The following is a 286,651-nucleotide window of genomic DNA, read 5'->3' as shown; positions in this document are numbered from 1 at the left end:
CAACCTGGCCTTGGACACTTCCAGGGCTGAAATAATTCTAAGATAATAATTGCCACTGAATAGGAGATAGGAGCTTTGCTGTGAACATCAATCTACTTCAGATCAGGTTTGCAGTTTGCTGTGCTTTCCTTATAACCTCCTGATTTTACAGGAAAGTGAAATTATTTCTCTGATTTTCTGGTTCAGAGCCTTCATTCCTGGAGGACTGATCCTTTTATAGCCAAAAGACAAGTAGAACTCCCTGCAGGAAGGCAGAGACCTCCTCCTCTCCCAGGAATTTCTCTCCTAAGGAAATTTTCTCCTAAGGACAAGGATGGGAGGTGGAGCAACAAGGAAACTGAAGCAGCAGCCCTTAAGTGCCTGTTCTGTGAACAGAGAACTTCATCAGCTTGGGCTGCCAATGTAAATTAATTTTTAATGCATAATACCTCCCTCATCTCTTTTTCTAGCTGGAACTTAACTAAACAGTGCATCTCTCAAGACAAAGAGAGAGAAATCCTGGTGGTGGGGTCAATTTGCTGGGAGTAGAGACATCAGTCAGACTCAGAACATTGACCAAGGGCTTCCTTGGGTGCTCCACTCGGGGGGAAAAGCTGAATCCCTCCATCTGCTCGCTGAGAAATTGTGCTGAGAGAGACAAGGAGCCTGGCTCTTCCCAAAGAAACAGCCCCTCCTTGCTTCCAGTCAGGCAGAACATACCCTGCTTTGCCAGAAAGATGTGGAATTGATGAAGAATGCAAAAACTCACAGCTTGTTGCTCCCTCCTCATCCCCCCCACTGAGAATGAAAACTTGATTTTTCCAGAAAACTTTTTTTTTTGTTGTTGTTTGTTTGTTTTTCTGAAATATTTATTTATTTATTCCCGTGCTTAGTAATTAAAACATTTTCTGTCAGGAAAAATAAATAAATAAATAAATAAGAGAGAAATACCCAAAACATAACCACCACACATTACCAGAGGAAGAGAAAGGCTGCAATTGCCATAAATAACACAGTGGGTCATGAATAATTAAAACCAGAATATGGTTGTTATTGTAAGGAGTTATCACAGCTAATTATAGCCCATTGCCATCGTTCCCTCCAAAGCTCTGGCATTGATCACTGCAGGACATGCCAAATATTTCACTCAAACAAAATATTGTGCTGGATGCTTCCCTGTGGATCAGCACGTCTTTCACTGAGAGAGTTGATTGTTCTTCAGTGGCTTTTGCCCTTGGATCATGGTTGGAAGGAAATTAAGAAGACCTTTCACTTAACCAAATTGTTCATCTCCATCAGTCAATTGGTCCCTGCAGACCCTTCCCAAAGTTGTTCCAACTCCCTGGGCACAGAAACAGCTCAGGCTTCCACCACTCTGAGAAAACAGGGACTAAATTTCTAAGATTTTTCTTTCTTATTTACTTACTTTTTAAATTTTTTTTTTTTTTTTTTTTTTTTTTTTTTTAATATTATGATTACTTTTAAAAAAAAATCAGTCTCTATTCACTTTAGAAACAACTTGCATCGTGCAATGGGATGAGAATTTATGCACATTGTAAAATAATATCTGTAAGGACATGTGGCTTCCCAGTTGGGTTTCCTTTGAGATTTCCCAGGGATCTGCAAAATTTCTGAGTTTGTACAAGACTTTTCTGGTTTTAGACTATTGGCAAGCAGCAGATGTTGACTAGACATGAGCTTGGAACTGGAGATGTTTAAGGATTGAGCTCCAGAAAATCAGAATATGTCACAGAGCTGCCTGTAAAAGAGCTTTTAATGAGAATATTAATCATGAAATGCAACAAAGGAAGTACAATAATGTCATAGAAATAGTTCAGGAGAGAAATGCAAAGGCAGTATCATTTCTATAGAATTGACAGACAGGGAGGAAAATTACTGATATCTTTAGAAGTCTGAAGAGACTAAGGAAGGATAACAGATGGCCAGCCTGTAGGAGGAAATCTTTCCCAAACTTCAGATATTAAGTTGCAAGGAAACTAGGGTCTTATTTTTACCTTCATGTGGGAACTTTAGCATGAGCAGGAGTCCAGTGCCAGCAAAACACTGCTCCAGGGAAGAAATCACCCATTGTCCAGCCTCTGACACAAGATTTACAGTCTGTTGTGTCATTGCAAGTCGTTGTTGTCCTTGGTCAGACTAAATCTAACTACCAGCCCATTCTGAAATATGAATCAATTTGATATTGCTGTGTGGTAGAGGTGGTAGGATTTTTTCCTTCCACACTCACCCCTATCTTTAATTCCTATTCCTCTGACATCTCTTTTTTGGCCTAACTTTGGCTAAAGGCCTGAATCTGTAAGGCATAAAATCTACATTCCTAAATTCTGCTGACAACTCTTTACAAAATCAGTTATTATTGTTATTATTACTAATTCCATGCAACAATTCTGTGAATGCATTTCCTACAAGATCTTTGGGTAAAGTGAGGAGCTTTCACATGCCTGCACAGCACATGTTAGGAGTTTGGTCCATCATTTTGACTCTCAGATCACCCTGTGAGGTCTAACAAGGAGCAGAGAGTTTGGGAATGAAAAAGTTTTGCCAAAGAAAAAAGGTGGCACTGGACCATTAATAAGGTGTGCTCCACTCTTCACCCTCTTCCACCCTTCTGAGCATTTATCTGAGTGCTGGAAGGAGACCTCCAGGTGATTTCCTGATGTTTCTGGGGCACAGGAGTATCTGGAATTGCCTAAATTGGTTGAGCTTCCAAGGTGACAGGCAGAAAAGTGCATTCTTGAAGGCAAGCAGGAGCCATCCTTATCTGCAGGAACAGGAGCAGACTCTTTCCTTCCCTTGCTGCATTAGCTGGGAGGTGGGGGGTATATGAGATAAATGAATCCTATTAGATTCCTTCCAGATTTTAAGTCCAATTATTTCACACCGAGAACTCTGTTTATTTCATAGTTATATCCCTGGTTTTGGCATAAAAAGGAATTAATCTCCAAAATGTTTTACAGAGAAGATAATCAGAGCAGTGCCTGGCTTTTTTTTTTTTTTTTTTTTTTTTTTTTTTTTTTTTTTTTTTTTTTGAGTAGAGAGAAATCTCTGTGTTGGAGGGAGAAGGAGAAAACTGTGCATGCATTTTGCATGAACAGGTTATTTGAGAACACGACAGCTATAATGAGAGAGAGATCATCTTGCTTGTGGCTGTACAGAGTGGAGGTCAGACAGCTCTGAATTAGCAGAGTCATTAATATTCTACTACAACATAAAGCTGGAAGGGACCTTCTAGGTCATCAAGCCAACCATGTCATATAATCCCATTTGAGAAGAGCAGGTGACATTGGAGGCTAAGTAGTGGAGAAAATGCTTGTGGAGACAAAAAGTGCCAGTCACTGACTGAGTGGGTGGTTAACAGGGAATAGGGATGAGGGATTTGTTGAGGGAATCAAAAACCTGAGTGAGATATCTTGGAAATTGCCAGTATTTTTACAGTAACTTCTGTGATCCTTGCTGGCTTTGGGGAGGAGAAGCTGGACTCTCTATTAAGAATCTTTTGAAGGGATCATGTGTGGATCAGTGCAAGATTCCAGGAAGAGAGAAAAGAGAGAATTCACCTGCCTGCTCCTGGTGGCCTCAGCTCTTCCTGCAGCTGCAGAAGGACACCTCACTCTGGCTGTCCCTCAAGCATGGATGCAAGAGGCAGAGCCACCCAGCCTGGTTTTGGGATACTCCCAGGGAATGGAGGTGGTAGCTTTTATTGCTGGGAATCCCACTGGATTCACCTCTCAGCTTTGCCTGGGTAGAATTTCAATTCCTCTCTCCCTTTGTTCTCATCCACGGAACGTGCTAAGGTAATTACATTTTTGTGTCTCACAGGGATGTTCTGAGGTTTCTCTAATGTTTATCAAGTGTTTGAAGAAGATCTTATGAAGGTGGAGTGCAATACCAGGAGCTCCTAACAGTCTTGACAAAATCCTTCCTTGGAGCAACGCAGGCAAATTCAAATTAGAACCACGGCAAACATTTTTAACAGCAAAAATTAATTAACTGCTGCAGCAGCTTCCCAAGAGAAGTGGTAGATTTTCCATTGCTCAAAATGTCTGTCTGAGCTGCTTCAAGTTATTTATCTCCATGCAGGAACCACTGGATGATGCAATAGATGTGATGGCCCTGTGGACATACAAAAGTTTTATCATTGTATTTATTTGACTTCACTCTTTTTCCCCTTATTTTACCTGCTGTTATACCAACAGTGCACAATCCTGTTTCAATTTACACATAGACCTCAGACAAGAAATAGAGAAGTGGTTTGGAAAACCAGGCTCCTTCACATGTATATGAAGTTGAAAGGACACATCAAAACTAGTTTGATTCCACCTTCCACTTCTGCCTCCCTGTGATATCTGTGGGGAATTTTGTACAGAAAATACAGGTTTGGCCATGGATAGCATCCAAGGATCAACAGTTCCAGGTGTTTGGGCAGGTTTGGCTGTGATGTCCTTGAGCAGGAAGTCAATGGACCTGGTGACAAGGGTGTTTTGTCCCCATAAATCACACTCACCACCACTGCATGCACAAGACATTGCCAAAATCCACATGGGATCCTCTCTTCATCTCTGTTAAAGAGATTAGATTGCCTTGTGGTGCCTCAAAACCAAATAATACTTATGTATAATAAAAAAAAAAAAAATTTCCAAAAAAATCAAAATGGTCCTCAAAGATCAAACGTGACTTGCTGCTTATGTCAAATTTGTAAAGAGAAGCTGAACCTGCAAAATTCTGCTTTAAAGAGAGGCATCCAAATAACCAGCTGGTGGTCAGTGCCTTCCAGTGGGATAGATGAAGTCACGTTTTAGGGGAGGGCATTGTGGAAACAACAGAAAAGTTATCCTTATAAATATTTTAAGGATGGTTACAAATGAACTATGATGAAACAGAGTTCAGATGTGACCTTTGTGCCAGAAGGTGAGGAAAGAAAAGCAGTTTATCAAAAAGATCATGTTTGAAAAATTAATTTGACAGTGCTGATGGAGTGACTGCTCTTGTAAATACAATTCTGTCGATTTTCAAAGAACCATTTGGTTTCCAGACACACAATTCAACCCTGTGCCAACTGGCAGCTTTGGTGTTTAAAAATGGATTGTGTCGAGACAAGGTAATACCCAGAGGCAAATGTGCCGTTATGAAAGAGCTGTACAGGTTTATATTGGAGTCAAAAAAGGGTTTTGTGACTCTCAGGAGGCAGGCAAAGGGCAATCTCAGATCTCATCAACACCCTGAGAGCCTGCAGAAGTCAACTTCTGTCTCATGGCTGCATGGGCTGACTTTCAAAATGCATGAGCTTGGAGGATGGGATCTCAGGTCCTTATTTCCAGCATGTTCAGGCTGGACAGGGCTTGGAGCACCCTGCTCTAGTGGAAGGGGCTTTGGAACTGGATGAGCTTTAAGATCTTTTCCAACCCAAACCATTCTGTGATTTTATTATCTATATTATGGGGGTGCTCAAGCAATTTTGTTGAATTTAACCTGGGATCATTTTGAGATGAAGAGATTTCCTAACCAAATATATACCAAATAAAGGTGTTTTAAGGATGTTTTGTGCTCCTTGCTGCTGGGCAGCACAGAGAACAGAGGAGCCCTGAGGTCTCACTCCACAAAACCATTTCAAAGCCATGAGGGAACATGATGATCTGCCATCTGTGTGGAGCAAAGCAGGGAGCTGCACCCAGAGTTTCTGCAAGTTCCCTAACTCAGACTAAGCAGGAGAATGAGATCCAGTCCAATTTCACATTTCCCAATGACAGAGCAGCATCTGTCCCTTCTGTGGCTCGTTATCACAGTTTAGAACACACACCACACACAAAGACATTTTATTTCTATTCTGATTTCCTATTTGTGCCCCTTAATGCCAGGCTTTGCCCCTGGAACACTGATGGGAATGGCTGGTAGTTGTGCCAGCCAGGTGGATAGAGGGGCTGGATGTAACTTGTTTCCTGGTAGAACCTGTTCAAATCTCACCCATCTTTGGGGTCTTCCAGCATGGATGCTGGGATTATCCATGTTCTCTCTTTTCTGTGTCTATAGCTTTCCACCTTCATCCCTTCTCTCCTTGGCCTCCTTCCAGCCATCTCCCAGTTCCTCCTTGCATCATTTTTGTCCTGAGCAGCAAAAAAAAAAAAGAGGGTTTCATTCATTTTTGGTGCCATTTTTTACCTCCATGAATGTCAGGGAAGAAAAAGGGGAGAATCTTCTTGCTTCACCTGTGTGACAAACAGAACATAGGTGTTGGTATTGGAAGAAAGATTTCAGAAAGATTTCTGGTTGTGATCTAGAGTAATTTACAATCCCTGATCTTTACCAGATTTTTGTGACAGGCTTTGTCCCCAGTTTCATTTCTTTAAATTTCCCATCCACTCACTTGTTTCCAGGTTTGCATATTTTGATAAACTCAAGGGTTTGGTGACCATTCTTTGTGACTCATGTGGACTGCCTGCCCTCAGCATCCTTTCTGCAACTCCTTCCTCTGGATTTTTTTGCTTTTAAAAAAGGGAAAGATCATAATTTTCTATGTATGGCTCTTCCTGGCATGAGTCCTACAGGATCATTGTGGCAAAGGACACCTGATCTCCATCCATTCCAGCAAGGAGAAGCTGTGCAGGCTGCAGACTTGATGCTGGGAGATGGGAACCTTGTTAATTAAAATGTCACTGACTCAAATCCCCTTAAGGTGAGAGAGAGCTGCATTTTTTATTACCATTGCTGTTAATGATACAGTCAGCTGGTACCTTGTAGAGTCATAATGCATTTCACTTACCTTGACAAGGTCTGCCCACTCTGCCTGCTTCCTCTCTGCCTCATATATGACTTCAAGAGACTCATGAAATAATCCTGGAAATGGAGAGAAAACAAGAAAAAAAAACCCAGTTTTTATTTTTTTCTATCCTCTTAGACTAAAGCCATTCATCAGGACAAGAGGATGCATCCTCAAGGGGATGGTTTAGTTGGACATCAGGAACAAATTTCCTCATGGAAGGGGTGCACAGGCATGGGAAGGGGATACCCAGGGAGGTGGTGGAGTCACCAACCCTGGAAATGTTCAAGGGACAACTGGATGTGGCACTCAGAGCTCAAGGTGGGGATCAGTCAAATTATGGACTCAATGATCTCAGAGGATTTCTCTTAATGATCCTATGATTATTCTCCAAACATGATATTTTAAATGTATATCAAGCTCGTAAGAGGGAAAATGGACCTGGAGCCAAGCAGGGAGAGAGGTAAAGCTGGGAAAATGGAAGGCAACTGCTCCAGGATGGGTTCCAGAAGGGTGATAAGTGTCTCATGACTTGAATGTTCTGCTTAAAAACCTTAATTGTCTCCTGCACAATTGGAAGTATCAACTCCCCTGCCCTATTTCACCCTGTTAACTGTGATGGATGTTGTAAACCTGCCCTTCTCTTTATAGACATGGAGAAAAGGACTGTAAAAGGAAGGACTTTTAAAGTGTAATGGAAGGGGCTTAGTGGCTAAAACTCTACCCAGGTACTTAACTAACACACAGGGCCACACCCGTGATTCATTTAGAGCCACAAGCTCCCTAAAATCATCGAGCTGATGAGACTCGAACCCTGTTTTGCCTCTGCCGTGCCAAAGACCAGCAACGAACAAAGTGATGAAGGCTTTTCTAGGGCAGCAGTGGCTCAGACTTTCAGCCTGGTGGCACAAGCAGGAGCTGACACTTGTTTCACAGCTGCTTAAGCACCTGCAGGGTCTGAGATTCCAGAGCTGCAGTGGCTGCAGACTCAGCTCCAAGGTAATGGGCATTTCTAGGCTGGAGCTGCAGAGTATTTCTGTCAGGACAGTTCCATGAGTCAGGCTCCAGTGCCTGTGATCCCACCTGGGAGCAGTTCCCACAAAGGCCAGCCAAGTCATTAACAGCCTATGGCTAATTGCCTGTTGTAACAATGACACCTTGGCTGTCAGATGAGCTCAGCTTGGGTCCTGCTGCTGGTTTTGGTGGATTTAGCCAGGATTTATCTGCTGCCTTGGTGCTGTCATCCGTGGCAATTCTGGCCACAGGATGAACCAGGAGATATTCTGCTTAAAAATCTGGTTTTGCTGTGGGTTTGGCCTCTGCTCCTGGTGAGGAAAGTGTGCCATGGGGAGAGGAATGACAGATTTGTCTTTACAAACGAGCTGGGGGTCTGCTGGTAGATAAGACTAGCACTGAGATATCAAAGAAACAATGGGATGGATTCCACTGATTGATGAACGGAAAAAGGTATTTGCCTTTACAAACAAACTGTAGGTTTGCTGATAAATGAAACTGGATATTGGAAGATGAAAGAAGCAATGGGGAAAAACAATGAATTCTATAAGGATTGAAAATTAAAAGGGAGGGTTGTACATTAGAGGGGAATCTCAGGTATCAGGCATTCTGAGAAGTCTGTACCTTCCAATGGGGAAAGAGAGAGGGAAATGTGGCTGGAAAACAGGATAAAAAGGAGGCTGCATCCTCCAAAAATCTGAGAGATCCCAGGAAAATTCCCCATGGCCTCTCCCTTTTATTCGAATAAAGCAAAAAGGACTCCTCTGTCTCCTTTTTGGACATAAACTTCTGGTGTTTGTGGATTAATTTTTCTGACAATTCGATCCACGAAAAGTCCCCTGGCAGCTGTCACACATTCACACGTGCAAGAATCCCCTGAGCATCTTCTGGGGGATGACACTGCCTTGGGCTGTGATTCAGCAGGTTGTAGTAGCACATTTAATTATTGGGAGAGGGGAGGGATCAACCCCAGCTGCAGAGATGAGCCTGAGGAGAAAAGTGATGCAGGAAACAAAAGGTGCAGCAGGAGAAGGACCCTGAGATTGTGTCAGGGAGCAAGAGGGAGTTTCCAAGAGTGAAAACAATTTCAGAATTATTTAGGAAAATTTCTGCACTGGCACAGCACAGAGCTGTAAGGAAACCTGGGTAACTCCTTTCTATATCATGTCACACTTTGGAAGCATCTTAGACACTACCTAAGCAAAAATTAAATATTCCTGGACTTCAACAATTCCCTGCTAGGACTGTGTGCATGGACCAGGTTGATGGGGCTTGGATCAGCCTGGTCTGGGGGGAACTGTCCCTGCCTGTGACCACACTGAGTGATCCTGAAGGTTCCTTCCAGCCCAAACCATTCTGAAACCTGAATTTTAGTGGGGTTACTACCAACTCTGGTAATTAGGGGGGAAAGCATGCAGGTATTTGCCTTAGGGTATTTGCCAGTGAAAAGCTCTGCAAAGTTGTGGCTTTGTAGCCCAAAGGGAGAGAATGAGGTAATTTGTCAAAATCTTAAAAATCTCTGTTCTTATATATATATATATCTATATTTGCTCACTTTCTGAAAAAAAAACCTCCAGGAGATATCTATTTATTCTGGTTTCTTAATATCTGTTATTAACCTTTTCCATGCTAGACATGCCCAGTGCATGGGAGGTGAATAGTTTGTGTTGAGTGGCCCACACTTGTGGGAACTGCTGCAGTGTGAATAAATAGTAACAAACACAGTGAATATTTCATTGGCAGGAAAAACAGACTCTGGGAGGGAGGAGAGTTAGTGTGCACTGGTTTTTACCCTCACACAAGAGTGTTTCTGACAGCAGGACTCTCACACACTGCCCAAGAAGGAGCAGGAGCAGCAATCTGGGAATGCTCTGGCTGATATCAACAACCAGCATGGCACCCAAATGGCTCTTCTTGCCTTTTGTGACATTGAAAAAAAATAATTGCATTCACCAAGGAAAAAGAATAAGTGAATTAATGAAAATAACTAATACATATATTGGAATCCTAATCTCTCAGTAGGGGAAAAAAAGCCAAATTGCATTGGATTTGAGGTGGGCTACTCACTAAGGACTCACATTTCAGTGTGAACAGTGAAAACACTGAAAAAAGAGCACTTGGACAGTCTTCCCTGACCTGGAATGAGTAGAGGAACTAAGCTGTTGCTACAAATCTTGTCCTTTCAGTGCTCTCTGACTGATAAGCATGATATGGTCTGACACATACAGCATCAACAGGAGTCTCTCTTCACTAAAAGTTTGTCCAAAAATGTCTTGAGATATTCTGGGAGGAGAGAGAGACAGCCAGCAGTGGGTGCCATGCTGCTGGGCTGATGCTGTCAGTGACAGTGACAGAGCCTGATCTCAGCTTTTTTTAAGAGAGATGCACACACCCTGCAGCAGCAGAGGAACCTCTCTAGGATGCTGATTTTGGGCTGCTGCCTCATCTTCCTGCTGGACAGCTCCTCTCCTGGCCTTTTAAATGCTGTCTGCCTCCCCTGTCCCTGTCCCTTGTGGGCTGGTTTTTGATGGATGGCACTGGCACGTCCAGGGATGTGGCACTCCTGCTGAGCTGATGGGTGACAGATTTTAGGGTTTGGGTTACACCCAGAGTACTTTGCTCAGGAGGCTGTCAGATTGGTGTGAGCTGTCAGACGAATGACAGAGCTTTGTGTGCAATGATCCTGACAGTGTTTCCCTGGCTGTCACTGCTGGGATGACTCCAGGACACACAAAGCAATCGAGTCCCCTGTCTGCACCACCCCCTGCACCACAAGAACTGCATCAGACCTTTGGGCTCCCTGAATTGAAAAGAGAAGTGAAGAAGAGCAAGGTCCAAGATCAACCATCTGGAAAGAGGAACAAGAGGCCAGAGCATCACAATAGCTCTGACTTGTACAAATTACTGCTTTATACCTGATTCTTCCCTTTTCTGCCCAAGACATCCTTAAGGGGTGAAATGCCTTATGTGTCTATTGCAGGGCTTTGTTGGAGAAGAATCCTGCTCCATCCCCAGCCTCCTGAATGACTCAATAATTACTTTAACTGATTCAAGGCTCCCCCTCAACGTCCAACCACCCCCCTCGCCACCATTCAACTTTAACACAAGACCACACTGTTTCTCGGTTTCCAATGTGCCCAAAGCTATTCAGGCCACTTGTTCCTCTCTGAATGGAGCTGACAGAGCTGCTTTTGTGCAGAGGCAATTTTGGATTTAATTGGAGAGCCACTGGGGGCAGGGCTGGGGGGTGGGGGAGGGAATGGGGTCACTGGGTCAGTGTTTTGGAAAGATCAACTCAAAGGAGAGTCCAAGGAGGAAAAAAATACAAATGTGAGTTAGATGTTTGGGAAGAGGTTTTATGTGGGCTGTGTGTGTAAGGGCAGGGCTCCCCATCTTCCAGAAATGGCCATGGTACCTATCTGGTAAAAGCAAACAGGGTCAGGCCTGGGGCAGATGGCCTTAATGGACATTTTGAATCCAGAGTGACAGATCCTTTCTGCAAGGATCTCAGGGTAATTCAGGCTGTGGTGGAGGAGTCCTGATGTAGGAAAGGTCACTTGCTGCAGTCAGTCCCCTTAGGTCAGGCATTCATCATCCACATTAAAGGAGCTTCCCTAAATTCCCTTCTCCAGTTCTGCTCCCTCCCTGGAGATAAGTTCAGCTTCAGCCCTGTCTTTACCACTTATGGGGCACTTATGGGTTCGTGCCAGAGCTGTGAATGCACCACAATAAGAAAAGACCTTTTTTCTAGTGAGGCACATGTAAGTCACACCATGCTTTGAACCAGCACAGCCCTGCTGTGTAAGGGACCACAGGTCACAATCCACAGGAAAAATGGAACTCAGTGAGCCAGCACAAAAGCACTGTGACTCTCCTACTTCACTGCTCAGCTTCTTTTTTGGATGTCCCCACTTTCTCACCTGCCCAAAAGAAATATAAATTAAGCTGAGCAGAATTGTATTGATTGTGCTGCAGAAATGCCAATATAATCCTGGCAGAGCTAGATCACGACCCAACAGAGACTCAGTAAAGCTATTTATGCAAAAAGAAACCCTTTCTTTTGGTCTCAAAAACAGGTGGACATGATGATATAAAATAGGTGAGACTGCTCTGAGTGGTTTAAAAAGTTCTGAGCATCCCTTTTTCACAGCACACTGGGGTCACCTTCCCTCAGTTGTTACCAGTTCTGCTCCCTACTGCTCCACCATTGATGGCTCTCAATTTGCAGGCCATGTTTAAAATGCCTGGGAGCACCCAGGAGAGTGGGACCAGCTCCTCTTGAGCTGCTGCAGGGTGGTGACAAGCGTGGAGCTGACACTGGCCTTGTACAGCTCAGAGACAGACACCTGCTGGGAGCGTGTGCTGGGGGGCTGATGCATAATTTAGGAGTAGAACAGCAATCCTGCTATTATCCTGGTGGTGTTCCTCAAACCCTGACACCTCCTGCTGCCAGGAGGAGCAGGCTGCCACTGCTGACAGGGGGGTGACCAAGAGGAGCTCCTGGCTTTTTGTGGGTGACCTCAGTGGAGTGAACACAGAGTGAAAAGCTGTTTCCCTACACCCCTGGGAATTGTGTTTCCAGACAGCATCACAACTTTCCTCTGCTTCTTTCCCTTACAAGCCTCTGGCTGCACGTCCCTCTGGGATGCCTCTGCTGCTGTTTCACATTATCCCTGTGGATCTCAAATCCAGGTTTCCTCCAGGGAAGCAGGGAGAGGTGTTTAAAGGTGTCAGAGACCTGTTGAGTTACATTTTCATCAGCAGCTCACCAGCCTGGCTCTGGCAGCATTAGTCAGACTGCAGTAACACAGAGCAGCCTTTGCTCTATTCCCACCACCTACTTGAAAACAAACAAGGCTGACATTTATAAGGCTTTAGAAAGCCTGGGTTTAGCATTAGATCTGCTCTCAGATTCCTACTGTTCTCCTCTCCCTGACAGCCACTTCCTCTCAAACTGCTTGTTTCTAGGATGGCAGCAGATAGGGATTGGTGACCTTCCCATGCAGGAGGTTGTTTGGAAGAGATAAAAAAACATTTTCTCTGCCCAGAGAACTGTGGATGCTCCACTTCTGGAAGTCTTCAAGGCCAGGCTGGATGGAACTCTGAGCAACCTGGTGCAGTGGAAGGTGTCCCTGCCCATGGCAGGGGGGTTGAATGAGATGATCTTTGAGGTTCTTTTCAACCCAAACCACTGACTCTGTGATTCTGCCCCTTCTCAGCTTGAGGCAAAACACAGGGCTGCCTCTCAGTACATTTCTGGCCCCAGGGAGTTTAAGGTCACTGCCCAGGCCCAGGATGCTGCAGTATCTTAAGCACCACTGCAAGATGTTGGTTGCAAGAAAATAGGAGTGACCTGTGTCAGGCCAGTCTCTGTCAGGAGCTTTACTGGATTTCCCTTTGGAGCACTGCTCTGGGCTGTAATAGAAAATACAATTCCAGAATCCTGGAATTATTTGGGTTGGAAAGGAACCTTAAAAATCATCCTGTTCCACCCCTCTGCCATGTTCAGGGACACCTTCCATCAGACCAGGTTGGTCAGAGCTCCATCCAGCCTGGCCTTGGACACCTCCAGGGATGGGGAGGATGCTGTGGAGCATCTCTGGGCAACCTGCACACAAAGATGGCAGCAGGAAAGACTTTCTGGACCAGGGATGGATGTCTGGAAATTGCTGCTAATCCAGGTTGTGCTGATAGCTGTGAGACCTCGTGCTGATTATTAATAGGCAGGTACAGCCACATCACAGGTAATGAATGAACAATTCAAAGTGCCTGGTCAAGGTGGGCAGAGGAGAACAAGGAAATCTGCTCACCCCCATCCCCAGACCCAGACATCAGAGCAATCCCAGGGAAAATGATCCTGGCCTGTGGGGGTTTGTAGGGGTTGTATTGTTGGTTGGACGGTCGCTGGACAGACTCAGGAGCTCTCTATTTTCTGTTCTTCAGAACAGTAGTTTATTATAAGGGTGTGGGTGTAAGAGAGAGTGTAGAGCATGGAGAGTAAGAGAGCAAGAGATAAGAGCAGGGGGTAAGAGAGAGAGGTAAGAGAGCAATTTCCCCTTTACAATACAATAAGTATTCTTATATGATGAATATTCTAATTTCCATTAACCAATCTAATACAATATACTAATTTCCTAATATTTGCATGCAACCTATAGAAACTACTAAATTACCATGTTTTATGGCTTTCTTATCTGTAACCCTTATCTTCAGACCTTTCCTGCCATCCTCAGGACAGGGTGTCTGTTGGTTCTTTGGTATTTGTGGCATTTGGCATCAACTAAACAAAGGAAGAGGCCTCAAACCTTCACATGAAGGGAGGGCAGCATCCAGCATAACTCACTCTGGTGAACACAAACATCCTGCCATGCTATGGCTCCTGCTGACTCCAGCATCACCAGGGGATGCTGCTGCTTCCCTGTGGGTCACACAGTCCCTGGGCTGGGAGGGTGTGGGGACACTCATCTGCTGCCAGCTGGGCTTCCTGTGCTTCACAAAAATCTGTGTCTGACCAGTGCTGCCCAAACTTGCAAAGATCCCAGTGGCTTTGGAAGAGGAGCAAGGGAAGAAGGATGGGACAGCATTCCTTTCTCCAAAACCTTCTCACCCAGGACTCTTATAAACAAATCAGGCTTTGCTAAGCCTCATTCTCTTCAGGAGAATGAGAAGCAGCGATGCTGATCCAAATTATATATTACAGGATCAATTAAATATTGAACCTCCTAAAATGGTTTTGTTTAAAGGGAAACCATTCTGCTGCTAATAAATCCAAAGAGCACCTGGATTTTCAAGGCTAGGATGTATCACCAGTGTATCTATCTCTACCAAGACTACAGGCTGTCATAGAAAGTATAATTAATGAACCTTGAGCCCTGTGAAGGTGTTTGCTGCTCTATTTATACCTCCTAAATATGAGTCTGGGTACACCAAAGCACGACCCCATCATCTCAACTAATATTCTCTCACAGAGATGCCAAGCTCTAATGTCCAGGCATAAGTATGAACAATCACCACAGCTACAATTGCTGTTTCCCAGCACTGCTCCATCAGTATTTAATCTGCTGCTTTATAGAGCACTGTAGGAGATCCCCAGAAAGGAAAACAGCTGCAGCCAAGTTCTGCTCCAAAAAGTATTTTCAATTGAGAGGCCTATTAATCCAGGCAATAGGCATTAAATGACGTAGCAGTGGAGCTGGAGGGCTGATATGCCCTTCTACCCAGGGCAGGAAAAATTTCTTTTTATGCCTGGGAGAGCTGCTGCAAAAGAGAGCCCTACAGGAGTCTGAGAAATTTGTTCCAGGGTTTTTATTTTCCTTTTTTGAAGCAGCAGCTGTTGCCTTTATCTTTTCCCCTAAACCAATATAATGTATTTATATGCATATATAAATGTATTTTTATAAATATATATGTGTGTATTTGCATATAATGCATATTCATTCATGCATTTATATATGTAGCTATATTTACGTATGCATTTATATGTACATATATTTATATGACAATGTATTTAATTTCTTTGGTTGTTGCAGTAATTGGCTAAGTAATTATAGATGCATGGTGAGATTTTGGGGCTGTCCTGTTCAGGGCCACAAGTTGAACTGGGATGATTCTTGAGGGTCTCTTTCAACTCAGGGTGTTCTGCATTTCTATAATTCCATGAGATGCCAGTGAAATTAATATTTCAAGTGCAAAAGGAACCGGAGATGTATTCCCTGTTTTCCCTGCATTCTCAGCCATTTCCATTCAGACTCTTTCCTTCTTTGAGCTTGCAAAGAGAGACAAATCCTCCAGTGAAGGTTTGGAGGTGTCTCCTGAGGAAATGTTTGGTGTAACCTGCAGGAAATTACAACTTTTAGGAGCCCTGTGGGACCCTGAAAAGTTATTCCACATCTCTTCCTGAAGTCCAAGTCTGCAACATGGACAAAGCATCTCTGAGCCCTTTCAATAAGAGGTGGTGGATGCTCATTTTTGACTTGCAAGGGCTCCTTCAGAACTGAGCTTGCCAGGTAGGAGAACTTCACTCTTTTATCCCAAATAACAGCAGCCAATGATGCTTAAACACCAGAGAAAGGCAGGTCCTGCTTGGTCCTGAGTCCATCTCACAGGACTTGCCCTGTCAGTGTAAGATTAGTGTCAGTACTGCCAGAACTGTGAAAATAACTCTAATTCTAGAATTACTCTACAATCTAATTCTAGATTATTCTAATTCTACTATATCTTAATTATTCTAGGCTCTAATTCTAGAAGATAATTCATTTCTGATCAATTCTCTGTCATTTTCTAAGCTCCATCATCATAAATCCCTGTATCCTGGGTTTTTCTTTTTGCACTTCTTACTTCCCAGCAAGAGAAACCTGAGATGAGATATTTGGTGTCCCCACAATGATTAAATGTAGAACTCCACTGGGTGTGATGTCCTATTTTAATTTTTTTTTTGTTTTTTTTCTTCTTCTGCCATGTTTGAAGGGGCTGAGCAGGTGAGCTGGGAGGATGTCAGTGTTTAGGGGTAATATCAGGGGCTGCTCCCATCTTGGTGTGTTGGCAGGGGGTTCATGGTGATAATATAATCTGTTCACCCAACCTAGAACAGAATATATGAATATATAGAGAATTCTATATATAGAATTGTAACATCTTGTCGGTAGAGCATGAGACTCTTAATCTCAGGGTCGTGGGTTCGAGCCCCACGTTGGGCGCCAACTGTAACACCCTGTAACTCCCTCCTAGCTACTTATTCTGAGGGAGCTAAATTGTGCTACATTAGATAAACAAAGGAATCCAAAAGAGGTTCTTTGTCTTTCTCAGGGATTTTGTTTATTGCATAATGACTCCAGGGGACAAAGAGGGTTAGGGTCTCAGCTAACGGACTTTTCTAGGGAAAAGGTCAGGGAAGGGACTTGGAAAGAAGCCAATAGGATGTGGACAAGGAGTTAGGGTAACACATTCCTTATACATTTTTAAGTATTGGGTTACAACATAGAATAGCTTGGATTAGGCCAGATGTCCTTCAAAGGTCATGGAAAAATTACATTTTCAGGTTCTTCAGAGCCACATCCAACCTCATGTTTCCAGGGATGTGGAATCTGCCAGAAATCTCTGAGCAACCTGGCCCAGCATTTCACCATCCTCATGGTAAAAAATTGCTTCCTTGTATTTGGCCTGAATCTTCCCTCTTTTAGTTTAAAATCTTTATTCCTTGTCTTATCACTACTAGAAGGTCTTTCCCCATCTTTCTCACCCATTTAGACTCTGAAAAGCTGCAGTAGAATCTCCTTGGAGCCTTCTCCTCTCACCAGAGTGCTGCTGAGGAGGATAATCCCAGAAATTCGGAATATAGAATATAGAATATTCTGGGCTGCTGGGTCATGTCCCACTTTTCATCCAGCAGGATCCCCATGTTCTCTCAATCCCTTCATCCCCCAGCCTGTATTGATGCCAGGACTTGCTCCAGCCCATTGCAAGACCTTGCACTTGGCCTTGTAAGACACATAATTTTAGGCCTCAGATTTTGGAAAGCTTGTGTTTGTGACCCCATTTCCTTCCAGGATCCCAATCACTGCTCTGATCCTATTAAGTCCAACTTAGCACACGCACATGATTGGTTTTTGGAAATAGAAGCAGCAGATGAGAAATAGCTCTCTTTTTGACTCATTGCTCCTGCTGCAATCTGTATCACAGGAGGCTCAAAAAGTTATTTTTAACTCTGTATAATGGACACTTCACAAAAGAGATGGATTCAGTACTTTAATAAAATAAGATAAATAGACAGCAACAAATAGCAGAAAGCTGAAGTAATAAACTATTTCACTGGGTTGTCGGGTCTGAAACTTGGTTTTTCTCTGCTCAGAATGGAAGCACAATCTTGTCTCCTCTCCTTCATCTCCACACTCCCTTCCCTTTCCTTTTAGACATGTTGATTCTTCTGCCTTCAGAAAGAAATCACTACTTCCTGAATTTGTTTTTATTTGTTTGCCTTTCGTGACTGCATAACCTGACAATTCCCTTTCATCATCTGCCAGCTTCTTCTATAAACTTGTCCTTTAATCACTGCTCAGAATCCTGATCAGCTTTTGTCTAAACCACTGCCTGGCTCCCAGGCCCTCCAAAACCCACAGGCTTCAACAACAACACAGCATGACAGGAGTATTATTTGTAAAGGTGTTTCTGATTCTGTGCTATGAATGAGTGTAATTCAAAGAGTCATGTTCATTCCCCACCCTCCTGAAGGAATTAAAATTGCAATTTTTCAGGAGAAACACTGTCCCTGTTCACATCTCCCAGCACACTGTGAGTCTGGCCAATAAAGGGCAGGGATTTTTTTTCTCCTACCAGGCACCTATCCATGGGTGCTCTTTTTTAACTTTCAGCTATATTTGAGGACTCTCTCTGTAATCTCCCTATGTTAAGCCCTCCACTTCCTCACTGCTTTGGTTCTTGGAGCTTTTGGTCAAAGCAGAACAAACTCTGATGAATATTTCTGTCCAACATGCTGGCCAGTCTTCTGCATTTCTCAAACACCAGTGACCATACCCTGCTGGTTTTCCAGTACAATTCCAGTTGGAATTGCAGCACCAATTCTTCCTGGAGCTCTTGTACATCTCAAATGTCCAGAAATCAAACAATTTGACAATGACAGAGTAGTCATTGCTGTGGCCCATCTGGAGAGACAGTCACATGTGGTGACTCTTCACTGATTCCATTTTCTAGATTACTACTGCCTATTTGGGGAGCATTAAAACTTGTTCTTATGGAAGTATCCACATTGAAAACAAATAAAACTAGGAAATAGGGTGCTTACTGTCTATAGCCATTGGTTTCAGATCCTGTAAAGTTAAATTTGGAAGTAACCATGTTTGAGGGACTTAAGCTTAAATAAAATATCTGCTGGAGAAGTTTGGTCCATCCTGGTTTAATTTACTGAGAGAACTAAACTCCTTTTCAACTCCTCTTTGAAGAGGAGATTGGAACTCCAAATTTTGTGGAGGCTGGGCTCAGGAATCTTCTCCAAGTAGGTTGGTGGGATCACTGTGGGTGGAGGAATTGAAAACATGGCTACAGACACACACTTTATGTTTTGACTTGTTCATGTGCCAACAAACACTGTTCCATGCCTCTGATGTTCTCACACCAGAATATTTTGGTGGTGTGGGACTCTCACATGAAAGCCATAGATTGATGGGAATCATTTGACAGTGTCCAAGGCCAGGCTGGATGGGGCTTGGAGCAACCTGGGATAGTGGGAGGTGTCCCTGCCCATGGCAGGGGATGGGAATAAAGTGAATTTTAAGGTCTCTTCCCATCCAAACCACTCAGTGATTTTGTGAACTTTTCCAAGGCCAGTCCTGCAGGAGTTCAGTGCCATGAATGCCAATCATGTGCCTGGCACATTTTCCAGCTCTCTCCTCCCACAGTCAGTATTGTCACTTCCAAGCCAGGCACAGATTGCTGCAGGTCACAGCTCCTCTGCTGGATGAAATCCTGGTGGCTCGAACCTTTGGCCCATGAGGTGAGGCAGGACAACTCCATTTTGAGACCCTCCCTGCTTCCCTGGAATTTCTTGGATCATGTTTTCTTCCCAGGTTGTGTCCTAGGGCACAGCTTTCAGCTGCCACTCCTGTAAGAGGATGTCAGTCCAAAATTCTGTGCTCTGGACCAAAGCTGAACATGCAAATTTTATATTTTTCTTGGCTCAGGATGTGAGTCATCTCTCTGAGCTTTGTCCTTCCTATTGCTTGGATTAAAGTGGGTACTTCTGGTCAGTTAGATGAAATCAAGATGAAATTTTGACTACTGCTGCATCTTTTCTTAACAAGAGATGCATGGGTGCCATTGCAGAGTCACAATTTGTCACTTACATTTTTCACTGTTTTGAAAGGATCCTCTGATTTTGCAGGCAGAGTTCAATTTCCAGCTTGATACAGGGGAGGTGAGGCAAAGAAGGAACCCAAGGAGTCACCCAATGCAGTTCCATCACTGAGGAAAGATGAGCAAAAAAATAGAAATAAATCATAGCACATTTTGGGGTGGTGGTTGGATGTGGTCTAATGACTGACCAATAAAACTGAGAATTTGCACCCAATAATTTTCTTTCTATCTCTGCTACTAACTAAGAAATACAGCCAGAAACAAGTCCCCTTGTTCCTTGTGTGCTCTTTAATGTGATAATATTACTGTCTCATGGGTGTGTTGTGATAGAAGCCTCCCTGTATGAAATGACTCTTAGTTAAACCGGGTGGATGCAACCAGAACAGACAGGGTCAATTTTTAAACAAATTACTGTTTAAAAAGGGACAACTTCACAGAACTCTGTAAGCAGCATGTCCTGAGTAGAATTTGATATTGCATTCTCTCTTACACTGCCTGTTTCATCTTTACTTAAAAATACCCCACACCAACAAAACCCCAAATTTCTGGCTAAGGAAACAGAGGTAAAGTTTAAAAAAAGAAAAAAAAAAAAAAAAAAAAAAAAAAAAAAAAAAAAAAAAAAAGGGAAATCTGAAATTATAATTCATTCACACATTCTGCTTTTTACAAGCTTTGTACCTTTTGATTTTGTTTGTATTAGTTTTGACAGGCACACTATGACAGCCAGAAGTTCAGGAGCAATGTAATGTTTAAGGCCATCACCTTTCAGGAGTTAAGAAAGAAAAGGGCCCAGCCATCCTTAAAATCCAGGACTCTGTGAATGGTTGATCCTTGTGAGTCATTTAAGAATAATGTGTCCTGCAGGAATAGCTCAGATAGATAGGGACACACCAGCAAACCAGAGAAGCACCTTATGGATGATAAAGTACAATAATTCAAGGCTCATTATGAAAGGAACCTGTATGGAAATAATCTCAGCTAAAAGCAGAATAAAAGAACAAAGGAATCAGCAAGTACCCAGAAGGGTCATGTAGGGCACTCTTCCTTGATATGATTAAATAGAGGAATAAGTGAATAAGTAATAATCTAATCATAAAAGGGGCCAGGCAAACTCAGCACTAAACCATGAGACTAGGCAAGTTTTTCATTTGTGACCAAATGACCTCATATTTTTTCTATCTGCTTCTATTAAGCAGAGTCGTTTCTTCCATCAGCACAGTGGTGAAAAATTTCTCCAACCGTTTCATGAGAGAGAAGAGTAAATGGTTCCTTCTGGGGAGGAAGAGCAAGAAATGAATGCCCTGGCATGTTCTTTCCTAAAATCAGCAAGAATTTTGCTGTTAATTTCAGGGGTTTGTTGGGGGAAGACTGAGTCCTCAGGGTTGATCTTCTATGATGGGAAGGAAAAGTCTCTTTTCTGGGAAGAGTATCCAAAACTGAGACTGGGGAGCACCTCAGCCACAGGTACAAGAGGATGAGCCAAGTCTCAGTGCACAGGGCCAAACATTGGCTCATCTGGAGCCCATGCCAACAATGTGAACCTCCAGCTTTTGGCTCATCTGTAAAGTTGCCCTGCTCCCCTCTTGTATGGACTGCAATGGGTCTGGTCTTGGTGGCACTGGGGACCTCTGGGTTCTTGTGACAGAGCAGAAGGGCTCTGTAATGTTGTTATGGAAAGGGCAGATGACAGAAAACATTGGGACTTCCTGATAGAGTTGGGCCAGTTCTCAGATGGTTGAGCCTGTTGAGCTGAGAGGGGATTTTATCAACATCTGGCAGTGTCTGCAGGGAGGGCTCAGAGCAGGACCAGGATCTGCTCCTGGTGCCCAGAAATGGGACAAGAGGAAGGGGCAGGAACTGATCCCAGGAGGTTCCACATGTACTTTAGGAGAATTTCTGTATTGTGCAGGTGACAACTCACTGGAACAGATTGTCCCTTCCTGCAGATATCCCAGCACTGTCTGGACACAATCCTGTGCCTGTGCTCTGGGATGGCCCTGCTGGAGCAGGGAGGTGACACCAGATCACCCCACTGTGATCCCTTCCAGCCTGACCCACTCTGGGATTTGTGATTTTACAGACCCCCTCAGCTCTCACATCTGCATCAATCTGGTGTGATCCTGCTGGAAACAGCTGGTCTCTGCTGCAGAGCCTCTCATGGGAGACTCCAAAACATTTATTGAGGTGTTCTGAGGAAAGCTTGGTGCCCACAGTGCATTTTTATAGAGCAGCCAAGGCACTGAACCAAGTGACTTAACCCGAGAGCACCCTGGAAGTCACAAACCTGGGAATCAAATCCCACAGTTTCCAATCCTTTATCTTGTTTTGAAGAGAATTATCAGTCCCATTCACATTTCTTTGGCCTTCCTGGCAGAAATAATACCATACCCTGGTTTCTTCTGGTAGAAATAATACCATATTTTGACCCACTGGGTCCAAAATAGAAAAGCTGATGGCCCCCTACCCCAAATTTAGTGCCCTAGCATGGATGGATTTCTTCAGGCCTGCTCCAAACCTGGGGTGTTAGAAATGTGCCTGTGGAAGTGAGGAGATCTGCTGTGATTATTTAACTTTCTAGAAGCTCAGAAGACTGATGGCAGACTCCTAATACTGCTCTCTAGTACTCAAAGCATCTGAAATGTTCTGTTCTTGGGCAACAGCAAAAAGTTTGTCCCAGGGTACAAATTTTGTTCTGTTAAAATAGCTGCTGCAAAGACTGTGAATTGGAGAATTTGGTACCATGCTGCTCAGAAGGAGCAAAGCACTGCACAGAGGCTGCTCAGCCACTTGTTTATTTATAGAATAATTGATGGTTATGAACTAGTTAATTAATAAAGATTAGATGAAGTGGAGGGGGAGAGGAACTCGAAATTTAAAAAAAAAAAAATAAGTTTGGCAGCTGCAGTAGGTGCCGTATTATAAAGAACTTGTAAATGAGTGGAAAAAGAAAAGTGAATTAGCTCAAACTGATCATCAGGGAACAAAGGAGCACGACAAGTAGGGACAGACTTAGCAGGACAGCTCAGTGCTTAAAAAGGGAAACAAGACAATACCCTGTAACCAGCTCCAGCTGGTGAGAAAGATCAGGGCCTCACCTTGCAGGTTGCAAGTGGAATGTGAATTGGGTTTCCCATCCCCGGGGCTAATTCTGGGCGAGCAGATGCTCAGCTGAGTTCAGAGATTAAGTCAGCGTGAGCCAATCGACAGAGTGTGGAGGAGAGACTTTTCAAACTATTCAGAATAACAGGACTTTTCTCTCCTAGAGTTTTCTCTGCCACAGGATCACAAAGCATTGCATAAACCACAGTTGGCTAAGTTTTTTGATAAGGTTTTCCTTTCTTATTTGAAGGAGTGGGTAAGGGTTATTAGCTTTGTTCCACCAAAGAGGAAACCAAGGCATAGAGAAGTCAATATCCCTCTACCCACAAATCCCATTGAAAGCATCCCCTGGCTGCTGAGAGCCTTGCAACGATTCTGGGAGACCAGCCAAGGCAGCCAAGTGCCAGGACCAGTGACTCACATTACCGTGGGGGGATGAGAGATGATTTACACCAGTGCAGCTCAAGCAGTCAGAGCTGGGCTGGGCTGCTGCCATCAATGCAGACTGCACCAGTGCCCTGTCCCCACTGCTCCCCCAAAGCCAGAGCCTGGTGCACAGCCAGGCGTGAGACCAAACCCAGACCTTGAGACCAGCACCATCGTCTGCTCCTGGAAGTGATTCAGCTCTCTGGTGGGGTAAATCACCTGGAGGAGGCTGCTGCCATTGTCTCTTGACTGCTTGGAGGCTCCCATCCTGTTCCTTCCTCTGTGCCTCCACTACTGTCAATATTAAAACCAGTGGTAAATCCAGTGTAAGTGCTGATTGTTGGAGTTAAAGCCCTCCATACTTTTTACCACAGAACACTTAGAAGAATGCAGATGTCTTATCCTGGGACAGAATCCAGCTCTGGGGTCCCCAGCCCTTGGCTCCAAGAATTCCCAAAATCTCCTGAGTGATATTTTGACTCCCTTCTGAGCAGAGTCTGTCACTACCCACTGCTGCCATATGATGTCCTCAGAAGAAGCTATCTGCTGATGGAATTGGGTGGATGCTAAAAGGAAGAGTTTCCTCCAATGCCTCTGAATCAGCAGTTCTAGATCCTAAACAGGAGAGATGTGTTCACCTCAAATAATATCTCTCATTAAGATTTTATGGTAGAGTATCTTTTTAATCAGCTTTTAATGATCTGATGAGTTCAATGTTTAGATTAGGATACAACTAATGTTGAAGAGTAAATATATATATATATATATTCTTTTTTTTCTGTCTGCAGAAAAATACAATAGAGACATGAGTCTACTTCACCTGCTGTAGGGGTACAGGAGGAATTGTGGCAAAGAAAGGAAATAGGATGTTTTTCTGGATTTACAGGACAAAAGAACCCAGCCATTTGCTTTCATTGGAGTGATGGATATCCAAATTAGACATGGCAGAGCTTTCCCTAGATTTTTTTTGTCCTATAACTGCGTGCCCTTGTCAAAAGTCCCTCTCCAGATGGGCTTGGCCTGGAGATGGAGTAGATCTCTCTGTGTGTTATCTATGATTCAGTGTTCTCCCAAGCCAGGGTTGTTTAAGGACCTGGGAAGTTTTTTTGTGAACTCTCCAGTTCCTAAAATAACATCCCTACATTATAGATGCCACTTTTGGACAAACCTTTACTATGCTTCCCTGGCTCTGTCGCAGCAAAGGAGCTCATTCTGGTCACTCTCATCACTTAGAAAATGGTTTTCCATTTCCATGTGCTTTTCCTCCACATTGTAAATATTTAGCAAGGGATTTAAACAAAGAAAAAACAGTCCCTTGAACAAGCTGTTGAACAGCTGAGTCTAAAGCAAATCACATTACATGTTGGGTTCATTAATTTTCTAGGTAAAATGTTTCTTGGAGGGTTTGTTTTCTGGCATATGCATTTTTTTCAGCACGAGCTCCAGGTGTTGATTGGTTATTGATTTCCAGGGAGCCAGCAATTTCCTGAAATAGCCCCTGGCTTGTCCAAGACCCTCTGCAGAGGGAAGAAAATACTAATAAAGGGGATTCTTGGTGGAGGGGTGTTGATAGGGATCATAATTGGTCTTCATTACCAGTTCATCGACTGGTTTGTTAGATCATTAATTGCCTTTGGCTCTGATCTGGGCCATTAACTAACAAACTTGTCATTAGCTTTTGGAAAATGACCAGTGCTTTTTTTAGGGTTATTGCACTGAGCAATCACTGCTGCTCAGTCCCAGAGGGTGTGAGGCAAGACCCTCCAGAGCACTGTTTCCCTGGCTCATTGGTGTTCTGAGGACCTCAAGCCAGGCTGTTTCTTTTTCAGGGATCAAAAGCTATCTAGGATGCTGGAGCACGGTGGTTTTGTAGTTCCTTCAGCAGAACAAAAGACATTTTAGGTTGGAAAACACCTTCAGAATCATCGAGTCTGACCATTAACCCAGCACTGCCATGGCCAGCACTAAACAATGTCTCTAACCCCACATCTACACAATCTTCAATCCCTCCAGGGATGGTGACTCAACCACTTGCCCTGGCACCTTGACAACCCTTTCTGTGAAGAAATTTTTCCTAGCAGCCAATCTAAACCTTCCCTGGAGCAACTTGAGGCCATTTCTTCTCATTCTGTCACTTGTTACCTGGGAGAAGGGTCTGACCCCCACTTGGCTTCACCCTCCTGCCAGGTGGAGAGCAAGAAAGTCCTCCCTGAGCCTCCTTTTCTCCAAACTGAACAATCCCAGCCCCCTCAGACACTCCTGATAAAACCTGTGCTCCAGACACTTCCCCAGCCTCACTCCTTGAATTGCTAAACAGAGGCATCATCTGACTGTAAGAAAGGAAACTTTCTCTCTCTGGTCCCTTGTTAAAAAATAATGAGTCACTTTGAGATGACATTTCTTTGTTGATAGGATTGAGTTTTGCTGGTTTATACCAGCAGAAGATCTTTGCTTGGAAGCTTATTTTCATGCCTGCAAAAGGTGTGGGACTGAAAACTGCAGAGATTAAAATACACAGTGAAAGCAGAAAGGAACTGGACTCCATCCATCCTTCCCTAGCAGCGTCTCTCAGACCAGATCTCAGGTGGCAGAGGAGAAATCTCTCAGTTTTACTGAAAAATATCATCAGTAGGGTTGTTAGTATTTGTTTGCATTGCATTTTCATAGGTGCAAGCACCAACCTGGTTAAAAATTCAGGAGGAACCACAAAATTCAACAGGGAGCCATGAAAAGGAGACATTTTTTTTTTTCATGATTGATCCAAACAGAAACTTATTTTTTTCACTCATTGGTCCAAACAGGAATCAAGCCAGTCCTCTAGAAATGAAATTCACCATTCTTCATTCCAAGTTGCCCCAAGCCAACTTCCCATCACGGCATTTCTCCAGGACATGGGGAAGTTGAGCTGTTCCATCCCAGCTTTCCCAAGAAAGCAGATCTTGCTGTAAATAGGTTCTCCTGGAAGGGAAACCTGAATCTTTCCAGCACTGCTAAAGCAACTGCCTTTATTTTTGGTAAATCTGGGTTCTTGGGAAGAAACCAGTCAACAAGCAAAATGGAATAAAATTCATGCAAGCTCCACTATTAAAAGTGTCAGCACTGCTTCATTTTACAAACACTATCAATGGAAAATCCTGTTCCAAGCTCAAGATCTGGGAATCCAATTCCTCTGCCACACTGGACCCACTACATGCTCCCCTTTACCCCACTCCAGGAATTCAATCAGGCAAGGGAGACATGGAAAGGAAGAAAAGATCCTTATTTTAGGGTTTGTATCTGCAGGACAAACTGGAAATGCTCCGAGTTGTGTTGTTATGAACTCCAGAACAATAATAGCAACATCAGCTGGGCAGGGAAGGACTCACATCTGCACACAGCAGAGGTTGCAACACAATCCCTCTCTGCAGAGTGTCATCTGTGGGGCACAATCCCTCTCTCAGAGTGTCATCTGTGGGATACAATTCCTCTGCACAGTGTCATCTGTGGGGCACAACTCTCTGCAGTGTCATCTTTGGGGCACAATCCCTGTGTGCAGTGTCATCTGTGGGACAATCCCTCTGTGCAGTGTCATCTGTGGGGCACAATCCCTGTGTGCAGTGTCACCTGTGGGACACAATCCCTCTGTGCAGTGTCATCTGTGGGGCACAATCCCTGTGTGCAGTGTCATCTGTGGGACACAATCCCTCTCTCAGAGTGTCATCTGTGGGGCACAATCCCTCTGTGCAGTGTCATCTGTGGGACAATCCCTCTCTGCAGTGTCATCTGTGGGGCACAACTCTCTGCAGTGTCATCTGTGGGACACAATCCCTCTCTCAGAGTGTCATCTGTGGGGCACAATCCCTCTCTGCAGTGTCATCTGTGGGGCACAATCCCTCTGTGCAGTGTCACCTGTGGGACACAATCCCTCTCTGCAGTGTCATCTGTGGGACACAATCCCTCTGTGCAGTGTCATCTGTGGGGCACAATCCCTCTGTGCAGTGTCACCTGTGGGGCACAATCCCTCTCTGCACAGTGTCATCTGTGCTAATGCATCCCAAAAAAGCTTCAGATCGGATCACTGTGAAGAGAAACTCAAGGAAAGCCCCTGGAAGAGATCTGCTTGGGGCTGCAGTCTTTCAGAGTTCATCAGCCAGGCAATGAGGCGAGGCTCTGCTTCTCCCTCCACTGAGGGAGGGAGAAAAGCAGGGTGATGTTTGGGCAGGTGACTTTTTCAGTTTTTTTTCTTCGACTTAAAATTCAGTCCATTGTTTGTAGCTGCTCTCCCCCTTCTTCACTCCCTGCCTTGTTTCAGTATTTTTGGTTTTTAGCAGTAACATGTGTGGTCCTTTAGATCACTAAAGACATGCTGGATGTTTCCAAAGGGGAAGGATGGGGTGAGTGATGAGCAAACACAATGGATGCTGTAGCCAGTTCCAGTACTTTGAGGTCTTACAGGAAGTTCTTAATCGATTTTTTGCCCCAAAAAGAAAGTTGGATCCCTGTAGATTAGTAGGATTCACAGATTCCACCTGACCACTTTTAATATCATCACAAACTCTACTCATGAGAAAACACAACCCAGGACACTTGGAAGGGTGTGGCCCTCAGGAAGAGATAAGGAGGCTCCTTTTGCTATGATTTCTGAAACCAACCAGCCAAACTCTTGGGAAAAGCTCTCTCCATGTCCAGGGACTCCTCAAGACCTCCAGGAAGGTTCCAGGAATGGCACTGAGTCCTCAGTGTTAACCATGTGCTGAGGGGCAGGAATCACAGTGTTATCTCTCAGTTGATTTATCCTCCATCCATTCCTCCAGCCCTTCTTCAAGTGGGTCCAACTGAAAGGCTTTTCTCTCCCAAAGAGGAAAATTTTCCCCATTTTTTTCCCCAGATTTCTCCCAAATCTCTGCTCTCCCTCCAGCCAGTCTTTGATTTCCTCTTCCGGAAATTGTTTTCAGTGTTTGCCATGACCTGGCAGCAGAAATGAGTCCCAGGGATCCACTGGGATCATCCTTTACAGATCCTTCTGGACATAAACACAGTGGTTTGGGGGTTGACATGCAGGATTTCCCCTTCTTCAGCTAACACGTTCCTAAAGTATGGACTTTTTTCCATCTCTGGAGATGGGCCAGTAAGTCCCAACTGTAACCTAGGGTTTAAAATGTGTCATTCCTTGTTTCTCAGAGAATCCCCAGCCAATAGCAGCCGCTGGATCTGTTTAGCTGCATTTATCTGTATCCACACACAGGTTTGCGCAGTCACAAATCTCGGGAGTATTAAAGGATCCAGACTTTTCCGAGCTGATAATTTATTGAAGCAGCATCTTAGCATAAAGCCATGGCTTGTACAGTTATTGGTTCTGGCAGGCTTTGCTCTGTAGCAGCCTGATCTGCTCTCTATTGAACACGAGTGGAATTGACTGTAGGACAGTGGTGCATTTTTTAAGAGCTCAGCCTCGCACTCAGAGTATCCCAGAGCACTCAATAATGAGTTAGGCTGTGGAGGGAAGCAGAAGTGCCAGCTCAGCTAGGCTTATGCTTTACACATTTGGGAGTCTGGTTTTATTTTAATTTCTTTTTTTCATTGTTTTTTCACCTGTCAGTGCCAGGTTTCCCTCTGTGTATTTTTGTGATGAGGTGCCACGGGGGCACAGCCCTGCTGGACAGAGGATTCCCACCAGTGATGGGGAGGATGGTCCCACCTCTGCTGCTTTCCCTGCAGGGTGTGCATCAGTTTTCCTCCCTCCCCACTTTTCCTAGTGCTGCAATGCAGTGTCAGCGTTGGTTGCAAGCCCAAGCCCTAGCACAGAGCCTGACTCTGCCACAGTCTCCTGGCTCTGGGGAGCAGCATGAGAACACTTGGCCCCTCTCAGAGCTGCTGCAGTCTGCCTGCCTGCTCCAGGAGAGAAGGAAGGGCTGCAGCTGCAAGGAGGGGTGGAAGTTCTGCTCTGTGTGTCCATGGTGTTAGTGCTGGGCAAGCTGAGAAAGAGCAGAAGTCAAAGCCAGGTCCAGGCAGTGTCTCCTGTGGGGGTTGTTGGCAAAAAAAAAAAAAAAAATCCACCACAAAACAACCCACAGAACAAAAACAAACACAAAAAACCCCTCCAGTTCTTTTCCTAGTAGTGAAGAGGAACCCTGTTTTCTCAGAGGATCTGGGTGAATCTGGTGTCTGTGGGGTATGGCCTCACCACCCTGAACTTCTGCTTGGAGCCCTGGCCTGAAACCAGCTTATTTTAAAAAAAAGAAACCCACACAAGACGCCGGGCTTGAACTCCTCTGCAGTGGCAGGCACTGGGCTCTGAGCTCATCTCCCGTGCCACCCTGCTCACTTCAGGTTTCCCTGGAATGCCATGGCAATTCACAACCATTCCCAGCCCTGGAGGCACAGATGAGCAGTCCATGACCTGCACATGGTCTGTGGTTTACTGCACAGTCTGGCATTTCTCAGACAAGGGATCTCACCAGAGATCCTTTCTGAGCTTGGGGACCACGCCAGAGCCCTTGTCAAATGCTGACCCAGGTTCTCTGGCTCAGATCCTCTCCTGGGATCATCCCTCAGCTTCCAACAGCTCTGTTCTCCAGGGCAGGTGGGAACTTTGAGGTCTGGGTGTGACTTTGAACACAAAATCTGTAACAGCCATGCTGGGTGAGACCAGTGATCAATGGAGCTTGTAGAAACAGTGCAGAATCATGGAACTACTCGGGTTGGAAAAGACCTCAAAGATATCCATTCTGACCATTAACCCAACCCAAACATGCCCCTAACACATTTTTTAAACCCTTCCAGGGATGGTGGTTCCACCTCTTTCCTGGGCAGATGCCAATGGGAAGAATAAAGCAGAAAGGAGAGAGTATAAAGTAATCCCTTCTGTGATGTTCATTGCTTACATCCAGCAGTTACTGACTGGAGGATGATTGTTTTTCTCTGATTTGGGGTTGTGTCTGAGAAAACCTGTTCTATAACCATGGATCGATTGTGCCTCTGAATCTGTTTAATCCCCCCTGGGACCCTCCAGAACATTTGGTCTCCAGGGTTTGCTGTGGGAATGAGTCAGTGCTAAACTGTTGTGCTGTTCAGGATGTCTCCAGCTCACCTCCCACCTTCCTCTCCTGTTGTTTTTGGGGTTTTTTTTGTTTAATAACAGGGGATGAAATCTTCATAGACAACCTGATTTCAGCTGGGGCTTGGTCATGTCCACACATAAATGATGAAAAAGAAGGAGAACCTCAGAGAAACTGTCCAAAGCATTTTGCTTGGCCTTCACAGGAGATGAACTGGGAGCAAAAATTCAATTTTTCTTCTTGTAAACATTAAGACAAAAAAGGAAAAATCAAAGGTAAAGGAGTTCTGTTGTACTGCTTGTTGCCATGGCTACTGAATCATCCAAAGTATCCAGGAGGCACACAGGATTCCTTCTCCAACTTTTTCATCCAGTTTGATTTTTTTATTATTTTTTTAATGAATAGGAAATAAGAGGGGGAATGCAGGAAGGGAGGACACTAATTGTTCTTGCCAGTGCTCTGAGCACAAAAATGTTCTGAGGCTCATGATGAGATAATTGTCTCTTGTCACTTGTGAGGTCTCCCAGACCTTTCTGATTTCTGAGAAAAGTAAAAAAAATTCTCTTTAGGGCTTCTCTGGAACAAGAACTTCCACCATCAATTACTTTGGAGGGAGCCAGGGGTGTTCATGGCATTGCATCTTGAGAAAAGTGGGATCAGCATCCACAACCTTCTTTCTCATATTTCCTGGATAGGCTTGACTCAAGTGATACTTTGGGGAGAGAATGTGGAGTTAGAATAATCTTTATTTTCCACTCTAGAACACTTTTTCAAGTAGACTCCTTAAAAGCTGACAAAGGGTTCTAAACTGAGGATAAGGACCCATCTTCTGGCATCTCATCTTTCCATGCAATATTTTTTTCAGATTTTTTGAGTGCCAGTGATTTGGAAATACCAGAACCAGGAGGGCTACTCAGCAATATTGCTCTTTATTGTTAATTTTCCAACACTAATCCAGGTTTATGTTGAAATAATTGATCAATGATGAAACCTCTTCTCTTGGGATGCTGTGCAATATCACACAATAACACAATCTTTTAAAATTATGAGAACAATGTCTCACTAACCTGATTGCTATTGGCCAAGCCAAATAACAGAAAAAGTGTAATTACAGTAGAATTATATTGCAATTAAAATGTAATTATACTGTGGTTTGGTTTTTTCCTCAATCAATAATTATTTCTGTTGATATAATAAGAACATTAACTGCATGAGTGAGTGGTTTGTGTTGGCTCTCTGGTGTCCCTGTGCTACCTGAATTGAATGTACAGCACTGCAGTGACATTTACAGTATTTATTCTCAGCCACACCACCAACAACTCAGTCACTTCTTCTCCAAGACACCAGGGGGTGTGTGCATGTGTGTGCACACATGTAAAGCACTGATACACGCAGTATGTCCTATAATTACCAATTATATTATTGCATTATCACAAAATTAAATTGCAATATTAATATATATTGTAATGGAGTATAATTATGTTACATTTGTATTTGTGGTTTTAAAGCGTGTCAAAGAACACACTTATCATAATTACACTGCAATTGCTCTTTAACAGGAGTGGAATTACAGTCACCATATTATGAAATATGACATTACATTTATATATTACATTTATATATTATTTGTGTGAAAGCAAAATTTAGAGGGCCTTGTAACCAGTATCTGCTGAAGAAAAGGATCTTCCATTGATATCAGGAAACAGATCCAGAGTGAGCTCTAGAAAAGGACCCTGGCTCAGCAGCATTTTTGGCACTTAGTCCTGAATGGGGTCTGGATCCCAGTTTTGAGGTCCAGTTTCTGTCTCCTCATGAATTGTCTTCACTGAGCACTGCTGAGGAGTTTGTCCATGGATGAATCTGTCCATGGGAACTCACTCCCTTCCCAAGAACATGGGGACAGCAGTGATCCCAAAATGTGCCCCTGGAATCTCCTCTGCCCGTGTCCTGAGACTCTGCACCATGGCAGTTTTGTCCCAAATAATTCCCTGTTGCACATTCCCATTTCCTCCCTTAGACAGGCCAGGGAATCTGAAGGGGACAGCTCAGATTTACATCTCTGTCTTTTAGGCATCCAAGGATAGATTAAATCACTCATTCTGAGTATTTAATGAAGGTGTCCTGTCCATGGCAGAGAGTTGGAGTGAGATGATCTTTAAGGTCCTTTCCAGTCTCATCCATCCTATGACTCTGTCATCTTTCAGGTGGTTCTGCCTACATCTTAAACATCAAAACCCAGTGGGTTAAAGTGGGACTGAAAAAATCCCAATTTTCTCAAGTCTTGGGTAACTTGTATATTTTCCTTAAAAAGCTTCAAATAAAATGCACAGTACCCTCTCCATTGTGGTTCAACCCACAGGTTATAGTGGCACAATCTGCTTTTTCTTCTCTTTCTGGCCCTGAGATCTTTCTGGGTCATTCCTCAGCCTGCAGAGGGTGGTTTGCAGGCAAGGTGAGGATGCTGAGCAGAGAGGTGAGATTGTTCACGTGTATTTACTTCCACTCTTCTGCTGCTGTTTGGTCATCCTTGGCAAGGAGAAATTCATGATTTTCTGCAGATTCATCTCCCAGAGTCAAATGTAGGACTCTCCTAATGAATATCCATTGCCATCATTGTTTATTTGAACTAAAATCTCAGTTTCCTGAGGAATGTGTGCACCCTTGGATCTTGGTCTGCCAAGGGTGGAAACAAACAACCTGAACCAACATTTGCTTTCTGCAGTATTTATGATTCACCAAAACAATTGCTCTTGGCAATCTTGCAAGGCAGGAACTTTATTCCAGTGAAAATTAGTTGGACAAATACACAGTGATGTAGGCTTGGGCAAGAATGTGTCTGAATGTGTGGGCTTCTTGCAGGATATTCAAGGAGCTCTGAGCAGAGGAGGATGAATCAGGATGAATGAGCCAGAGAAAAATCAAGAAGGTGTATAAAAGAGGTCTTTACAGCTGCATGAAAACAATATGTAGGCATTCAGCTCAGGAATAAAGAGATGGATTCCTGGCCCTGCTAACGTCACTGAGGCTGCTTGGAGTCAGTGAATAACTTTGGATCTCTATCAGAGACGGATGGTCCTTATTGCCAGAGAAAATGGACACAAACTGTACAAGTTCCTGCTCCACTTGAGTTCCATGTCCAGCTTCACTGATTCTCAGAGGCCTCCTGAGACCTCAAGATATTAACTCTGGAGCTGCTGAGTTCCTTCCCTCCATTCTCATCCTGCACCTATAGTTTTGCCAGTGACAGATCTTTAAAATTCAAGTCTTATTTTTTTCCTCTTTGTCTTGCCTGGTTTTTAACCAGCTTTTGGGGATTTTTGGATTCATATTGAGAATCATCATCATTTGAGCCACTTGCAAAGTGTATAAAATACAAATCAGACATCAGGGGGTCAGCAGTTCCCGTGGGCAGAGCAATGGAGAAGCAAAGGAGCCTTGTGCCAGAGGCAGACTGAGTTGGTGAGATCTCTATCCTGTCCTAAATATTCCAAGGGATTCAGAGGTGTGGGGTATGTTCAGGGTGATGTGCTCAGCTCAGCTCAAACTGAGAATACAAACCAGAGGGATTGTGATGGGTGGGAGAGTTGATGTCTGCAGTTATATTTAAAGCACAGCTGATCTTCACCTTCTAAAAGTCCCATTTTCCATTCATCCATCTCCCCAACTGATGCTAAATGCCTTCAAGTCCCATTTGTTTTTCTGGAATCTTGTTTAATTCAGCTCCTTCCAGAGCCTGTGAAGTGAGGCAGCATTTCTGCCTGGTTGGTTTTTAATTGGAATTAGTTTCCAATCGATCAGGTCTCCTAAATCATAATCTCAAGAGGTGCTGATGCTGTTTAATGTCAGTTTGTATGTCTTTATCCTTACTGGGAACTCATGAAGGAGGATAAAACTTACCTAGCAGAAGGGTTTTGAGAAGAGCTGGCACTCATTGCAGTTTAGACAGACTGGATTTGGAACATTTTGGTGGGAATGAAACAATAGGATGGACTCCTCATCCCTGGAAGTGTTCGAGGACAGCTTGGACAGGACTCTGAGCAATCTGGTCTAGTGGAAAGTGTCCCTGCCCATGGCAGGGAGTGGAATGAGATGATCTCAAGGTCCCTTCCAACCCAAATCATTCTGTGATCACATGGAGATAAAGAAACTAAAATCATGGATCCTGCAATGGCGCAATGTGCTGCTCACTCTTGGTCCATGGGAGAAGTTGTTGCTGAGCTCTTTTACAAGGTCAGCCCTGCAAGTTCATTGGTCTTTCTCTCAAGCAGGATGTGCTGGTGAATCTTCTGGTAGAGCTGGATCCAACCAAAGTTTGCAAGACATTCCCAGTAAAGTGCCCAGGGGTCACATAACTGCGTTTCCTCGGTGGAACTTTGCTCTGCTGCAAAACTTGCTGCTGACTTGTACCTTCATTACCTGGGCTACACAGTCTGCTCCAGCACCCAGGGGTGGCAGGGGCTGTGGAGCAGCAGTGCAGCAGTGGGAGCTGTTTGCCACAGCCCAGGATTGCTGCTCTCTCCCCGCGGCAGGTGGGGCGCAGGAAACAAATAAGAATTTCACTGGGCGCTTTTAAGAGTGAGTGGGCAGACAGGACCATTTTCACCAGGGCCCTTCTGACTGGCATGGACCTGAAACAGCACCATTTCTGCCCGAAATAGCACGCCACAGGCAGAGACATTTTGTTTTTGCTAAAAGCAAACAGAGTTGCTAAGAAACGAATATTGCAGAGATGGAAATCCACAAAAGGTTTGACAGTTGCCGAATGGTGAGGGGCTTGGCAAACGGGGCCGAGCAGCCAGCCAGGAGGAGACAGACAATTCCATGGTGCTTCCAGCAGGAAACCCATTATTTGTTCTTCTCTTCTTGTCTCCATCAGGCACATTGCTGATGGGGGCTGAAAAAACAGGAGTATAGGAGAGACAGAGCCCTGTGATCACAGAATCATCGAGTGGTTTGGGTTGGAAGGGACCTTCAAAACCATCCAGCTCCACCCCCTGCCATGAGCAGGACACCTTCCACCATCCCAGGTTTCTCCAAGCCACATCCAACCTGGCTTTGGACATTTTCAGGGATGGGGCAGCCACAGCTTCTCTTGGCAGTCTGTGCCAGGGCATCACCACCCTCACAGGGAAGAATTTCTTTCTGATCTCTAATCCAAATCTGTCCTTTTTCAGTTTAAAATCACAGCCCCTTGTCCTGCCCCTATCTGCTCATGTAAAAAGTCCCTCTCCTCCTTTTCATCAGCTCCCTTAAGGCACTGGGATGCTGTGTTGGGCTGTCTCCAGAGTTTTCTCTTCTCTGACTGCTCTGAGCAGCCCCAGCTCTCTCAGCCTGTCTTTGAGGAGAGGCACTCAGCCCTCTGACCATCTTTGTGGCCCTTCCTGAAGTCACCTGTGTGTCTCCACAGTGATGGCTCCTCTCTAGACTCTGGTCCTGTGGCCCCATCACGATGAGGATCAGTGACCATGTTGGTGCCACCTTCCCTTGGGGTGTGGGGACATCTCCTTATGTTCAAGCCACTGTGCAGCCTTTGGGACAGTGATCCTTGCAGCTACAGAGGTTTTTACCTGCACCATGTCCCACATTAGGCAGTCAGATTTCAGCTACCTCAAATCTTTGTGCTGGACATCTTACAAAATTTCCTTCTCAGATGATAAATGACAAATACCCTGCACCCTAAAGGTGGTGTTGATCATGTTCATGACTGTGCATGGGGTTCCTCCCTGAATGATGCTTTGAGAGCAGCTTGGGTGAAAAAATATCCCAGAAATCCAAGACATTGGAGAGATTGCTGTCCCTTACTGGGGCACAGTGTGTGGTTTAAAGCTTGAGAAAGCAGATATCAGCACTACCTGTAAGAGCTGAAGGGCCATCCCTGCTCTCCAGTGCAGTGCTGGCATTGCCAGGTGTGCTCTTCAGGAAGGTGGGGCTGGGGGGGGAAAGAATACGAAATATTAAAATAGAAGATAGAAGCGAAGCAAACTGAGGCTGAGCCAATCGGGCTAATAAAGGATGCCAGGAGTTGGTGTTAATTTGTGTCTGATTTAAAGTGCTTGGTGGGTGGGGAGAGAACAGCCCACAAGAGGCAGCTGGGCTCCTTTTCCATCCCCCAGCCCTGCTGTTGGGGGAGAGAGGAGTGCACAATCAGGCGATTCATCCCCACGCTGCCGCTCTGAGCAGAGGCACAGGAGCAGGAGGGAAGGAGGGAGAGGGAAAAGGAGCTGGTCCAGTTCTCATGGAAAGCACTGGCAGCAAACTTTGTGCTCCTGCTCGCCTAACCATGATCCACCCGCTCCACCCACGGTTACTGGGGTTTTGTGACTCACCAAAGGGCAGCCCTGACCAAAAATAATGGTATTAATGCTTTTCCTCACTTTCCTGTTTGGGTCAGGCATGCTGAGGGTGGAGGGGAGTGCTCTGATCTGCTGCTGGTGCTGGCAGGGGTCATAGTCTACTCAAAAAGTTGATGATTTATGTGCAGAGAAGGGTCCCCCCACTGATGTGGCTCCAATGCAAAAGTTCACCTGATCCCACAGGGGTGATAGCTGGAATTGCTCCCCAGAGGGAGATCAGAGAGCTGGGGCTGCCCAGAGAGGCTCTCCATCCCTGCAGGGATTCCAGCCCAGCTGATTAACCTGGGGATCTGATTAACCTGGTCTAGTGGAAGGTTGGACCCATGGCAGGGGGTGGGAACTGGGTGGTCCTTAAGGCCCCTTCCAACCCAAACCATTCCGTGGTTCTGTGATTCTCTGATCTCCTCAGTTCCTGCAATGACACCTGAGAGAAATCCCCTTCACTGTTCATGTCCATGAGCTCCCTCTGAGGCTCCATCTCTCCCCATAAATAACTGAGGGATTTCAGGCAGGAGCCAGAGTGGTCCCAGACCATCCAGACCATTTAATTATTCCCCTGCTCCCTGGTGAAACCTTGGCCCAAGGCAGTGCCAGGACACACATGGTGGCAGATGGCTGAGCCAAGGGACTCTCCTGCAGCTCTGTGGGATGAGGCAAGCCCCTCTCAGAGGGAAGGAGGGTGGGGAGTGTCCACAAGCTGTGCCATGCCTGCTCCCTGAGCCAAAGCTCAGCCCCATCCTGCAGCAGAGACGGAGCCTGTGGAGACAGACAGCAAAAGGGCAAATTAGCATTGATTTGGCATGTGGATTCCTGTTCTTCAGGAACTAAAGGAGGGCCATCTGCTCATTGTGGCTGGCACGAGGTGAGGGCTTGCATTCCCAACCACCCTGTGCTGGATTCCAGCCTGGCACTCCACGTGGAGATGCCCCTGCCCCTCCAGGATTGTCCTGGGAGACTTCCAGTGCATCCCACTGTGCTGGGCCAGTCTATTCTCTGGGCAAAAGAGGCACCAATCCTCATAATTCCCACATTTCCTGGCTCCCTGAGGCAGGTTCCTGTGCTGCACAGGTGGGTTTGTCATTGCAGGGCTGCTCAGGAACACCTGAGGTTTCCCTAAATACTGCAGGAGGAGAAGCCTCAGAATCTTTCTCTGGAGGAAATGGGAGAAGGAGAATTGCCAGCACGTGGCTTTGTAGCTGAATTCCCCTCCAAGGTCTTGGGACTTGTGTAGTAACCTAAATTTAAGCTCTCTTGCCTGCAGACCTCCAGCTGCCCTGCAGCTCTTCAGTCCTGTTTTCCTGTCCTCTGAGGCAGAAGTAAACACTCACACAAATAAAGGAGCGTGTAAAAATCCCAGATTCTGCTGTCACCCCTGTGATGAAGCATCATCCAAGCCCTCCTCAGAATAAATATAAACCTTTCTCCTCCAGCCTTTCATCTTCATCAAGGCTGCACACAGGCAGCTCAGTAACCCCAGCCCCGAACCAGCACATCCTCAGTGCTGCACAAATCACTCCTTGACATCCTCCATCATCTCCTATGATTGACCAAAGCCACAGAAAGTGAGGAGAGAGGAGGAACTTTGCCTCCCAATAACCCAGCAATCTCCTCTCCCACGTCACACTGCTCAAGGGTTCCTGGAGAGAGGGCTGGGAAGGGGAGCAGAGTACATCTGTGTCATTTATGCAAATCCTGAGCTGCTTGTCATGAGACTGATGGATGAGATGAGAGGAATAATCCAGCTTGTTAACGCCTGTGCTGTGACTGCATCCCTCTGCCAGCCTCTCTGCATCCCTGGGGTTGGTCCCAGGGGCAGTTCCTGCCCCAGGAGCTGTGAGAAGGGGAGGCTCCAGGCAGCACAGCAGGCAGGGTCCTTTGCTGTTGGGGAGGGAATAGAGAAATCTTGTAAGTGTCTAGCAAGTAGTTCTGAAACAATAGATGAAATAGAGATGTTGGCATATTTTGATATAGATGCTGAAAACAGTCATGTTAAGGTTTGAGGCCTCTTCCTTTGTTAAGATGATGCCAAATGCCACAAATACCAAAGAACCAACAGACATCCTGTCCCCAGCCTGGCAGGAAAGGTCTGAAGATAAGGGTTACAGATAAGAAAGCCATAAAACATGGTAATTTAGTGATTCCTATAGGTTGCATGCAAACATTAGGAAATTAGTATATTGTATTAGATTGGTTATTGGAAAATTAGAATATTCATTGTAGAAGAATATTTATTGTATTGTGAACGGGAAATTGTCCTCAACAACAAAACCCTCACACTTTGCTGTGCAGCATGGACAGCTCAGCCCAGCCCTGCGTGGGGGTCAGCATGACCTCAGAAGGATTCAGGTCAGGGCAGATCACCATCCATCCATCCCAGGGGCTGCTTTCCCACAGAGTGAGAGGGAGGATGGATCAGCCCAACCCATTTTGGGAGGGGATTTTAACAACAGGGATGTGACTTGTGACATTCTTTTTAGTTTCAGGCTCTGTAGATGGTTTGGCAGTGTGAATGTGATTTTTGTGGCTTAATGAAATATCCCTGCACCTTTCTACAGTAAAGAAAGAATGGTTAATTAAGGAAGGAGTAAGAGACAGAATCATGGAATCATAGGGCAGGCTGGTTTGGAAGGGATATTTAAAGATCATCTACTCCACTCTCCTGCTTCCATGGACAGCAACAGAGTGGGGCTTGGTTTGAAAGAGACCTTCCACAAGACCAGGTTGCTCAAAGTCCCATCCAACCTGCCCTTAAATATTTCCAGGGATGGAGCAGCCACAGCTTCTCTGAGCAACCTCTGCCAGATCCTCTCCATTAATTTTAAACAATTCCTTCCTCATGTCCAACCTGTACCTGCCCTCCTTCAGTTTAAGGCCACTCTCTCTTGTCCTGTTTCCACAGGCCTTGGTAAGAAACATCTCTCCCTCTTTCTTACAACCCTTCTGTATATTTTGAAGGGCTTCAGTGGGATCTGCCTGGAGGCTTTTCTTCTGCAGGCTGGACAGCCCCAGCTCTCCCAGCCTGTCTGCTCAGCAGAGGGGCTCCAGCCCTCAGAGCATTTTCTGGATGCTCTCCTCTGCATCCTCTCCACCAGGTCCATTTCTTTCTTGTGCTGAGTGATCCAGCCCTGATGTGTCACCAGAGAGGCAGAATGACCTTCCTCACCTTGCTGGCCACTCTTCTTTTGAAGCATCCCAGGATCTGGTTGGTTTTCTGGGCTGCAATCTCACACTGCCAGCTTGTGTTCAACCTCTCATCCACCAATATCCTCAACTCCTCCTCCTCCTCAGGGCTGCTCTTCATCCATCATCCCCCAGTCTGTATTGAAATTGGGGATTGCCCAAACCCAAGGACACCCAAATCCATCTGGATCACCCATGAAGGAAAAGCAAAGAAAGAGCCACCCTGAGACACCCAGACTGCTCAAGAGCAATGGATTGGCCTCTCCTCCACAGACTCCCTAATCCATTTTGTCACCCTTTTATGCCTTTAGCCTCCACAGCATCCTGTGGCAATGAGGTCCCCGATTGAATTATGAGCTCTGTGAAAAACTACTTCCTTCAGTTTGTGCTCAGGCTTTGGGGTCAGTGAGGATGGCTCCTGCATCACCAGCCTTAATTCACTGCTGCTCCCCCTGTCCCTCGAGGACCTCGGGGAGAAGGTGCTGCAGGAACACACATATTTATCATCATCCTGCTTTCTAAGTGCAGGCTGCAGACTTCTGCTGCTTCAAGGTCATGGCTGGATCCAAAACCATGGAAACTTGGGGCTTCCAGAGGGGTTTGCTTTGTCTCTGTTTCCCTCCACCTTCAGGGGCTGTGCTCAGTTTGGTAGAAAGGTTCCACACCCTGCTCAGGCTCAGGTATTTCTGCCATCTCCATCACTCTGGCAAGTTCCCATGTGCCTACGTTAGTGTGGTGTCAGAGATTCCAAAGCCCCTCATTTCAGACCCTGTGGAAGCAGATGGAATCTCTCCCATAGCTAAAGCAGTCCTGGAATTCAAGTTCTTTTGTGGTCCTCACTCTATGGACAGTGCAAGCAAGGCCAGGGATGGTCACAGCTCTGGTTTTACTAAAGGGACTGTATTCTAAGTGTCATTTTTAGGCAAAGCATGAATCTCCATCTTCCTATTGCAAAGCCTGAATCTCCATCTTCCTATTGCTGGAAAATTGCAAATCTGAGCAGTAGGATCTTAGGGTACTTCTGCAATTTAATGACGTCCTCACTGGGCATTGGAATCTGAATGCCTAAAATTGCAAGCTGAATTCCTGTTGTCAGAAGGGGAAATGTTCCCAATCCAGTTTTAACTTTGCTGAGACAGCAGCATTCAAAAACAGCATGGTGCACCTTCAGGGTTGATGTAAAATTGGACTCTGCTGCAGTCTTTCCATCTTTCCTCAGCTGCCTCCTAGGAAATTTATCCCCATCATGGGGGGAGTGTGAACATTGTTTGTCTGGTGGGGGGAAACTGAGGAACAGTCATTTAAAGGACCAGAAGGAAGAGGCCACATTAAATTTTCTGTGCACTGGGGCAGGTCAAAGGCCTCTGGTCATCTCCTGCTGCAGATCATCCTCAGCTGGAGAGCAGCAAAGGGGAAATCTCCTTTCCTGGAATTGAGCTTGTGCAGATCCTTGCCCCAAGCTGGTTGCAGAATCAGCTGTTTGGGTCTTTGTCTCCTTTGGTTTCCCTTGGGCAGCTGAGGGGCAGGAAAAGTTGGGGTTGGAAGGGACCATAAAGATCACTGAGTTCTACCTCCCTGCCATGGGCAGGGACACCTTCCTCTGTCTCAGGCTGCTCCAAGCCCTGTCCAGCCTCCAGAAAATTCCAGGGATGGGGCAGCCACAGCTTCTCTGGGAATTCCATTCCAGGACCTCCCACCCTCACAGGGAAGAATTTCTTCCTCAATTTTGGCCTGAAGCTCTGACACATCACTGCCTACACATCTCAGGACACTTCCTGGTGAGGTTTTTGCCCCAGCCAGTAATGCCCACCCCAGGCCATGGCAGGGCACAGCTCAGGAGAGAGCAGTAAACCCTGTGGAAGGCTGTTCTGCTTTGGGAATAGAACAGGAGCTGAGCCAAGGCTCTTGTCCTCATGGGCCACAGAAGGAGCCTGAGGATGTGATTGATGTGGGATGCAGGAGTGAGCAGTGTCAGGATGTGCACCCCATGGGTCCCAAAGCCCAGTTTTAGCTTTGCCAGACATCCCCCTGCACATGTCCCTGTGCAATCCTGAGCCTGGTGATGCACACACAGCCCCTCCTAAACACCCCCTGTCCCCAGGGGGCTCCCACTCAGCTCCCCAGCTAATGCCAGTGCTTTTAACCTCCAGCTGAATTCCCAATCAATCCCATCCCTGTTCCCAGCTCAGATGGGCAACGATGGAAGCGTTTCTGTTCACTCATTAGGGTGACCTTGCCCTCAGAGGCCCTCTTGTGTAACCCTCACACTCAGGAGCAGGGGGGTAATGTAGGGAAAAAGACCCCAAAGGGGTCCCCAGGAGCACTGGCAGGCAGGAGTAAGGGAATGGGGGAAATGGGATTTTTCTAGGATTTGCTGGTGTGGAATCCTTGGTATTTCTTGGTACCACTGATGGGGATGGGTGGGAGTTAGGCCAGGCAGGGAGTATGGGTGATGCTGGCATGGAGGAAAAGCTGATTTTACCATGATCAGAGGGACTGTGTATTCCCCTGGGAGGGAGGAGATGCCTGGGAACTCACAGCAGGCTTGCTGTCATCCCACTCTTAACTGGGATCTCAGTCTGCTCTCCTTCAATGAGGTAAACTGAGGCAGGGTGAGAAGTAACATTGAGACCTCCATCAAAAACCTTCTGTCAAGAACCCCCATGTGCTCCTTGACTTTGCTGTGCAAGGACATCAAAGCCACCCCTAGAAAATCCTTCAGAAACTCCCAAATCCTGCCAGAGCTCCCAACAGGCAACACCAAAAAAATCTGCAGCCATGCAGAGGAAAGCTGAGGACAAAAATAGATGTGGATTGGGATGAGGTGATGCTTAAAAGACACCAGGAGCACAGAAAACTCCTGGATGAGGCTGTGGGAGCCAGCAGAGCCCTGAGCCCTCTTCCCTCAGGCTGCCACATCTGGGAGCAGATGGAGCACAGCTGGTTCTCCTGCTTGGCCACCAGTTTCCCTGCAGAATTTTGACTGGATCCTAGATTTTGACATCCAGTCTTTGTGCTCAGCTGTCCCCTAATCTCACTCACTGAAAAAAATATCATCCAGAGCCAGGAACTGAGCCTGACCTTCCAAACCCTCAGAGCTTTGTTCATGATCCCATCTATAGTTAGATCTGGAATAGACACCTTAGTCCTTAAATTAATCTCCTTTTGGGATGAAATCCTGGTTGGTTGGAAGTGAATCATCATCTCCAGCACTCTGCTGGAATTTTTCAGATCATGGAGCGCTAAAGGAAAGGCAGAGGGTGCTTCTCACATCCAGCATTTCAGGTGGGAAAGCTGAAGCATGAATTGGCAGAGATGCTTCACTGACAGTGTGCACAAATCCTGGAGCCAGGACTCAGATCTGGCCTCTGGCTCCCCCTGATTGTGTCTCCCCATCTGAAGGAGATCACAGATGGGAGAGTTCAGGGGCTTTGGAGTTTCCTCCTTGTGGCTGAAAACCCCTTGGATGACCCATTTCTAGATATTTCCCATTTCCCAGCCCTCCCTTTCCCCAAATCCCCTCTTCCAGCCTTTGAAAGTTGAAATAGGATCAAGATCCTGACCCACAAGCCAATTTCCATCAGAACCCATCATTTCCCACCCTGTTAAAAGCCCTGCAGGCTGTTCCACATCTGCTGGTTCTACCCCTTTCCTGCTTGGAGCTGGGAGAAATTTGGGATGAAGTCTGCTGGTGTGTGTATTTATGGAATTTATTAACACAGCAGGCAGGTGAGATTTTGTCTTTCTTTGCACTCAGGAGACTCAGAGAGAGGCAGGGGTAGCACATCAGTCTCTGAAGTGATGGAGCAAATATTCCAGGAAGTGAGGGGGCAGAAATCTGTGGTTTGAAAATCATAGAGTTGTTTGGGTTGGAAGAGAACTTAAATATCATCTAATTCCAGCCCCTCTGCCACAGGCAGGGACACCCTTCCCTTGCTCAAAGCCCTCTGTCCTGGCCTTGAACACTTCCAGGGATGGAAAATGGACCATAAAAAAAACAATACTAAGGAAAAAAACCTTGATTTTGAGCACTGATTTTATGGAAGAGGTGGTGCTCCAGAACATGTCCAAGCTCCCTGGGTGCCTTCCAGGGATAACTGCTGTCCCTGCAGAGCCACTGCAGCCACCAGCACCCAGGTCTGAGCCCTCCTTGACTCCCCTCTGCTGTCAGCTCTCAGATGTTTTTCCAGGCATTTCCACTCTGCTTTGCTCCCTCACAAAAAAAAAACCAAAAATTTCCAAGCTGTTGCAGCTTTTTTAAATTTTTTTCCTCTCTGCTAACAGTTCCTTGTGAATGAGGACAGAACAAACTCTTTTGCTGTGTTTGCTCAGAGTGGCAAGGGAGAGCCTTTCAGGGCCAGGCATTTTTCTGCCTCAGGCAAAAGGGATATTTAGTGTGATATCTGGGGACCTCCTTCCAGGGAAATGGGAAGCCCCAGGAAAGCAGGATCAGCTTGGTGAGAGTGGTTTTCACCCTGCTGGGATGTCAGCAGTGCACCAAGGTCAGAGAAGGAGAAGCAGAAGGGAGTAAAGCTTGGACAGTGGCACATCTGGAGCCAGAGAGGGGGAGCTGGAGCTGCTGAACCAGTGGGACAGACCAGGGAGAGGGATTTTGGGATGGTCCTACAGGCAGCAGAGGGGAAGGATGCCCTTTCTGCATCATCTGGATTTTTTTCCCCCCCACTTTTTTTTTTAATTTTTTTTTCCCATGGAGTGTTTGTGTGCGTGTGGGTTTGTGTGCATGTCCAAGAGTGCCCTCCATTGGCCACATCCAGGCTGCTGCTCCAGGAGTGCCACCAGCACAGGCAGGGAAGGAGGGGGCTGCTCCACCAGGGATGTCACCCTTCCCTCCTGGGAGGACTGGGGAAGCAGGACATGGCAGCACTGCAGGCTCCTCCTGCCCAGGCACAGCTGGGACCCCTGGGCTGGGCTCAGTGCAGAACTGGACACACCAACCTGGGGAGTCCATCCTGGTGGGATGGGGAGAATCAGCCAGTGGGGCTATTCAGGCAGAGGGTGAAGGCTGCTGTGGGTAAAATCAGGCATGCCCTGATCTCTGCTCACCCATCCCACACTGCCTGACTCCCCAGGGTGGCTGTGGGTGTGCAGAACTTGTGCAGGAATTAAGCAGGAACACGAGCCTCAGACCTGGATCATCCCTGCAGGAGCACAGGACCCACCATGGTGGTCAAAACTTGGCCTTGGTGACCTTGGAGATCTCTTCTAACCTTAATAATTTGATAATTCTATTGCTTCCAGGCTCCAGAATTCACTGCCACCAGAGAAAACTGGATGCTTGGATTCACTGGGATCAGTGCAAACTGGTCAAAGCTTGGCCTTGCTGACCTTGGAGATCTCTTCCAACCTTAATAATTAGATGATTCTGTATCTTCCAGGCTCCAGAGTTCACTGGCACCAGTGCCTAAACCCCCATGGCAGCACAGGTGTAACCTGGGATTCAGTCCTTGCCTGGTGTTGATTTGAGCTGTGAAGGTCTGTCCCAGGGAATTCTGATCCAGTGGATGCCAGAGTGGGATGGCAAATGGTAGAACAAACTTCCAGGGCTGTGCCCAGTGTGTGAGGGTGCAGGAGCCTGGCTGGTGGCTCACAGCTCCTCATAACCCCCCCCTTTATCACCCCTGGCACCTGCACAAGGCAACCAAGGCACAAGGACCATGCAGACCAAACTTTTCAGCCTCTTTCTGTGGGTTTCTTGGGATGAAAAACCATTTTTGCCAGGGACTCGCACTCAAAGGCAACAATATTTTGGTTTGTCCTTGAGAAACACAGGCACAGGACAGCCCAAGGTGCTCCAGTGCCACCAGCTGTCCCCAGGCAGAGATGGAAGGAGAGGTTAGGGGAGGTGTTGTGTGCTCCAAAGGATGCCTCAAAATTCCAGAAACAGCCAGGCTACCTTAGCATGACTGTGGCAAAAACCATGGGAATGTGCTGACCCATTTACCCATGGGTAAATTTGACTGTGTGCCATAGAAATGTGACCCCCAACACTGCAATAATCTGTTTTTTTCACTCATTTAATATCACTTCCCCAGCTGCAGGCTGTAGCCTGGGGTTATGTGTCCCCCTTGGGGTATTTTGGGATGGAGATGTAGGAGATGGATCTCTGCTGACATGAATCACCACTCAGGTCCCTGCTGCATCCTCCCTCCCTGCCAGGTCCAACACCTGTTGAGCCAAAATCCAGGTCTGGAGGGGGCTTTGCCCATCCACTCCTGCTCTGAGTAAAGATTCCCATTTCAGCAGGGATTAACTGAAAAAGAAATAAAATATGTTTATGCTCCTTATGGTGAAACCTTCCAGATGGGACTGCACTGAGGGGAAATCAGTTGTGAGACTTAACAACTGTAGCAGGTCTGGGTAAAGTTTGTTGGCTTTTATGGTGCTTTTCCCAGACAGGGGCAGTGAGGAGGAATTTGTTTTGTGCTCACCACATCCTCAGACAAAAGCAGGTCTGTGGTCAGCATGAGAAAAAATTGAGTTTGTGGAGGGCAGGAGGCCTGGGCTGGATCCCAGGAGCTGAAGTCACCATTAAGGACTGGATTTCAAAACAAACCCTGTCTCCTCATCATCTGGTTGCTATGGAGGCACTGCTGGCTCCTGCTTCCAACCAGGAAAAGCAGGTTTCTGGTCTGGACCAGAGGTTAAGATGACAAGAAAGATGGAGATACTATTTACAAGAGCCTGGAGTGACAGGACAAGGGGGATTGGCTTCCCACAGACAGAGGGCAGGGTTAGATTGGATACTGGGAAGAAATTCTTTATTCAGAGGGTGGTGAGGCACTTCCCAGAGAGATTCCAGATTCCCCACCCCTGGAAGTGCCCAAGGCCAGGTTGGACAGGGCTTGGAGCAGCCTGGGATGGTGGAAGATGTCCCTGCCCATGGGAGAGAGTTGGACAAAATGATCTTTCAGGTCCCTTCCAACCCAACCCCCTCTGTGACTCTGATCCTTGTGATTCCTCCCAACTCAATACATCCATAATTCTGTGATCCCTGGCTGGCTCATCAGGGTGAAGGTCGAGCAGACTTTGGATTTGCAGACAGAATGAGCTTTTCCAGCACTGCCCTAAGAGAGCCAGCAGCCCCTTTCAGAGTCTCAGATAAAGCAAGAGCCTTTCAGCTCTTGATATTTAAAGCATTCACAGTCTTATTTAGGCAGCCCCTCCTCCTAATCAGGAAATTTATAAGATGTTTGGTAGATATCTGTTCATTTTTTTGCAAGCAAGACCAGGTTTTCATCCCTTTTCACTCCTGAATTCTGGCCCCAGAGGCAGGCAGGAGCCTGGCAAGGTGAGATTTGCACTGTCAAGCTTTGTAGGCTGCAAACCAGCCAGAAGTGGGGATCTGACTTGTAAAAAATTTAAGTCCAAATGCATTTGGACTCCATGCTGATTAGTGTCAGGTCTAACACACACTCAGGAATCTGGTGGCAGCGATTTGAAGCTGAGATGAGACCCAGCTTGCAAAGAGCAGGTCTGATTTCGAGTTCCCTAACCCTTTCCTGCCCAAAAGAAAATGTTTTGGCAGAAGAAGGGAGATGCAGGGTGTGCCTTTGATATAGAGCAGGGAGAGAAACTGAATGAATGTGGAGGAGCATTTAGCTTCTCATCTCTTCCCAGATCCACAGGATGGTCTGTGGGCTCCTCACCTCTTGCTTTTCAGTCTCTCCTGGGGCTGGGTTTTTCTGGGGATTTGCTGGGGATTTGGAAGTTGCCTCTGTTTGCAGTCTGGGAAGGGCAGAGCCTGGCATGGGGTGGGGGATGGCAGAACTGGGGACAGCAGTGGGGACAGCAGTGGGGACAGATCTGGGGACACCATGGAGCTGGAGATGGGTCAGTGGCTGCAATCAAAACGAGTTTTCGCTCCTCCCTGGATGCAGATACCCCTTTCCATAGCCTCTCACCCTAATTCCCTCCTGGCAGTGCCACCCTGACCATGGGAAGCACATCCCAGATGATCTGAATTGTTTGGAGGTTGCAGCCCAGGGCAGTGTTTGCTCCTCTGGAATTGGGATGTTTGTATTTCAGTGCAGAGGCTCTGAGCACTGGCTTTTCACTATGAACTGTGAATTCTCCCAAAATGGTGGCATTTGTCTGAAATCTTCCTCCCAGGCTCCCCCTTGTCCAGATCAGTTTTGGAGGCAGCAAGTGCCTCACCCCAGGGGAAACACCTGATTCTCTCTACCTGGGGTAGAGAGAGGGGAAGAAGGGAAAACATCTGGAAAAGTGGGAAGGAAAAATATCATGGCTCTGTGATTAGCAGTGAAGAAGTTCTGCCCCAACTCTGAGTGTTTGCCCCTCCTGCAGCCCCTCCCCAAATCTGGGGGGACAATTGTGGGAGGGGTACAAGATAAGGAAAGTCCTGCTACTGATCTTATTTCCCTTTCTCTGCTGGAAGGAGAGGAGATGGAGGGAAGGGACCACAGGAGAGTCTTTTGTTGGGGTGAGAAAGGGAGATTTGCAGGAGTGCAGAGGAGCCTCTGTGGCATGGGAGGAGCAGGGCTGAAGCAGGAATCTGTGCCACAGAAGCTGCAGGGAATGCATCCTCAGGGCATTGCAGGGTGGATTCCACTTTGGATGAAGGGTTTTGGGGGTGAAGGAGTTCCTGGGGCTGGCACAGGGGGCTCTCACTCTCTGCAGATGCTCCAAGCTTGGCTGCAGCATCACAGGCTTTGTTTGGGGTGTCCTGCACTCAGGGGTGAAAGGAGATGTGGTTGTGGGAAGACAAAAATCTGTCTCTATTGTCTTTTTTAGCTCCTGTACTGGGTGTGCAGTTCATTCTATTATCCTATCTGGCCTCAGGGTTACACCAGAGCTGGGTTCTGAGCAGCAACTCCCTCCCCTGCACTGTTTTGGTGGAAGGGAGAGAGAAAAAGAGGGACATTAAGAGGCTAAAAAAAAAAAAGTGCTGGCAGAAGGAAGAGAGGAGGCAGAGCCCAGCTGGCCATGCTGACCTCCAGCCCACCCTCCCCAGGTGTCTGTGTTGAACCAGCATCCTGGCTCCCTTGGGATGGAGAGAGCTGGAGACTCCCCAGCCCAGACATCAATCCTGTTTTCTTTGGGGACATGGTTCAAACTCACAGTCAGGGCTCTGCTCGGCTCAGCAGAGGGATCTGCATGGGCAGGGGGCACTGGAAGGAGAGCAGGTCACAGCTGTGTTCACCCCTGGCTGAGTCACGGGGTGGGGACACCCCCAAACCCACCTCACCTGGGCATGGTGATGTGGGGCTGCATCTTCCCCCCGTGAAAACTGATGGGGCTGCTGGGGCTTCTCAGTGAAGGGTTAATAAAAACAACAACAACATCAAAGTACCGCCAAATCCCAAATCTCTTCTCTTTCTCTCCCCTCCTCCTTCCCTCCCCTGTTTTTTCCAGGTGTTGTTTATGGCCACAGGAGGGAGCTCAAATCCAGACATGGGAGGATCGCCTTGATTTCGGATCCTGAGCCTCTTAAACTCTGCTTTTCCTCTAAGCTGGTCCCTGTTATGTCCAGGATCTGGCACCTGCTTGACATTTACTTTGAGTTCCAGAGGACCAGAGACCTAGGATGAGGAGCATTGGATCCGCCCTGAACCTGCTTTTGGTATCTCCACTCTACTTTGTGTGGACCGTGGTCGCTCTGGACCTGGCACAAACTCCCTGCACCACTTTGGTCCAAGGGAAATTCTTTGGGTATTTCTCCTCCTTCGCCGTCTTCCCGTTGAACTCGTCTCTGTGCTCCTGGATCATCCAGAACCCCGACCCCCGCAGGTACACCTTGTACATGAAGATCCTCAAACCCTCCGGCGCCTGCGACCACCAGCGCATCCGCACCTACCAGTTCGACTCCTTCCTGGAGTCCACCCGCACCTACCTGGGCATGGAGAGCTTTGACGATGTGCTGAAGCTCTGTGACGGCTCCACACGCCTCGCCTTCCTCCAGTCCAACAAACAGTTCCTGCAGATGAAGCAGACGGCGCCGCCGGGCGCCGACACCTGGCCCGTGCGGTGGAAGCCCAGCAAGGCTCAGGAGAGGGACTTCTCGGTGGAATACCTGGTGGTGGGCAACAGGAACCCCAGCAAAGCCGCCTGCCAGATGCTCTGCAAGTGGCTGGATGCCTGCCTGGCCATCAGCAGCAGCTCCCACCCGTGCGGCATCATGCAGACCCCCTGCTCCTGCTCGGGAGGGGAGCTCCTGGATCAGGCCAGCGAGGTCCTGGGCTTCACCAGGAAGAAGGAGGATTGCTACAAGGATGGGATTTACCTGGAGAACTGCGTGAGCAGCCCCAAGGACAGCAATGGAGCCGAGTTCCTGGGTGAGTGGAGGGTGCTGGGGAGGGAGGGATGGATGGCTGGGCTCTCCTCTCACACTGCCCAGTCACCTCCGTGGATGCCTGGCATGAAAATCCTCATTTCCCACTCGACAGGCAGGTCAGGTAACTCCTTAGCAGCCTGTGAGTGGAATTGCAAATCAGCTGCCCCTAAATATTCCCCAAGTTGTTGCAATTAATTCTCGGGGCTTGGTCGTTGCTTGTTTTACTCCGAGCTGCTTGAGAAGGAGCTTCTTACCTGAGGGTGAGCAGTTTTCCAGCATAATTACAGATGTCCTAGAAAAAGCAGGATCCAAGCTCTCTCTCAGGGCTGCTCTCAGCAGCCCTATCAGCCACTTTTAATTCCTAGGGAAAACTTAATCCTTGTGTTTGGTTCAAGGGGATGGCAACAGAAGACACTCGTTTTGTTCCCAGCTTCGTTTTCCTTCTGGAGGCATTCAGGAAGGAAATTCAGGAATGCCTTTGCTGGGGCTCATTCCTCAAATATTTCATTGGGTTTTGATCGTGGTCTTGAGTATGGTGTGGGCTGGAAAGGGACAGGGGAGGTGGGAGAGGCATGACAAAAAGGGCTGTGTGTCAAGGTGGGATGATCCTGAAGTCTGATTTTGTGCTGGGGAGGGAAATGCTCCTTCCAGAGACTTGACACAGCCTTGCCAAGCAGAAAGGAATCAGGGGGTCCAAAAATGAAGCCTTTTCCTCCCTGCCTGGGTCAGGGCAGCTCTGGGGTGTTTATTCTCAGCTCCCAGCCAGGTTACATAAAGCAGAGGTGTGATGCTAAATAGGAATGCAGGTGGCAGGGAATGGAGCCTCAGTTCAGTGAGTCTCAGACCTGACCCTCACCCTAGGGTCTCATCTTCTTCAGGTGCTGGACTGAAATGTCCTCTGCCACCAGCAGAAAGTTGACATCTGTCTGGATCAGGAATTTGGGATCACTTTTTCACCTGTGTTGAGGGTGGGATTGCTCAGAGTTGAGGGGAAGAGGCTGGATTTGATTTGCAGGAGGAAGGAGGTGGCCAGGCAGAGATTCAGGCTGTGCAGAGTGATTTTCCTGCAGACTGCAGCCTGGCATTAGCTGAGAGATTAGGCTATGATCAGGTACTCGTGCTTTCTTCAGTGCATTTTGGGGGAGATTTTGCTTCTCGCTGATCTGTGGATCAATACGTGAAGGCACAGCCGAGCCATAAATCCTGCAAATTGGTTCTTCAGTCGTGCCTCCCTCCTTGGCCATGAGCACAAGACTCTCCAGATCTGGTTTGGGTGTTTTTTCATTCCTTGCAATGCCCTTTTCTCCTGTGTGAACAGCTCGTGAGGAGCCTCCTCGGAGTTCAGTCGTGTGTCATGCCTGGAATTTGCTGATTGGGTGATTTATGCATTCCACCCAAGCAGTGTGACCTTTCTCACTGCATCCAAAGGTGAAATTTGAAGTAAGATTTTCAGCAAATCCTGAAGCATTCAAGCTTAATATTGGCTTTTGTAGGGATCTCTCCTAGTCCAGCTCGAGTGCCTGAATGTTCCCACAAAGTAAATATGAAAGAGGCTCAAGGGTGGCTGAATCAAAATCCTTTTTGGGTGTCAAATATTTGTAGAGTGGAGATAATTTTTCTGCTGGCTGCTCACATCTGCTCCATATTGAAGACAGGGAATTATCATCTTGGCTGGTGGGATGCCATCCACACAGAAACGATGCTTGCAGGGTGCCCAGGCTCTCCATGTGCTGCTCTGTCTGTCACTGTGTCTGTTTTGATTTATGCAAAGGCTTGATCAGGAAGATGGAGGCGAGATCCAATTTGGACAGGGAGTCAGCAATGCCTTAACAGCATTTTGTGGGTGGAATATTTTGATAGGGTTCCTGATTTCCAAGTGCTGATGCTGGTTATTGCAATCACTGCTGTTCTGATTGTATTTGTAGCATTTTTTTTTTTTTCCCAACAAGCTTTTTTATTTTTTTTTTTTATTATTATCATTGCTATTTTCCCCTCCCTGCTGCTTTCTGAGTCATTTGTTGTTTCTGGGCCTGTCTTAACACTTTCATCTTGGAACAAGTGGAGATGTGTGAGTTGTACCAATCTAATCTGATGACTTTAAAGGCACAAGGAGGAATGTGAAAGGTTCCCTGCCCATGGCAGGGGGTTGGAATGAGATGATCTTTGAGGTCCCTTCCAACTCAAACCATCCTATGAATTGCCAGATACCATCCTGAAATATGAAACCTGACTTTCCCTAATGTGCCTTTTCATTCCTTGGGTATTTCCAAAGCAAATGGATGGGTGCAAATCTGCAGTGGGATGTTGCAGTGGACACAGCTGTGCTTTGGCTCACGGTCTGGGGGTGAGATCTCTGTGAAAGCTTCACTCCAAGAGGATCCTGTTGCTCCAGGACTACAGGGACTCTCAAGAAAACATAACTGACAGCCTGTTTTCACTCATGGCCAGTGATTTTACACCTGGCTCAGGTGCACAGGGAAGTTTATGATCATTTACTGAGGGACTTCACAAAGAAACTCGGCCAAAGTGACCCTGGTCTTATGTAGAGCATCTGTTCTTCAGTGTCTGGAGGAAGGAGAAACTGCTCCAAATTTGCTTCCCAGGTTTAGTGAGGCTCATTTTGCACTCACTGTCCCACACAGACATTGCAGAGGGTACAGCAGGCAGTGGTGGGTTGCAGAAGAATCCCTCAGATATTTTGGTTTTGCTGCACATGGAGCTTGTCCTGGCGGATCAGCAAGACAAGCTTTGAAATCTTGGGCAGCTTGAACTGGAAATGTTTTCCGTTTTCCAGGAGAAGACAATTCAACATGGAAATAATTTTTGGCCATTATCAGCTCTCCCTTGGCTAATTCACGAAATGTGGGAAGAAGGCAGAGATGTTCAGATGTAAACTCACTTTTTTGGGATGCAAATTGGCATTCCTGGAATGGGTTTGGGGTGCAAGAGCAGGAGACTGAAGAAGGAAAAACCTCCTGAAATGCTGTGACCATCCCAAATGTGAGCTGGCTTCTGTAATTGGAGCTGGAGCTTTAACAGGGATGCTGATGTGACCCTGTAATGAGAGAAGGTTAAATGTGTGCTTAAGTGCTGTGCTGAGTTAGGCACTTAATGAATGTCTAATTAGTCCTGTCTCAGTGTGAGCTGCTCCTGGAAGACCATTGCAGTGCTGTCACATTTTGGTGGCCCAAAGAGATAAGCAGCATTCTCTGGTCCTTCTGCTCTTCGTGTCCCCACCTTGGAGGGATCCAGGATGCTGATTGCAAAACAAGGCTAAAAGTGTCCCTCAAAATACATTGTTTGCTTCTTGATAAATCAGGTGGCTCCAGGGCTGGAGGCTTTTTATAATGAATGAATAACTGAAACACAATAATGCTGGACTGAAGTGCTGGGGATTTTCCTGCCTTTCCTGCTAAACTTTTCCATTCTTTTACTGCTCCCATTGCCCCTTCCTCACACATACTCATCACTTCTGTTTTGTTAGTGGCGTTTCATCTTCCATTTTTAGGCGCTTTTCCTCCTCTGTCACCTTGATTAAGATGTCTCAGAGTGTCTGATCTCTGTTTGGAGAGGCCCATGAACAAGTTCTTTCTCAACCTTTGCTGCATAAAGTAGGCTGGACTCCATAAATCTCTCACTGCAGGACACACCCTCCAAATATCTCTTGTTGTTGGGAGGTTTTGCTCCCTCTTGGTGTGTTCTTTGGTCTCCTCAGCAGGGCTGAGCTTCTGCCTGGATTTGTGGATGAGTGGCTCCTGAATGGGGTCCATGATGTGGAAGAGGAACCAGAGGCATAGAAATGAATCACTTCCCACCCTCCCTGCTGCAGGAATCATCCTGGGTGGCACAGCTCCCCTCCCCTCCAATCTCCAATCTCACCCAGGGCAGGAATAACTTGATAAGTCATTTCCTGTGTTTGAGATGAGCTTTAGTGGCCATGAAAGCTCCAGAGATTGATGATGAGCTGTGAGTAATTGCCCAGGGACAGATCTCAAACCTCTCCTTGACATCTTCAGCTCTGTTCCTCCAGCAAGAATCCCCCTGGAGCAGCTGAGCTTGCAGACAAAGGTATTTATTTGGCTTTGGTTTTGCCCCAGTATTGGATTTGCCAACCAAATGGCAAAGGGGTTTGGGTGAGTGCATTCTCATTGCCTCTCAGGAAGGGGTGCTGCATTCCAGCTCCTCACTTCTCCACCTGTGTCTGTCCCTGTTGTCTGATCTGGACATCCCTGAGAGCAGAGGTTGGATGTGGTCAGAGATGAACAGCAAATCACAGGGCAAGGAAGCACTGATTTCTCCTCGTGTGTAAAGTTTTCCTGTGTAAAACTGGTGAAATAATTGGAATTTTTACCTGATCTTCCCCCAGCTTAAGTCCAAATCTCAGCAGCTCTTCCCAGCTCCTGGAGGAGGAGGTTGATTAGAGCCTGGCACATGACAAAGAGGTCACCTTGTCACCTGCAGTGAATCCCCACTGGACCCATATGGGCAGCTCCTGCTGGGAATGTCCCTCTTGCCTGTGGTCACAGGGTGTTTTATGGATGAGGCAAATGTGGGGAACTCTTCTCTGGGGCTGGAAAGGGGGGCCCTGACTCAGTTTAAACACTCAGATCTCTGTGACCTGTACAAGCCTTGCTTGCCCCATTGTCAACTCTGGGGTCATCAAAGACCTTACACATGGAATGGAAAATGGAATGGAATGGAATGGAATGGAATGGAATGGAATGGAATGGAATGGAATGGAATGGAATAGAATAGAATAGAATAGAATAGAATAGAATAGAATAGAATAGAATAGAATAGAATAGAATAGAATAGAATAGAATAGAATAGAATAGAATAGAATAGAATAGAATAGAATAGAATAGAATAGAATAGGAATAGAATAGGAATAGAATAGGTTTTCAGTTGGGAAAGACCTGCAATGGTTATCCATCCCCAATGCCCCAAGTTGAATTAAAGGCATTGTCCAAGTACTTCTTTAGCACTGGCAGGGATGGGACATCAACCACCTCTCTAAAAAAGCCTTGTTCTGATTTTTGGCCACTTTCTCAGCAAACAAACCCTTCCTAATGTCCAGCCCCCACCTCCTCTGGCGCACCACAGGATCCCAGAGAGAATTAAGCACGACCACACAGCAGCTCTGTGAAGTGACGGGGCAGAAATTCCGGCTGCTTTCAGCACTAAATCCATCCCCGCGTGAGTCCGTGCAGAGATGGGGTGGAGAGAAGGAGCAAAGTGAAGCGATCAGTTGCATTGTGAACCCAGCAGCTTGTGGACATGATCACAATGCAGAAACATCAGCAATTACCGGCTCAAAGCGCTGTCCTGGGAGAGTAAAGGTGGAATTTACATCCAGTTGCCGAGGGAGTTTCACAGGCAACTACTCCCATTATTGCGACGGGGACTTTTACGGGTAATTTAATGAGTGGCAGCCTGGTGAAAGGCTCAGCATTTCAGTTTCCCTTCTCTATCTCTCTCTTCTTTTTTTTTTTTTTTAATTTTCAATTTCTTAACATCCTCTTGTATTCATGTTCCACAGCAGTCACAGCAAAATGGTTTTTTAGGGGAGTACAAGGTGAGATTAAGGTGCAGGGAAACAATGATACCAGAGTCAAAATCATCACGTCTCCAGAGTAGTTTTCCATCTGTAACTGCAGAAAAATGAGGGTGATGGTGCTGACATCTCAAAGGGAGAGTGCACAGAGGCATTCCTGTCCATTTTCACCACCCATCCTAAATATTTGTCCCTTTTCACCACCCACCTTGAATATCTGATGTATTTAGGTAATGGGAGCAGGCTGAAAAATGGAAAACATTTTTTTTTTTTATGAGAGGAACGGGTCCATGGATATTTTTAGGTGTTTGATCCACCTGTGTGGTGCCTGAACTCCCTAGAACCCAAATACTAAGAATGCTCTAGTTGGGACCAATGATCCTTGAGCCAATTAATTTCTCTGGGTTTTGACTGTATAAAATATGTGAAAAATCTAGTAAAGATCATGTATGATGGAATTATTTTCTCTGCACAACCCTGGCAACGTGTGGACGAAATTATTTCTATTGCTCATCCTGGCCAAAATAAAGTAATGCCTTGATTCTCCTACACTAAAAATGTTGGAGAGTTTTGTTTTTCCTGCAGGTTCAGTGACCCACACATCTGTAACTCATCTCTTTTCCCATATCTCCCCATTCTTACAATCAGTGAAATTTTGGCAACATCACTGGGTGTTGACTCTGTCTCCTGCAAGTCCCACATTCCCCAGGACGGTATTGGAGTAAACTTGGAATAAATAGGTTAGAAACCTGGTTTGGGATTCTCAGCCAGCATCCTGGGTCAGACTCAGCGACTGTTTGTCCCCAGGGTGGCTCTGCCAATGTCACCTCCAGCCGCTGAATTTCCTTTTGGCACTCTCTTCTTGCAGACAACAATCTGATACTGAAATCCCATATTTTATCCTTCAGCGCGGTGAGACAGCCAGGCTGGGAAAGGACGTCCTTTAGCACATCAGAATTGCAGATCTGTTGAGTTTAAATATATTTCTTTGTGTTCCCTGGCTGGAGTTTCAATAGAGCGATAATTGCCACACACCTCATTAAGCTGAATGCTCTCAATAGGTCTGGAGTGGTCCGTGCCATTAAACAAACAGTTCCTGCCTTGGGATCTGCCCGGTGTTCAGAGGCTGTAAAGAAGGAACCTGGAGGCTGTGAAAGCTGCAGCTCCAGCTTCCTGAGGAAACCGGGCTGCCCTGGCAGGGTGGCTGCTTTCCCTGCTGTTTTAGGGCACTTTGAGGAGTCTGATCCTTCCCAAGCCCGAGGCAGGAACGCAATTACTGGTGCAAGTCCTTGGCTTTTTCCCCTTGCTTGGATGAAGAGTGGGATGCCCTGGTCTCTGCCAGTTTGGATTTTGGGGTTTGGAAGCTGACTCGTTAGTTTTGGGTCAGAAGTTTGGGTATATTTGTGTTGATGGTCCTAAGTTTAAGCAGGGAGGTTTAGATTGAATATTAGGAAGGAATTCTTCCCTGTGAGGGTGGTGAGACCCCGGCTCAAGTTCTCCAGAGCAGCTGTGGCTGCCCCATCCCTGGAAGAGCTCAAGGCCAGGCTGGATGGGGTTTGGAGCAACCTGGGATGGTGGAAGGTGTCCTGCCCATGGCAAGGGGTTGGGACTAAATTATTTTTAATAAATGGATTAAAATTTGCTCAGTCCCATGAGCAAATCCTGGTGCTGAGACCCCCATGGGAGTCCCCAGCTCCTCCCCACACACAGACCCAGGGAGAGCATCCATGGGGACCTGCAGTGTGCAAACTCACTGCAGGAGCAAGAGGCTGCCTCATCCTTCAGCCTTTCCCTGCTTCTCCCAAAATGTGCCATGAGGCCCCCCTGTGCCTCCTGGTGCATTGCAGGAGGAGATGGCTTTGTTTGTAATTGTAGGATCCTTCCCACAAAGGTAGAATTTCTGTCAGTCCCCCCAGAGCCAAAGCACAGAGTGGGAAAGCACAGCCTGCATGGTTTGGTGTTCTGAGGGACAAGGAAAGGACTTGCTCTGAGGTTGCACTCAGCCAAAGCTGTCCCCAAATCCCAAAAGGATATGGGAATGCATCCCTCTGCCCCACCCTCCACAGCAAAGCTGCACAGACACCCCCTGCTCCATAAAATGCTTCTGATCTGCTTTAAGTCCAGTTTGTGCTTGACTGGTGGTTTGAACCCCCCTGAGCTCTCCCTCAAAGCTCTCTCCCCTCCCTGATGTGTGGCTTATCAAAGGGAGATTTGCAGCATCTCCCCCTGCAGCATTCACCCTGGTTTTTGTGCCTTTACTGGACAGTTGTGCTTTTGGAGATTTTTGGCTCTTTTCCCACATCCCAGCTCAGGTGTGGTACCTGTGCAGGGTTTGAAATATGCTCCTGGCTGCCCTATCTCCCATTCCTCTCCCCATTCCCCACCCTGGGGGCTGTTTCCCATCACACAGGTGTGTTTGTGAGCAGCCCAGTCCCTCCAAGGCAGGAGCTGTGATGCTGAGCTGCCTCTCCCAGTCCAGTCCTCAGTGCAGTGGATAATTGTGGCTGCTCTGCTTTCGAGGACCATTCCTCTGAGGAAGCCTGTGCTTGGAAAGGCAGCACTCACAGAAATGACAACTTTGTCTACCTCCCATTTTAATTAAAACTCCAAGTGTTCGCCTTCGCCCCCGCTCCTTCCCTCCCTCCCCACCTTTTCCCATCCAGATCCTCCTGCTGCAAATGAACACCCAGTGTCACCTGGGGACAAAGCATTAATTCAGCAATTAAATAATTGAATGCTCCTCTGGCAAAATGAACTATCTCCTGCCTTTCTTGTGTTTTACCACTTTTCCCCCCCCCTTTTTCCCCCCCCCCTCTTATTTCTTCTTCCCTCTGGTGAGATAAGGCTGCCATTCTTGAAAGCCATTTTAAATATTCATGTTTTAATTAATGGACTTTATTGCATGAACTCTATATAAGGTAATATAAAAGACTGCCTGAGGCACAATACTTTTTTTTCCCTGTTGTTTGTTCTTGAAGGGAACTAAGGAATAAAAAGCTTAATATGTTTCTTCAACAAACATTAGAAAGATACACAGAAATGACAGCCATGGGTCATTTAGCCAGTGGGGCCTCCCCAGCCCACAGGCTCCTTAGGATTGTGGAGCAGGATGTAAATCAATGGGAATTTTGGAGGGATTGATCCCTTCAGGTTCTGCCAGAGGTCAGTGGGCTGCATCTAGAGGATGCACAGGTGGAGATGGAGTCAGATCTGCAATTATCCAGCTGGAAATTCCACCTGGAAAGCTGGAGAGGGACTTTTCACAAGGGCTTGTAGTGATAGGACAAGGAGGAATGGCATTAAGCTGGAGGAGGGTGGACTTAGATTAGATATTGGGATGAAATTCTTTGTTTTAAGGGTGGTGAGGCCGTGGCACAAATTGCCCCAAGATGTTGTGGACTTCCCATCCCTGGAAGTGTCCAAGGCCAGGTTGGACAGGGCTTGGAGCAACCTGGGATAGTGGAAGGAGTCCCTGCCCATGGCAGGGGGTGCAACTGGGTGATTTTTAAGGTCCCTTCCAGCTCAAACCATTCTATGATCCCATGATCAAGGGCCCTTCAGGGCTGTGAGTGTTTGGGGCTGAAGAAAATCTTTGGCTGTACCTGGAAAGTGAATTTGTTGGTTTTATTTTAGATAATATTTCTGAAAAAAATAAAACAGAGGGAAAACCTGGACCAGCCACCTTGCCCAATACTCCTGGGCTAAAAAAACCCAAATAATGATTGCACACTTCTGCTCTGAATTTTTGCTTTTATCAAAGGCAAACAAGCCAATAGGATGCATGAATTCATGAAACATCTGGTCTTGCCACTTATGTATTCTTGCCAAAAAAAGAAGAAAAATAATGTTAGTTTAAACTTCATTCCACGTGGGTGTTTTCTTATGGTGCAGCATGCTGAAATTAGTTTTATATTGGGAGTGTGTCATCTGTACTGCGTGACATGGGCTCAGCACCCAATTTAGCTTAGTCTTGTGATGGGAGGGGTCTAAAGATGCTGGTCCAGAATCCTGTAGGAGAGTCTGAGCTCTGATCCTTCATCTGCCCATGACCTTGAAGAAGTCAAGGCATTTTTGCACATGGTTTTCACCCTCCTATTCTTTTCTTCCTTTATTCTGACTCAGATCTGGAGAGCAATTGGCATTTTTTAGCAAACAGATGCACAGTGCTGAGCACCAGCACTCCCTGAGCTGTGAGGATGGCTCTTAGCAAGACTGGATGGAAATAGTTGTGATAGTCAATAAATACTCCAGTGGTTGGTATGATTAAAGTCTGGTCATGGAGTCACTCCTCTTTTAGGAAAAGAGTCATCTCACAAATGATGACACCCTGGCATTTACTCTAGAAAGAGAGGGAATGTCCAGCATTGAGAGAGGCAGGTGGGTGTCACAGAGAAATTATCTCTGGTGGCCCAGTGTAGGTTTTCAGTGCTTCAGTGATAAAATACACTGTGCCCTGAGGATGCCTCTATCCATCACACTGATTACTCCATTTGCTCTCTGCCTAATACTGAATTTTTTTCAGCCTAAACCAAGAAAGAACCAGAGTCCATCCTTTGCTGCTGAGGTGCAAAGTTGGGGTCACTCCTCAGCTGACCTGAAAGGCTCTGATTGTACACCAGGGTGAGCAGGGACAAAAGTGGGCTGGTCTTAATAATAATTTGTCTCATGGAAAAAAATCTCCATTCTGCCTTCTGAAGGTGCTGTCACCTTTGTGGAGGTGAAAACTCTGGGCTGCTCTTGTTCATGCTGTGGTCATGGCTGGTCTGGAGAGAGCCAAGGGTGGGCAAGTCAAGGTTATTCTCTGATAATGGACCCTCACTCCTCACTGTGCATCAGCACAGCTGGGGGTGGCTCAGCAAAGGAGCAGCAGAGACCATTAAAAGGAGTGAGTCCAGACTGAAAATTCTTGCTCACTACTGAAAAATCTTTACTGACAGCACTGTGAGAGGCAGGGAAGCTCAGATTTGGGCAGATCAGGTAATGACAGGGATTCATTTGGCAGCACATGTGTCCTAGGACGTGCCAGTCTCCAAGCTCAGTTTGATCATTACTGTATCTGGGACACCCACTGCAGTAAATGGTTTGCTGATCTCTTTGTGCCACGAGCTCTGGCTCTCAGATCTGATTTGAGCAGCAGAGGAACTCAACTCCCATGGCCTGTGTGAGGCAGTGAGGAACTCCAGCTGTCCCCAGTGGAGCCCTTCCCTTCTCAGCCAGTCATCCTCAGCTCCCTTCTGAGCCAAAAAAGAGCTGCTCCTCTTTGGGGTGGGTGTGAGGCAGGCCCTGACCCATCCCAAAAAAGGCTTCAGAGGGAAGGAGTCAGGATCCTTAGCAAGGAAACTGGAGAGTGGGTGTGGAGGATGAATCTCACTTCAGTAGCCTTGCACTGGCTCTAACTGCAATTATCATCTCTGGGCTGAGATGGGGCACCAAGGCCAGCCCTGAAGCCACCTGACCTTGCTGCCTCCTCTCCATCCCTTTTCCAGGAGAGGTTTTTTGTGGGATCTATCCCTCAGGGCTGGAACAATTCTGCAGAATTCCTAAAGCTTGTGCATCCCAGAGTGTGGGATATTCCTCTCTGTGTGGGATATTCCACTGTGCCTGCTCCTCCTCTGCTGAAGCTGTGTCTTTCCACAGCACTAAAGCAAACAAAGAAATCAATAATTAAAATTGAAAAGAGGCTCTCAGTATGTCTAAACCTTCGGGAGGTTTCCCCTTTCATGTTTGCTGAGATTTGTTCTCACATCACCCTCAGCAAAAGTTCAGGTTCTTTTCCTGCTGCCCCCTTTTCATGATCATCCTCAGGCCCTGCCTGGGGGTTGTTTTCCCCACCCTCTTGTTGCTCCCTTCCTTTCAAGCCTGACCTCTCATCACAAGGATGCCATCTGGAATCTTCCTCACCCACACCTTCCCATGCCTGTTTTAATTTGGAGCTGGGCTCTGCACTGAGCTCTGGCTCACAGCAGGACAGAGGAGATGTTTCTTCACCTGGGATTAATGAGATCCAGCCCTGTGAGAAGGGTGGAGCTTGTGCTGACACTCCTGGCTCTGTTCACGGGGTTTGGACCAGCACTGGAAGCATTTTCAGCCTCATTGAGTGTGATTTTCACACTGCAGGGAGGGCTGGGACCAGCTCATAAGCCCAGTGCACCAAACCTCTCCTTCCTTCCTCAGCAGCATTGCATGGGGAGCTGGTGCAGCTTAAAAAATAAAAAAAATAAGGTTTTTTTAATCACTTACTTGGGTTGATTGGCTGTGAGGACCCACAGGCAGCTGTGCTGGCACAGGAGGGGTGATGCAGAATAAATGCCAGGGGTTCAAGTTAAAGCCCCCACAACAGCTCTGCACAGGGAGATGTATCCTTTGGTGCATTTCTGAGCTCCAGGTGAGCCAAAATCATCCTGGGTTGGCTCTGAGAAAGGTGCTTTGGCCTCCCCTCCTCTCTCTAGCAAGGTCTTGCCCTCTCCTCCACACCAGCACAGCAATATTGCAATGTGTGGTGAGTGACTCTGCTTATTGTCCAGCTGAAAACAAAAGAAAAATAGGGATGAATTTGAATCTGAATATATGAGAGGGCCCAAAGCAACCCCTGAACTGTCAGAAGGGAGGCACAAGGATGGTGCTGCCTGCAAAGCCCCAGCCCTTGGCTCTGCCCCTGCAGCTGAGTCACCAGCCATCCCTTTTGTTTGCATTCAGTGTAGATCTTGTTAATTGGCTCTTTCATTCCTCTAATTAAATGTAAATGCAGAGTGGATCATTAAACAGGGATACAGGAGGCCTCTCTGAACAAAGCAGGTTTCAGCTGGAGGAATCAGCACAGGAATCAGTTTTTCCTCTGCCCCTTTTCCTCCAGGTCTCTCTGGTAGAAGTGAATTCCATCCCAGAGGAGCCTCCCTGCTCTTGTGCTGCTGAAGACCTCCTCCTGTGGGTGTGGAAGGGATTTCCTGGTGACAACAGGGCGCTCCAAGGCCAGAAGCAATGAGCCAAACCTGGCTGTCTTCCCTCTGCTTTCCAGTCTAGTGTGTTCCCAAGTTCTCCCTCCTGAGTTTTCCAGGTTTCCCCGCTTGGATGCGGCATCACCAGGGAGGCTTGGAGCGACTTCTGGGGGCACCTTTTGGGCACTGCCAGCCCTGCCCTGAGCCAGCTGAGGTGTGGTGGTGTTCAGCAGGGCTGGTCCTGCCCTGCTGGCCAGGGTGGAGGAGGGTGAAGCGCTGCTGGCTGCTGGAGCTGTCTCTGCTGCCTCGTGCAGTGACGCAGCCGCGCAGCGTGGCCGGATCCGTGGGCGACGGGAACAGATGGCACTTGCTCCTCTGAAAGAAAAGCTCTCCCTTCTCTAGGGGAGTAAAGTGATGTTTTCCTCCCTGCAGGGCTCAAATTTGTCCCTGGTGTGCTGCTCCTGGACACCTTGGGGCATTAAAGGAAAGGGTTTTGCTGCTGTTGCTGATCCGTGTTGGATGCCCTGGATCCTGCTGGAAGCAGGGGCTGTGGGTGGAGCAGGGGGTTGGTCCAGGATGGTTTTCTGGGGCTCAGCAGATATTCTGAATGAGCCAGAGTGACCTGGCCCCAAACCTGAGTGGGCTTCTCAGAGCTGAATTTGGCAGTGGGATGCTCAGTCTGTGACCAGCTGGATCAGCTTTCTGGAAGAAGTTGGGATTTGGAGGCCATTTAGAGATGAACACCTGGCTTTCTATCATTGAAAGTGCTCCAGAGGATGAATTGCTTCACTGTGGAGGTGGTGAGGCCCTGGCACAGGTTGCCCAGAGAAGCTGTGGCTGCCCCATCCCTGGCAGAGTCCAAAGCCAGGCTGGACAGGGCTTGGAGCAACCTGGCCAAGCAGAAGCGGTTGGAATGAGATGATCTTTAAGCTCTTTTCCAACCCAAACCATTCCATGTTCCTATGGCCACAGCTCCCCAAAGCATGGAGACACAGGGAAAGGGCAGGTGATGCAGAATTCTGCAGATCCAGGTGATTTCCAGTGGGTGCATGGAGCCAGGGGGATAAAAAGGGTCTGGGATGCTGGGTTAGAAGATTAAAGCCATGTCTGAAGCTGTGTGTTCACCTTTGGGGTCACCCCATAGAGTCTGGGGTCAGCAGAAAGGGACAGAACATTTACCATAACCAGCTTAGGTCAGCGTGGTTGTGGGACCCCACTGGGAGAGACAACTTTTCCCTCCCAAATGCCACTGCTCTGCCCTCCCAAATGCCACATCTCAGCCCAGGACAGCAGCTGCCATTTGGTTAAACACAGCCAGGCTGCAGCAGAAATGAGTTTGTCACATTGGATCAGGGCAGCAGGAAGAATCCCCAGACCCTGCCACGGCTCTGAACCTACGCTGTGTCCCCTCCAGCCACAGCCCCTCCTGCAAGCCTGGTCCTGTGTCACAGCCCATAAGGCTCCCTGGGCCAGGGGTGAGCTCAGGTCACAGGGAAGGGATGGGCTGGTTGGGATTGTTCCTCTCTGGCAGCCAGGGAATCCGGGAGCTTTGCTTTCCCCAAGGGGCTCTGCTCTCTCACTGGCCTGCTGGGATAAATTATCAAGGGGTCAGGAGCCCAGGGAACATCCATGATGCCATGGAGAGCTCTCCCTGCTCCCAACCTGGAGGGGAGAGGCAGGAGTTGACCTTTTTGCTTTTTTGCAATTGACCTTTTTTCTGCTCATCCCCTGAGCAGATGCTGCGCTCGCTCCAGACACAGCACCAGGAGCTGAGCTCTGGAGCCAGGGCTCTGCTGATGGGCTGTGGTGCCCAGCCCCTTCCATAAGGAGGGTTGAATGGATTTTATGCCCCTTAAGTGACTCTCCCTGCAGTCAGATCCAGCAGGGATCATGGATCCCTGGTCTCACAGCAATTAGAACAGAGGAAAGAGACTTCTGGTCTCTGCTCGTGGGTGCCCAGAATGTCTTTGGGCAAAAATTTTAATGTCTCTGTGCCTCAGTTTGCCCACATGAATAAAGGATTTAAATATCTTGAAGGTTTTCAGAGAGAGGTTAGTGGGAAAAAGCAATCTTTTTCTTTCTCATTTTTAGTGTCTTTTTCCCCTTTGTAGAATCACAGAATCATTGAATCATTAAGGCTGGAAAAGACTCCAAGTTCATCAAATCAACCTTCAGCCAACCACCACCTTTCCCACTAAACCATATGGCAAAGTGCTAGGTCTGCTCAGTTTTAACACTCCCAGGGTGACTCCACCACTTCCCTGGGCAGCCTGTTCCAGTGTTCAACCTTTCAGTCAAAAAAATTTCCATTCAACTCTTTCAGTGAAGACATTTTTCCTGTTACCCAACCTCAACCTTCCCATGTTCAACTGGAGGCCATTTTGCCTTGTTGTATCACTTGTCAGGGCTGCTTTCTTCCCTTTCCCTTCTTTTTCCTTCTCTCCTTGCAATTCCCACCTATCCAGGAATGCCTATTCCCATCCAGGACTAGTGGAAGAGTCTTCTAAACCTGCAGAGGGCAAGAGGACCAGGGAAGAATTCTGCTGCCACACTGCCTTGGGGTGTACCCAAGCTGGACTTTTTACTGGCCCATTCCCAGGAGTCCAAGTGCAAGAGCAAAAATGCTTCTTTCTTTTTTTTTTTTTTTTTTTTTTTTTTCCTTCCTCCATTTTCTTTTTCTTTTTTTTTTTTTTTTTTTTCTTTCCCCCAGAGCCTCAGATGGATATCTGGGACAAATTCATCCCTGTGAGGCCCTGGCACAGGTTGCCCAGAGAAACTGTGGCTGCCCCTGAATCTCTGGAATTGTCCAAGGCCAGGTTGGATGGGGCTTGGAGCAACCTGGGAGAGTGGGAGGTGTCCCTGCCCATGGCAGAGGGTTGGAATTAAGTGATAATCAAGGTCCCTTCCAACCCAAATCAGATGATCTTTAAGGTCCCTTTCAGCCCAAGCCATTCCATGATTCACATCACAGAACTTTTCATTCTGTGATTCACATCACAGATCTTTCATTTCCTTTTGAACCTGCTACTAATTCCTAATTAGACATGGGAAGATATTTTCACCCACTTGAAAAGTTTTGTCTTAAATTTCCTGCCCTTTTATTTCTCCAAACCCATTAAAAATCTCTTTCTAACTCCCCCAGCAGTGACACACTTCCAGTTCTTGTCTTCCTGCTCCCCCTCAAAATGGGTCTAGCAGGAATGTCCTACACAGAACATCAAGTTCTGGTAAAAGAGTTTCCCACTTTTATTTAAAAACACAGAAAAACCCAGATGCTTCCATGAAAAATTTGTCTTTTGTCAGGAAACAACTTAGATATTCTAACAAAAAGAGTTTTAGGGAACTCTTACCTTCTGATGAAATCTCTTTGCCCTGCTCTCTGCTGAGGTCTTGGCTCTGCTACTCTGCAGTCACTGGATTGTGTGGGGGCTTTTTGTGTGTTTGTTTTGTTTCATTTTTCCTGCTCCTGAGTGAGATCCTATCACAGATGTGCTGGAAAAGCATCTTCAGCCTGGAGATCCTGATTGCCTGGGGTATGAAAATTCTGGAGCAATGGCTGTGGAGTGTGGCTTTCCCAAAACCACTGTAAATTGGGAACTGGGGTGTTCCACATCAGAATCAGCTGCACTTCAGTGCTGGATAAAATAACCTTTCTATTCCTTCTTCCAGCACAGCTGTGTTGTGTGGCTGCTCTGCAAGCCATGCAGTTCAGGAAAAAATAATTCATTTTATTCATTACTTATGAAACTCTTGTTCACCTCCTAAGGTCTTGGCAGCTCTTCCATTTGTGGATTTTTAACCCCCACCAATGGTGCTGTTTCAGGATATTTATTTGTTTGTTTAAGGGCATGTAGTGTCAGGACAAGGGGGATGGCCTTATGATGAAGGAGAGCAGATTTAAATTGGATTTGGAGAAGAAATTCTTCCCTGTGGTGGTGGTGAGGCCAGAAAAGCTGTGGCTGCTCCATCCCTGGAAGTGTCCAAGGCCAGGCTGGACAGAGCTTGGAGCAGCCTGGGATAGTGACAGGTGGGCTGGAACAAGATTAAAATCTCTTCCAACCCAAACCATGCTAGGATTCCATGATTCCCTGCTGCCTGGGGATTTGGGGAATGGTTTAGAGCTTCTACCTGAACAGCAGAGCCCAGATGGAGCCAGGGTAGCCTGGAGGGGCTGTGGGTGTTCCAGGCTGGGGGAGTTGGAGGGCTTGCTAGACAGGGAATGACTTATTCTTCCCACTTGTCCGCAGCCTGAACGATGTTCCTGGGAACTGATGCACAGAGAAACAGCACCAACACCAGCTGGAAATGTGCATCATTCCTCCAGATCCCTGTCATGACAGTGCAGGTCTGCTTTCCACGTTCCCTCTTCCCCTCCAAAATTAGCTCCTGTTATTCCCCAAACGGAGCGGGGATGCAAAAATCTGGCTGAGCAAGTCTGTCCCCAGAGGAGTCTGAAATGTTCTGTAACACTGATGACCAACCTTTTTAATTTGCTGTATCAAAAAGAAGCAGAACCACCTTGGGACTGGCTCATCCATCCCTAGGCAGGAGCTACTCAAGCCACCCCTAATCCTTACCCAGTCCATCCCTAATCATCTGTTCTCCAAAACCAGTGAGGGAGCTGCCACACCCAGATTTATTCCTGTGTTTTATGGGTGTTTGGGATTACAGAAAATTTCCCCAGGTTGGATGGGGCTCTGAGCAACCTGGGCTGCTGGAAGGTGCCCCTGTCCATGGCAGGGGGGCTGGAGTCACAGTCTTTAAGTGTAATTAAATGGTCTTTAAGGTCCCTCCCAGCCCAGGTGCTCGCTGTGGGGTCACCACATCTCAAGTGCTTTCTCCACAGCCTCCTTCATGCAGAGAACATCTCAAAACTGACACGGGAGGAGCCTCCCTTCCCTCCCATGAAATCCTTGCTGGAGACTGTCACTGCCTCAGAATTTGAGCTGCTGAACTTAAAAAGGAACAAAGGAGTTATTTGCAGGATATGTGTTGGGAAGAGATTAAACCTGACAACTCAGCCATGTATCCTTCCCCAGGCAAGGAGAGCATACAGAGCTGGATTCTGTTTTCCCTCTTCCCCAGCTGCTGGAGGAAGAATCATCCCCTGAGTTCCTGGGTTTTAACCCTGTCCTGCAGACACTCTCTAAACCACCTCTCTCTAGTTTGTGAGGTCCTTCATGGTCCTGGCTTGTTCATCAGAGGGGAAATGCCTGTTGGAAGGAGTCTCAGCATTCCAGCTGGGAAGGAGGGAGAGGGATCATGCTGGGTCAGTACTTCAAGTGATTGCTCAGGAACAGTCAGGAACAGCCAGAGCTGCACTGCTCCAGCCAAGGGGGTTTATTAACCTTCACAACCCTTGGTTTTAGAGATGTGTCTCTTTTGCCTTCCAAAGCAGCACAACCTCCCCTTCCCTGCTGCACCTGTAAGCTCCACCTGAGTTTGGGCAACTGTCAGGGCAGGGTGACAATTCCTTATTTTGTGGAGGGTAAGGAAAAAGGAAGGCCAGGACACTGGCAGGAGGTTGCCAAACTTTTCTACCCCACTCTAGAAAATCAGTCCTGATCTAAGCAGAATGATTAAAACCTCATTTCCAGCTCTTCTCAGCTGAAGGAGCTTTAGTGAGGTGATCCTTGTTTCCCCACCAGGTTCATTGAGATGTAGGGTGATAGACAAAGTGACCATTTCTCACCTCCAGTGTCCCAGCTGAACGGTCTAACTGGTGCTTAGGACAGGCTTTAAGGACAGACTGACCCTTCCTCATCCCACAGACAGACTGATCTCATTCAAAATGGAATTTTGGAGGTCTCTAGGCTGCAGCCTGCCCAGGATATCTCACAAGCACAGGACAGTTTTTTCCCTGCTCCTGAGCTCTGGGCTTGGGGCCATCCTCAAGCCCGGAGTGATGTGCATCGATTCTCCTCCCCCGGATGCCACAAAGGTTCCCCTTTGCAGATCGTTGTCTCCTTGGTAACTGAGCTGCATCAAATCACAACGGGCTGGAGCTCATCAGCCTGCAGAGCCCGGGCTGGGAGGGGAAGGATGGAGAAGGAACGGGAAGGATGTGGGGAGGATGGGGAAGGATGTGGGAAGAAAGGATGTGGGAATGATAGGGAAGGATATTGAAAGGATGGGGAAGGATGTGGGAAGGATGTAGAAGGATGTGGGAAGGATGAGCAATGATGGGAAGGATGTGGGAAGGAAGGATGGGGAAGGGTGTAGAAGGATGTGGGAAGGAAAGATGGGGAAGAAAGGATGGGGAAGGATGTGGGAAGGATGTAGAATGATGGGGAAGGATGAGCAATGATGGGGAAGGATGGGGAAGGAAGGATGGGGAAGGGTGTAGAAGGATGTGGAAAGGAAAGATGGGGAAGGAAGGATGGGGAAGGATGTGGGAAGAAAGGATGTGGGAAGGATGTGGGAAGGATGAACAATAATGGGGAAGGATGAGCAATGATGGGGAAGGAAGGATGGGGAAGGATGTGGGAAGGATGAGCAATGATGGGGAAGGAAGGATGGGGAAGGATGTGGGAAGGAAAGATGGGGAAGGAAGGATGGGGAAGGATGTGGGAAGAAAGGATGTGGGAAGGATGTAGAAGGATGTGGGAAGGAAAGATGGGGAAGGAAGGATTGGGAAGGATGTGGGAAGCCTTGGTCTGGCTCATGAGGAGCATCCCCCAGGCACTCCCACTGGGATTTTTCCCAGCTTCCAGCTCCTGCTGCAGCTCCTGGGTATGACAGGTCTAAGAGCTCAGCCACCCCCTCCCAACATTCTCTGTTTGAGGAAAGCTTTGGTGTCTCCAGGCACTGCCCCATCCACTCCTGATGGATCCCACAAATCTGTCTCCAATTGTTTTGAGCCCTTCCTGCTCCTACACAAAACTTGATTATGGGGAGCAGGGGACAGGGCCCAAAATTAAACCCACAGCATGTATTTAATTCTCCCCTCTGGCTGTGGGTGAAGGTGCTTCTGTGGGGATGTTAGTTGGGTATTTTGTGTTTTCTTCCCTCCCCCTGTTTGGTGTAACTTTGGTCTTCTTTCAGCATCCCTGGGCTGTTTACTTTGCAAGCAAGTCTGGAAGGTCTGGCTAATTTTGGCTTTAAATCAGAATCAGCAGAGGAAAAATGGTACAAAACAGTAAAGAGTGGTTTATTCCTGACAAAATTAATCACCCTGCTGCAGGCATCTTTTTCATTTCTTCTTCACTCCAGGTCTTTCCTTCTCACTCACCTCTGGAGTCTGAATCTCCTCTTTCCTTCCTAGTGGGTCCCAGTCCTTGCAGGCCCTGTCATCCACTGTCTGAAAACTCAGACCCAAGACAGAGGAGAAAAAAACCAAAACACAAACACCTCCAACTTGAGTGAGCATGCAGTGATCCTAATTCCTCCATCTTCCGAGCAGAGGAAGGGAAATCTCACCAGAAGACTGCTTTGCTTTTAGTATATTTTTTATAATATTGATATATTTGAGTTATTTTAATTAGTTTTTTTATTCTGGCAACGACTTCAAGGGGTAGAAGTCAGTATGGGCAGAGGCAGAAGAGCAAGGAACCGAAGTCCCAACTCCTCCTGATGCAATTCCTTTACAAACAGCAACAGTTGTACTTTTGGAAGGACATCATTAGACAAGTATTTTCCCTCCAGCCCCTGGCAAAAAGTCAACATTAGCATTTAAATAGTTCTTTTGCTACCAAACAGAGGCGTGCTACAGAATAGCTGCACGGAGATAAAGATTCCTTTAAGACAGAGAGAAAGAGGGGGGGGAATCTTTAACCTCAATGAAAGCCCAGCCCATTTCCCATGTGCTGTCAGCAGAGGAGAGGTTATTTATTCATCCCAGAGTGTGCCCGCTGAGATATAATCTACTGCTCTCAGGAGCCTCTGCTTGCTGGAGGTGGAATTATAAGAATTAAAAATTACAAGCGTAAAACAAGGCCAGTCTAAAATGAAGTATTACCCAGTGGGTGTAAATAATTCATGGACAAAATAACCCTCCTGGGCCCCCCCATTGATTCATCTCACTCCACAGATGCAGAGAGGAATAATCTGTTGGAGGGGGTTTGGAAAAAAACCCTCCACGGTGCTTTCAAGGGGCCAGGGTGGTTCTGTGCCACAAATGGCTCCGTGGGGAACGATCAGTGATGGCACAAAATGGACTTTCCTCTGATAATAAAACCTTTTTCAGAGCTGGCCAAGGGAAAAGAAAACACCATTTAGTGAAGAAAAAAAAAAAATTAAAAATAATGTTTTACTACTGTGCAGTAATTTGCCCTGCCTGTGAAGATCCCTGAAGGACACACCAAAACCTTCTCTGGCAAATATTTGCCTTTCAGCACAATCAAAACCTTTCCAAAGGAGCAGCCTGGCTATTAGGAAAGGTTTTCTAAGTTTGCTGAGTGCTGGCTCTGTTTGAGGTTAGAGGTGGCGTGTGGATGAGGGGAGCCCCACACCAGCAATGTTTGGGATCATAATGGAAAAGTCGAGATGGGAGCTGGCTGCTTCCTGAGAGGAAGGATGCTGTCACCTCTTTTCTGACTGTCTGGGGACAAGGTTTAGTGGTGGGTTAATTGTTGTGTCACCTAAACTTCAGGAAAAACAAAAATTCTCCAAGTTTTTTTTTAGTGTTGGAGAATCAAGGCGTTGCTTTATTCTGGCCAGGATGTGCAATAGAAATAATTTCACCCACATTGCCCGGGTTATGCAGAGAAAACCCTTCCATCACACATGAATTTTACTGGATTTTTCACATACTCACAGAGTCAAAGCCGTGAGAAACTCACTGGTTCAATGTTCATTGGTCCCAAGTTACACAGTTCTTCGTATTTGTGTTCCTACTGGTTATTGATTCCTTTGCCTTCAATGTTAATTAGGTTCTCATTCTCCATTCTTTTATCTCTCTTTTCCCTCGTGGTCAGGTGTCTCTGACCATGCCAGGGGTGATGGTTGGAGTTGATGTTCATTAATGGTCATTAATGGTAATTAATGGTCATTAATGGTCGTTATCTTTTGTGTATCTTCTGTGCTACTCCCAATTTACTGAGATGTTCAGCTCATCAGGCCTGGATGGTTGGAACAGTCTTTAGAAAAGAAACTTCAATTCCCTTCCCCCTGGGCGAGGTGAATGAAACCCCTGACTAAAGTTATATAAAAATTTTAAACTTTGTATAAATTCCAACAGTTGGACTCGGTGATCTTAGAGGTCTTTTCCAGCCCTAATGATTCTGTGATTCTGTGTAAATGGGTTAAGTGCACCACTTAATTAGTGGCTTGTTTTAATTTTTCTTTGTCTTTACTCAGAGTTAGGATTCAAAATACAAAGGAAATGAATTTTTTCGTGTTCAGACTTGGCTGTTTATTAAATTTTATCTAAAGTATAGAGAGTTTTGTAACGCTTTTAGCCACTAGTTAAAAGTGAGTAAAATGGTGGGTGAATTTAGCTGGTTACAAGGTTTTTTAAAGCTAAACATTCCAATAAATATCTAACACTTACATTATGTATACTTTTGACCCAATAACCAGACTCTTGTGACTCGCAGTGCAGCACCAAATATCCAACAAAAAAACTACTACCTGAAACCATGAAGAAGAAGGAAGAAGACAGAAAGAGACAACACTTAAAATCTTTCATCTTGTCCCATATTTATTACTATATTTTCAAACCTTCAAATTTAAAACTCTTCACTATGTGAAATTACACACTTTTATTTCAACTTGCTCATTACTTTAATTCCATCACTCACTTCTCCAAGGCCTCAAGTCAAAAGCAGTGTTCTCCTGGGGGTCAGTGTCAGAAAGCACAGAGAGCTGAACAATCCCAGGCTCCTGGGTTCCAGCAATTCTGTTTTGTGATTCCAAGTCCATCAAACCTGGCCATCCTGAGAGGCTGAACCAAGGCAGTCTTACCTGGGAGAGTGCAAGGACAAAATTGTTTGCCCATCATGAATGTGTGGAACCACTTGTGCCAGGACACTAAAGAATCCATGGTGCAGAAACCAATCCAGCAGATTTATAGAGTAAAAAAATCTATTCATGATGATTAAAAAATAAATTCACCCCCTCTGAGCAGAGCACACATTAGACTTGCACATCAATGTGCCCATTATGGGTCCAAATGAGGTTCCTTTACCTACAACTTCTTTGGTAGCAGATATCATAATCAGAAAATTATTAAGGTTGGAAAAATAATCTCTGAGATGATCAATTCCAACTGTTAACCCATCACTGCCAAGTCCATCACTGAACAATATCCCCAAGAGCCACAGGCACACACCTTTAGAACACTTCCAGGGATGGTGATTTCACAACTTCCCTGGCAGCCTGTTCCAACTCCTGGACACCCTTCCAGTGAAGAAATTTTCCCTAAAATTCAGTCTAAACCTCTCCTGGTTGATTTTATCACATCAGATTATTTGCTTTGCTCCTCATCTCCCCAGTGTGTGCCCCTAGGAGGGTTTTGTCTGTGCTGGAGGTAAGTGCTAGACCAGAGTTTTTCCTTCTGGGAGGGTTTCATTTTGTGTGATGTTTTTATTAGTCTGTGCAGTTGTGTGGTTACAGCAGTTGCTGTATAGATGTGTGGGAATGGTGAAAAATTAATGAAATTTGGGATGTCTTATGGAAAAACAATCCTGTCTCATGCACACCTCCCAAAAGCTGTAGCTCTCTCAGTCACCTCTAACCACACCAAAGGACCTGGTGCATTGTCCTGCCTGGGTTTGTCACCTTCTGCACTTTCCCTGGTGCACATTTGGTATCTTTCAAGAATTCTTTTTATTTTTTGAGCTGGTTGAGGGCATTTTCCCACTTTGTTATCCAGAGAGAAAAGCTGGAATGAGGTTGGTTGTACCTGCAGTTTGTAGTGGCAGACACTCTCCTGTTTTCCATGGTTCTGTAAAGATGGTGAACCAGTAAGAAAAAAAGTTTCCTGCAAGTCAGAAACATTCTCTAGACAAGAAAAGGTTAATTATCTTAGGAGGCAGAGAGGAGCCAGGGGAAATACTGCTTGGACACCTAAGGATGCTTAAAGAACTTTGAAAAAGGAAATGAGTAAGAAAAGAAGGCAGTGTTTGAAAGGAGGGGACACAGCTCTGGCTACTGGGATTGTTCATTCTCAAAGGAAACATAAATGAGCCAAACAAGGAAAATGCCACGCAGAGATCACACATTGTTTTTAAGGACAGGCCCCTAGACATGATCCCTGCTGCTGAGCTGTGACCCAGCTCCCAATCAATCTCTCCTTCCTGAAATGTCACTAACCTGCACTTAAGTGCAATAAGCCTTCCCAGCCTAATTGAAATTCTGAGCCAGAGTCAGGAGACATTTGCTTCAAGTAGTGTTTTAATTGTCTGCTCCCCAGGCTGGTAACAGGATATTTTGTGCCTTGTATTATTCAGGGAGACACCAGAGCTCAACCTTTCCCTTCAGGCTTGTTCCCCTCCTGTCTGGGGTTGCTGTTCTGTTCTTTATTTGGCCTCTGCTCACGCATTACCTGAGTGGATCCTCCTGTGCCTGCTCAGCCAGGGATCAGAACCAGCCCATCTGCTTGGATGCAGCTTTTTCATTCCACTTTTTATCTAGAAATAGATCGTTTCTGGGAGGCCAAAACCAGACCCCTGGGCTTCTGTAGCCTGGAGTTCTCTTTTTTCCTTGGGTTTAAGACAACTCCTTTTTCCCAAGCATTTATCATTATAACTTTCCATGCACCAGTTGCTGTAACCAGATTATTCAGGCACAGACTGGAGGGAGACTCAAACTCCCTGTGGCCTTTCCCTTTCCTCCCACAAGTGATGCATTGAGGATGCATGTCCAGAAACTTGTGGACAAAACCAGGTGGAAGTTACAGAAGTCACCACAAAACATTGGATAAGGCCAGGCATCCTCAAGAAGAGGTAAAATGAGCTTTAGTGACCATCTTAATCCTGTAGAACTCCTGTTGGCATTGGGTCAAACCCCATCTGTGCTGCAGTTTGGAGGAGCTGGGTGGTTGATTCCCCTGGGAGAACCTTCCTGTCCTCCCCATGAAGGGGGTCCTACAAATGCCCTACATGGACTCAGCCAGGCCATCATCTATGGATCAGAATCCAGCAGAACAAAAACCTTCCTTGCCTGTCTTGACTGCTTTATGTGGGCAGGTACCACACTGTCCAAAGAGGTGGGTTTGGTTACAACCCCTTCCTGGATAAGGGATCTGGATGTGGGATCTTGGTGGGGTTTTGGAGCTTTATTGTTGTTTCCAGCTGGGATCTATGTTCATAGATCATGGCCACAAAGAGCAAAATTTGTCTTTCCCAGTATCAGCACCTTCCTATGTTATCCTGTTTCCCATCATTTTCAGGGACACTCCCACCTTGGAAATCAGGCAGAGGGCAGGTGACTCTGCTGAGGTTGTGCATGAGATTCCTGACAAGCCTGAGCAGACATCCAGAGTGCTGTGATGCTGCTGGTCCTGTCCCTCCAGAGACAGCTCCCTGCACACCTCAGGTGCCCTGCTTTCAGTTTGGTCTGCCCAGAACAGCTGCAGGTCCTGCCCTGAGAGGGGACAGCCAAAGGGACAGCTGGAGGTGGCTGTGAGTCAGCAGGAGCAGGCAAGGCACCTGCATGGAGCGAGTTCACCACCTGCCTGCAGCAGGCAGGGCTGTCCCTTCTCCTTTTGTGCAGCTTTGCCTTGTGCTTCCTGCTCATCTTAACCACTTGTGGCTCTCTGACATCTCTCATCCCTGATGAGAGAAGGATTTCTGTGACCAGAAAACATCCTCGATGTCTCAGGAGGTCATTTGGTCTCAACAGAGAGGAATGGGCGTTTCTAGCAACATGGCCAAATATAAAGCCTGTATTTTCAGAGTTCTCATTTTCCTCTTTTCTTTATGAAGTGCCCAATTGGCCAGATCTGCACCACAGACCTCTAAAACCACCTGAGCTCTTTGTTGCTCACCTGGCAATGCTCTAGAGGGGGGTCTGGGATCTTGCAGTGAGCTCAGAATACAGATCAGGCTGCTTTTGTCTTACTCCCCTTTAAATCCTTTCCTTGTGGGGGGAGGAAATTGTGTTTTATGTGTAATTGATTTGGAGTTCCTCAGAGCTCTGCTCTCCTGTCAGTGCCTGAGCAGCTGAGTGCTCCAGGCTGCAGAGATGGACACATCAGCTGTGCCTGTTATTCATGGGGTTCCTTCTCACTCTTCCTAACAACATGAACTCACAGTCTCTCCATTTTCCTTTTTTTTTTCTTGCTAACATATTTTGGGTGTAGCTTCACTGATATCTTGCTCTCATTCCCACACATTCCCAAGCTGCCTTTTGAGATAGATTGTGAAAAAAGAACAGACCCAAAGACTGATAACAACATTGAATTTGTCACATCTGGACAGTTTTGGGGGGTGAAGCCCCTTCTCATAATCTTTCCTCATAACCCAGCTTTTCCAGCAACATTTCTAATGCTGAGCTCCTATTTTGAAGTCCACACATTCTTTTAGCTCCCACCAGGAGACACCAGAAAAAGCTCAGCCTCCAAATTTGGACCCTCTTTTTGATCCATTAAGTTAGACCACTTGAACACCATCCATGGAAAGTTTCTTGCAGTTTTGGTGCAATAAATGGGTTGCTGCTCCCCTTTAGCCTGTTTTATCCCAGGAAACCTCAACAGGAAGTGCAAGGAGCACTTTGCTAAGAAGAAATGGAGAAACACAGATCCTTCCATCTATCCAGATGTGCTACTCAGGACACAGTGGGCTCAAAAATGAATTTTCACATTAGGGATGGATAAAAGCCAAGGTGTGCAGGGTTGAGATGTTTGCTTTGGTGGCAACCTGCACAGCTGGGAAGTGCTGCTGCTGATCCTGGTGCTTGAGTAATACCTAAAAATATCTCACAGATGTGTAAAATCCATGGATTGTGCCAGATCTACACTTGGTCTTGCTAAACAGCTCGACCAGTAGATGTTGCTCTTGGCTCATACTGATGTGCTCAAAAAAAAAAAAAAAAAAAAAGATGTATCCAACCTGAGATGTTTGGGAAGCATCTGAAGCCAGGCTGTGCAGATCAATCCTTCACCAGCTTCCTGCTTTTCGCCTTCATGGGCCATCCCAGACGACTCCAGAAAAAAAAATAAAATGGGCAAGCAGTCACTAATTCTAGGGGAGGTTGCATTCATAGAATTAGAGAATGGTTTGGGTTGGAAGGGACCTTAAAGATCACCCAGTTCTACTCTCTGCCATGGGACAGAACCTTCTACTATCCCAGGTTGTTACAAACCCCATAACCCATCCAGCCTGGCCTTGGACACTTCCAGGGATGGGAATTCTCTGGGTAACCTGTGCCAGTGTCTCACCACACTCTGAGTGAAGAATTTCTTCTTAATATCGCATCTAAATCTCTCCTCTATTACTTTAAAACCACTCCTGCTTATCCTACCATCATCTGTCCATGTAAGAATTCACTCTCCCTCATTTTTAAACCCTCTTTCACTACTGGAAGGCTGCAATGAAGTCGTTCAAAAGGGATTTAGCCATGTTCCTCTTTCCATGGAGTGTTATAGGAAGGGAGTCACCTGGCTCTCCATCCTGCACAGTCCTGGCAATCCAGGACAACACAACCACTCCTGACTCCTCTGAGCACCAAAGGTGACAAAAGGGAAAAAGGAGGCAGGGAAATCTTCCACCATCTGTCTCCATCCTCCATTCTAATATAGATTAATTTCCAGTCAATCTGGGGAATGTGCTGGGAGGAAAACACCACCCTTGGTCCTCCCAGAGCCTGCCTGTTTGTTCAGTCTTGTAGCACAGGGATATTTGTCTGCCTTCCCTCATAGAAAAAAAAAATAGCTAATGCACATGATGATTAGCAATTAAGTAGGGTCAATAATTTGTAAAGTGGTCTGAATGTCTGTGTATCTGTTACTAAAGCCACTCCTGTCTTCCCTCTCCACACACACTCACCTCCCTCCTCTGGAGCTCCAATCACAGCAGCAATTAGGCACTGCCTAATGCAGGCTCTCAGGATCAAGGACTGTCTGTGACTCTTTTGCTATGGAGTGCCAGTCCCACAACGAGTCTCATTTTACTCAAGGCCTCTTAACACTGCTGGAATATAAATGGCAAATGGTAACAACAGGAAAAGTCATTTATGGATTCCTGGGTAAATGCTGAGCTTTGGTGGTGTCTCTGCATCTGTGATGATTTAATGGCTCAATTCTCTGCCTTTCTTTTCTTAAGCAGGGCCTCCAACCAAGGGAATTTCATGTCAGATTTGTCTCTAGGAACAAGGGGGTTTAAGCCTTTAAGACCTTGATCTCTCAGGGCTGAAGATTATCAGTGTGAGGGACTGGATCAGCAGACCCAGGGTTAAGAAATTCATTCTGGAGATGATTTCATTGGGGAGAAGGTTTTATTTTAGTGCTGATTACAGGAGAAATCAGAGGGAAACCTCACCTGTAGCAAGGTAATGTCTGTTCTGCATCAAGACATTATAAACAACAAGAGCTTAACTCCTATGGAGTTTTCAGGCTAAAAACACAGGCTGAGGCCACAACTCTGCTGCCTGCAGGACCACCTGCATCCCATTTGGCATCTCCTTGTGCCACTCTGGGACTTTGAAGGGACACAACAGACACGTGTGAATAATCCCCTCTCACCACTGATAGAAAAGGCAACGACTTTGGGAATAGTCAATTACAAATCAGGCTGAGAATTGCTTCATTCATTCTAATCCAGGGTCTCTGAGGGAGCTGTGAGCAAATTGCAGTGCCTGCAGTCTGTTTTATAGTGCCCCAGCTTCAGATTCCCAGCAATGCTGCTAAGGGCTCACATACCACACCTTAATGTCAAAAGATCAATATTAACCTTGTCATTATAGTGCTGGTAAAGGTTGATGATATTGATTTCTTGTCCTTGGTGCCAAGGCAATCACGTGGGATTATCCCAGATGCAGAACTGCAGCTGCTGCCTCCTGAAAGTCTCATTAAGCAGCCTGAAAGGAGCTCTGATGGCTTGAACATATCCCTGCCTTCTCCTTGGACTGAAGAAATTGGGGAATTTAGGATGATATTCTCTACTCAGAGAGTGGTGAGGCCTTGGCATGGGATGCCCAGAGAAGCTGTGGCTGTCCCATTTCTGGAAATGTTCAAATCCAGGCTGGGTGAGGCTCTGAGCAAGCTGGTATAATGAAAAGTGTCCCTGGCCATGGTAGAAGGGCTGTTACTCAATGATCTTTAAGGTTCCTTCAAACCAAAACATTATATTATTGTGTGATTTAACTTGCCCCAAATTCTCACCCAAGTGTTACACGAGCCAACCATTCTCTTAATGAGGAGACCTGGAAAGAGGCAGAGGCACAGAGATAAGCCTGAAACCTGCTCCTTCTGCAGTGGAAAGCACAAGCAAGGTGTGGAGGGCAGAGCTGGGAGTGACAGCCTCTGGCAGGCTGGATTAGCATCTTCCCCTGCAGGGTGAGTGTATCCAGCAGCTCTGAGAAGGACAGGACCCTGCCAGGAGAAATTGCTGCTGACAGCCTGCTTGTTCCCCAGCCTGCCTCAGAGGTGACCACACAAAAACACTTCCATGTGATTTTCAGCCACCTCTGTTCCCCTTCCAGGCAAAATCCACACCACTGACATCTCTGTGTGAAGAGGGATTGGCTGTGCCTATCAAAACAGCATTAAAGATTTGGTTTAATAGTGCAAAGGTGCTGCCTCAGCTGGAGTTTGTGTTTCTGGCTCTAACCTGGGAGCTGTTCATGGAGCCAGGAGTGCTGGGAGACACAAGTTGTGTCTCATCAAAAACTCATCAAAACTGCTCTGAGAGGGGACACTTGGCTCCTGGGTCGTCCCCCAGGTGATGTTCTCTCTGTCCTCCTGGAAGATGTTCAGCTGAAGACAATTTGATTTGTTTTAGCTTTGCAACACCTCCCCAGTTCATCCTGCAGAAGCAATAATTGGCACAGCCCTGCCTTGCAGTGCTCCTGTGATGAGAAATACGTCCCAGCTCGTGGAGCAGTGAGAAACTGCAGCCTTGGGGACCACAGGGATCCTTCAGGTGGGAATGCTGTCCAGGAAACAAGATGGAATTGCACGGGCTGGCAGAGCTCTGGGTGTTACAACATTGCATGGCATTTATGGGTTCATGCAGTGTTCTGCAAGGGTTTGATAAATGAAGACCACAGCCCTTCAAGCCAGGAAAGATGGAACAGAGAATCATGGAATTGTTTAAGTTGGAAAAGCTGTCTAAGCACTGCCAAGCCCACCACTAAACCACATCCCCAATAGATCATGTAAAGACATGAAAGGAAATTTCACAAATGCTCTGCTTTGATTGCCTGTTATGAAAACAGATCCTGGTGTCAGGGATATTGGGCTGCACAGGTAGGTTTGAGTGGGATCAGTTAGATTTGAAAGATTCCTCACTGTGGGGAGACTGTCCCATCTGTCCCCTCTGAGCTTTGCACTGGGGTCTGCAGCAATGTGAAGAAGCAAATAGAGCATGGACTGAGCTCTGGTGGGATCTGTACAACTTCAGAGAGGCTCAGGGCGGGGAAGCATTTCATCCCTCCCCAGTGGTGCAGGCTGGATTTCTCTTCACAAGTCTGTTCTCTGATATTTTGCCTGCTCTGCTTTGAAATGAGTTAAGTGATTAGGCCTCTATGGTTTTCTTATGGGAAGATTCTTCCACGGTTTTATTTGATCTCCCTTTCCAGACTAAACATTCCCTTTCTCATTTCCCTGCCCACCTCCCCCACCATTTCCACATAAATAATCTCTCTTTATCCCTAGTGTTTCATTTGCAGAGATTCATGTAATAAGCACAGCTTTATGCTGGGTTTCCTTGAAAGCTGCACACTGGCCTGATTTCCATCTTCCTTTAAGTGATTTGTAGAGCAGAGGGAGATTGAAGCTGGTCCTGAGTGATTGTCCAGATTTGACCTCGTTACCTTCATTTGCAGAGACTTGTGAATGCTGTGGGAATCAGTGGCAGCTTTGGAAAATAACATAATTTATTTGGGTGCCCAGAAGTGAGTGACCTGAGCAGACTCTGGCAATTTTGGTGGTGAGAAATACTGGCCTGACCTGGAGCTGGCTGTGCCCTGACCACATCTCCATGGAGAGTCACAGGGTTAAAGTCAAGGTAGGAAGAGACCAAGCAACTGGGAAAGTACCAGGAACCATCTTGTTGGCCAGATCAGGATTTTTTGGCCCAATATCCTCTCATTAGCAGTGGCTACCAAGGGAAAATAGCAGAACAAGACAAACATACAACATTCAGACAGCCTGAAAGGAGTTGTGGCCAGCTGGGGCTCAACATCTTCTCTCAGGCAACCAGCAACAGGAAAAGAGAGACTGTGGCAGGAGAGATTCATGCTGGACATCAGGGAGAATTTCTTCACTGAAAGGCTTGTCAGACCCTGGAATGGGCTGCCAAGGGAGGTGATGGAGTCACCATCCCTGGAAGTGTTCAAGAAATTATTGGATGTGGCACTGAGTGCTCTGATTTAGTCAAGGTCAGAGGTTGGACTCAATGACCCTGAAGGTCCTTTCCAACTCTGTACAACTCAGCAGCTTGAAGCCCAGGAACTTTCTGAACAAGAGCTGCTGGGTTTGTCTTTCATGCATTTCCCCAGTTATGTTTTATATTCATGGAAACTTTGGTGCTTTTTCCTGATGTGAAAGCACTGCAGCATTTGATACCACTCTGTGTCTATAAATTATTTTCTTCACTGGTTTTGCACCTGCCTCCTGCCCTTTTCATTTGACACCCCTCAATTCCAGTTCTGGAAAACTCAAGGAGCAGCCAGTCCCTGGTTACCTTGCCCTGCAGCTCATGAACTTTTAATGCATGTTTATAATTTTTCTCCCCTCACCCTTCTCTTTTCCATGGAGAAAAGTCAAACAATCATGGAATGGTTTGGTTTTCAAGGAGTTTTAAAGATCACCTCGTTCCAAGCCTCCTTTCTTGTTCAAGGATGCCTTCCACTATCCCAGGCTGCTCCAAGCCACATCCAACCTGTACTTGAAAACTTCCAGGGATGGGGCAGCCACAATTTCTCTGGAAAATCTGTGCCAGGGTCTCACCACCCTCAGGGTAAAGAATTCCTTCTGCCCTCTTTCAACTTAGAACCATTTCCCCTTGTCCTATCACTGCATGTCCTTGCAATGAATTATTTTGCTTTTTAGGGAGCTTGGGACATTGGTTTTTATAGTAATGTGCACAATCTGCAAAACAGCAAAGTGTAACATGGGATTTGTATTGGAAAGGACAGAGAAGGAACCACTGGAGTGACTCACTTGTGCTACTGGAGATTTTCAGTGCATGGGGCACAAGGAGGGGACATCCTCTGAAAGATTTCTCTCCTTTTTGCCCACAGAAGGAACAAACTGAATGTATGGCTTTCCAGGGAACAATCACTGGTTGCTGTAATAGACGGAATTCTTCAGAACAGTCCCTTCTGGACTTGCTCTTTTCCTGCACAGTAGAAAGGAGAGTGATAAAGGAGCAGCTCCCTCACTTACCCCATTGTGTAACAAATTTAGGATTCAGATGGTAAAAGACAAACTCACTCTTGATCTCCCTTCAGTATCCTTCCCCCTGTTTGCATAAGAAATGACATTTTTTCCACTCATTTGCTAAATGAGATGATTCAGGAGCTGTGATACAAATTCCACTGCAGATATTCCCAGTGGTAGCACACAGAGCTGTGCTGGGGTTTTTGCAGATACAAAATGCCCTGACCTGCTGAGTTGGAGACAGCTGCCAACAAAACATGTCTTCAGCTGGGGTCAGTGAGAGGCCAAATCCAAAAAAGCAAAATTGGAGGTGGATGTGGAGTGTCAGCAAAGCCCCTTTTGCTGTGCTCCATTGATTGTCTGGTGTAGATCCCTGAGTTTTTGCTGCTGTCACTATCTATCACTATCGCCATCTCATTTAAGGGATTGCTGTTAAATTAAAAGGACTGATTGACTGAGTGGCATCCGAGACACATTGCAGCTGTCAGCTGCAAAGATAAACTCTGGATCTGGGATGCAAATCTTCCCAAAGATCAAGGGTGTTTGGAGGAGGTGTCTAAGTGGAGCCCTCTCAGTTAATTTGCACTAGGAAAGACCCATTCTTCTGGCATCTCTGCTTAAGATTCAGAACGAGAAATGCCAAATACGAGCTTGCTGGTTGATGTAAACCATCTTGGAATTTTCTCTATTTAACCAGAGAATTAAAATGCATTGGGTCAGCCTTGCATGAAAAGTAATTTGTTTTAGTCTATGATCATGATAAGAACTGACTGAGGAGGATCAAAAAACTCTTTAGAAACTGGATTAAAGGCCTCCCTGAATGATGGGCACTCAGACCAGAAACGAGCCTCAGATGCAACAGCCACCTTGGTTAGAACACATTCTAGGAGCTTGAGCTGCTCTCCAAAAATAAAAAATGCAAGTTAAACCTGTCTGTGTGATCAAGGTGACTGCTGCTGGTTGTGATGGGACCCTCTGGAGCTGGGGGAATGACCCACAGCTCCTCCAGTGCAGGGGGATGAAAGGCAAAGTGAGAGAGCTCTGTGGCTCTGAGAAAAACTTCACAAAGTGGGGACGGGCTGGGTGTGTGACCTTCGGAGGATTCAGTGCCTTTGAAAAGCAGAAATCCTTTCTAGAGCAGTTGCAGCAGCCTCATTATTTGTGGATTAAGGACAGATGGCAGCTCAGCCCGCATCGATCAGCGGGAGCAGCGTTTGCTGAGAGCTCCTGGAACGGGGCTCCAGGGGTGGCAGGGACTGTCTGCACGGGGTCCATCACCTTCACAGCGACTCTGAGCTGCATTTCATGTGCATTTCGTGTGCATTCCTCACTTCCCAGCATCAAAAAAACATCCAGCCTCATGCTCGAAAGGGAAGAGGGGCAGAGCAAGGGATTGTGTGGTGGGCAAGTGGGAATGAATGTTCTCTAGAGGATGGGGAGTCCATGGGGGCTGTGTCAGCTCAACAAGCAGAGACTGAGTGGTGGGCTGAGGGATGGGACAGCTGTGCAGCCCCTGCAGGGACCACGTCACCCTACATGCCTTCTGCAGCTTCTGCACTGAGCTAAAAGCATCTGTGTGACACCACAGCCATTGCAGATCATTCCACAGCCATTGCAGATCTTTCCACAGCCATTGCAGATGATTCTTTCCATAGAATCATGGAATCTTAAGGTTGGGAGAGATCACCAAGCCAATGTAGCAGCCCCACCGTGTTCACCACCACCATGTCCTCAAGTGCCACATCCACGCCTTGTTTGAACACTGATGGGGATGGTGACCCCACCTCTTCCCTGGGCAGCCTGTTCCAGAGTTTAACAACCTTTTCTGTGAAGAAATTTTTCCAAATAAATAACCTAAAACTCCCCCTGGCACATCTTGAGGTCATTTCATCCCATCACTTGTTACTTGGGAGAGGAGACTGACACCCACCTCTCTACAAGCTGCTGTCAGGGAGTTGCAGGGAGAGATGAGGTCTCCCTTCAGCCTTTTTCTCCAGGCTGAGCCCCCTCACTTCCCTCAGCCACTCCTTTCCAGAAATGAGATGCAGCAGTGGGAACAAGAAATCTGTGCTTTCCTCATGGCACAGCATTTCCCCCCCTGAAAGGTGGGATAGGAATAACTTCATATAATAGACCCTTAACCACTTGTTTACAGCTCCACTAAAAAAGACAAATCACTTGAAGCAGTGAAGGACTAGACCCAGGAAAAGAAGGGGGATTTCAAAAGGTTTATCTGACAGCCAATAAACAAGATAAATAACATGCAGCATTTAATTTGTCAGGACCATGGTACAACCTGATGATAAAAAAGGACTGCTCCATAAAGTGGGGAATACCTTTGTCTTGGCTGTAAATGCCTGGGTTGATTTACTAAGTGCCCTGGTACTTCTCTAGCTCCTCTTTAGTACTCACAAATGGAATGGAAACTGAGGAGTAAGGAGAGGAAGGAAGTTATCTGTGCTCAACCTCATAAACTGATCTCATTCCAGTTAAGGATTTGAGATCATGACAGTTTTTATCTTAGTTTGCCTGGTTCTCGCATTGCTGAGGATAAGCAGAGTAAGAGTCACCCCCTCTGCTCTGCTCAGGTGAGACCCCACCTGCAGAGCTGCCTCCAGCCCTGGATCCCAGCACAGGAAGGACCTGGAGTGAATCCAGAGGAGACACCAGGATGATCAGAGGGATGGAGCAGCTCTGCTGGGAGGAAAGGCTGAGAGAATTTGGGTTGTTCACCCTGGAGGAGAGAAGCTTTAGGATTACCTAATTGTGGCTTTCCAGTACCTGAAGGGAGCCTACAAGAAACATGGAGAGAGAACATTTACAAAGACCTGGAGTGACAAGACAAGGGAGAGTGGCTTCAAACAGAAAGAAAGAAGGTTTGGCTTGGATATCAGGAAGAGATTCTTTCTTGTGAGGGTTGTGAGGCCCTGGCAAATGTTTCCCAGAGAAGCTGTGGCTGCCCCATCCCTGGAAATGTCCAAAGCCAGGCTGGGCAGAGCTTGGAGCAACCTGGGGTAGTGGAAGGTGGGTGAGACAAGATGATCTCTGAGGCCCCTTCCAGCTCAAGCCATTCCATGATTCTGTAATTCTATGATTTAAGAAATCAAACACTGGCACCTTCATTATCCCCCCCTCTTTCCTGTAGTGAGACCAGGCAGCAATAATTTCTCTGTGTATTTTAGGGGATCAGTGCCATAGTAGGTCATATCCCAAAATGCAGAACTGAATAATCCATCATCAGACTAGGGAGCACCACGACAGCCAGTGACTCTGGGCCCATATTTTGCTTACAACACAATATAAAATAACTTCTAAAGACACTGGACCAATTATGCATTTTGTCTCAACAAAAAGCATCCCAAATAAATCACAATCCATGCCAAGGCTTGCATGAAGCTGCTTTCTCCCTTCCCCAGCCTTACTCTTAATATGCAAGGGAGTGAGATGAAAGAAAGAAATCCTGAAAAGGGCAAGCCAGGAGCTGATTAACTCCTAAATGTGTCTGGTTACAGACATCCTATTGATCAGCTCCAGCCTGGCAAGGGGATACCTCCCATTACACTGATGGTTTCCCTTACAAAGGAAACACAATCTGTCTCCCATAAGGAAATGGAAGACAAGCCTGTCTTCCTGTGCTGTTTAGAAAAGTGACCAGCACAGAAAGTGACTTTTGGGGGAAAGACAGTCTTCTTCAAGGTCAGGTATTGGTTTTGTGCCAATACAACTCTGTCCTTCCCGCTGCTGCCAGGATCTCTGGGCACTTTGCTGGCAAGTTCACTGCCCTCCATTTCCTTCCTGCTCCATTTTTCCATCTTATTCTTATGATTGAGTCTGAGCAGCTTCCATGGCCATCAGCAGTGGGAATGTTCCTAGGCCTGTGTTTATTTTCACTGTGTCTTGGAGGGAAAAGTTAAACCTTAAATACTGGAGGTAGCAAGTATGAACTCGTGTTTTTGCTGTGGAGGTGGATTTGTCCATCCCTGTGCAAGAGGGTGCTGATAATATCTCTAAGTTCTGATCTGGCACACTGCTGGGCTCGTTTTTCCAGGGCTGGTGTCCTGCCTAGGGTGTGTAGGCACCAGCAGAGCCCAGAGCTCAGTGTACAGCCACAATCTCATCAATTCAAGGAGGCCCAGCCAGCTGAAGTGGATCTTCTGAATCTCTGAATTCTCTAGCTGTTGGCAAGAAAAAAAAAAAAAGGAGGAGGGGGTTATTTCATTTTTATTTAAAAACAAGAATTTTCCCAGTGTTTCCTGTCTTCAAGAAACCCTGCATCTTTAGCTCGTTATCCTTATCTGTGCCTGAGCACAGCACAGAGCTGAATTCCCTGGGCCTGAAACATCTCCAAGGGTAGCTGTGGGTAATGAGAGAATTCCCAGCAGGAAAGGCAGCCATGTGAAAGTGCCACCTCTGGGCTGAAGGGCCACCTCTGCTCCTCCCCATGAGGTGGACAAATGATGGAGCAGAACAGTGAATCCAGGGCTTATTTCAGCAGATTTTAGATTGCTGCATGGGGCCAATGAGGAGAGAACTGACCACTGAGGGATGTGACAGCTTATCCATCACCTGAAAGGACTGGATAATCCCTGCTGTCTTTTACAACCCAAACCTCAGCCTTGCTGTGCTCCCTGCAGGCGTTTGGGCTGTGGGAGGCCAGCCAGGTTCAGATGGCTTCACAGTCCATCCTGCCATCAGCATTTATGGATGTTCCACCCGGGCCAGTTGCTCTTGGCAGGGAGCTGGAAAGACAACGGGTGGAGAAGGCTGCAGAGTCTCAGAATTTCCCTTAAGCAGCAGGATCATCCCTGCAGCCAGGTGGTTTGGTGGATCCATCAGTTTTCAGAGCTGTAGATTGTGGTACAGTGGGGAAAGATGAGCATTGCTGACGCCAGCACTGAGAATGGCTGGGGAGAGGAGCCAAAAATGCACCTGCATCTTATGGTGCTCACAGGTTGCTCCCTGTGGGTCCTACAAAGGGTGCTGGAGGAGAATGCCATTCCCATGTTATCCCCCCACCAAAGCTGTCCTTGAGAGTGGTGCCTCTCTGTGGCTGGTGAGTCTGCAGTGTGGGGAAAGGAAATGTCTTTTTATGGGAAATATGAGTGGTAGAACCCTTATCCCATCTCACCTTCCTTGTCTTCACATTGTGTGTTTGTGTGGTGGTAGGAAGAGGAGACACAACCTCACTGATGGTGGATTTGCACCCTGAAGTGGTTTTTGCTCGTGTCTTCTGGGGTTGGAAGGCAAAAGGACACAAAATGAGCAGAGGGTCTTGTCAGAGGGGAGCTCTTTGCCACAGCAAGCACAGGAAGAGCAGGACTAGTTGGAATCATAGAATATCCTGAGGTGGAAGGTACCCCCAAGGACCACTAAAGTCCAACTCCTGGCTCTGCACAGGACAGCCTGTCAAGATCTGCTCAACCCTAACAGGAGCTGTGATGGTTCGTTCGACCCCAGGGTGCAAAAGACAAAAGCAAGAGACTCAGGTTTTACTCAGCAGAGAGCAGTAAAGCAGTTTATTGCATGTCAAGAATTCAGTTTTGCGATAGGAGGGAGAGAGAGAGAGACAGAAAGGAGAAAGGATGGGATATAGCTACCAAGAAATGGGACACATCCTTGTGGTCATCCAATGATAGATGTGTCTTCAATCCATTGGGGAGAAAGAGATCTCAGAGTCTCTTTAAGAAAGTTACTTTTTATAGTCCTTTTCCAAAGTGAGTGGCCTCTGGCCAAAAGGTGGGAAGATTTATGGACTGTTGTGTGTGGAGATCATTGCTCCCAGAAACAGGTGCTGGAACAGGGCGCTGTAACCAGAACCCTGCTGAGAGCAACGTGCCATGGCAGCACCAGGCACAGCTACCAACAGTCCTGGGCAAGCACCCACCTCAGCCAGGCCAGAACTCAGGTCCAGAGTGAGTGGTGGGGTCCAGGGTCTCAGCCTCTGATGATGGTCCTGAGGCAGATCAGAGAAACTTCAGACTGACTTTTACACAGCCCCAAAACCCACTATGTGCCTGAAGGCGTTGTCCAAACACTTCTTAAACCCTAGAGACAGGAACAACCGAAGAGAAGTCAATGCAAAGGCAGCCAATGCTTCTCGCTTCCCCTTCTTGCCTTTCTGGGCTACCCTGCAGTCTCCAGCCTTCACAGCCACCCCAGTTTGGCTGTGCCCAGCCTCGTCCCCGCGGGGCTCTCACGGGGCTGACGGGGCTTTTCTGGATCTTGCCCAGGTGGTTGGAACTCGTGGTCGGCCTGGGGCGACTGCACCAAGGACTGCGGGGGCGGCCTGCAGACCCGCGTGCGCTCCTGCACGCCGCTTCCCAGCGAGGGCCTGGCCTGCGAGGGAGTCCTGGAGGAGGGACGCCTGTGCAATAGGAAGGCTTGCAATAGTAAGTGGAGGCATGACCGCGACCCCCGGCACGCGCGGCGCCTTCCCGGGACGGCGGCCCGGCCTCGTCCCCACCAGGGATGGGGTGAGGCTGGGGGGAGCTGTGTTGGAGCAGTGAGCCCCAGGGAGTGTGTGGATTGAGGGAATGGGTTTTGGCTGTGCATGGCCCTGCCCGTCCCTGCCTGCCTCGCATGCGCACGTGCTGGCACGGGCTCACTTCCTTGGCACAGAGGATTGATAGGAATCTGCAAGCAGGCTTACATCAGGTGTTCATATGCTGGTGGTAAATCTGTCATGTCCTTAAAGGCATTTTTTTTTTTTTCCAGTTCTCCCAAATAGTAAAAGTTAAGAGGTGTTAATCTTGCTTCTTCTTGGTTTAGTCCAAGAGCGGTGACCCTGCCCCTTTCTCTTACAAATGGAAGCTCGGTGATAAGATGTAGAGAAGGATCTTAGACAGGCACAGGCTTCAGTGTGTGCTCCACTCTCCCCCTGTAATGCAGCCTCTTTCCAGGTCCCCTTCTCCAGAGAACAGGGCACAGAGTGCCCACACCAGTCAGATACTGGTGGGTTGAGCTGGTGAACCTCCAGCACTTCCATCCCCAGTTCTTCTATTGCTTTAAGCTGTGTTGAGAGGGGGATGAAGAGAAAAAGCCAACTGCAGACACAGCTCAGCTCAACAAATGTGAGCAAATGGCTGGCTGTAATTATTCCCTTCTTTTTATTTCAAATTCAGAGTAGAGAATGTTTGAATAACTGCTCTGACTAGTCAAATAACTAAGGAAAGTTCAACTGTCTTCAAAGGCTGGGAAGTATCTCCTGATAAGGAGGAAGTTCAAATAAAGGGACATAAATATATTCCTCTAATAAGGGCTAAAACCATTTCATGCATTTTTTAACATTTCCATAAATTTAAAATATGTTGCAATTAGGCTTAGACCTTTTTTTTTTTTTTTTCAAAAATGAAACCTGATATATTAAATTCTATCTCCTTGACTCACAATTGCAAAATTCCCTCTGAGGTTTGCCCACACCAGGGATATATAATCTGGATATTTAATCCCATGCTTGGTGGTGACTTTGGAGTCATGTCTCAGCTCTGGCTTGTGGTAGGGAGAGTAGGAATGCAAGGACCTGGAACCTGATCCTGAAAAAAGTCCAGCTGTGGGACTGGGGAGTGGCTGAGTGGAGTTGAAGGGCCCACCAGTCTTGGTGAACAATGTGTGAAGGGAGAAGGTAGAAGTGGCACTGGGAGTGGGAGAGGGGGATCTGCAGGGCTGGTCACTCTTTGAACATGGGAACACGTGGGACAACAGGCAAAAAAAGCTCCTCAAAGTGTCCCTCCTGTGCTGGATCAACTAGGGGGGACCCAGTTCCCCAGATTCTCTTTGCAGGACGTCCTTCCTCATCCCTAGCCATCTTCCAAGCTGTCCATGGCACCTGTTTGATTCTTCTGCAGCCCTCCTCAAGTGGTGAGAGGGGGAAGACCCTGTTTTCCAGGGTGAAGACCCTCTTTTCCAGGGTGAAGACCCTCTTTTCCAGGGTGAAGACCCCCTTTTCCAGGGCCAGCCTCATCAGCACTGAGCAGGGGGTGAAACATCTTCCCTTGATCTTCCCCAGGGGCAAAACTTTGGTTCTTCTTCATGGTAGATCTCCTGAGGTTGTGGTGGCAAGGAGTGGGATGGGGTGGATTTCCATGGAGGCTGGGTTGGATTTCCATGGCATGGAGTGCAGCAGTGAAGAATGAATTGGCTTTTACTCATTATTTACTTCACTTTTTCCAGAGCACAACATTCAGCAAAGCCAATCCTAAGTGCAAACAACCTGAAGGGGCTGGGATTCAAGAAATGATTTCACTTGTCTTCCTGTGTTTTTTCCAGTGCATTCCCAGTCAGTTCCTCCTCCAAACTACAGTGAGATTGCTTCAGCTCAGATTATTTGGGAAGAAAGAATTTTAAACTAAGTGGAAAGTCCTAGTTTGGAAGGAGACTACACACACAGTCGGGCAGTGATTTACTCCATTGAAATAAATAAATTGAATCTGATTAATTGTCCCAAGACCCTCTTTGCAGACAAACTGCTGAGCACCATTTTGATGTTTTCATGATGAAAAGGATTTGGGGGGATATGTGAGCAATAAATCTTTCCAGAAGATTTCTCCATTCACATCTTGAGGTCTGTGTCCTACTTCAAGACAAACCTGTGTCTCTCCATATCAAAACTGTTCACTTGGCTCAGAACTTGCCTCTCAGTGAATCTGTCCCCTGTTGCCTTTGCCCAAGGAGATGCACTTTTGACCCAAGAAGGGTTTCTGATTTTCTTGCACTTATCTTTTCCTTCTCTTTACTTTCATCTGCACCAAAACCTAAGAGGATTTAAAAGTAGAATAGAAATCCTGTTTTAAATGTGTCACTGTTATTTTCATATTGACTTTTGCTCATAGATTTGTTAGGGATGAGTAGAATGTTCGTTCTTTCCTTGGAACTGTTATTATTCTAAGTGTTCATTATGAGCAGTGGTTAAATAGGTTGTAACTATTCCTTTTTTTAATTAAAAGAAAAAAATGAAGAAAAATGGGGGAAAAAAAGAAAAAAGAGGAACTGGCCAGGAGAACAACTTTGTCTTGAATTGTTCAGCATTTAAGCAACTTGTAATAATACCTGACCAGCTCTCCAGGTATTGTGAAATAGCTGAGATCTTAATTTTCTAGTAGAAAAAAAGTCAGGAAAAAATATTTTCCTTGAACAAAGGGCCATCTGTAATCCTCATAAAACAGCAGAACAAAACATGGGATGAGTGCTCTGGTATTTTCCTCTGCTGTAGAGGTAAATTGAAACTTGTCCACTGAGAAATTGCTGGCCAAGCAAGTCAGGTGAGAGTAACACAGATATCCCCACCACCTTCAAAACAAGGATAAGCCCATCTCTTTTCTTTAACTTCTCCTTTCTCACTTGTGCCAGAGTGGCTCAGAAGCTGATGGGTGATTAGCAGGAGTGTTTTAGCTGTTTAATTGGATCTCCAGCCCCTGGGGCAGCTTCTCAGAGTGCTGACACTCAGTCCCTGGAGCTGCTGAGAGGAACTTTTGTGGAAGATCTTGGAGAGTTTTACTGGTTGTTTTATTTTGCCAGGCCATGGCAAACGTTCCAGAGCTGTTTTGTCACACAGCTCCTGCCCCAGGTGGACCTTTCTCATTTTCCTCTCCCAGAGCTGCCTTCAGCAGGTCTCAGCATGCAGGAATGGGAATGGAGGAAAAACCTCTCAGTTTTTCCAAGAGGTGTGGCTTGTGCCAGCCTGGTCACCAAAATGTGGGTGCAGAGACCTGGGCCCCAGAGCTGAGCCTGAACACCTTGTCTGGAGGCCACAGAGGTTGAAATCAGTGCACAGGGGTGGCTGAATGACTCCACAGCTTTTTTATGTGGTCTTGGTGTTTTCCCACTCGTTTGGGCCACCATCTCTGCTGTTGCACATGATAGAGTCTCTGTCTTGATGATTTTCTGGCTGAATTTCCCCAGGGATACACACCCAAGCCCAACAGGAAGCAAGCCAGGTAAGTTTTCCATGGGCAAAACCAAAAGCTGTGAAATGCTGAGGAAAAACTGGTATTGAAGGCTCACCCCAAACTGGGAAGGAAACTTTGTACAGCTTGGCTTAGGCAGAAACTTTATTTGTGGCAGCTCAAGAGAGGTAATCTGAACGAAAATACAAGGTTTTTGTTGGAATTCTGATTTTGCCTTGGTGATATCCCCCTCTCCAGCACGGACAGAGGAGATTTCCTCCCTCTGTTGAATTTGGGCAGGGGCTGCTGTTTTATAGAGAGGGGAAAATGCCAATCCAAGTGTGGTGGGAGCTTGCAGAGGAACTTCCCAGGTCCACCCACTGTGGATGGAAAGGGATGTGCTCCAGTGGCTCTTTTTGGCTACAAGGTTCTTGAAGCTGGGTTTGCTCACAGCCTGGAGGGTGCTCACAAAGCTCCTGGATGGAAAACATCCAAACCAGAGGGGGAATGTCACAGCCCTGACCCCTGAATTCAGCTGTGCTGGAGAGATGTAAGAACAATCAGAGATGTGGGCAGCCAGCTTTTATTCCTGGGGAAGGAGAGCTGGCAGAGGAGCCTGCTGAAATCCTGCCATCCCATCTGGCAGAGGCTGAGCTGAGCCATCCCTGACATTTATGAACGTGCAGATTGGGAAGGCACAGCTCCCCATGGCTGGGAAAGGGGTGACCACGTCAGGGGCAGGAGAGTGACACTGGCACAGCCCTGCCCTTCCAGGCTGGATTTTCAGCTTCCAGCAGGTTCAGGATGGAGCCCTTCAGCTGTTAGTGGTGTGATGGAATCTATTTATCCATTTCCACATGACATTCCCAAGGCTGAGCCTCAGTCTCAGTCTCAGTCTCTGCCGCCCCTGATTCTCATTAATTTTTTTTTTTTAAATTTTGCTGCAACCACGGAGCTGAAATATCCTGGGCATGTGTGGGAACATCTTCATTCCCTGCAGACCAGGCTAGAATTCATTGCAAGCTGGAGGAGCTCCTCTGGGTGCCTGCTGCTGCTGCAGGGACTTTGCCTTGACCCCATTTTTTTACTGGTGGTTCAGATATTTCACACCTGAGAGTCACAAATCTCCCCCAGCAATTTTTCCACAAATTTCATATGTTCAAATCAAAATGCTTTGGGTCGTTTCCTTAGCTGCTGTAATTGCAATATATCCAGTGGCCTCCAAAATGACCCTCTTCTCCACCCACTGAGATTTTGGGGTTTAGGGGTTGTTAGCAATTCTGTGCTTTTCAGTTTTACTCTTTAGCAGCTGACAGATGCCCCAAAAAGTTCACAGTCATCACCTTTCCTTTCAGTTTTACTGCACTGACATTCATTTGAATGTTTTGGGTATTTTTTTAATAATCCCTTTTCCCTCTTTGCTCTGGTTCATCCTTTCATTCCCACCATCCCACCTTGCCTGAATAATTTCCATGATCCTATTTGCTCTGCCTCTCCTGTTTGGGGGACGAGTAGAGTGTGCAGCTGTGGTGAGACATGTTTGGATGCCAAAGCCTTGGCCCACAGCACTTCAAAGTCTCTGCCTTGGTTTTATTTTTCCCTTGGTTGTGTTGCAAGGTGCTGTCTGACACATTGCACGTTCTCATTAGAAGTGTTGGTCACCTGCTTCCTATTCCCACTCCTGCCAGCACTGATCATCCTCCACATCCACACTTGAGCTGTGTTTTTTCAGAGTCTCATGTACTTGCCTTACAATTGAAACATCCCTGTTTGGTTCCAAGAGCATTATCCCTCCATTCCCCCTGTTGGCATTTGGAAGGTGCTTGGGTTTTTCATGCCATTCTCACTGCATTTATCCAGCTGGGATGTAAATTAATCCTGGAATTACTTCTTCCCTTAATCCTGGAATTACTCCTCTCCACTGACCCTGCTGTCTGAAAAAGGCTGCTGAAATACAACCTGTTTAGTTTTTGACCTCCACCACATAAAATTCAGGTACCCCCAGCAAAGCAGCACTTGCACCAATTTCCCCATGTTCCTAAGGGCCCTGGTGTCTCCCTGCTTTGCTTGGAACCAGGATTGATCTGTGCATCTCTCCAAGGAAACCATCCAGGTTAAATCTCAGCTGTGCTGTGTTAAATGCAGATAAAGTGGCTTCTCTGCACATCCTTTTCCTAAGGGGAGGAAGGCTTCCTGTAGCCCTGGCAGGGGGGAAGCTTGGGGGAAGCTGGAAGGGTCACTCATTCAGCCTCTAGGCCTGATTGGCTTTAATTAGCACAAGAAATAACAGTGCAGACTTGCCATACCTGTCAAGGAGCAAAGGAAATCATTCAGTGCTTCAAGACTGGGATAAGTCATTAGGAGATGTCAGTGACACGAGGCCCAAATAATTGGTGAGAGGAGGTTCAGGGTGTTAGACTTGCAATTAAAAGTTCTCTTTTGCTCTTTTATCTTTCCTTCCCTCTGTGCTGCCTCCTATGTCTCTGTCCATCAGTGAACACTGACTGCTTCTGGGATATTCACTCCCAGCTTTTCCCTGTCACCTTCCTTGCTCTGGGCAGGTGACAAAGCCATCCAAGCTCCACATCTACTCCTTGGTGCCCTGCCCCTCTTTCTCCTCCAAGCCTAAATAAGTCTGTGGGAAGCCCATGGGATGTAATGCAGATGGGTGTTCTTGTGGTTTGTGAGATTTCATGGAGAGGACTTAAATTGGAGCAGATGAAAGTGTGTGGGTATAACCAGGAATGGGTGGTGAGGATGTGAGAAGTCCCAAATATGGGAATAAATTGTCTCCTAACAAACTCAAAAAATGGATATTGGAAAACTACTTCGAGTTTGTCTTTTTTTGAACTGAATCTCCCACAGGAAAGTCCCATGATTTTTAGCTATTAAAAACATAGGGTTTGAGACCTTTCTATTCCAGGGAAGAGCCAGACAAAAACAAGGTGTTTGCAGATATCAGGATGTTTGTGGTCCTGACGTCTGTTTGTGGGTATCTTTCCATTGAGGATGGCAGGTGGGTGAGTGCCCCATCCAGCTGCTGCTGGGAAGATTTGGAGGAGTCCATGTGACAATTGACTCCTCAAGTTCTGCTTTCAGGCAACAGTGATGGTAAATAATACAATTTCACAAACTCTCTCCTAATCCAAACTGCTGAACATAAAGCCTGGCTCCTGGCAGGCACTCTCTGAATCATTCCTCTGCCTCCTCTGCTTTCCCTTTTTGGATGGCAATAAGGATTCCTGCCACCACACTGAAGCTTCATTAACCTTTATTAATTTTCTCGGGGTTCTGGGATCAAATTTGTCACCATTTCAACCCTTGGCAGTTCATACTTCTTAAAAAGATGTCTGAGTGTTTTACCTCCTTGGGGGAAAAGATCTTCTGTCTGGTACTTGCTGTTTGGAAACAAATTGGCTGCCAGATCACAGATTACTCGGGCTCAGCTCTGCTCTCTGCTATTCTGTATGACTCTGGTGGAGTCAGCTGAGCTCTCCTGATTTACAGCAGGCACTCCTGGTGGATGGGATTTAGTTGTTACTGCTGGGTCGTTTCTCTCTTTGCTAGGGAGGGAATGTGCCAGGGTTATAGCATGTCCAGTTGTACAGACAACAAAGATTTTAGTTTCCCCTCCAGCCAATTCAGGGCTGATCCACATGATGAAAATGGGAAGCTGGTGGAGCCTGGGCTCAGAAGGAACAGTTAAATGTGTTTGATTTACTGTGGATGTATTATTTGCCTTCTGAACTCCACAATTTGGGCTCCACTGGGAGATTTTCAGCAGGACACAAGGGTCAGGAGCTTGTCTCTCACTGAGAAGGCAAAGTTCCCAGTTATAGCTCTGCTGGTACTCTGCTGATGCCAGACTTCCATCTCTCCTTGTTGCTGGTGGCAGGGTAAAGTCCATGGAGGAGACATCCTATTGAGATATTCCTTTCCCTTCCACCTGCCCTCACCTGCCTGCTCCACTCAGCATTTCCTGGCTCCTCCACACAGCATTTCTAGGCAGGTGCTGGTTGCAAAAACACCCTGCCAGTTACCACCATAAACCTCAAAGCACCACTAGGGATGGTGGGATTCGGTGGCAGGATGAAGTGCAGCAAGGAGTGCAGACACCCTAGAAAACCACCGAGATTAATTAAAGAGCAGACATAAGGGATCATACACTGCATGGTCCCAAAACCTCACTCAGAAAGAAGGGGTTGAACTCCATCCAGCCCAAATCTTTCAGGCTGGCTGGTGCAGAAACCTCGGGGAGAGCTGGTGCCCAGGGGTGCTGGGGTTGGAAAGCAGGTGCTCACGGCAGGGGAAGGTGGCAGGTGGCTGTTGTTAACGCGTGTAACCTTTGTAGTGAAAGATCTTGCAGAGTGAACCAAGGTGTATTTACATGACCCATTACCTTGCCATAGCCAATGGACGCTATAATTCCAGAAGCCAATCGCTGAGGTCCACAGATAACAGAAAGCGAGAGGACCCTGACGAGCTGCAGCACTACGGGTACCCTGCACCTCAAATAGGTAAGCTCTGACCTCCCCAGGCAGCCTCTGGAGCTGGGGCACTGCTCTGGTCACTGCCCTGCCCGGCTGGGCTGGGCTCTCTGCACTGTTCCAATGACCCCCCAACCATCTCCTTCCCCCCAGGTCAGTGTGGGGGGGTCACTCCCCCCGTGTTGTCACGCGCTGAACAAATGGTCATCGCCCCGTTTGTTCCCATTCCATCACCCCACGGGGCTTTGTGTCGTCGCCAGAGGCCAGAGAAGGTGAAAAGGGACAGACACAAAGCCCTGAGGAGGCCATCCATCCCACAGAACGTTTTCCCATCACCCTGCCTACTTCTGAGTCGCTGCTTTGTCTGAATTACCCAGCCACACGTGGTTCATGAAGCCAAAGCTGGCCTTGCTGCAGTGCAGCCCCTTTGCTGATGTCCATGTCATGCCTTGCCTTTGGCTGTGAGAGAGGGCGAGCAGGGCTTGGTGGGGACAGAGCAGGATTGGTTTCCTCTGTCCCTGGGTCTTTAGTGCTGTGCAGGGACTTGTCTCCAGTAGGTTCCACAGCAGGACCTTCCACCCTTCTGCACAGAAGGGGAATATTGTGCAGCAATATCAGACAGCATGATCTGGGATGATGGGGATGAATTCAACCTAGATCTGTGCCAGGTTTGATCTGCCCCATCCCTGGAAGTGTCCAAAGCCAGGCTGGATGAGGGTTTGGGCAACCTGACCTAGTGGAAGGTATCTCTGCCCATGGCAGGGAGGTTGGAAATAAATGACCTCTAAGGTTCTTTCCAACCCAAACCAGCCTGTGACTCTGTGATTCAGTCTGGAAATGTTTTGTGCTCTCCCTTCATGCCTGTGTGTCGTGGCAGGATCTCAATACTTCAGGGGTCTCAGGCAAAGCACAGTGTGTTGAACCTGGCCACAGGTTAAAACCACTGCCCAGTGACCTTGCCAGCATTTCGTGCTATAGAAAGGCTTCCAAGAGGTGATTTGATTAGAAGTGAGAGAGGGTCATACTCTGGTGTAGTTACCTGTGCCTCTGTGCAGCATCAGCAGTCTGTGTGGTGTGGAATATCTGGGGGTGACTTTGTTGGGGTTGTGGTTTTCAACACGAAGCAGGGGACAGCCTCAATTTCCTCTCCACCCTGCATAGACTCTGCTCCCTCCAGTGAGAGCAGCTCCACTGCCTGCAGGATGAATCCCTGGAGTCTGGTAAAACCTGCAGGAGAGGGAGGAGTTCTGCACTACTACACTGTGGAAAAGCTGAGTTTAATCTCTCTGTCCAAATGCAGAAGAAAGGAAGGCACCTCAAGGCAGGCCTCTGTTCCTACTCTGCCAGAGCTCCTGTTCCAGCCTGTAACTCAGCCATCAGGTTTATAGCTGGGCATTTCCTCCTGCTGTGCAGCTGGGTGCTGGTTCTGGGCTCAGTGACGTCTCTGTCACCTCCCTGCCATTGTGGCCACCTCTGCAGCATGGCTGGCTTGGGCTGTGGCATCCCTGAGGGCAGCATGGGCTGGGAGATGTGCACTGTCCTGCTGCAAGCTTCCCTGTCGCTGTCCCTGGCTGTTCAAGGACGTCAGGATGGAGATGTAGAGGCAGAGGGTACAGTCCAGCAGGGGATTAGAGGGAATTTGTAGCTGAGGATGCCAAAGCAAAGCCTACAGCTTCCCTATGGGCGCAGATTATAGGGAATAAGACATTTCACATCTGCTCAAGACCTGGAAAAAGATGAAATACAGAAATCAGCTGTGGGTGAGGGGATGGCCTTGCCCAGCTGAAGAGCAGCATTTTCTCCTGCCAGCCCTTCACATCCTGGTGCCCAGGTGCTGTGGGCCCCAGGCTGTGTCAGGGCTGTGCTCTCAGCTGCTGGCTGCCCACGTGCCTCTCTGAGCCAGCTCCAGCCCAGCAGGGCCCTGGCATGGCCCTCCTGGCTGAGCCCAGGCTGCTCCCAGGAGGACTGTGCCAGCAGCAGGATGAGAGCAGAGAGGCACAGGGGGAGATGTCAGGCTGACAGAGCCCAGAACAGAAAGGGCTCCTGGCAGAGGGCTGGCAGGGAAGTGCTGCTCCATTAGTGCTGAGGGAGGAAGAGCCATGGAGCAGCTGCAGTGATGGGGACACTGCAGCCAGCAGCAGGGATGAGCCTGGGCTGCAGAGCTACATCCCCATGGATTAACACCCAGCATGGCTCATTCTGCAGCACCTGCTGCACCCTCTCCACCTGCTGCCCCTGGACCTGTGGGAGCAGCAAGGGCCATCCTGCCACTTCAGGTGGGGTAGTGAGCCCTGAAAAATCCTTTGGGGCACTCCTGCTAGTCCCCAGGCTACTCTGGGGCAGCACAGGACTAATCCAAAGTCAATCCTGCTGACATCCCTGTCTGCAGGCACTGGGCTTGGTCCCTTCTCCTCTGGGGATGAAGACAAATTTGGCTGGAGCCACTCTGCTGTGAACACAGGCTGAAAGACTTTGGGCTGTTCAGCATGGAGAAGCAAAGGCTCTGGGGAGAACTTAGAGCCTCTTCCAGTGCCTAAAGATTCTCCAAGAGAGCAGGAGAGGGACTTTGGAGAAGGGCATGGAGTGACAGGACAAGGGCAATGCATTTAAGCTGAAGGAGGGTAGATTTCAATTCAATGTTAGATCAAAAATCTTCATTATGAGGATGGTGAGACTCTGGCAGAGATTGTCCAGAGAAGCTGTGGCTGCCCCATCCCTGGCAGTGTCCAAGGCCAGGCTGGATGGGGTTTGGATAAACCTGGGATAGTGGGTGGTGTCCATGCCCATGACAGGGGGTTGAAACCCTGATATATTTATTTAATGTTCCTTCCAGCCCAAACCATTCCATGGTTCTGTAATTTCTGCCAGGTTGAATTATAAAAAAGCACTGGACTAGGCAGCTTTCAAACCCAATGAGCATGGTAGGCATCTTGCCATTATATCAAAAACCAGAGTGAGAATCCACTTCTGGGATGAATAATTCACTCAGTAATTTTCATTTGCTGCCATTTGACCCTCAGGAGTGCAGAAATTCTTCTCATTCACAGTTTTGATGATGGGCACTATTGTGTTTCTCTTGAGTAGAGAGTGAATTTGTCTCATGCCTGAGAGTGTCTCAGAACTGGGTCTCACTTGGTTTGAAAATTAGTTAAATTTGTGCCAGGTTTGAGATGAGGCTGGACGTAATGTCCCAGTGGACTGAGATGAATTGCTTGGTTCAGAATGACACCAAGCCCAAGGGAGTCACCAGCACTTAGGAAATAAACTGTGCTATGGGTTTAAAAGCCAGGGATTCATGCAATGTGAAGGACAATAATTGAGGAGATTTGCCTCTAAGCACAGCTATTTCTGCTGTGAAAGAGCAAAAGCCAGAAATAATAAAGAGGAAAGAGGCAGGAGAGGTGGGATTTGGTTCAAAGATGCCATTCGTTCATCCAGTGACACAGTAGCTCTAGTCTGAATATGGAGATTGCAAACCCCAGCCAGGTCTGAGCATGGATGGCTCTCCAAGCCATGAGCTGCTGATGGAGGAGACCCCTGTGTCTCTGCAGGCTGCCCCTGTCCCACCTTTGGCCTCCCAGAAAGATTTTGGGAGCACAATTTGGGGTGTTTAACCACCAAAATCCCCCAACTGCCTGCCCCTGAGGGACTGGGTGCTGCTGGGTGCAGAGCTGGGGAGGCTCAAGGGGGATGGAGAAATGCAAAGGCACCACTGGCTCATGGAGCAGGGATGGTTGGGATCTGTGGGCCTGAGAGGGATCTGCTGGATCTGGGACACTCTGGAAAATGATGAAGTGATGGTACCATAAATGCAATTTGCTGGAGGTGAGCTTGGAGCATGGCAGAACTCTGGGTCTGGGTGTTGGAAAGGCAGGAAAATTGCCATGGAAATGCAGATCTCTCTCTCTACCAGGAGATCTGATACTTGTGAAACAGGACATGGGACTGAAATTTTCCTGAAGACCCAAAGCCTCAAAACACACAATGTCTCCTGCACATCCCAGGGAAAGAACAGTGGTCCTTAACTTTTATTTAACTGGGACTAACTGTACAGAATAGCGAAATAAAACACAAAAGGAAATGATTTTGAGCAACTTTGGCTTAATGAACAACAGCAGTTGCATCTCATGATAATCATTGCAATGGCACAGATGAGGTAGGGAAAGATTGATCCTCACCTTCACCTCTTTCTGTGTCCAGACAATAAATGAAAGAGGGAAATTCTGTCAATTTTACAGCAAGGACAGGTCTTCCTCTACACTTTTCCCCCTCACACATTTTAATTCAACAGGCTCCAATCAGTGGGTGTATTTTTAATTCCCAGCTGCTGGAATGACAGGAGACATTCAAAGCAGATGTGCTGAAAAGCATGACACAAACCATACAACAGAGATAACTACCAAAAATCCCAAAGAGCAGATTGATGAGAGCCACAATTTAATTGCATGTGGAAAACACTAGTAAATAAATATAAATAAATATAAATAACTATAAATAAATAACTATAAATAAATATAAATAATACATATACCACCTCAAGGAAAAACCCAGACATGAACAGTTTTTAGGCATATTGGGAAATTTGGTGGTCTCCAGCCTTTACAGTTCCTGCTCTGACATTTTCATGCAGCTGGTTTATAACCCTCACTGACATCTCCAGCTGCAGAATCTCTTTCTTTCACCACATTGCAGCCAGGCAGTTTAATACAGAATCCTCTGCCCAGCTTTTTTTTGGGAATGGGGTGGTGGTGTGGGATAGCACATCCAAGAGGTGGGTGTCAGGGTGGGTGACCCTTGGAGTCATATCTGCCTGTTCCACCCAGTGCTGTGACCCTTCTCATCACCCACAGGCTGCCAGGTGCATCCTTTTGGGATGGGACACGGGGCAGTCTGAGGTTCTGGAGAGTTTGTCACAAGAAGGGATTTTCCCTGTGTTATGCTGGTGTTTAGTTTTTGCCTGGGTTCTATACATACCAAACACTACAGTCCAGGTTTTTTATGTGTAATTATTAGTAATCCATGAAAAATCCAAAAACCCTAACAATGCATGGCTTGGTTAACTAGAACAGAGCCAGGTTTTTATTTTCACGTGGGGAATAAAAGCATTTTGTCAAAGGGTAGAATATTGCCTATGAAAACTAATGGAAAATGGCCCTTTCCCTGCTGATTTCACACTCAGGGTGACTTATTTGGAGGCTGTGGCTGCTGAAACAGCTCCAGCAGGGATATTAGTGACAAAGGGAATACATCTCAGTGCTTTCCACTCCCATCAATGGGATATTTTTAGTTGCTTTTCCAATGCTGCCCTATCAGATGAGCAGTTGATAGGGCCTGTGATGCCCTGGAAGAGTCAGCCTTGTTCCATGTCATGCTCACAGCAGATCTCCACAGGTGGAGGAGATGCCAAGAAAACTCTCTGGGGCTTCATCAGCTGACTCTTCTTAGGCACCATCACCTTGTACTTTGTCAGCTCCTCCTCTGCCAATCTGCACTGGCAGGGCAGTGGGAAGGCAGGATCCTTAAAAGTGAACAATTTATGGATAAATTTACTTTGTTTTATCACTGTTGGTGCAATCTCTAAATGGAAGTTCCCTATCCCAGCCCTCAAGGTTCTGGAGTGGCTCTGCCACCTTCAGTGGTGGAGTTTGCCCTTCCCAATGACCCGATGCTTCCACAGCATCCTTTTATATTTTTAATTTTTCATGTGTGTGTGTGCAACAGCTCTACACAGTACCCCCCAAAAACCCCCTTGAGCCCATTCCCAACTCTCACATTTTCTCCCCAGTGCCCTCACACCCTCCCACCCATCTTGTCACCCCACCCACAGGACACATTGCAGCCTCACTGACCTCACAACTGGCCAAGCACAACTTGGAAACGTCCCTCCCTGGGGAATCCAAGGCTGCCACATCCTCACCTTCTGTTCCAACCCCCACAGGTGACCCTGCAGCAGAGGAGTGGTCCCCGTGGAGCGTGTGCTCGACCACCTGTGGGGAGGGCTGGCAGACCAGGACCAGGTTCTGCGTTTCGTCTTCCTACAGCACGCAGTGCAGCGGCCCTCTCCGGGAGCAGAGGCAGTGCAACAACTCTGCCGTGTGCCCAGGTACTGCTGGCCAGCAGGGGAGGCAGACTGGCTGCCTCTGCTGTCTCCTCTGCCATATTTCTGGTGCCCAGAGAAGCTGTGGCTGCTCCGTCCCTGGAAGTGCCCAAGGCCAGCTTGGATGGGGCTTGGAGCAGGCTGGGGTAGTGGAAAGTGGTTGGAACAAGATGGTCTTTCAGTTCCATTCCAAATTGTTCTATGGTTCTGTAATTCTTGGAGGGAGATGGTTTTTGTTCCCTGCCTCAAGGCCTCACACAGAGACTCTTGCTGGACCAAGTACCATGAGATGGGCACCTGCTCTGCAAGGTGGGGACAATTCCATGCTGTCTCAAGTCCATGAACTCAGAACACCTGCAGGCAGGGGCCCTTTGGGGCATTTCCAGGTCAGGAACAATTTTGGTGAAAAAATACGTTCTGGGGAGGCTGGAGCCTATGAAAAAGATAGAGAGGGACTTTTTACAAGAGCATGGACAAGGGGTAATGGCTTCAAATTGAAAGAGAGTAGGTTTAGATTAAGTATTAGGAAAAAAATCCTTCCCAGTGAGGATGGTGAGGCTCTGGCAGAGGTTGTGCAGGGATTCTGTGGCTGCTCCATCCCTGGAAGTGTCCAAGGCCAGGTTGGATGAGGCTTGGAGCAACCTGGGACAGTGGAAGGTGTCTCTGCCCATGGCAGGGGGTTGGAAGGAGATGATTTTTGAGGTCACCTCCAACCCAAACCATTCTGTGATTCTATGATTATTTTGAAGAGTTTTGCTGTTAAGCTAATCATGTTATTCACTTCTCCTGACCAGCAACATCATTGTTCAGAAATTCTGTGATGGTGAAACCACCATCCATGGTGAAATCACCATCTGTGTTCTTTCCTGTGTTTCCTCTCCTCCTCTGGTTATCTCTTAACATGCAAGGTGCCTGGTGAGAATTAGTTTTGAACCCCCTTTCCTGTCACTGGGGCACCAGTTGCTGTTAACAACTGATGGAGGACTGGAAAAGTCCCTGTTTTATTGTGTTTCTTCTTTTTCTGAAGGATTATTGATTTGGCATTAGCTTCTCTGGTAAAGCTGGAAGGGATGAAGTCCCTTAAAAGAGATCAGTGCATTCTTATAACATTTGGCCTCTGGAGATTATAGTGACTAAAATTCCATAAATAACTTGGCCAGATTAGATTAGATTAGATTGGAGAAGATTAGATTCATATAGATTAGAAGGCTAATTAGATTGGATTAAAATCAATTCAATGTCAAATTCCAGGAGCTACCAGTGATGTCTTGAGCACTGTTGGAGGCTGTTGCCCATTCCATTTTACCCTTCCAAGTCTCCCTAACTTTGCCTCTGAGGTGTAACTGACCTATGATAATAATCAGTAGATAGACTACAGCTTTTCAAAAAGCCCTAAAATGTTGTAGTCTTTGAAGGTTGGATCAGAAAATTTTGAGAGGGAGGAAAAAAAGGGCAAGAAGTAACAAAATGATGGTGATGGTGCTTCCCTAAGGGTAGTGGGGTTATATTCCTTTCTAAATCCATCTTTTGCTTTAAAAAACGCCCTGTTGGCTCAAAAATCTGAAAAATTAAGGTCAGCAAAAAGTGCATTCTGGTTTATTTCAGAGAGTGGAAAGCAGCAGACACTTGGTGTTGATAGCAAAGCATAAAAATTACTCGATGTTCCTCTTGCACATTTTGGGTTGGTTTGTTCTCCGACTTCCCACGCGCTGCTCGTTCCGGGTTGGAAGAAGCCGTGCCCTGTGGGCTCCCTCACTTCCTCAGCCCTCCTCTGGCAAAGAAAAGTCACTTCTGCTGCTTCCCTTGCAGTGCACGGCACCTGGGACGAGTGGTCTCCGTGGAGCCTGTGCTCTTCCACCTGCGGGAGAGGCTACAGGGACCGGACCCGCACCTGCAAGCCGCCCCAGTTCGGGGGCAACCCCTGCGAGGGCCCGGAGAAGCAAACCAAGTTCTGCAACATCGCTCTCTGCCCAGGTAGGGACAGTGACAGATCTGAAACCTGCCCTCCAGCAGGTCTCCCCAGCCCAGTTTCCCTCACGTGGCTCGTTAAAGTCTGCAGCTGGCTCCAGTGAAATTCTGCACTACCCCAAGGAGGATCCTGAGGAAAGGATTCACTGTTGAAGAAACCCAGAGGTGTTTCCTGGGGTTGTTCAGTCTCAAGTTCAGGTTGGCCTGTGTGATCTCTTGCAGAGGACATGGGTTGTCCTTGCAACCTTACATAGGTTGGATCTGGCTGCCACTGCTGTTTCCAAGACCATCTCTCCCCACTGGTTAAAGTTATTTTGCCTGGCTGAGTTTGTTGTGCTGGAATTAACTAATAGCTTTACTTGTCTGTGCATTAGTTCAATATAAATGCAAGTTTTCTCTGTGGTTGTTCTGCACTGGGTGGTGAGATTGACTTAGAGACTCCTAATGGTCTCCCATGACAAATTTTATCTTTTTACCTTTTCCCTGCCCCTGAATTTCACTTCCAAATGCCTCTCCTCAAGTTTTGCTTTGAAACATCAGAAAGAACCTCAAGGTAAAATTACTTTTACCACCTGGAAATCCACTTATGCTCCAGAGGCTTCTTTCCTCTGACAGACCCTGGGTTTAAAACAGAGTCCCCCTTAATTTAACTCTGGGTGTCCTGATGAACACAATCTGTACACGAGCAAACTCCCCAAAACTCCCTCCCTACAATATAATGTCAACTGACATTTTTCCAGTTTAATGAGAATCATTATGAGACATTATTATGTCCCCGGAGGAGGAGAGGGATTGTGGGAGGGATGAGAACTTTGTGAAAACAGTGAGAAGCCTCCTGGCATTTCCCATCGAGTTTTCACTCCAAGTAACTATCCTTGGATATTTGGCCGCTGTCCAGAAGACTCTACTTGGAATAAGAACCTCCCAGACACCAAATTGACTCTGTCATAAAAAGACAAATTTAAGAAGCCAGAGCTTGGGCAATAAAGCATACCCTGAGTTAACATTGATCCATAATTAATTTAAATACAAATAAAAACGCGACCGAAACAGCGGCGGAAAAGACAAGCAGCCCAACTCTGCAAGGCTTCAGCTCTAATTAGTGCCACAAAGGCAATCAGAGGCTTGGCAGCACCAAATGAGAGTGGTGTTGGGGGAATCACTGGAGCACAACAATGGGTGTTTGACACCCCAGACACTCTCAGTGTTTATTGCCACCCTGCTCGAGGATTTATTGCTGCAGCTGATAAAAACGCTCTGCTGCAGGGACAACAGGGCCTTTGTTCCTCCTGAGCTGTGGATGCCACAAGGCCTTGGAAGAGGGAGAAAAGAGGAAGACAATGCCTTCAGCAGACAAAGCACATTTTTGATAGACTCCCACGGTGGTGTGAGCATGGCACCAAACTGTTCCTGAGCTGGGAACCCCTCAGCATCCTGACCAAGAAGCATCTTTGCATCAGTGCAAGGTGGCTGGAGGGACAACACAGCCACCTTTGTTTCTCCCTTTTTTAATAATATTTCTGAAATTTCAGCCTGTGAATAAGTACAAGGAAATTACCTGTTCCCAATCCACCACTGAACGACCAAATTATGGATTTGGCTTCTTTATTTTGCCATCTCCAAATGCTTGCCCTCCTGATAAGTTGCCAATCACCAGCACCAGGGAGGGTGTTGGAAAAATCCAACTTTTTGTTGATCAGTGCAATTTTTTTGGTAAATGTCACATTTGATGTGATGAATGCAGTCTCACTTTTCCAACACAGGGAAATGTTAATGTGGGGCAGACACCATCATAATTAGGAAGAAATTCTTCCCTGTGAGGGTGATGAGACCAGAGAAGCTGTGGATGCCCCATCCCTGGAAGTATTCAAAGGCAGGTTGGACAGGGCTTGCAGCAACCTGGGATAGAGGAAAGTGTCCCTGCCCATGGCAAAGGGAGGAGAATTAAATGATCATTACCTTTCCAACCCAAACCACCCTGTGATTCCATGATTTTATGATCAGCAGCACAGCCTTCAGTCAGAAAAGCCAGGCTAATTTATACCTGGCATGACCTACTTTGTGGAGTTTTGGATCATTTCCAAAGAATAATCACCTGTCAAACACTGTATTTCACATTTTCCCTCCTTGGGATTGATAGGCACTGGCACGAAGCCTTGAAATTATGCACAATAAAAACATAAATTTTTCGATTGTTAAAAACAAGCACCTCTTGGTACCTTTATGCTTGCCTGATTTTGCACACCTTGTGATCCCCTTTGAGTTAAGAGTTGCTCATTTGGATGCTTTTAACATTGTTTTTTTAGCTGAGTTTGCAAACAAAAAGCTGCTCAGTTGCAATGGGGATTACACAGGGCTGATCAATTCCTTGCAGATTACACGGGGGACCAGTTGGCATTTACTTTTCTTGGACAGACAAACAAAGCCAAAAAAAATAAAAAGAGCTGCAATGTGATTTGAGCCAGAATTCAGACTTTTCAGAGATTCAGGTTGTTTTTCCCGAGTGAGATCTAGCAGCTAATTAGATCTAAACAGAGCATGATGACCACTGTTAATGAGAAAGATGCTCCAGGAAGAGCAGACTGGGTGATGGATCTGTTGATCAGGGACCAATTAGGGTGTAACCAGCACACTTGGGAATGCTTCAGTCCATGCCATGATAATAAGATGTATTCCAGTTTCTCTCCATCCCTGTCCCTATCATAATCTCCCTTGTCCCTCCCTCCTCTATTTAATTATCAAAGACACTGCTGGGTAAAACATCTCCAGCCTGTCAGAGTTAATTCAGCTGTGAGAGAAGTACACTGACCACACACACTCACCCTCTTCTCCTCTGTTGGAGCACACCTTTGCTCCCACATTTCCCAGCCAGCAGGAATAGTGAATTCCTGTCAGTAACACTGTGATTCGAGTTTCTGGGTGTGCTTTAATGAAAAACAGAGCATCTGCATGCCTGAGAAAGTTCGTTCTCCGCAGGTTCATCAACTGCTTTGCTGAAAAATGGGTCCCTTAAAAAAGTGCTGATGGGAAATGTCATGGTAATGTAGTGATCCCTCCAAAGTGTTCAGTGAAAACATGAGCCACGCCCTCTGGTGTTGTGTTGTGTTGTGATTGGCAATGTTATTAGTTTGGACTTTCATGTCAGAATGGGCAGTGTCAATAATTTCCACTTTTATGGCAGAATGGGCAGTATCAGTAATTTCCACTTTTATGGTATTATGCAGAGTGTGGAACATAAAAATTCAAATGTTACTGCGCTTCCATCCTGTGGGAGGCTTCATAGATTCCCAAAAATCCCTGTTGCCACAGTGGTCCAAACTTCTTTTGATAATCTCCGCCCTCTTTCAAGCTCTGTGTCTCTGGCTTGATCCCCCCCACCTCCATCCCTGGTAGGCAAAATCCAGAGAGGCTCCTTGCAGAGGGAAGGGTTTTCACATTCCGCTGGTTTTCTCTCTTTGGGCCACTCAGTGGACGGGAACTGGAACGAGTGGTCGAGCTGGAGCTCGTGCTCGGCGTCGTGCTCCAACGGGACGCAGCAGCGCACGCGGGAGTGCAACGGGCCCTCCTACGGCGGCGCCGAGTGCCAGGGCCACTGGGTGGAGACCCGGGACTGCTTCCTGCGACAGTGCCCAGGTCAGTGAGCAGCTGCTTCTTTCTCCTGGCCCCCTCTCCCTCTGCCATCCCACTGAAATGTTTCTTTGGGGGAGACTTGAGTCCTTTCCGGCGCGGTAACGGGTGGTTCCCATTGAGATTTGGGTCGTTCCAATGGACTGTGCCAGGCAAAATCCACTGCTGGTGGATGTTTAGGAGACCCCAAAGGGGTGAGTGAGTGCCCACAGGGAATGTGTCTTTCTAACCTTAAATAACCTTCTAGCCATAGATAACCCTCTAACCACTTTGGACCAGAATCCGTATAGACACAAGCATCGCCTTTACCGCAGGTTGTTAGTGGAAATAGACCTTCCATTTTCCCCATCTCTGCATTTCTGATCAAAACTAAAGGGTTTTCCTTTAATTTTGCCTGTGTGGTGTTGGAAAAAATGTCTGATGATTGGTGGATTTGGTTCTGCAAAAGAGCTGTTTAAAAAATTTAAAACGTACAACGCTTTGTTCAAACGCATTTGAGGCGTAGCCTGTGCCTCCCCCGTTTTTTGTTTTTCAGCATGAGATTAAAAAACTCCCAAGAAAATATCAATGAAACCCTGCCCTTGCCTCCACAGGGCTTCAGCTTCCCTCCTCTTTCTGTTTTGTTCCTCTCCTCCCACCATTTCAACATTCCCAGTCATATTTCAAGCAAACAGAGGATCCTCTATTGTATCTCAGCTTTAACCTTAGTAGTCTGCCACAATAAAGCCTTTGTTTATGTCTGTGCAAGATTTGTGACTTACTTTACTCATCTGTGACTTCATAATAATGACAGCAATAACAGTAATAATAATAACTAATAGTAGTAGTAGTAGTAGTAATAATAATAATAATAATAATAATAATAATAATTCCTACTGGAATTTATCCTGGTCTACCTATTTCTTTAGGGAATCCCTTTACACTCTGGTAGCATCATTATCTGCATTATTTAACAGAGGTGTTGGATTTTCCTACATGGTCTCAAGTAGGTTTTGATGTTTAGGTGTCTCACTCCTTCTTTGCAACTTGGAGGGATCTTCAAAGACAAAAAGGGGCTTCAGAACCCCTTTTAAGACAACCTTGTCCCACTGATTTCAGAGTTATCTGTCAAAGCAGCTCAGGTCATACTTTCCACTGCACAAAATATCACTAAATAAAACACCAGTATTTGGTGCTGCCCCTCTTCTTTGGTAATTTTTGTCTACTTCTTGGAATAGGCATGTATCTCCCACCCTCCCAAAATGAATTATTCAACCCAAGATAATGTGATAACTCAAGATTAAAGCCCAAATAGTAAAGAACACATTTAGGCCCTGTGCTAGTTCTGTCACCAAGTTGTTGTGGTAGAGCAGAGGAGAATGTTTCTCTGCCTTGTAGGCTTGTTATGAGGGCTAATTAACATTTTGATGGTGCTTTGATAAATGCCATTGTTAATGTAGAAGAAGCAGAATTTTGATAAATGTCATTGTTAATGTAAAAGAAGTCACATTTCCACTGAATCTGGAAAGATGCTGGGAGAAGACACAATGGAATGAGACATCCCAAACCCCTTTCCAACGCATGTGAAGCACCAGTGCAATGGAAACAGCTGGAGGGAGCTTTATTTGATGTCTCTTCATGGTTTTTTGCCAAGGGCTCTGCTGGTCTCTCTAAATTTCTGAGCCAGACCTTCTCTGGGAAGGTATTTTCACACAGGCATTGTAGATTCCCAATGAACTCCAGATATGGACCTGGCCTGGCAAATGTGGCTGCTGGGTTAAATCCCTGCCCATGGCAAAAGTGCTCAGGAGCACAGCCCCAAATCTCAGCCTGAGGAAAGAGATAGAGCTGCTTCTGCAGAGTGTGGAGGTGCTGAGGAGGAGCACAAAGCCACCCTTGGACTGATGGGATGGGAATGGAAACACTCTGATTTAATGCCTGTTGAGGATCAAACAAAGAATCCAAAGCAGGGACCTCCCTTCCTCCCACACCCTGCCCCACCAGTGTTCCTCTCCTCCCCTTTGGATCTTGATTCCTTCTGTTGCAGATGATATTTGGGACATAACAGGCTGTTTCTCCTCTTTTCCTCTTCTTTTTTGTTTCCAGTGGATGGGAAGTGGCAGGCCTGGGGAGTGTGGGGCAGCTGCACAGCCACGTGTGGAGGCGGCACTCAGAGGCGCGACCGGGTGTGCTACGGCCCCTTCTTCGGTGGGGAGACTTGCCAGGGTCCCAAGGAGGAGTACAAGCAGTGCAATGACAGAAAGTGTCCTGGTATGTGCCCCAGACCCCTCCTGCTTTCCTTTGAATGAGGGGAATTTTGGATTTTGGGATTGGCTTACCATATCCTTTGCCAGAGATCTAAATGCCTCAAAGGGTTGTAATCTAATAAAATCCTACCCGTGACCGAGGTACAAAGTACAAGGCCTTGATTTAACTGTTGCAGAATCCAGTGCAGCCATGTTTGTTTCAGTGAATATCTGGTCAATCCCACCAGCCTTGCCTTGGTGGTTTCATCTTTTCGTTGCCATAGAGTTACAAGAGGAAAACAGAAACTGTTTGGTAGCAAAAACTGATATCAGTGTCTCAAGTCTATGAAGCTGTTGAATACTGAGGATGCTGCAGAGATTTCCCACCCTTTACCTCTGGGAAGCCTGCACACCACTGGAAATTAAAAGAAAACAACAAAAACATATATATATATATATTTGCATCTGTCAGAGCTTTACCCAAATCTCACCCTCCTGCAGAGTGCAAAAGTTGAATGGAAGGGTGAGTGAGCTCTAGGGCAGATGAAAACCTGGGTTTGGATGTGAAAAATAAGCTGGAGTGAACCCTTCCAAGTGGGAATGTTTCTATCTGCCTCTCAGATTATATAGAGACCAAAAAAACAAGCCCTATCCACCATTTCTGCTTTCTTCCTCAGTCTGAGTTGAAGGGTGAAGGGAATCAATGGCCTTTGTGATGTTTGCAGTCAGATTGCATCGACTGTAACAGGCCATGAGCTTTGAGTGAAAGGGTAATTATTAGTCAGAGCAGCTCAGTGAGAGACAGGGGAGATTCTCATGGCAGTGTCCCAGGTTCCTACTGGAAAGGGGCACCTCCCTAAAGGACAGGAGGCAGCAGTTTTGATGCAGGAGTACCTGGGGGCAGATCTGCCACATGGAGGCCAAGCCAGCCCCTCAGACTCACTGACAAAGTGCTGAAGACAAAGAGATGAAAGCCAAAGGACCTCAGCATGGAAGTTCCAGCACGTCCAGCTCGGAGATGACAGAGGAAGAGGCTGTGTGACAGCCTTGTCACTCTCTCCAGCTACACTCTAATAAAAGGCATCACCTCTCCTTACAAGCTGTGCCTCTCAATTAGCAGTGGCGTGTGAGAATCTCTTCTAACTCTGCCACAAAGCTCTCCCTCACCACAGAAAATCTTAGCACAGGGCTGTCTGGTGGTGTCTACAGAGTGAGGCAGATTTAGTTCAGCTTCAGTGTGTGCCAGCTGGGGCCCTGGCAGAACAAGCCCGATCTTTTCTTCTCTTTCTGCAGGGGTTGATGCCTGTGCAGTGCTCAAAAGGAAAAGGCAAGTCTCAGGCACTGGGGGCTGCCAGGGTTCACAGCCAGAAGGGTCTCGCTGCAGTTGTTAATTTGCAAGGGAAGGAAAAGGTGGGGAAACATCAGAGGCTAAAAATAAACCCGCTCAATTTGTTCTCCAGAAAGTATCAGATGCTGGCGTGATTCGATTTGAGCAGAAGAATTGAACTTAATTGGGTTAGTTATTAAAATCTCCCAGTGCAAATAGGTTACTCTGGTAAAAGGGATTTTGTTGTGAAGCAACATCAAAAAGGAAAAAAAAAAAAAAAAAGAAGGGGAAAGGATGAAATGATTCTCTCCTGGCCTGGGAATTGCTCCTGAGCTCGCTGGCAAGACAACTCCAATCAGTGTATTTTTAAAGAGCATCTCTGATCCACAGCATCCCTCAGTGGTCCCCAGGGACACTGCAGGGGTGACGAGAGCAGGAAGTTTTGACAGGCCAGCGGGGGAGAAAGGGGAGGAGAGATGTGAACATTCTCCCTCTCTGCTTTTTCCTGTGCTCTGCTGCTTTGTACCCGAGGGTGCTGGAAGCTTCCACACCCCAGAAGCCTCCTGTGAACCATGGGACAATTGTGGTGAACGTACAATGACAAGAATTTGGAAATCAGCTCCCTGCTCTGGGACAGGCTCTGCGGGTGACCAAGTGCTGTCACAACTGGCTAATTCAATCTCCCTGCCCCACAGCTCCATGTCAGCAGGCTGGAAATGAAACTGCTTCTTTTCCACCCCTGTTCTGGCTTATCTGCAGCAGCCACGAGCTGATGGCTCAGGGATGAGTCCTGCTCATGTGCAGAGCACAGCCAGGGTCCTGCTGCCCTCTGGGGTTCCATCACAATAGAGATTACTCACAAGGGAACTTTAAACCAGGGGAAGGAGCATCTGTTTCCAGGCAGAGAACTCAGCTTATTCATTCCCAGTGTCTGTTGGGGAGGAATCTATCTTTGAGCTGCAGCTGGGGCTGGGGCCACACAGTCTTGGAGCCTGCAGGAGCAGCGATGTGCAGGCAGCTTGTTGGGTCTTGTAGGAGTTCTTCAAAGAAGCAGCACTTGCCATGCCCATAATTTAGGTGTGAGCCCTCCCCACAGACAGGTTGGTCCCTGGGTAGTCCCAGAGCAGCAGTGGGACATGTCCTGACCAGCTACAGACACAAGCTCAGCCTCCCTTTTATTGGAAATTGTATTTGCACAATGAATAAAAACTGTAATCAAGAACTATTAAATCAAGTTTTTTCTCCTTCCCTCCCTCAGGAGTGACAAATAGCTTTAACACCATCCTCATGGCTCCCTTGGCTATACATGTTGTAAATAATGAGTTTCTCAGCACAAAGATCTCCTATGGTGAATGTTTTTCTCCCAGATCCCACCAACTCCAGGACCAACTCGGCTCCACCCACAGACAGAAGCTTCCAAAACCATCCTTCCAATGATTTTTTTTTTTTTCCCTGTGATGTCTCAAAACACATTTCTGCAGGCTCCTGGGCTCTGCAGCAGTGTTTAGAAATGAGCTGCAGATGCAGTTCCAAGTTGTTGGGGCTCAGATCTGCTCTCTTTTGTGCACAAGATGGAAGCAGGCGGAATGAAGACCACCCAGGGGATGTGTCCATCTTGTCTCTTCATTTACTTTCTTCTTTTCTTCATTCTTCATGCCAAACCTCATTTTAGATACATCCAGCACTGAAGGTGGTGACCCTGAGGGATGGAAGAGGTGGAGTCTGGAGCTCATGGAGATCACCCACAAAAGATCTGCCCGTTAAAAATTAAGAAATTAAACTCTTAAGTAGAGGGTAGCAACAGCAGTTTTCTTGCAAAGAGCTGCCACAAAGCAAGGCAAGGATGTGAGTGGACTTTCCCATGGATTTTGGTGAGCTAATCATTGGACTGGATGAACACCCAGTTTTCAGACAGACAGGAGAGGTGAAGTGACTTTGAGAGGGATTAAGCAGCAGCAGAGCTGGGAGTGCAGCTCCAGCCTCCTGTATCACAGACCACGCTCCCACACTTCCCTTTTCCATGTCCTTGATGAGAAGCAGGATTTACCAACGAGGTTTTTCTCTCCTGGCAGAGCCCCACGAAATCTGTGACGAGGAGAGTCTTGGCCCTGTGGTCTGGAAAGAGACTCCAGCCGGGGATGCTGCAGCCGTCCGGTGTCCCCGCAATGCCACGGGTAAGGGTGGCTGCCTGGGGGGCAGGTGGGTCCTCATCAGGGGGATCCTTCATCCTTGGTGTCCTAAATGAGTAGAACCTGATTATGGGACAGGTCAGGCACATGGTTTTCTTTCCCTTTGTCCATGGCTGAATTAACTCTGTCTGGGTTTCTGTTTTCACTGTTAAGCACAAACATCTTAGTTGTTGCTGGATAATCTGAGGTGGTTTCTGTTGTTGTAAGGCTAGGAAGCAGCAAAAGAATACAGCAACATGACTCCCAAGCAGCAAGAAGGAGCGATTTATTGAAGAGCAATGGCATTTGTATAGGATAGATTGCAAAAAACAAAGTAGAAAAGGCTCATTGGTCAAAGAAGGCAACACCTCTTTGAAAACATTCTTTCTGCAAAATATCATGAGACACTCACACGGCTTGGTGGTCAACACCAGGTGTCTATCTGTGTTGTTCTTTCTTCCTTCCCTTGTTTTGTTTCTGAGAAAGGTCCCTAGCCTGGGAAAGATCCAGGCTGATGCTGAGAAAAGTCAACAGCCTGGGAAAAAAAACAGATTAGGTTTCTCCATGAGCCTTCAGCAGTGTCCACATGTTTCCATCTGTTCACTGCCTTGTCCTGTGAAAAATTTGAAATTAAGGAACAGTGGGATATGTTCTTTCCATTATCTAAAAAAAGCTTTGCAGAGCAGGCAGGGCTTTAGAGTCCTCTGGTTTTGGGTGTTGTAGTTCTCTCCAGTGCCCATAAAAGCAGCTGCTGTATGAGAGCAGGAAATCTGAATTCTGATGAATATTTACACTTAGAAACCTCAGCACCACCATAAAAATTTATTTGAGCACTCAGGTTGATGGTCTGATGGTTCTGGTGTAAAGTAAAAGGACATGAGCATCCAGGTGTTACCTGTTGTGGCCACCTGTTCCTTGAGGAGTGGAAGGCAGTGCAGAGGAGGCTCCAGGTGTGATGCTGCTGGTGGGATTTGTCCTCAGCTGGATGTTCCTCACTGCCAGGCAGGAACAGAAATAGTGGCAGCAGTGCAATAATGAGTGTACAGGTTTTATTTCGTTTGAGGGAGAGAGTTGGGTACAGACAGCTCTCTTTGACTCAGCCCAGGACAGTCAGTGTCATCCCCAATTCTGTCCTAGAAGGGCTGTATCCAAAGAAAGGTCACTGAATCATTTGGCAGCAGCAATGGGACTGCAGACCCAGCAAACCTGGTCCTCGGAGACTTTCCAAATGGCATCATGATGGCTGGGGCAGGGTGATCCCTCTGCCTTTCCTCCTCTTTGATATCAGAATATCTCTGATATTCCTCCACATTACAAGGCATGTGATTATCACTGCAAACCCCTCTGTGGATTGGAGGCCTGGGGGTGGACTGGAAGCAGCTTTCAGACAGTTTCAGCTGATGCAGAACTGGTGCTGTTGGGTGTTTATTCCCCTCCAGGCTGCGTGGGCAGCACAAGCCCTGCTTTAGTTGCAAGTACCAGACCAAACCACCTGGGGAGGCTCGTGGGGCTTCCCAAGCCAGGAAAAATGCTGCCATCCAGGGCAGGAGGAGGAACCTTCCCTTCACCCTGACTAGCCATGTCCAGTTTGTTAATTTTTGTTTTCCTGCCCAGTTTCTTCTGCTGCTCTGCAACAATAAAAGGCAGGAGAAGGAAATAAAGATAATCCTCCCTGCTAGCTTGTTCAGGCATCTGCAGGAGTCACTTTGGGCTGGTAGCTGAGTCTGAATTGGTGAATTGACCAGTTCTGGGTGATCTCCATGGAATCATGAAGGTTGCAAAAGATTTCTAAGATCCTCAGGTCCAATCATTAACCCAGCACTTCCAGGTCCACCACTAAACCATGTCTTTAAGTGCTACACATGTTTTGAACACTTCTATGGATGATGATTCCACCACTTGTCTGGCCAGCTGCTTCTGATGCTTGACCACCCTTTCAGTGAAGAATTTTTCCTTAATATCCATTCCAAATCTTCTCTGGCACAACTTGAAGCCGTGTCCTCTAGTCCCATGACTTCCTACTCATGACAAAAGACCAGTCCCCATGAATGCTTGGACTTCCATCCTGTCCTCACTCCCATATTTATTTCTTTCATTTTCCCAGGGCTGATCCTTCGAAGATGCATCTTAGATGAAGAAGGCATTGCTTACTGGGAGCCTCCAACGTACATCAAGTGTGTTTCTATTGATTACAGGAACATACAGATGATGGTAAGGCGGCCCCACTGCTCAGCTCAGCAGGTTTGGCATCCTCCCCAGTGATTGTCACATGGCTATAATTACAAAAAAGAAGGGGAAAAAAAAAAGGAATTTCCAGCTCTGCCTCGATTTTCTCTGTTTTTTCTGCTTACTTTGTGATGCACTCCATGGACAAGGGATGTTTCGGGGTATTTTAATATCCAGCTTGGCAGAATCTTCCAGGCCTGTCATATCACATTATCATTAAGTATCACTATGACTATATCACTTTTAAATAAGCATCTTATTTTTTGTTAATCTTATATTCATTGTTATGAAGAATTTCTGTTGGTCTCCTGTGGCCTTTAGGAGAACTGACCTCTCCTGTTCATGGTAAGGTACAGTCTGTCCTAAAATAATTCCAAATTGGTTGTAAGAAAACAAGGTTTGAGGGCAAGAATATTCTGTTGGGCTATGAACAGAAGAAACTTTGTCGTAGGACAATTTCTTTTTTGTGGGCAAAACAGAAAATTTCAGTTCTCTGTCATTTCAGAACCACTTAGAAGATAATTTAGAATCTATCACTCTTTTCTATAATTTTAAAAATATCAGAGGCTCTCTGGCCAGCAAAGATTGTCAGATTCATCTCATCTGCACTCTGAATTGTGAGGGAGGTCAAAAACCTTCCCCTGGCAATTCCTTCAGTGAGCTCATTAACTTGACTTTGACTGTCCCTCAAAGTGTTTCTCACATTTCTTTTCTGTCTCAGACCAGGGAACACCTTGCCAAAGCTCAGCGTGGGTTGATGGGAGATGGGCTGTCAGATGTGCTCCAGAACCTTGTGGAAATCTCCCAGGATGGGACCAGCTACAGTGGGGACCTGCTGTCCACCATGGACGTACTCAGGAACATGACAGAGATCTTCCGTAGGGCTTACCACAGCCCGACTTCTGGGGATGTGCAGGTGAGCCCAGCTGCATTTCCTGGAGCCCAAGGCTGGGTTAGACAGCTGCCCATGCTCAGGGCTCCAGGTTTGATTGCTGATACTGGTTGTAGTGCTGATGAAAATCAGATTATTATTTTTCCCAGCATAAATGTCTTTCTCTATTAACAAACTCTCCTCTCAAGGTGGTTCTTCCTTGGTTTGTAAACTAAGAACTTGAAAGCCAAGGTCACTCTGAACTATTTCAACCTGATAGCACTTCACTGCAGAGCCTAATTGATATGAGAACAGTATTTGGCTGGGATTTCAGGCTAATGACTTGAGATAAAATGATCCAGTGGCATTGGGCACCTGGGTCTTGATGTAGGGGAATATCATCATCATTTCTTATCCCAGGGTTTTACTTCCAGCAGCTGCAGAGCAGCTACAGGATACACCCTTGGGATGGGTCATCACTTCATGGCTTGAAACATTAAACTGATCCTGCAGGATCTGCAGAGAGTGGAAAAACTGGAGAAAAAAAATCAATAGTCTTAAATTTCCTGTCTCCTTCCTTCTGATTGCATGCTGCAAAGGTCCTACCATGGACAGCTCCTCTTGATTCATCTCTGCATCTCCTGCCTGGTCACAGGCTAAAGGGGATCCTGAGGTTTCCATAAACTGGAAACAACAGAAATAATAGAAAAAAAAATATATGAAAGGATTTATGCAATGGGAGATCATCTGGTTTTAACCAGTTCCTGACAAATATTTACCGTATCCGTCCTTAAAAATCATCAGTAATGGATACAAGACCTATTCCCAATCCAGTGCCTTAGAAGATACAGTAGTTAAAGTGAAGGCCTTGGGGAAGAAGGAAGAAGGTCTTATTAAAACCTGTTTTGCCATTAACATCCTTGGGGTCCTGTGAAATGCTCTGGAACCTTTTGGGAATGGGATTATGAGAACACTTTTGGAGATGTGTAAATCTCACATGTCCCTCCCACACCTCTGACCTTCCCAGCCTGGGCTGTCTTTTCATAACAATCTCTTCTGTTCCCTCTTCTCTCTTCTCCAGAACTTCGTCCAGATCATCAGCAACATTTTGTCAGAGGAAAACCGGGAGAAATGGGAGGAAGCTCAGCTGGTATGAACCTTCAGCACCTTCCCTGGGAATAGAGGCTTTCAGCACAGGGTTAACACACGAGGAAGGGATTTTCCAAGTGTCTACATGACCTCCTAAGAAGAGCTTAGTTCCAGGCTGAGTCACATTAAAGGAGTAACCCAGGGAGCCACAGGATCTCAGCTCTGAGCCAGACTCTCTGGATGAAGAACAGTGAAATGCTGGTGGTGTAAACCAAATTTGGGATGGATTTCAGCGATCAGACTTAGTTTGGAGTTCATAATCCTGATGTCTTTCTGTAATTCCACCCTTTTCTCTTGCCATGATAAAGAAGTGGGATCATGTGGCTTTGAGTTCCTGGATGAAATAATGCAGGAAGAAGGGATTTTCAGAGCTGGGGTCTGCTCAGCTGAGCTTCTGGGTTCAGTTTAATTTTGCTTTATGTCTCTCCTGTCAAGGTTAGGGATCCTGCTCAGTCCTGAACTCCCCATTCCTGGAAGTGTTCAAAGCCAGGCTGGGTGGGGCTTTGAGCAAGATGTGGAAAGTGTCCTTGCCCATGGCAGGAGTTTGAAATTAGATTAACTTTAAAGTCCCTTCCAACCCAGGCCATTCTAAGAGCCTATGAATAATTCTGTAGCTGAATTTTCAAGTATTAGGGGATGGTGTTGGTTTTTCTTTCTGTGTCTTATTTGGCCCTTGTCTTGTGTGCCCCATTTGAATTCTCTCTTGTGGAGTTGTGTCACACCTAGGCAACATCAGAGTCCAGTTATCTTCACACCTACCAGGGAAGTCCTCTGGGAAAAACATTTTAACATGTGCTGGCACAGTTGTTGAAAATCCAGAACATGAGACAGGGACTCAAAAACATTTCCTTCATGCAACAGCAACTCTGTCAGGAGCTGAGCAGCCCTCTTCTCCTCTCCTCTCCTCTCCTCTCCTCTCCTCTCCTCTCCTCTCCTCTCCTCTCCTCTCCTCTCCTCTCCTCTCCTCTCCTCTCCTCTCCTCTCCTCTCCTCTCCTCTCCTCTCCTCTCCTCTCCTCTCCTCTCCTCTCCTCTCCTCTCCTCTCCTCTCCTCTCCTCTCCTCTCCTCTCCTCTCCTCTCCTCTCCTCTCCTCTCCTCTCCTCTCCTCTCCTCTCCTCTCCTCTCCTCTCCTCTCCTCTCCTCTCCTCTCCTCTCCTCTCCTCTCCTCTTCTCTTCTCTTCTCTTCTCTTCTCTTCTCTTCTCTTCTCTTCTCTTCTCCCTGATACCCTGTGCTTTCCTATTGAATTTGGATGAGGGTGACACGCTCTGTCTCTGGGTGGGACAGAGAATCTGGATGTGGTCCTGGGCACTTTTTTGCTTGAGAAAATGGGTTGGGCCAGATGGACTCAGAGGCCCCTTCCAAACTGAACTGTACCCTGATTCTGTGCCCAAATACTTGGTCTCAAGCCTCCAGGTGCATGTAGGTATTTCAGCACCAAGCAGAGGAGACTGTCAAGTTGTCATGACAACATGGAAACCCTGTTGATCTCCTTAAAAACAGTTCTTTCTGTGTGGCACTTGGTTCCCAGTGGTTTTCCCTGTGCAATCTGCTCTCTGCACCTCCAGGCAGGCACAGCCCAGCACCACCATGACCTACATGGAGATTGGGAACTTCATGGGGAGAATGTTTTCCTGGGGTGTGTTTTAGTGGGAATTGAGATGACAGCCCAGCACCACGACTTTAGGGCACAGGCATCTCTGTGAACAGGATGCCAACAGGGCTTTTAGGTCTCTGTGCTCCCTCAAAGCTGCTGGACCAAAATCACACCTTGAATTTTGTGAGATCAACCAATTCGTTTAAAACAAAGCCTTTGGCTCCCAATTTGCTCACTAAAAATAAACCCAACTTCATTGCAGTCTCACATTACAATGCCCTGTGGCCCCCCAGGCAGAAAGATGTTGTTCAAGGAAAATAAAAATTAAACAACCCATAAAGGTGCTCAGAGAAGGGCTACAATGATTTTTGAAGAGCTTTCATTGACCATTATATGATAAAACTTAAAATGCAATATCCAGTGTAACCTGTATTTGGTTTGACCTTGTGATTTCAATCTGTAATGGAATATAAAAGTGTGCAGCTAAAAATAGCATCCTCACTCAGTTCTCCTCCTTCTGTGCACACCTGCTGTACTGGCAGGACTTTTTAATCTCATCCTGAGACAGTTTTAGTCTTACCAAAGTTCCTTGGATAGACAGAGAGACAGAGACACACATGGCCACCCCTGTGCTCTTTCCCCACACTCTCCATGGCTCAGCCTTTCTCCTGCCTCCTTCCCATCCTGCTTGTCCCCAGCTGTCCCAGCCCCCTCAGCATGTCTGGGTTATGGTGAGGAACTGAAAACGCTGTGAAAGTGGTGGAGAAGGAAAAGGAAGAGGAGCTGAGCTGCTTTTCTTCAGCCTCTCGTGGCATTTGCAAGGCCCCTGTGGGTAAATGTGCTTTGAGGAGAAGACAGGGAGTCAGCACAGCTTGTTCAAAGTGGATTATGTTTTATGGAATCTGGTTATTGTTTAGCAGCCCTGTCTTAAGTTGGCAAAGTACAGGTAAAGAAGAGTCACTGCCAATGTCCTTATCAATGGGGAAAAAGCAGGAAAGAAATGAGGCAGACAAACTCCAGGACAGCCCCAGGACCTGATGATTCAGAGTGAGATCCTGACAACAAAACAGGAAAGGAGAAAATCAGGTTGCCTGGGATTCACCATTAGATCACAATTGTTCTTTGGTGTGGTTGCTTTCAACAGAGGGAGTTGGAATGAGATAATCTTTAAGGTCCCTTCCAACCCACACCATTCTGCATTTCTCTGATTTTATTAAGGGAGATGGGTAGGTTATTCTCTTCTTCAGAAAATCTCCAATATTTTGTTTTGTTTAAAATCTTGCCCTCCACCCTAAGTTCTATCAGAGTGTCACATTATCATTTTTTGCCTCTTTTTCTTTTTCTTTTTCTTTTTCTTTTTCTTTTTCTTTTTCTTTGTATTTGTGTTTTTCTTTGTCTTTTTCCTCTTTTTCTCTTTTTCTTTTTCTTTTCATTTTTTATTTTTCTTCTTTTTCTTCTTTTTCTTTTTTCCTTTTCCTTTTCCTTTTCCTTTTTCCTTTTCCTTTGCATTTGCCTTTTCCATTTTCCTTTTCCCCTTTTCCTTTTTTCCTTTTCCTTTTTCCCTTTTCCTTTTTTCCCTTTTCCTTTTTCCCTTTTCCTTTTTCTTTTTCCTTTTCCTTTTTTTTTTCCCTTTTCCTTTTCCTTTTTTCCTTTTCCTTTTCCTTTTCTTCCTCTTAGGATTCCTCAGTCCTCCTTCTCCACAGCTCCATAACCATCCATTATACCCAACATATGCTCCCAGTTCACATGTGAGGGCAGAACCCTTTGCCTGCAGAGAAGCTCCTGCTGTTGTCTAGGATCTGATCTGCTCAGAATTCTCCTCTCTTTGCAGATAGGGCCAAATGCCAAGGAGCTGTTCAGGCTGGTGGAGGATTTCATTGATGTCATCGGCTTCCGCATGAAGGATTTCCGGGATTCCTACCAAGTCACAGACAACCTGGGTGAGTTCACTGGCACTCCCCACGTCAGGGAGAGACCCCAGAAGCTGTTCATTACTGTGGGGATAATAACAACAATAACCTGGGCTGTGGGGAGGGGAGGAAGGAAGGAAGGAGGGGAGGCAGCAGGTGGTGGGACATTAAAAGGTCTGGGGGGAAGAAATGGACGGGCATAAATACAGGGTGGCTTTTCTCCAAAGAAGTTGGGATTTCATGAGGAAGAAGAGATGTCCACAGAGAGATGTTCCCCAAATGGGGAACAGATGATGAACTGGGCAGAGTTAGACTCTTCCTTTTATTTTTTGAACACAAGAAGAGCCCAGCAGCCAATGGAGGCAGCGAGCAAACAGCAGGCAGTGTTTGATTGATGCTGTGTGCACAGTCACAGCGTGGAATTTGTTGCCAGAGGAGGTTGCAGAAGCCAAAAAGTACAGATGGGTTCATGATGGGATTAGAAAAGTGCACAGGAGAGAGGTCCATTGGTGGCTGTTAAAGTTGATGGTCTGGATGCAGCCAGGAGCTGAGGAAGTCCTGCTGATTGCTGGGAGGACAAACCAAGAGTTGACTTGTTCTTTCTTGCACTTCTCAGCTGCTGCTGGCCACTCCTGGACAAAAGGTGCTGCAGCAGACTCTCCTGTGCCAGATTTAATGCAGGCAGGACCTTTCAGCAAAGCACAAGCCCTGCTTGTATCTTCTTTTATGCATAGACATTTCCTCAAGAGAGCATCACTCCTGTGGCTCCCAAGATCCAGCCTCTCTGATTTCCCACTAACGCTTCCCATGTTTTCTTAAGCACATGTGGAATTTACTGAAGCTGGTTTCACTCACTGGTTTTATTTCTTGCTTCTCCCCAGTCCTTGGCATTCACAAGCTGCCTGCAAATGCAGCAACTGACATCACCTTCCCCATGAAAGGCTGGAGGGGAATGGTAGACTGGGCCAAGAACTCGGAGGACAAGGTCACTGTGTCCAAGAGCATCCTGTCTTCAGGGCTCTCAGGTAGGCAGCACAGCCAGCTCCTTTTTTTCCTTCATTTTCTAAGAGTAGTTCCTTCCATTTGCCTGGTTTTCAAATCCTCTTCCAGATCAGCTGGATTTGCTCACAAATGTTTGGACATCAAAGCAATGATTAGTTTAAATAAGGCTTTCAGATATGGCCTGACTAAGAGTTCAAACTAAACTCCTCACAAAAGTTCAGGGGCAGGTTTAGTGCCTGGGTGTGGATGACTATCTTTCCCTAAAGAAGGAAAAATTGGCAAAAAATGCTTTAGGTGCCCTCCAAGCCTGGATCCAGAGCTGATGGGGCCATCTGAGGGTGAGGAGCTGGGAATCAGCAGGTCAGGCTGAGCAGCTGATGGCTCTGAGTCTGCTGCTTGGACAAGCTTTGATAGATCTGGGCATCTGTGGCCCTTGTGTGACATTTCCTGCCCCAGAAATGAAATTCAGAGGCATTTATCACTGAGGCTCCACATCAGGGCATGGAGGTGGTGCCTCAGCCAAGCTGGCCACATCTGGAAAAACACCTGGAGGTTTCTGGGATGGTCTGATGGATGAGAGTCCCAGGAACTAATACACTCAAGGTGCTCATCTTTTGGCAGAGACAACATTTGGCAGGATTGAGCCCTGAGTTCTCAAAAGCAGGACCCTAAACTGGGCTGATTGCTGGGAGATGATGGGATTTACTTTTGCCACTCATGGCTTTGGGAGCTGCTGGCTCCCCCTTCCTTGGGACAGAGGCTGGAGACTGAGCTGTTGCTACAAAAGACCTTTGGCCTCGAGTTGTCACCACACCAGGATCTTTTGTCAAGCACTCCTTGAGTTTTGTTGTGCCTTGCAGACAGGTGAGCTCCCTGCTGGGGCTCATTGGGAGCCTTACCCCAGTTTGTTTGTGGATGCTGTGGTGCCTTCACCTTTCAAAATATTTAATCACCTGTTGGACAAATTGCTGGATCAGACCTAGACAGAACTACTAGACAGACCCAGACAGAGCTGATCCTGCTCTGAGGCTGAGGGCTGTCCCAAAAGTGTCCAGCTCCCCATGGAGCTGTTTTCTAGATTTCTTTTGGAAGCATCCTCACACAGAGCTGCTCCAGGGCCCCCAGGCTGTAGTGACTGAGCAGATAAAACATGACATCCACTCTGAGGAAACAACTTCCAATCAGTGCTCACCTCTCCATGGTTTCCTGAGCACCACCCAGGGCTCTTCTGCCTCTGTTTTATTCAATATCTTGTGCTGGTGGTAGTTTTTCAGGGGTTACTCAGTGATTCCAGCAGAAATCCACCTCTATTCATTTTGATCCTCACTTTTCTCTGGGAGCAGGAGTAGCTATCCTGAGCAAAGTGATGAAGACATGAGACCAAATCCAAACCCCCTCACTGCTGGGAGCTGACTTTGAACAGTTGATTTCCAGGGGCCAGCACTGATTTATGCAGCTGAGTGACAAAATTGCTCTGCAAGCCTGTCTGTCAGTCTCTCCCAGTTATGTGCTCAGATAGCCCAGTTTGATGATAAGAAAGATGAACATGCAGAGCTGTGCCTGTCCTGCAGGATGGAGCAGACACACTGTCAGCTCAGCCTCATACAAGACACCAGAGAAGCCCCACCTGGTGCCTTTCAGGCTTCTTCAGCCTTGCTTTCCACCCAGCCACTTTTTGTCCCCCTGAAATTCCAGCCCTGGGGCTGCCTCTGCTGCTCCTGGTTTATCAGGGGAAGTTTTGGCTTTTTGCAGCTGGGCACCGTGAGGTCGTGGAGGAGAAGGAGGTCAAGTGATGTGCCCAGAGGTCACACAGATGATTCAGAGGCTCATCTGGATCTGCTGCAGCCCCCAGAGGCAGCACATGAGTTTTGGGGTCAGAGCAGGCACAGTGGGCCCTCTTCCCTTCCCTCTGGCCTGTCAGCCTGGGCACAGCTCTTCTCTCTGATGGCCTGATAGCTGTGGATGGCTCCAGAGCCCTCGAGGTGGCTGCAAGGGACCTTTCCCCCCTGCAGATTTGTCTGCTGTGGTGCTGTCAGGGGAATTTGGGGGGTTTTTGAATGGGGGAGCACCATTTGGGAGGGGTGAGCCTTTCTGAGGGCAGAAATCTGGGATGCTGGGTCACCCCAAAGGTGCTGAGCCCTCCCTGTAGTGACAGCAGTGATGCTGGCATTGGCCATGCCCCAGCACAGTGCCGTCCACCACTGCCCACGCTCCTCCAGAGCCAAATCCTGCCCCTGGGTGTCCCTTGGGGACAGCTGCCACCCTGATTGTCTCAGTGCTGTTGTCTTCTTCCCTCTCCTCTGGTGTCCTGCAGTGTTGGACGACTCCTCTGTCTTCGTGGTTGGGACTGTGCTGTACAGGAACGTGGGCAACATCCTCTCCCTGCAGAGGTAAGGGGGCTGCCTGGGGCTGGGGGGCACTGGGAATCACCCAGGATGATCCCTCTGGCTGCAGGGACTGGTCCTCCAGGGAAAAACAGAGAGCACTGGGAGCAAGGAGACAGGTTTTGACCTGCAGTGGGAATATTTTTTGACCCCCATGTTCAGGTGGGGCCAAGCTCATGCATCACATGGTGGAGGTGCAGGAATGTTTTCCCAGGAATGTTTTCCCCAGTAATGTTTTCCCCAGCAATGTTTTCCACCAGGAATGTTTTCCACCAGGAATGTTTTCCCCAGCAATGTTTTTCCCCAAGAATGTTTTCCCAGGAATGTTTTCCACCAGGAATGTTTTCCCCCAGGAATGTTTTCCCAGGAATGTTTTCCACCAGGAATGTTTTCCACCAGGAATGTTTTCCCCCAAGAATGTTTTCCCAGGAATGTTTTCCACCAGGAATGTTTTCCACCAGGAATGTTTTCCCCAGCAATGTTTTCCCCCAAGAATGTTTTCCCAGGAATGTTTTCCACCAGGAATGTTTTCCACCAGGAATGTTTTCCCCCAAGAATGTTTTCCCAGGAATGTTTTCCACCAGGAATGTTTTCCCCAGGAATTTTATCCCCATCCACATGCAGCACCCCAGACAGGAGGGGAGCAAGCTCAAAGCTGCTGCCTCACTCTCCCCTGCCACCCTTCACCCTCCAGGAATGGAACCTCACCCTGCCCTCCTGGCCACATTTTGGCAGCCCTGGCAGACGAGGGATGCTCAGCTGCCCCGATCTTCCCGAGCTGCCAGCCACACTGAGCCCTGGAGAGCAGCATGGCTGAGGACAGGCTCAGGGAGGGAGAGGGGAGCAGAGCATGCCTGGCTGCACATGTCTGCCTCTTCTCTGCACTGCACACTGCCTGGGGCACCAAAGCTTTTGTGCTCAGCGCTCCCTTCCCGTTTCTTCGCCCTTCTCTCTTTCCCTCTCGCTCTTTTTTTTTTATTTTTTTTCTCCCCAAGACTGGTACTGAGGCAGTAAATTAAGCATCCTAAGGCACCTTCTAAATCTGTTCTGCACTGATTAGCGTGAGCCCATTTACCATAAACACCAGGGCATCTCTCCTCACCGATAATCATTTAAATACCTCCAGATTTAGCACTGGCAATGGCGGGAGAGCTCCGAGTGAGTGCAGAGAGGAATTAGCAAGTCAGCCAACTGTATTCTGTAATATCCTCCATTACAGCAGTGGGAATTAGATCAGAAGGGCAATAAACATCATTGGCTCAAATGATCCAGCGGTATTTCAGCTTCCTCTGGCCAAGCAGGGAATGAGCTCTGATAACCAGCAGCTGCGGCAGCCACAGCCTTCCCCCGGGAGAGCTGATTTAAGATGTTCCTTAATTAAAGGACAGTCCCTCTATAAAAAAATCTCGAGTCTTGAATCACCTGTGGAGAGTCAAAGGAAAAATAAAAAAAAAGATAAATTAAAGCAGCAGCAGCAGCAGCAGCTTTACTTCAGCGCTGTGCAGATGGACACAGCGTTAAAAAGGAGAATGTTGTTGAATTACCACGGAGCTGCCAACGGGTAAAAAATGTTTCTGACCACTGAGGAGAGGGTACACATAAGAAATACAGACCCAGACCCTGGATTGGACCACTCTGATTCAATGCAGAGTGATTCTTCCAAGAAGGAAAAAAAACCCAAGTAGATTTAACTCAGCAAACAGCACCAGCTGAGCTGTTCCTAATTGTCCCAATTTACCTCCCCCAAGCAGCAATTCTGTCTCTGAGTCACACATTACTCTGTCCCCCTGGAGCCAGAGAGCCCAGCAGATCTTGGCAGTTGTGACAATTGGGATGGGCTGCACACAAAACCTGATTTTCCAGGGCAGGGAGGTGAGAGAGGCGCTTGGTCCCAGCTGGACTCTGCTGCAGAGGACACACACAGAGCACAGAGCCACCAGCCTGGTTCTCCCCATGTACCAGCACTGTGCTCACAGCTCTCTGCACACCCTTGGTGGCCTCTCAGGAGCCCTCTGAGCTCCTCTGAACTCCTGCCCGAGCCCAATCTCTGCGTGTTTTGTTTTCTTCCCTGGGCTGCGCTGCGAGGTCCTTGTAGGAGAAGCGACTCATCTTCCTCCTGAAAGATTCCCCCTGACACTGAGTCCTTCTCTGCCCCCTCAAGCTGCTCAGCTGCTTAATTACCTTCTCTGCCAGCAGCCTGCCTCTCTTTTTAAGGCTGAATTTGTCTGACTTTCACTTCCAGTCACTTGGCCTTCTGGTGGGTGACTGAAAAGCCCCCCCATGTGCAAGGCACTACCAGACAAGCCTTCCAACAGAGAAATTTTGTTTGTTTTCCTGCACCTGGATCGATTTTGTGTCTCTGTTTTGAGCTCCCTTTGTTGTTTCCCACTCTCAAAGTGAAGCTGAACCAAACAGCACAGTGGAATCCAGACAAGGGGGGACAGACAGAAGTTCTTTGTTTCATCTCAGTGGAAGGGATCTTAAAGATCATCCCATTCCAACCCCCTGCCATGGGCAGGGACACCTTCCACTATCCCAGGTGGCTCCAAATCCCATCCAACCTGGCTTTGGGCACTTCCAGGGATGGGGCAGCCACAGCTTCTCTGTGCAATTTGTGCCGGGGTCTCATCACCCTCTGAGCAAAGAAATTCTTCCCAACATTTAATCCAAACCTCTCCTCTTGTAGCTTTAAACCATTCCCTCTTGTGTTATCGTTATTTACCCATGTTAAAATTTGTTCTCTGTTTTTTTTCTAAGCCTCCTTCAGCTTCTGGCTGAGCTGTGGCTTCGTGGCCACTGATCACCCTTCACGGTCTGCACACTTGCGTGTCCTAACAACTTGGCACGCTGAAAAATCAAATTCTCTTTCTGTCTGTGCTTGCTGCATCGACTCTCAGCTGCTCCTCAGCCTGCACAAGGAGGTTGTGGTGTCATCCCTGCTGCTCATGCCAATATTCAGCAGCACTGACCCAAGGCCTGACCCTCACAGACACTGCCTCTAATGAAGACATGCACTGGTGGTTGCCTTTCAGCAGATCCCATTTTTAGCTTCTTACAGCTGCCTACTCCTATTGATTTACTCCTTTACTTTTCCTCTCTAGGGTGATGGTTGGGCTTTGTCATTTCATTCTTTTTTTTCTCCTTTTTCTTGTTTAGTTTTTCCTTTTTTTAAAAAGGAAAATTTTTAAATTTTTTTTTCTTTCCCTGTTAAATTAATGTTGCTGTTCCCTCTAGTGTTGGTGGAACAGTAGCATTTTGAACATCCACTTACACATCCATGGACAATTCAAAATATTTTTTTTCCTCTTGCTTTTTTTTTAAACTCTATTTTTTTAGCTGCTGTTAAGCAAGCGCAAATCTTTCCCAACTAATTCTTTTTTAAAAAGAAATACAAAATCCAGAGAGAAAAGCAAAAGATTTTAGCAGTACCTGCAGATTTGGTGAAGATTTGGATAAGGAAGGATTTCCTTTGTCCATGGATGCCACAGGGGCTTGGAGCAGCCTGATCTGGATCTACCACTCCACTACCAATTCCTTCATGGCAGCACTTTCAGCTGCTGCTTGTGAGGACCTTCTGTTTATTTAAACACCAGAAAAATGAGGAAACTCTGTGTATTTACACGTTCAGTGTCCAGGGAAGTGCCTGCAAAAAGTTTGGCTTTCCAGGAATGGGAGATACCTCCTCACTTTCTGCCCCTCCCAAGAGCCAAATCTCCCAGGGCTGCCAGATTTATTGCAATATTTGTCTGGGCACAGACATTTAGACATCTACATGAAAGGTTTGGCCTTTTTCCATTTGCTTTTGGTGCTCTGGGAATGCAGATACACAGCAGTGCCTCCAGCCAGGATCGTGTGCTGCCCCATGGATAAGCAATGATGTCTCAGCCTCACTGCAGTGCAGGCTAAGCCAGCCTTGGAGAGGCAAAACAGAATTTTTTTTTTTTTGAAAACACATGAAATTATGGAATACTCTGTGTTGGAAGGGACCTGCAAGGGTCACTGTAGTCCAAATGAGCTCTGTTTCCTCGTGGCAGGGACAGAAAATGAGCCCAGGAATATTTTATTTCTGGGATATATATACAGGCTCTAAGTCCAGTTGTTTTAGGGGTTGATAAGGTTCATAAAAATGGTTTGATTTTGGAGGAACACATGTGGATTGGCTGTGAGGGGAGCCCAGAGGATAGGGCCCAGCAGCAGCAAATATCTTTGGGAGTATTTTATAATAATGGTGTCAACCCCTTCTGCACTGTGCACACTAAACCACCAGGCATTCCCTGCTCCACAAAAATCCCTCTAAAGCCTCTCTTTGCCCTCTCCTCCCAGGAACAGCACCGTTCTGAACTCCAAAGTCATCTCTGTGACTGTGAAGCCATTGCCTCGGTCCCTCCTCACCCCTCTGGAAATCGAATTCTCCCACCTGTACAACGTAAGTGGTTCCTGGGAACCTGCCCCATCCCAGGGCTGTGTTTGCTTCTGCAGGGCAGGAGTGTGGTTTTGATGGGCTCCTGACATCTTTTTGCTGGTGCAGGGCCCTTCAATCTTCCCTATTAAAAAAAAAAAACCAACTTCATTTCCAGAGCAGCAGGAGGATGCTGCAGGCACAGGGAACATGGCCATGCTCGTCCCCAGCTCACACCATTTCATTGTGGGCATCATCACAGGGGAATATCTGTGCATTATTAGAATATCATTAATATTAGAACATCATTAGAATAACTTGATGTAACAATGGTCTTCCTTGAGGAGGGAAAGGCAGGGGGAAAGGCTGTTCCCATGAATTCTGGAATATCACTGTTGTCCTCAATGCTTTCCAAGGCAGGCAAAAAATTCCCTCCAGGTTCCTCTGCTCAACCCTAAGCAGATTTTATGGGATGGACATTTACATACCCCAAGGCCCATCCTTGTGGAGATTAGATGCCCTCCTGAGGCTCTACAACATGAATATTAAGATCTGTTGTGTCTTTGGACACTCCTGGAGGGATTTTCCAAAGCTATCTCAGACAGCAGGAGTCAGGAGGCTTTAAACTCACCTGACCCCCTCCTGCAGGGCCGTGGTTTTGTCCCACAAAAGCAGAGGCTGTATTTGATCCACTTTCCAGAAGGGAGCAGCAAAAGGATTCTGTGTGAGAGGAGGGATAAGGAGGAAAATCTGCAGGTTGAGTCAGGAGAGAGGCAGAGTCAAATCCCTCTGCAGTGGTGGTGATGCAGAGCAAACCAAGGCACGTTTTATTCTGGATTTTCAATCCCAGGGTGGCAAGAGCCATTGCAAGGATCTGAGGCCCATGAGAGCTCATCTGGTGTCTCCCAGACATCCTTAGAGCAGTGGAAGGGGTTTTACAGGCCCCACATTCTTCATTCCAGTCCAGACACTCCACAAACAGCATGACACTGATTTGTTTCTATTTTCCCTTTCTTGTCTCCTGGCAGGGAACCACCAACCAGACCTGCATCCTGTGGGATGAAAATGATGGGTGAGTTCTGTGGGTTTCCCTTCACTCTCACAGGTCTGTTTGCTTTTTTGGGTGAAATCATCCTAATTTTAGCAGTGATGTGTCAGTTTTTGCTCTCTCTACTCTGTATTTTCCTCGCCCTGGTGGGGAGTGCATCTTCCTTCACACGTGCACTGCTTCTCTCTGAGCTGTCTATTATTAGTGCTGGTTTGGATTTTTCCACATAAAGGATGCATGAACTGGGAGCCAGGACTGTGGAGGTTTTCAGACTGAGCTCAGCAAAGCCATGCTTGGCTCTCTGCAGTGCTCACCCCAAATCATACTCACCATAAGGAAAGTAACATAAAATCAGTTGCAAATGTGGCCTGTGGAGGTGAAGCTCAGGTGATATGAACTTTATATTGTGCTGCAGTGATATAGAAAAAATTATTTTTGCCTGAGTTCCAGTGATGACTGGTGCTGTTCAGGAGGGTTTGAGTGATGTGGTTGTGGCCAGCAGGGGAAAAAAGCAATCCCAAGTTACCATGAAGAGATGGGACCATAAATCCCATATGGGGAGTAGTTGTTGAAGAAAAAAACCCACTCTGAAAGTGAGGTCTTAAATCCTGAGTGAGCTTGACAAGGATACAAAGTGTTTGATTTAATGGTGGTTTTACTTCACTGACTTTTGCATCTCAGTTTGAGCACCTACCTGGCTCCTCTTCTGCTTGCAGCCAGTTCCTCTCCTTGAGATCTCAGACATTTGGCACGTGCCCCTGCATTTATTATTATTATTTATTATCATTACCAGCAGCATCTGAAAAATGATTCCATTCTTGTCCTTTTAGGCTCCATTAAGCAGCATATGCACACAGAGGCAGGCAACATATTTACACTCAGCTCAGTTCTTGTTGGTCTGGGATTAATTTGGCATCTCTGAGTGGATCCAAAGCAGAGGTTCTCCCTGCCTGTGGAATCACACCTGTGTTGTAGCTCAGGGCAGAACTGGTCCCTCTGGCTTCTAGTGAAAATTGCTCCAGCATTAGAAGATGGTTGAGATGCAGGTGGACTAAGAAATTGATGAAAGGGGGTTTTATAATATTTTCTGAGTGCTAAAGAGTGTGTGGTCCAGCACAGAGGCTTGGATGGGTGGGCAGGCTCAGGAGCTGGCCTGCTCTGCTAAATCTGTTGTTTCTCCATGCTGGAATGGAATTAAAGCACTTGTACAACAACCCAATTTTTGGCAAGTAAGGGCAGGAGTTGGAACCATTGCCCCTATTGCTTCTGGCTTTCCAAAAGCAGAGAGAGGGCTGTGTCCAGGAGCATAGAGATGTTTCCCTGCCATGCTCAGACCTGGATTTAATTAGCTGCAGCCTGAGCATGAAAAGAGGACAATCCATGGATGTGGCTGAGGGACAGGGATGCCATTCAGGGTGGGTGCAGGAATCTGTCAGGGAAGGTTTGCCCAGAGCTGAGCATGGATTGAGAGGTTTGGATGGCATTTCTGAACTGGAGGCAGAGCAGTGCCCAGTTCAGCATCCTAGAGAATGGTTTGGGTTGGAAGGGATCCTGAATTTCATCTCATTCCAACCCCCTGGACCAGGTCACTCCCTGCCCTGGGAGCTCTGGCTGCTCCACACTCTTCCTCCAAGGCTCAGCAGCTTTTTGGGCTGCCTGTTGTCACTCTGGGAGTGCAAGATGCTGGGATCCCTTTCAGTCTTTCATCCCTGCGTCCTCATGGCACCAAAGAATGGGAGATAAGAGCTGAGCAGGAACTTTCTTGGCACCAATACCAGGCTCAGTTTTCAGAGATTGACTCCAACCCCCCAGCAGACTGGTTGTGCAAATGTCACTGCTAAACCTCCACTCTCCCCATGTTTTGGGATTTTGGGGGGTGTGTGTGCACACCTGCAAGTGTTTGCAACCAACATTTGCAATTTCAAGCAGCTGAAAAGCCCCAGATCCTGATGTCAGCAGATTTTTGCTCAGACTATGTTCCAAAACTTAGAGCTGATCTAGTGAGCTCTGGTGAGAGGAGCTGCCAAGCTGTTTGTGCAATATTTTAAAAGCTGATTTGCACAACATTTTAAAGCTGATTTGCTACCTCTGCTGCCTCCTGGGCAAGTCTAATGAAAGGCAAATTATACAAACCCTGTTCCCCAGTCCTGACTGCTCACCTCAAACTTGAACAGTGCTCTGAAGCTGCCAAAGGGTTTGAATCACAATTTTGGGCAATTGTTTCCTGCTTGGAACAGGAACTTTTAGGCTGCACCCTGGACTTGTTGCCTGATATGTGGTAGAGGTCCTGGTTGGTGGCTGTGCCAGGAAACCTCGTGGTTCAGCCACTCTTTTGTGGTTCCCCTCTCTGCTCCCATCTTCTTCTTGCCACCTCTCCCTGTGAACTGGAGGTTTTTCCCACCCATCAGTCTCATAAGGTGGTTGTGCCAATGGGTGAAACTAAGGATGTCCCATCCCTGGAAGTGTTCAGGATCAGGTTGGATGGGGCTTTGAACAAGCTGGTCTAGGGGAAAGTGTCCCTGTCCATGTCCAGGGCTGGAATTAAATGTTCTTGGAGGTCCCTTCCAAGCTGAACCATCCTGCCATTCTGTGACATTCCATTTCCCAGTTCTGACCAATTTCATGGATTTAAAGCTTCATTTCCCTGCCTGCCCTCCTCCCTGCTGCATTCCCTGTGCAGCTCAAGCCAGCCTGTTGTGGTGTTGCTTTCTCAGAAGATGCTGAGACCCCCTCAGGATTCCTCTTTTGCCACTCTCCATATTCCTGCTCCAAGGATGGGTGTCCAGGTGGAGCTTCCCCACTCACAGTCACCCACCTGAAGTTCAGATCTTGGTCACCCAAATTCCACCTGATTCCACTGACCCAGCCTCTGGATTTAACCCCTTGCCTCCTGTGACTGAACAGGTACAGAGGCTGGAAACCTGGAGCAATCCTCCCATGAGAGCTCCTGCCTGTTCCTGCAGCTGCCTGAGCATTCCAATCCCATCCAGAGCATGCCAAAACCCTTTAAAGGCCACTTAAAATCCATGGGCCATGAAGAGTTGGACTGTAAAATTGCAATTAGAACCAGACAATTATCTGGTGACCATGTGCTCCCTCAAAGATGGAGCTGTTGAACAGAGCACTGGAAATAAAAAAGGGGAAGAACCCTTGAGTGTTCATTCATTTGCATTTAGATGGATATTAAGCTTGTACTATTAACAATGGATTTTTGATTTATTAATCCCAGCCCCTCTGAGTGACTGTGAGATTCGTGGGTGGCACCTCTGCCTCTCTTTTCTCTTCCCCTTGCCTCCAACTCTTCATGTCATGAAATAACAGGGGAGAAGATCAGGGACTAATTTCTGTTGTGTTGGGTGCTGCAAGTGTGATTAATGAGCTTAGCATGGGCTGGGTAAATTGAAAGTTGAAATCAGAGAATGATTTGGGATTCTCTGGCTCTCCTCCAAGGGTATTCATCTGGAGTAATTATTGGCTGCTTAGCCCTGATGAAGTGAAAACTCAGGCAGGATCTGGTCTCCTGCTCCTCTTTCTCCTGCTGGGACAGGAGAGGAGTTGATAAATTCTGCCATGGATGTGTGTTCATGTTCTTCTGCATCACCAAAGTTTTGTTTCTCACCTGCCTTGCCCTGCACAACAGGGATTTCATGTGGCAATGGGGACAAGGAGACAGAGCCAAGGGCTGTTATTGGTGGTGGCAGCATCACTTGATGTGTCTTTACAACTCTCTGAAAGGATGTTTTAATGAGTTTGGAGTCTCTTCTCCCAGGTAACAAGTGACAGGACAAGAGGAAACAGCCTCAAGATGCACCAGTGCAGGTTTAGATTGGATATCAGGAAAAATTCTTCACTGGGAAGGCAGTCAGGCTTTGGGACAGGCTGCCCTGGGAAGTGGTGGAATCAGCACCCCTGGGAGTGTCCAAAAAATGTGTGGATGTGGCACCTGGGGATGAGGTTTAGTGGTGAACACAGAAGATGGGTGGAGAGTTGGGCTGGATGATCTTTTCCAGCCTGAACCATTCCATGGTTCTGTGGCTGCAGAGGAAGATGTGGAGCTACTTAATGTCCTGCTGCCCCATGGGGCTGATGAGTCTGGGTTCAGCCATCAAAGCTGTGTTGGGTGTTTTTAGAGCATGGCATCAGGTAAATGAGGAGCAGTGGTGTGAGAAGGAAAGGGACAAAACTATGAAGTGTGGGATGCCTGACAAGGGCATGGAGTGATGGGACAAGGGGGAATGGCTTTAAAGGGAAATGAAGTAGGTTAAGAGTGGGTATTAGGAAGAAATTATTTACTGTGAGAGTGGTATTGCAACCCTGGAGACTGGGATGAGCAGAGAAGTTGTGGATGTCCCATCCCTGGAAGTGTCCAAGGCCAGGCTGGATGGGACTTGAAGAAACCTGGGATAGTGGAAGGTGTCCCTGCCCATAGCTGGGGGTTGGAATGAGAAGATATTTTAAATCCCTTCCATCCCAAACCATCCTGTGATCCTGTGAAGGGTCTGGAGAGGCAAGATGGGATCAAGCTGCAGAGGTGAGCACTAATTGTCCCCTCCTTGGTGACAGCAGGGTCCAAGCCAGCTGAGGGCTTGCATTGTATTTTATTTATTTTATTATTGTATAATAGGAGACAAAAGCAGGCCATGGAGGTGTGAAATCCAACCCCAGGCACACAAAGAGTGAGATCCAGCAGGTTTTCACTGCCAGGGGAACGCTCATCCCACAGGGAATGCCTGGCTCCATCCAGCAACTCCTCTGCTCCTCTGTCTCATTATAAAAACTAAGCATTATAATAACCAGGCATTACAATAACTGATCTTAAGAGGCCTTTCCAAACCTTCCAAAATATTTGCATAAAATCTTTTCTGCTCTTGGAAGAGAAAGTGCCTCGGGAATCTGTGATTTTAATTCAAGGACACCCTCAGCTTCCCTTGGGAAAGATCATCTGTTCCAGTAATTAAAGCCTTTCACCTACCTGACTCAGGAAATTCAAACCTCACTGGTTAGGAAGGTGACCTGTGTGAGCAAGGTTGGGCTTGGAGAGCTAAACAAACACTGCCCCAGCTCTGGGGTGAGGGGAAATCACTTGGAAACTTGTGGGATCCTAAAATACAGCTCCCAGAGGATGAGGGCAGCCCTGCTCATGGGATTTTTTCAGAACTGCTTTTACAGGAACTGCTTGAGGGGTTGGGTGTGTGTTGGTCCTGGAGGTGGTCACACAGAGCTGCAAACCACTGGGAGAGGTTTGAAGTGTCAGAGTGAGTTTTTTGGAGGTGTTTTTGTTTGTTTGCTTTGTCTGGGATAACTCAGAGCAGCCCCCAAAATATCCTAGAAGGAGGAATTGTTTGTATAATTTTTTCATAGTATAATTGTACTATTTGGTGTTTATGGTCCAGATACCCCATGAATCTTGAAGTGCAGCTGCTTTTCCTGAAATTCCCATTTTTTGGGTGGGATATCCAGTGTCTAATCTGCAGTACCTAAAGCTGTCTGAATTCCTGACTGCAAGTCCTGCAGGATAAAAGGAAAGTCCTTGCAGGGCAGCACAAGTAGCAGGATGTGGTGTGAGTTCCATGGGCTTCACACCTCTTGTTGAAAGAGAAAGGCATTAACTTTGCTTTCCTGTGCTTTTGGGGTTTTTTGTGATGGCAGCCTTGCTGTTCTGGTTCCCTTTGGAGGCATGTTCAGCTCCCTTTGTTCTCTACTCCCCACCACCAGAAATGTGTCAGGAGTTGTCTCATCTCTGACATCCCACAGAAATCATTTTGCTCATCACATCAGTTAATCCATCTCCCAGTGCCTGTCTTTTGAAGAAAAGCTTTCTAAAGTCAAGAAACAGCTTCTCTGTTCCCCTGTCTGTCACCCAGAGCATTAATGACCCTGCCAGAGCTGTAGATCAGGCAGTCACAGCCTGTCTGTGCTGGCAGGGATAAATGATTCCTGCAGATACAGAATCACAGAATGCTTTGGGCTGAAAGGACCTCAGAGAGCATCCAGTTCCAACCCCCTGCCATGACCAGGGACACTCCCACTGTCCCAGGTAGCTCCAAGCCCCATCCATCCTCCCCTTGGACACTTCCAGGGATGATGGAGCAGCCACAGCTTCTCTGGGCACCCTGTGCCAGGGCCTCACCACTCTCACAGGGAAGAATTCCTTCCTAATATCCAACCTAAATCCACCCTTTTCCAGCTTAAAGCCATTCCCCCTTGTCCTGTCACTCCATCCCTTGTCCCAAGTCCCTCTCCAGATCTCTTGGAGCTCCTTTAGGCACTGGAAGGGGCTCTAGGGTGACATTGACACTTTCTTTTTTCCTCACTGAACACCCCCAGCTCTCCCAGCCTGCCTCCAGACACGAAGGGCTCCATCCCTGATCATCTTTGAGGCCTCAAGTGTTGGACACAATCCAGGAAGGGTCTCACAGGAACAGAGGTCACTTCCCCTGACCTGATGGGTTGTTAGAGCCCTAAAACCCAGTGAGAAATCAGTGCACTGCTCTCCCCTTTGGATCTACAATGATCTATTACAAATTAATTTTATATAAATTATATATTATATATATTTTTACTGCAACAGTCCAGCTGTGAGGGAGAAATACTGCCCTTCATATGATCCCATACAGATGTTTGCCAGTCCCCCTTTTCCAGCTCCATTGCCCTTAAATATTTTAATTCCCCACATCTTCAGCTGCAATTCCTGCCTCTCCCAACAGCTGCTGTGGATGTGTTGAGGGAAGAAAGCATCGTGCTTGCAAAGCCTGGCTACACTGGGGCGTGCAGGGAGGTTAATCTGAATATTCCCATTAGTTCCCCTGTGTTAAACCCAGTTAGGAGTATCCCTTAATTCAGCCTGTCTGGCTGCACTCACAGTGTGCAACCAGGCAGATGGAATTATGGTCCCAGGAGCCTTTTTCTAGCCCTGGATGAGAGCAGACAAAACAGGGCAGTGCACTGAAAGGCAGTCACACCTCCAGAGCCTGAGGATTTATCCCTGCTCAGCTCTGGGGCTGCTGGGAGCACAAAGAAGGAAAGATTCCAGGGGAATCCAGACACTCCCTTGTCACAAAGACTCCTTTTCCTGGGAGTTGTTACCTGGATTCCAGGTGTTTCAGGAAAGAGGGGGCCAATTCTGCCAGCACCAAGCAGCAGAGCACAGGGCTGTGTCCACCCCTGTTTGGGACAGGAGTTAAACTCCTCTGGCCTTTGCTGAGCTGTTCCCAGTGGTCAGGACTGTCCATGGAATTGGGAAAGCAGGTGCTGGGTTGTTCTCCAGTGCCTTTCTCAGCACAGGATGCAGGAGAAGCTGAGCAGGAGAACTCAGGGCTTCTGCTGCCTGCCAGCAGAGCAGGGTTCAATGGCTTCTGAGAGAAAAGGGGAGAGGACAGAGGATGCAGAGGCTCTGAACCAAAAGCTCCCTTGCTTCCCCAGCAAAGGGGTTGGGAATATGGGTGGAATTAATGAATTCTCTCTGCAGACCTGGCAGAAGCCAGACACTGACACCTGGAGGATGCTCCCCTGGGAAGGGGCTTTGGGCTCAGTGCTGTGATTCCCAAGCTCAGCTCAGTGCTGAGGGTGAGAGCTGGAGCCTCAGGAGGTTCAGGATGGTTTCTGTGTTCACATGTGTTTGTGCTGTGTGTTCTTAAAAAAAAAAAAAAAAAAAACCCAAACAAGCACAGGAGCAGCTGGGGGAGCTCAGCCTGGAGAAAAGGAGGCTCAGGTGGGACCTCCTGGCTCTGCACAAGTCCCTGACAGGAGGGCACAGCCAGGTCAGGGTTAATCTTTTCTCTCAGGTAACAAGGACAGGAGGAAACAGCATCAAGTCACACCAGGGGAGGTTTAGATTGGAAATTAGGGGGAAATTACTTCATGGAAAGAGTAGCCAAGCCCTGGAACAGGCAGCCCAGGGTGCTGGTTGAGTCACCATCCCTGGAGGGATCTAAAACTTGCATAGATGTGGCACTTGGGCTAGAGGATCAGCAATGTGCTGGGTCAAGAGTTGGGCTTGAGGATCTTTTCCAGCCAACAATTCCATGATTCTGTGGCTGCATCCCTGTCTTGCCTCATCCCTGCCAGCTCTCCTGGAGCCATCCTCATGGGCATGCCAGGCTGGAAATCCAACCTCACTTCCCAGGCTGCATGACCTAGCATCTGGTGGAGAGCTTTGGATCACAGCTCCAGGCTTTGAAATGTGGGGAAAAAAGCAGCTTGGGGAAATGTGCTGCCTGCTTTTGGTGTTCTAACTCCAGTGACTCAACAGGCAACAGGTGCAGCTTTGAACCAGGTGCACAGAGGAGACACAAAGAGCTGCACCAGCAGAACATTCTGCACCCTCTCTGTGTAAAATTCAGAGTGGAGTTGCTTTATTTCCATCAGTCTTTGCTGGATTGATTTAGTCTGCCTTTATGGGCACAGAGTGTGGGTACAGAGCTCCACTCTCCAAATGATTCTGTCTCTAAACCTGCAGATCTTACCAGGTTTGTATCCTCTGGAATATTGGCTTTGCTGGGAGCTGGGGGCTCCAGAGCAATCTGTGCATGATCTGAGGAAGGTGTGTTATCACCACAAGTGCCTCAGGACCAGGGCTGGACAAAGCACTAGGTGGGTGTTTGAGCAGGTGATGTTTTTAAGGACACAAGAAGTTTCCCCATCAAGGCTTCTTTGCTCAACTTCCTTGCAGGACTGAGGCAAGTTCAGATGAACTTCTTAAAATGCCTCATTTTTCAATAAATCCTTGAACTGCAAGCCAGAAACACAGCTTGCAGTATCCACCACAACCCAAATAAATTTTGAATTTCTAAAATTTCATCGTAGAATCAGAGAATGGTTTGAGTAGGGACCTTCAACATTATCTATTCCAGCCCTATTCTATTGGCAGGGACACCTTCCACTATCCCAGATTGCTCCAAATCCCCATCCAGCCTGGCCTGGGACACTTCCAGGGATGATGGACCAGCCACAGCTCCTCTATTTTGTCCATTCCAGTCCCAGAGAGCTCATTCTCATGATGGGATTCCATAGGAAATGGTCAGGGTGCAGGTCCTTGAGTCCTTGCCATTGCCCAAAGGTGATGGGCTGGGCAGGATGGACAAGGCAGGACTGATGGATGTGGTGGAAAAGGCTCCAGAACTGGCACTCTGTGAATAAGGATGGGGAAAGTTTGCCCCTGTTTTAAAGAGGAGGAAAGGACTTGTGTTCATTTTCACCTGACTGCTTGTGCACCATGCTAGAAGATGAAATGTTCTGCTAAAAAAGCAGCAAAAAGAGGCCACAGTGCCTGGGATGCAGCCCTTGTCTAATGATGAACTTTCTGTGTGTCTGGGCAAATCAGTGTAAGCTTGGTGCCTCAGTTTTCCCTGAGCCTGCTGTGCTAAATAACATCAGACAGCTCCTGGAAATGTCAGGAAATCTGGGAGCGAGGAGCTCCTTTTAGTGAGCAAAAATAAATATTCCTGTTTATCACTGAGAGCTGCTAAGCTAAATGATGGTCAGATGGTCACCCAGAGGAGCTCCCATCATGTGTGGGCAGCAGGGAGTGTCACCATGTGGATTTTGGTCTTCACGAGGTGGAATGAGGAGACTCAGGGCCATCACTGTGAGATTGCTCATGTAGGGGCACAAAACACCAACCTGTGCATCCCACCTGAGCTCTCCATGGCCTCTCAACCCCACAGCAGAGAGGATTAGCAGAAACATGGAATCTCCAGCCTGTTCTGACAGCCAGCTTGGTGTGGAGCTGGGCAGATTCTCCCAGGGGCCCTCCTGGAAGGCAATGAGCAAAACTCCTGGAGAGGACAAATCCTCTGTGTCTTGCCCATCAGATTTATTTGGATGCACTTTAACCCTCAGTCAGAAAAAATAACTGATGCAGTGAGGTCAGAATGCCCAATTTCACAGAACAGAGCAATTTTCAGACTTGTCAAGGCTCCTTCCAGGGCTTTGCAAATCCTTTAATTCAATTACAGGACTGACCAGCTGGAAGATGAGTGTTCATCTCCCAGTTCTGCTTCAGGCCAGGGCTGCATCTCCAGGGGGTTTAATGGACATGTGGAATGTTGGTGGGATGGCAGGAGGGGGTTTGCTGCTTGTCTCTGAGGGAATAAATTCACCCTCAGCCAGAGCCTGGTGCTTGGCAGGGTGAGAGGTTGCCAAAAGAAGCTGTGGCTGCCCCTGGAAGTGTCCAAGGCCAGGTTGGATGGAGTTTGGAACAACCTGGGGTAGTGGAAGGTGTCCCTGCCCATGGAAAGGGGTTGGAATGAGAGGATCTTTATGTTCCCTTCCAACCCAAACCACTCCATGATTTTATGGTGGTGGCCTGAAGCCTGACCCAGCAAGAGCCTTGATCTTCCCAGGTTTGAGCAGAGCCTTTCTTGCTGCTGAGGATGGAAGTGCAGGCAGCAAAATGGGTGGGAAGCACATCAGTGCCTCTAATTTTTGGGTGATGGATCCAATCAGCTACCAGCCAGCCAAGGAGACAGAAAGGAAAAAGGTCATAATTGCATTAATGAGTGATGGGCTGTCCCAGAATCCAAACTGTGGCATTTTCAGGTGGTGAAGGAGAACCCAGGGAGGGATTTATCCTCTGTCACCCAGGAGGAGCAGAGCAGAGCCACAGCTCAGCTCTCCTGCCCTCCCTCATGGCTCTGCTGGTGTCTCTGAATAAAAGTTAACTGTGGCCTGTACTGGGAGAAAAGGAGCCCAGGGGAGCTGGGACCCAGGAGAATGCTGTTCACTTTTAGCTATGGTTGTTATTTATTTAATGGTGCTCATAGTAGAGCTCATATGTCAAATCTTAAGGAATGCTAAACATCCTTCAAACCTCAGCAAGGCTCCTTACAGCTTCCAGGGCACTGCACAGGATTATCCCAGGGATTATCAATATACATGTGATTTTTTTTCACACATAATCCAAGGCTGGGGCCTGGGCAAAGGGCTGGTACAGTTTTTTGGCTGTCAGCTGGGATATCTTTACCTTTAATCTTCTATACCAGCCCAAATTGAAGCTGCAGTAATGTATCACTGCTGCTGGGAATTGTGTTCAGACAGGTATTTTCCAGTCCTGGTATCCCATGTATTGGTCAAAACAGTGCTGGAGAGTTTCCTGGTGTTTAAAATATGTTCCAAGGGACTGCTTGCTTAGTGGTAGTGATGAAGGAGGCAGAACTCTGTGCCTAAAATCCAGGCAGCTTCAAGAACAAGGTGTCTCCAGAGCTGCTGCATGTGGAACAACACAAGGAGAGGGGAGGGAGCTCCCTGTGTCCAATATTGCTGCAGGATCTGGGTCCTGGCTGGCAAAATCATCCTTCAGCTACAAAGGTGCCTGGAGGGAAGGGATTTTTGATGCCTAAGGTGTAATTTAAACATGTCCAAGACATAGAAATCAAGTGTGAGAGCAGGGACAGGGAAAGCACACACATGGCTCTGACTGTGTTGCAGCTCAAGGATTTTTTCAGTCATTAAAGTTGCACTGATGAGTCCCAGGGGAAAATCTGCTGCTCATCCCCAAGAGAAACACCTCAGGGTGAGGGGATAGATTGAAGATATTTGAATGAGACACCTGGAACAGGGCAGCGGAGGAATCTCAGAATTGCCATCGGAATGGAATGGAGTGGAAATGGAATGGAGTGGAAATGGAATGGAGTGGAAATGGAATGGAATGGAATGGAATAGAATAGAATAGAATAGAATAGAATAGAATAGAATAGAATAGAATAGAATAGAATAGAATAGAATAGAATAGAATAGAATAGAATAGAATTTTCAGTTAAAAGGGACTTAGAACAATCAACTCCAACTGCCCACTGGCAACTCCAGCTGCCTCCAATCAGTTCAGGGCTATCCAAAAGCTATTATGAGAGTTTTCCAAATCCCTCTCAAACAGGCTTGAGACACTGACCACCTCTCTGGGAAGCCTGTTCCAGTGCTTGACAACCCTATGTGTGAAGAAATGCTCCCTAAAATTCACTTTGAATTGATGGTGAGGTGCGTTCCACCACGGTGTTCCCAGGAATATCCTGTTTGTGGGACAAAAATATTTTTTATTTTTTTTCCCAGGTAGCTATAAAAAGAACTCCTCCTCTCCACCCCCGTTTCTGGAGGGCTGCTGTGTTTGTCTCCCCTCAGGAACCAGCACCTCACAAGTGTTGTTAGAAACGGTGTCACAGCACCGGGCGTTTCCCAGCTCAGTCCTGCTCGGTTCGCTCAGTTTACAAGTGCAAAAGATGCTTTTGCTAATTGCCAGCTCTGCCAGCTCCTCCTGGGACCTGGGAGGCAGCTGAGGTTGTCCTGAGGTTCTCTCTGCAGTCTGTGAACCAGGACTTACATGGCTCCTGTTACTGTCACACCCAAGCATTTCACAGCTTCCATTGTGCTGTTATTGCAACTGGAGCTGAACAAAGAAAAATAATAAATCTCCTTTTCTAGGTCACTTACAGCTGTGAATTTTCTTTTGCATTTGCCTTTACCCAGATTAGTGTTTTTGGAGGGTTTGGGAGGGAGCAGTGTTGGTCCAATGACAAGTGTCACTTTGCTTTGGAGGCTCGCAGGGGTGAGGCAGTTTCAAAACTGACAGGAACTCTCAGAACATTTTCTGCTGCTCTGAAGCAGGAGTGACGTGGGGACCAGCTCTCAGGTCCCCTGAACAAGGAGCATTTATTTTTGTCCTCCTGGCCTCCCTCCCTCCCCAGAAAAGCTTTCAGAGGAGGTGGCCTGGGAGCCTGCAGCTCGTGAGCTGCTCCTTCACTCTGACACCGCCTGTCATCTCAGGAAAGAAAGGAAGATCAAACAGGAGGATGGAGTGGGAGCTGTCACATCCACTGTACTGCTCCTGCTCAGTTCTTTACCCTTGGGCAGGTGAAGGCTGGGACCAGCAGCCTCATCCCTTTGGTCCTAACCTGTGCTGGCTGCTCAGTCTGTGGGGATGACCTTGATTCACGAGCCAGCAGTGTTGGCAGGGATGTTTTGGAGGGGCTGGGGAGAAAACAGCCAGGTTTACTCCTCAGCACTGTGGTTTCCAAACTTTTTTGTCCTTTCAGGACTCCTGAGTGTTGAACTAAAAGTTATGATCAACTTTCTCCACTCACTCAGACCCCCCCTTTGATTTCCAGGCTCTCTATCTCTCTCCCCAACTTGTTCTGCTTCTGTGGTGGCTCCAGAAAGTTTCTTCTCTGCAAAATCTCCCATGATTATTCATTTATTCCTTATTCTGATGCTTATCTGCTTCTCTTCTCTGGACATTCCCCTCTATCCACTTTCCTGGCTGGGATGGAAGGAGCAGCAGCAGCAGGAATCTCCTTTTTCCCACCCTCTGGAGATTCCTGGCTCCAGGTGCCAGCTTGGCTTTTGGAGAAAGCACCCTGACAATGATAGTCCTGAGCCAGAGGATAAAAGCCTCCTGCAGGGATTCTTCATTTCATCTGTGATGGTGATCCTGCCTGGCTTTGTGCTCCCTGCCTCCCCTGGGCCCTGGCAAACAGAGTGCCAGGAGGGTTGAGTGCATTCAGTTCTTATTGGCTTAATCCAGGAGATATCAGTGAGTCCAGGGGGACTTCTGAATTTCCCAGCTTGGGAGCTACAGAACCAATCCTGGTCCCTGCATCACATTTGAGCAGCAAGAGCTGGTTGTCCCTCTGGAAGGATGTTCCAGTGTGGAAGCAGAGCCCAGGGAATGTGTTCAGGTCTGCAGGAGGGGCAGAGGAAGGGCTGAAATGATCACCCTGCCAAGGGGGAGGCAGAGATGGATGTGTTTGGCACTGGTTTATGTGCATTTTATTGCTGGGAAGGTTGTGGGAGGGTGGATGGGCAGGAAAGAAAGGACATTTCACCCCTAGGACTGTGCCTGCTGCTGCACCATCAGCAATTCCTGCAAGAAAGGCCACTCCTGGTGCTGCAAACCCCAGACAGGACAGCAGAGACATTTTTCAGTAAAAATTGCTTTAGCCAGCACAGCCATCATTGGTGCTGCCTTATAATTGGCAAGTATTTAATTAGCTGAGGAATATTCCACATCTTCTCACTAAGAGGGAAGTCAGAAATTCCCTTTGGGATGAATGCTCTCCCAAACCTGTCACTGCAGCTCAGCTGAACCTCAGCACATAAAGCACAGCAGGCAGCTGAGTGTGAGCTTGCACAGATGCTGCAACATCTGTCCAGTTTGGGAAAGGTGGGTGGCTGAAGGTAGAGGTGTCACTGAAAATGGGAATGGAGTGGAGTGGAGTGGAATGGAATAGAATAGAATAGAATAGAATAGAATAGAATAGAATAGAATAGAATAGAATAGAATAGAATAGAATAGAATAGAATAGAATAGAATAGAATAGAATAGAATAGAATAGAATAGAATAGAATAGAATAGAAACCAAGTCCACTGCCTGGATTTTTTGGGGAACTCTCTGTCCTTTCTGTTTCCATATGTACAGAGATACAGCAGGATGGGGAGGAGAGAGGAGAAAGCCTAATGAAGAAAAATTGCTGGGAGTAGAGAGGTTTCCACCAGTTTGTATCTCTGCAAGGCTTTTTCATTAGCAGAAAGTGGCTTTAAAAGGTTTTGATAGCAATCCCTCTTTGCATGAGCTCCAGAGGGGCTGGCAGAGTGTTTGGGTACCAGCGTGGCTTTGGTTAAACACATTTGCAGTAGCAAAGCAGGGAAATGACTCCCCCTCCTCCCCCATGACCTGCTTTCCTGAGAAAAGCACAAGCAGATCCATGTTGCTCCACTCAGCACCTGCTCCTTTTTCCTGCTCCTTGTAAAATTGCTGGGGTGCTGTGTCTGCCTTTCCTCCCAGACATCCATGGCAGAAAAGCAGGAATTAGAGCAGGCACGACCACAGTCATGCAGTCCACTTCAAACCACTGGGACTGCACAGCAGGGGAAATCTTCCTGCAGGAAAGCCTCTGCCAGCTTTGCAGGTCTGGAGCTTGATTTGTGTTTGCAGCTCCTGCCCGTGCAGGCTGGAGAAGGGAAGTTTGCTCTGCAGCTTTCTAGCTTCACTATAATCCTCTGCTTTGCTGCCAGTGGCTCCCTGAATCCCTGCACCCCTGAATCCCTGCATCCCTGCATCCCTGAATTCCTGCACCCCTGAATCCCTGCACCCCTGAATCCCTGCACCTCTGAGTACCTGCATCCCTGCATCTCTGAATCCCTGCATCTCTGAATCCCTGCATCTCTGAATCCCTGCATCCCTGCATCCCTGAATCCCTGCACCCCTGCATCCCTGAATCCCTGCACCCCTGAATCCCTGCACCTCTGAGTACCTGCATCTCTGCATCTCTGAATTCCTGCATCCCTGCATCCCTGCACCCCTGCACCCCTGAATGCCTGCATACCTGAATCCCTACATCCCTGAATCCCTGCATACCTGCGCCCCTGAATACCTGAATCCCTGCATCTCTGAATCCCTGCATCCCTGCATCCCTGCACCCCTGCATCCCTGCATCCCTGCACCCCTGAATCCCTGCACCCCTGAATCCCTGCATCCCTGCACCCCTGAATGCCTGCATACCTGAATCCCTACATCCTCACAGCTGCCAGGCTGTGACTGGTACCATTCCTGGCAGCCTGAATCCAGCTGCCTCACACCCTCTGCATTCCCACTCCTCCCGAGGGATCTCACCCTCTTCCCTCTGATCCATCTGGGCCCTGCCCACTGGGGAGATGTTTACAAGGACCCCCCTTGTGAGAAAACATCAGATCAGCCCCCAGGAGGGCTGGGAACAGCTCGTTCAAGGAGAGGGGGCAGCGAGATCTTAAACATCAGCATTTATTTATTTATTAGCATTTATTTAGCCACGGCTGTGCCAGCCCCCTCACTGCATTAGCATCATCTCAATTTCCCAGAGGTTTCCTCCTCTTGTGCAAATGCAGATCCAAAGCAAAACCTCTGGATTCCTTTCTATGCCCATGTAAGTAAGGGCAGAAATCACACTGGTCCCATCAGAGTGGGTTTGTGCCGTTTGCTTTGCATTTTATTTGTCCCCTCCCTCCCAAAACTTGTAATGAAGCAGCATTTCATGTGGCAGGACATTTATGGCTGCTCCAGGCACAGCATAGCAATGAGGAGGTGGTGCAGCATCCCTGATCCAGGATCCAAATGACCTTCAGGAGCAGGCAGATGTTGCTTTCCGAAATTCGGGCTGGGAACGAGGGAGGCATTCCATGTGTTCAAGGAGCTGCCAGCTCAGCTTCACTTGGCTGCTCCATTCCCATGAAATGCTCATTTCGTGGAGTGCAGAGGAAAAGGAGGCCAGAGGGAAAGGAAGGAGCAAAGGAAAGCACTGGCAGGGAAAAAAAGTGCAGCAAGCTGAGCTCACACTGAGTAAACCTTCCCATCTTCTGAGCAGCATCCCCATGTCTGTGTGCAGGTGTGTTCCTGTGTTGTCCTGCTCTCACCTGGCTCAGAGCTCTCTGATGCCCAGCTGGAGGCTTGAAGTGCATGTTGAGTTTGATTTTGATGTTTCCCTGAGGTTCTGCTCGTGGGAATCCTGCCAGGAAGAGCAAGGCTCAAGGCTGTGTTTGTCCCAGGAGAAGGGTTGTGCCATAAGGGACAGGTTCACACAGCTGGGTCGTGGCTGCCCCACCCCTGGAAGTGTCCAAGGTCAGGTGGGATGAAGCTTTGAGCAACCTGGTCTAATTACAATGAGCTTCAAATGCCCCTTCCAACCCAAACCATTCCATGCTTCTTTTGTGGGTGCTTCTAAATCCATATCACCCAGGAAACTCTCATCAGAATGCTTGAAAAAAACACCTCAGGGTTTTAAAAAACTGAACCTCACGACCCCATCCAGCTCCTCCATGCCCCTCACTCTCCCAGGAGCAGGATCTTAGATGCTCCAGTGGAAAATGTGAGCTGCTGGTGCTAAAAGGAGGTGGCAATGCATGAGAGACCTTTGTCCCAGAATGGGAATGTGCAGCAGTGCAAAAACCTGATGTGCTGGGATGGAACGAGGATCCTCTGCTCCCAGGGCTGGAGCTGAGGGCTGAACCTGCTTCCCCTGCTCCTCTCTGATGGGGAGGCTGGCTGGGCTGTCTCCTCCTCTGGGCTGTGAAGGAGCAGTGTGAAAGGTGGAGCTCACCCTCCACTCCTTTGGAGCTGGCTGCCAGGAGGTAAATTAGGAACTTCTCGGTGAGGACACAGCCCCAAAGGGCTCAGCAGCTCCCCTAGATTCAGAGTCATTTGAATGTTCCCCCAGAATTTATCTGTACTGTGCCAAACCTTTCTCTAACAACTGCCTGCATCCCCTCTCCTTGACTTCAGGGCTTTCCATTTTTTAGCATGATTGCCTTTCCTTTGCTTTTAATTCCCCTTCTCAGTGGAATCTCAGAGCATGAAGCCATCCAGAGTTCTGAGGTCCAGACCTCTGTGATCCAGCTGCATCTGTGAAAACTTTACTCTTAGGAGATTTGTGTGGGTTTTGTGAAATGCATTGAAGCAATTTGTACCTTTAAAGGGCCACATTTCCAGCTTGGTTACGGTTAATCTCTAATCCAGCATCTTCATCTTTGCCTGCAGCACCTTAATTTGGCTTCTTGATTTAATTTCTTTTACCGTCTGCTACCTCCTCCCATTCCCAGCCCCTCTGTCATCTGCCTGATTTATTTTTCTTTGTCTCTTTATCCTCTAGCCCTGTGCTCAGCCATTACAATGTTCTGATTTAGGTTTCTGAGAAGCAGCATCCCCTGGAGCTGGGGTTTTGGTAGCAGGAGAGCCATCCTTCTTCCCAGCCTGGCCCTGGGGGCTCCTGTGCTGCTGCAGACAGGGCTGGGATGTTGGCAGCACTGTTTGTTTGCTCTTTTGGGAAGTGCTGGTTAGAGCTAGACAGGAGGCAATCTGCCTGTGTCTCCATCCCTGGCTTTGCCATGGAAAGCTGGGAAGAGCATCAAGATGGATATTTCAGAGAGGGGGAGGCTGTAAGGACAGAGGGCACAAGGGACAGGAGATCTGACACTTGCAGGCTCTCTGTTCAGAGCTAGCAACTAAGTTCCACCTCCCTCTCTCCTTTCAGCCCCATGCACCAGAGATTTTGGGTTCAAAACCCCCAAGTGGACAATCCCACTGTCCAGGGTTTGGTGTGAGCAGCCACAGGGTGATGGCTGTGGTCCTCTCAATCCTCCTGCTCCCCTGAGCTCTGGCTGAGGGCTGGGTTGGGGGCTCTGCTGGGGTCATCCACAGAGTTGGAAGTGCTGAGCAGTGAACAGGGCACAGGGTGTGAGTGAGACATCTCCTCCCAGGTGTTTGCATTGTTCTCCCAGCCTTTAATCCAAGTGCATTTGTAGATCCCTGAGCAGCCACAGGGAGAGTTTCCAGCTCGTTCACTGCTGCCTGCAACGTCCTGCATTTCTGTTGGCACCTGCTATGCTCAGCAGAAGCATTCCCTACCTTGTTTTCCCATTCTTCCCATCTTTCCCATGAGGCTTGAGTGTGGGACCATGAAGTCCAGGTGCAGGAGATGATGGATCCAGGATTTTCCCTGGAATATTTTTGGTACACGTGCCAAAGCTGCTGCTCATCCCTTGGGTGCATTGATTGCTGTTTTCTGTGAAAACAGGAAAATTTCCCAGTTTCTCAGGAGTGATTATAGGATGACTGGCTGTGATTCAGGGCGGAGAAAGAGGATTGCCTGGACCAGCTGCAGGTTAATTCCTGATGTGGAGTCGCATCCTTTTCTAAACAGAAAAGCTGAATCCCATCTCCTGGGCCATGATCCAGTTTGATCCTTCCTAGCTGGAGAGGGAATAACTGCAAAACCATCTCCCCAAGTCTCTGGCATCTTGTGTTAATTGGGAAATTACAGCAGAAAAGCTGACATGGAACTGAGGGAGGGAGCTGAACACCTTTGTGTCCAGCTGGAACATGCACACAACTCAAACAGGCACTTCCAGGAGGGTCCTGCAGGGTGGCACAACAAGGGCACAACAGCCCAGCCCTGGCTCTGGTTCCTGCCAAAACATCTCCATGCAAGCTCAAGGACACCTGAGGAGCTGCCCCTGGAGAGAAGCATCCTGCCAGGCCTGGGTGAATGTCACACAGGGCTGGGAGGGAGGCAGATCCATCCCTCACTGCCCTCACCTTGTCTCTGCTGGGAAGCAGCCCTGTGTGATAATGAGAGATAATCCTCCTGCTCATCTTTCCATCCCTCTTTTCTCCCACTGATACACCTCCCTCCACTTGGAAAAGCTGGCTTCAGAAAGTCCCAACAATATTTCCACAGTAGCTCCTCTTTTCACCTTTTTCCCAAGGTGATCTTGATCCCAGTGAGTTTGGGCAAGACAAGGAACTGGTTGAATCACCAACACTGGAGGGATTTAAAATATGTGCAGACAACTGTGGACACAGTTTAGTGGCAGGTTTTGCAGTTCTGTGTTATCAGTGGGACTTAAACATCTTTTCAACCCAAACTATTTGATGATTCTATCATTTTTATGGTTCTGATACTCTGGTGTAGCAGAAAAGATCCAATGGGGCAGCTTTGCCCCAAAATATATCTTATTTATAAAATTTGTGTAGAACAATATGCAATTTTTATTTTATTTATAAATCTTATTTGTAATCTTACTCATAAGTGAAATTTTGGAGTTATGACCTGGATTTCTTGCACTGAAGGGATCCCAGAAATGCTGTAAATATGTTTTTGGCTTTGGATAACAATAAGAAATTTAAGAGCAGAGCATAAAGACTTGGAACAAATAAATTTTTGATCTTTTGTGGAAACAGACTGAAAGGAGCTTGTAGTGAGGTGGGTGTCAGATATTTCTGCCAGGTAACAAATGAGAGGATGAGAGGAAACAGCCTCAAGTTGCACCAGGGGAGATTTAGGTTGGATATTTGTTAAAAAAAAAAAAAAAATTCCAAAAAAAATGGTGGTCAGGCATTGGAAGAGACTGTCCAGGGAAGTGGTGGAGACACCATCCCTGGGAGAGGTCAAAAAAATATATGGGGACATGGTTTAGTAGTGAACATGGTGCTGGATTTGATGATTTTTTAGGATCTTTTCCAAGCTTAACAACCCCATGATTTGATGGTTCCATGGAAGCAGTGCAAGGTCATCTCCTGCAGCCACTGCCATGAGCTGCCCTGATGATAGCACAGTTTGCAGTGTGGCTAAATATGAGAATTATTTTCCTTTTTTTTCGTCTTAAAGTCGTGAAGCCAAGGGATTATAGGGAGCTGTTGGCTTTTCTGCTTCTGTTTCACAGGGTTCTGTAGAGGAGCTGGAAAATGTCATCCTTTTAAAGGAGAAAAAAATCCACAACACAAAAGGACTTCAAATATGCCTTAAATAAAACAAACAAACAACAAACCCCAAAAAAATCCCAAAAAACAGAACAAAACAACAAGAAACCCAAACAAACAAGCAAAAAAAGAAAAACCAAAACCAAAAACCCAACCAACCAACCAAAAAAAAAAAACCAACAAAAAACCCCAAAAAGCCCAAAAAAAAAAAAACCAAAAAACCCCAACCAACCCAACAAAATACCCCAAAACTAAAGCAAACCCCTCATGATACTTCAAGTTCTGGTCCTAATTAGATGCTGTGGGAGCCCCCAGATTTATAATTATTAAACAACCACTAGAAGTGGGGTAATTCAATCACAGAATGGTTTGGCTTGGAAAGGTTTTTAATGATCACCCAGTTCCAAGCCCCTGCCATGGGATGCCTTGGTTGCTCCAGGTCCCATCCAGCCTGGCTTTGGCTTTTAGGGATGGTCAGGAAGGAATATTCCCCTGAGTTTTATGATCTGGGGCTTTTGAACTGGTTTGGAACAGTTATAAAAAAAATAATAATTAAAAAAACAGTTCAAAACAGTTCCCTGACACCTGACAGGGATTTCCACATTTGTTTCTGATTTAGAGACTGAGTGCTTTTGGTTTCTCCAATTCTCCTTTGCCTGGCCCATGGTGCCACATTTTCTGTATGAAAATTCTGATTTTTTTAGTGGAATATTGGGTGGGGCAGAGGAATCTTTCTGGGGGCTCATCCCAATGAAATATCTGTCCTGTGACTGCCTTTGATCATTGAGAATTTTATATTTTCTGTTCAAACAAGCAGTGACCCCTAGGAAAACACTGCATTTGACCTAAGGCTGTGGAGAAAGCTTCCAGAATTGAATAATAGAATAATAGAAGTGTATAGTTTGAATAAAAGTGTGTGATATCACTTTGAGTTTAAAGTTTTCGAATATAGTAATATATATAAAGTAAGATGAAAGTTTTAGAGCAAAAACTAGTCCTTGTTCTTCACATTTTTCCTCATAAGTTTAAGTAATATTGGATAATTAAGTAAGAAAGTCTGCATTGTGGGCCATGAATAGTTAGTTATTAAGTTAAAAGTAAAAATAATTTAATGGAATTTCATAATTAAATAGTTTATCATCAAAAAGCCTTATATAAAAAAAAAACAACAAAATTTTTAGTTTGTTAGCTTAAAGTACTGCAAAACTCACAGTTTGTGAAACTGTAATATAAATAACAACTAATAAACATCTAAGTCCAAACAAGAAATACCATGTCACTCATTTAATCCCAACCCAAAAAAATAATTAAACCTCAACACAGTGGTGCCTCGTGTGAGGAAAAAGCTGTCAAAATCCAAACCTCCCTGAAAAAACAAAAATAACAAAAGCAACTAAAAAATTAAAAAATCCCCAGAAAAACAAACAAACAAACAAAACCCACAAGAAATAAGGAACATATTATAAATATAAATAATAAATAGAAATAATAAATATAAATAATAAAATAAAAAAAAAAGATCTCAAAAATACCTAATATCTAGTGAAATGGTAAAACCAGAAACCCGTGACAGCAAATCAATCATGGGGAAAAAAAAAACAAAGGAAAAAAACTAAAAAAGTCAAGTGAGCTTCACCCTTCCTTGAGCACTGAATCATAAAACCAAAAAAACTAACAAAAAAAAAAAAATTCACCCCCACCAAAAAAAAAAAAAAAAAAAAAAAAAAAAAAAAAAAAAAAAAAAAAAAAAAACCAGATTTGGTTTGGGTTGGGAGGAACCTTAAAGATCATCCCCTGCCATGGGACACCTCCCACTAAACCAAATTGCTCCAACCCCCACCCCAGCTCCCAGGAGACCAAACCATGGCAGAGTTTCTCCTTCAAGAGATGATTCCTGGATTTTCCTGGAGCAGTGGGGCTGTGAGAGGAGAAGTGCTCAGTAATTCCCCACCACAAGCTCTGGATTGGAAAGGCAGAATCCAACCCCAGGAGGATGATGATGGTGGGAAGCTGATGATGCTGAGCATCCTGGCCTTGTGATGAGAATCATTAGAGCTCAGCACCAGCTGCACTTCTGCCTGAAAAGATTAGCTCTGGATAATCTTTGGGGTATTTAGCCAGCCATATGCTTTATTTCAATTGTAATATCTATTTATTTGTGTGTTTGAACATTATTTATGTTAATTAAGGCTCCAGACTGGAGGCTGCATATGGGCTGTTTCTTCTTTTTATTTATTTATTTATTTATAATTTTTTTTTTCATTTCTGGGCCTAATTTGCTGATAGAAAGTTACTTTCTCCCCTGAAAATGCTGCAATTCAGTTTGCTCTGCTCCTGAGCTCACACCTGGGCAAAGGGCTTGCTTGTCACCTCCTTATATTTTTCCTGTCCCCCTCTCCCACACAAGAAAAAGGAAATCCCAAATATTCCTAATCTCCCACAGGTCAGGAATCCTTTCTTAAATCACTATTATCTTAATTCTGCTTCTGTCCGTCTGAAGGAAATCACCCTAAACCACTTTGAATTAGGGGTCTCTGAAAAATAAAATCAAATTAATATTCCTGCTCTGGTTTTGTTTTCCTTGCACCAAGCAACTGTATCAAGAGTATGTTTTTTCTTATTTTTTTACAGTTTCCATTTTTTTTTTTTTTTGGTATTTTTCTAAAGAGCTAGTTTAATAATAGCTGCTGCTCTGATCATTGATCCTTTCAGACTGACAGAATATTGTTCTGTTCAGTACCAGAGGTGAGAAAAAGGGCACCAGTGCCAAGCAAAACTTGTAAGGAAACTGAGTAATCTGAGTAGTATAACAGGAAGTTTTATATTGTTTTTGCTTTGTTTTTTTTTTTTAATTTCTGTAAAGCAACCAGGAAACTCAGCTAAGGGCTGTGTGGACATATTCATTGACTGCTTATTCCAAATATCAGGGCTCTGTGAGTGCCCTCTTACAGGTCTGTATCCATTCACATCTCCTCTGTGTGCCTCAGTTTCCCTTTCACAGAATGGGGTGGGTTGGAAAGGACCTTCAAAGGCCTCTCATTCCATGGGCAGGGACATTTTTCCACCATTCCAGGATGATCCAAGCCCCATCCAACCTGGCCTTGGACACTTCCAGGGATCCAGGAGCAGCTTCTCTGGTAAACCTGTAGGGCCTCAGCATCCTCCCTGTAAAGAATTTTTTCCTTCTATTCAGTCTGAATGTCCCCTCTTTCAGTTTTAAATTATTCCCTTTGCCTCATCTCTCAATTCCCTCATCCAAATTCCCTCTCCAGCTCTCCTGGAGGTTTCCCTGGAGCCTTCTCTTTTCCAGGCTGGACATTCCCATCTCTCCCAGCCTGGCTCCAGAGCTGCCCACACCACAGGGATCCAGCCCAGGAGCCATTTGGCTTTCTGGGCTTTGAGCTAAATAAGCTTGATGATGCTTGATTTCCTTAGATTAACACAGGGAAATTGCTGGACCTTCCTTTATTTCATTGGAACCTCAGATTTCAATTCTGAGCTACGTGGATTTACCAAATTTTTGCTACATTTCAAATGCAGAGGCTCAGAAGTGCAGGATTTTTCCAGGAGGTTTGGTTTTGCTCCAATAAGCCTGCACTGCCTTGCTGGATGTGTGAGATGTCTCTCAGGATTTTCAGCAGCATAACTGAAAGCTCAGCCTGTCTTTGAACCAGTGGATTGATCACAGAGAGGGAAAATTATCTCTTGGATAACAGAATGACCCCTGTGAAAGAGTTTTGCTGGTTTTATTCAGTTCTTAGCTAAGCAAAGAGTGATCCCTGCTTTGGTACTGAGTGTGTCTCAAACATTCCAAGCAGCCCCAGTGTTAAAGATTGATTTAAACCCATATTTAGCTTCGTGTTTAATGAATTTCAGCATTTACCTCTCTGGCAGGAGATCCTTTGTAACTGCTTCAGCAGCCAATCAAAGATTTATTTTATTTTATTTTTAATCAGCCTATTTTTTTCCAAAGCTGCAAACCTTTTCATGTCCCTTTCTCTTAGGAACTATCCACTCTTTAATTCAGCCCTGAGGTCCTGCACAGTGACTCTGAGACATTTTTTGCAGAAATATGATTGCAGGGTTGTTTTTTTTTTTGTTTTTTTTTTTTGTGTCCTGGGCTACTGTGCAGAGCCAAAATGTCTGAAAGGCGCTTTGGGGCAGCCTTTGGCTGGAAATGAAAATTGCTTTTGGGAATCCCACAAAAAGGATTAACTTTGACTTCATCTCTGGTTTGTTCTCCAAATTAATAATCAATCTGCCAGCTGGACCTGTGCCAAGCACTCTCCTGGTTGGAGAAGGGGGAATGGCCCATGTGAAATGAGAACAGAGAGCCATGGAGCTGTCTGGGTTGGAACAAACACCTGGAGATTCCTTGTATTTCTCAGATCTCAAATACCTACCCCAGTTTTAGAAACTCTGCTCTGTGGCTCTTCCCACAACAAAAGCTCTCCATTTGTGCAAATTCCTGTCAGAGCAGCATTTCTGTTTGAGAAAGTCCTTAAGCATGTGCTTAGCTCCCATTTAAATCTACAAGACAGTGCTTAATTGCTTTTCCCCATCAAGTGCTCAAATAGTGTTCAGAGCCCTGTTGTAACATATGGTGAGACATTTTCCTGAGCAGCATCCCTGGAATTACACTGGAGACAAATCTGAGCACGGACTTAGAGACAGAACCAACCTGGCAGGTTCCCTGCTCGCCCTCCCAACACGTTTTTTTTACACCAGGCTGGTTTGGGGATTGCTACAATTCCTTTTGGACTGGGTTGTAATCACTCTGACTACACTCCCCTCTAATATTCTGCCCACGTTTTCCCTTTAGTAGAGTTTCCTCTTTCTTGCCTCCACTCTGGAGACTGCCTGGAAATAATTCTGCTCCCTTGTTAGCTTACCTGGATTCAATATTTGTGAAGAACTCCAATTCTGCTCCTTTTCTTTGCCTCTGAGCTTTGAGCAGCACAATTTCCCAGCACATTCCCAGGATTCCCAGGATTTCCCAGCACAAGCCCAGTGTATTTTTTTGGCTTTTTTACTGCTTTACAAATGAAACCTGAACCCACAGGCAGGCACACACGAACACACAAATGTTCCTCCCCTTATGGACCTGTTCCTTAATAGCCCATTGTCTTCCAGAGATTTTCATCAGGCCCACAGTGAATGAATTTTGCATTCAAATGTGAAACATGCCCTGTTTCAATCTATCTGCTTTGTAATTTGAACTCCTGCCAGTGAAATAATCATTGTATGGCAAAATCCAGTGATTGAATTTTGAAATTTGAGTTTAGGATCTCAAGTCTGTGCTGAGCTGTGAGGTCTTTGGTAATATTTGATGGTTAAACCAAACACTATCTGGGCAGGTATCTGCAACCAGCAAGACCCAAATTCCCTCAGATGTGTTTCCCTGGACCTTGGAGAAATCCCATTAGATCTTTCTTAGTGGTACTGAGGATGGGATCTGTAGCAGGTGATGCTGGACAGGCTCACCAGGAATGGGACAACCCAAAATCACAAGGAATTATTGTGAGACCTCACCTGGAACAGCAAATCCAGCTGTGGCACCTCCAACATCAGAAGGATGTGGAGCTGCTGGATGGGTCCAGAGGAGGATGTGAAGATGCTCCAAGGGCTGGAGCCAGGCTGGGAGAGCTGGGAATGTCCAGCCTGGAGAAGGGAGAGCTCCAGGGAAACCTCAGAGCCCCTTCCAGTGCCTGAAGGGGCTCCAGGAGAGCTGGAGAGGGACTTGGGACAAGGGAATGGAGTTTATGTCCCATGAGATGGATGGATGGAGAACTACAGGATCACAGGACAAGGGAGAATGATTTTAAATGGAAAGAGGGAAGATTCAGACCAGATACAAGGAAAAAAATTCTTCCCTGTGAGGGTGGTGAGGTCCTGGCACAGGGTGCCCAGAGAAGCTGTGGCTGCCCCATCCCTGGAAGTGTCCAAGGCCAGGTTGGATGGGATTGGATCACCCTGGGATAGTGGAATGTGTCCCTGCCCATAGCAGGGGGTTGGAACAAGGTGATCTTTAAAATCCCTTCCAACCCAAACCATGCCAGGATTCCACATCCACACTGGGAATCAGGGAGAAGAGGCTCCTACCTCCAAAGAGGTTTTCCCAGCCCATCTCCAAGCTCCATCCCCAGAGGGTGCAGAGGTGTTCACATGCAAAGGGTTGCAGGGCAAGGAGAAGAGGCAATTAGGGAGATTTGCAATGAGGAAGGAAAGGATGAAAGAAAAGTTCTTCTTCTTCTAAAATTAAAACCAGAGGAATGGACATGCTCTTTGGAACATTTGAGTGGTTTAAGAACTGCTAATGACTAATTAATTAATAATCACTGGTAGTAATGAGGACCAGATTTTCATTTTCCATTAAATGGTGTAGCTGGACTTATTCTGAGGTGATTTACACCAAGTTCCTGACTCAGCACATCCACATCACCCATCCTTTATGTGATTTATAGCAGCTTTTAAAGCAAGAACTGGATGGCTTTGATCCAGCAGCGTTCTTTGAGTCCAACAGGATAAATAAGCAGGCACCAGACCAGGTCTTTGAAGAGCAAAAGGTAGTTATTTTAATTTTTAATTTTTTGTCTTGCCTCAATACTGCTGTGCACTTTCTGTGTGCATCTAGAAATGGATTTCAGGCTGTGCCAAGTGTGGTTTGGCCCTGGATAGATTTTATCCTGATTTTGCATTCAGTGCTGTTCTGTCAGCTTTTCTGCCATGGGAGTGTGAGAGCAGGCACAGCATCTGGGGAGAATTATTTGTTTTCTGATACTTTCCCTGGGGTTTCCTGTTCTTGTTGGTTTTCTGATTTATTTTCTTCTTTTTTTTTTCCCTTTTGGATGAAGTTACTTCTGTTGATGTACAGCCCAGATCTGTCCTAGTTTACTTTGAAAGCTGCTAAATGAATAAAGCTGGACTTTGGGATTGGAAGTGATGTGAGGGCAAATGTATTCCCACATTTGAAGAGACTTCAGGTTCCTTGGGGCAGGGGGTGTCTGTGTGTGGCAATGTACACAAATGTGATGCTCTAAAAATGGGAGATTTAAGCATTTCCATTTGTTGGGAAAGGCTGCTTAAACACAAAAAAAAAAAAAAAAAAAAAAAAGAGCTGAGGGTAGAGTTAAGGATGAAAGGACAGGCTGGAAGACCTGAGGTTGTTTAGTCTGGAGAAGAGAAGGCTCCAGGGAAATCTCAGAGTCCCTTCCAGTGCCTGAAGCAGCTCCAAGAGAGCTGGAGAGGGACTTGGGATAAGGGATGTGACAGGACAAGGAAATGGCTTTAAATTGCCAGAGAATAGGGTGAGATGGGATATTGGGAAAAAATTCTTCCCTGTGAGAGCAGAGAGGTGCTGGCACAAGTTTTCCAGAGAAGTTGTGGGTGCTCCATCCATGGAAGTGTCCAAGGCCAGGCTGGGTGGGACATTGAGCAGTTTGGTCTAATAGAAAGTGTCCCTACCCATGGCAGGAGGTTGGAAAAAAAATTATATTTAAGTCCCTTCCAAAACCATTCTATGACTCCAAAATTCTATAATTAGGAACCTTTTAAAAGCACTTTTCTTGATAACCTCAAATCCATAAATGAAAAAGACAAACAGAGCACTAAAAACCCCTCAGCTAACAAAAAAGCACCACCACAAGCCAAATGCACAAATATCTACAGGAAAAAAACTCCACAACAGTCTGTTATAGAGGAAAAGTAAAAGCTGTTGTGGAATTCTGGACAAAGGATGAATTGACAGCAAGCAGTGCAAATTAAAAGCTTGAAAAATACAAGAGAAGAAAAAAAAAAAAAAAGGAAAAATGTAGGAATTTTACTCTTCAGAACAGCAAAGATGAATAAAGAGCAAAATTTAGAGTCTGTTAAACCCATAATAAATCCTGATGGTATTGGTTTGTGGCTAGCTCGAAATGACAGATTTATTTATAATAATGCAGGAATTTCAATAAACGCCTGTATTCTGTAATTGGAAGAGAGCCTGCTTCTCTAATCCACATCCCAGCCTAATGAAATACTTTTCATTACACCAGCAGCTGGAAAACCTGCTATACATCATCCAACAAAGTGAGCTGTGTGCAAGAGTAACAAGACAGAGCAATTTGGATTTTAAAAGAGCAAGTTAAGACTAATTTGGGATCATTTCTCTTCAGGAAAAGAAAGGTGGAAGAGTTCCCCAAATCTGGAGAGAGGAGTGTGTGTAAGCACAGCAGCATCACATCTGTCATAGGCACAATATTCATCTGAAACAGGATCCAAAATTTTAGGGATTGTGGGTAATATTATGATTATAATTGAATAATAGCACACTCATTAAAACAGAGGCATTAATAGCAATCAACTTATGGAAAATAGATTTTGTCAAGCTAAATTAATACTTTCTAGGAGAATACAGAACTGGTTGTTGGAGTCTGGGAATTTGTCTTTATTTGTACACATCATAAATAAGGCATTTTTCTCGGTGACAGTGGATAAACAGAACAACTCAATAATGCAGATCTTGGAAATATGAGCAGTACATAGAGGGGAGAATACAGAATTCAGATTTCCCATGAGATTGGCCCTGGATCTCCTGGTCCCTTCCAGGAAGGGTGTTGGGAAATGTCAGAAGGTGCATGACAGAGAGCAAAGAACAATGCCAGGGTCTGAAAGTCTTCAAGAAATGATGTGACAGCTCAGAGAAAATCATGTGAAGAGCTGCTGATCCAGAGAAGACAGATTTATGCCCCATGAGATGGATGGATGGAGAACTACAGGATCACAGGATGGTTTGGGTTGGAAGAGACCTTAAAGGTTATTTATTTCCAACTCCTTGCCATGGGCAGGGACACCTTCCACTATCCCAGGTTGCTCCAAGCCCCATCCAACCTGGCCTTGGACACTCCCAGGGATGGGGCATTCTGACATTTAACAGGGTCCAGACATTTAGAAAGCTCTGGATGAGCACCAGCAGTCAAAAAAAAAAAAAAAAAAAAAAAAAAAAAAAAAAAAAAAAAAAAAAGTTTTATGTACTGCCTACAACTTTTATGGTAAAATTAATTTTCCCTCCATTTTATTTTGTTTAACAATGAAGAGTGCTCTAACCCAAACCAGGAGTAGTTCAGGGAGGTTCAGTGTCATGTGCTGAGCAGGATCTGAGTGGATGCTGACAGCAGGATGTGCTGCTGCTCTCTCTGCAGCCCATGGTGGCACAGGGAGGTGCAGGGAGGCTCAGAATCCTTTCATGAGGAGCAGCTCAGAGCCTGCACCGAGTCAAGACCTGCAAAGAACTTGTCTGTGACTCAGGGCAGGTCTCTGGAGCCAGCAGCAAGAGCTGCCCAGGCCATCTGTGATGCACCCAGGGCTGCTGAGCAGCTTGGCTCCATCTGGAGCTGCCTGGGCTCGCTGCTGGCACTGCTCTGAGCTCCCCTCCTCTGAGGGTGGCCAGCTGTGGGGATGGGACATCTCTCCCCATGTCCCTTCAGTGCAGGCAGATGGCCCTTTTGCTCTGTCTCAGGCTCCTGTGAAGCCCAGGTTGTGCACAGGGTGCTGACCTTCTCCCCACCTACTGGATTTCTGCCCTCCCTGTGTGACCATATCCCAGGAGAAAGGTTCCCTAATCCACATCCACAAGACACAGAAACAATAGGTGGAAAATGATTGTAGTTTTTCAGGTCCCCAGTGTCCCAGCACAAGGCAGAGCAGGACATTCCCCTTTTCCCTGATTTTGCCCTTTGTGCTCACACAGAGATGGGGCTGCAATCATTTTCCCAGTGGAACCACCCCAACTGTGGGATGAAGACCATGGAGAATTCCCCCTCTATGGCCCCTTCCCCATTCTCCTGTTCTTCCCCAGCCTGAAAGGATGCCAGGAGAAAGCAGGGATCTGTCCCTTTGATGCTTTAGGTCCCTCTGGCCATGAGGGAGGAACATCCCTGCCATGCCCAGAGCTCTGGGAATGTGGGGAAGGGCTGAGGAGGGTCCTGGGCTGGCTTTGGAGAAGGAACAAGGGAGGGGTGAAGCTGTGAATTGGGTTCTGTGGCTGGGGGAGGTCTGTACACATCTGTATGGGGTGTGGAGCAGGGTTGGGGGTGTGTGGGGTGAGAGATGGGGGCACTGAGGTGCATTTGAGGTCTGTAGTGTTATATCCATAAATGTGGGACAGGGCTGTAGGGATGAGGATGTGTGTTCAGGTTGTGTAGGGACAGGGCTATAGGATTATTTATCCATGTGTCCCACATGTGGATCAGTATGTAGGGTGTCACTGGGCTGTAGGGTTGTTGCACATGTTGTGTGGGAAGCTGTGCAGGTATTTGGGATAAATGGGGCAGAGCTATAGGATTAAGGTGTGTATATGGAACAAGTGGGACAGGGCTATAGGCTGAAGGAAACTTAGATGTGGGACTGGGCATAGGGCTAAGAAAGTCTATATGGGATAAGTGGGAAAGGGCTGTAGGGTTAAGAAGATGTATATGGGGTATGTGGGGCAGGGTTGTAGAGTTAAGGTGTATGTGGGATAAGTAGGAGAGGGTTATAAGGGCAAAAGGTGTATGTGGGATATGTGGGACAGGGTTATAGAGTTAGGAATGTTTATATGGGATATGTGTGGCAGGGATATAGGGTTAGGAAGGTTTATATGGGATATGTGTGGCAGGGATATAGGGTCAGGAAGGTTTATATGGGATATGTGTGGCAGGGATATAGGGTTAGGAAGGTTTATATGGGATATGTGGGGCAGGGCTATAGGGTTAGGAAGGTTTATATGGGATATGTGTGGCAGGGATATAGAGTTAGGAAGGTTTATATGGGATATGTGTGGCAGGGATATAGAGTTAGGAAGGTTTATATGGGATATGTGCGGCAGGGATATAGGGTCAGGAAGGTTTATATGGGATATGTGTGGCAGGGATATAGGGTTAGGAAGGTTTATATGGGATATGTGGGGCAGGGCTATAGGGTTAGGAAGGTTTATATGGGATATGTGGGGCAGGGATATAGGGTCAGGAAGGTTTATATGGGATATGTGTGGCAGGGATATAGGGTCAGGAAGGTTTATATGGGATATGTGTGGCAGGGATATAGGGTCATGCATCCATGGGGTGGCTGTGTGGGATGAGGCTGTGCAGTCAGGTGTGCACACATGGGACACAGGGCTATAGGGTTAGAGGGGAGTAAATGGGATATGTGTGGCAGGGCTATAGGATCAGGGAGATGTGCATGGCTGTGGTGAGTCCGGGGGCTGCAGAGGGTGATGGAGGGGTCACAGCGATGCAGCACCGGGACCAGGATGGAGACGCGGGTCCCGGGGGGGGTTGGTGGGACGGGGGCGGCGGGGGGCGCGGTGCCCGCTCCCCGCCCGCCCTGACGGCCGCTCTCCCTCTCTCCCCGCTCCGCCGCCCCGTCCCTCCCTCCCTGCTCTCCTCCCTCCAGCAGAGCCTCCGCCTCCGCCTCTCCGCCCGGCGCCTGGTCCTGGCGCGGCTGCCGCACGGTCCCGCTCGACGCCTCCCGGACCAAGTGCCTGTGTGACCGGCTCTCCGCCTTCGCCATCTTAGCCCAGCTCAGCCCCGACATGGTGAGTCCCGCCGGGGGAGGCGTGGGGACACGCGGGGGACAGCGCGGAACGGAGCGGCGGGGAAGGGGACGCGCCCGGGATGCAGCGGAGCATCCCCGGGATGCAGCGGAGCATCCCCGGGTACCGCGGGTACCGGGGACAGCCCCGAGCGCTGCCGCTGCAGTCCGGTGTCACCGGCACCGTGGCCGCACGGCGTGAGGCTTGGCAGAACCCTCCCCCTTCCCTTCCCCGCCGTCCTTCCTCTCCCCTTCCTTCCCCCCGACCCTGAGCGCAGCTTTGGGGACACACATCGGCGGTGATGCCGCGCCGCTTGTCCTCCCCATCCATCCATCCATCCATCCATCCATCCATCCATCCATCCATCCATCCATCCATCCATCCATCCTCCCATCCCGACGTGAATCCCGCTAAAAATCCATCCCGCCGGCCCCCGCAGGTGTGCTCACTCCCGTGGGCTCCCCACGCACGGAATCTTCGCACGTGGTTTATTTTGGGGGGGCGGAATCGCCCCGCTCCGCCTCCCTCCCTCCCATCCCCGCCTCGGCATCCTTCCCATTTCCCCGCGCAGTTTTGGGGTGTGCGTGTGTGGGTGTGGATGGGGGGGTTCCCACTCTGCAATCGGGGAGCGTGGAGGGGAGGAGTTGTGAAGTTTTTGGCCGCTTGTCGGGGACACGAAGTCGGTGCCGCGTCTCGGACGGAGCCTCCGGAAAAAAAAAAAAAAAAAAAAAAAAGTGCGAGATTCCTAGAAATTATCGCTGGGCGGCTGCACCCTGAGTCAGTGCACGGGGAGGGTGCCAGGGCACTAAAGACGGCGCTGGGGTGGGCAAAAGATGCTTTGCAGACTCCTCTCTTCCACCTTGTGCTTTTGAGTTTGTTTTTCTTTCTTTTTATTTTTTTTTTAAATTTTTTTTTTAAGTAGTTCATCCCTTTTTGGACAGTTCCCAGATTCACAGAGCAAAGCCACCCCCTCCTCCACCTAAAGCTTCTCCATCTGCCTGGGCACTGGGAGTTACTGGGCCCTTGCAATTATTTACTAATTATGGCTTGCTTGTTAAATGCTGGCTTAATTCGGCAAAAGGGGAGGGGTAAGGAAGAAAGGAAGGGTGAGCGTGGTAAAGGGAGAGGGGGGATCACATTTTCCAAGATGAAGGTTCGGTTTATTATTAGAAACACTAATGTATTTGGTCCACTAGTTACCATGGAAACAACATCTGCACTGAAGTGGTTTTAAAGACACAGTGTTGGTTGTGTTTGCCTGGGCCCCAGGCAGGCCCAGGGCTGGGAGAGGGGCTCTGGGGTGCTGGGCAGAGCAGCTTTTGAGGTCCTCAGGACTGAGGCAACAACTCAGGAGGAGATACTCTGATAGAAGGATGCTCAGAGGTGGGATTGGGAGTGTGTTCCTGCTTGGAAGGGCTCTGGAAGCAGCTGGCTGCATCAATCCTGGCATCCCTGCACCCATCTTCTTCCAGGGGTTGTTGTTTCCTTGTCCTGCCACCATGAACCAAGCAGGAAGGGAAGCAACTGCTGGGCTGGTGCTCTCCAGGAGTGTTTCCAGCCTTCTCCAGGTGATCTCAGGTGAGCCAGGTGGCATTTGGGAGCTTGCAGGTCTGTGTCCTGCCAGCAGCAGGGCTTCACCCTTCACCCCACGCCCCAGCAGCTTTAGGGTCTGGCTCTGGAGGTTGGGATCAGTGTGTGAGTCTTGCCCTGCATGGGAAGGACTCAAAGACATCCTGACAAAGTTTTGGGAGGTTGCATGTCTGGGGAAAACAAATTAGGATTTCTGCAGCAGGGAGGCTTCTAAGGCAAAGCCTGGAATGAAGCCAGCCTAGATGTGCAGCTGAGCTGCTGGTGAAGGTGCTCTGCTGATCCATCTTCTGGAAGTGGGCAGAGGACCAGGCAGTGTGGGAAAAGCAAAGGGAATCTGTGCCTTGGCTAAAGAAGAAGTTTCTCTTATGTAGATTTTATGTTCACACACTGCTTGGTATTATTTAATTAAGCAGCCTGGGAAAAAAATGGTTAACTTGATTTGGCCAGATGCTGCTGCTGCTCCCTCAGCTCCAGGTGTTTGGGTGTTATCTGGATAACACAGGGTGGGTGTCAGCCCTTTATCATCATCCCTGCAGGTATTTTTGCAGTTGAGAGTGGGCTTGGCTGCAGGAGGATACAGCTTCCTTCCCCCAGGCATGTTTTATTATATCTGCAACTGAGCTCACAGCTGCTCCTTTGGGGTTTAGGCCTAAAATTGCTTCTTTTGCCCTCTTTCCACCTCCTCTGGCTGCTGGTTGGGCTGTGTTTTCCCAACTCATTTTTTCCCAGCACATGAGTCCACTCAGGATGAGTCCTTTGGCTGTGCTGGGGGGAGAACTGGGGCTTGGAATGTCCTGAGTCCCCCCACTAAGCCAACCCAAGGGTTTGGTGGCTGGGGAGCACCACCCAGGCTGAACCAGCTGGGCCCCATCTCCTGCCTGTGCCTTGCCTGTGAGCTTGCATGGCTGTGCTCACCCAGCTCCTCATTGCCTCTCTTTCCTCCCCAAATCTCATTCTGAACAAGCCCACGTTGCCTCCTGTCCCCAGAGGTGGCATCTCGTCATCGTTGGTGTCTGCGCCGGTGACATTTATGGTGCAGTTTTTCATGTGCCTTTGGAGCTCTCAGGACAAGAAGCTCCGTCCGCCTGTGTCATTAATATTATTTATTGCTATAAATCTCCCTCCTGGAGCCTTTGGCCCTGGCAGCTTGAAATATTTGTAACCCTGGTGTGGGCACAGCTCCTTTGCAATGAAAAAAGGCTCTGAGAGGCTTTTGGGACGACTGGTGATTGGGACTGGCCAAGGGTGGTTTGCCTGGGCTGGGACCTGAGAGTTGCTCTTGTGCTGGGGAAAAGAAGCAGTTTTCCTTGATTTCAGTGAAGCTGGAGGCTGAAAGTGCTGTGTTTTGAATCGATTTGGGAGACAGACATCCCTAAACCGTGATGGAGCTGTTCAGATCCAGCTCAAAAGCTGGAGCTCAGATTTGTGTTTGATTTCCCCTGCTACTTCCACTCAACACAGGCAGCCTCATGCCCTGCTTTGGCACAACTGCTGTTTGACCATCATGAAAGATTTAAACCTCTTAAATTAAGGAGCACAGACAAGCATTTTGGGACTGTCTTTTTGTTTTAGCTTTATGCCCTGCATGTCTTGGAAGGGCAATGCCTGTGGTGCTACACCTGCACAGCAGCAGTGTTAAAAGAAAATGAGGGCAAAAGGAATCCACAGAGCTGCATGTGAGGCTGCTGCTGGTGGGTTTTTTCAATATATTTTGGCAATTTTTGGAGGTGGGGAGGAGGTAGAGCAGGAGCCTGAGGGTGAGCAGCAAAACCTTTCGCTCTGGTTGTCTCATGTGAGTTTGTCTTGTGTTGTCTTTGCTGCTTTCCACTTTGTGCTTGGCCTTTGTAAAGTCAATCAAGCTTTAAAGCTGGGCTGAGGACAGCTTGGATGGGGTTTTGGGAAAGCTGGTGTGGTGGAAGGTGTCTCTGTCCAGGGCAGGGGCTTGGAGCTGGATGATCTTTAAAGTCTCTTCCAACACAAGCTGATGGTTCTGTGATTTGTGCAGCCCTTAGGGATGGAGTAGAAGCCCACAGATACATCTCTATTGTCTCTCCCCCTCCTTGCTGGTCCTGCCTGCAGAAAGCTGATCAGGGAGAGGTGCTGAGTTTGTTATGTCTGCACTGAATTTTTAGGACATCTCACCTCCCTGTTGGTGTTTTGTGACAGGCAAAACCAGCAGCTGTAGAGTTTTGGGGGGTTTATTGTGGCCTGGGTAAGTGCTGGCCAGGCAGCTGAGTGTCCACAGTGAGCAGACCTATGAGATGAGAGGTTGTGCCAGTGGGGGTTTAGATTTAGATTGGATATTAGGAAAAAATTTATTTGTGGAAAGGGGTTCAAGCATTGGAACAGGCTGCCCAAGGAAGCAATGGAGTCACCATCCCTGGAATTGAAGAAATTCGTGGATGTGGCACTTGGGTGCTGGGATTTGATGATCTCAGAGATATTTCCCAACCTTAATGATTGCAGGATTTATATCCCAGGATGTTGCAAGAGGCTTTGTTCAGTGTTAACTCCAGTTTGCAAGAATGGGAAGCACCTTTCCTGATGGCTGAAGCTCATCTCTCAACTCACAGCATTTCTTTTTTTGTCCCTCAAAACCTCCCATTTTGGGATGGAAGGGACCTTCAAAGATCTTGTTGAGTCCTGAGGATCTTCCCCCTGGAAAGCTTGTCCTGTGCTCCAGTCTGTACTTCATGGACAGTGCACACACACAAGGTGGGTTATTTTAAGCTCCTAAAATTCTGTAGGGCCTCTTTTGCACAGGGAGGAGATCCAGGTTTTCCAGCAGAAAAAAAAAAAAAAAAAAAAAAAAAAAGAAAAAAAAAAAAGAAAAAAAGAGTTGATGTTATGAATCAAATATTTTGTAAGGGTGTAGCAATTCTGACAACATTTTGATATAAAATTATAGCAGTTTCATTTAGATAAGACTGGAGAAATTCATTTGAAGGTGAACATTTTAGCATTTATATTCTTCCATCATTTATCACGTGAAGTTTGGAGTCTGCATGAGAACAAAGCCTTTTGCATACCTTGAGAACTGACAGTTCTCATGTTCACAACAGTTTCCAGGCTTAGTTAATATTGGTGCTGCTTTTTCTGCAACATTAACTCTTTAATTCAAAAGCTGGGTTTATCTGAGGAAGGGAAGTTTTTGGTTTTGCCAGGCTCAAAGTCTTTGAGACATCAAACTCTGGCCAGGTTGTACAGGGATTTAGGGAAGATTTTGGTGTGTTTGGGTGTGTTATTGAGGCTACAGCCAGAGCTTTTCTGTGCCTGTCAGTGAAATTGTGACCTTGAGCTAAACACTTCCTTGCTTTCTGCTTCCCTTCTCCAGCTGCAGCACCCTTGCAGGTGACACCCCGGGCTCTGTGCATCCACATTTGCACAGTGCCCCGAGCCTGAAGGGTGCTCCAGGAAGCACCAAGAGCTGTCATTTCCCTGACAGAGCATCAGGAGCCTCCTCTTGCCCGCTTGGCAGGAGCTGTGCCAGGGTGAGCATTGCTGAGCCACGAACATTTGGGCTTTTGAGGTCCAAATCCTCGGCGAGCTCCCGCGCGCGTGCTGCTGGCGCCTCTTCCTGCAATCACCCCGTCCTCTCCAGGATGCTGCTGTGTGCAGAGTGTCTCTTAGCAGCTGATTGTGCCTCTTGAGCTGGAAATGCTGCCTGAGATTTCCTGGGGATTTGTGCTGTTTCACTGAGCTCTCCCTGGGTAAGGAGATGCCCAAGGTGGGAGTGGCGAAGGGCCACTCCAGCTGGACTCCTGCTCGTCCCAGGAGAGCTCCGTGCTGGGTTGGGACTGGGGAAGGATGTGCTCTAAGTGCTGCTGGGGATTTCTAGGCTTTGCTCATCTCCTGCTCCACAGCAGGAGCAGCTGCTGTGTTTTCTCTGGGGTGCTTTTCCCCGAGGTCTGTGGCAGCCTGTAGGAGCAAGCTGGTGATTCTGTAAACCAGGGCTGCTCTTTGCTGTGCTCAGCAGGGAGGCTCTTTTCACTAAATCCAGTTTAGCCCTCCTGAGTTTCAGCAGGCGTGGATAGAATGGAGAAGACAGGGTAGGAACCAGCTGGGCAGACAGTTTTCCCCTCCTACTCTCTCTCATAATATGATTAAGAAGGAGACAGGATGTGTGATGCTCTTAGGGGGCCACACGGGCCAACCCACAGCCTAACTCCCTCTTGAAAAAAGTCCATTATTTTTTCCAAAGTGCCCTCTTAACAGAAAGTACTGGATTGTGTCCCTGCTGAAAATCACCCGGTTTTAAAGGGTTGCTCTGTCACTGATGTGGAGTCTGTCAGTTTGTGTTGCAGAGTAAATTCGGGCTAAATCTCATTTGAGTTTGAGGAGGACCTGGAGTTGATGTACAGATGATATATGTTGGGTTTTAAGAGGAAGGGGATCACTGACAGAGCTTGTGGTGTGCTCCAGGTGCCAGAGGCAGCCTGGGTTTGTTATTCTGCTGGGAGAATTGACTGGAGATTGCCACTGCTGTGTGCCGTACACAGATACCTAATAAAAGATCCCATTAGCAAATAAGTGATTGATATTGGAACATACACAGGCAAGGCATGAGAGACGAGTGGGATAGGAATTCCCTCTCAGCGCTGCGCTGTGCTGCTAGCAGAGACAACACTTGAATATATTAAAAGAAGACAGGTAGCACAGGAGGTAATAATAGGAGGATTTGGCTCAGCATAATAAGCAGTCATCCAGCATCCCACCTCCTTGGCGGCTGTCTGCGGATTTCGCTGTCTGTCGATCTGCTGGGTGCCTGGGGAGATATTCCCAGCTGACAGCTTCCCTCCCCGAGCTCCTGCTCGGCGCTGGTGGATTCTCCCAGGTCTTTTTAACTCCTGACAGAACTCCAGCTGGTGGGACTGCAGCAGCGTGGGGCTGCGGCTCGGCGCAGCCCTGGCAGGGACTCTCCTGCAGGCAAACGCTGCATCACCCTCCTGTATCTCTCCATCTGAAGGGGACGTGGGAGAGGAGCAGGATCAAGTGGCTGGGAGCTTAAAGCCGTTGTGGGATTCAGTGCTGGAGCGTGAGTAATGCCGAGCCAAATTCACCCTTGGGTGGAGCGGCGAGAGCGGCGCTGGCGTTATTGACCAAGTGACCCGGGCTGGGTCCCCATCCTCAGCTCAGATTAAAGCCTCTCGGGGCATGCCTGGGATCCTGCATGTCCAGGCATTCCTGAGGGGTTTGGTGCTTGTTCTGAGCTGCAGTGCTTAATGGCTTGTTGCCACGAAGGCAGCTTAGCAAGTGTGACAGCTGCCCTGTTACCCTGCCACAGCCTATTGCTCTGCTAAAGGAGGTGTGGATCTAAGCCAGGACACCAGGGTCTTCCCAATTCCCACTTTCCCCTTTCCTGAGAGCTCGGAAAGCAGCGCTCAGCTTCCCTTGTGAGCAGATTTGAGGGCCAGAAATGTGAACCAAGTGTGTGTTACCTGCCTGGGATTACTCTGCTCTGGGTCCAGGCAGGATGACTGGCACAGCCCAGAGTGTGGGAGGGTGTGTGGGAGAGGATGATGTGTCAGAGATGTTTGGTGTGGTGCCTCCACACCGATGGCTGAGCTCTCTGAGACATTTTGGCTCTTTCCTCAAAGAAAAAAAAGGGGAAGGAGGATGATAATCTTCAAACGGGTTGAAGGTGGCTGTGGAAAGGGAATAATCTGCTTTCTGTGTCTGCTGGGGATTGGGCTCAAATTGCAGAGTGAGAGATTTAATTCAGGCACAAGGGAAAACCTTCTGAGTGCAGGGATAGTCAGGAGCTCAGACTCCCATCAGCAAAGGTTTTCCTGAAGAGGCTGGGGGTGGTTTTGATGGTTGTGCATGAGCTGAGCTTGTCAGGTCTTTCCACTCCCTTACCTGGAGTTCTGAGCTGTAGATCCCCTTGGTGCCTGTGCCTTGCTGTGTATAAAGAGAAGAACGTGGCAGAGGGGCAGCACATTGGTGGGAGGTGAAGGAATGGGCTGGAGGCAGGTGGAGGAATCCAAAAATCACCGAGTCTGTCCACAACTTCCCACTGCCACCTGTGGCTGTCGATCCGCTGTCATCTCACATTCACAACCTGCAGTTTGTTGTGCTGTGAGAGCACCACTCCAGCCTGCTCAGTGCTGAGCCACACAGCCACCCTGACCCATCAGTGTGGGAAACTGAGCTGAGCTCTCCATCTGGAAGCCCAGGGTGCCGGGATGGGGGCGGGTGTGGGGGCTGTGTAAACAGCACGGGGCTGTTAGTCACGGGGAGAGCCACGGAAAGTTGTGGCACATCTGCCAGGACTGGGCTGTGGGCACTGCACCAGGCAGGGCTTGACAGGGGAGGCTTGAAGCTCTTGGGAGGCTTTGGAGGGGGTTCTCAGGCTTGGGAGCTTCTCCCAAGGCAGGAGGATGGCGTGGGAGCATCACAAAGCAGCTCGTTTGGAAATGGTAACGAGTGGGTGCTGGAGGCTGGGATCCATGGGCTCCTGGGGTGGGAGTCAGAATTAGTGCTAAATGAGATTATCTTCCTTTTCAAAGCACTTCAGGGACTGAGCACGCTGCGTTCAGGTGAACTGTTGAGTGTTGCTTGTCTTTCTTCTTTTATTCTGCACCCATCTCTGTTGTACTTTGGCCTGGAAAAGCAATTCTTTAGGTAAATTTGACAATCTGCTTCACCTCTGAGCCCTTTATGCCCTGCACAAAGGCTGAGGTTGCTCTTAAATTGCCATGCAGTAGGAAATGGGTAAGTCCTTATTATTATGTTCATTTAAGCCCAAATTGAAGCAGTTTATGAAAGGTTTGTGCCCTTCATACTTTTGCTATCAAGTAATAGCTGGGTGGATAAACCTGCTGGCAAGATTTTGGTAAACTTTAAGCCAAGATGGGCAATATGTATGGAAAAGTAATGTCAGATTGTAATTGGGAGTATTTGAGCTTGAAATGTGCCTCTAAATGGGAGGAGTGTCTAATCAAGAAACTGATACTGTGCTGAGTGTGATAACAGCCAGCCAGAACTCAGCCTGCAGCTCCATTGCTCACTGCCTACCTGCCCTGCTCACCACAAGAATATACAGAATATATTCAATAAATCCGTGAAAGCAAAATGACTCCACTCTTTTCCCACAAGTGAGACAATGCTTTCATTTTCCATGACAAATGGTTCTTTTCCCTCTTTTAAACATGGCAATCATGCCAGCATCTCCCCAGGTGGGGAATATCCGACTGCTGGGGCCACTTTTGATTTTGTTTATATCAGCTCAGTGCAGCTGTAAATCCAGGGGCTGTTACAGCTTCACTTTCCAATCAGCTGTGAATGAGTTGGGGGTTGGGTTGGAAGCTGATTCCTGGAGGGCTGCTTGAAGATCTTTGCTCCACAAAGAGGGAATTTGCACCAGAGATTCCCCAGTGACCAGCTGGGGATGGAAACACGCTGGACCCCAGATTGCAGTGGGAATAAAGCTGGCATTATCCTCATAACAGCAGAATAACCCAAATGGCTGAAATCCCTTCATCTTCTTTTCTTAGCCAACGTGCCCCTGAAAGCCTCTGAGGACTGGCAGTAAACTGGGGATGTTTTACTCCAAGATTGTTGGTTCAGCTTTAGTTTGGGTCAGGAGCTATTGTCAGAGCAGGGATCTTCAGTGATTGAATAGTGAGAGATGGGAGCATCTGCAAGTAATAATTAAAGTTTGTCCAGCCTGGAGGAAACTGAGGGGAGACCTCATTGGGATCTGCAGCTTCCTCATGAGGGGAAGCAGAGGGGCAGCACCAATTTATTCTCTTTGTGACAGTGGCAGGACCTGAGGGAAAGGCTGGAGCTGTGTCAGAGCAGGGTTAGGCTGGATATCAGGAAAAGATTCTTCATCCAGGGGGTTCTTGGACACTGGGACAGGCTCCCCAGGGAATGGTCACAGCCCTGAGACTGAGAGAGCTCAAGGAGCTTTTGGACAATGCTCTCAGGCAGTGGGTGGGATTGATGGGGTGTGTTGGACTCCATGATCCATGATCCTTGTGGGTCCCTTCCAGCTCAGGATATTGTGTGACTCTCTGAATTAAAGGGTCTGGGATAAAGGCATGGCTTGTGCAGTCTTTGCACAAATTTTCATTCCCTGTGCTTTGGAGGAAGGTTTTCCTTAAGGACTGCTCTTCAGCAGGCCAGGGGAGAGGGAGGGTGGATATTTGCTCTGTGTGGTGGTTGGCAGATGGGTGATCTCAGCATCTGGGCAGGAGCCATCCTGCAGGCACCGAGACCTCAGGTGTTGCCCCACTCCTCAGGCAGGTCTCTCCAAAGGGCAGGATGCACAGAAACGGGGAAAGAACATTCCCCCATGCTGTGGGGAGAGCTGCTGGTCTGGCACCACTCTCCAGCACACCACAGTGTAAAACAAACAGCGGGCTGGTTTGGAGTAATTTGGTGAAATGCTGTCGCCTGGCATGGAACCAAAATACTGCTTAAATCAGGATAAACACAGTCTGGATTCTACTCTCATTTTCCATTCCCAGTCTGCTATGGACTTATTTTATTTTAGCTGTGTGTAAATCTTAGCACATTTCCTGCAAGGTGCTCAGCTGGGAAGTTGCAAGGGATGAGAGCTTTGAGCTTCCGAGTCAGTTCTGGAATTAGAACTGGTTGTTCTCTGTGTAGCACAAGGAAAGGACAATTCCAAGCAAGAAGGTGCAGGAAAGAAGACTCATTTTTAAAGTAGTTACAGAGCATATGTCCCTGTGGTAAAATAATGCCAGTAATGGTAATAGTGGTAGTAGTAACAATGATTATTATGATAATGATAATAATTGTAAGTTCCATGGCAGAGGCAGCTCTAGGACAGGAGCACCTCCTGTAATTACCCCTAATAATTAATTTTTATAATGCTCCCTGGATTGTGTCTTAGCTTGTGGCAGCCAGCAATGTTCAGGACGTGGCATGGTCCATGAATCATAAAATCATTCAGGTTAGAAAAGACCTCCAAGATCATCAAGTCCAACCTTCAGTTGAATTCCACCACACCCCCCAAACTCATCTCAGAGTGCCACATCTACTCCTTTTTTTAACATTTCCAGGGATGGTGACTCCATCACTTCCCTGGGGAGCCTGTTCCAATGCTTAGCCACCCTTTCAACAGAGAAATTTTTTCCTAATATCCAAATTGAACCTCTCCTGCTGCATTTTGAGACGATTCCCCCTTATCATGATTTGCCTGGGAGAAGCAGCCCGACCCTCACCTCAGCACAACCTCATTTCAAGGAGTTTTAGAGAATTAATGTTGCACTGAGCAGCAGTATGGTCAAGTCCCCTCTGCTTTGAATATCTATATGAATACCTGCATTGTACCACTTCATCTCAGGGCAGTGGAGTGGATCCTGGAGCATTTGATTTTCCAGGACTGACACGGGGAGATTGAGGTTTGCTGTTTCCCGCAGTGCCTGTGCCACTGCTGCTGCACAACGTGATTAAAGTTCACTTCTGCCCCTGTTTTCTCAGAAGCAAAGAGCTCCTGCCCCTGGAGGAATTGGCCATTTTCATTATTGCCAGCTTCATTGTAGAAAATGGTTTTATTTTCTCTCCTCTGTGCTTTAAAGGGAAAGGCTGGAACAGGACAATTTTTCCATATGCCTGAAAAGCAAAGGTTTAAAAAGCAGACATGCCATCTGACCAGCTCACAAACAGTTAAGCCAAAAGCTCTCTCCTGTCTCTCCTCCATCCTTCCTGAAGCTCTTGCACAGCAGAGAATAAGGTGCTGTTGCTTGATCGTTGTGACACAGCCCTAGGAACCTCCTGAGGCATTTGCACACAGCAGGAATCTAAGCTGAGTTAAGCTTTGGAAGAGAGATGGAGGGGGCAGTGTTATTCCCTTCCATGTCCAGGGGATCAAAATAGGCCCCTGAGAAGATAAAGCCAGTGTTTGCCACCTAAATCAGATCAGCTGAGAGGCCTTTGAAAAGATTGGCTTAAGTGATGGAGCTGTGTGTGTCCACAGCTGCCCTGTGGGCGAGCTGGGAATGGACCCTGGCTCCTCACACTGGTTCCCAACCCACAGCTGGCAGAGGGATGCAGAGTGACTCAAGGCTCTTCATCACAACTCCATAAAATTTCAGTATTTTCAGGGATTTCAGTCACTTGGCTGAGCAAGGTGCAGTCAGAGAGGGACAAATCAAGGGAATAAAGCTTAGAGTGTTTTAAAGAATGATGGTGAAAATGGTTGGGAGCAGCTGGCTGGTCAGGAGGAGAGGGGTTCCTCAGCATTAAATGAGCCTGATCTGTCCATCCTTGACATCAGGGCTGGACATTGAGGTGCTGGGAGAGCAGCCTGGGAATTCCAGTGTGGCAGTGGTGGTGTTGACTGGCAGGTACATAATGCCCACTGTTAGCTTCTGTAATTCCCTGCCAGCCTGGAGGAATTTATCCTGACAGTTCCCATTAAGGAGAGGCTGAGTGACCACTCCTCTGCTCTGAAAACTTCATCAAAGCTGTTTCCTAAAAGCAAATTGTCACGTTTTATCTCGCTAGCAGACTCAATACCCACTGTAGAGTTAGTGATTGTTAATAAATAGTAGCGTGTTAAGACATCTCTCTGGGTGATTTTTGTGTGCTGTAATTACACAGAATTGCCTGTTAGACCAGTCAAACAGCATAAAAGGAGCCCTGAGCTCCACAAATGTGTTCCTGATAATGGGTGACTATTAGCTTTGACATGGCAAGTCTGTGGTTTTGATAGGAGGGAAGCAAAGCAAGGTGGAAATTCTCTGGACCTGGCTGGCAGTGGCACAAGCTGAGCTGGGAAGGTGTCACATCTTCCAGAAAGAAGGTGTGAAAAGATGATTTATTAATGATGCCCCTAAGGGATCTTCATGCAGGGACCTCAAAGCCCTTCTCAGAGGTCAAATGATGGAGAGGGGAAGGCTCTGGGGAGACCTTGTTTTGATTTTTCACTGTGTGAAGTGTTATAAGGAAGGTGGAGAAAGACTTTTTGCAGGTTTAAATTCAGGACAGAGTTCACTTTAGCAGCCAGTATGGGACTGTATTTTGGGTTGTTGGGCACTGCCATTGCTTCCACAGAGGGAGAGGATGAGGGGGAATGGCTTAAACTGAAAGAGGGTGGAATTATATTAAATATTGGGAAGAAATCTTTTCCTGTGAGGGTGGTGAGGCTCTGGCAGGCTGCCCCATCCCTGGCAGTTGGATGGGGCTTGGAACAATCTGGGATAGTGGAAGGTGTCCCTGCCCATGGCATGGGTGTGGAATTAGATGATTTCAAAGGTCTCTTCCAACCCAAACTCTTCTGTGATTCTATGGCAAAAAAAGGAATGTTTTGGTCCTTTCTCACTGCTCGTCTGCTTTGAGTTGAGTGAAGCCTGTAGACCTCTGGCAAGGCTGACCCACCAAAAAATCTCCTTTCACCACTGGCCCAATCATACCTTCACTAAATCCCTGACATCCACCAAGAGGAGCTTCTGTCCTGCTCTCCCTCTTTCCCTGTCTTGCAATCACTGCAAGAAATTGCTGGTCCAGGGAGAGAAAACTGAGCTTTCCCTTGAGCAGACCCAAGGTACATGGAAATTTCCCATCCCAATGAAGTATAAATGTGATATACACAGGGCCTGAGCCTGGATGAGAAATCCTGAATCTGACAGGACTGGGGATTAAAAAAAATCAGTGTTTTTTTTGGCAGCTGACAAGAGCACATTCACCTCTTGGTCACTCAACCCTCCTGAGTTGTTTTCTCCAGCACTGACACACACCCTTTTGTTCTGGAAGCTGTTTGCTTCTGTAAGCCCTGCTAAAAGCATTATTTTCCAGCAATTTTAACAACTCTTTCCCTGCTTTGACAAGAGCTGTCCAACCAGCAGTGAAATTAATACAGTGTGGCTTAAAAAAAAAACAAAACAACTTCACAGGAGTCATAAAAAGCCTTTGGACCAGTGGCACAGCAGAACCATTCCTGTGCAATTCTTGGAGTTAATCCCACCCAGCTGGTCCAGTTCTGTGTCAGGAGAGTGGAAGGAGCCTGGCTGCTTTGAGCTTGTGACCTGTGAGGGGAGGGAGAGAGACTTGCAAAGATGTAAAGGGCACTCTGGTCACAGCCTGTGGGACAGCTACAGGAATTATAAAACCAAATTCCACTCACTTGTGCCTGGTGGTGTAACAAGGGGGAGAGATACAAACTGTAGCTCGAGAAGTGCATGGAATAATTTAGGTTGGGGGAAAAATCTCTGAGACTGTTGAGTCCAACCATTAACCTGGTACTGCCAAGTTCATGGCTAAACCACGTCCCTGAGTGCAATATCCAGACATTCCCTTAACACTTCCTGGGATGCAGCTTTCACCACTTCCCTGAGCAGCCTGTTCCAGTGCTTTTCAGTGATTTTTTGTTTTTTTCCTGATAGCCAATCTAAACCTCAGGAAAAAAAAACCTGTCACCAATGGAGAGGTGTGCGATGGGAGCTCTCCATCTAGGAGAATTCCCAAATCCAGACAAAGCCATCACCACCCTCACCTGATCTTAGTGCTGGTCTTGCTCCAAGCAGCAAATTGGGTTGTAAAGCTGGAGATGTCCCTTGCAAACCAGAGCTCCTGCAATTCTCTGACTTCATGAATCTTTAATTTCAGAATGTGCAGGAAGTCAGGCTCAAGGCAACTATTCTGAATAGCAAACACGTTTCTAAAACCAAACAAAACCCAGATCCCCCCAAACTCCAAACTCGTGTGCCTGTGTTTGATTTCAGAGCAGAATAAATGGCTTAATTTTTCGGTGATTTTATTGGTGTGATGTTGTGCCTATTAAGACTTTGTTCAAGCCTTTCTTGGTGTCAAGGATGGAAAAAGCAGAAAGAACAGCTTGGTTGTAAGGTCTGGGGCAAACTGCACAGCATTAAGAAATACTTTGTTCTAATTGGAGCCTGTTTGACCCTGGAGCCAGAGCAGGCTAATGGAAGAAGCACAACTCAAATTGAGTCGCTTTTCACAGCGTTCTGCATAGAGGCAGAGGAGGAAAGGCAGAAACACAGAGAATTTGAAAGGGAGAGAGCCAGAAAAATGCATTAAGAGCAAGAAGAAAAGGCAGAATATGCCACGGGAAATAGCCAAAAGGAAAGCAGACAGAGAAGACAAAGGAGAGCAAAAATCAGGGAGAAAGGAAGAGAAGGGAAAAGCAGGAAGCAAGGTGAAATGGTAGAGGAAAGGAGGAGCTGCTCCTGGCCTGGCAGGCAGAGCAATGAGGTGGCAGGAGAGGCCCCAGGCACAGCGCTCGTTATTTCCATCCTGCCTGATGTCATTGATTGCCTCCCTCCTCCCTGTCATGCCTGCTGACAGAATCCACTCAGAACGACCTGCTCTCTTCCCAGCTGGCCCAGGGAAAAGTTTTCTTTCCAGCTGCAAACAGGCACAGCTTTGTGTTTCAGGGGGTTTTTGGATGGCCCCTGTCAGCAGCTCCTGTCTGGGACCACCTTTAATCCAGGACTTTCCCTGGCCTTTCTTCTGCAAACAACCAGTTTTTTTCCTCAGCTGTGCTGGTGGGAAAATCCCTTCCTTCTCCTACCTTGATATTTTTCTGTTGTTGGCATCTTTATTTTTTTAAGCCAACCTTATTTTCCCATTTTTCCTTCTCTAAGGAGCATTGCCCTCACAAGGTGCAGATCCTGCAGCATCTGACTACCTTCTGTCAGGGGGTTTAATTAGTCAGAAAAAATAAAACAAATGATGATTTGTTTGCTGAAGGGAAGATATGATGGATAGAGAAAGAAGGTGGAGAGGACAAAGAAACCTTAATAATGAAGGAAGAAAGCAGAATCCTGAGATATTGGGGCTTAAGTCTTTAGGTCTTGTTTAGGATAACAGCCTCAAATTGCACCAGGGGAGGTTTAGATTGGATACCAGGAAAAGTTTCTTCACGGAAAAGGTTGTAAAGAATTGAAACAAGGAAATAGCAGAGTCACTCTCCCTGGAAATGATCAAAAAACGTGGATGTGGCACCTGGGGACGTGGTTTAGTGGTCACCATGGTGGTGGTGTTGGGTTGATGGTTGGACTTGCTGATCTTAAAGGTCTTTTCCAACCTTAATTATTTGATTATTCCCAAAGGAGCAAGCTCCTCTTCTTCCTGCAGCCAGTGGTTTTTGTGGTTATCCCCCTTCCTGATGCCAACAAAAATCCCATCAGGGCTGGACCAATCCTTCCTTTTCTGTAGGGTGGAGGGATGAGCTTCATGGCATCTCTTCAGCAGAAGTCTTTCTTCTAGGCACGGGGTTTGTGAAAATTTGTAGGATGAAGAAGGAGGTGCAGATCAGAGTCCTTCCTGTGGGATGGGCTGCAGAGGGACATCAGTTCCTACCCTAAAGCCTGGCTTAAGTTTGGCCAGCCATCATTTGTGTAAGGCCTTGTCTAGGAGCAAACATCTGAGCTAGGAATGATCCAGTACATGCAAAGATCCTTAATTAGCTCAGGATTAGGGCAGGGTTATGGATGATGGGGGACAGTGGATGGGGAAGGCAGTGAGAGAACCTGAGAAGGTCTTTTGGGGTGGAGGGATCTCAGGGAGGGTGTGGAAGGGAGGGAAGTGGGGTGGCAGTGTTGGAATTTCGGGATGCAGCCTGCTCATCTCTCAAAAACCAAACTGTTCCCTCAGTGATGGTTCAGGAATGAGTTACATGTCAGGCTTCCTTTGCTTTAGTGGAGCTCCTCCCCCACTTTTATGCAGTTACCCATGAAAAGTCAGTGAAATGAGCCCTACTTAAATCAAATGTCACAATCCATGCTCATCCCAGGCCACCACTTGTGTGATGTGAACTCAAATTGCCATAAGGGGGGAGCAGGAGAGGGGAAGGCTTGGGGAAGAGCTTGGGGAGGGTGAGCAAGGAGCCATCCATGGCTGAGCATCTTGTGATCCACGTTTTATCACAACCATGCACTCTGTGGTGGGACAGGGCTGTTGTCCACCAGGATTCTGCAGGGGGGAGGAACAGAGGTTTGGCTTCCTGCTCATTGCATCCATCTCTGCCACACCCTACCTGACTAAACCAGAGTCCTTTCCACATTTCAATTTATAAGGAGCAAAATAAGTAATATCAGCACACACCCTGCCTGGATGGCGCCCAAATTCAATTTTGTTTGATGGAAGACAAAATCATAGTGTTGATGTTTTCATTGAAATTTATTGTTTACCTGGTTCCCCCAAAAAAATGCTTCTAACTTTGCATGAATATTTGGCAGCAGTAAATTCTCAGGGTGGGAGCTCAGTCATAGTTGATGTTGAATATCACAGTGACCCATAAGAGTTTAGGGGAAGAATCCACAGGTGAGCTGAAACATCTTTCATGAGCATTTTGGGAATCTCAAAGCAGAGGAAGATGCAGGAGGGATTGGTGAGGCTCAGGTTTCCTCTCTGTAGCTGGTCTGCACCCAGTGAAGATCCCTCAGATCACCTGTACTCCTTTTGGTGCCAGCTGGGTTCTCAAGAATGTGTGTGACATCCCACTCTTAAGGGGAAGGAAACACACAAAATTTTTGGTCAAAAGGAAAGGCAGAAGTCCCAAGTTTAATAAGTGAATTACAGATGGAAATTTTTGTTAGTCTCTGATCTGGTGCAAGCACTCAGCAGTGGGTTTTGGATAAAGGGGTAGAGTGGAAGGGAAAAAGGAGATGGATTAAAGAGGAGGAGAGAGAAACAAAGGGGAAACAGGGAAAGGGAGACAGAGAAATCACCAGTGCTGGCTCCAGCTGATGGGGTCCAGGGCCCTGGGGTGCCCATGAGCCCAGGGAGAACCTTTTCATAGAGAAATTTTCTCTGCTTTGGAGATATGTCTCTCTCTTTCCATGCAAATCATGCACTGCCTGTTCTTCTAGACCTTTCTGGAAATGGGTTGGAGCCTTCTGGGATTTTGGGTGGCCCTGATCCACCCCATAGTCCATGCCCAATTCTCAACCTTATTGCTGTGCCTATGCTGTGCTGAGTTGGGCTGATCTCCAGGCACCAGAACAAGAATTTTTTTTATTTTTATTTTTTTCCCCTGAAAAGTGTTGCCCTACCTGTGCATGGCCCTGAGAGTAGTTAGTTTTGGGGGATTTTTTTGTTTTTAGTTCAAGTTAGGATTCAATGTTTGAGAGGTGTATTTGGACTTGGCTGTTTATTAAATCTTATTTAAAGTATAGAGAGTTTTTTAGTATTTTTAGCTGTTAAGCCAAAAGTGAGAAAATGGAGGTGAATTTAATTAGTTACAAGGTTTTTTAAAGTTTAACCATTTAATTAAGAGCTAACATTTATATTGTTCATACTTTTGACTTAGTAACTAAACACTTGTGATCTGCACTGCAGTACTTTTTATTTAATCAAAAATTACTACTTGGAATTATAAAGAAGAAAGAACAAGAAGGAAGGAAGAGACAACACTTAAGAACTTTTGTTTTGTTTCTTACTTATTACTGTATTTAAAAACCTCAAATTTAAAACCTTTTGCCATGTGAAATTACACACTTCTAACTATATACTAGTGATTCTAACCTTACTACTCAAATTTGGAAGCCCTTTTTAAAGTCCTGGGTTAAAAGCAGTGCTTCCTTGAGGGTCAGTGTCAGAAAGCACAGAAAGTTCAAAATTAGGATTTGGGGTTCCAACATGGCCCCTTCTCCAGCCACATCTTGTTCTTGCTCACAGTGTGTTATTACCAACAATCCTTGGTTGGCTCCACAACAGTCTGTGTTTGTGACATTCACATGAATCCCTTTATTTTCTAGGCTTCTACAGTGTGTCACTGAATTTTGGAAGTTTTTGTTCCATCCTTCCCAACAGCTGCTGCAGGATTCCTTGCAATGGCACAAAGTTTTGTTCCTCATTAATTCCCCCCAGTTGTGAGAGGTGCCCTTGCTCAGAATAAGCAAATAAGAAGGATGTTCCCAAGCCCTCAGAAATTCAGGGACAGTTCAGTTCTGGGTATCAGGGTTGTTGATCTCTTTTTGTGGAGTAAGCCTGTAGTGCCTGTGGCCCTTGAGTGAGTGGGCACAGGTTTGCTGTGGCCATGTGCTGAGCTGGCCAGGCTCCATTCAAGCCCAGCACTGAGCCCTGCCTGGGGTGTTTAGCTCTGCAGAAGGCTCAGTAGCCTGGACCAGAGCTGCTGCAGCCTCAGCTCCATGGCATCCCTGACTGCAGGTTCATGCCTGTCATCAAGTCCTTAGAGGACTGCCTGTTTCATGCCCAAATTCATGCATAATTTACTTTTTTTTTTTTTTTTTTTTTTTTTAAATAATCTCCTGTGCTAAGCCCCTGCTGTGTCAGAAACCATCTCATCTCCATGAGTGAAGTGCAAGGTGCTGGTGCTGTGCCAAGCTAATGACTACCTTGACTGGGCTCCCTGTCCTCTGCAATCACCCTAAACAGAGGGTTCTTGGGTGTCTGTTCTCCTGCCAGCAGAGATCACTGGTGTGGAAACAAGAAACGTGCCAGGAGAAGGAAAAAAACCCTGCAGCAGAGAAATCCAAGTGGGATTGAGCTCCTTGCTGAGGACAGGGCGAGTTCAGTGATATCAGCCTGGCAGATGTTGAGTAGTTACAGCCACAGGATGCAGAGAGCTCCATCAGGAAGGTTACAGCCTGTGTTTGCTCTTGATGTTGCAAAAGCTGATGTTCTTTTGTATTCAGTCAGGAAAAAAGAACCATTCCACACCAGGTTTTCCAGCATGTGTGATCCCCTCCTATGAAAAACTGCTGTGTGTAGTGGTGTAAGAGCAGGGAATTGATGGATGGTGGGTCCCTGGGGAGGGTACACATCTTGTTTTTTCTTCCCTTGCTTCATTTCATCCTTTTCCAGATGAATGTTTGTGGTTGGTGGAAAATTTTCACCTTCTTTTCATCCTCCACCCTTCATCACCGCTGTCCCAGAAGAGCTCGTTTGTAATTGCTCTGTTATTGCTTCATTAATTATCTTCACAGTTTCACACTGAATGTGAAGGGCCTGATCCTCCCCTCATAACCCACACCTTTCACATGCCTGCCTTCCATGGAAATCAGAATTGTTGAAAAAAAGAAAAAAAAAAAAAAAAAAGACTGGGTCAAGCAGAAACAGATCCTGGTCTCCTTCCTTGTTTATTTGTATGCACAGTGTGATGTGAAGGTCAGCTGAATGGACACACTAACAAACAGGAAAGTTCTTGCCATGAAGTTTTGGTGGTAGAACTGGCTGAATTTGTTTTTTGATGTCTCACTTTCTCTCTTTCAGAACATGGAAAAGGTGCTGGTCCCTTCTGTCACGTTAATTGTAGGCTGTGGAGTATCCTCGCTGACACTTTTGCTGTTGATTATCATTTATGTCTCTGTTTGGAGGTATGGCTTTCATTCTCTTCTCTTCTTTTTGGGGAAAGTAACTGTCTTTTGACCTACAGGGACCCTGGAATGTTTGCTCTGTGGTTTTGGGTGTCTGGTGCTTGAGGAGGAACTGTTTGGGAATGAGTGGGCCCTGCAGAAAGTCATCCTGGTGGCTTAGCTGGCATTATCCTCTCCTTTCAGTGCCAGAGAAATTAGCAGAGTGAAATTAGTGCCATGCCCTCATGTGGGGACATTGTCCCATTTCCAAAAGCCTCGTGCTGGTTTCCATGCCTTTGTGTACCCCAGGAAACCTTGTCAGAGGCGAGGTGGACACACACACAGCCTCTTGGCAGGCAGATGCTGCTGCAAGGTAATTCTTTGGGAACATCCAGACCTCCGTGGCCTGCCATGAAAACATCTGGCCTGAAGAACTGGCAGAACTTTTCAGGAGCTTAAGGATGTTAAACCTTAAATCATCTAAATAACTCCCTTTGCCTTCAGCTTCAGATGCATATGGGATCCCTCAGTACCTCCCATTGCTGGCAGCTCCTGTACACAGGTCAGGTGGAGCCCAAAATTGTGCCATTTGTGGAGGCTGAAGGGGTTTTGGAGGCAAGCTTTGATGAACAATTGGCCCATGCCCCTGTTTGATACATTCTGGTGACTCTAAGCTGGAGGACCCGAGGTGTGCAAGGGATTTTCTCCCTGTATTGCCTTGAACAAGTTTATCCGTGTCTCTCCTAAATCCATGGCAAACATGCTGAGACCTTCATGGCTCGAAGCCAAGCAAAGACAAATCAGAACCAGGTGAATGTCTGTGAAATCCAAGTGGAGTGGCTGCAGGGAATACAGCTGGGTATTGTTGGTGATCCTTTTGGGAGAAGGGATCAATGTGAGGCTCTTAATTTGTGCAGTTCTTCTTCTCAGTAGGAAGGAAAGGGTAAATTCCATTTGGAGATTGAATTGAGATAACTTTTCCATGCTTTGATAGAGGAAAGAAACAAGAGAGTAAAAACTGAGCAAAAAATGCATCTTTTTTTTTTTAATTGATACTGTGACAGTGCATAGTGGCTGGTTAATTTTGGCAGCTGAAGACTGATCATGATAACATTTATCTAGAACTCAGGTTTTTCCGTGCCTGGGGTATCATTGGATGTGCTCAAGTCCTTGTCCTCTCCTGCTTTTCCTCAGGCTGGGCGGCACTGAGCAGCGCCGGTAGGTGACTTACTGGGGTCACTGGTGTCAGGATCAAGTGGAAAGTTAGGGCAGAAGATTAAAGAGCAATAGTTCGAGCCTCACCCTCTCTTTCCTGTCAGAAACAGGGTCAGGATCTGAAACCCAAGCTCAGACATGAGGCTGAATCAGTTTGGAGCATGCCGGAGCCATTTGGAATAACATCATGTATTCTTTTCCAGGACTGTGCTCCCCCCTACCCCTCCAATATTTACTGTTATTGAGGACAGTAAATTGCCTGACCTGTTTCAAATACGTTCTGTTTAATTTCTCATTCCACTCTTTGCCTTATGCCTATGCCCAAAACGATCAGCAGGAATGGGAGGACACGTTTATGGGAGGCTTGAATGGGTATTTCTGAGCTAGCCAAGGATGGACATGCATTTCCAAGTGATCCTGAGACCAGCTATATCTTGATTAAAGGGCTCTCTATCCTGAGTCCCTCTGTGTAAATATTTGTAAAGCATGATGGGGTGATCTCTAGAATTTCTCTTTGGTGCGCTGAGTTTGTTGCATTTCTTCTCTGTAGATCATGTTTTCATGTTTTCCAAACCTCACAGCATCCCCGTGGCTGAGCCCTGAGCGCTCTGTGTGTCCTTTTTATTTTAGGCATAGCTGCTGGACGTGAATGTGCTTTCCTATTAATGGTCTCGGGAACTCTGTATTCAACATTATCTCCTGGCTCCCACTTTGTTTTTCCCCAAATGTTGTATATTCTGATAGACAGCAGCTGGAGGAGTGCTTAGAAATGGAATCAGCAGTATTATTGTTTCTAAAATACAGGAGCAGCATCAAAGCAGCTCTTTTCCACCGTGCTGGAGAGAAACTCCTCCTGTCCTGGCTGCCTGATCTTGTGTGGAGAGCACTCAGCAGAGCTCAGCTGTTTTGGGGAGCTTTGGCCGGAAAATTTCCCATTCAGAGCTCCGGACAAAGGCATCTGGAGCATGCATCCATAGACCCAGCTTGAGTATGAAACACTCCTGATGAATAAGCTCGCTGAGGCTGACAATCTGGAAGCTTTCCCAGAATTTTGCCCAGCTAGGGTTTGTTTGTATATGTGGGAAGCAGAAAGGAAGGCAGGGTGAGAAAGAGGGAGAGGAGCGCGGTGAAGAAAAGAGGGGCAGAGCAACAGGGAGGTGATCCCAGCTTCGGGCTGCGTGTCAGGGAGGAAATGAATTTACCCTCCACTCCCCACTGAAAACCCCCAGATAAAGGCTGCTCCTTGGTGGCACCTACTCAGCCACTGGCATGAGTGGCACGAGCTTTTGGAGGCGAGTGATCACTTCAGGCACGGCCAACTTGGCACGGCCCTGCTGGAAACTGGAAGTCGCTTCTGTTCGGCGGCTGTTGGTGGCCTGTTGGTGGCCTGACTCCAGTTCCCAGCAGACAGATGGCTGCAAAAATCCCTGCTGCAGATGGTGCATCTCTGGTCTTATTAGCAGGCTCGACAAGAGGGGTCAGTGACACAGTGGTCCACAGGAGTGGGGTGACCTTGTTCCGTCTCGGCACTGACTGTCCTGGGTCACAGCTGGAGGCACAGTCTGTGTGTGGGCCACGTGCTCCACCATCCTGTGGAAAAAGAGGGGGAATTGTGAGAAAAAAAAATGGAAAACTGGCATGGAAATGAAAAACTAGGGGGAGAAGCCCAACCACTGGGGTCAGAACAGGTGAAATGTCAGCTCTTTTCCAGCAGCTCCCTGACACACTGGCATTTCAGGAGTGCCCTGATGTGTTTTCCACCCTGAACTCATTGTGCTCAGCAGCCTCTGGAGTCAGTGACCTTTCCATAGCACAGGATCGATGCTGCTATTGAGCAGCTCATCCACCAGCCCATCAGCCTGTGGGGCAGGGCAGAGCTCTGTGCTGCAGCAGCTGGGTGAGTGCTGATCACTGCCAGAGAACAGCCCCAGCTTTCCTCACTCCCCAGGACTGATGGAGTGGCTGTCAGTGAGCTCTGAGGGGCTGTTAGCACTGCCTTTAAACCCTGAGCTGGGGATGCTGAGGCACTCCTGGCCCTGGTGGGAGGTGGCAGGGATGAGTAAGTGGCTGTGTGAAGAGGGATGTGTGTACTCACGGTGAGAAAGCAGCAGTGACTCAGTGTTTGTGGAGAGGAGAGGAGTCTAATGGGGCAGAGGAACAGACTGCAGGCTTTTCCCACCTTTTCCATCCCTCTCAGGGCTGCAGGGCTTCCTGCAGCCTGTGGGCATCCTTGCTGGTGACCAGTGACAGCACCTGAGGGAATGGCTGGAGCTGTGTCAGGGGGTTTAGATAGGCTATCAGGAGATATTTCTTAATTCAGAGAGTGGTTTAGCACTGGAACAGGCTCCCCTGGGAATGGTCACAGCCCCAAACATGCCAGAGCTCCAGGAGTGTTTGGACAACACTCTCAGGCACAGGGTGGGATTGTTGGGGTGTCCTCTGCAGGGCCAGGAGTTGGACTTGATGATCCTTGTGGGTCCCTTCCCACTCAGGATACTCTATGATTGTAGGACAAAGACTGGAGAATAAGTTGCCTAAATTAACAGTGAGTTTTCTCCAGTTTTGTGGCTGACTACAGCATATTTTGATAAATAGACAGATTCCCTGTGTCAGAAGAAGGATAGCAAGGCAGCACCCTGGAGTAGTTCTGTCTTTGCTGCAGATGTGTTTTTGGGCAAAACCCATCAAGTTCTGTGTTTTTTCCCCCCTCTGATATGAATTCCTGACTTCTTTGGCCAGAGGGTCAGGAGAGGAATGGTGATTTCTTTCTGTGGAGCATCCTGTGCTGGAGAAGAGGAAGTGGAAGGAAAGAAAGCAAGCATGGCAGGAGGTCTTCTTAGCATTCTGACTGAGCAGAAACTTAACAAGGAAATGTTTGGAATCCAGGTCAGGCTACCACGGAGGGCTCTGGAAGAATTGCCCAGGAATGCAGGGTTGAATTAGAATGGTCAGAGTGAGCTGTGTTTGAAACTGATCAGGGATGTGAAAGGCATCAAGAATGGGTTCTGGAGGTACATCAGCACCAAAGGATCTCCCAGGAAAGTGCTGGCCTGGTGTTGAATGGGACAAGCCTCATGGATAAGGAAGTTGAAAAGGTGAAGGTACCCAGTGCCTTTTTGCAATGTTCTACTGTTCTGTTGGCTCCCAGGCACCCAAATTCCTCCACAGAGGCAGAACCCAGGGAAGAAAACTGAAGAAAAGAGAGATGAGGACTGTCTAAGTTGCCTGGATATTTGCAGATCCATGGGATGCATTGAGGGAGATGTTTGGTGTGACTGTGGATCCACTCCCTGTCCCCTGAGCAGCATCCTGAAGGCTGGAAGAAGGCAAATGTTGCACCCACCTTTAAAAAGGGCAAGGAGGAGGATCCAGAGAACAACTGACTGGTCAACCTACACGGCCCCTGGGATGATTAAAGAGCAAGTAGCTCTAAAGGTTATTTCCAGGCAAAATGATGGGCAAGGAAGTGACTGGGAATAGACAGGGAGGATTTATGGAGGACAGGCTGTGCCTGGCTGCCCTGTTTTCCCTTTGGGATGGGATAGCTGCTTACATGGACAGTGGGAAGAAGCAGCTGGTGTGGATTTTGACACTGCCAAGGCCATTATTAACACAGTCACCAAAAGCATTTTGGTATCGAGATTATGGAATTATGCACTGGATTGCTGGCTTTATATCTGGATGGAATTCCTGCAGGATTTGAGGGTAGTGGTCAAAGGTTTGAAGCCTAATCAAGAGCTGGTCACCTCTGGCCAGGCTTGGTAGAGTGGCCAACATTGTTTAATGTCTTCTTTAACAACCTGGGCAATGTTTGACACTCCTGAGGAAAAGGATTGGATCCCCCCCCAGTTCCAGAGATTCCAGCACATTGCAGCAAGTCCAGTGGATGCTGAGGGAGCTGGAGAATGTCAAAGGAGGCAAAGGGAAGAAACCTGGAGAAGAGGAGGCTGTTAAAGAGCAGTCATGGAGAAGCCAAACAACTTGCAGAGGTAGGCAGGGAAAGGTCTAGAGGCACCAGCTGCAGCAGGAAAAGACCCAGCTGGATATAAAGCAAAATAATCCTTCCCCACAAGAGCAGTTAAGCTAAGCAGTTTAGTGCTGTAATAAGTCAGCCAAGAGAAGTGGAAGCGTTTCTGTTCCTGGTGATTTTCAAATCTCAATCAGACGAGACCCTGAGAAACCTGATCTGACTTGGAAATCAGTCCTTTTTTTGGGCATGGCATTGGATTGGGAACTTGAGAGTTTTTTTTTTGCTTTCCCCAACCTAAATTATTCTGATTCTGTTCGTTGCCAATCCTCATCTTGTTCTTTGAGGTTCAGGGATCTGGAGAACGAGATAAATTCTCAGGGTGTGAAGAGGAGCAGGGAAGAAGGAGAATTGGTTTAAGGGGGCTTAAGAGGGAAAAAGTCTTAAGACAGCTGGGTTATCTCCCCTTACATTAAAATACAGATTTATGGTTAACTTATTTCTTACCTTTTTCTGACCAGTGGAGGCTTGAAGAAGTTCATGCTAATAGCAGTGGGATCACAGTGTTGCTACACAGATTTATTACATCTCTTTCCCACCAGGACAGAGCTCAAATCTCCTTTTCTAGAAACTACTGACTGGAAATTTGATGTTTTACTTCACACAGTCAAAGCATAAAAAGATTGAGGTCTCAGTACTCTCCAGTCACAAATGGAGCAGGGTCCAGGTGATGCCCAGCATTGTCTGGAGCCCAGTGAAATCAGGAAATTTGGGATCAGCTTGCCTGTGGAAGGAACCAGAAGCTCATCTTGCAGCCTGTCAACTCAGTTTCATACTGAGCTGGGATTTTACGTTTTGCAGCCTGTTCTGGGGCTGGGAGAGTTTAAGGGAGAACTTGCCATAAACCAGACTTCCAACAGATTAAGTAGGAGTTCAAGCTACTTTTGCTTTTTTTTTGTTTTTGTTTTTGTTTTTGTTTTTGTTTTTTGTTTTTTTTTTTGTTGTTGTTTTTTTGGTTGGTTTTTATTTTTGCATCCAGGAAAGCATGTCTTCACCCTTCATGTTTGTCTGAAGGTACAGCTCAAGGGCAAGCTGAAAAATCAGAGTTTTACAGCCTCCCTTAGGTCTAAAGCACAGATTTACCCTTGGCAGAGCACACATGTGCTGTAAACCTGTCCTGCCCTCCTCATCAGAAACTCAAAACTCTGCAGCCAAGGCACGACCAACTCACTCTCGCTAAAATTAATTAATGAAATTAAATTCCCAACATAAATAGTTGATGTACTGGAATATAGGAAATAATCCTGCATTAGCCTCCAGGGATGAGCTGGTTGATTAATACATCTGTTTCTAATTTATATAAGCATCAGCATCTCCTCTTCACTCATCTGGCATTCAGACAGGGCACTTGCAGCATCTCTGAGATAATTCACGTGTGTGAACGTTGGTGTGGTCAGATCTTGACTCAGTCCTGGAGGATTTGCACCTTTGCAGTTCCTTTTTCGTTTTATTGGGTACATAAAAGTGCCTTCAAAGAAATTCCCCTCCGTAGCCAGTGGTTTGAATTAATTGTGGTGCACTTACCTCAGCAGCGAGCCTGGTGCTGTGCTGCAAATCAGAAATGACAAATAGCTGGCTCCTGCAAGGTGCTGAAGGCAACAGTTCCCTAACTGCTGTCCCTGATGTCCCCAGCCCACAGCTGCAGTTACGTATTTGGCCTAGTTTGGAGAAGTGGTACAAAAAAAAAAAAAAAAAAAATTAAAAAATAAAAATAAAAAAAAAAGCCAGAAATGCTTCTCAATGCTTCTCACCCCAGGAGGGGTTGTTAGGCTGAAGGAAGGGGAATGCTGAATCACACACACTTTGTTGTCAAGGTGCATGTGTTTGTAATCTGCTTCCATCTCCAGCATGCCTGTGGCTCTTGGTTGGGAATCTTTTCCGTGTGTTGCCTGTTTGTTTTCTTTCAAGCTCCTTTCCAAGCCCCTGTTTCAAGTAGGCAGAGCTGAAGAAGATTTGCAGCACTCTACTGTTTTAGGAGGGGCTCAGACTAGGCTGGCCCCTCGTTTGTTGGCTCCTAACTCCAGCACTGATGGGGGATGATGGAGAATCTTCTCCCCCTTCCTTCCCCCCTCATTCTTGCCTGGCTAGCACATAAAACCTGCAGGAAATTGGCAGTTCTGTAGAGCCTGGCCTGGATTGCTGCTTTTCAGAGGTCACCCAGGGCAGGCTGTGACAGGGTGGGTCTCCCTCCCCTCTTCTCTCACTGCAGGTACATCCGCTCGGAGCGCTCCGTCATCCTCATCAACTTCTGCCTCTCCATCATCTCCTCCAACGCTCTCATCCTGATCGGGCAGACCCAGACCCGCAATAAGGTAAGGGATCCACTGGGGCTTTGTCTATTTGTTTGCTTTCCCCCTGATTTAGCACTGAAATGATCCATTCAGGCAGCACTTCCTCATTTTTCCTCCATCTGTTAATTAGCGACATGTCAAAGACACGGCTAAATGGCAGATTTCAATTTTCTCTCTCGCTCTCTCTTTGATAATTTGTCAGCATCCTCAGGGCTTTGATTAAAACCAATGTGATATTTTTGAATATCTGCCTCGAGTAGCTGGCACATGGCACGGTGAAGAAGCGTGGTGATTTGCAGGGCTTTAACCATTTTATTTTCAAAAAAATTACAAAGACAGATTGAGAAAAGGCTTTAAAAAAAAACCCCAAACAAACAACCTCTCAGCTTTACGTTTATTTCTCCAGCAGTTTTTGTACTCTGAGCTGAAAGTACTTAGCAGATGTTAATGAGAACAGGCACAAAACTGTCCAGCCTTTTTTGGGAATGCATTGCCAGGTGCACCATGAGCACTGCAGGGCCACGAGGGACTCGGAGCAGATCCCAGAGCAGCTCCAGCAATCCAGGCAAGACCCAGCATGGTTTTCCAAGCCATGAGCACTGGTTGCTCTCTTCCCACAGACCCAGCTGGAGAGGCATGTGTTGCCTCCATGACTTTTTTCCAGCTTGAGCATTTTCAGGTTCCCTGTTGACGTCTGGCATGACAAATCGCTGCTCACCATCAGTATTTTCCTCTTGTAAATTTTCCCCTCTTCCCAAATGCTCCAACCATCATAATTCTATTGAGCCAAAAAACGTGAGGCAAGATGCCTCCTCCACTCTTTCTGCTGCCAAAATCACAATCAGAAGTCAAAAATTAGTTATTGCTTAACAGGAACCAGTGACCAGCTGGGTTTTTTGAGCCCCTGCTTTGGCAGCATGAGCATGGTGTCACTGTTGGAAGCATATCACAAAGAAATTCTTCCCCATCAGAGTGGTGAAGCACTGGAACAGGTTGCCCAGAGAAATTGTGGATGCCCCAACACTGGAAGTGTTCAAGGCAAGGTTGGACAGAGCTTTGAGCAAAGAGAAAATCTTCCTGCCCATGGCAGGGGGTTGGAATGAGATGATCTTTAAGGTCCCTCCCAAAACTCAACCCATTCTATGATTTTATGATTCCTGCAGAGAATCTGAAGGATTTTGTGAATCAGGGACTCATTTCTACAGAAAGCCCTTTGGGTGGGGGTTAGGCTGTTTTAGGAAAAGCTTTTCAGCTGCTGGAGCCCTGTGTGTGTAGAGAAATGTGGAAACAAGCAGCCAGCCCTGCTCCTGCTACAAGGTGCTCTTCAGAAACTCCCTTCCCAAAGCAGAACTATCTTCCAGTGCCAGCATGGTTGGCAAGAGGTGGAGAGAGGGTGACCCAAGCTCCTGCTTTCCTTGGTTGTGTTTTCTGCCACACCAAACGTGTTCTGGAAGCTTCTTTCCATGGAATGAAACACTGAGGGATGCTCAGCAGGACAAACCACAGCTGGACCTCCTCTTTGGTGGTTCTTCTTCACCTCAGGATGAGTTGGATGAGTTCCTACCCCCACCAGAGCCCGGTTATGAACCCAGGTTCTCCCTGGTGGTTGTTTTGTGACTCTGGGAGTTCACTGTGGGAGCTGTTGGTGGGGATTCAAAGCTCCCACAGCGATGGCAGGAGGCAGATTAGCTCTTTGCACATCCATATGCATGAAACCCCAGAAATAGAAAGGTTATTCTTGGATTTCCTCTCAGCCATCTAGTAAACAGTCACTGGCAGGCAACAGAGAAAGAAAACCATACAGAGGAGAGACGAAGAAGCATAAATTAAGATTTTATTCACATTCAATTATTGATAATAGAGCGCCCTGAAATTGGTGATTGATTTATAATTGCGGCTTCTCCAGAAGATTTCTGTGGTATCAGCTTGCCTGGAAATGTCAAATTCTCCCTGGATTTCCATCCATGTAACCTCAAAGGCGAGATTCCACGCCTGGATTTGCTAAGCCTTTTGAAGATGAAAGGCCTGGGAAAAGGCTAAAATAAATTACAGTCAGCAATCCAGGGATACAAAGGAAAGGGATGCTGCAGGATGTGGCCATGTCTCCAAGGCTTGTGCTGGAAGGGAACAGATTTCTCCTCTTAAATGAAAACAAGATCTAATGGCCTTGACAGACTGACAAGCTCTGCTGTATCTTGGGACATCATATCCCTGTGCTTAGCCCTTCATGGGGATATTTGGTTTTCCCCACAAGGAAGGGAAAACCTGCAGCAGAGGTTGCAGAAGCAAATATTTGCTTGCCTGTCAGTTGGCCAAGTTCATTTGAGGCGATGAGTTCATCCTGGTCCAGCTGAGATGTGCATGTTTCTCTTGTCTTCCCCTCCTCTCTTCTTCCCTTTCTATCAAAGCTACTCATTTGAGAAAAAAAGAAACCAACAAACAAACTCAAATGTATGTCCGTGTATAAAATAGTAAAGCAAAGCTTTTGTCTCCCCTTTGCAAGGAAGAACTGTGTTGGTTTGAAACAAAATCAGAAAGGCAACGTGAACATTGTTGTACCTGATATCAAAAAAGAAAAGGTTCTAAAATAACAATCTCTTAAAATCCATTCCAGAAACCATCCACTGTTTGTAGCTGTTTCATATAGGGTTTGTAACCTGATGAATAGGAACCACCTTTTTTTAGGATTCTGGTAAAATGTGAAAATTACTGGGCATTATCATATCAAGCTGTGTTATTTGTACTAAACTGTCATCCCAAATCCACTTTTAAGTGGAATATGGAGGGATTTGGTGTCAAATGCAAATCTGGAACAAAAAATGCAGTTCCTATCTCAGAGAACACATGGTCTTGTTTTATTCACAGCCTCTGATAACGTCGGGTGGTGCCGGTGGATGAATCGAGAGCAATCCGATAAAATCATGATAAAAGCCTCTGTGCATGAGAGCTCTGGCTTGAAAGATGCTGCTGGTTGAAAAAAGAGACAAAAGAGAAAGGTTCATTGACCGTAAAGCCAAGTCCATGTTTCCCCATATAAGTCAAAGCAAAGAAATTCTTGATTATAAACCTCCCCCTTTCCCGAATGCCTGAAGCTTTTTTTTTTTTTTTTTTTTTTCATCCAGAGTCACTTTTTAAATCTATTTGCTCTCTCTCTTCTCCTCAGGAGCCACTAGAGTTTCTTCCCATCACTTTCTTCTTGAGTACATTGATTCACAGTTTTCAGCTCACAGATGGGGGGAGAGCTGGCTGAGTGAAACAGAGCGGCACCAATTTGCACCAGTGAAAGATTTGGCCTTGCTGAGTTAAAACAAAGACGAGCTTGTCAGCTTTCCAGTCCATCTCCCTGGCACTCCGGGATTGTTCTTCATAATGCATTTGCCAGTTCTTTCCCCAGTTTAATTTTAAATGGCTTAAGCTGCCTGCATTTCCCTTGTGAGATTTCCCCACCAAGTAGTAGAGCTCACCATTATGAAATTCTTTCTAATCTAGGGGGTTTTTATTTGGGGTTTTTTTTTGTTGTTTTATTTTTTTTTCTCCTGTCTGCTGGTAGTTATGTGCTCTTGGACAACTGTGCCCTCATGTTTGCAGTCCTTTCCCAGCTCCTGGCAGCCGTGGTTTCTCCCAGCTCTCACAGCTTAACTCTTTCATTCAACCCTGCTTTTCTGGCAGGGGCACCATCCAAATTGCCTTCCTCAGATTTCATTTCCATGGCTGGGCTGCCAGGGACGTGGTGCTTTGCAAACCTTTTGAGCTGAGATTAGTGCACTGTTAACTAACTACTCCATCCCCCCTCGCCCCCTGCCTTGCAAGGATCATGGCAAGAGTTTGGATGATTTGTAAATTAAATAGATCCTGATGAAGCCAAGAAAGCACCAGGATGGGATGTGTGCTCAGACTTCTAGTGGAAGGTGTCCCTGCCTGTTTGGGGGAGTTGTAATTAAATGATATTTAAGGTCCCTCCCCACTCAAACAATTCTATAATTCCACAATTCTCTTAAAGTGTTAACCATGGCCTTATCCTAAAGCTTGTGCTTAAGAGCAGCTGATTATCACATAGTACTTAAATTTAAAGCTTTGCTAGGTCAAAAGCTTTGCTAGCTTTGCCCCCTCTTAGAATTATTTCCATGTCCTGATATCCATGACTTTTCCTTCCAGGTTTGGAAGTGTTATGAATACATGACATATTGTTGGCTCTTTGCAAGTATTGGGATCAATGCTATATGTATAATGTTAAAACAGCATTTCTATATGGATATAGTCTTGGTTAATAGAAAAAGTTAGACATAAGTTTTTTAAAGATAGTGTGCTTAAACTACCTGTTTAGTCAAAGATAACAGCCCGTGAACATGTGATGGGGACCCCTGCAGCTGGCAAGACAATTATCAACATGCACTGGCTGCACCACCACCCAAATTAAAAGGGATAAGGAGAGGAATAAAACCACAAGCCAAGAAACACACATGCACTAAAAAGGCAGACCCAAGGAGTGGCCATGCTAAACAGTTCCCAGAAACAGCTGACCATGCATGAAGGTCTATGAGCATGTAACAAAGTGATGGATTGTAAAATGTATTTAAAGGGGTGTTCCCAAAGCAGGGTGTGCTCTGGGCAGCATGCCCAGCACCTGGCCGGTTTAACCCTTTGCTTTATGTATGTCTCCTCTTGTCTTTTTATTAAACCTTGTAATTCTCCCAAAACAGTGAAAGGTGTTTTTCACAGAAGCGTCTCGCCGCGCCTCCTCTCTGCTCCCCGCCGCTCCTCTCACGTGTCCTTTCCTCCTCTCCCCAGGTGATCTGCACGCTGGTGGCGGCTTTCTTGCACTTCTTCTTCCTCTCCTCTTTCTGCTGGGTGCTGACCGAGGCCTGGCAGTCCTACATGGCCGTGACAGGCCGCTTACGGAACCGCATCATCCGCAAGCGCTTCTTGTGCCTCGGATGGGGTGAGGACCCGGGGATCAGGAAGGGCTTGCAGCCCTTGCAGGGGCTTCAGGAAGGGCTGAAATGGGTTGAAATAAGTTGAACCTCCTGCCCAGCACACCTGAAAACAGAGGAGTCGAGTCCAGGTTTCAGAGGGTGCTCCAGGGGTTGGGTCTGTTTCTTGCTTTCCACTTTTTTCTCTCTGTCTGTCTCCCTCTGTGCTGGATGTGTTCTGTTGGTAGATGATACCAGCCAGGGGAATCCTGGCCTGGATCAGCAGGGATTGTCCCTCTGTGCTGGGCACTGCTGAGGCCACACCTTGAATTGTGGGGTCAGTTTTGGACTCCTCTCCACAAGAATTGAGGTGCTGGAAAATGTCCAGAGAAGGGAATGGAGCTGGGGAAGGGCCTGGAGCACCAGAAGTGGTTGAGGGAGATGGAGAGGCACAGACTGGAGAAAAGGAGCATCAGAAAAGACCTTCTGGCTCTGCACAGCTCCCTGACAGGAGGGTGCAACCAGAGGCTCTGCTTCTAGCTAAAAGTGATAGAACAAGAGGAAACAGCTCCAGTTGCACCAGGGGAGGTTTGGATGGGATATTAGGGAGATCTGATCACTGAAAGGAAGGCCAAGCATTGGAACAGGCTGCCCAGGGAAGTGGTAGAATCACCATCCCTGGGAGAGCTCAAAAACCCATGGAGAAGTGACATTTAGGGCCATGGTTTAGTGATGGACCTGATTGGACTCAATGATCCCCGAGGTCTTTTCAGCCTCAATGATTTTATGGTTCTAAGATTCTGCAGAGCAACCTGGAGTGGAGCAAACTCTGAAATCCTGTCTCCATGGCAGCAGTGCCTTTCAGAGACAAACAAACTGCGAGACTGCTGCAGATGCTTGTAACTAATTTTTCTCCCTCTGCTTCTCCCGTATGTTTAATTTATTAGCCTTAAATGATGCATTCTGTAGTAGAAAACAAATACAAACCCATAAACCTGGGCTTTCAAAGTGATAACAAGGGTGTGTTTGAGAGGAGCAGCAGCACAAAAAGTTGCTGAGGAGTGAGGAGGCAAAGGAAAGAACGGAGCGTGGCTGAGCTCTATTAATGTCTCATTTTACTACTGAAGTCTCACAATTCACCCCAGGCAAGAGATTTCTGGTGCTTACCAAGCACCCTGATGTGATTTATTCTGGCACATCAAGAGCCATCCTCGTTGCAGCACCTTCATCCCTTTAAGTTTTCCCTCCTAAGCCTTTGCTTACAACAGAGAATAAATTGTGGTATTAAAATCCAGGCTTTGCGTGTTAGCAGGAGCAGAGCCACAATACCTGCAGAGCACAGGCTGCAGGAGCCTGGGTGTGCTCAGGCATGTGTTTATACCTCCTTGGTGACTCCAGCAACATCAGGGATATCAAATGTAACAGACTAATAGCTTTCCTAGGTAATAAAAAGGGATTTTTTTTTTTTCCCCCTAATCTGTAAAAGCTGGGACAGATGGGTGTGTTAGCCAAGGGAATTTTGGATGAGCAACATTCACATTTGTAGTCTGTACAGATTAAAAAAAAAATAAAAAATCCCCCTACATGTGTAGAAGCATAATTTGCACTGCTAGTAAAATGTAGTCAGCTCTGAGCTAGGATGCACTGCTGATAAATGATGCATAATAACCATTTGGAGTAGGTTAGGACAAGAAATGAAGAACACTCTTGCCTATTAAGGCAGCAAGGGAATTTTGGATATTTAGCATCCTGCTAGACTTCAGCTGTAGAGCTGGGATTAATGGCACTTGTAAGAGGAAAGAAGCCGAAAATATGTTTTAAAGAGCATAATCTGAAATAATTAGCACAATTCACTTTGTCATGGGCTGATTCTCCCCCCTTTCCCCTCTTTGCACATTTGCATTTCTCTAAGCCATCGTTGGAGACGTCTTTGCCAAGTTCTCAGCTGCTCTCAGCTGTAGCTCATTGAAGCTGCAGAGAATTTCAGCAGTAGAGAGGATTATTTTTTTATTTCTTTGGTCTCCTCTTGGATGTGAAACTTTGCAATTCAATTTTTAAATTCTTATTAGTAATAATTATTATTATTAATGATTCTTGTCCACGCTTGGACAATGCTTTCAAGTTCATGATGTGACTTTTTGGGTGATCCTGTGCAGGGTCAGGAGCTGGACTTGATCCTTGTGGATCCTTTCAATTCAGGATATTCTCTGATTTAGAACAGACAGATAAATTGTTCCCTGGGAGCAACTCAGTCATCATATTTAGCCCAAATAAAGAAGAAATATTCTTTGTCAGGATTTTTATGACCCTGTTATAGTTTCCACAGCTGGATTTTTAATGCTGCCATAGCTCAGCCTCTGAGTGGATCTTCAGCTGTTTATAACAAGAATGGCTCTTGGGAATTATTAGCAAACATCTTCTCTAGTGGAACATGATTAACACATGGCCTGAGTCTCCTGTGACCTGGAAGTACAAAACTCTTTGAAAGAGGTTTTGAATTATTTACTTGGAATTGTGAGTGTTAAATTCCCTTTGTGCAGAAAGCCCCCAGAGCCTTGCTGGTACTGCCTGTACCACACCAGGTATATTGAACAGGCCAATTAGGAATAAATATCTTGATAATAATAAAAAAAAAAACAGATTAAAATTTGGGGTTTTTTTGGTGGGGATTTTTCCAATCTAATCCCATCTAACTTTGCTCAGACTGCTGACAGCTCTCCCAGAGCTGCATCTCTCATTATGATGCTCTTTGGCTTAACTCCTACAACACAGCTACCACCTGTAGTAGCTGCTCCTTGTCCAGACCCATTCCCAGCCCAAACTGAGGCTTTTACCCAGCCTTGGAACGAGCCAGGCCCTGGAGCTGCCAAGTTCACAGCCCCACTCTGGATTTCTGCAGAATTACCACGTCGGAGAGAAGCGTTTGCAAAGAACAAGTTGCTATTTTTGGCAGAGTCTTTGCCAAATTCCCTCTTTCCCAGGGTCTCTTGCACCAAGCTGTATTCCTGAAAATGTCCTTCCCTGTGTGGTTTCTTCCTATGGGATGCTGGCACCATAGGGAATGCAGGATTTATCCAGATGAGGTGTGAAGGAGGCTCAGGGAGAGGGGCAAGAGTCAGTGGGGGGAAAAATGAGAAAAAGTGAAATGGAAAGGAAAAAGGAAAGAGAAAAAGGGAAAGGAAAAAAAAATAGAAAAAAGGGAAAGAAAAGGCAAGGGAAGGGAAAAAGGAAAGGGAAAAAGGAAAGGGAAGTTTCAGGGAAGGAAATGGAAAGGAAAGGAAAGGAAAGGAAAGGAAAGGAAAGGAAAGGAAAGGAAAGGAAAGGAAAGGAAAGGAAAGGAAAGGAAAGGAAAGGAAAGGAAAGGAAAGGAAAGGAAAGGAAAGGAAAGGAAAGGAAAGGAAAGGAAAGGAAAGGAAAGGAAAGGAAAGGAAAAGGAAAAGGAAAAGGAAAAGGAAAAGGAAAAGGAAAAGGAAAAGGAAAAGGAAAAGGAAAAGGAGAAAGGAAGGGGAAAACCAGAAATGAATAAGAGACACTTTTAAAAGCTCCTGCCTGTTGCATTTGGACTGATGAAATGTGATCTGTGCTGAGAAATCTCACGTGGGAAGAGAAGCACTTCCCTGCAGGATAACCCTCAAATGCTCCACATCCCAGCCAGCTTGGCCCTGTGGCTCCCAGCTGCTGCAGAGCCTGACTATTAATCAGCCCTGGGATGATGTGTGTTGCTGAGGGCCCCCTTCCCAGGGGAATGGTGTTTGGAAGCTGTGCCTGCACATCCCTGGGATCTCCTGCACTCACCTGCCATGACCTCTGCAGCTCTGCAGCTCCCAGCTGGCTACTGATCCTGCTGATTCTTAATGGGATTTCCCCATCTTTAGTGTTGAGACAGCCTAATTCCTCCTGCCACAAGGAGGAGGGCTGTAAAAAGCCACAGGGAGACCTCCAGAGCTGAAGAACCTGATGTTATGAGCTGATCTCCAGACATTTTTTAGGGAAAGGAGAGAGCTGGACTTTGAACTTTCATAGATCTTGGAAGAGACCTGAAACTCTTTCTCATTGTTGTTCAGAGGAACCTGCTCCATTACAGATCTTGGGGGACCTGTTTGGGATAGGGAAACTCAGTTTTAGTTTCTTTTTCTGTCTCATTTGGGGCAGATTTGAACCTGGGTTGCTCATCCTACACTGAGTGCAAACAAAGCTCTTAATCTTTGGGTTCTGGGAGTTGGGTTGTGGCTGAATAGTCCAACTTCAGAGGCACCATGAAGTACCTATGAATAAAATAAATCAATTTTATGCATCTGAATCTAGTGAAAGACACCCCCACAACTGCTGAGACCACAGCAGGGTGGGAGCTGATTACAGGTCATGATACTTATTTAAATTAACAGAGGTAATTAAAGTTCTTGCTTCTAGTTTTGGGCATCCTGAGCTTAGTCTGTGCCACAGAGCCAGGCTGAAATGGATGCTGCTGGAATAACTCTGGGAAGAATGGGGAATATGGAGTGGGAGAAGGGCTGCACATGTGATGGAATGACCAATTTCCTCCTGTTTCTTTTCCATAGGGCTGCCTGCCTTGGTGGTTGCCATTTCTGTGGGATTTACTAAAGCCAAGGGATATGGCACCGTGAACTAGTGAGTAATGGGTTCCTTTTCTCCCTTGCTTTATCCTCCATCCTTTTTGTCACATCCCAGTCACTGACCCACAGGAGGCAGGCTGGGAGCTCAGTTTCCATGTGCAGGACAATTTCTGCATCCCTGCCTCTTCAGTCCATCATCTGACCAAGCTGGATCGTGTGTTCCTTTAAAAACAAGTTCCTAGGGACTAATTAGGTTTAACTGTTGCATTTGTGACATCACTTTGATCTAAATACCTTTTACTGAGAGCTTTTTAATGTATTTTTAAAGGGGGAAGGTATGGAATATTTAAACTTTAGGATGTTTAAAAATTAAAGCCAGCTTTTTTTTTTTTTTTTTTAATGTTTTTGTGCTTGATTGGCCCCATGTTTTCAAAATAGCTCAGCTCAGTTTTAGGCAGCAGAATGAGCCTGACTTGGGCAAACCAAGGTTTTGACAGCAGCCTGTGTTTGCCTGTTTTCCAAATTCCACATGTTTTTGTCTTTAGGAAGCTTTTATGTGCTCATAATGGGGGAAGGAAAACAGAAAAGAAATAATGGGAGAGGTAAAAAATGCATTAAGGCAAGGCTGGGCTCACTCAGAGCTGAGTATTAGTACGTCTTTAAATGAAAAAGGAAAAAAAAAAAATTTTGTCCCTGTGTTGTTAAAAACCTTAGAAATTTCATGCATAGTGACAGTTTGAGGATAATATTTAATGTAGCAATAAGTCAGGCTCTTCCCTACTGCATCCCATCATTTTCCAGAGCCTTGGGCAGGGGTTTGCAGCCCACATGGGTGATGTTGGAGACTGGAGCTGTTGATGTGGCCAGCAGAGCAGCAGATGAGGCTTCAGTCGTCCCACTGAGGAAATGTCATGTGGAACCTCCTGCTCTCCCTCAATTCCCACCACATCCTGCACACCCACGGCCAAATGGTCCAGGGTTTGCATTTTAATGGCAGGGGAGAGAATTAAAGCAGCACAGCAGCATTTGCTGTTTGCTTTGCAGCCTGAGTTCCTGCATGACAGAGGGCTCAGCGTTGTGGATTTCCTGAGCATAAATCCACAGGCAGAACTCCTGCAGCCAGGCTGGCACCAGGATGCTTTGGCTGTGCCACCTTCAGTGTGGCCTGGTGGAGAGGGACCCACTGGTGGTTGTGCCACTCAGGAGAGGACAAAACACAGCCTGGTTTGCAGAAACATCACCAAGATCCCAAATTAATTCCCTTTGGATTTTCTGTGGGTCATCTGCCTCTGGCAAAGAACAATTCCTAAAGAACAAGCCTCAGGGAGATGGGAGGGAGGTCCTGGATATTTCTGCTTCTCTTTTGTTTTTTTTGTTTCTAGACTGGTGGGAATTGGTGCAACAACCTTTGTGGCTCTGTCAAAAACCTTTAAGAGTTTTTTGGTCAATGTTGACAACACAGAAGTGCCTGGGCAGGGAAGGGAGGAGCGTGCAGGAAAGCATTCCCTGTTTTCTGCCTGGACCACTGTGCCAGCCTGTCCCACCCTGCAGGCTGCAGCCAGGAGGGTGTCAACGTGTGACAAAACCTGCTGGGCTGCTGCTTTGCTCTCAAGTTGGCACAGGGTGAGGTGGCCAAGAGGCTGGGCTGACTTTCCAGCGTTCCCAGGGGTTGCCTGGTCACACCAGCTCTCCTCCTTTCAGCCCCAAAGACTCTGTCACTCACCAAGGGCTGGCTGCCAGGGGGTGGAAGGGGATCCCAGCTCTGCTGTCAGCATGTTTGTCACCAAAATTGTGCTGGCCTTCACAGCCCAGCAAGTCCAGCTTGATGAGTTTGGTTTCAGTGATCCTTTTCTGGGATATTCCATGGTTCTGTGGTCCCTCCTTTTGCCTCCTTCTCACATTTCCCAATGTGGGGTGAAGCTGGTGAGTCCCACCAGAGTCATGAGAAGAAGAACAGTTCCTCTCAAGCTCAAAATTCTCATCAGACATCCCCAACGCTGCCATCCTGTTGTAATTCCACATTTTGGTACCTTCCAGGACCTAAAGGACACAAAAAGGCTGGAGAGGGATTTTGACAAGGACATGCAGTGACAGAACAAGGGGAAATGGCTTTGAGCTGATTTAGATTGGATATTGGGAAGGAATTCTTCCCTGTGGTGGTGCTGAGGCCCTGGCACAGGTTTCCCAGAGAAGCTGTGGCTGCTCCACCCCTGGAAATGTCCAAAGCCAGTTTGGACAGAGCTTGGAGCAGCCTGGGATGGTGGAAGGTGTCCCTGCCCATGGCAGGGGGATTGGACAAGATGATCCTTCAGGTCTTTTACAGCCCAAACCATTCCATGATTCTCTGAATTCCTGCTGGAACTGGCTTTACCAAGAGCCAGAGTTCAACAGAGCTCACTCACACTGTGGTGGGTTCACGAGCCCTGATGCTGAATTAAATGCAGCATCTCTGTAATGAGAGTCACATTTACACTTTTGTGCATTTCAAACATGAAACAAATATTGCTGGGCACCCTGACAGACTGGAGTGCATTCACACTTAGCCCTGTTTTCCTGCTCAGAAAGGTTGAAAGCTCTGTTGCATTGCTGTGTGGGGTCAATGTTGGTTTTTTTACCAACCTTGGTTTTACCTCTCCTCCAGAGCAAAGTCAGCACTGCACAGCAGCAGTTTCAGAGCTGCTCTCCAAAACTTGAGCTTTAGCTTGGATATTGGGAAGAAATTCTTCCCTGTGAGGGTGTTGAGGCTCTGGCATGGGTTTCCCAGAGAAGCTGTGGCTGCCCCATCCCTGGAAGTGTCCAAAGCCAGATTTGATGGGGCTTGGAGCAGCCTGGGATAGTGGAAGGTGTCCCTGCCCATGGCAGGGGTGGAACCAGGTGATATTTAAGGTCCTTTCAGCCCAGTTTTGTCTCCACTGGGACATTTCAAGTGGGCACTGCAGACTTTACAGATCCAATATTTGCAGCTTGCAGAAGGAAACAAGAGCTTTAATCACAGCACATCCCTCCCTGGGAAGGAGGGCACAAGAGGTGACAAGATAAACCACAAGGGACTTTTAAAAACCCACACAAACCACACAGAGCCTTTTAAAGCATCTTCCAACCCTGCAGTTTCTGGGTCCCAAGAGCAGTGCATGAGCTCCCATGGTGGAAGTGGATATTAAATCAAAGCAGGGCTCTGATGTTTAGGTGAGCACAGAATTTAACACTCCACAGCAGGTTTTTTTTTTTTTCTCTCATCCCACTCACAATGTTAAAAAAAACCCTGACATCCAACCAACATGACATGGTCATAAGGGCATTTTGGGGACAGCTGCAAGTGTTGAAGGCATTGCAGAATTAATCTTGGTGTTAAAGGTTCTCAGGGCAAAGCTGGTGGGAGGGGCAGGGTGTGAAATGTGTGATGTGTCTTGAGGCTGGAGCTGCCAGTCCAGCTGGATCTTGAGGATGTGCCAAAGGTGGCCCAACCACAGTGGAACACATCCCATCAGGATGTTCAGCCTGGGACCTCAGCAGGATTTCACCCTGTTTGGTCCTGGTTTTTTTAATTGTACATGGGATGAAGCTTTTCTCTAACAATCACAAGTGAGCAGCAGGATGGGGTCTGCCCCACCAAGAATTGTCCCATCAAAGGCTTGGCTGTGTCTGCAAGATCTAATGCAGAGAGATCAGAGCCAGTGGTGAGTTTAGGGAGCTGTAGTATGTTTAGTATTTACCATTTAGCTGGCCAGACTGCCCTGAGTCATAAGCTGAAGAGGGGGAGAGTGGTTCAGATTAAAAATTGAATATGTGCTGGAGGATTTGGTGTCTGTGCTGTTCTGTGAGTGGTGACTCCCAGCAGCCATTCACTCAACCTTTATTACTCAGGACACTCCAGCAAGGAGATTTTTCCTTTCTCTTGTTTGAACTGCATTTGAAAGGAGATTTTGCTGTTGTTTGGAGCATGCTGGGGCAGGGTAGAGGCTGCACTTCCAGTCTCAAAGAAAGTCTGAGGAGCACCAGAGGTCTAAAGGACCTGCCACTGATCACCTCCTTAGATTAGGCTGAGTGCCTGGATAATAACTCTGCTTTTAGCAGGGACTGCCCTGGACCTCTAAAGCTTCACAAACAACCTCCTAAATCCTGAAGTGAATAATTGAGGTTGTGCCACTGGCACTGGAGCTCACATCTTCCCCACAAGAGAGCCCATCAGAAGTTTTCTGAGCACAGCCTGCACAAAGGAGATTTCTCAGGGTCCTGGAGTGTCACTGCATCAGGGCTTTTGTGACCCACAGGTATCTCAGCAGCTGCTGGGTTAATCTCTGGATAAACACTGGTATAAATCAGGCTAGCCCTGTAATCTCAATTACACAAAATGTTTTGTTGGTGTTGCCTAATTTTACACAGGGTTGAGGTGGGAGCTGTTGCTGGCAGGGCTGGACAGTGTGAAAAGGGCTCAGTGGAATCCAGCCCTTCCCAGGACCAGGACAAAGCCACCACCTCCCATCTGTGCTGGGCCAGAGTCACAAAAAGATCAGATGGTTTGCAAAAAAAAGCTCTTTTTGTGCTGAACACAAGAGCTGCTGTCAGTCTAGGAAACACTGCTTGGGAATTGTTAAACCATTCACTTCCTCCCTTGCAGTAATTTTATTTTAAAAAATCACTGAAGGGATCCCTTGGAAAGTACAAGCGAACCTCTTAGCGAAATGCAGAAATATTTCTGTGCCTCAGAGGCATGAGGCTAAAAGCATCTCCACCAGGCTGGGGTTTGCTGTCAGTTCTGCCTCTTGGATACCCCTTCACCCTTTCCTTTCCCCTGCTGGCAGCCAGCAGCTCTGGCAGCCTCAGCAAGGCTCTGATGAGTGCAGTGGCAGGGAGGTCAGCAGTCAGAAGGGATCTGTGCTTGGTGATGTGTGATCTCACCTTCCCAATTCCTGCTGCTCCCAGGGACCCTGCAGGGGTCAGAACCCTCCTTGCACCCAGTCCCCAGCACTAATTGCAGTGCAGCACTGTCAGGTTTCTTCATCTGAGCCACCAGTTGGAACAGATACTGGGAAAAAACAGCTCAAAAATCTGGATGGATAAAAAGGTTTGGACATGGTCTCATGGGATTTGGGAGACCTCCAGTCATTTCAGAGTCCAAAGCTTCATTTTTACTCCCTCCCTTCTCAGCTGATTATTCATTTTATTATTACAGCTGTTCAGACAGCTTGTGACAGAGCAACTTGCTATCAGGAAGAAATCAGAATTGATTAAATTAGCACATTACAGGTTTAATTTAGACATAAACAAGATTCAGATCTTGGAGAAACCACAATACGCTACTTCTAATTCTCAGTTTGAAATACTTCCCTTTCTTTGGGATGCTTTTTCAGAAACGTTCCTTGTTTTGGGGTGAAAAAAAATAGCGTTTTTTTGCAACTGAGATTTAATTTTAAAAATATGAGGCTGATCAACAAAGCTGAAATGTTTCCAGGAAGACTTTTTTTTTCCCCCTGTGAGCATCATTTGGCTCCTGATGCAGGATGAAAGCATCTTGCTGAGGGCAGGACAAGTGAATTACTGCAGGGTGAGCTGAGTTAAGAGCTTGGAGAAAGTTCCCTCTCCATTGTGGTTTTCTGCTCCTCTCCTGTGGTGAGTGCATGGTTGTTTCCTGCTGAAACAGGATTACTCCATTCCACATTTGCTCCAGGGTTCTGCCCTATCAAAGCGTGCAGACTTTCCCAGTGTAAATTCCCATCCTCTCCTGCCCTGGAGCACTTAATTTGTGTGTCCATGCCCTGAATTGCTGGACTCCCCATGGAAAAATGGGAATTTCAGCTCCAGTGCTGCTGGGGATGTTCCTGGCTGTCAGAGCCTCAGGTTTTTTTGGTCCAGCCATCTGCTCCAAGCAGAGTCACCTGGAGGTGGCTGTGCCCAGGTGGCTTTTCAATGTCCCCAAGGATGGAGATTTCACAAGTGCTCTGCTCATCCTTTGGCAGGGCTCAGGCACCCACAGGGGAAAAAACATTTCCTTCCTGACTTCACAGTCAGACCTGAAAAACAGAAACTCAGAGAATGGTTTGGGTTGAAAGGGATATTCAGTGTCATCTCATTCCAATCTCTGCCATGGCAGGGACACCTCCCACTATCCCAAATTGCTCCAAACCCCATCCAGGCTGGCCTTGGGCACTTCCCACCTTGCTGTTGTGTTGTTAAATTTCCCCATGGAGGCAATTTCAGAGGGAGGGAAGAAATGTCCTGCACCCCTGGAAGACTCAGGGGTGAGCAAATGAGCAGAGGAAAATTTCCACTCTTCCCACTCTTTCTCCCAGATAAGTAGGGCAAGATCCTCATCTTGCCAGCAAAATGCTGCAGCTGCTTCCAGGACCTGGTCTGAAACACTCTCCTTAATTTTGCATGAATACCCCTGTCAAATGTCATCCTGTGGGCAGGTCCCCAGGCAGAGGAGCCTTTCTACAAGTTCAGGAGAAATGGGAAGCAAAACTTGCTTGGTTGAAAGTCTGAGATTTTTTTTTTTTTTTTTTTTTTTTTTTGCCATGGGATGTCACCTCCCAGGCTGAACTCTGCAGGCAAAGGGAAGAAGCCAACATGTGCTTGTTGGGGACATTTGCCACTGGGTGACTTTGTCTTCTCTCTTCCTTTTCCAGCTGCTGGCTGTCATTAGAGGGAGGACTCCTCTATGCCTTCGTGGGACCAGCGGCTGCTGTCGTTTTGGTATTTAAACTTGTCTCAAAGATGTTTGTTTTTTTTCTCCCTCTATATCTTATAGCAATTTCTTTCAACCCAAGAATGCCCCTCTTTATTTCCACTTGTGTTTTGAAGTGTTTCCTCCTTCAGGAATAACGAGCAAAGCCAACAATTTGGGATGGGGGCACCTCTGTCCTCACTGGAGCCCCCTAAAATCTGATTAATGCTTTACCTTGGTTTTGCTCTGTCTGGGTGGAAGTGCAGGATGATGGTGGAAAACTCTGACATTGACTCATTCAGAAAATGCTGTTCCTGGTGGTTTTCAGAGCAGGCTGTGCCCTCACAGCCAGCTTTTATTCCTGGTGCATGTGCATGTGAGTACATTTCCTTGCTTGCAGGTGAAATTGAGATCTTCAGATCAGTGCTGAGGAGGTCCCTAATGACCCTAAAAATGTCATGTTTGCTTTGAATTCAAGGAGATGGCAGGGTTAAGGTGGGCATTCCTAACTCCAGCTCCTGCTGGAGTTTGTTCTTCTGTCCCATCACCCCTGGCCCCAGCACAGACCAACACCAACCTTGGCCAGTCATTATTTGAGTGTAAGGTCACTCCAGGTGACATTCCTTCCCTGCTGCTGAAGGCTGAGAAACCTCAGGGCTGAAAGAATCTGGGAGCTGCTGCTCCTCCAGGAAATCCCTCCTGCAGCAATTCCCCTTGGGTTTAAAGCCACATTTGAGCCCCCACATCTTCCTGCAGTTTCTCTCCAGCCCAGTTTTATCCAGTGGAGGAGCTTTATGCCTTCTGAGGCTCCAGAGTCCTGCAGGAATGGGGTTGTTGACACTCACAATTCCTTTTTCAGTGCAGGTTTTGTTTTGTGCAGAGCCTGGGGATGAAATGCCCCGTGGCAGGAGCTTGCAGGAGAATAACTCCACAAAAGCTGGGGCTGCCTCTGTTCTCAGTGCTGTCACTGCACATCAAACCATCTTGGTGCCATGGTTTCATGACTGTGACAAAGAGAAAAGCCAGCAGTGTCCCCTCCTCTGCAAGAAATCAAAACTGGCATCAGCTGAGGTTTTTCATGTGGGGTTGTGACACAGGGATTCAGAGGGAGGAAGCTTTGGTAGTGCCCAGATCACTCTGCTGCCTCAAACCACCTCACTTTTGTTGTGCCAACATCAGGGAAATGATCTTTCTCTTTTCCCTTCCCACTTTTAAAGTGTGAGCAAAACACAGGAGCCTGTTTCCATTTGGCCAGCTCGGTTTTCCCTCACCATCAAACTGAGGAAATGAGATGTCCTCACAGAGGGGTGAGCACAGGCAAATGGTTCCTGCAGCTGATATTTGGAAGTGGTGAATCATCTCTGGGGGTGTCTGGCCCTGAGCAGCACCAAGAGAGAGGCCACACACCTCGTTTAGACTCCCTGACTCATTCCTGGCCAAAGGGACAAATGAATATTGCCCTGGTAGAGACACCAGAGAGCCTGGGGGAGGAGGGGGAGGAGGGGGAGGAGGAGAAGGAGAAGGAGAAGGAGAAGGAGAAGGAGAAGGAGAAGGAGAAGGAGAAGGAGAAGGAGAAGGAGAAGGAGAAGGAGAAGGAGAAGGAGAAGGATGGAAAGTCTTTTTATAAATGGGAACCTGCAAACAGATGAGCTCAAATAGTTGATAATACTCTGAAGGTGGTTTGTCTGCAGCTTCAGCAATGTTCATAAATCAGTCAGGCCACTGACACTGAACAGCTGCAGGTTTGAAGGATAAAGGTTTGACCTTTATTCTTAAAAATCTTAAGCACAGAGCTGTTGGAAGCAGTTTTGCTCGCCCAGCTCACCTGGAGCAGCCTGGTTATCACTGTGTGTGTGCAGGGGAGGCTCCTGGAATGAAGTGAGGACAGGGCCAGGCAGTGGTGATGTCCAGGAATCCCAGACTTGAGGCTTTGCTTCTGCATGTTATCTCAGAGATAAAGAAGTAAAGCTACTCTGCATGTTATTGGAAGAACATCCATGTTGTGTCCCTGACTTAGGAAAGGAGTGGAGCCAGGATCAGAGCAGGATGTTGATCGTGGTGATCAAAGTACTGGATTGATTGATTGATTGATTGATTGATTGATTGATTGATTTGTTAAACCAGTGCAGAACTGCTCTTTGCTGTCTCCCCTGCTCCTTAGGAATGAGGATGCAGGTTTGGCCAGCCCTAGGACAGATCCAGCCACACTTCAACCCCACCTTTCCTCCTGCCTGGCTGCACCTTAAGGAAAAACCTTTGTTGGACTCACCAGGCTCCTCCCCAGGGAAGGACCAGGGATTTCATGGTGCTCCCTCTCTTTCCAGCTCATAACCAGGCTTTGGTTTCCTGCTTGGCTGTGCCACTGTGCCTGACTTGCCAGGGTTGTTTCTCTAAATCAATCCCATGGTGAGCTCTAGAAATGGTCTCAGCTGACCCAGCAGCTGATGCAAACAAAAATAACTGCAATTCCTGAGTTTTTCCATGGGTTCCCAGCTGTGGGCTCCACATCAGTGAGCTGGTGAAACCAGCAGAAAGGTGGATCATTGGATCATTGTTTTGAGGATGATTTAGGCAATTAGTGAGAGGTTTGATCCCTTCATTTGGGTCAGGAGACTCTTAGGATCTCTTAAACCCACAGACAAGTGAAGTCACATGAATTAATCTCTGAATTCGGCCTTGAAACATTTCCCTGCAAGCCCCACGTGCAAAACAGCATTGACCACAAGTTTCTACCACCAGAGCTGTAGCACTGACAGCAAAGTGAGGAGAATGTCACCTTTTCCACCATCAGTGCCCTGCCCACAGCAGGGTGGGGCTGGTCCATGGGGTTTGTAAAGCAGATGCAGCTGGCAGCCCTGGATGCTGGAAAGGCACAGGGAGGGGTTTGGGGTCACTCTGCAGGATCTCAGCTCTGTCCAGCCTGTATTTCACTCTGGATTTTTGTATCTGATGGGCACAGACATCCCTGCTCTCACCCTGAGGGAAATGGACTGCAGGGAATTGTTATTGCCCATTGATTTTTGGGGGAATTCTCTTTGCTGTGCCATCTCCAGTGTCTCCCAAGACATCCCAGCAATGCAGATGATATTTCTACTTGCTCCAATGCCCCTCCACCTTTATTTTGAGAGCAGCAGTGGTGTTATACCTGGAAAGAGCTGTGATAAATTGTCTAAGTTCTCTTCATGCTGCTGCTGGGGCAGCTGACTCCAGAAGGTGCTTTGGGAAGAAGCCAATGTCAACCCACTGTTCTCTCTGTACTGGCCACTCTATTTGGATTTTTTGGGCTAATCAGTTTGGATTAGCCCAAAAAATTGTTGTTGTGCCTGGGGTTTGCCTTGCTGGACTTCAAGCAGTGTTAGGGTACAAACAGCCCTGCAGCAATCAGAAATTCCCAGCCTGTCCTGCTTCATGGAGATCTGGTTGAGAGTTGGACTTGATGATCTTTTTCAATCTTGGTGCTTCTCCAGCCTCCTTGATCTGCTGCCAGCTGCTTTCTGCTGTCCTGGACTCACTGGTGCACGGCCAGGGGAGGTGGGACAGGTGGGGACAGGGGACACAGTGGGTGGTGGCCTGCAGAAGTGTGACCTGGCTTTGGGAAAAACCCTTCTGTGTTACAGAGTCTGACCTGACCCACCTGAGAACAAAACTTGTGTGTTGTTTCTCTTTTGACAGGTGAACATGGTTATTGGCATTCTGGTTTTTAACAAACTTGTATCCAAAGATGGAATAACAGATAAGAAACTGAAGGAACGGGCAGGGTATGCCTTATCAATACATCTAAGTAAAGAGTGAAAATAAAAACCAAAAATACCCAAGGTTGTGATCAATAACCAGGCAAGGGATGAAAAAAGAGACTGGGGATGCAAACAAAAAAAAAAAGCTAAACCAGATTGGAACAAAATGAAAGAAAAAAACCACACTTGATTTAATCTCTTTGTCCTGTTTAAGTGCAGCAGGACACAAAAATCCAAGAAGCAGCCCTGTGTTGCTGTGCAGGAAGGATAAAAGTTCGTCTCTTTGTTAAAATGGCTTCAGCCCAGGCTGTTGTATCCCCCCAGAAATGAGGGAGAGCAGAGTGGCTCCTGTCAGTAACTCCTGGAGACACAGAGAGGGACTCAGCCCTGCTGAGTGTGGCAGGAGCTGGGTGACAGAGGGGCTGTGTCTGGGGGCTGGCAGGGACAGCAGAGGGGTGTGATGGAAGGGAATGGCTCCTGGAGGACTGGCAGGAGCAGACCACCAGATGGATGCAGTAGGAGAGGTGAGTTAAGAGCCTGTGCTGCAAAAAAAATTCTGCTGCCCCCTGAGGTTCTTTATCTTCTCCACAGCCTCCATTCCTGAACCCAGAGATTTGTGTTACCTGCTTTCCTTTGGGCTGTTAATTCAAGACTCCACATTTCTCCCCAGCCTGCTGTCTCCCAGGGTTTGGCTGGGGCAGCAGTTCTCAGGCAGGGCTCTCTCTTGGGTTATTCCCAAATTTTGCAGTGGCTGTTTTTCCATTGCCAGCATCCCCCTCTACTCTCCATTTTTAGGAGGGAGCCTGCAGCCTGCTCAGATTTTCTCCTTGAGCTGTGCTCTGAGCAAGGGGCAGAAGTGGCAGGCTGACACTCTGAGTCACATCAGATGCCCAGGCCAGCCTGGCTGATTTGTGTTGCTCTCCCCTGCCTTTTCTGGATTGTTGCTGCAGTCAGAGAAGCTCTGTCCTTACCTGCTGCTGGGATCTCTGCTCCCAGCTGGCCACTGCAGGAATTTGATTTATCACTGTGGGTAGCAGCTGTGTTCTGGGAGGAAGAAGTTGTTTACAAAGAAGTGAGGATATATCCTCATGGATATATCCTGTTTGTAAAAGTGGAGGGAGAAGGGGTCTCCACTGAGTCTCAGAGAGCAGGGGTGCATAATTTGGGTGAAGTTCACTATTCCTGGCACTGCACTATGGAGTATTTGTGTGGAAATGGTTTTTAATTGAGTGGTGGAAGCAAAATTCAGGGTGATAAAGGCAAATTCTTACCCAGCACCTCAAATCCTGTGTTCAGTTTTGGGCACCTCACTCCAGGAAAGATCTTGAGGAGCTGGAGCACATCCAGAGACGGGAACAGAGCTGGGCAAGGGTCTGGAGCACCAGGAAGGGGAGGCTCAGCCTGGAGAAAAGGAGGATCAGGAGGAACCTCATCACTCTCTCCAGCTCCCTGAAATGGGGAGTGGTGAGGTGAGGTGTGGATCTGCTCCCAGGTAACAAGTGACAGGACAAAGGGAAATGGCCTGGAGCTGCACCAGGGCAGGTCCAGGTTGGATATTTGGAAAAATGTCATCCCTGGAAGGATGCCCATGCTTTGGGACAGGCTGCCTGGGGAAGTGGTGGAGTCACATCCCTGGGAGTGCTCCAAAAACGAGTGGACCTGGCACTTTGTGATAGTTTAGTGGCCATGGAGGGGTTTGGTCAAAGGTTGGACTCGATCTTGGAGGATTTTGTGGGACCTGTTTAGGCTCGTGGTTTATCAGTGTTGACATGGCCAAGCTTTGAGGTCCCTGGGTGTAGCCAAGGGGAATTTTGGTGCCTGAGCAGTGCCAAGGCCACAAAACAAAAGGAGATTTGGGTGATCAGCTGCTGAAAAAATATGAGAAGAAGTGACCTTGGTGCATTGCTTGGAGCAGCTGCTACTGAGCAAGTGCTTCATTCTGGATGATGCCTTCTTGACAAAGAGACAACTCAAAAAAAACCTCCCAGGCTGCAGGGCAGGGTCTGCAGCAGGGTAATTGCACTTGAAAGTCAGCACTGCAATAAATGGTTTATTGGATTAGCAGAGCAGTGAGCTGCTGCCTCTCAGTCCCTCCCTGTCTAATCCAGACTGCACACAGAGTGACCTTATTTAATACACAGCAGCTGGTTATTGATCACACTCTGAGCTGGGCTTTAAAAACAAAACCTGCGAGGCAACAAAACAAAAAAAAAAAAAAACAAAAAAACAAAACAAACAAAAAAAAGTCATTTTTTTCTGATGTTCTTTGTTTTTTTCCTTCTTTTCTCCTCCCCCCCTCCCTTCTTTCATGTCTGTGTGTGTGTGTGCAGCACTTTTAAGCCTTATCTGTGCTCAGTGGTTTTGTTCTCCCTTCCCAAGTGCCCCTGCTGAGAGTGTGGGAGCACTTTTGAGAGCCCTGGTGCCCCTTTCCCTTTAGCTCTCTGCTTCTGGCCTGGGCTTGGGAACCGTGTTGGAAGGTAGATCTGAAGAAAATCAGAACAAGTAACGGCCTTGGAGATGTTTGGATCCGAGGAGATGATCTAAAGAAATGTTGTGTTTCCTTTAGCAGAGGCAAGAAGTATGGTTCAGTTGCAAAAACAATTTTTCAAAAGGGTTAAAAAGAAAAAATCTCCTAAAATAGGGGGGAAAAGAGCTGTTGGATGTTAAGAAGAGCCCAGCACACACTCCACAGATTGGTTTGGCACAAATTCATCAGTGCCAACAGTTCTCATGGAATAATACCTGAGATACAAGAATTCTGCCCTGTACTTAGAAGTGGAAATAGCTGTGATTATTGTTGTCACTTCTGTCAGAAAAAGCTGATTTCCTAATGGCAGTGATTTTATGGGTGGATCACAAAACCAGGCTGTAGAGAAGGGGGTGTGAATGCCTGGAGAGCTGGAGAAAGGCCACAACTGCCTCAAAATCTGTCTGGGAATGGAGAAAACCATCCCAGCAAAAGAATCCCTGTTGGTGGCCAACTCCACCACCAGTGTTTGAGCTCTCTTGAAGGGATTGCTCCCAAAAAATGAATGTTTTTAATGCCTTTAACATGAATTTTAAATGTATTCAGCCAGCATTTATTCCAGAAGCATTTATGTGCTCACACAGGCAGGGAGGAAGAAGGAGACCATAAGGGATATTCACCAGGGTAATTTTAGTTGAGTTTAATCTCTCTGGGCTTCCTCCCACTCCTGGGGAGAGACAGGAGCCTTGTCCCCCCTTAAAGAACTCTTCTTCTTTCTCTGTTGATCACAGACACCACCCAAGGAGAGTTTGCCCCTTGTGTGGAATCATCATGATGGGGTGGAACAGAGCTGGGTGGTCAGAGCACAGAGGGGAGAGAGGGATTAGGAAGGTGATAACTCCCCTCAGACAGGAGGGGATGGGGATTGCCCTTCCTCTGGGAATGGTTCCTGGTGGGAAGCACTGCTCAATGAAAGGTGGCAAAGTGCAGTGAGCACACCAGATGAGCCCAGGAGCTGTTTGTGGATGTTTAGGAAGCAGAAAAAGCTAAATTAAATGAAGGCATTGTTCACTGTGATTATTTAATTAGCTACCCTTTCATATGCACAGGTGCCAATCTAAACCTGCTACTGAAATTCAATTTATCAACAACCTCATGCCCCCAACCAGAAGGAATCAGGAGATGAGTGTACCCACATCTGTGCCCACTGCTTGCAACTTTCTGCATAAACACACCCAACAGCAGCTACACTTGTGTGTTCACAGTGGTCTTCTGGCCAGTTCTCTGTGATTCAGTGTCATTCATGTTTTTTCTGGTACAGTTTCCCATCAAATTCCTCAAGTCAATCTACTATTTTTTCTTTTTGCTGCCTATCTCTGCCTCTCTCTGTCTCTCTGCTTATCTGTTCTTTGTGGCTTATAGATTTGGGGATAAGCTGTCATTTTTTTTTTTTTTTTTAAGGGTCATGCACCTAATGCCTCTCCAGACCCACTTTGCCTTTGGTTCAGCCTTTGTCCTCACAGGATTCAAACCATCCTGCCTGGAAGATATTTATCTGTGGGCACAGGAGCTAATTTCCTCTGTGTCTGAAAGCTTCTGTGGGATGCCTTAGTCATTATTCTGGATGGGAATGGTGGCTGATGTCACTGTAATTAATGAAAAGACCAATCAATAGCCACTTGAAAGGGGCTCACTGGGCCCACTGCTGCTGCTGTGTTGGTGCTCATCAGGATGTCTATTTGCAGTGAGACTGAACAGGGAGCCACCAAAGCTGAGAAACGCTCTGTGGAGTCTCCTGATCTCTCTCCCAGGCAGGGCAGGGCTGTAAAACCCCTCCTGGTTGGGGCAAACCTCCCTCAGCAGCATCCCCAGCTCACCCGGGGATGACAGAGCTGCTGTCCTCTGGCAGTGATTTTGTGCCAGGCACAGCAGGAAGGTCTGGGGGATGTTTTGCAGACTCCTTCCCCTTTTCCAAACCAGCTCTGACGTGGGTGTGGATCTGTGCAGAGCAGGGAGAGCACACAACCAGTAAATTCTGGGAAGAAAACAGGGCCAGTGCCAACCTAATGTGGCTTCTGGGCTCCTGAAGAAGAGCTGGATGGAGGGGAAGCTAAAAATGCCAAGGATGAGCTTCAGCAGATCCCCTCATACCAGCAGCTCTCAGTGGGCTGTTTCTGTGGTTGGTCCCACGCAGAAAAATGGGAGCAGCAGGTGGGAATAATTCTCAGGGCTCATCCCAAAGATGTTTTTGGCTCCAGAACAGGACCTGAGAGAAGGAATGTCTCAGAAACAGTCAGCCAGTCAGGTTCCTTTCAGAGCAGGTTGGGCTCTGAGGAAACACCCAACTTCAGGACATCAAAGAGTCCCATCCTTCTTCAGGGATGAAGCAGCCAAAGAGTGGCCTCTGTCCTGCTCTCACCAGCTCCCAGACAGAGAAAATAAATGACTTATCCTTTGCATTTCTTTAGGACAGAAGATAAGCAAGCACAGCCCCCACAGCCCTACTTCTTGCCTTCTACTGCACAACCCTGCCACCTTTTTTGTTTTGGAGCAAAAAGGCCAGGAGGGAAAAGAGCAATTTCTCAAAAAACAAAACAAAACAAAAACAAAAAAAAATCCAAAAAGAAAACCAAGAAACCCAAACAAAAAAGAAGGAGGTGGAGACTGGGAGAGCACTACTGGTTTCTCTTCCATGGGTGCCAGAGACACCCTGAATCTGGCAAGACTTTCACCAACACAGTTCCACCCTGTCCAGCAGCACCCACAAATCTCTGAGTTGCCCATTCCCCCCATCCCCTGCATCTGGAGTGGTACAGATGAGAGAGTTTTAACTCCTGCCTGTCTTTCATTTCTCCTCCCAAGCTGGGTATGGTTGGTTGGTTCCCTTTCCTCCTTCCTTTCTTGCTTTGGTTTCTCTTTCCCTTTCCTTTGGACGTTTGTGCTCATGAGCGAAGTGTTTTGTTTTGTTTCAGTCTTTGGTTTTAATTGCAGTCAGATGGCAGTGCCCCTTTACGGCATGACGCTCAAATGTTCCAAGTGTGGAGTAGTTTCTTCTGCTGAAGTTTCGGCCACAGCCACCAGTAACGCCATGTTAGTTCCTCTAATTTCAACTTCTTTTCTTTCTTTCTTTCTTTCTTTCTTTCCACTTTCTTTCTTTTTTTTTTTTTTTTTTGTTGTTTATTTTTTTGTTTTCTTTTTTTTTTTTCTTTTCGTTTTGATTTTCGCTTTTCAGTTCCTTTTTTTATTTCCCTCTTCCATTTCCCTGCACTCACCAGCCCGTGTTTGTTTTCTCTCCCCACCTCCCTGACATCCCCCAGCTCTCCCTGACCTCATTCTGTGGGCCATGAGTAGAGCAGTGCTCCTGCAACCCCCCTGGAGCTGATGGGCTGGATCCTGAAAAGCACTTTTTGACATGCCTAGATTTAAGATTTAAGCATGTGAGCAGCCCATGGAAGACAAAGGGACTCTGCATTTGTTGCAATGCCCCATTCTTGGAGTTCCAGACTTAAAGCTGTGGTTCCCAGAAATTCTGGTGGTAGACAGGGACTCCAAAATCCAGCTTTGTCAATCTCTTGATCACTGGAGTGTTTTCCTCCAGGGGCTGCAGAGCACTGAGTGTGGTTTAAGTGAGTTGGTGAATCCCACCTGAGTGGGTTTTTTCTCCTTTTATAGAATGCTGAAGTTAAGTTGTAGGCACATAGGTCTGACTTGATAAGTGTTGACTGCCTCTTTTGGACCCCTGAAAGCACTTGGAATTAATTCTCAAAATCTTAAAGTGTTTCGTAGCTCTGAGTTACAGAAGTCAAATGCTGTTAAATCCCATCTTAGATGCTGCTGAAGTTGACTTAAAAAAAAATTAAAAGAAAAAGAAAAAAAAAAGCCAGAGCTTTGTTCTGCTGGAGAAATTTTTGCTATTTATGTGGTTGGCTTTTTTCCCAAAGGTTAAGATTGGAGGGAGAGTGATAAGGGAAGGTTTGTCTTCCTTCCCTTTTGGAAATTTTATTGTCTGTATCACATCTGAATGATGCTACTCTTTGGTTTTGATCCCTAAATTAGTACATGCAAAACTGTGTGAGAGAAACAGTCTCAGATCATTTGCAGTTTGAAAAATTTTACCTTTAATTAATCTGAACTAAAAGAGGCAGCCAAGTGCCAGATCTCAAAATGTAGAAAGATAAAAGAAAATCAACTCAAGAGCACCTGGAAGGTGTCCCTGCTCATGGCAGGGGGTTGGAATGAGATGTTCTTTAAGGCCCCTTCTAACCCAAACCGTTTTATGATTCTGTGATTTTCTCAGTGAAATGGAGAGCTGAACAAAATCTGATTTATTTTTCATTGCTAAGGTCGTTTACTCACCTTTTGCAGCAGTGCCCAGCTGAGGTGGAATCAGTCCAGACACGTGTACCACAAGTCTGGCATGAGCAGCTTGCTGCTTTTTGGATTCCTGTAACTGCAGAGCAATGTTAAACCAGCAGAAGATTTACTATTAATAAATTAGATTCTTAAAGAGGAGAGGCTTTCTGTTCATAGTAAATTAATTTTAAAAGTTAAACAGTCTCAAGTCCCTCTCCAATAGTGTCTGACGCTGGTCTGTGATAAATCACAAATTCTGATTCATCTCCAAATCAGGAGAAAAAAGGGACATGAAAGCCAGATCTCCTATTCATCCTGCTTCTCTAATTTAAGTGGATTGATAGAAATTGGAGGGTTCTTGTAAGAGGATTTTTTAGTGTTTTGTTTCCCAGCAGGTTGGGTACCTCAGATGACAGTGTCCAGTATCAATTTTGTTGTTTGTCCTCAAGTGTCCCATGCTCTTATCCTTGCAAAGGGAACACTGAGGAATACACAAATAAATTCACTCATTTCCCCTTGTGATCCACTTCATCCTGCAGCTGAACTCTTCCTGGTTTTCCTCCTCCAAATCTCTTGCAAAACTCTGATTATGCTTTGTGCCACTGCCACCCTTCTGCTGGGCTCCCTCCTCCCAGACCTTGCAGCAGCTTTGCTGTTCAGTTTTGGAGTCTTGAAATGTGAATTAAATGCCATGAGGACTCCTGGCTCCTCCCTGACCTGGAATGAACAATAATATTTTAGTGCAGAGCACATCAAGGGGTGTTACTGTCTTGTTCTTCTGGGGTTGCTCATGCCTTCCCCAGCTTCCCTCCCATAGATTCCAGAGGTTTATTTCTGGGATAGCATGGAGTGACAAATAGATCCTCTGGACCATTTTTTCTTGGCTTTTGGAAATCTTTGTGGTGAGATCTGTGGTTGGAGAAGGGGATGTGTAAAGGAGGGAAAACAGAGTGAACTGATGGGAGAGAAAAGTGACAGAAGTGGGAAAATAAGTACTGGAAATTGTGTGATTTCTTGACCTGGGGATGATAAATGGAAGTCTTTGGATGTGTGTGACCTGTTAGGGGTTAGCTGGACTTGACAGGTGTGGGTTAAATAAATCCTTCCCTTTAGGCTGTGCTGAAGAAGATGCTGGGCAGGTTTTGCCATTGGAAAACCTCTGTTCCCACATTTCCTCCTGTTTATTGCTGACTGTAGGGCACCCTCAGACTGCAAAGTGTTGCCTTGTAATTAATTTGTCTTTGCTACCTGTGGAAATTATTTTATCTGAGATGGAAGACTTGTCTCAGGGGCTTGGCTTTTCTTGGTACTTGGTGTGAATGAGGGAATCCACTGCAGATACCAGGGAGTGCTGAGGGATGGATGGATGATGGATGGATGATGGATGGATGGATGGATGAGTGCATGGATGGATGATGGATGGATGATGGATGGAGGATGGATGGATGGTGGATGATGGATGGATGGATGATGCATGGAGGATGGATGGATGGATGGTGGATGTTGGATGGATGATGGATGGGTGGATGGATGGATAATGGATGGATGGGTGGATGGATGGATGGATGATGGATGTTGGATGGATGATGGATGGATGGATGGATGGATGGATGGATGGATGGATGGAGGTTGATGTCCCATCCCTTGAAGTGTCCAAGGCCAGGTTGGACGGAGCTCTGAGCAACTTGTTCTAGTGGAAGGTGACCCTACCCATGGCAAGGGGTTGAAATTAAATGATGTTTAAAGTCCTTTCCAACCCAAATCATTCCATGATTTTATGAATTATTGCCAGGCAGCTCATTGGAAATCTGGACTCTCAGGTTCTGACTAGTGGGAAGAGACTGGCCCAAGACTAAAACCCCGGCACCTTGTATTTTTCCAAGCACCCCACCCAAGAGCCAAGATCAGGGGTTCCTCTTAAATATTATCATTCCTCTTAAATCCTTAGGAATTCACTTATCAAATCTCCCATCTAAGGGTTTTTCCCTTTTTCTTGGCTCAGTATCCTTTTAGAGGAGTTTTGGATGTCAAATTTTCTGCCTGTACAGTAATTCCAGGATTGATGTGGGTCAGTGCTTCCATGCATGGCTGGTCTAGGAAGGAGGCTGTTCCTCAGGAGAGTGTTGTCCTCATGGTTCTAGGAATTTGAAATCCTGTCCTTACCTGGGGATAATACCTGGATCCTCCAGTCTTTATTGGACTCTCAGAGAACACCTTCCTTAATTAAAGGTGAATAATGAAGCAGTCTGGTCACAGCTGCCTCATCACCTGTCTGTCTCATGTGACATAAAATCATCACAGAATGGTTTGGGACCCTAAAGTTCTTCTCATTCTAAACCCCCCACTATGAACACTTTCCACCAGACCAGGCTGGTCAGGGCAGTTTAGAGCCATTTGATTTCCTGTTCCTCTAATTTTATTGTTTTTATTGCAGCATTATTTATATTGGGAGTAGAACCATCTTTTAGGGGAAAATCGAAATCACAGCAGGTGTTCCTTGTTTTTTGCCTATGCATGGGAAGAGCAAGATGAATTTCCTCTCTTTTCTAGTTACAGTTCTTGGTTATACAGGCATTGAGTTACAGGGATTTGCTCTGGAGGTGTCCCTGAAATTGGGACAACACTCTTGCTTTTGGGAGGAGCAGTTTTAAGTGTTTAAAAAGTGTTTAAAGCAAGATTGGATGGAGCTGTGAGCAGCCTGGTCTAGTGAAAAGTGTCTCTGCTCATGGCAGTGGGGTGGAATTAGCTGATTTTTAAGGTCCCTTCCAGCCCAAACCATTCAATAATTCTGTAAGTGTGTGAATACAAGTCAGAGGAGCAGAGAAGCACAAGAGAATAAATAAAGCACATCCCTGCACTGTGATTTTCCTGCAGCAGAAGCAGTGGTGTGTAAGGATCCATCCATTATGTGTTGAGTCCAGCAGCCAATTCCCTTTGCAGAGCTCCTCTCCAGGAGCTGCTTTGGAATTATAAAGAGATTTTTTTTTTCCTTCTGCTGCTTCTTTAAGTTAAGTTGCTGCTGCTCTGTCAGGGTTGAGTAATGAAAAGAATTGATCACTTTGCCCTTTCTAATGGCCCTTTACATCTTTATTGGCATGTCCTGTGTGTCCCCCTGCACTGCCATTTCTCAGGGTGCAGGACTCTCCATCTTTCTTCATGCAGATCTTTATCTCCAAGCCCATTCTTTTTGCTCTTTCCATTGCTTTCTCTAAGTGCAATCCATTTATTCTGCTTCTTTTGCAAAGACAAAGACTCTCCATGCTTCCAGCTACATAAAGGACAAAACCACAGATAGATTGTTGTCATTTTGGCCAATCTTTGCTGCCAGGGCAGGGTCTGATGTGTGTTTTCATAAGGCTGAGTCTTTCCCATGGTGGATCCCATCTTTTAGAGCACATTAGCAGTGGCTGAGGGAGCTGGGATGGTTTATCCTGGAGAAAAAGAGGATTGGGAAGATTTTATCACTCCCTGAAGGGAGATTGGAGCCAGGCTGGGGTTGGTCTCTCCTCCTGTCAAGCAACAGAATGAAAGGAAATGGGCTCAGGTTGCACCAGGGGATGTTCAGGGTGGATAATGGGGACTTGTGGGAAATGTGGCACTTGGGAACATGGTTTAGTGCTGGGTTTTGCAGTGCTGGGAAGAGTTTTGGACTTGATCTTGGAGGTCTTTTCCAACCTCAGATGGGATGCTGCTGTCACTTGTCCTGAGGACTATCATAAATGGGTTAGATAAGAGGATCTGCCAGCTAATTCCTTTGTCCCAAGCAATAAAAATCATGGATTTATTGATCATGGCTAATCCATGAAAAGCCATTAGCTGGTCACAATGTTTTTGTATTACAGTTGATCATTTTATATCATATATCCTGATATGCACCCTAATGTGATATTTATTAGGTCCTCTAATTAATTCTGGGATCTCTTATGGATTCACTGTGCCTTTTAAAAGAAGGCACAGATGGGAAGGTGGTAGAAGTATGAGTCCTGCCATGAATTCAGCTCACAGCAAGTAGAATTAAGGGCAGTCTTACAGAAAACCCACTTGTCTCCCTGTGAGTTTTCACCTGAAATTTCAGTCTTTACCAGATTTCTTTAATGGAGCTTTTAATTTGGAGTTTAATATTTCAAAAATCTAAGCAGAGCCCTGCAAGTGAAATTAGAGTGAGTTCCATTTCCTGTGACCTGTTGCCACCTGCTGCCTAAAAATAAAGATGATGCATTTAAGTAGCAAGCAGAATTTCCATCAGTTTTGTAAGGGATGAATGCTGGTGAGGAGGCATCTGGGATGTAAATCATAAAGAGGGCAGAACTCTGAGCTGGTGTAAGTCAGCACAACTTGGGAAAACCCTGATTTATCCAGCTGAATATGTGGTCATCAGCTGAGCTGGAAGGGCAGATGATGTTTTCATCACCTGGTTGGAAGGGCAGAGAAAATTTCAATTCATTCTTAAAGCAGGATTTGAAGCCAGTGGATTCAAATCTGACCGTTTGCTGGAGAGAAACATAACTTATAATTTACCTTCTCAGCAGCATCCCTTCCAACCCCAAATCTCCATCTAAATCTTGGATCCAGGTCCAGATCACTGTCATGGGTCTGCAGTTCTTTTCAGGAATGGAAAACCCACCAAAATTTAGAAGTTTGGCTCAGATCCACTGCCAGGTTTCCTGTTGCACATTGGCAGTAACATCCACAGAATGGGTGTACCAAGAGTGTTCTGGAACACCAGGTAATTCCAGGGAGCAGAGTTGTCTCTTACTGACCTTTTCCAGCAGCTTTTATTGGATTTTATGGTTTCCCTTTGCTGCTGGAATTATTTCATCTACTCAGCCATGTTGTGTTGGCTGATACTTGCATGGAAGATGTGTAGAGAGGTTTCTTATCAACCACATCTTACCTTTCCATTCAGCTTTTCTGCCTCTCTGATTTGTTTATTTCATGTACTTGCTGCTTAGCCAGATTTATGAAGGCACAACCATAAATGCCAACAAAGAGAGATTGCAGTGTGATGAGGCAGATTTCAGATAAATACATATTTTTATTATGGAATAAGTAATTTCTCTTTAGGTGTTGTTTGGTTGAGGGCTGTCTGCTGGTTTTTGGGGTATTTTTAAATAATACTTTAAAATCATAGTTCATCTTGGGCATTAAAGGACAGCATTTGCCATCCAGGATAAAATTACAAGGTATCAGATTGTGTCATGGCCTTTACCTTGCACAGAGGTCTCATAATGCTTGTTTTAATTAAAAAGAAAAATAATTCCATTTCCCTGCTCCCTTAAGTAAATTAAATTCCTTAATAATAGCATGAAGGAACAGATCCAAGTGTGGAAAGGCTGTAGGAATATTTGCAAACAGGGTCTCATTCTGACTATAAAAATAAACTGTCACTTCAGTGTGTGGTCATTGCAGAACTGATGTAACAATCCTTGAAAAACTCTTAATGAAGCCAGGACATTCTATCCTGATGTCCAAACCTGTATCCAAGCTCCAGCTTTGTTCAGGTCAAACCCCACTGAGGTCTGTGGGGTAACCAGCAGGTAAACATTAAACCCTTGGTCATAGATCAGGAAATGGTGAGCAAGTCCCATGTAAGTACTGCAAAACATGTTTCATGGTATCTGTCCTGTAATTTCCTGTCTTGCCTGTATTTGTTGTATTTGGAAGTTTTCTTGTAGCTCCACTTGTTATTCAAGGCTTTCTCTGTTAGTAAAAACCCACAGAGAAATTCTCCTCATATTTAGGTGCCAAATAGTTGGGATGAGTGACAGCTTAAAATCTGCCTAGTCAGCTGTTAAAATTGTTTGGGATTTTTTAAAACATTTTTTTGGTTGGAGAGATGGATGCCTAAAGGGTCCTTGGGAAAAGAGCAGCTTTCCCATTTGCAGGGCCATCATTCACAGCACAAGTGGAGATTCCTGGGGCAGCCTCACAGAAAACTTGTTTTGTCCAGTTTTCTGTCTTGTGAATGGAGATGTGGCTTGAAGTTAATGTCCACATAGGAATAAACTTATGAGAATTGTGAAACATGGAACAAAAAGCTTTTTTTTTTTCTTTTTTTTGGCTTTTTTTTTTTTTTTTTTTTTCTCCAAAACATCAGCTGGGGAGGTTGCACAAGAAAGCTGAAAATTTTCTGACCACAGGGAGATGAGGCCAGGTTTTAGTTCTGAGGATCCTGGGGAGCAACACCTGTAGATTACAGGAGAAATAGAAATATTTCAGTCTGCACATCAGCTCCCTGCCTGTCTGAGTCACTCCAAAGCGTGACACGTCCCAGTGTCGGTGTCTTCCATGTGCTGTGGAAGTCCAAGTGTCTGTGACCCGACAGCCATCGTGACAGACCAGTCTCTGCTGCAACTGTCCCCTTCCCCTTGGCAACCTGCAGTGATTGTATTCTGTCCTTCCCTTGGGTGTGGATTAGGGGCAGAGCGGGAAGGGCGTGGAAGGGGGAGGGAGGGATCCTCATCCTTCCTCCCCCCACCTCCAGTTTTATGCATGACTGCACCCTTGGGAGGCTGTCCCCCCTGTTTGGGTAGTGTGAGTGTGCAGAGCCTCTTCCAGCTTTCCTGGGGCTCAGCAAAGGTCTCCCACACGGAGATGTTGGCTGGAGAAACCCTCTGCAGCGCGCTGGGGTGGGGAGGCTGAGCTAGAGCCCCAGCTGGGAGTGGGTGAGGTGGGGCTGAGCTCTCTGTCCCTCTCCCCTGACAGGGCATCCCTGTGGAGCTCCTGTGTGGTCCTGCCCCTGCTGGCTCTCACCTGGATGTCGGCAGTCCTGGCCATCACCGACCGGCGCTCCGCGCTCTTCCAGATCCTCTTCGCCGTCTTCGACTCCTTGGAGGGATTTGTCATCGTCATGGTCCACTGCATCCTCAGGAGGGAGGTGAGAGCCAGCAGTTACATAATCAGCATTATTCCCCATGAAAATCACCTGGAGAAGTGCCCAGCCAGCCTTCTGCTAACTTCTCTAACCCCACACGTTTCTTTCCTTTTGACCACAAAAGTGACCGTGACATTTTTGGTCAGAGGGAAGGAGGGGTGAGTCAGGGTGGAGTTTGGTGGGCAGCCTGGCATGGGGTAACGTGTCAGGCTTTGCTTGTTTGCCACCAAAATTCCCATTTCCAGAATGTTCACACCCCACCCCCAAAAAATGCCTCAATAAAGAAGTAATTTGTGTGATTTCAGGATGCACTGAGATGTGCAGGATGCAGTCTGTGCTGGCATTAACACCTTGATATTCCAGCTAGGAAGTGCAGCCAGCAATAATCAGGCAAGGAAATTGAGGAAATTCTCTTCAGCCTCCCTGTGGAGATTTAAAATGCTGAATTATATCAAGGAAGAAAAGGATGAATCTTTTATGTTTCTTTCATTCTTTTCATCCTACAGAGTGGAGAGACTATTAATAACAGAGACAGGAAGGGGCTTTTTTTTCAATATTCATTTTATCTTCTTACAGTCCCTTTAAATTAAGTAAAACAGATTAATTTCTTATGTCAGGCCAATGAAATCAATAGAATTACACCACTGGCTTGGCTGAGACTCCTTCCACTAATTGCATTATGAATATGAGTCTGACTTAGCTCCCATTGCAGTCACTGGGTTTTTTGGTTTTTTTTTTCCCAATTATTTCAGTGAGTTTGGGATCAGATTTCTATTACAGTATCATAATCAGACTTTGCAGACACCAATACAATGATTAATGTTGGTGCATTCATTGTAAACTTATTGCAAGCTGCAAAATAAAGGACATTTTCATTCCTGGCTGTATAAACCAAGCAAATAGGAGTGACCCAGAATTGCTGGAAAACCTCAGAGCTGCTCTTCAGTGTGTGAAACATGTAACACATAAACCATGTGAAGGAGATGGGTGCTGCTAAAGCAAGGTCCTTTGGATCTCACAAGGGCTGGTTTTGTTTTGGATTTCAGCAGAAATGAGTGTGGTTGGGTCAGTCTGACTCTGAGCTTTGTCCCTGCAGGTCCAGGATGCTGTGAAGTGCCGGGTTGTGGATCGACAGGAGGAAGGGAATGGAGACTCAGGGGGGTCATTTCAGAATGGCCACGCTCAGCTGATGGTAGGGAAATCTCCACTTCCCCTTTTGGGGGGGGTTTATGGCAATTTTTAACTCATAACTGATGAGCAGAGGGCTCTGTCCATCACAGATCCTGAATTCACCATTCTTATCTCCTTCAAACTTTTGCTTGAGCAAACACAGCACTTAAAATGGATTTTTTTTTTTTTTCACACAAATCTGGGGTGTTGCATTGCAATTTTAAGGTTCTCAAACTTGCACACCAGGATCCTTTCTTTCCCAGAAAAATAAAGAACCAAAATACACCTCCCAGCTCTTCCAGCCCTTTTCATCCCCATCAAGCTGCCTTGTCCTGGCTGGAGCTAGGAAGCAGTAATTTAATACTGTTTTAATCACAAACTCTTGGGTTGTTACCATAAAAATTATCTCTCAGGGGGAATTTTTTTTCTCTCAAAAGCACACTTTGCTTCCCTGGGAATAGTTTAAGCTCTGTAAATTATGATCCTGTTGTGTAAGTCCTTTGCAAACAGTAAAGGAATAAACTGTGGGCTTTGCCCTCATCTGCTCCACTGTTATGATGTAGTCGATACAAGAAACATTTAATTTTGGAGGTTAAGATAAAGATATCAGGAGAATCAGAGGATCTGACAACTTCCAGAAGCTCTTGGTTAATATTAGAGCTACAGCACAACCCAGTGATGTTTTTTTCCAGTCACTCCTGTGCTGAGCAGTTTCTGCCTGGGTACCAGGTCTCATTTCAAACAGCACAATCTTGGAGTCAAGACATCAGCAGAGGTTTAATTCCCCCACACCTCAGTGGTGTTTACTAAAAACAGGTGCCTCATTTCTCATTTAAATGTGGAGCCTTCTCATTTCCAGGCAGGTTCTCTGCCTAATTGTGGGTAATTAGAGGGTCCCTTGCAAGCCTGGTGCTTTGGTTTCTTCAGTAGCAGACACCATAATCACACCCAGGCTCAATCTTCTTTTCCAGGAGTTAACACCCAGAGCTTTTTTATTCTCCCTCTGTAAATCACATCCCTTCAAATTATTTATGTAACCCCCTCCAGATTCTCAGCATCCTGAAAAAAAAAGTGGATCCTGTATTTGTCAGCCTGTTGTCACCACCCCAGGTTTCAGGGTTTTGCATCTCTGTATTCCTGTTCTTTATCAGCCACCTTGCAAAATTTCTGTTTTTTCAGCTACAAGTTTTTTAGCAATGTTGCATTCTGGCTGTGAGTGATGACTCCTCACTGGTATTTTTAGGGGGTACAATGTTATTTCGTTGTAAAATCACCAAAGAAATCAGAAGTTTTTTGCAGAATGGCATTTTTGCTGTTGCCTTTTCCATTTAACTCCAAATCTGCCCAACTAGTGAAAAGGAGATTAGCTGAGTAGAACTGTTTTCCCCACGAAATCCTGTTGACTGGTATTAAATATAAAACCTGTCTTTTCATTTATTTATCAGCAGAACTAGTGCAGGCTGTTCAGCTGCATTTTTCTAGAACTCCTATCATGAAAATGAGATTATATTTTTCTGTGTCATCCCATTTGCCCATTCAAATGTTAGTTCAGTCGTATTTCTCTTCTGTTCTTTTCAGATTTGTTTGATATCCCAAAGAATTTACTGGGAAATTAACATCAAGAAGGCTGAGCTAGTTGAAAAACTCTTGGCTCTCAACCTGCTAATATTAAAGTGTTTATCCCAGGGGGATGGAGATTTTTCCCACGTTCTTCTCAGTATTCAAATGGATTGCATTTCATCACATTAATACAATTATGTTAAGTGTCTTTCTGAAATGATACCAGGAATAATCAGTGAACTCTTCTACCTTCTGCCAGTCTGCAGCTTCCCCATTACTCCATGAAAGCTCACAGCCTGCTGTGACTCAGTTTATCCAGTTCTTTGAAATGTTATCTGCTCAAAGCTTCAGAAAAGGGATTAACTCCTCCTGGGAGAAGAAAGGAGTTCCCTTTGGCTGCACAAACCACTTGAAAAAGTTGTTCAGCCTTTGTGCCTGTGGGAGCCATTGATTTTATGTGTTAAGAGTTTCAGAAGCAGAGACTTGTTCCCACTTCATGTGACTTGGTGACAGATCACAAGAAAGCCAAGTGGGGGTGGAGCATTCCCAGCAGGATCCCCAAATCTCTTTAATAAAGGGTGGGGAATCCACTTAAAATTACATGTGGAGTGATATATCCAAAACAATTTGGGCCAGGATCCTGTTCCCTGTTTTTTTATAAATGCATAAATGTGTTCCAGCAAGATATTTTAATCTGCAGCCCAGGAATAAGTGAATGGATGAGCAGATGAACTCCAGTTCAAAAGCCAACAGGTGGAAAAATGTGCTGTGTTTTCTATGTGTGAAAATCCAAGCAAAACCTCTCTCCTCCCCTCTCCTGGCAAAGGCTGTGCCCACCTCACTGGTTAAAGTGGGAGTTTTGCATTTTCCAAGTTTTCCTGTCCTTCCCCACCCCCTTTTGAGCACACCCTCTGTGTTCTCTGTCTTTCAGACCGATTTCGAGAAGGACGTGGACATGGCTTGTAGATCAGGTGAGCACATCACAGGTGAGAATCAGCAGGTGACCTGGTTTGAGGATTGAACTAGGCCATTTTTTCCCCCCCTTTCTGTTTCCTTTCTGTGTGTCTTGGTGCCTTGCATGTCCTCTGGTGGGTTGCCTTTCCTTTCAACCCTGGCCAAAAGAAAGCAACACTCCGAATTCTCCCTTTGCTTTTTCTGGTTCCCTGTAGCTCTTCTGGCCTTTTAACTGAGATCAAGCCTTGCCTCTCAGGAATTGTTTTTTTCCCATGGAACAGAGAAGAGCATCAAGGAAGAAGAGATGGATCCATCTCTTCCTGCTGTGATCCTTCTTTTTTCCAGCAGCCCGAGGGGCTCACACCATCCTCAGGGAGCTCTGTGCTCATGAAGGGTGTGTTTGTGGAAAGTCTGGGATCTGGAGAGCCTTCCCACCACTCCACCTGCCTCCAGGCCCTTCTGTTCTGCAAGTGGTTGGATCTCTCCTCCTCCTGCTCCTTCCTGCTGTGTGTTCATCACACAGGTTCCTTTGGGTCCTGAGGATGTGCATGAGTTGACAGCCCCATTTTCCCAATAATCCCAGGAGTGTCTGTGCTGCCTGGATTCTCCCTGGCTGCCTGTTCCTCTCTGCAGGTCTCATCCTCTCCTGGTCCTGGCATGCCTGACCTTTTGGCTGAAGTTATTTTTTGTACCTTTTGTAGATATTGAGGCTTTCATTTGCCTTCCCAGACTTCTCCCCTCTGCCAAGCAAGAGAAATACCAGCTTGCTTGGAAATTGCATAATTCATATCTTCCAAACCAGGATCTTCCCAAGCCAAGGACAGCACACTCTGTGTTCAGTTACCACTATGGCAAAGCTTCTCTCTCTGTCTTTTTATTAATCTTTCTTTCTTGCCTTCCTTCTTTCCTTTTTTCTTGACTTCTTTCCTTCTCTCTTTCTCTCTTTTCCCTGCCCTGCCTTTTTTCTTTCTCCCCTCCTCTCTCTCTTTTTATAAACACCTACCTGTCCTTTTAATTTATCTTTTTCTTTATGTCATCTATCATTTATTTATCTGCTTCTAATGTATTTATCTATAATTCATCTCCTTCATTCTGTTTTGCAATCACTTATTTATCTCTGTCCTCAGCTGTCTGTCTTGCTGTACCTGTTATTTATGTATTTCTGTCTGTCAACATTTGTCCCTGTCACTGTGTTTCTGTGTATTGTCTGTCACTGTCACTATCATTTATCTGTCTAATATCTATCTATATCTTATTTATCTTTTCCTGTCCTTCTCTCTGCCTCACTCCCTCTCCCTTGAGCTTATCACAGTCACAGTATATTTATCTCACTTACCCCTGTGATATCTTATTTCATGGTCTCTTTCTGTCCATTTATCTCTTTTCAGGGTCTGTCCTTTTTTTTTTTCCTGTTTTTCTGTCTCACACTCTCTAATCTAATTTCTAGCTGTCAGCCTCTTATCATTTGTCTCCCCCCTCTCTTTTGAGACCAAATACCTGAGTCCCAAAAAATCATGTGATAAACGTGTGTGGGGCCATGTCTGATGTTCAGGGAACATTCACCAGGCACAGAATCAGCTGTAAACCACTGCAGACCCCAGATTCCTCCTCTGGAGGAGCCTTTCTGGATCTGCCACCCCATCTCTTAATCCCAAATTGAGTTTCCCAGAGGAAGGGAAGGAGCTGATTTGTTTCACATGATTTCAGGGCAGGAACCCCTGGATCAGCAGCTTGCCAACAGCCTAAGCTTCCCCTCCTTTGCCAGCATCCAGCTCTGCAACTTGTATTTGTCTACCTGGAGATTTTCCTCCTCTCATAAAGTGCTATTGATTGTGCCAAGATAAGTAGTGAATAATAAACCTCATTTCAGAGACCTTTTTGGAGTGGTGCATCATCCCATGCACTCTGTTACTGAATAATAGAAACCAGGAACCCATCCAATGGTTTCTGGCCATCATTTCTCCTGGAGGCACCATCTCCCCTCTTGTGATGGATTGGGGATGTGGCTGAGACCACTCATAACCCCTCACATTGGTAGGATTTGCTGCAGGGCTGGGTGTTGAAGGCTCACTCTGCTCCATGCTTGGAGATTGCCCAGTGGAAACCTCTCCAAACTTGTTTTCTGCAGCTGATGTGAGCATGGAGAAGAGCCTGGATCAATAAACCTTGCTGGGACTCCCAAGGGAAGGGTTTCACTTGTCTGATTTATCCCAGTGATGCCAAGATGATCATGGCTGCCAGAGTTTTCAGCTTTAAAATCTTTTTACAAATTCTTTTTATTCTCCTGCTCATCCTGCCTTGCCTGCTCTGTAGTCTTGAGGGTGGAGCTTTGATTTTCCCTCACTCCCACTTGGATCAAGTAGGAAAATCAGTGTGTCCTCAGTGCCACATGGAGCAGCTGAATAATGTCAGCTTCACACCAAAAATCCTTCTCCCTGGTCCTAAAAAAGATCCATTTACCTATTTTTATTTCCTCCTGAGATGGATGAAAGGGGAACATACATTTATTTCTCTTTTCCTGTGCCAAAATCCTAGGTAAGTAGCCAACAACACTTCATGCCTGCCCCACAGTCTGATTTCCATGATTTTCTGATTTTCCACCCAATGGAGACATCAAGGTTGATGTCATTGTTTTCCCAAGATCTTTGTTGCAGCCTGAAATCAACTGAGCAATACATTATTATGCCTGGAAAAGGGGCAAATGTTTTGTGGTTTTTTTTTTGGGGGTTTTTTTTGTGGACAGTGTTGTGCAGTAATCAGTGTTCAAATGTCTTTTATGATGTGTTCACTTCCTCCTCAGTTTAAAGTTTTCCCCTGTTTTTAAGGAATATTTCCACCACCAATTCCTCTCCTGAAGGGAAATCAAAAATTGCTAAATAATTAGCTCTCACAAAGGCTCACCATGATTACTGGAATGTAAGATTTTTTTGGAGAGCAATTTGAAATTCATACCAAATAGGATGTGTTTCAAAATACCAGTTTATTAACACTGGAACTGTTAAGGGAAAAGAGCAACCTGAAGTATTTTAGTGAGTTGATACAAAAAATTGAATTTGAAGGGAGCTGGAACTTGATGATCTTTTAAGTTCTCTTCCAGCCCAGACCAGAAGTTGTATATTGTTATAGTTGTATGAATCATTGATAATGTTGTATTTCAGCTATTTCTTGAATCAAAATAATTTTTTTACATTAAAGCAACCTTTTATTTTAAAGAATTCTACTGCACAGACTGATAACATATAGATTTCATATATACATGCATATACTAGATGTACCTAAAAATCCCTTTGGTTTTCAATGTATTGTTATCAATATGTTGGCCTGGATGGGAGTTTTGACCATGGTTGTGTTGGAAAACTCACATCACAGAGAACTCTCCCAAAATAACCCAGTTTTTTTCCTCCCTTGCTTTAATTTTGCCTCGAGTGTCCTGGATTTTAAAAATATAAATAATGTTTAACGCTCTTGTGCCTCTTTGGGAGAGGTGCTGGCGGGTGGAGGCGTCTTGATGTGTCACAAAACCCCAGGTGAGGTGCTGAGGACACTTCTCTGTCTCCCCAGTGCTGAACAAAGACATCACCACGTGCAGAACCTCGACCATCACGGGGACCCTGAAGCGCCCGTCGCTGCCCGACGAAGAGAAGCTGAAACTCAACCACCAGAAAGGCTCATCCAACTTCAACAGTCTTCCAGCCAACGTCTCCAAGATGCACCTTCAGGGCTCCCCACACTACCTGGGGGCCATCAACCTGAACGAGTTCAGCAACCACTCCCTCACCCTGAAGAAGGACAAGAGCCAGCCGCCGAAATCCATCTACATCTGCGACGGGGACATCTTCAAGAAGTTGGACTCGGAGCTGTCGCGGGCGCAGGAGCAGACCCTGGACACCAGCTACGTGATCCTGCCCACCAACACGTCCACCCTGAGGGCCAAACCCAAAGATGAGAGCAAGTACAGCATCAACATCGACCAGATGCCTCAGACGCGGCTCATCCACCTGAGCATGGCCGCCGAGCCCGGCTTCGTGGTCAAGAGCCCGCCGCGGGAGCCGGTGGCCGTGGCGTGCGGCGAGGTGCAGGGCTCCTCCATCGTCCAGCAGCAGCAGCAGCTGGCTCCACAGGGCGTCTCCAGCGAGGCACAGCACCCCAACAGCCTGTGTGACGCGGCTGACTCAGGGAACTCGGGCGTGGTGTCCAAGAGCGAGACCGTCTCCACGCTCTCCATGAGCTCCTTGGAGGTGAGCGCGGGAATTGCGGGGCTGTTCTCAGCCCTGGGTGGGGTTCTGCCCTCGGCCCAGCCACTCCAGGGGTTGAAAAGGAGGACTTTAGGGAAATGCAGCCTGTTGTCTGGTGTGGGACCATATTTTGGGGTGTGATGTCACAACTTCCAGAGCGCATTCCATTGCTGGATCAACTATTTTTAGCCCTGCAGGTGCTGGAAAAAAAATCATTAATTTGTCAAATACTGTTCATTTTAATGGTCTTGTCTTTTCCCCTTAATATCCTCTGCCCTATTTCCCATTTTTATGGTTTCAGTCGTGATACAGATGAGAAAGCCTGAGTGATCCAGGCTGGACAGGGCTTGGAGCAACCTGGGATAGTGGAAAGTGCCCATGGCAGGAGGTTGGAACTGGTTGATTTTAAGATCCCTTCCAACATAAATGATTCAATAACTCTAAATATTTGGCACTTCCCATCGTGAAGAGCCAGGAAAACATGTTAAAGGTGTAGGAAAAGGGAATGGTTCTTCCTCTTACTGATCTTTACTCATCTCTTTCTCTCCCAAATACCCAGAGGCGGAAATCCCGGTATGCAGAGTTAGATTTTGAGGTGAGTGCATCCCTTTCTGAATGTTTGAGCCACCCTCTCCAATTATCTCACCTTTGCCAGAGCACAGCAAATCCATATTCAGCCTGCTCATACATGGAAAGGGAAGTCCTTCTGGAAATTGTCCTGCCTCTCCTTCTGGGCAGCAGAAGGTAGAAGTGAAATGCAGATGGGTCAAATTAAAAGGAAAATGAGATTGTGGAAGATTTTCTAATGAAATTACCCGGATTCTACATGTTTGGATGAGCTCTGAGAACATTTACAGAGGTGACAAACTGAGGAAAGGCTGGGCATGGGGACAGGAATCAGTTAAAGAAGGGCAGCAAACCTTCTTTAGGACATTGACAGTTAAGCTCAAATTCTGCTGCATAAAAAATTGATTGTTGCAAGTTTAAGGGGGTTATTTTAGGTCAAAAATTAGTATTTTCTACTTTCTCCCACCATCTCACCTTGAAAGTAAAGGCAGTGCTGCAGTGGGTCCTCAGTAAATGCTGAAGGTATTCTAGGCACCTGCAGGGAGGCAGAGCTGGGATTTAATGATGTAACTCTGGTGGGAGGACAGGATTTGCTGACCTGTGGCCCTTTGTGTTTGCTCCAGAAAATCATGCACACAAGGAAACGTCACCAAGACATGTTCCAGGACCTGAACAGAAAACTCCAGCACGCAGAGAAGGAGAAGGAGTCTCCAACAACAGACAGCAAGGTTAGTCTGGCACTTCCAGAAGCCCTCTGGTGCCAGCAGGAACATGGGGAGCAGCAGGAAATTGGTTTTCTGCCATGAATGTTACAAAAAACATGTTTAGCACACAGCAGCCCATGTCTGTCCCTATGTCTGTCCATGGTGTTGTCTTCCCTGTGTCTGTTCTTGGTGTTCCTTTCCAGGTCATCCCTTCGTGTCCTATTCATCCACTCCTAGGAACTGGAAATTGGGTTGGCCATGAGGAAATGTGGGTGGAGAGGGCAGAAAGAGGGGAAGCATCTACTTGTGGGGCTGAGGCAGAGGCCAAGGGGGCACTGATGGGATATTTAGGATGGCCACAGCAGTGGGATTTCAGGAGTGATGTTGGGAGCACATTTTGGGGACTGGAGCCTTTTAAATGTGGATTATTTGTGACAGCATGTGTAAATGAGTGAGTCCAGACCATGCCTTGAAGGTTCTCCAAGGGCTGGAGCATCTCTCCTGTGAGGAAAGGCTGAGAAAATTGGGATTGTTCAGCCTGGGGAAGAGAAGGCTCCTACATGAGCTTCTTGTGGCCTTTCAGTCCCTACAGGAGCTGGAGAGGGACTTTGACAAGGTCATGTAGTGACAAGACTGTGACAACCAACAAGGGCCAAGGGCTTTGACCTGAAAGAGAGCAGGTTTGGATGGAAATTGGGAAGAAATTCTTCACTCTGGGGGTGCTGGCACAGATTGCCCAGAGAAGCTGTGGCTGCCCCATCCCTGAAAGTGGCCAGGGCCAGGTTGGATGGGGCGTGGAGCAGCCTGGGATGGTGAAAGGTGTCCCTGCCCATGGCAGAGGATTGGAACGAGATGAGTTTTATAGTCTTTAGTCTTTTCTAACCCAAACCATTCTGTGATCCTGTCATATCCATGTTTTTCCTTGACAGGAGCAAAGTTCCAGGGAAAAGGACTCCTTTAAAGGAGACAGACTGAGGGCAGGACCTTTCAGCCTTTCATAGGCACAGAGATCTCAGACTGGAAAAAATTATCAGGAGCCTCTGTAATAACTGGTGTTGTAGATAATGAAATGAGGAAGAGCAGGCAGATGGCACCTTGTACCTTCCACAGGTCTCAGCCAGCTGGGCAAGGACAGAAAGGCTGCAAGGAATTCTTACAGCTGCAGCTGAAGATAAAAACAAAGCAGCAAAGCCAGGTTGGCAGTAAGAAATTAAATTTCCTGCACTCAGGAGAAAAGTAAGGCAAGCTAATTATAACAATCCTTGGTGATTTGTAATCAGAACCCCTCATGACAAGAAAGACATTGAGGGGCTGGGGAGAGAAGGGCAACAAAGATGGGGAAGGGTCTGGAGCATTGGTGAGGAGCACCTGAGGGAGCTGGGGGGACTCAGCCTGGAGAAAAGGAGGCTCAGGTTCAGGTTTCTGCTCTCTAGAACTCCCTGACAGGAGGTTGGAGCCAGGTGGGGATAGATCTTCCCTCCCAGGTAAAAAGTACTAGAACAAGATGAACCAGCTCCAGTTGCACCAGGGGGAGGCTCAGGTTGGATATTTGGAAAAATTCCTTCAGTGAAAGGGTGGCCAAGCATGGGAGGAGGCTGCCCCAGAGAGGTGGTGGAATCACCATCCCTGGAAATGTTCAAACCCACGTGGATGTGGCACCTGGGGACATGGTTTAGTGGTGGCCTTGGCAGTGCTGGGTTAACAGCTGGATCAGTGATCTTGGGGCTCTTTTCCAGCCCAAATAATTCCATGATCCTAGGACAGATCCAGGATGTAGCAACCCCTGCAAGGTGGCAGGTGTGACACTGTTGGGGCTTATTTTGATGGGACTCCCTTGGAGGCAAGAGCAGAGCTCAGGGGGTGATAGAAAAAGAAGTTTGAGGTTTTTTGGAGGGAAACAGACACTACAGAGCCTTTGGTCTGTGTTCTCACAGCACTGCTGTGCTGACCTCCTGAGATGTTACCCCAACAAATCCTACTTTAATTTCATGTGGCAAGGTGTCATTATGGAGTGAGAGGCAATGGATCTACAGGTTCAGATCAAAGAATCCTGCCTGGCCCAGAATACCAGTGTCCCACTCAGTGTCACGTCTCTGGGTTTTTTTTTTTTCCCAATTATTTCAGTATGATGCAGCTGTAAACCCAAAAAATGCTTAAATCTGGTGTAAAAGCTAATCTGTGGCCTATTTGCAGGAGGGGTTTATAGATTGGGAAGGTTTTAGCATTTCAGAGATGCATCTCTGTAGAATTAAAGTTGCCACTGTCAGCTTCAAAGAGCTTTGAGCTGCTGAAGGAGGTTCTGAGGTGGCTTTTGCATATTGACTGAATCTTTTTAAAGTTGGGAATTTTCCCTTGGATGTAACAGGAGAGAGGGAGCTTGTGAAGAGCAGGATTGGCTAGTCAGAAGTGGGTATTGGTTTAAAAAAACATCCAAAGCAATACAAAGTCAAATAAATAGGTTTTTTGCAGCCCTTTTTGTACCATTTGCTGCTGAGGACCCCATTGGAACTCAGGCCTTATCTTCAGCTCACCCTGAGAAGGCAAAGAGCAGATAACAGGGATTAAAGGAACAACAAAAGAAGGTTTTCTCTTTTATGTGTGTTTAGGTTATAAAATGATGGAGTGTTTCTTCTGGTGATAAAATAAACCTTAGTGTAAGTCTGGCTTTCATTTGCATTGCAGAGCATCCTGGACCTATCCCAACTCCTTCCATGACATGAATCCAGCTCTGTGCCTTTGTGGGCATGGACAAGGTCACCAGGATCCTGGGGTCCCCCTGAACCCTTCCCCATCCCAGAGCAGAAGGGATATTTCCTGGGTCTGCTCCATCTCCAGCCTGAATTGCTGTTCTCTCTGATTTCCCTTTTGAATAAACAGCCACAAAGTCAAGCTCCCAGGTCTCTCTGCAAGCCTGGCATTGCCCCAGCCTCTCCTGGCAGCATTTCCCATTGTCCTCAGTCCTTTCCAGGATACATGCTTGTCCTGATCTTGCTGTTCCTCCCTCAGCTCCAAGGTCAGAAAAGTGCTGATGGAACTGGAACTAAATATCAGCATAGGAGGCATCCTGTGGAGATTGCTAAGAATGGTGCTGGCCATTTTTAGGGATCAGTTTTTTAGGGATTTTGATGTAAATGCCATCCCCACAGTACTGCAGTGCACTTACCATATCACATCACACACAAAGCTCCTTTCACATGAACTCCTAATTGTCAGATTTTAAGGAAGCACCAAGAGAAGAATGGGATGAAGGAAGAGATTTTCAATCTCTTTAGGAGAAAGGGTGGAAAATTCAACCATCACATTTATTTATTGTTGAGAATTTCTCCAGCTTCAAGGGTAAAATATGATTTTTAGAACCCCTTTTTGAGGGGTTTTCAGCCAAGACACAAAGGTTTATACATGCACATGTTCCTCCTTTTTAAGTATCCTGACAGATGGAAACTTGGGATAAGTGTTAGTGCTGTGTACACTTGATAAAGAAAAATGTCCTTTGCTCACTGTCCCAGAGAAGTTCCTGTCAGAGCTGGAAAATCAGGGATTCACAAAATAATTAATGTTGAAAAAGACTTCTAAAATCATCCATTCCAACCACTAAACTGTGTCCCAAAGTGCCGCAGCTAAAAATTCCTCCCAGGGTGTGACTCCAGCACTTCCCTGGGCACCTGTTCCAATATTCAATATCCCATCTCTTTTGACAACCCTTGAAGGGAAGAAATTTTTCCTGATACCCAACCTAAACCTCCCCTGGCACAACCTGGGGACCTTTCCTCTTGTCCAATCCCTTGGGAAGAGACTGATCCCTACCTGGATACAACCTCCTTCCAGGGAGTGGTAGGGAATTGTAAGTGGAGACGGGTTTGGGGATGAATTCTGCTTTTCCATCAACCCTGATCCACTGGGATTGGGGTGTCCCCACTGCCATCAGCTTCCTAATTAGTGGAATTTCAGGAAGCAGGATAGTTCCTGGAATGCCAGTCAGGTCTGAGTCTTGCTCATGTTCCAGGAATTCCCAGGAATGTGGTGCTGGCCACAGTTGTTGTTTCACTTGCTAGAAACCAAAGCAGATTCCTAATGGTGAGCTAAGTTGAGCCTCAGAGTTCAGTAATAAAGAATTGCCCTCCTTGAGGAATAAACATAGATTTTTCCATATTTTCTTTTCCAGTTTATTGCATAAAATTTATTCCATGGGACACATAGTTTCTTTTGTCTGTACCTCAACTCTAAAATGCTCCCACTGGAAGCACCCTCAAATATTCCTGATTAAAATCACATTTTCCAGCAGGATCCATGTTCAAAGCACACAGGACCACACACCCAGGTGGTGTTCACACCTTGGCCACTCATCCCTGCAGCAGAAAAACTTGGCTTTAAGCTGAAGGAGGGACCTTTAGATGGGATTTTGGGAAAAAGTTCATCCCAGTGAGGCCCTGGCACAGGCTGCCCAGAGGAGCTTTGGATTCTCATCCCTGGAAGTGCCCAAGGCCAGGTTGGATGGGGTTTGGAGCAACCTGGGATAGTGGAAGGTGTCCCTGCCCATGGCAGGGGGTGAAATAAAATGATCTTTAAAGATCCCTTCCAACCAAAACCATTCTGGGATTCTGGGATTTGTGGCTGTGTGGACTGATCAGGGACACTATTTCCTAAAATTATTTTTTCCATGCTAGGAAATTAAGATAGGAGCAGGATGACATCCAGCAAGATCTGATGACTGCCAAGTTGAAAAGTCAGGTTTTTATTGCACTGATGGATCTCTGTATGACCTTATCATGATCCTTCCCACTCTGGATATTCTGTGGTAAATTTTTTCTCCCTTGCACTCTTCAACTTCAGGTGAGGCAAGGAAGGTGGAGGTGATTTTTTTCTAACTCAGAAGGAAGTTTGGGAGTTGTAGGCAGGAATTCTTTGCTCCTGTTTTACTGGTATTTGGGACAGATTTTCTCTGCCCACTTGAAGAGATGGTAGAATCTGAAAACAGCACCTCAGGAGCAGCTGGTTTGCTGTGCTCCTCCCAAACCTGTGGTCTCCCACTGTTGCTCTTCCATTTAATCCCAGACCAGACTGGAAGCTGGTGCTGCCCCAGAGCAGAAAACTGAATGAAATCTGTGTGTGTGTGAAATATTGGTCCCTGTGACTGCTTATTTGCAATCAGGAAGCATCAAAGGAACCAAAAGCTTGGAGACAACCACAGCAGGATCTGCATCAAAATACCCAGCCACCCCCATCAGGCTAATGAAAATTTAAATTTAGATTTTCCTGATGAAAATTTAAAGCTCTCTTGGTGTCTGGGATGCACCAAACCCTCATTTTTAAGGCTGCAATAAGCAGTGAGTGGCTTATAAATCTCTCTTTATATAAGGGAGATTCTGGATGTATATTGGAATGTTAGCTTGGGACTGACTCAGACAGCAGAGTTCATCCTTCCTAATCACTCCCGTCACTTTGACTCCTTCTTTACCTCCCCAATTGGTGCCAAAAAAAAAAAAAAGAAAAAATCCCATTGTTGGAAACCCTTGCTGCAAGTTTGTTTCTCCCTTTCAAAGCCTGACCTTTGCCTGGCAGACTGCAGACTCCACCATGCATTTTCTTCCCCCTTTTCCTCCTGAATACACAGAGTTACCCAGGTCTGAATTCTTGCAGCTGAGAGTTCTTCACATTAAAGCAGGGTAGTGGTTATTTTCAAGCTGCTTTGTACTACACAGGAAATGTTTTTCCTGTGCAGATCTGTGTTCTCAGGGTTTAACATCTCCAACTCCTGGCTCCCTGGGAGTTAATTGCTAAAGAAATTCCAGGGTTTAGGCTGGACATTGAGAGGGTTTTGTAGGCTTTTAAAAAAGCCAAGGTTTTGCTTCTATGCTTTGATAGCACTGGAAGTGATGCTCCTGCCTTCCCCCTCAGCAGGAATCCTTTGATCCAGCTCCATTAGAGAGGCTGGAATCACATCCACATCCCTCTTTTCCTGCCAGCATCTCGTTTGGCATTCACTCTGAACAGCAGCACTTTGCTTGTGCTGAGGTCAGAGCTGGACAGAACTCTGCAAATTCCTTGGAATTTCTCCTTCTTGATGAGGAGCTCCCTGCCACATTCAGCTCCCTGCAGCTGGAATGGTTTTTGATTTGGCTGCTGTCCTGCAGCTCCCATGCAGGATCTGGGCTCAGTTTATTAATTCATAGACTCACAGAATGGTTTGGGTTGGAAGGAACATTAAAGATCATCTCATCCCACCCCTCTGCCATGGGCAGGGACACCTTCCACTGTCCCAGGTTGTTCCAAGCCCCATCCAGTCTGGCCTTGGACACTTCCAGGGATGGGGCAGCCACAGCTTCTCTGGGAAAAAACACAACTCTCAAATCCCATCCCAAATCTCTGTTCATCCTTAAAAGCACCTGCTCCAAATCACATTTTACAAAGGTACAAAGTTTTCTCTGCCTGACTTTTCCTTATTTCCTTCTGGACAGTGTTTCTGTCTTGATTCCTCACTTTGTTTTCTCACAATGAGATTTTTCTTAGCGTTCCTCTTTGGGCATCTGGAGATTTGCCCATTCCACCAGCACTGGCTTTGGCAACCTAATGGAGCATTGAGAAAAAAGAGCCATGAAGTGGGCATGGAGTCACAGCAAAAGGGCAAGGGGTTTTAAGATGACAAAGGGCAGGGTTAGATGGGATATTGGGAAGAAATTCTTCCCTGTGAGGGTGGTGAGGTGGCACAGGTTGCTCAGAGAAGTGGCTGCTCCATCCCTGGAATTGTCCAAGACCAGCTTGGACACAGCTTGGAGCAACCTGGGATGGTGAGAGGTGTCCCTGCCCATGGCAGAGGGGTGGGATAAGATGATATTAATGTCCTCTCCAACCCAATCCATTCTCTGATTCTATAATTCTATGTTTCTATTAATATTGATCAATATTGTAGTTCATCCCCAGGCAGGGCTGTGTCTCCCTGCTGTGCTCTGCTACAGGAATTGGAAAATTGGGAATCTGCTGGCTGGGTGTCCCTCTGCAAGGAAAGCTCCACTTTTGGGAAGGGTGTCTCTGTGTCACATCTTTAATCCTCTCTGCACTGCTTAAAGGCAAATTTTAACAGACCAATTAGTGCAGCTTTTATAGGGAGGAGCTCTGCATAAAGTCTGATAATTGCTGCAATAAATTCTGTTATGAAAGTGACGTCAAACCTTAATTCAGTCAGCCATAAACCATCTGCCAGCTCCCAGGTATCAAAATACACCATCAATCAGAAGTTCACCTCCTCCTGCAGATCAGTCCTTTTGTCCCAAATATTAGGGGACAAAATTTATCCCAGAAAAACCTGTTCCCATTATCTTCTGCTCCAACACCAGCAGTGCCACCAGCACATTGAAGCTGCTGGGTTTTTATACTCTGAAATCTGAATAATTCTTTATTAAGTCTAAATAAAAGACTCCATGAAATCATAATCATGCTTTGGGTGCTCTTGGTCCCCTGCTGGATCCCCAGTTGTCCCTGTGAGGCAGCTTTGAGGGATTTCAGCATTTTAGGGAATTTAGTCCTCCAGGTGGGCTCTTCACAGACCATAAGCATCATCCCAAAAAAAGGTTGGGATTGGACCAACTGGATTAACAGCAAGGATGCTCTGGAGAACAGCCTGTTCCTCATGCTGGTGGGACCACAGGTGTTCTGTGCAGCCTTCAGGCTTTTCTGGAGTCAATAAAAGACTTCCTTGATCCAGAGCCTGTTCACCTTCAGCTGTGTGGCCTCGCTAGAATTTGTCTCACAGCCACCCCTCCAGGATGGATGAAGTTCAGGGAGCACAGAAGCAGAAGAAAAATTTTTATAGCCCAGCAAATGCTGCATATTTAAAGTTTCATAACTGATTTCTAAGTTAAAACCACAAATTATTTCTCTCTTTTTTTTTTTCAATTTAATTTGATGAAATTCTGAACAAAGCCAGCCACTTCCTTTTATTCCGGTTTTCTCCTAAATGAAAAGGAAAAAAAAAAAAAAAAAAAAGAAACAGCACAATCTTTGTAGTTCAGTAGCACAAAATGAAAGAACTTGTTTCTGAGAAGGAAAGGAAAATTTATCATTCTCTAAAGGAACAAGACAGCTTTCCCATTTTCTAATCACTTTTCATCAACATTGATCTGAGGATGGATTTATCACATTTATCTTTCAAATTCCCTGCTCTGTGCTCTGAATAACTTCATCCTGGTCCTACAGCCATCAGTGCATGGGGAGAGCCCATTTGGGTCATGAAATATCCTTCAAGTTGACACCAGAGGCAAGGAAAGCAGCATGGGAGTGGCTGGTTCCAGGGGAGTTGTCACTGGGTGCTCAGCAGAAAGCCCTGAATTGCTCCTGGGGTTATTCAGGTCAATAAAAACTGGGTGCAAAAAAATGAAAACTCACAAAACAACAAACAAAACCTTCAAAAATACAAACACAGGGAGGTGCAGCTGGAGCAGCCTGAGAGGTTGAAGGGCTTTGGCTGAAGTGGGGGATCAAAGCTGTGCCTCAGACTCTTGGGCTGTGTTCAGGCACTGCAGGGATGTTGCTGCTGAGGAGAAGAGCACTGGGATACAGGAGCTCGGGATGGAGCCAGCCTGCACCCCTGGAGGCAGCACAGGGAAGTGTGGAGGGCCAGGGAGGGGATTCTGCCCCTCCAATTGCTCTGGTCAGACCCCACATGGAACCTTTTGTCCAGTTTTGGGGTCCCAGCACAGGAAGGATGTGGAGCACCAGGATGCTCAGAGGGATGGAGCAGCTCTGCTGTGAGGAAAGGCTGAGAAAATTGGGAATGTCCAGCCTGGAGAGGAGAAGGATCCAGGGAGAGCTCAGAGCCCTCTCCAGTGCCTGAAGGAGCTCCAGGAGAGCTGGAGAGGGACTGGGGACAAGGGATGGAGGGACAGGACACAGGGAATGGCTTCAAACTACCAGAGGGCAGGGAGAGATGGGATTTGGGAAGGAATTCTTCCCTGTGAGGGTGGGGAGGCTCTGGAATAGAAATCCCAAAGAAGCTGTGGCTGCCCCATCCCTGGAAGTGTCCAAGGCCAGGTTAGATGGGGATTGGAGCAACCTGGGATAGTGGAAGGTGTCCCTGCCCATGGCAGGGGATGAAATGAGATCATTTTAAGGTCCCTTCCAACCCAAACCCTTCTGTGATTTTATGATGCTTCTCTGAAGACCCAGGGTAGGGTCTCACCACCTTCCCATGCCCACCACCAGTCCCACAGGTGACTCTGCAGTCTGCCAGGAGCAGCTTTAGCAGCAGGATGTGTGGATTATCTCAATGCACTTTGCCAGAGATTTGGGGGTTTTGTTGGCACTGCATCCTAAACACCTTTTATCCCAAATCCTCTACCTCCACCTTAAAAATTTGCAGCTAAAATGAAAGTCAGGGCTGAATGAAGGAGACTCCCAGTGTCACCAGGATGATGAACACCTCCAGCCTGGAGCTGGTTTTGCCCCAGCTCTGAGTGTGGCTGCTCCCTCCTTTCCCATCCCTTTTTTTTTCTCCACAATCCTGGCACCAAGCAGGATCTGATAAACATTTCCCTCCCTCCCAAAAGCTCCTGGGCTGTGTCAGGCCAGAGTGATGGCTCTGTCCCTGGTCTGGGGCCAGTCCTGGCTGTCTCACAGGCACCAGGCTCTGGGCCAGCCTTTTCCAGCCAGATTACACATCCCTCTCTCCAGGTTTTTTCTTTCTTTTCTATGCACAGCTCAGTTTTCCCTCCTGTCTGCAAGGATTGCTAAGACCCCACAGAGGAGCTGGAGGGAAATGCCAGGAGCCCAGTGCCTGTTTCTCTGTGCTGCTCAAGTGGCCAAGACCCCATAAAAACTTTTTTTCCATATGGAGGGAAAGAAAAGGGAAGCTGTTCCCAGGAGCCTGCTACCAATTCCCAGGGTGCCCTGTGCCAAGAGGAGATTTTCTTTTGTCTCCCAGCATCTTTCCCAGAGCTCTGCCAGGCTGATTAACCTGCTCAGAGATCCCAGACCAAGCCAGCACTTCCCTCACAGCATCACCAGAGAAGTCTGATCCTCTCCTGGGAAATGGAGAGCTAAAAGCAAGTCTCCCTTCTTCATTTCCTCATTTCCCAGAGCTCTTTTTCATCTTCTAGCTGTGAATAAACAGCTTTGGAGTCACTAAGCCCACCACAGTCACAGGGGGGTATCACACTGATGAGGAGGATGGAAATCACCATGTGGGGTCAGACCCAAGGGCAGTTTCTGCCTCTTCTCCATGGCAGAGTAAAAAGGAGCTTGGGAAGATGAAAAGGATCAGCCTGTGGTGGTGCATCTTCAAAAAGATCCCAAAACTCCAGGAATCTGTGCTCAGAGAGCCCTTGATGCAGAGTGGTGTCACTGCACTGGATAGCACCAAATGGATGCTGGTTTTGTGTTTCCATGGTTTTGTGTTTCCATGGTTTTGTGTTTCCATGCACTTTTCATGAGTCTGGGAGTTCTCAGGATGGACAGAGAGCTGTGCAAAGGTGGCCTGGAGGTTGGCCCAGCTCCCAGGGTTTTCTCCTTGGTGCTCTGGAGTTCCTTTGTTGGAAGAGATTTTCCCAGTCCCCACCACCAGTTGTCCATTCCTACCATCCACAAGCCTCTCACAGCTTCCCACACCTCTTTCACATCCAAGCATCTTTTAAGGGCTGAAGGTGGGAGTTTGTAATCTTTCCTCCCACAGGACATTCTCAATAACTTTATCCATGGCTGGAAACCAGCCACATTTATCATTTTCCCTTCATCCTTCTCTCAGGAAGCTGACAGAGTGCCCAGAATATTCAAGATGCAGGTGCAGAATGGAGCTGTGCACTGCCATAATATTTCCTGTTTCACTCTCTCTTCCTTTCTTATTTTTATCTTCTCAACAACTCATATAACATTTAATATCTGAGATTTGAGTAATTATTGCCACCTTTAGCTGGTGTACCCAAGTGACAGGGCTGATCAGAGGCCACTGCTGTAGAAGTGAGCTCATCATTTTTATTATTTTTTTTTCCCTCCCCTGAATTTCTGTTCCCTCCCTGGATTTGCAGCTCCTCTTGCTCACCAGCCCATGACAGGAAGGGCTCTGAGGTTTGCTGGTCACGTTCAGGGTGCATGATCAGATCTCCCAGCATGAAGGAGAGGCTGAAGGTCAGGAGTGTGGCAGATGGGGAGAGTTTTAAAACAGGCATTGGCTGCAAGCAGAACCTGATGCTGAAGGTGGCCATAAATAATGCCATCAAAAAAAGGGGGAAAAACCAAATTATTCATGAGCTTCATGCATAAGATCACTGCTGTGGACATCAGCAGCTTTGAAAACTTGTGGCATTACAGCAGTGGTGGGAGAAAAAAATAAATGTTTCACATTGAAATAAAAAAATCTGTCTTTGCCAAGTTGTTTTCCTTCACCTTTTGGGAAACTTAATTTCATTCCAATTTTTGCTCTATTTGTGCTTTTTTTCTCTGTGTTCCCTCCTGCTGTATCTTTTCAGGCAGACTGATGGTCTCCAAAAAACACTTCAGGAAACTTCCAGCTTGTCTCATTAAGACACACACAAGTGTTAAATAGGTTCCATTTTTTAGTTGCAGTGGTTCTAAAATAAGTTCCAAAAAAGATAATGGAATTAATCATGAATTTTATCACTTTTTCTGTCACATTAGTATTAATCACTGTCGTGTTATACCATGGAATAAAGTAAGAATAACACCAGCAGCATAAGGAAATCTCTGTATTGTAGAGTTTAATGAAAACCTCAGCTGCAGATTTCTAGAAATTAAGAATTGAGTGTTTTCCATTCTTCTAAGCAATATCTTTACATAACCTAATTAAAAAAAAAAAAAAAAATAAAAAAAAACAGACAACAATTTTCTTTAAAAGGACTTAAAAACTTATTTTTCTCCCTTTAAATGAAAACAATTTCAGAATGCTTTCACTTCCCTTTGAGATGTTTACCTGGTTTGTACATTCCCCACCCTTCAACCACCAGATGTTCTCACCCAGAGCTTTCCTCCTGAGCATCGTGAGCTGCAGGACCAACTTGAAGCACATCTTATTTTTATATTAGAGTTTGGATGGGCAGAATTCCTGGCTTGGGTGATGCAATGAAAGCTGCCCCTGCAGGGATAATTCCACAGCAGCTTTCCTGGCAGTGTGGGGCTGGGACAAACAGCAAACCTGACAAAAGCATCTCAGGGAGGGACAAACATAGATGGGGATTGAGGTTTCCTACAGAGCTGCAGCAATCCCAGCAGCATCCTGGAGTGACCCCACAGCCTCTGTGTGGCTTCACCTCCCCTCAGCCAGCTCATTTTGGTGGCAGCATCGAGCTGTGACACGTCCTGGGTGGCATGTCCAGCTCTCCACCTTCTCTCCAGGCTTTTCCCTCTAGTTCTCATCCTCCACAAGCCACTTTCCTTCCCTCTTCTCCTTTGGCAGGTGGCTCAAAAGGGCTCTGTCACACCCAGAGAAGCCTTTTCTTGCCCAGTGCTGGAGTGTTTTTTGTGGAGATAATTAACTGTGAAAAGCATCACTGCTGTTTGGAGGGGAGTTGTGTGGAACAGCTCATTTAAAACCTTTCCTTTCTCTGCCCTCTGAGGAACACACCCATCCTCCAGCCCCAGAGCCTTGTCTTGGTGTGTGTTGGTAAAAATATGAAAAGAGATTTTCTGGATTAATATCCATGATGGTGTGCTGGTGACTGGGTCAGTGAAGCCTCCAGGGCTGGGTGTGGAGTTGATGGAAATGTTCTCAGCCTCTGAGCTGAGCTCCAGCTCCTGAAGCAGCACAGATCTATCTGGTTCCCTGGCAGAACAGGGAGCAGGTTTTGCTGTAATTAAAGGGTCTATAAATAGCTGTGCTGCATAAGGAATGTGCATCAAATGCAATGAGTGTTCAGAAAAACCTCATTGTAATCTGGATTTCATACGTGGGTTGGGTTGAAAAGGAACTTAAAGATCCTGTAATTCCACCACCTGCCATGGGCAGGGACACCTTTTCTGGGAATTCCATTCCAGGGCCTCACCATCCTCACAGGGAAGAATTTCTTTCCAATATTCCATCTAAATCCACTCTCCTTCATCTCAAAGCCATCACCCCTTGTCCTGTCACTGCATCTGTGGAAGTAGAAAAGGATCTGATATTCTCAAAACCACACTCAGTTTTTCAGTAGCAAAAACCTCAGCTGAAAGCTGAAATATCCAGTCATTAAGTGATGGAGGTAGCAGTGGAAAGAAAAAAAAATAATTCTTCTTGAAAATAGGCAGTTTGTGCACCAAGTGTCATTTTCATTGATACCCCACTTTATTTTGGATGAGAAGCTGCACAAAGAAATCGGTTTGTTGATACTACAGGAAGTAAAATCATGGCATTTTTTGCATTTTGCACTAACTCTTCTTTCTTTCTCTCTCTCCTTTCTTACACTTTCCTCCTCCTGCAGCAAGAAAAACAGCAGACACCAAACAAGAGACCCTGGGAAGGTATCAGGAAAGTCCAGTCCCCGCCAGCATGGGTTAAAAAGGACATCGAACCTGTGGCACAGTCTCCCCTAGAACTAAAAACTGTAGAGTGGGAGAAAACAGGGGCCACCATCCCCTTGGTGGGACAAGACATTATTGACCTTCAGACAGAGGTCTGAGCAGAAAGGGAAGAAAAAGGACTTCTGGTTTTTTTTTTCCGGAAAACAAACAAAACAAACAAAACAAAACCACGTTTTAAAGAAATGATTAAATTAAATCGGAACCGAGCAAGAGAAGTGTTTGGTTTCTTTTGAAACCTTTGGTAAGATGGAGTAACTTTTGTATTGTTCTCAGCAGAGAGAGGGAATATTACTTTATAGAGTATAGTAGCTGTAGGTTCAGGACAACACGAGCTTTCCCAGGCAGGACTGGAGGAGTGAGCCTGGAAGAGAGCGAGGAGGAGGAGGGTGGGAAGGGGCTCCAGGGCACAAGATCCTTGGACATCCTGCCAAGATGCTCTTGGGCTGCTGCCACACACCAGGAGCCCTCCTGCCCTGCCACAGGGAGGTGTGGAAGGACACCCAGCAGCCGCCACAGAGGGAGCAGAAGATGGAGGTTGTTTGGGGACACCTGCAGGAGCCTCTCTGGGATGTGGCCTGGCTGGGGCAGACCCTCGCTCCCCCACCTCTCCCTCACCAGCTGATCCAAGGAGGAAGGAGATGGGACACGCCAAGAAGTGGCCACGAGGACATTGCCACTGCTGGGTGCCACGCCACCAGCTGGCACTGGCACAGGGTCACGGAGAATCCCCAGGAGGGGACGTGGTGGCATCAGCCACATCTCGGGTGGAGAGGACAGGAGAGGTGAGGTGAGGCTTCCTCCTCTCATCCCTCCCTGGTGGAGGAAAGGACCAGCTCCAAATCTCCAAACCCTGCTCGCCCCATCTCCAGGGAGAGGGTGGAAGGTGGTGGACAACAAGACCAACAAGAAGAATGTAGGTCATGTCATTGACTGTTAAATAGATAAACTCAGCACGGGCCTTGCAAAGGTCCTCTTGGCCTCATCCTTTTTTTTTTTTTTTTTTTTTCTTTTTTTCTTTTTTTTTCCTGTTCTGTTATTTGTCCTTGCTTTCGGACTCGAATTTATTCCAAGCTGCCCCTCCCTGGAAGGCAGAGAGAGAAAAAGGGAAAGGATCTGCCACTGTACCTGGAGATATTGGTAAACAGAGACGTTGCCTTAGGACATTGAGACAAACTGACAACAAGAATAACGTCCACTTGGAAACAGACAAAAAAAAAAAAAAAAAAAAAACAAACAAAATAATCTATTTTTTTCCTTCTTCTTTTCTTTTCTTCAATAAAAAGACAACTTGAAACCCGAGACCTTTCTTTTCTTTGGCTCTTGTCATTTCAAATGCTTTTCTGTGCCGTAGGACTGTGCAGGCATGGGGTGATGATGCCACCTGCTGAAGGTGGAAGGAAAGTTGCTCTGTACAAAGTTTGGGATGGTGGGAATACACAGCCCCTTCACCTCTGGCTTGCAATGTTTTGTTTTGCTCTATTCAGTTCAGGTTTTGGTATTTTCCCCTCGCTGGCTCTTCTCCGCCCTCCCCGCTCCCCAGAGCCAGCAGCAGGTTCATGGTACTACAGGAAGGAAGAGGTGGAGCTGACCAGGAGAGCAGAACATTCCTCCTCATAAAATGCAGCCTTTTCATTTCACTGTGAAAAAAAAAAAAATAGCTGTTTTAATTTTTTTTCATTAAACATTTCTCAAGGTTATTTACAAAAAAACGAGGTGTCTACGTTTCACCCCAAAAAGTGTTGTGCAATATTTTTACCATTAAAAAATATACCAGTGACATTGCAAACAGACTTTATTTTGTTATTATTATTATTATTATTTTTGTAATTCCCAGCACTGTCTGTCTCAGGTTTTGGAGGTTGATGGAGACAAAACTCTGGTTGTGAGTGGTCAGATTGTGCCAGGCAGCAGCACAGCTTGAACAGGGTCTGAATTATTGCTGTGCTTAGATCTCCTTTTAATGAAAAAATACAAAACCTAACATTTTTAGGGAAAAATGACCAATGGGTATAAGATGCAAAGTAATCACTGCCCCCAGCTGTGCTTCCCCCATGGGGAGATGTTGCTGATGTGACAAATCTCTGCTTTGACTTCCCTTTGGGCCATCTGGATGATCTCCAAGGACAGTGGGCATTTACCATAGGAAATGAAGAATGGAAAGAAAAACTTAAATAAATCCAAATAGTTAAAAAATAGAGGAAATGGTTACTCATAAAACTGTGATATTACTGTTGAATTTTAGCTTATTCATGAAACAGGAAAGCACAAAGGCCTCCCTCAAATGCTGGGTTGTATGATATTGTAATTATTTTAATTACATATTATGAATTTTAGCCTACAGGTATCTTTCTACTGTGTTTTAATTCTTTTCTCTTTCTTTTTTTTTTCTTCCCTTCCCCTGCCCACCCAAGCCTGCCCTCTTCACTCCAACCTTCCCCTCTCACCCATTCACTGCAGCTGCCTTTGCAGGACATTTTAACCATGTTATGTAATTACAGAGATAAATGTTTGTTTAAGAACTGTTGATATTCGACTTTCTCTGCTCAGCTCCTCTGATTAATCCTGTTTTCCCATGTCCTGCCCTCCTTCCATACCTTCCCCTCCTTCCTCTCCGTGTTGGTCAACACTATTTTTATTTTTTCTTTTTTTTCTTCTGTACAGTTTTCAGAGCACAAAATGAATGTGTCTTATTTCTAATAAAAGAGGTGGAAACTCCAGCCCTGTCTGCTTTTTAAAAGTGCCCCTGCCTGCACCCCAAGTGTGCTTTGCATCACTCCTGGGGGCTGGGGAAGCTCTCCTGGCCCCACAGCTGCCACCTGGGCTCTCTGTTCTGGAAGAGTCACAACACAGGGCTGAACTTACCCAGATTTCAGCTTTGTATCCTCTCCACACCTCTAAAAATACCTGTGCCTATGAAGTACATTTGCAGGGCATGAGGATTCTCCTTTTCTGTGCAGTGCAGCTTTGTTTTTATTTAGGTTTCTCAAACCCACAACCTGATGCTTCCTTCCCAATATCACAGGGTGTGAAGGGCTGAGATTTAACACAGGTCTGGCAGCTTTTCTGGTACAGGACAGGGATTTGGAGCTAAAGTTTCCAGTGGGGCCATGGTAGTTCTGATGCCACCCTGCCCACATCCCTGCAAAGCCAATCACAGAATTTCAGGATGGCTTGGGTTGGAAGGGATCTTAAACATCATCTTGTACCAGCCCCTGCCATGGGCAGGGACACCTTCCACTGTCCCAGCCTGCTCCAAACCCCATCCAACCTGGCCTGGGAACATTTCCAGGGATGGGACAGCCACAGCTTCTCTGGGAATTCCTTTCCAGGGCCTCACCACCCTCCCAGGGAAGAATTTCTTCCCAATATTTAATCTAAATCTACCCTGCATCATCTTAAAACCATTCTCCTTGTCCATTCCCCTTGTCCCATTGTAAGAAGCACCTCTCCATTTCTTTTGTTGTCCCCCATCAGGTACTGGAAGACTCAACCTCACTTGGATTTCCCTGGCACTTCCTGCATGACCAGACTCTGAGCAGGAGCTCAGCTCAGTGCACAGGGTTTGAGGGTATCACTCATAAATGTGACAAAAAAATTAATTGAGCACCAGATTATTCAGTGCTTTGGTGCTTATCCTGGAAAGCAAAAAAGAAAAAAAATTGTGTCCTTATGTTCCTGACTCTGCTCCATCACCTACTAGATTTTAGGATTATAGGCAGCATACAGAAAGCCTAAATTTTGGGAAAATGGGCTACAACACTACTGCTGTCCAGAGCCTTCATCCAAAGCCACCATAGCCCAGAACATCCTCAGATGTAATGATTTATCTTGGCCTGACTGAAATAATGTGGATGTCCTAAAAAATCTGGAATGACTGCAGACCTCTGGGGCTGCCTGGAGGCTCTTAGCCCAGTTCCCCCTTCCCTGAGCCATGATCCAACATTTCTTCAACCAGCATTTGATGGTGAGTCCCAGGCCTTCATCCTTCCTATGGAGGTGTTTCTCAAATCTGTCATTCCACGATCCTTCATGGACTTGGCAGTGCTGGGTTGGACTTGGTGATTTAAAAAAATCTTTTCCAACCTGCAGAATTCAATGACTGTGTAGCATTAGGGAAGGGAAATACCACCTGGCACTTCATGAGATGATGCAGAAGAACCCAAACCTTGGATCACTGGCTCAGGAGGTCCTGCTGCTTCCCACCAAAGGAGACTGGAAGGAGGGAAAACTCCTCACTGTGCTCCTGGGACTGTAAATGAAAGCACTGCCAGAGGAGGTGGGTGCAGGAGGTCAGTGTGGTTTTGGTTTGCACTGTGGTTATTCCATGCTGGGGCTGCAGGGGAGGGTCACTGGATAGTTTAGCTTGGAAAAGAACTCCTGAGGACTCCTTGAACTGTCCTGTGTCCCTGCAGCCATCCCAGGCTCTAGTCCTGAGGCAGAGAGAACACCTGGGGACACCTCACTGCAGCCTTCCAGTACTTAAGGGATGCTTATAAAAATGAGGGAGAAGGACTTTTTACGTGGATAGGTAGTGAAAGGACAAAGGGAATGGCTTTAAACTAAAAGAGGTGAGATGAAGATGAGATATTGGGAAGAAATCCTCCCCTCTGAGGGTGGTGAGGCCCTGGCACACACAGAGAAGCTGTGGCTGCCCCCTCCCTGGGAGTGTTCAAAGGCTGGATGTGGCTTGGAGCAGCCTGGGATAGTGGGAAGTGTCCCATGGAGGGGGGTGGAATGAGATGGTCCTTAAGGTCCCTTCCAGCCCATCCCATTCTCTAACTCTAAATTCACCATCATCTCACACAGATGAAGCACAGCAATGCTGTGGGGGTGGATAAATTGTACATTGCACATGCAAGAATTTGTATGTCTTGGTTGCTAAAATGGGAAAACATGGCTGTGCTGGAAAATTGGGAAGAGTCTGAAAAAGGATGAAAATTCAAAGTCTGTTGCCTGGGCAGCTCTGATGGTTTCACTTAACCAAACCAGCAGTAGTTTCATGCAAAACCCAGAGGAGACAAAGCCTGAGCTGTATCTGGGCCAAGAACTCCTCCAGGAAAACCACAGAGGAGCAGAGTGGCTCAGTGACATCCATGCCCACGAGCTTGGAACACTGATCACAGCATGAGTAACAGGTGGCTTTTCCAAGGCTCATTTATCAGGGAACTGAACAACTTGTGGGAGTTTTTCACAAGGAGTTTCATTCATACATTTCCATTTGATGCAATTTGACTCTGAGCTGACCACTTCAGTCCATAAATAGGACAGCCTAAGTGAGCCTTCTAGGAACTACCATGGAAATTCTCTCCTCCCCTGGAGCTGGGACACCCCTCAGCATTTGAGATTCTTTAACTGAGAGGTCCTTCCTTGGCCAAGGTGGAGAGATATTTACTCATGGCAGATCCTCAGTGAGCTGCTGATATCAGGCTGAATTAATAATAATGTAATATTGCCAACCTAAGTACTCGGTATTAGTTATTATAAACTTGGTGTGGATAATTCCATTAGACAAAAACCATTGCCCAAATCTGAGACTAAGATTGGACTTAACCTAACCTTGGCTCTATCAGGAGTTTAGACAGAAAGGGAGGCCACTCTGAAATTTGTGACTCAATTGGAGGGTCTCCTTTACCCTTTTGTGTCCCACATCTCTCTGTAAATCCTTCTAGTTTGACTCCAGCTCAGTTTTCCATTGCACATTTCTTCCATATAGTAAATAAGAGTGAACCTTGTTTTTACATCACATTAACCCCACTTTTGCTGATACATTTTGCAGGTGCTCTCAGTGATATAAATCAACTCTTCACTACAGCTCCTACATAGGAAAAGGCCCATGTGGAGCAAGACAACATTCCAGGGAGATTTAGGACCAGCACAGGAGGTTTTTGTCTCCAGTCTCTCTCTATGGTCCTGTCAGTGTGCAAGATGAATCAGGGCCTGAGGTGAATATCCCTTCCTGAGCTCCTGTTGGGACAAGATCTAAACAGAGAAAATAAAGAAAGAAGACTGTTGTTGTGGTTTTTCCCCCTTCAGTTTCCCCAAACCACTCGTAGCAGGAATTCAGAGTCCTCAAGGGATCCCTGTGTAAGACATCTCCAGGTGCTTGTTTGCTGAGATCTCTTTTCAGTTGTTTTCCAAAAAAGTCCCAGGGCAGTGATGTGGGCCTTGCTCCTCTCCTGTGTCCCAGAAAGTGCAAACAAAAGAAGAGATTAGTCACATTGATGGCTTCTGAAGAGGCCATCAGCCACCACATGGCCAGAGGAGCTGTGGCAGCTTAGCAGATAAAGTCCCAAAAGCAAACTCCTGAATGAAGGCCCCACCAGCTACTTCCAGCTGCTCACAGATGTTCATTTCTTTGAAAAGCCACATTTCTTGGCTCCTGGGGAGAGTCCTTTGAATTTCTAAATTGGGAAAGAAAGTACAGATGCTGTATTTTGGAGGAGAAGAAATGACAGATGGTCCTGATGGTCAGCTCTTAAGGGGAGACCTTCCAGTGCCTAAAGGGGCTCCAAGAGAGCTGGAGAGGGACTTTGGACAAGGGCCTGGAGTGACAGGCATGGGGGAATGGTTTTAAGCTGAAGAAGGGCAGAGCTAGGTGGGATATTGGGAAGAAATTCCTCCCTGTGAAGATAGTGAGGCCCTGGCAAAAGTCATGCAGAGAAATTGTGGCTGCCCCATCCCTGAAAGTGTCCAAGGCCAGGCTGGATGGGGCTTGGATAAACCTGGGAGAGTGGAAGGTGTCTCTGCCCATGGCAGGGGGTTGGAAGGAGATGATTTTTAAGGTCCCTTACAACCCAAACCATTCCATGATTCTGTGATGATTTATGATTTATGCAGCACACAGCAGGGTGGAGGCTGCTATTTTTTTTTTTTTTTTTCTCCTCTCTAATGGAAAATCTGAGCTTCAAAGGCAAAGAAATTCAAAATTAAAATGCAACATTTTGCAGCAGCACTTTGACAAGTGACCTCTGCCAAGGTGTGGCAACGACCAAAGGAAATTATGCAAATATTGGGAATGATTTGAAAGGAGGAGAGAAAGGAGGAAGCAAATTCTGCAGGAAGTAAGAGAAGTTTCTGTTCAGGAGAAATAAGTAAATGAAAAGGGAAGATGTCCTCTCCTGCTCTGTGTGGGTTGAGGGTTTTCAGGGGATGGACAATCAAAGAGTTGCTTAATGGATACCAGGATTTTCTTGGCTTTGATCAATTGTCTGAAATAATTGGCAGCTTTTTCACATTATCTCATGTTTGTACCCATTACTAATATTGTAACTCCAGCTTTGAAGCTTTGGCCAGCACAGGTTTCCATCTCTCATGGGTGATTTGCATTTCCATGGGGAATAAGAGGCCATGTCCTCTTCAGAGGGTTGGCAATAGGGGAGCACAGAGGAAAGGCAGAGGAGCTTGACTTGAGCACAGAAAATTCAGCCTTGGAGGGAAGGACTAAATGCTGAACCATCTGCTTCCTCCACAGAAACCCCTTCAAGCCAAGCCTGGTACCACTGGAGGTGTGAAATCCTCTCAGACACTTCTGCTGAGTTTTTCTGGAAGAGGATGAAGGCAAGGAAGGAATTGCTGGGTCTCAGTTGCTGCCCATGGATTAAACTCCTTTCTGACCACAGATCAGAGAACTATAGAATCAAAAATGGGCTTGGCTGGAAGAGACCTCAAAGATCATCTAACTCCAACTCCTCTGCCATGGACAGGGATTCCTGAGATGGGGAAAGGTTGGATTTCAGGGCTGACCCCTATTGTTAGCTATCAAAATAAAGTGATTTAAAAGATTGGCCTTGATGCTCTCACTGCAAATCAGCTTGGTGTACAAAGGCTCATCCCTGTCCAGTGTCAGATACGGCTTTGGAGCCATTGAAAGGATTAATAAAAACAAAAGGAAATGGAAAATGGATCACACAGCACAGATAGTCAAAGAGCTCTTGTCTTTAGTATTTAATTATCTACATTAAATAAAGCAGCTGATTTCCCTGAGATTAGATCTGCAGTCAGAATATTTTGTCTATTTTCCACAAAACATCTCATTGTGTTGGTGGAGAAAACAGGAATTCATGTGCATAGTGGATAAAAAAAAAAGTGCTGGAGGGGAGTAGGACACAAGTCAATAAAAATGTTCCTCTGTTAAGCTGAAGATTTATTTGATATTTCTATTTTTTATTTGAAGCCTTGGAATTTAAAAAAACATTGCCAATAAAGGATTTGGATGCAAAACTTTGAAGGACGTTGTCAATACAGGGAAGGATTGAGACATCATCCAAGGAGAAGCAGATTCCTGGTGAGAGCAGGGGGTGGAACAGATCAGCATTCCACAGAACCATGGAGATGCTGCTGCAGCCTGGGAGGCTCAACAGATGGGAGAGACAAGGGAGAGAGGCTTGGATGCATCCAGGGCAATCCCCAAAATAAAATGTCAAGCTTGGGGTGTTGCAGGAAAGGCCTTTCCAGGAGCAGCAAAGGAGAGGAGATGATATTTTGCAAGAACATGGTGAAATTTGTTTGGAATACTGAGTGTGTCCAGGAACTGAGGGGTCCTGGGGTTACCTAAAATCCTGATGTCTCCTTGATGGTGAGACCAGCACAACCATGGACAGAGATTCCAGCTGGGAAGGAATATTTGGAACCAAGACCCCATGGTCAGTTTAGAGAGTCTGGCTCCTTTAGTAATTTTAAAGCACATCAAGAGGTTGATGGCTGAATCCTTTAGAAGGATGCTGATGGTGAAAGAGCCCCTAATTATAAAGATAGAAATGAAAAAAATCAAGATTGGGAGTTAGGATGTGATTCCTAACTGGAAGTGTGGTAATCCTGACCTGAGGGAGAGCTGGGGAGACAAAAACTTCATTGGCTCAAGAGAAAATCTGGAGAATTTGTTGGTTCAACAAAAGGGTGGTAGAGACAGCCACACTCAGTGTGTGTTGCTCCTGTCCCAGATCCATGTTCCCAAGTCTGGAAATCAGTGTGGGGGATCATGTATTCCCAGCAGGAATATACAGACATGGACAAGAACCCCATCAACACACACAGCACTCTCACAACCATGGGTGGCTCCATCCTCTTCTTCACAGCCAGAATTGAAACAATAGGACATTCACACCCAAAATGTGTCTCCTGCAGCTGGGATTGGTCTATCCAGCAGTTGCCCCCAGTTTGGCATCAGAATCCTTGAGCTCCTGAGGCTGGTGGCCCCAGATCTCCCACCCTGCTCCCAGCCAGCCTGATTTGCAGCAGACTGCATTAACACAGGCTCAAGACAGAAATAATAACACAGAACAGCATTGAAAATCATTAAGAATGACTTCCCATAAAGGGACAGGACACTGTGGGATCAGGGCATGGCAACCCTGACCTGCAGCCTGGGAGATGTGAATGTCTTTTGGTATTGGTATCCATTGCTGTTAATGCAGGATTTCTTAAAGTTTCTGTGTTCAAGAGAGGAAAATTCACCCAAAAAACATCTTTAGAACCACTGGGTCCAGCTTAGACTCAGCAGTGGGTTTCTCCTGTCTGTAGCTCAGACTGGGGAATCCTTTGAGTGGCATAAACCACAAAAGCTGGAAGCAAGAAAGAAATATATGGAAAGAAAATCTTCCCCAAAGATGGGGCTGCCTTTAAAGGTGGAAGTGCATGACTGCTCTGTAACTTCCCCTTTTTTGGTATTGATTGCTGGAAACTTGTCTGGGAATCCTGGAGTGTTAAGGACTGGTGTTAATTACTCCAAATAACAACCTGTGCAAACCAAACTGAGCTGTTTTCACTGGCCTGTGGAAAGCCAGTGATTTTCAGAGGTTTTTTGGCAAGGGAGGAACTTTCTGTTCAAGTCACTGAGCCTGTGTGTCCTCTGCAGAGAATCCAGAGGAGAAGACCCAAATTCATGTTCCTTTCTGCCCATCTGAATTCATAATCCTGGGGCAGCACTGTGTAGTGAGAGGTTCCAATTTCAGTCCCCAGGTTGGAACTACCACTTTGCCACTCAGAAACCACATCTGAACTTCCACCTGAATTTTTTATAATCAAGGACTTTTACACCATCAGCATCCTCCAGGTTAAGAATTCTTATTTTCTTTTGCTGTTCCCTCCCTCCCTTCAAAATCTGTCACTGGGAACAGAAGGGATCAAAATAACTTATTTTAACCTGGAAGTGAATTAAGCACAATTCTAATTCTGCTGAGAAAACAGACTTCTTGATCTTTCAAAGCTTTCAGAGATATCTTTCCTTTGGGAGATCAGGTTGTTTTTTTTTAATTTTATTTGGTCCCTCTAGAGTCTTCCAGCAGGAAATAACCCAGGACCTTGATAATTCTATTTGATTCCCATCCTGGATTTGAGCAGACTCGTAGCAGACATGCCCTGTTCAGAGACTAACTGAATCTTCCAAAAGGGAAAATAGGATGTAAGTGCCATTTCCTTGTCTTTCTAAGAAGAGTTCTGAAGAAGGAAATCAGGGAACACCAGAAGGAAAAGAAAGAGGGAACTTTCTTTTTTCTCTCCCAGGCTTGACTAATTATAAAACTTCTTAGAAAGGCTCCTACTGAGCAGGTGAGGGGCTGAGCTGAAACAACAACTTAATCCGTGGGGATGAACTCCATCAATGATCCAATTATTTAGGATTTGATGCCTTTTGTGTCTCCAATTCCCAGCCCTGTGGAGATGGGCAGCATTTCGCACCAGTGAATTTGGGGTGGGGGGAGGCGCTGCCGAAGCCTGCCTTGATTTACAAACGAGATCCATTAGCATATAAATTGGTACCGGAGGTTTGTTCAGCCTCCCCAGCTCGGGTGAAGCAGCGGGGCTGAGACTGTGGGCAGGAGGAAAATTAAAATCTGCTCCTACGGCTCACTTTGGAGTGTCAGCAAGAGAAAATGAAAGTCGTTTTTTGTGTCGACTTTATTTATCTTTGATTATTTTTTCGCTCGCTGCTGCTTTAATTTCTCCCTCCTTCCCTCTTTTTCCATCCCCCTTTCTCTCGGATGGGATTTTGCACATACAGCCAGCACTGCAGATCTTGGCAATTTCTCATTTAGCAAAACCAGTCCACATCCTTCTTTTTCCTGGATGTTTTCTCTTTGTGTCCCCTTTTATCCTTCTTTTCTTGACCCTTATTCTTTTCCACCATGTCTTTTATTTGTTTTCCCTCTGCACCTCTCACTCCTTCTTCTTTCTTTCCTCTTTCTCATGAGAAAACAAGAAAACCTCCAGTAACAACCAACAGGTTGTTGGTTTTCCTGTGCTGTTCCAGTCACATTCTTCTGTCTGTGCATGGAATTGCTCTAAAAACACACATTCCATGCTCACTCTCCCCGAAACAAACTATTCTAATGGTGTTTCCTTGACCCTGCAGAATAGGATGAGAAAAACCCTCCCTAGAAGCAATTTCTTGAGTAGAAAAACAGATTCCTGAACAAGTGGAAGACTAGTCAAACCTACATGTCTTTTCGTCCATTGCATGCCTCTGTCCCACTTTATCTCCATCATCTCCAGGATTCTGTGCAGCAGATCTTTTTCTCTCTGTTTTCCAGATATTTGAGCCCAAATGTGGGAAGAGGATCATTTTCTCAGCTGTTTTCATCATTCCAGGGGCCTTTATCTCAGCCTCCCCTAAGTGCTTCCCACCCTGATGTCCAGGTCCCTGAAATAACCATCAGCTGATACCACCATCCTCTGCAACATCTGATTTAAAGCCACCCTTTTCACATTGGCAATACTATTGGCAAAGATGCTTTTCCCTTGCTTTATCAAATGGGTCCAACCCTCTATGTTTAGTCCTGGATCCACACAAGTGGTGCTTGCTCGGATTTTATGAACAAAAGGATCAGTCCTTTTTTTTTTTAGGAACCAGATTAATAGAGAAAGCATGAAGAAGCTGTTGACTGCAGTGACCCCAAAATCTACTAAAAATCTGATTTTCTAATTCACTAAAGAGTACAGACAATAAAAATGTCCCAGGCCTTGCTCAAATCTCTGGTCTGGTTCAATCAAAAGGATGTAATTTAAGCTGTCCTTTAAAAAAATTCCAGAAACAGAGGCTAATGCACTTAAGCCCCCAGGGAGGCTTGGGTTTTCCAAGAGGAGTTTGGCTGTTGGTCTCCATCCTCTGCTCTGGAAGCTGTGCCTGGCTCCAGGAGTTTTATTTCTCTGCACACTGATCAAAGATTAACTTTCACACATTTATATTTGGTCACTGTGGGCAGCAGGGCAGGGAAGGTGTCTCCAAGCTGGCTTATGGACCACAAGAGCATCTTCCTTCTCTCCCCATTCCCTTTGGAGGATTTAAAAAGAAAAATGGTTTTAATAAAGAGCTGGGTGATATCTCAGCCCTGGGGTAGTGTAAGTTTGTCTGCACACATTATGGGTTTAATTTGGTCCAGGCAAAACCCAGAGGAAACCAATTTTAAAAGTGGTAGAATAGTTTGGGTTGGAAGGGACTTTAAAGAGCTTCTTATTCCAGCACCTTCCACTAGACCAGGTTGCCCCAAGCCCTGTCCAACCTGGCCTTGTTTTCTTCCAGGGATGGGATTGTGGATGAGAATGGGTGAATTAAAGAGGGTGGAATGGGAAGGTGCTGCAGGGAACCAAGGAATTAAATTGCCCCTCAATTACAGCTGGCCATGATGAAGGCATCACCTCCCCTATAGCTTTAAACAGGTTTTTTTGCCTTATCAGGCAGGGATTCTTTCTGTATTTTCACCTGTAGGTCAGACAAATGAATCAGTTTCTCCTTTCATTAACTTTTCATGTATGAAGTCCCTGATATAATTACTCATGCTGCAATAAACCACCCCAGCCCCATCAGCCAAGCTGCAAACACTGATGTGAGAGGAAAACAGACAGAAATGTCTCCTTTGAGCATTGCAAGGCAAGTGAGTTGTAAATATAAATACAAACAGCATTCTCCAGAGCAAGGGAAAACCTCTTGTTTGATTTAAATCAGAGCCCAGGTGGTAGGAAAGGATTCTGGGCTGGCACAAAGATTGTTTGAGCAGAACTTTTGGAAAACTTTCACTTTTGTGATGGTTCTGTAATCAAGATTTTAAGCAGAACACTATTGGATTGGACACAGACACCTCAGCTGGTGACTCCAAACTCCTGTGGTAGTTTGGAGTCCATGGAGAGCTAGAAAACCTCAGCAATGGAGTTTGGAACATCTTAACACAGACACCCAAAATAAAACATTTAAATCATTTATCCTATGCTCCCTTTTCTCTTTATGCACTCAACAAGGGGTGGCCAGGTTGTAGGGAGACAAACTGCAATTCCATAAATTTGAATTAATTTAGTCCAATCCCACTTTCTAATTTCCTTCTGATCAGCTCTCTTTGTGCTTTTCATTGAGTTGGTATCAATCAGGTTGGTTCATAAGACTGCAAATCGTTGAAGAATCACAGAATGGGTTGGGTTGGGTTGGGTTGGGTTGGGTTGGGTTGGGTTGGGTTGGGTTGGGCTGGGTTGGGTTGGGTTGGGTTGGGTTGGGTTGGGTTGGGTTGGGTTGGGCTGGGTTGGGTTGGGTTGGGTTGGGTTGGGTTGGGCTGGATTGGTTGGGAGGGACCTTAAAGATCATCACATTCCAAATTCCTCCCAAGGGACACCTCCCACTAGACCAGATTGCTAAACAGGTTCCTTCCAGCCCAAAACATTCCATAATTCTATGAAACACATATTTTCCAGGGATGCTTTCCAGCAAAACAAGGTCATTTTAGCTGGCTCTGACACTTCCAGAGGGATCAGCCAGGACTGCATCTTCCCACTTAAAACTGATGCCAGGGAGCAATCCACTGATGAGGTTCTGGTACTTCTGTAGTGAAAAGTGTGACCTGTGCTTGGTTTGGTCTCCTCTTTGGTAGATCCAAGCTCTGGATTTTTGGATGTGTAGTTCCAGGCTGCCCTGGGTGGAGTTCCAGGGAAATGATGGAGCCACCATCCCTGGAAGTGCTGCAAAAACAAGTAGATGTGGCACTTTGTGATATGGGTTAGTGGGTATGGGAATATTCTACTAAAGGCTGGACTGGATGTGCCTGGGGCTCTTTTCCAACATCAGTGGTCCTAAGATTCCATGTTTCTGTTGCAAATGTGTTGCTCCATATCTTTCCCATGACATTTGTGGAAATCTAACTGGGAATTTCGTCTTTCAGGTCACAAACATGGCGCTCTACCTACACAAAAATGTTGCATTTTATACCATGTTCTGGGACAAATGGTGCCTTAAATCAGCAGAAATTTATTCTGTCAGCTCTTGATCCCCATTTCAAGGCATGAAGATGCAGGTTAACGTGAGGTCAGGCAAAAGGAATAAGTTGTTTATTCATCCTGCAGGTCCCACTCCAGTGCACCAGGACAGGATTTCTTCCTGAGCTGTGCTTTGAAATCTTGTTGAGCCCCATGTGGCATTGGAGTGAATCTTCTGGATGAGGAGACACCAAGGAACACTTCAGTTGCCAATACATATGGTGGTTAAACATCATCTCCTCCTGTTCCCTGTCAATTGTCACCTTAGCAAAATGTTCCTGTGCCTTCCCTGTAACTTAGCACTCCCTTGCTGATCCTCTTTTCCCAGCTGCCCATCATCCCCAGAAGAAATTACAGTAGCACATCAAGATTCAGGAAAAAATATCCTCATTTTCTGAATTCCAGTGTAGGGGTTCTTAATAAAAATCCATCTGACAAAATATTTTAGTCTTTTTCTCCCTCTCGTTCTCTTTTTTTTGTTTTTTTTTGTTTTTGTTTTTGTTTTTGTTTTTGGGTTTTTTTGGGATTTTTTCATCCCTTTGTTCTACAAGGGATTGTCTTTTTTTTCTGGATCTATTAAGATTTATCAGCTTATTCTCCAGCATTTTGTTACAGGGTTACACAAGGGAGAAGATTATTTTAACATGTGCTTACCAGCAAAGAGCTCTGCAAGAAAGAGCATTAAAAGAAGCTCCCTGAAATACTGAAAAAGTTTAATGTGTGTGTAATTTAAATAAAAAAGTTGTTTAAAATATATTGCATAGTGTGAGGGGGGAGAGCATAAAATACAACAAGCTCTGGTGGCTTTCATGTTGCAAAAACTGATTTTATTATCTGTTTTGTTTTATGTTTTTTGATTTTTTGTTTGTTTGTTTTTGGGTTTGGTTTTTTTTTTTGTTTTGTTTTTGTTGTTGTTTTTGTTTTGTTTTGTTTTTTTGTTTTTGTTTTTTTTTTTTGTTTTTGGTTTTTTTTTTGTTGTTTTTTTTTTTTTTTTGTTTTTTTGTTTTTGTTTTTTTGTTTTTGTTTTTGGTTTTTTTTTTTTTTTTTTTTTTTTTTTTTTGACTGTTTTGGTTTGGGTTTTTTCTTGTGGGTTTTTTTGGGATTTTTTAATCAAAAACATTTTTCATGCAGGATTCCTGGCGATTCATGGTGATTCCTGGCAAGGGTAGGAAGGAAGTTCATACACCTAAGGAGAAGCTCAAATGAGTATTTTTCCTTTTTTATCAAACCTTCTGCCTCATTAAGCTAAAACTTAACTTGGTCCTGTGTAACAGATCCATAAGATTTACAAATTACCAACGTTAATGTGTTTAGAAATGTTTTGAGAGTGGTCTGGAGAGTTTGGATTATTTTTACTGAGGCTTTCTTTGGCCAATAAAAGATGACCAGGCAGTCTTAGCTTTCAACACACCAATAAATTCTTCCAGGATATATCTGAATGGACTTATGGAGTTCTTTGGTTTGGAGTTGTTTGGTGGTTTGTTTGGTTGTTTTTTTTCCTATTTATATATTTTTTTAAAAAGGGAGAAGTAGAAGAGGAAGAGAAGAGAAGAGAAGAGAAGAGAAGAGAAGAGAAGAGAAGAGAAGAGAAGAGAAGAGAAGAGAAGAGAAGAGAAGAGAAGAGAAGAGAAGAGAAGAGAAGAGAAGAGAAGAGAAGAGAAGAGAAGAGAGAGAAGAGAAGAGAAGAGAAGAGAAGAGAAGAGAAGAGAAGAGAAGAGAAGAGAAGAGAAGAGAAGAGAAGAGAAGAGAAGAGAAGAGAAGAGAAGAGAAGAGAAGAGAAGAGAAGAGAAGAGAAGAGAAGAGAAGAGAAGAGAAGAGAAGAGAAGAGAAGAGAAGAGAAGATGGACTTCCAAAAGCATCAAAATTATCCTTTTTCAACTGATTTTTCAATTGTGTTCAGTTGGTCATTCCCTTCAATCAGTAAATACATTAAGTTATGCCCTCTGTGGTATTAATTTTCTATTGAAACATTTTAAAAATAACTGATAAATCCTGTGGAAGAAAAACACTTTGACTTCAAAAAATATAGGGCTTTCTGTTTCCAGCCTTTAGCTGGAAAAGGCTTTTCTGAAATACTTTAATAACCTGAAAGTGAAGCAAAACATGAAAGTAAATCCCCAAACTGAATCACCTTGACTTTCAGTTTTGTACCCATCAAGCTGAAGTCCACCCACTCCTTTTTCTCTTTTTGAATTCAGACACTGACTGTGCATAATTCCAAGTTTCTGCTTCCTAGAAAACCGACCACTGGGAGACAGTGGATGTTTGGTAAACATCAGCATCAAGGCACATCCATTTAGGATCCATATTTAGGAATCTTGTGTTGCAAAAACCTTGAAACTGCCCTGGGTGCAGCAGAAAGGAGGAAAATCTTGGTCCCTGGGCTTCCAAGGATAACTCCCAGAAAAATAAAGTCTTGTTTAGACTCGGTGTCTGGACAGTGCTCTGTCATAGGAGCAATTCATGAATTTTGGCAAGAAGGAGCATTTCAGATTTTAATGACCACCACATGTTTCCATCTCTGTTTCACTGAACCAGAGAATCACAGAATGGTTTGGGATGAAAGGAACATAAATATCACCCAATTCCATTCCCGGCCATGGGCAGGGACACCTTCCACCAGACCAGGTTGATTCAAGCCCCATCCAGCCTGGCCTTGGACCCTTCCAGGGATGGGGCAGCCACAGCTTCTCTGGGCACCCTGTGCCAGTTCCTCCCCACCCTCCCAGGGAAGAATTTCTTCCCAATACCCAACCTATCCTGCTGGCATTTTAAAGCCATTTCCCCTTGTCCCGTCATTACATGTCCTTTTGATCGAGTCAGAGTTCCCTCTCCAGCACCTCTGGAGCCCCTTTAAGCACTGGAAGGGGCTCTGAGCTCTCCCTGGGGCTTTCTCTTCCCCAGGCTGGACATTCCCAGCTCTCCCAGCCTGGCTCCAGATCAGAGATTCTCTAGCTCTTGGAGCATCTTCATGGACACCTCTGAACTAATTCCACAAGTTTTTCTTTGCTCTGCTCAGGGAGACTACTTTTCAACATGGAATCATGAAATGCTAGGTTGTAATGAGTCTCAAGGATTTGGTCCAACCTATTTTGGACAAGACACAGTCTGAACAGAATGGTCCAGCACCTTGTCCAGCTGAATCCTAAAACTGTCCAACACTGGGGAATCCACCACTTCCCTGGCGAGACCCTTCCATGCCTCATTTTTTTCTCATGGTGAACAACTTTCCTCCTGTGTCCCATCAGAATCTCCCCTGGAGTAACTTCTACCCAATTCTCATCCCCTTTTCCATGTGAGTGCTCAAAAAAAAGGGAATCTCCATCTTCCTTTCAGCCACTCTTTAAATAATGGAATGGGGTTGTAAGGTCTTCCCTGAGCCTTCTTTTCTCCATGATGAACAAGCACAGTTTGTTTATCACAGCCTTTCCTCATGTCAGGTTTCCCAGACCTTTGATCATTTTTTGTGGACCCCTCCAGTCTCTCCACAACTTTTTGTATGGCAGGGACCAAAACTGGACACAATATTCCAGGAATGGCCTTGCAGTCTCTGAGCTGAGTGGAATAATGGCATTTATCTCTGCTAGTAATGACTTTGTTGATGCCACCCAGCATCCTGTTGGCTTTTTTTGTCCATGGCAGGACTCTGCTCATTCACATTGAGCTCAATGTCCACCAGGATCTTCAGGTCCCTTTTCACAGAGCTGATGCCCAGCTGGGTAGATCCCAGCTCATGCTTCATTCCTAGTTTATGTTTTCCCAGGTGCAAGACCTTATAAATTCCCATTCCCAAAGCCAGTTTGAACGAGGCTTGGAGCACCAGGTCTAGAGGAAGGTGTCCCTTCCCATGGCAGGGAGGTTGGAATGAGATTGTCTTGAATGTCCCTTCCAACCCAAACCATTCCATTATTCAGTGATTTTATGATTGATAACAACTGCAGGCCACACAAATCGAGCTAAACCCATGAAAATCTGCCCAGCTGATCTCACCATAAGCAACATGTGTCGCCACTTTTTTGTACTGAGCAGAGCAATTGAGATGCAGCTCAGGTATTGACTTGACTTGTCTATTCTTATCCTTCCTCCATTATTTACAACTCTGTAGCATTTGCAGAAAATTCTGCTCCATTAAGATTCCCATCCCATCGGAATGGCAGGTTTTTCACCCCATCCTTTGTAAATCAGGCTGGGTGAGAAATGTATTATATATCACACTCATTAACACAGCCCAGGAACACATGGCTGCAAAGATAAGACACTTCAAGAAGAGGGAAAATGCTGATCTCAGCCTGCTTTCCCTGCAAAGGAAATGTCAGGAAAGCTCAAGCACAATGGGATTCTTCAATCATCTTCCCCAACAACCCATTCCCCTCACTAACTACCCCTCCGAGTCTTCCTCCTGCTCACTTTGTGTTTGGCATTTTGAAAAGCAGCAGCAAATTATAAATTCAGATTTTTTTCTAATGGAGGTTATTGAGCCATTCAGCAGAGTCCAGGAGAGCTGGAAAAATTTATTTTATTCATCCTGCTTTAAGTATGATCTCTACAAACATCACCAACAGGGCAAGACTCTGAATTCACAAATCAGGGAATTATTCCATTCCCTTCACCACACAATGTCTCCATCTTCCTTAAGTTTTTGGAAGAGGGAATACTGAAATCCTTCATTGAAAAATTAATGCTCTCATTTCTTCCAAAGGTTCAGAAATCTGTTCTTAAAAAGTTGCACTTTTCATTTTAGTAAAGTGATAAGACCTTTATCTTCTGCCAGGGTATTTCAGGCACAAACCCAGAAGTTCTGACTTTTTGGATTTGTGCTGCATCCACATCCTTTGAGGTGATTGATTTTTTTTTTCTGCCTGTAATTTCCTGGCACACGTTGTGCTGCATCTTTATAACTAATATTTGTTGCTGAATGCTTGTTATCGCTGGGAGCTGAGCAACTGGAGCAGAGTTTAATGTGCCACTTATCATTTTCCAAGTGCTATTATTGCCTTTCTATCAGTGCCTTCACATGAGACTGCAGGATCACGATGACAGAGGTACTTTGCAGGAGTCAGCACTAATTCCCAGAGAATTTGTGTCTCCATCCCATGCTAGCTTGGGCAGCTTCCAAATAATTTTTACTAAATCTCCTGTGTCAGGTTGGTGATGCTCCAGTGATATTGGTGACTGAGAACAGTCCATGGGTAGATGAGAACAGATTCTGTGCTACTGATCCTGAGTTTTCAAATATCCTTGTATTTTCTTGACAAGTTTCCTTCTTAACCTGGTGACAGTTTCCTGGAGTTTATAAATTAACAAAGAGCCTGGAGGGCATTTGAGGTTTCAGTGCAGGGGAATAGTGGAGGGAACTGAAAAGACAGGATAATAATCCTCTCATTTTCCCCTGTATGAAACACAGATATTTAGCATTTGAAGCAGACTCTCATTTCTGAATTTTCTTCATTTTACACAAAGGAAAAAAGCTCCATTGAAACATTTCCCCAGTTCAAAGAACTGAGTGACTTGAAACATTTCCTTTGGATCTGGCAGTTTTTTGGTTTCCTTCCAAACAGCAACAAAATCATTCCTTTCAAGAAAGCATCAGAGAAGCCACAGACAATTTTTCCTGCTCTGGGGTAGCAGCCACATGCTCACACTGCCTCCCAGCTGTGTCCCTGCTGAGACAGTCCCTTCTCACTTGCAATAAAACCCATCTCAACACCTCTCACCCTTCACATCTCTCCAGACAGAATTTGTTCCCTCCAGGAGTTAACTATTCTTTAGGGGAAGATGTTGAACATGTCCAGAGCAACAGAATCCTGAATTTGGAGTATCTTGCACACTGCAGTGTCCATTCATTTGTTGGCAAAGGGGAAAAGTGCATTGTCAGTCCCTCTCTAAGAGCACAGAATTTTCATCCCCAGGTTCCTGCCCCACTCTGAGAGTGAAGATCACTGGCATTTCACTACCTACAAACCCAAAATATCAGAGCACCTCCTGTACCTCTGTTCATCCCTGAGCTGAGCAGGAGTAGAGATTAGCAGGTGAGCACAGTTTTGGAGCTGTGAAAACAGTGGACTCATTTAAAACCAACAAATCACTAAGACTGGAAAAGACCTCCAAGATCATTAAGTCCATCCATTAACCCAAAACTCCCATTCCCACTAAACCATATCACCAAGTGCCATATACACTCATTTTTGTACACTTCCAGGGATGGTGACTCCATCCCTTCCCTGGGCAGCCTGCTCTGGTGTTTAACCACTTTTCCAGTGAAGAATTTTTTCCTAATATCAATTGTGATCCTCCCCCAGTGCAGCTTGAGCCATTTCCCCTTGTCCTGTCCATTTGAGTGGGAAGAAGGAAGTTTTCTGATCACAACCCAAAGTTGTCTGTGCAAACTCAGGGGGAAACCAGCAGCACAACCCCTGCTGATGTCAGGGAGTCAGGCTTTCCCCACTGCAGTCTGTCCTCAGCTCTGGAATGGTTTGGGATGAAATGCCAAACCTATTGGTCATAGATTCTTCACCTCTTTCTTTTCCCCTTTCTTTTGCAGCTGGAAATGAAAACTGTTCTCTCCTATTGTCCTAACATGACAGCCTGTCCCTGAGTATCTTCTATAAGGGAAGAGCAAAAACAAAATAGTGAGAGAGTTAATCAGCACTTTGGCTAAAAGGTGCTGCAGATTTGCATTAAATTATCCTTGAAAATGTGTAATATTTACATATCACACCCAGACAGATGCAGCACTCCTGAAAATGAGAGTGAATGTGGATGCCCCATCCCTGGAAGCATTCAAGACCAGGTTGAACAGGGCTTGGAGCAGCATGGGATAGTGGCAGGTGTCCCTGCCTGTGTCAGGGAGTGGAACTGGATGATCTTTAAAGTTCCATCCAACCCAAACCATTCCATGATTCTCATTGTGGATCAACTGATCAGCTCAGACATCAATACAGGGAAGGCTGACTATTTTTTACATTTTATAGACAACATTTCCCACTCCTTATGGATGAGGAACACAATCAAGTAATTTCATGGAGACTTCCTATTAAAATATGGGATATGTGGAGTTCCCCCATCCATCACTGACCCTGAGATCTCCTGTGCTCATATGATTTATCTCAGCTGCTCTCCAGGAGTGATAAGGAAGTTCCATAAGGAAAATGTCAGAGCCTCAACATCTCCTTGGATGGCCAGGTGAGCTCTGTAGGAGCAAAGGGCATCAACATGTGACTGTAAATAAGGAAAGAAAGAAAAAAGCTCCTTTTCATCCCCCAGAATGACCCCAGGGAATGTTTGTCTTGGCCAAAATCCCTTCTTTGAGTCAAGAAAAGACTTCAGGTTTGCTTGGGGCAGCTTCTCCACTTTGCAAGTAAAGAGAGAGAGTTTGTTTCTTCTCACTCAAAAGCAATGAAATGCATAGAAATCGCTGGAAAGGACAGGAAGATTTGGAGGCAGGCTATTAATGTGCTTCACAACATGGAAAAAAACGTTTTGAATTCAGTTGCAATCGAGAGTTACTCTTAAATAATTTTGCTCCTTGTCATCCATGTGCTTTAACCTCTCACAGCAGCCACCTCCAGGCTAAAATGAACACAAAAACTGTGTGAAAGCAACAGGAATTGGGAGCTGCAGGACAAAAAAAAACCAACAACAACAACAAAAAAGGCAAACTGTGGCTGCACCCTTGGTCTTATGTTTCCATGAAAACACAGCAAAATGTGATTTCATCATGACTGAACAAGGAAAGGGCTCTGCTTGCTAAATCATCTTTACTGCAAAGCCCTTTGGGATGAAATTGTACATGGAAATACAAACTGCTTCCCTAACAAACAATGAGCAGACTTTAGTGCACCCAGTTATGGCTAAAATTTCAACAGATGAACTGTTGCATTGCATTTATTTTTCTCCTGCAGTGCTCAAAACACTGTTTATTCCTGAGCTCTGCCTCTTGCAGTCGTGAAGATGCAGCACAGTGAGAAAGCTGGAGCAGAAATGAAAAGAAAGATTTGGGGGAACAGGGGAAAGGGAAGTAATCTCCAAAGGCATTATAAAAATGTAAATAATAAATGTCATTTAAAACGTCCTCTTGGGCTGAGCCATTTGCACAAAGAGAAGCTGGGTCATGCAAGAAGCTGTTGGAATAATCCTCTGGGAGCAATGAATAGGAGTCAGTGGCATTGCTGCCACCATTCTTGGCTCTAATTCCTGCTATTTGTGGATGGCTGTTCCCATGTCCCTCCATTATTTTGCTGGCTGCTGAAACAAGGTGAGAAGGGAGAGCTTTCAGTGGCCTTTTTACCTGCAGGACCTGGAGCATGGGAATGAGCAGCTTAAAAAGCAGAGGAAATTTTGGATGGAAATTAAATTCATCCCTACAAGCTGCATGTGTCACCCAGCCCAATTCTCACACAGTCTTTTGGCTTTTATGTAGAACTTAAGACAGGAGAGATTTCTTAATGTATTAAATCCCATTACAAAGGCAAAGATAATTCCCATTATCCCTCCAGCTCTGCAGCATGAAACAACATTGGGATTCTTGGGATGTAGCTGCTCCAGGTCTCACAGTTCACACCTCACACACAGTCAGTTCACAGCCTGGTTCACTGAACTCCTGTCCATAAAGAAAGTGATTTTCTCCCTATCCATCATAGCAGAGGATGCTGTGCATCCACAGAGATCTCTGTCTGCCTCCAAAAACCTTACACAGTTAATTTTTCTCCCAGAAGAAGCTCTATGAAGACCTTAGAGGCCCTTCCAGTGCCTAAAGGGGCTCCAAGAGAGCAGAAGAGGAACTTTGGACAAGGACATGGAGTGATAGGACAAGGGGGAATGGTTTTAAGCTTAAGACCTGATTTAGATTGGATATTAGGAATAAATTCTCCCCTGTGAGAGTGGGGAGGTCCTGGCACAGGTTTTCCAGAGAAGCTGTGGCTGCCCCTGGATCCCTGTAAGTGTCCAAGACCAGATTGTATGGGGTTTGGAGCAGCCTGGGACAGTGGGAGGCATCCTTGCCCATAGCAGAAGGATGGGATGAGATAATTTTTAAGGTCCCTTCCAACCCAAGCCATTCCACAATTCTGTGATTTTTGGTCCTGAATCCTCTGCTCCTGGATCTGCTCAGTGATCCACAAATCCAGGCTTCAACAATTATTTTAATGAACTCAGCAACTCCTCATTTAACGAGCTCCAGGTTTTGGACCTGTAGCATTGGCTTTGATGTTTATAATTGAAATTTTAGATGCAGTTTCAAAGACAGGTTTGATTTCTAACTGCAATATCCAGGACAGGAGTTCTCCTCACCTCCCCTTCATTCCATAGGATCCTACAATGCTTTGGGTTGGGTTGGAAAAGACCTTAAAGCACATCTATTTCCTATTTCCAACACCACCTTGCTCAGGTTTCCATCCAACCTAGCCTGGAACCTTTTCTACAGGGGAAAAAAAAGAAGATGAGGCTCCAGCCCTGTGAGATGTGACTCAGCCATGGCTCCATCTGCAGCTTCTCCCATAAAAGAATAATATTCTGGCAATTTAATTTCTCTCAACTTTTGACTCTTGGCTGTAAAGAAGAAAAGATATTTAAAAAGAGGTGAAGGAGGGATGATGTGGTTGCTTTACTGAAGATTTGCAATGGGACAGTTAATCCTAAGCTTTGCTTGGAAATGTTGTGATTTGAGCACACCAAGAGTTTGGGTCGGAATTGTTTTCTCAGCATGAGATGTGACACGATTCCCATTTTATCTTTGTTCTCTTGTCTGATTTATCACCTCCAACAGGCAGAGCAAACAGCTTCATGCCAATGTTTTTCCTGGTGTCTGTTTGTCTGGAAAACAAGTGGTTCTCCATGGCCACATTTCCTCACAAAAGTTTTCTATCAGACTTTCCAGGAGGGCTCAGGCTGCAATATCTTCATGATTCCCTTTGGTATCTCCATTATTTCCCTTATTTATGATAAGATAAATTTGGTTATAAGATATGTTTTAGAGAATTCTTGGGTCAAGGAAATGTCTGAGACCTTCAGGAATGTCATTTCATCTCCCTGTAGTCAACAGCTTTAAATGGGAAATAGGGAACTTCTGTGTTGCATCAACTCCGTGACACCACTAATGAGAAATATCAAATTATTTGTCTATGATGAAGCCTGAATTTAAACCTGGCCTAAGTCAGCTGCAAGTCATGACCACACACATTTGGGCCAGGCTGTAGGTGTGCTATATCAGCAATAACTGCTGGTGGAACAGACTGTAAAACATTTCTGGATCTTAAAGTTCCTGCTGCATGAACCAGATTTTGACTCCTGAAAAGGATCCTGTTCTTTACCTCCAATAGTTCCAATTTCACACTCCAAATTCCTGGGGCTCATAGGAACTCTTTGAAGGATTGAGGCTTGGATGACAGACAGGTCTGGATTTTGGGGTAGAACTCACAGCTTTAATTTGCATCTTCTCTGTAAAACTCCTGCTGCTTCTGTGAAGCTTCTGTGAACATTTAATTCTCAGCCTTAGCAAGGAATTGCTCCCAAATCTTTAAGTCTGCCCTAATGAACTCTTTCCATATGGATTATGCTGCTGTCCCTCACCTCCTCCTGGTGCTGAGGTTGGTCTCTTATCACAGAGATGTCATCTTTTTAGGAACCCCAAAAACTGAGACACTTCTCTTGCACTGGAGAACTTCCAACAGCCAAAAGGCTGAGGCAAAATATTCTCCCTGGGCATAAAATTTTATTACTCCTTGTGTCTTTAAAGGACAAAATCCCTAGGGATCACAGTTATTATTCACAGCTAAATGGGGACAAAGAGAGAGGTCAATGACAGTAGCTCATTTATTTGATTACTTACCTTAGGTGTGATTATATGAAACACAGTTATGGGTTTTTTTATGTTTGCAGGTTGGATGGACAGGTGAAAGTGCAGATACTGCTATAGCCTGAGTTCTGGAGCTTTAGTGAGGAAGAGAGATGTCAGAATTACAGAAGGAAAAAGAGGAATAAAAACTGTAAACACCATTTCTGAAAGTTAAGACCAGCAATCTGTTATAATCCTTGTATCACTGGAGCAGGCTCAAAACTCTGGAGCTGGTCTAGGGTAGGAGTCAGTGGAGGTGTTTTCCTGACACATTTCTGATTGGCACTGGCAGGGTCTGCATTATTTTAGCCAAATATTTATTTTTGTGAAAGTTTGTTATTTATTTCTTGAAACTTTGTCTACACACACATATATGGATACACATATTTCACTTTATTTAACTGCTTGTTCAAATATTTATTTAGTCCATGTTATCTTTTTTATTTTATTATATATGATTATTAAAAAACCAAAACACAGCTGTACACTAAGGATTTATCCTTACACTTAAATCCAACTCTGATTCTATCTTTTCACTTTGTCAGGCCCACCCTCGTGCACTTGAGTTGCTACAAAAGGTCAGAGCTGTCAGGAGCCAGCACTGGGAGAATGGGTTGAAAAGGGTAAAATGACAGACAGGTATGGGCAGAATGATAATTAAAAATGCTCTCTCTTAGCAGGACAGAAAATCAAATTGTTTCCTACATAAGCCTGCATTTCTTGTCATCTCCATGCTGCTTTCCAGGGCATCTTCATGAGCTGCTTGCTGAGATATTCTTCACCACAGAGATTAAGAACGTGGACTCTTGATTCAAAACACTTTTTATTTTTCAGTCCCAGGCCTAAAAGGAATCTCTTACCTTTGCACTTCTCCACCAACAAACATGCCTTGGATACTTTAGCCCTGATTGTGCTGTAAACCCACAGTACCTTTTGTGCTGGAGTTTGAATATTTGGACCCTGGTTTCGTGCAGAAAAATAAATATATATATATATATATAAATAATATAAATAATATATATAGTAATAATATACATATCATAATAATAAAATAAAAAATATATAGTAATTATAGTAATATATATATAGTAATATATATAAATGTAGTAATATAATAATACTATATATATAGCAATAATAAAGTAATAATTTAATATTATATCTATCTATGTATATATAAAATGCTCTCTTCTTGCAGGTAAAGGGGATGCCAAGAGGATGGTGCCAAACCCTTGTCAGCAGAAGCCTGAGACAGGACAAGGAGCAAAGGCCATAAACTAAAGCACAAGTTCCACCTCAATCTGGAAAACCTCTTTCCACACAGGGTGGCAGAGCCCTGGAAGAGCTGCACAGGGAGGATGTGGATTCTCTCTCTCTGGAAACATTCCAAACCCACCTGGATGTGTTCCTGTGTCACCTGCTCCAGGTGACCCTGCCTTGGGCAGCAGGGCTGGACTGGATGATCTCCAGAGGCTTTTTCCAACCCTAATTCTGTGATTCTCTAAAAACTGCAAGAGGAACTGGCCTCTTTATAACAGAGGAGGTTTAGACTGGATATTAGGAAAAATTTCTTAGTGGAAGGAGTTGTCAAGTATAGGAACAGCTGCCCAGGGAGGTGGAGGAGTCACCACCCCTGGAAGTGTGGATGTGGCACTTGAGGACAAGGTCTAGTGGTCAAAGATTCCATTATTCCATTATTCTGTTGAACTGAAAGCTTTCATTCTGCTGGAACAATCTTTCTAGGCTGCTTCACAGGAGAATGAGAACAAAGTGAGTGCCTTTTGGGAAAAGCACCTTTAATTTTCCATCCCCTGCCCTGCCCTCTCTGCAGCACTCCATGCCTGTGACTGCCACTTGCCCAGCCCCTGCCTACAACCAGGTGTTCTAGACCTGAGCTGGCTCCTCCTCCTGCATTGAGGATTTATGGATTTATGGATCACAGCTGCCTGCTGCTAGCACAGCAGCACATTCCATGCACGTTCCCCACTATTGTTTCCCAGGAGCTGCCAGAGGGTTTGTCAGCCTAGATCCAATTAAGATTTGGGTCAGCCTGCTTTACCCATGGCATGTTAAATGTCCTGCTGTGTTTACAGCACAGTGTCCCTGGAGATGGTCAGGATGTGCATTCCTGAGGGGACTTTATTTACACCTGGTCACTTGTTCATCACTGGGCTTTGCTCCTCCAGTTATCTCTTTTGGGAACTGTCTTCATTAGAAAAAACTGGGAAGGTTTGAATTGCAATGGAGAGTGAGTGCTGGCTTATGAATTATTTAGATTATGAATTATGACCATGATTAGGTATCAGGAATAAATTCTTCCCTGCGAGGATGGTGAGGCCCTGGGATAGATTGCCAAGAGAAATTGTGGATATCTCATTCCTGAAAGTGTTCAAAGCCAGGTTGGATGGGGCTTGGAGCAACCTGGGATAGTGGGAGGTGTCCCTGTCTGTGGTAGGGGTTGGAAAGAGATGATCTTTAAGATACCTTCCAACAAAAATCATTCCATGATTCCATTCCATTCCATCATTCCATGTAACTGATTTAGCCTCTGTCTCTACCAGTCTTTCCTCTGATGGTACTCCAGGTCAGAAGGTGGCAGGGGTTTCTTCTGATACATATATCCAAACTAAATTTATCCTTTTTTAAACCCAAAGCCATTCCCCCCAAGTCTCTCAATAGCAAAGTCAGCCTCCAAGAGAGAATATTGAGGGAAATACAACTCTGTAACTTCCCTAAGTGTTTGCTCTGTCATCAGAGGCAGGTTATGTCACCAGATGTTCTGTCAGCCTGTCCCAGGATAACCATTCCTGAAGGTACCAACAAGCACAGGAGCTTTCTGCTGCCCAAGGGATATTGCTCATTTCTCTACAATTATGGAGCAAATTCTCTTTGATCCCCCATTCTCCAGCCACCCCACACAGTCTTAGCCTGAATCCACACCCCAGCTATTCAGATTCCTCCAGCTGCACCCTGGCAGAATTCCTAACATGCAAATACATTTGTTAGTCTTAAATGACAATTTGGAACAGAGATCACTGGAGTTTTGTTTTTAGCCAATTACCCAGCATTTGCTTTGCCCAATTTGCATGGAGAACAACCTATTATTGCTTTCAATCTTGGGGGAATTGTTTGCCTTTTGCAGCCTCACGAGCTGCAGATGGAGCCTAATTCTGGATTGGATTTTTTTTGTAGATATGGGAAACAATAAAGCATAGAGGAAATGGTCTGTCTGCGGATGTTAAGTGGGGAGAGAGCAGAGAGCACCTCACCACTGAAAATTGTGGCCTTGATTATTGCTTATTAACTATGGAAAAGACAGAGCCAGTGTCACCAGACCTCCTGCACTACTTCATTGCAATGCAGTACTTTTAATAACCATGTCTCCATATTCTAAAGAATATCTAAATTAGTGATTTCTTAGGGGGATTCAAAGGCTCCATACACTGCTGGTAATTTTTGACAACAAATGATGCTCTCTTTTAAGTAACTTTTCCTTCTCAAAACATTTGAACACCTACCCTCACCCTCGTCAGATATAGTAAATTTTTGGGTTCCTTTTTTATCTTCCTCACTTGAGATATTCCAGAATTGTCTGGACACAATCCTGTGCCTGTGCTCTGGGATGGGCCTGCTTGAGCAGGGAGGGGGGACCAGATGACCCAACTGTGGTGCCTTCAAACTTCACCCATTCTGTGATTTTGTGATCATTCTTGTGGCAGTTTCTCAGCTTTAATAAACTTTAAAAGAGCTTTCAAAAATGGGAGCAAATGCCTTTTAAAATGACCTCTCAAATTGTGCAGACCAGAGCCATTCAGTCATTTATACCCATGAAGTAATTTAAATGCTCCATTCCCATTTACTTCAGAAGAAATTAAAACATCTCTGTGGGTCTGGTCCCTCTTTGATTTCTCAAACTTTTTGTCCATTTTGAATCTTTGTTTCCACATGTAGCAGCCAAGGAGCAATTTGTCTTTGATTAGATCACTAAAAACTAGAGACAGGCCAGCTTCTGAATGCTGGTTTCTTTCCTCTAAGTGTGATTTCCAGGAAGATCCTCTTCCAGTCTTATCAATTGTATTTTTGCAGCCAAACCATAGTGGTGACAATGGTTTAAAGCATTCAGGATCCCAATTTCCAGGGCACATGGAGGGTGAGGATGTATTAGGAGCAGTTTCTTAATGGAAATAATTCTTGGACTGTGTGACACACAGTCCTGTTCCTGGGGAATCCATAAAATAAATGAAATGTGTGCATCTTATTATCCCAAAACAAAGAAAGAAAAAAATATAAACATGAGGATAAGAAAAATATGATTGAAGGTCTCACAGGGAATTAAAAGGTCAGCTCTTGAAGAAGAAACAAAAACATCAGACCTGTTTTAGATCACTAGAATGAGGTGATCACACAGAGGAGCACCAGGAGCATTGGATATAGAGGAAGAAGAGACACTTCATTAGGAAGTTAATACAGACAGAGAAAAAAAGAGATTTATTTAGGCCAGAAAAAAATTTTGACTGAAAATGGGAGGATGATTCCTGACTATCAGAGGAGAGACATGCTGGAATAGGATTTAAACTGAACTAAAATCTTGAGTCCTTGGAAAGCAAAGCACTACAGGGCGAGAGGCAATGGCCTCAGGTTGTGTCAGGGGAATTTTAGATTGGATACTTGGAAAAAATTGTTCTCCCAAAGGGTGGCCAAGCACTGGGAGAGGCTGCCCAGGGAAGTGGCTGGAGGGATTTAGAGGATGTGTGGATGTGGCACTTGGGGAAGTGGTTTAGTGGTGGATCTGTCACTGCTGGTGATCTTTGAGGATTTTTCCAGCCTAAACAATTCTATTATTTTATTATCACTTTAACTAACCTGATTGGTAAGATATGGAGGCCCAATATGGAGATATTGGAGGGTGGTCCCTTCATGTGACACTCCCAGCCTGGGGTTCAGGTGGGCAGCAGGAAAAGGAACAACCCAGCAGAGAAACATCTTTCAGCAGGAGATGCTGGGAGTGCAGGCTCAGCCCTCTGGGTACTGCAACATCTGCTTTTCTTTGCCTCTCTGCACATTTGCTCTGTACCTGGCAGAGACCACAACACTGCTGATTTATGGCTTTTCTTTTTCTTTCCTCCCTGTGACAGAAGGGAACTTTTTGGCTCCCAAGAGAGGCAAAACATAAGAACCCTGGGCAAGAAGTATGAAACTATTTGTTGGTGTTGTTGTTGGTTTGTTTGGGTTTTTTTTTTTTTTCTGTCTCCAATGCACATGTCACTTATTTTGATGGTTTGTAACTATGGGCAACATAGTTTAAACAACACAGAAATAATCAAAATCCCTATCCCTGCAGGTCTTATTACTGAGGAAAGCTCTTGCCACAGCTTCCTTTCTTGGAAGGAAGGCTGGTTTAAAAAATCATCAGAAATCTGCCAGTGGGCAGTTGGAAGGGGGAGCAGGGCCCAGAGGTCCCAACAGGAATAAACAGCATTTTGTGTCTGGACCTGAGGAGCATTTAACTGCATTCCTGAAATTCACAATGCATTTTTCCCTGGTAATTTAACTTGTGTTCCAGCAGGGTCAAAGAGCCTTCAACATATTTTCACCTGCTGGTGCAAAGTGTCCCTGTCCAAGGCAAAGAGTTGGAATTAGGTGACTTTAATGTCCCTTACAGTCCAAACCATCCTCTCATTCTGTGATAATACAGGGTTGGAAGCAAGAGAGGTTTGTTAAATCTTACTCTTTAGAAAGGAAATAACTCCTGATCCTTCGAACTACAAACCAAGGGATAGGTAGGAAGCAGCAGGAAAGAAATTCTAGTTCTTTACAGGTGAGGTCCTTTATCATTGCCCACAGGGGCAACACTTGGTGCATTTCTCTGCATTAGAGAAGACCAAAGGCTGGTGTCACACAGATATTTTGCAGAAATGAGAACACTCCTTCGTGGCCATCACTACTTTGGCAGTGACTCAGATGTGGGACTTTAGGAGCTGTGAACTATGCAGAGTGAGTTCCTGGAGTCAGCAGCTGCAGCAGAGAATCCTTAGTGGATCAGCTGAGCCCTGTAAGGAGCTGGGAGTCTGACAAATTGATATCTCCTGCTAAAATATTCTCTCAGAAGAGTCCTGGCATTCTCCACTGACAGCCACCCCAAAGCACCACCTGCCAGCATCCAAGAGAGATGATTTCATCCACAGAGGTAAAACAGGTGGAGATACATGTGTGTGAATTACTGATATCCAGACAGAGCAGCAGGGATTCATTCAACTGCATCAAGCACCACGGCATTTCCAGGAGCTGTTTTATTCTTTTAAGGACTAGGAAAAGCCCCAGAAATGTTGTCCAGACACCAGCAGAGCCATGAGATGTCACCTTTTCTTCCTCTCATGACACACATCTGCTGTATCATGTAACACTCTCCTTATCCACCTCAGATGGATTTCAAAGATGGGCAAGAATCACTGAATTATCACAGGAGTTCTTCTTGATTTTAGGTCAGAATGACCAAAATTAGAGATTATGGAAGGGTTACAACCACTACACACCAAGCAGCATCCAAAGATCTTGCACTTATTTAGACCATAGGCTCCACTTTTACACTATAAATATCTTCCTTAAGAGAAGCTCCAACCTGACATTAGTGACTTATAACTGTTAAATAAACCATCTATAATACACTCAGTGAGGTTACAAATGACACAAACAGCTCTTTAATAAGTCGGGGATAATGGGAAGCAAAATGCATTAGCAGGGAAGGGCTGTGATTTAGGATTTTTTGAGGGTAGTAGTAGATCTTGCAGGTCTTTGGAGTGCATCCTTACAAATATATTAATTCCTAAAGGCTGCCAGGCTTAATTCAGTTTAATTAAAAAAAAAAAAAAAAAAAAAAAAAAAAAAAAAAAAAAAAAAAAAAAAAAAAAAAAAAAAACAGAATTAAAATATTGCAATCCACACTATTGAGGTTTTAAATAGTAATAAACCTTGCTTATATGCTCATTTTCAAAGCATTATACAACCTGCCACTGAAAGGCAAAATAAAATCTAAAAGTTTAATACATCAATCATGAGTGTTGGTTGAAAAGACACAAGAAGTGCTTCTAATTAAAGGAGGGTGATGTTTTGTGATGTTCAAGGCTTTTAGTGAAAAGATTTTATGTTTTGCTTCACTTCTGTTTATGGGATATGCCTCTATTTAATAAATGCATACTTGATTTCATCCTCCCTTTTCCTTCTTTATGGCTTTCATTTACTTATGCAGTATATTTCTCCCTGATATATGGGGAGATAAACATTTATAATTTTAGGAAAGCCTAAATTTTTTGGGCATAGAGCAATTAATGGACTTTATTTTCTGGGAAGATTCTCTCTCCTTTTTCTCCTCTTGTGTTTGATCCATCATGAATTACCAGGCATTGCTGTGGTAAGAGTCACAATGGAGGACACAGATCTTCTCCACCTGTTTCTCAGCAGAATTTCATGAGCAAACCTGATTTGCCCTCGTTTTGCACTGACCTGTGTTCACAGTGGTATAAAATGAGACACCATGTCTTTGTTTTTTGTGCTCAAGAGTCACCAATTTCAATTTTCTGGCAGTGATGGGCACATAAAAGTACTACTTCTATAAAAAGCAGGTATAAAGATTCTCCAAAATTTCTTGAATGAGGGAAAAACACAATGAAAAAGAATGGGAAAAAGCTGGGTATCAGCCATGGAAAAAATCCCGCAAATTTGGAAATGGGGTGACCACGCTGAAATGGCCTCAGATGGCAAGAAGTGCAGGGAAATGGACCAAAACTTTCAAGAATTTCACGAAAAGCTTCTTGAATTCCAGGAAGAAATGGAAAAGCAGAGCCTGTAGAGAGGTTACTATAAAAATGAAATGGCAAGGGATACGGAGGGAAAATTCCGGAACCGAGTAAAAACACTAAAAGTGAATGGGCTGAAATGTGGTGCAGGGAAATGGGCCAAAACTTGCTAGAATTACACCAAAAACATTCAGAAATCACAGAAGAAAGAAAAAGAAAAGAGCCTGTTGAGAGGATGCTAAATGGAACGGCTACAAAAATCATGGGAAAATTCTGAAACCCAGAGAAAACACTAAAAGTGAATGGGATGGCAAGAAGTGCAGGGAAATTGACCTAAACTTTCAAGAATTGCTCCGAAAAGCTTCTTGAATTCCAGGAAGAAATGGAAAAGCAGAGCCTGTAGAGAGGTTACTATAAAAATGAAATGGCAAGGGATACGGAGGGAAAATTCCGGAACCGAGTAAAAACACTAAAAGTGAATGGGCTGAAATGTGGTGCAGGGAAATGGGCCAAAACCTACTAGAATTACACCAAAAACATTCAGAAATCACAGAAGAAAGAAAAAAAAAGAGCCTGTTGAGAGGATGCTAAAAAATGGAACGGCTACAAAAATCATGGGAAAATTCCGAAACCCAGTGAAAACACTAAAAGTGAATGGGATGGCAAGAAGTGCAGGGATATGGACCAAAGTTTGCCCAAATGATGCTCATTGAAATCGCAAGATTTCATTCCCTTTCCTGAAAGGAAGGATTTCCTTTCAGGAAAGGGAATGAATTCCTAAAATCGCAGGACAAAGTCGGACAAAGCCGCAGGAAAGGAGAAATGATGAAATGAAATGCGATGGAAAAAATCCCGGAAATTCGGAAATGGGGTGATGTCCTGGGTTGGTGTTATGTCTACTCCTCTCCCGCTCCCACACCTCGCTGTCTGCATGGAGCTGCCGCCGGTGCCCTTTCTTCCCCCCTGGGGGGGTGGTGCCCCGGGGCTGTGCTTGCTTGGCTTGCCCTGCTGCTGCTGCTGCTGCTGCTGCTGCTGCTGCTTGCTGCTGCTTGCTGCTACCCCAGCCCCGCTACTTTTGCCCTATTGCTTCTGCCCCGCTGCTGCTGCTGCTGCCCCGGCTCTGCCCTGGCTGCTGCTGCCTTCCCCTTCCCCCTTCTCTCCTTCAGCTCCAAGATCTGTACCGGCTCCGGACGGGACCTGAGCATCAGAGACTGCGTCCGGAGCCTGCCCAAGAAGCTTCTCGCCCTTTCCAGCAGCGACCGTCTCTCACCTCGGTGAAAACAGTTCTTTTGTCATCTGGGATTGTACTTTCCTGTTGCTGGGAAGTGTTCTTTCCTGTGTTTGTTAATAAACAAGTTTTTTCCACTTTTCCCCCCGAGTAAAATTCTCTCTGAGCCCAGTGGGGGGAGGAATTGTGAGGGGGGTTTATTCTGGGGGGCTCCTTTGGAGGCTTTCCCCCAGTTTTGTCCTAAACTTGGACAAATAATCTGGTGGCCCGTACGGGGAACCGAAGAAAGTGGAAAAAACTGTGTAACTGTATATAATGCTGTTTGGAATGGATTTCAGTATGTGGTTCTGGATACTGGGGTTTTTTGAGGTTTTAATGCCTCTTTGGTCTCTGGTGTTATTTGCTGCCCGGAAATAGCTCCAGTACTGTCCCTTATTTGTAGTTTTTATACTAGAGGGATAATGACCAAAATATTGATTGGACTGGGCTTGGTTGCAATGGCTTGTAAGAGGTTTATGAAAATGCTGGAATCGGTTCCATGGATATCTTCTGGATCCTGGTTATAGATATGTATCCAGTTTATTAGAGGAGAAGCAGGGGAGGAGGCTTTTCAGCCTTTGCTTCCCTTTGTCTCCTCTGAATTTTTTACCTCGTTATTAGGATATGTGCAGTTCTCCTTTAGTATTAAAGAGATCATCTTCCTGACGTTTAATATTGTAAGCTTCCTCTACACAGTTTACAGTTTATATAAAATCAGGGCTGAGATTTCTAGAGGTGCTGGTGCGACTCCTGATTTAGCAGCAGGACAAAGTGTGAGGAGTCCTGAGTGGTGTGGAAAATGGCAGGACCTGGGCCAGATGTTAAAGGAATTTTCTGATCCTATGGTTTGGGATTTTTCACATGAGCAAATTCAGAACCCGGCTGAGGTGGTAAAATACGTGAAAGAGAAATGCCACAATAGCTCCAGGGAAAAAAAGATTACTGCAGTGAGCTGGGCTCTGGCGTATGCTTATCGTACCCTGTTAGATAGTGGGGAACAACAAACAAAGGAAAGGGAACAGGGAGATAACATAGCTACTATGCCAGCTACTCAGGCTGTAGTTAGCACCCCAGGCTCGAGGACAGGGATGAAATTAGAAAGCAAGCTTCAACCAATGGCTGTGGCTACCAGTACAAGGAGTGGGAAGTGCACCAAGAAGACCGATCGGCCAGTGGAGGATGATGATGAGGATGCAGGAGAAGGACCTTCAACACCTTCTGATGTAAAATCAAAAGTTAAAACCACTGGTGTGAGATCAGAAACTAATAATGAGTCCCTGTCCTTAAAAGATCTTCGTGGTTTAAGAAAGGATTATACAAGACAGCCCGATGAATCCATAATTAGTTGGCTGGTCCGGCTGTGGGATGCGGCAGGTGAGGCTACCATCTTAGATGGCACTGAGGTGAGACACCTGGGATCCCTGTCTCATGATCCGGTCATCGATCAAGGTACGATGAGGGAGGCTAACCCTCAAAGCCTCTGGGCACGTGTTTTAGACAGCGTAGCACAAAGATATCTGTGTGCCGATGACCTGTATATGCAGCAGACCAAGTGGAAAACCATAGAGCAAGGGATCCAACGTCTGAGGGAGATGGCAGTGGCGGAGATTATTTTTTCAGATGATGTAACAACTAGGAACCCAGACCTGGTACCATGCACACCTGTAATGTGGAGGAAGCTGGTGCGACTCGGGCCATCTGAATATGCGTCTGCTTTGGCCATAATGAAGCGGGAAGAGGTATATGAAACGGTGTTGGACATGGCGAAGAAGCTCCGGGCATACGCGGATGCTGTGCATGGCCCAACCCATGCCAGAATCGCCGCCGTGGAAACACGCTTGCAGAACTTAGAGGACAAGATAGAGGAAAATCATAAGAGGCTCAGGGAGGAAATTAAGGAGGACCTCCTCCAAATTTCAGCCGTGCAAATTGGACGTCCTGGCAACCAACGTAGACGTTCTCCCGATGGGGAGAGGAGGTACACTCCCCGGGCCGAGCTATGGTTTTTCCTGCAGGATTCTGGAGAGAACATGAGGAGATGGGATGGAAAGCCTACGGCTGCTCTGGCACGACGGGTGAGGGATTTGAAGGAAGGCAAGATTGAAAGCGGAAGTTCCATCCGAAGGAGAGCCGCTCCTGTTGCCCGTACCCAAAGTGCCAAATATGACAGTGATAATGACATGTCTGACCCTCTCGAAGGAACTTCTAAGATGCATGCCCCAGGGAAGAAAGATAAACAGGCTTAGAGGGGCCCTGCCTCTAGCCAGGGTGAGGCGAGGGAAAATCGTGTCTTTTGGACTGTGTGGATTCGGTGGCCTGGCACATCGAAACCACAGAAGTACCGAGCTTTAGTTGATACAGGTGCCCAATGTACGATAATTCCATCAAGATATGTGGGGGAAGAATCCGTTTCCATCGCTGGTGTAACAGGTGGCTCGCAGGACTTCACCCTGGTGGAAGCTGAAGTGAGTTTAACTGGAAGGGAATGGAAGAAACATCTTGTTGTGACTGGTCCAGAGGCCCCATGCATTTTGGGCATAGATTACCTTCGGAGCGGGTATTTTAAGGATCCAAAAGGCCTGAAGTGGGCATTCGGGATAGCGGCTGTAATGGCAGAACACATCCGCCAATTGAACACCCTGCCTGGACTGGCTGAGAATCCCATTACAGTAGGACTTCTGAAAGGAGAAGACCAACGAGTACCGATTGCCACTTCAATAGTACATCGCCGGCAATATAGAACAACTCGAGATGCTGTGATCCCCATTCACAAGATGATCCGTGAGCTGGAGAGCCAAGGGGTGGTGAGCAAAGCCCACTCACCCTTCAACAGCCCCATCTGGCCTGTGCGAAAATCTAATGGAGAATGGAGACTAACTGTGGACTATCGTGCCTTGAATGAAGTGACTCCACCGCTGAGCGCTGCCGTGCCAGACATGCTGGAGCTGCAGTATGAGTTGGAGTCCAAGGCAGCAAGGTGGTATGCCACCATTGCCATTGCCAATGCGTTCTTCTCCATTCCTCTGGCCGCAGAGTGCAGACCTCAGTTTGCTTTCACCTGGAGGGGCGTGCAGTACACCTGGAATCGACTGCCCCAGGGGTGGAAACACAGTCCCACCATCTGTCATGGACTGATCCAGGCTGTACTGGAAAAGGGTGAGGCTCCGGAACATCTACAATATATTGATGACATCATTGTATGGGGGAACACAGCAGCAGAAGTGTTTGAGAAAGGAGAGAAAATTATCCAAATTCTCCTGGAAGCCGGCTTCGCCATCAAGAAGAGTAAGGTTAAGGGACCTGCACGTGAGATCCAGTTCCTGGGAGTGAAGTGGCAAGATGGACGGCGTCAGATTCCTACTGATGTCATTAACAAAATTACAGCTATGTCCCCACCTACCAACAAGAAAGAGACCCAAGCTTTCCTAGGTGCCATAGGCTTTTGGAGAATGCACATCCCTGAGTACAGCCAAATTGTAAGCCCTCTTTACCAGGTCACTCGCAAGAAGAACGATTTCCACTGGGGTCCTGAACAAAAGCAAGCTTTTGCCCAGATCAAGCAGGAGATCGCTCATGCAGTGGCCCTTGGCCCAGTCAGGACGGGACCAGAGGTAAAGAATGTGCTCTACTCTGCAGCCGGGAACCATGGTCTGTCCTGGAGCCTGTGGCAGAAGGTGCCTGGTGAGACCCAAGGCCGACCCCTAGGATTTTGGAGCAGAAGTTACAGAGGGTCTGAAGGCAATTACACCCCAACGGAGAAGGAAATTTTGGCCGCCTATGAGAGAGTCCAAGCCGCCTCAGAAGTCATTGGTACGGAAGCACAGCTTCTCCTGGCACCCCGACTGCCAGTGCTGGGGTGGATGTTCAGCGGAAAGGTTCCCTCAACCCACCATGCCACCAGTGCCACGTGGAGCAAGTGGATTGCCCTCATCACTCAGCGTGCCAGAATCGGGAAACTAAATCGTCCTGGGATTCTGGAAATAATTACAAACTGGCCCGAAGGTGAAGGTTTCGGTGTCGCGGATGAAGAAGAAGAACCAGTGACACGGGCTGAAGAAGCTCCACCATACAACGAGCTACCGGCAGAGGAAACACGCTATGCTCTATTCACTGACGGCTCCTGTCGCGTCGTGGGAATGAACCGGAGATGGAAAGCGGCTGTATGGAGCCCCACACGACGGGTTGCAGAGGCCACTGAAGGAGAGGGTGGATCCAGTCAATTCGCCGAACTCAAAGCTGTCCAACTGGCCCTTAACATCGCAGAGAGAGAGAAATGGCCGAAACTCTATTTATACACCGATTCCTGGGTGGTAGCCAATGCTCTGTGGGGATGGTTGAAGAAATGGAAAAAGGCGAACTGGCAGCGCAGAGGAAAACCAATTTGGGCTGCTGAAGAGTGGAAAGACATCGCTACTCGATTAGAGAAACTACCTGTAAAAGTTCGCCATGTAGATGCCCATGTCCCCAGAAAGAGAGCCAATGAGGAGCAGCAACATAATCAGCAAGTAGATCAAGCTGCAAGAATAGGGGTGTCGAAGATAGACTTAGATTGGGAACACAAGGGAGAATTGTTCCTAGCTCGATGGGCCCATGATGCCTCGGGTCATCAGGGCAGAGATGCCACCTACAAGTGGGCACGAGACCGAGGGGTGGATCTAACCATGGACAGCATCTCCCAGGTTATCCACGACTGTGAGACATGCGCTGCCATCAAGCAGGCGAAGCGGGTGAAGCCCCTCTGGTATGGGGGGCGGTGGTCCAAGTATAAGTATGGAGAGGCCTGGCAGATTGATTATATCACACTGCCTCAGACCTGCCAGGGCAAGCGCTATGTCCTGACCATGGTGGAAGCCACAACTGGATGGTTAGAGACGTACCCAGTGTCTCATGCTACAGCCCGCAACACCATCCTGGGCCTGGAAAAGCAGGTCCTGTGGAGGCATGGAACCCCTGAGAGGATTGAGTCAGACAATGGGACTCATTTTAAGAACAATCTCATTAACACCTGGGCTAGAGAACATGGTATTGAGTGGGTGTACCACACCCCTTACCATGCACCAGCTGCAGGTAAAGTGGAAAGATACAATGGATTGCTGAAAACCACCTTGAAGGCATTGGGTGGGGGGTCTTTTTAAGAACTGGGAACAACATCTAGCAAAGGCTACTTGGTTAGTTAACACCAGAGGTTCCATCAACCGAGCAGGCCCTGCCCAGTCTGACTCCCTTAATATAGTGGATGGAGATAAAGTCCCAGTGGCCCATGTTAGAGGTCTGTTAGGAAAGGCAGTGTGGGTTAATCCTGCCTCGAGTACAGGCAAACCCATTCGTGGGATTGTCTTTGCTCAAGGACCAGGATGCACATGGTGGATAATGCAGGAAGATGGAACAACACGGTGTATACCACAGGGAGAACTGATTGTAGGATGAGATAGAAAGACATTTGTAAGTGTTGAAGGTCTGAGTAAGTGAAATGAAAGGAAATGTGTAAGTGATGAAGGTTTGCGCAAGTCGGATGAAAGCTTTACGTTGTAGTGAGTGGGTGTATATCCCAATCGTGTATAACATTCACGATGTGGGATAAGGGGTGGAATGTCCTGGGTTGGTGTTATGTCTACTCCTCTCCCGCTCCCACACCTCGCTGTCTGCATGGAGCTGCCGCCGGTGCCCTTTCTTCCCCCCTGGGGGGGTGGTGCCCCGGGGCTGTGCTTGCTTGGCTTGCCCTGCTGCTGCTGCTGCTGCTGCTGCTGCTGCTTGCTGCTGCTTGCTGCTGCTTGCTGCTACCCCAGCCCCGCTGCTTTTGCCCTATTGCTTCTGCCCCGCTGCTGCTGCTGCTGCCCCGGCTCTGCCCTGGCTGCTGCTGCCTTCCCCTTCCCCCTTCTCTCCTTCAGCTCCAAGATCTGTACCGGCTCCGGACGGGACCTGAACATCAGAGACTGCGTCCGGAGCCTGCCCAAGAAGCTTCTCGCCCTTCCCAGCAGCGACCGTCTCTCACTTCGGTGAAAACAGTTCTTTTGTCATCTGGGATTGTATTTCCTGTTGCTGGGAAGTGTTCTTTCTTGTGTTTGTTAATAAACAAGTTTTTTCCACTTTTCCCCCCGAGTAAAATTCTCTCTGAGCCCAGTGGGGGGAGGAATTGTGAGGGGGGTTTATTCTGGGGGCTCCTTTGGAGGCATTCCCCCAGTTTTGTCCTAAACTTGGACAGGTGACCACGCTGAAATGGCCTCAGATGGCAAGAAGTGCAGGGAAATGGACCAAAACGTTAAAGAATTGCTCCGAAAAGCTTCTTGAATTCCAGGAAGAAATGGAAAAGCAGAGCCTGTAGAGAGGTTACTATAAAAATGAAATGGCAAGGGATACGGAGGGAAAATTCCGGAACCGAGTAAAAACACTAAAAGTGAATGGGCTGAAATGTGGTGCAGGGAAATGGGCCAAAACTTGCTAGAATTACACCAAAACATTCAGAAATCACAGAAGAAAGAAAAAAAAAAATGAGCCTGTTGAGAGGATGCTAAAAAATGGAACGGCTACAAAAATCATGGGAAAATTCCGAAACCCAGTGAAAACACTAAAAGTGAATGGGATGGCAAGAAGTGCAGGGATATGGACCAAAGTTTGCCCAAATGATGCTCATTGAAATCGCAAGATTTCATTCCCGAATGAAATCCTGAAATCGCAGGACAAAGTCGGACAAAGCCGCAGGAAAGGAGAAATGATGAAATGAAATGCGATGGAAAAAATCCCGG

The 286,651-nt window shown here is 46.4% G+C and overlaps 1 protein-coding gene across 3 annotated transcripts; it reads left to right on the top strand.

Annotated features, from left to right (window-relative positions):
* The first annotated feature begins 49,153 nt into the window (after positions 1-49,153).
* On the top strand, positions 49,154-247,145 carry ADGRB1 (adhesion G protein-coupled receptor B1). 3 transcript variants are annotated; one of them, XM_056485647.1, is made up of 31 exons: positions 49,154-50,033; positions 58,776-58,786; positions 88,243-88,401; positions 96,303-96,410; positions 102,319-102,483; positions 104,287-104,451; positions 107,914-108,078; positions 110,158-110,322; positions 113,697-113,798; positions 115,897-116,003; positions 116,740-116,934; positions 117,971-118,039; positions 121,464-121,572; positions 122,424-122,567; positions 124,859-124,934; positions 129,252-129,354; positions 130,356-130,399; positions 162,010-162,148; positions 181,910-182,013; positions 189,444-189,546; positions 194,314-194,464; positions 198,995-199,064; positions 205,636-205,702; positions 209,346-209,431; positions 222,933-223,104; positions 224,198-224,293; positions 226,763-226,802; positions 230,347-231,023; positions 231,580-231,615; positions 232,211-232,315; positions 245,689-247,145. In XM_056485647.1, the coding sequence occupies exons 1-31, from the start codon at positions 49,294-49,296 to the stop codon at positions 245,884-245,886; spliced, it is 4,671 nt and encodes a 1,556-aa protein (XP_056341622.1). In that variant the 5' UTR covers positions 49,154-49,293; the 3' UTR covers positions 245,887-247,145. The 3 variants fall into 3 exon arrangements, with proteins under 3 accessions (XP_056341622.1, XP_056341621.1, XP_056341623.1); XM_056485646.1 differs by having other exon boundaries at positions 104,287-104,460; XM_056485648.1 differs by lacking the exons at positions 49,154-50,033; positions 58,776-58,786; positions 88,243-88,401; ... (12 more) ...; positions 129,252-129,354; positions 130,356-130,399 and having other exon boundaries at positions 162,029-162,148; positions 226,763-226,817.
* The last annotated feature ends 39,506 nt before the right edge of the window (positions 247,146-286,651 follow it).

Source organism: Oenanthe melanoleuca, chromosome 2 (genome assembly GCF_029582105.1).
Source record: "Oenanthe melanoleuca isolate GR-GAL-2019-014 chromosome 2, OMel1.0, whole genome shotgun sequence".
NCBI classification, from domain to species: Eukaryota; Metazoa; Chordata; class Aves; order Passeriformes; family Muscicapidae; genus Oenanthe; species Oenanthe melanoleuca.
This window is presented reverse-complemented; position numbering and strand designations above follow the sequence as displayed.

What these genes read in the sequence shown, in the direction of transcription:
- ADGRB1 (XM_056485646.1), top strand. Translation starts at nt 49,294, where the DNA reads ATGAGGAGCATTGGATCCGCCCTGAACCTGCTTTTGGTATCTCCACTC. An exon ending in AAACTGAAGGAACGGGCAGG is followed by an intron (nt 209,432 to 222,932) that starts GTATGCCTTATC and finishes CTCCCCTGACAG; the next exon opens with GGCATCCCTGTGGAGCTCCT. An exon ending in GGACATGGCTTGTAGATCAG is followed by an intron (nt 226,803 to 230,346) that starts GTGAGCACATCA and finishes CTGTCTCCCCAG; the next exon opens with TGCTGAACAAAGACATCACC.